Below are 218,888 nucleotides of genomic sequence, written 5' to 3'. Positions count from 1 at the left end.
AAAGAAAACAAACTCATCAAGTAATTAACACAAAATCGTCTTGTTTCTGGATTTCTTTTTTTCTTGTGTAAGCTGATAGCATATTTAAAAGGCCAAAAGGCCAAAACCATAACCAAGCATGTACAGTACTGGCCTTAGAAAATGGGAAAAACATCGCCATAAATAGACGATGTTATGCCATGAGTCGGGCCTTTGATATATTGACTTCCTTGCCTCTCAGTTATTTGCTGTTTAATTGATTTTTTTTTTTTTTGGTAGTAATGCAGAGACACCTCCAATCATTAAAAAGAAAATGATAAGAAAATTATTCAGGTCAAATATTGGGAGGAAGCACCGTCTAAAATTTGAAATTAGCTTAAACATCCTCCAAACAAGACGAGGTGAAACCAACAGACTTTGCTCAATTTACCCATCACAAGCATACTAACATTTACAAAAGGGTTGTGTCCAACGAACACTGGTCAAAGATCTCCAAATGCATGCCTGCAGTAATGTACGATATCATAGCAAAACATAATTATTCCACGGTACCTTCAGTTCTTACAAAAGCCGATGTAATTAGGAAGAAGCAAGATTTACCCACGAATAGTAGAGTAACCAATTAGAGATTACATATGTGATCTGCTGGCAAAATATAATCGATCTGGATTTCGAGATTTCTATAGAACTCCTACAATCTTAATGCTTGGCAAATTTGGAAATCATGAGAGCTATAGGAGGATGTATAATATAGGGTGCTAGCATTGATATAATAGGGAGTTAATGGTGAAGTTTGGCGTACAACAGCAGGAAAGCCATGGACGTGGTGGTTAGAGGGTAGTGGGAGTGGAGTGTAAAATATATATCTTGGTATTGTATCACTGTCATTGTTGCAGCCTTGCAGCAATCCATCTCAGTAACGTTAAGAGTTTGATCCCACAGCCACCTGTTGGGTTTGCACAAGGAGGACTGCTGCTTTCTTATGTAATTGTTTCATTTTATCTTCCTAGTCTTTTCTTTTTCAATTCGGAAAAAACGTACAAAAGGAGCACCTTGAAACATCTTTGAATTAAATGATGTGCATGCGTTGCGGGAGATGCTGATCATAGCTCTTCTGCTCATCATCAGCGCAAGTATCATCCTGGCCTTCATCATCCAGAGAAGGCGAAGTTTTTTTCATAGGGAATAGGTACATCTGCTTTTTCCTTTTTCTGTTTCTTTATTACAATCAACCATCAGGCTACAGAAATCAGAGACATTTACATCTGCAATAAAACCCTGAAAAAAGTTCCTGTAAACTATATATAACAACTTCATTTGAAATTCTTGCCATGACCCAACTTTTGTTCCTTTTGCTGCCATATCAGCAATAGAGTAGGCTTCACCGGCAAAAGTGATGAAATAATCTAGAAAACAAACCTGTAAATCGCACACATTTTGCAGCCCAAACATTTCCAAAAAACATGAGTAATCGATTTAATCTGCAAGTCCACAGGAGTGAGAGTGAGGAAAAAACATCGAGTCTGACTATGAGCAATGCTGAGCTACAATCTTGGAAGACTGGCTTCAGTTGCCATGAAAAAGATGGCTTCCTTCTACACTCATACTCCTGCAGCAGCGACAATATTCAAAGAAAAGCTGTTGCCTCCTTTCATGATCTTCTCAAAGATTGCAGATATGCTGTTAATTCTTTTCCATCACAATCACACTCTCATGAGTTGCTGAAGGTTTCCGGAAACACAAACAAAAAGAATGACAGATAGTTAAACTCACTATGCATCAATTAGCGGTTCATAGGGAACAAGATTCGCATTTGATATAACCATTGTTGAGCCTTACAGTCACTTCCATCCCTCTTGTTCACAAACATAAAAATTGGTGACTGACAAGACAAGTAATCACTGTTTTCTGGACCAATCCATTTAGGCCCCCAAAGGGGCCGGGTCGACCCTTGACCCGATCTGCATAAGATCCAACATGACCCGAATTTTAGGACCCGCGAGGGCCGGGCTCTAAATTTGGACATGTTCTATTTTTCGGGTCGGATCGGGTCCACCCAATCTCGACCCGGATCTGGACCCGACTCGACCCTATTTTTTTGGGTCAAATTTTTTTTTATAGAATTTCTTGGGACTGACTCGTTGAATTTAGAGGATGTCGAATTTGAACATGGGAATATAGCTTATCTAGTAAAACGTCTATTTTTTTAAAAAAAATTAGGGCACAAATTGCTTGATGTCATTTACTATTATATAGTGAAACTGTGAATATAAAATTATACAGATCCGGACCTTGATCTGAACTCGACCCGATCCGAATGATCCGTCGGGTCAAAATTTGTAGGCATGGATCCGACCCGATTTTCAACCGAATCAGGTCTGGGTCCAAAATTAGAATTCGAACAAGAAACCGAGTCGGATCGGATTACTCAGGACCCGATCCGACCTATTTACGGCCTTAATTATAAGTTATTATTATTGTCTCCTCTCTCTCGGTAGAAATCTTGGTTCCTCCTATATATATATATATATATATATATATATGAGAGAGAGAAACAACTTGATCAAGGCCAAAATGCAAATATATGGAGAGACGTTATATATTATATTCTATTTCAATCATCATTCATAATATAAAAAAAACATGTTTTTAATTAAATATTGATGCATTCTAGATAAAGAATATAAAACTTAACTACTACGTTGAATCTGAGAATGACGCTTTTTTACAAGTATATTTGTGAAATCCATGAAGCATTCCAAGCTCATACGAATCCTTATCACGAGCAGCTCTGTTTTTTTTTCCAAATAGATTTGTCCCGTCTGGATTACGACATGACCAAAGCTTGCGAACGGCCTGCATCGTGTGAGCTCGTCTCCATCGTGAAGATCGAAGTGTGTCAAACATAGGGAGATCACTAATCAATGATCCCGAGACTTTTGCTATGCCAACAACTATTAAAAAAAAAGTGATTTCTCATATTTCAATTAACAATAAGAGACATTTAAATTACGATTCGAATCCACCATCATCCTTGCGTGTACATTGCATTACGATTGCTCAACATCAATAGCAGTGCGACTCTTCCTTTTTGCTATGTTGACAGGTAGAAATACTATGCGAACATCATTATGAGGATAGCAATGGAGAGGTGAGTGTTTTCAAAGTCTCTCAGATTTTTTATAGCCTCAGTTCGAGCCTGATATTTGCCGGTCGCTTTTGCTTGCGCCATGTAACAAAACAAAACGATGCCTTCCCTTTCCACGGCGATGTACAGATGGCAGCAGGAGGAATGAACGTTAGGTTGTTATTGACTTTTGAGGAAGCCGGCAACTGAATGATGAGAGTTCCAGAAGACGACCGAAATAAAACGAAGTATGAATCCCCCCACCACCAAGGCACCAACGGCTACACCGCCGTGAGGCCCGGCCATGGCGGACGCGCGGGAGCTGCAACGGTACCTGGGCGCCGCCCTCTCACACCGCGGCGGGGGGGCGCTGCCCTATGCGGCGGACGACAGGTGGCTGATCCGCCACCACCTGGTCTCTCTGGTCGATGCCTTCCCTTCCTTCCGCCCCTCCGCAGCCGCCTTCACCTATAACGACGGCCGCACCACCATCCTCCTCCGCGCCGAGGGCACCATCCCCACCTCCGGCGGCCACCTTCCGGCCTCCATCTGGCTCCTGGAGGCCTACCCCCACGTTCCCCCCGCCGTCTTCCTCTGTCCCGTCCGGGGGACGCTCATAAGGCCCGGCCACGCCCACGTCGACCCCTCCGGTGCCGTCGACGCCGCCTACCTCCGCTCCTGGCGCTACCCCGCCTCCAACCTCGCCGACCTCGTCCCCTCCCTCTCCCTCCTCTTTAGCCTCGATCCACCCCTCTACACTAAGCCCAAGCCCAGGAATGATCCGGTGGAGGTGAAATGGATCTTGGAGATGGTGCAGCGGGACCTCGCCGGCCGGGAGGCGGAGATGGAGGGGTTTCTTCGAGTCCAGGCGGAGTTGAAGCGAAGAGAACAGGCGATCGCGCGTGGAACGAGGGAATTGGAGGAAGCGAGGGACAACTTGGAGCAGGAGCTTCAGGTGACTCAGATGAACACGGATGTGATGGAGAGTTGGGTACGGGAGACCAAGGGGAACATCAGAAGGAGATGGAAGGAAAGGGAAGTGAGCATTGATGATGTATTCGAGCCGTCTGATGTGTCTTCGAGGAAGATGATGGAATGCGCAGCGATGGACCTGGCGTTGGAGGACACCATTTATGCGTTGGATCGGGCGGCGACTGAGGGATGCATGCCTTTTCATGCGTACTTAAAACACGTGAGGGCGCTGTCGAGAGAGCAGTTCTTCCACCGGAGCATGGCAGCCAGAGTCCGCATGATGCTTCATAGAGAGGGTGAGAGAAATCAAGTAGGAAGCTTGTGATTTGATTTGGTTACAACATCATGTTTTGTGGTCTTTTGACACTTTGTTTCTGAATCTGGATTGGGAAGGGAATATGGTATATGGATGAGGATTCTTTTAGCATGGACTCATGTAGACAGTTTGGGTACCTTCCATGTAGAGAATTCCCCGGCTATTTTGTGGTAATACATGTAATATGATGAACATTAGATCATACTGTATACAAATAATTTGCCTAGAAACTAATTTGTATCTCTTGGTGATTTTGTATTGGGTGGATTTTAGATGCCTTTGGGCATGTGATTCCAATTTTCCATAATTATCGATGTATCCTATTTTGTTGTGCTGCCTAAATGTTATTTTCAAAGTCCAAACTTTGTTTCTGGTTCTTTGTCGTTGATTTATCCATTGATTTGTTGAGGATGACATTTTTGGAAGCAATGCTAGATTAATCATGTCTCTTCTGACATGAAGTTGGGAAAATATGTTGGATATCTTTGATGAGACTGTGATAAAAAATACATGGACAACCGGCTCCAGAGAAGAGTCCATAAATTTGAGATCGACCATTTCTTGTTTGCAAGAAACAATCCCCTTCATGAGTAGGTATGAATACATTCAAGCCAATTGCTTTTTTGTTCGATCGCATGGAAATCAGATCAAATCAATTTAAGTGCTACACATGGAAATCAGATCAAATCAAATGAAATCATAAGGTAAGCTAATCCTACTTCGCGAGGATGGTGACAACTTTCACGAGATGTTTATAGATGGTGTTCGCAAGGTAAAGCAAGAGAAGATTGGCTTCTTCTAAATTTCAAATACTACTCAATGTGTGGTACGTCCAATAGTAATTGAAGTTTAAACTCTTTTACAGAGCAAAATGTATAGCTTCATGTAGTCACTCCTTACTTTCCAGATTGATGCAAATTTTTAGCCTCAGCTCAGATGGGTAGGCATGGGAAGTAGCCATTGGCGCTGTATAATCCAGAACATGATTACCAATTCATCAAATCTTCCAGTCACTTTTGTTCCTGGAGAAGAAAATGTGCAGTATATTAGTCATGGGCAATTGCACTTATGATGCTTATGGTCTTTCAGCAACCACAATAGTTTCATGACCTGATTCGTCTTATTCTTTGATTCATGTCATGAATAATAGCATCACGTCATTAATAGTAATAGTGTAATACATGATGCTTTTCATTAGCCTACAATTTGAAGACATCAGAACAAGATCAGACTAATAGTTTGAAAACCAACATGAAATGTTTTTTGATTGCTTGCTGCAAGGTAAATCATCATTTGACTTGACATTGAAACATTAAGTTCAAAGACCTACCAGTTTTGAAGTTCGAAAAAAATTCTTGCTTGACCAGGAATTTCACGAGCAGTATAAGTGTGAGAAATTTCGTTCGTTATCTCTTTTCATTTATTTTTCGCAACTTTATAAACAACGGAGGTTTTAAAATTCTTTGATTCCAAGCCTCACGGCCTCATGGGAGGCACGAAGCGGGAAGCAGGCAACCACAAGAAATAGGACAGCACATTAATGTTTCGCTCGAACCAAAGATCATCGACGGTTCCATGGTCTAGTGGTTAGGACATTGGACTCTGAATCCAGTAACCCGAGTTCAAATCTCGGTGGAACCTTAAAATTTTAATCTTTTTTCCCCTCAGGTTTCTCCGATCACACATCCTAATCCTATAATATCTCCAACTCCTCTCCACTCTCCTTCTTTTTAATGGCTATGGCTACGTTTCTCTCCCTCCCGCCTCCCCAGCCTCTTCTCCTCCCTCGCCTCCCCACTCCACCTTCCCGCGCTCATCCCATCCTGATAAAACCACTCCACACATCCACTATCTGCTCCTCCTCCTCTTCGTCTCCTATCGTCGCCGAGGAAGAAGAAGAGACCTCCTCCGCTCTCCCTCCTTCTCCACCTGATGGGGTCTCCTCTGCCGAAGCCCAACCGGCCGTCGACGCCACAGAGGCCCTTCAATTCAGGTGCCTCCATAAATTAACGGTTAAATCTTTGTGGTGTTGGGTAAAGGTTAAATCTTGCAACGGATTTCAACTGATTTCGTTCATGAGAATGCAGATATATTTCGGAAAGTTGAGTCGTCCTCTACTTCTTTTCGGGGTTTTGTTTCGATTCCAACCTATGATTTTTTTTTCTTGTTTTACCACTATTAAAATATTTATCTCTGTCTTGTTTGATTGATGTTATCTTTAGCTTCATGCTAGTAGCTTAAGTCTTACTGAAATGGTGCTTGTTTGGAAATTGGGAGCTGTATTTTTTTCACTTCGATCTCATGGAAGTTCCAATTTTTGTATATTCTAACAGCCCTTGATTTAAGCTTCTTTCATTTCTACAGATTTGTTCGATTGTTAAAGCAACTTGTGCATCTTCTTCATAAAACAATTGATTTGTTCTGTAAATTTCCATTTGTTCTAAAGCCAATATTGGATTATTGGAAGCATCTCTCCCTCCATTCCTCCCTCCCGCCAAGTAATTTTGATAATTTATTTATGTTGAAGACAGTACAGCTTCTGGGATTGGTTCTTTTGGTTTATTTGCATAGCTGGTTTTCTAGGGTAGTTGTTATTTAACACTCGTAATGATTTAACAGCAAGCCTATCATTATATATCACTTTTGAGCTTCTCTAAGCCATCAAGTATGATCGATTACTGAGTGGGTACTGAACGGCTGTAAGAAAAGGGCAGAGTATTAAGAGCTTCGTGGCCTGCTGTCAGTATTGGAGTGCTTATGGTCCTTGCATTGGCTACGTCCATCACAATAAAGGCAGCTGGTATCCCGAATCATTAGCATGTGGTAGTACAGTGCCATTTTTCAATATCATAAAACATTAAAACTTAGTTTGTAGTGGTTATGAATCCAAATGTTTCATTTCCTTGTTACTCATTCCAATTATTTAACCATGCTTGAATAATATGAAACATTTTTTTCTCAAAAGAATATTAGAAAAATCAGCCTGTGATATTTCAATGTGCTATTAGACTGGTTGATGCATTGAACCTGCAAACCTAGTGAGAGTATGGGATTAATATTGTGAAGTATTTATGGTGTAAAGTTTTATTTTTTAAGGGGGTGTAAGACCTGTGGAAGAGAGGAAATTGAAAGGGGTTGCAATGGTGATGGGAGGATTCAAGGTGGCATAGCTACTGTCCCTGGTTTTGGTTGGTGGCCCATAAAGGCCTTCAGGCCCTGCCCTGGATTTGTGGCATCTGGTGGGAGATATAGGCGGCGTGGACAGAACATGGATGAGGTTGCATTCGGGAGGGGAGAAAGAGAGATGCCCACAGAAGGCATGGCTAAGGCTAAATCAAGGTATCCTGGGTCGCACTTACACATTTATGTTTTTATCTGCTTTTTGATACTTTGTCTTTAATCCGCAATCACAGTTTCCATTGTACTACAGGTTGTGATGAACAGATCCCAAATAAAATAGTATAGTTTGGCTTCTTACTTTTCTTGTCATTTAGTTTTGTTAGATGTTTATGGCTACCTGAGATGTACTTCCCAAGTTAGCAAATACCTTTGATTGATTGATTGATAATGTCCTTAATAACAGGGAGACTCTTTATTCTTTAACACTAATTATTTTCCTTAAAATAAGAAGCACAATATATCTATTTATTTATGTATAAGACTATCTAACTATGTTCTCTATTTACGCATGTATGAGAGTATATATGTCTGTTATCTGAATATCGTATTCTCATGAGCTAACATGCATGAATGCATGCAAATTGAAGCATCGACAGTTTTATAAAAAACCTTCTGTCTGGGCCATGAAGTTTTATAACCTCAGTTTTCTAAAAGAAAAAAACAACCATAGGATTGTTGAAAGTTGAAATTGCAAGCCATTCCCTTCTGTTCTCTTCTTCTGCCTTTACCATTTCACTGTCCAGTATCTGTTCTTTGATTGCTTACTGCTTGCGAACCATGAGTGAAATAGTGGAGAGAGGAAGGACATTGTTGAGGTGCATCCAGGGCCTAGTTGATATAGAATAAGTTCTGTTTTCCAATAATTACAGAGATATGCCTGTAATCCATAAAGATAATATCTTAGTTCTCCAAGACAAACTTTCCTAGATATATTGTCAATGTATCACTTTGCAACTTCCTACCATCCATCTAGGTCAACATACTGAATCTTCCTTGACTTTATGGGTCTTTTGTATTCCTAGGAGTATCCCTTTACATATATTACATCAATAATCAAGGAAGAAATTTTTTTTTTTAAATACCTTTGTCTCATCTTATTCAATAGTTGAATATTATCTACACGATATATAAAAGTGCCAACAATTTATGTCCAGAGCTAGTTATAACTTTTTTTAGATCATGTTGATTCTATCCTCGCCATTCATATTCTTTCAAATATGTTCTCGACTCATAAAAAACTCTCCTCGATCTTGAAGATTGTTCCACTCTCTACATTGAGACCTATGTTCTCATACTCTCTCTCTTTCTTTAGAACTGTAATTCCCTATCCACATCGACAACTCCAATCCCATTTGTCAGCTAAGCAAACTTCCCAAAATGAAGAACTGTGTTAAGTTTCACAGACAAAATCAATTATCTAATAGGGCCTCCTTTAATCTGCAGTTATCCATGGCACACAAAGCTCAAGCCTAGAAGAAAGTTGCTTGCAAAGCTATAAGATATGTGTGTGTGTGTGTGTGTGTATAAAGGTTGTTTTTCTATTAAACACAGAATATTTGGTGCTTTGCACTTGATCTTAAGTGAGACTCTATAAAACTGGTTGATAATTTGGTTGATTTAACTCACTACTTGATCAAACTACTTGCATTTAATTGGTCTAGTTGTTTTGACTAGAGGAGTGTGAATTCAAGATTAAAATTAATACTACATTCACAAGAGAAGCCAAAAAATGGGTTGTGGAACCACAGCTTATAGTAATGCAGGAACAGAATCATGGGCTTAGGCTGGAGTTGTAAAAACATGGATACCCTGGTGGACAGATGTTGGCCATTAGAGAGGCAACATGGAAAGTTACAAGTAGTTGATTTCAATTTCATCATTGGGAGTTCTAGTGGTGCCTCCAATATCATAACTGGATAAAAGGATATTCTTTCATATATTTAGCAGACTTGCAGGGAGTATGGAATATAATGAAGAGATTTGGATCCTGTCAATGCAAACATGGTTAATGGATTAGTAATCAACAAGTAGGTTTGCTATCTGAATTAAATTGGGAAAGCTTGATCACAAGGGAATGGATATTTTTGAGACACTGGAATTCTGCAGAATATTGTACTGCAGGATGTATTGGTGTTTGCTATGGGACACTAGTAAATTTTTATACTTCATTGCTTGCCATTAGACAAAGAAGGAAAGAAAGATTTGTGTATATGATTTATATTTTTATTATGCTTAGAAAAATCATTCTAACTAAATTAACTTTATGCAGTAAAAGAAGGCAAGGCTCGAAGAGATTAAAGGGGTGAAAGCAGAGTAAGTCGTGTTCCACAACACTGATTATTTGTAAGTGGACAGTGAGTAATAGTTTTATTTCTTTAATTATATCTCTTAGTTTATTGCAGGCAAACAATTCAAAGGGCTGGGTGAAGAAACAGTACCATCCTGACTTTAGTTGCAAGCTACCAATTATACTGTCTTTTATTTTATTTATTGTTTCTATTTCCACATGCCTATGAGCTTGAGCTAGTTGTGCTCTCAGCATGAGCCTTGCTGCACTTGTTATGGAAGAGTGCAACATCGCAGTTTTTCCTTTTTCTTTTCCTCGTCTTCTTTTCCCTGTTAAGGAGCGTACACGATATGATGGTTTCAAGATATATACACTTGCTGTATAGGAATATTGTTCTGGCTGTATAGGAGTATTGTTTTGGAGATTGATCAACTTTGGGCAAATCCCTTCTTTATTTTTCCCCCCTTTTCTCTACGGACAGGAGTACCTTGTATAGATTTTTTCAGCAACAAATTTGCATTTCAACTAAAAACAACTGCCGAAAATGGCTAGAAGATCTAATTTGCTATGTCCAACTTGGTTCTGTCAGGCTGGTCCACCTCTATACAGGCTTGAGCAAATATTGCTGGGATCCATCTGCCAACTCGAGGTCTAATTGTGCTTAAACCGTCCCACAATTTTAGCTGGTCTGCAGTTTGCCCTAGAATGGTGTCTTATGCTAGGTTGAGCTCGGCCTCAAATTTTAGCTGGCATGAATGCAGGAGCATTTCTCTAACCTGGTATCTCAGCCAGTTCAATCTAAACTGAGGCCAGGTTGCATATGAGAGGATGGCTGATGAGTCCAAGCTAGCGTTGTAGAAATGGAGATGAAACTTGAGATCATCTGAAAAATAGCCCTGAACTGGGGAAATCGAGGTGGCTAAGAAAAGTATATGATGATATAAATTTGGACTGGACTGGGATCTGATTTTCTTTTTTTCTATGCTTATGATGTAAAATGATCCATCCGGACTGCCTTTACAAAATACAAATGCTGCTCTGTTAAGAAAAAGATCGCCTCCTTGTCCTAAAGAGAGAAAAGAACCAAGTTTCTCAAACAGAAATATAAGCCCTACACCAGTCCATAAAACAAAAAATTGTGATTATGACCAATGATGATACAACAAAGAGGATACAAACTTCCATCATGCTTTGTAGAATGATTAGTCTCGAGTTATCATCTTATAGATGCACACCAAAAATTTCTGTAGTAGTTCATTTGGAAAATTCTGCTTTCAAGGAAAGGGAGCAAGTAGAGAACCACAAGCTGAGCAACCTTCCATTTCTGCGACCCAGGGCTATCTGACTTGTCTCACTTAGACAAAGCCTTGACATGACTCTTGCGCCCATCATCAAGCCAAGTCTGAGCTGTTCATGAGCGGCTTGCCTCGGTTGCAGATCGAACTTAAAATAGCCCAACCTAATTAGCACCAAATTTTTTAAAACTTCAGGGCACCCTTGATGAGATACATAAAGATAATTATTTCGAAGAAGTCTGAAGATAATATATTCAGATAAATGGTGGAACCTTGACTGCATGAAAATATACAACATTCTTCCCTGGTATCTACTTGCTATACGTGATGAAACCAAAATTCAAACAACTGCACTAAAATAAAAGCTATTATAATTTGGGGATGAAGGCATACCAAAACAAGCCTAACAAGAACCAATATTTGCAAATACATGTAAAGGGGGGAAAAACTAAATCCTGAGCTAAGCAAAACCATTCAGACCAGAACTTAAACCTCCTGTCAAAGTGTATTTGTTACCAGGTAGACATTCATCAAGGGGTGGAATATCCTCCTTTACAAAGGGTGCAGCAGACATATTGTATTCACTAGAGAACATTTTCAGAAGAATTGCAGTAATCAACTTGCCAGCCGTAGGTTGGTAAAATTATGGACGATGAAGCTGGCATAGGCTTTTTTTGCCAAGAAATGACCTATCTGCTACTTCTCAGATTAGTCCAAGGTTTCGTAAGCTACATAAACATTTTCCAGGTTTGTTAGAAGAAAGTGGACCTAGCTTCTCCATTCATACCCACTGTTACACTCATTCGCACCCTATGAAAGAACAGTTCTTTCTTGTTGCAACAAGCATCAAATAAGGACATGTGAAGCACCCTACCCAGCAACCACCATCCAACATGTGAAATTCTGAATCAGCTCAGGATGCTCCACATGCCTCAAACTTCAAGTCATGTTGGGAAGGAGCTCAAGTCGGAATGTCCCCGTTCTGCCAGCCATCGATTGTGCCTGCCCATCAAAAAACGAAAGTCCAAATGTGCACTACTAGAATTTTAATCCACCACATGGTTCTATGCATCTGTAAACAAAAAAATTGGTCCTTTGCTGCAGTTTAATTGCAGTGGGTGCTAGAGTGCTTTTTTTCTGTGATTTCTCAAATCCTGTACTCTGAAAAACAGGGATGGAGCTTTATGTGGAATTTCATTTTTATTTTGCCATAGATGCTGTGTTAGAAAAACAAGGTCTTCTAAGATGCAACTGCAGAACAAAATCAAAGGCAAGGAGACACATATCCCTTGTTGAGCTCCTATGTTCCAGTGAGAAGATGATGCTGCATGTTAGGAGAATCCAGTTTTAGGTTAACTCATGCCCATTTTCAGGAATCAAAATGATTGGATTCCAAGATACTTACGAATGACCTCAGCTGTACTACTCTAATTGTTAGAACAGTCATCATCATGAGATCAAAGCACTGCCATTTCAGGAGGGTAACATATAAATCCCGTATCTCGATGTCCGATTAACATTAGTCTTGAGAAAATGATTGGATTCTAACAATATCCTTTAATTATGCTGCAAATGCATGAGGGAAGAGTAAAGTGCCCTTTTGAGGAGGGTCACATGCAAGTCAGAAATCTTTGAGTATATGTTTAGTATGTCTAAGAATATCCTTCAAAAAACTGCATGACTCAAGAAAAAGTGCAGGGTGCGCCTTCTTATTTTTTCTTCTGTTTATTAATGTGATCTTTTATCTAGGATTTCTGTAGAGGCATCCTTATTGTGCCTTTTGTTCTGGCATGTCCCCTAAAAAGTGGGTTACTTCCTAGGTGGCATAATTTTTTTTTTTGCTGGGAGGAGATTATTGCTGAAGATAGGGAATAGGCCTCAGGTGAGATTTGTTATGCCAGGATGTATGGGGTAGACATCTTGCCAAATACTACCTCCTTTAGAGGCAACAAGATCCACTTGGAAATTTAATGGTTTAAAATAAACAAGGCATTGTAAGTACAGTGGGTAGATTGTTAACAAATTGAACCTCTTTGTCAACATGTATATTTGATTCCTCAAGAGATAGCTTCTAAGGTAATTATTGTACAGATAATCAAGAGGCTGCCCATAAATTAATTTAAGAAGGATGAGAATAGCAGGAAAGTCAGTTGTAAGTTACCGGATACAAAAAGCTCAACCATCTGCTTGGATTTTTTTCCCCCCAAATTTTGAAGAAACCAATGGCAAAACCTATTCAAAGGGATCATGTAAGCATGAAAGCCCCAAACTGCATTTACATAATTGCAGAATGCATGTGCTCGTGAAGTGTATGTTGTTGCATAATCTTATTAAACAAATGCCTAGGCATCCATAATAGTCACCTAACAACACTGATCCAAGCTAACAAATAATAAGGCTTCGAGCCTCCCTAAATACCATAATCTATTGAAATACTCTGATACTCTTCTCTTATAAAAAACTCCATTCCAAACAATCCTAGAAAGGGGATCAAAAAATCTACCAAGCAACTAGTTTGCTATATCCTTTTTGACCATCTTTGGTGGTCCAAGGGTCACTCTCTTAGTCTTCTCCCATCCATTGGAATTCGAGCAAATTAAACCAACCTCCTTGACTGCACAAAACTTGCGTCTTCATTCAACACAACCACAACTCGCCTTCAGCAGCACACTCTCAATCTGCAAATAATTGGCCCTTAGAACATCATTGAAATCCTATAATTGCGTCATGGTCTTCATTATGCATATGATCTCAGCTTTCATTCCTCAAGTCTTCGAGAATTTACATATCCTACAATCTCAAATGAACTCTTTATGTTCTCCATCCCCTAAACCAGGGTTTTGTCATACGGTTCGACAGCTATAGCTTAACGCCCCTCCCCCCAACCCCTGAAAAACACACACACACACACACACACACACAAACCCACCCACACAGCCACATACAGAAAAGGGGGAAAAGAAAGACATACATTTGGATATTTGCAGTGGTTCAATATGCTGTCTTAATCTATTAACCACTGAATGCCTTTAAGTAAGCATGCTATCAGGGAAAAAAAACCAAAAAAAAGAAAGAAGAAGAAAGGAAGTTTATGAATGATAATAATCAACAACCTAAACTTCATCTGTGATATGCAACGAAACCAAAACTACCACTGAGAATCTTTCTTGTCCTTCTTTAGGCATCTTGTGAACAATAAGATTTGGCTTTTGCTTTGATAAGATGCTATGAGAAGTGATTTCCATGGAAAAGAAATCCAAAAGCATATTCAACATGAAATTGAAATCCTATCACCACTCTATAAAATAATAACCATTATTTCTTTGGCATGCAATAGCATTGTATCCGCAGTCCAAATGCCAAAAATTTATAAGGCACTGAGTGACATTAGATCCTCTGTTATAGTGTTAGTATTCCTCTACTCAAACCTGATATGGTTCCTAAGTAAAGAAAGCAAAGATCAGTTTACGGTGGTACCTGTTTGATATGAGATGCAGTCTCGCCGAGGTACTTCACAAGCTCTTGCTTTTGAATGTTGAATAAATTTTTTGCATTGTTTAGTAATGCTTCTTCTCTTTGGACATCTTCTTCAAGCCTTTCTTTTTGCCAGTTCATAAGTTTGAGTTTCTCCTCAATTTCAATGACATCTGCAGGTTTTGAAATCCCAGGACTTATTGGAAATTTAACCTCAACATCCTTCCTGAATCATAAAGAATTCATTATCGATATTTATAAAAATATAGAATATTATTGATGCATAGTAAATCATACATAATCTTATTATTACATACCATAGGAAAAGAGCTTTAATCAACATTTAAATGAGCCTCTTAAAATTAGTTTATGTATATGCTATGTTTTTGTTTGCATGTATTGAATTAACTTAGGGGCTAAAAAAAGGGGACTAGATTATCAAAAGACCTATTCATAGGCTGGGCAATCCACCACACCCGCTTTAGCCTGAATTCTTTAGAGCAGGTTTGGTCCAAAGGTTTTCGACTTGAAGGGCCGGGCCGAGCATGGAAAATACGCCGTCTAATAAACAGGCTGGGATCTAGCTTGGGATTAAAGCCGGCCTGGACTGAATTTTTTTTATTTATATTCAATATATTTGTAGTAATTGATAATTGTTGTTAGTATGCAAACTTAATGGATAATAGATATTGTAAGTTGCTGGCAATAATTAACCATTCACATTAGCATTTTTTAAATATTTTAAGTATTTTTTAGCATTTAAAAAAATAAAAAATGGTCATGAAGCCTAAGGTCCGGCTCCAAGCTTGAGGCCCAAGAAAGTGCCGAGCTCGAGGCTTGGAAGGTAAGCCTGAAGGGCGGGCAAGGCTGAGTCGAGCCTGAGCCTAAGCCTAACTAAATTGTGTTGACCTTTGGGCAAAGCCCGGCCCAACTCATGAACATATCTAATTATCAACTTGTTTTAGAACATTAAGGTATTAAAACTTCTTGAAACATGAAGATTTTATGTAATATTTAATATTACAAATTGAACAAGATCAGCTTTCTAATGTTCTTTGTATCATTGCAGAATAGGTCACATACAAGGCCTGGAAAAATTTATTATAGGAAGTAAATATGCTAAAGAATGTGTTATGACATGTAAACTGAAAAGATGTGAACAAGAACATGAGCCCAAAACATATCAAAATAAGTTGACAGTTCTCCACTGCTGATGTTTGGGTAAAACTTGCAAATAGCATATTTACATGAAAATAACAAATTTACTTTCATTATATGAAATTGGAAAATAACAAGCATAATTTAAAATATTACAACAAATTTATCGGCAAACTTTGAAACATAAGGTGCTCACCTATCACCAAGGTTAAAAAGACCACTGCTTTTGATCATTCCCCCATCTAGAGATATGGCACCATCGCTTACACAAGGCAGAGCACTTTGCATATCAGCTCTTGTTTTATATACTTGCAAGCGGGAAAATAAGGTATAAAATAGGGTCTCCCTCAGGCCATGCCCATTGGGTGTGAGGCAAGATAAGTGCATATGGTCCACATTTATCATGTTTACAGCAAATCCTATAAAGCCACGTGGAATCTCCCCATTAGGTAGCCTTGGCTTCAAAAGAGCAAGTTTCTTTTGTGGATCTTCAGGTACAAATTCACCAATATATGGTCTGCAAAAGGGTTAAAAATCATAATGCCTTAGTAACATTTATTCCACATGAGAATAAACTCAACTCAACTAAGCCTTAATCCTAAATTAGTCGGGATCAACCATATGAATCCTTTTACTCCATTCCACTGTTTAGAACCCCACTTTCTGAAAGATGGAGACATATCAAGTCCTTGCTTACAGCTTCATCATATGAATTAAATGCACCTATCTTGATGTATCATGCATAAAATCTTTGAAACTATCCACAATTGTATGAGAAGGACAATATGAATGTCTAGCACAAATTTGTCCACAACTGAAATTTTTTTTTCTGGATACGCACCTTAAGTTTTCAAGACAAAAGACAAGAAATCTTCCATTCAGAAGTCTCCCTATAGACGGCCCAAGTCCATGGAGACCAGCATTCTGGTCAATCATGCCTTCTTTATCATACTTTTCAAGGGCTTTAATGCCCTCATATGTCTTGCAAACAATAGCCAGCATAGTTTCCAATCCCAAGTACTCCGAGAAAAGCCTGAAGATCAAGTTCAGAAGAAAGTCACATCATAGAACTGAACAGTATAGAACTAAACTTGCATATAGGTTTACTGTTGTCCTACTACTCCATCAACTGAAGAAATTGAACCGCTGCAACGAACTAACCTACTAAGGTTATCATCATTTACTTTTCCAAGTGTAGCTACAATACCAAGCACATCCTTTGTCAATTGTAACTTTGATGCTTGTAACCCATGACGAATTTTCATCTGGCATATTATGCCAGCTGCTGCTTTCTCCTGCTGCAAAATCTTTCCCACTGTCTGCTGCTCACTTTGCATGGCAGAAACATCATTGTTTTGCTCCAAAGCTGCACTTGATGAATGGTACTTTCCAAGATTGACTAAGAAAATTCTTCTTGTTAGTAGAATGAAGAGTTGGGTTTCATATATATGCAAGATTAAAAAGGGGGTAAGAAAAGACAAGAAATTATTGCTCAAATTACAAGGAATGTAATTTTTTTCTAAACTGGAACTATAATTCTGATTTTCCAGATCCATCATTCAGGTTGGTGCATTTAGATTATAATGAAGCAGATACTTACGCCACCTTCAGTCTCTAATGTCCTATATGAGATGAATCACATAGTGCATTTGGCATCAAGGAGAAATATTAGATACACAAAGAATTGAGCTAACCTTGCATATCAAGAATTGATTCATCAATGTTATCCATCTGAGTTTTGAGAAATTTCATGTTGTCTTCGTGATGTTTGACTTTCAATGCCAGTTTTTGTAATTCATCTTGTAGTTTCTGCACAAAATTAAGCAGCACTGTCAGATTAAAAATAACAAGCCAGGGATGAGAAAATTCCCGGCTTTGCTGTCACATGTTTAAACAGATGGAATATTTGGCAATAAAATGCCAAAACAGAACATAATTGAATAATCTATGTGATGGATTATCAAAGATATGACAACAGATGATGATTTCCATTTAAAGCACATATCTTCTAAGGGATGCTGAAAACTATGATCATACAAACCTGAGTATGGTTCTTCACTATTTCCAGATTATGGTGTTCTCCATCACGCATTTCACCGTCTAGCATTGCAGAGAGATCACTTGGGTGCACAGGCTCTAAAGCAGAAAATTCTAGGAAAAAAAAAGATTTCAGAAAAGAATATGATTCCATGAAAACTGACTGACAAGAGCAGTTATGGAGGAGATCATCTCCTGCTCCGCGACATTTGGGAGATGGGGAGGGAGGGTGTCACATTCCAGGCTATGCATGTATATCGTGAGGCCAATGGAGCGGCCGACTGGGTGGCAGCTTATGTAGCGAGCCACTCAGGAGGTACCCTATGGCCTGGAGAGAGAGATGTCCGGAGCACTTTGGGACCTTTTGCTTTCTGATTTTCTTGGGTGTATTCGTACCCGTGATGTATGAAATGCCCGTTCCAGCACACACACACACACAAAAAAAAAAAACTGACTGACAAGAGTAAGCAGAAAATGCATATAAATTTTAGCATGTTATCATGTAAATGGCAAGATCCTGGCTACAAGTAGAACACATACACTGCATATGTTTTTGTATTATGCAAGTTTTGCAGATAACTGGTGGGCAAAGTTTTGATGGCTAGAGAAGGAATATCAGTCTCGAACCATTGAGATGGGCTTCACAAGTCAAAGCACAGGCCACTAAGATAGGTTTAAACCAATTGGCGGGCAAAGTTACATCAGCAGTTTTGAAACAACATACTGAAGGTATCAGGTCCCTTAATTGAGACTTGTCATAGAACATAAGCTGCACTACATTTAGCCAAAGATCTCAGCCAATGGGTTAAAAATGTTTATAAAAAGTATGCACAGATATTCCTGAATTGGTTTTGGCTATTAAATTGGTAGCTGACAACACATCATACTCTATTTTTGGTTAAATCTACATATTCTGTCATTCAAACACTTGGATGCAGGAGAAAAAAAAATAATAGAAAAAAAAGCACTTAGAAACAAGGAAATGCTATAATACATATATATTACAACTTATTTGGCATAGAATTTAATCTCATCCGTCCTCTAAGTAGAGAGGTTAGATGCAATTATGTCTACTTACCTGGTAGGATTTTAAGGTAGGGAGGGACCTGAAAGGAGCAACAAGTGTGACAAAGCCCTAGCACAAGGCTCTGGAAAGCGACATGGCAAATATGAGAGAAAGAAACACGGCCAAGTGAAGCAGACAAGAAGGCACGACAAATGGGGAGCCACAGAAATGATGGGCGGCAGAGGGGCCATGATAGCAAAAGGTAGAAAGGCAAAGTAGGGCATGACAGTGATTAAAGTTTTACTGTGTACATGTGCTTGTGTGCAGTTTCCTTTTTATTTATTCTTTTTTTAATGAGAGGAGGGCACAGAGAGATAGTTCTCTCTGCCTTACCCTTTGATATGCATTGATTTACAAAAGAATTAGCACCTCTTACTGCTATCTGAACGTGGTGACATGGCATGACTGATCAACATCATACTAGAGTTAACAGCTTTGAGCAACTGATTTAGAAAAGAATGGCCTGTATCAATGCTTTGGAAATATATGCAGAATGCAGGGAACGTACTTCACTATTTGCAAAAGAATACCAATAAAAAAAAAGATGGTCTTTAAATAAAAATAACAAGTGAATCAAGAATTCTTACAGATGATGGTGCACAAACTTAACACCGATGCTAAAACAAACTAATTTCACCAACAAGAGCATGTTGCAGTTCTCATCAAAATATAGGAATGCCTGACACATCATATACATATAAAGCAGTAGAGACTTTTCTTGGTTGTATAGGAAAGACTGAAGAGCTCTTATGGAAATTATGGTTTTGACGGAACTTATTAAAAAATACTAAAAATGCCAGTCCCAAGCCTGGATGACAAAACGAAGGGTTGACATTAGCTTGATAGCCAATTAAAGCATGTCAAAATATGCAGTGGACCCAAATTTGACAGTGCTTGGTGAATGAGGATCCATAAAACCGACCACAAATCACTGGGGCAAGGCTGGAAGGTTAGGGTATTGAAGAAACTCAAAAAGGGACAGGTTTCAGAGATCTGGTTGAAGCTCATGTATCAAGTCCACATATAGTGTATAAAAAAGCAAACTGAGCAAGTTTTTGACCTCATTTTTATAAGAATTATAGGATGCAATTCATTAATATTAAGTTCGTCTGTTAGAAATTTTGAGGAACTTGGAAGCATTTGGTCGTTTGGTTTCAAAAAACTCAAGAGAAATGTAAAATTTTTCAAGATTTGGTGGATTTCTTTTCTAACTATTTTGTTTTTTAAGATCTTTGAAGGTAAGAAGAAGAAGATTTAATATGAAGATTAAGTATTAAACTTGCCAATGGAATGTCAGTTGTAAATAGCTCCCAGATTAAGTATGATTTTTTTCTTTTTTTTCGTTTGAGCAATGCCCACAATTTGAACCCCGGACCTCCCGAAAGGCAAGCCGTTAGGAATGAGCTGCCAGCCAAGTGTGATAAAGATTACAGTCATTTTAAATGTTCAAAATGAGCTCAAATTCTGAGCTACATTTTATTTGAAGAAGAAAGGCTACATGACTAACATTACCGCAATGTCATGGCTCCTCTTGTGATCGAGATAAGTTTTGTCAGTTTGTAGCTTGTAGTTTAGTGATTTCAAAACCCGTTCTCTTCCACAATTCCACCTTACCTCGATCATCGTGGAGCGTCGCGACCATCCAGACGTAGGTTAATTCTCTACGCATCACCAAGCAAAGCCAATCAAAGTAATCACCTCGAAACCAGTCCATGTCGATGCCCAAAAATCTCCTATCTTGCAGTTGGACTCGTGGTCTCGAGAACAAAACTCATGATCGCTCGATTTCTTGGTGGATGGATAAAGCAATTTAAAAACTGGACCTGACGGTCTACAAATTCTACCTCCTTTTTCTCGATCAACGACCATAAAAAAATAAAAAAAAAAAGAGGAAAAAAAAACTCGACTCCAAAACACGATTTTGGAAAAAAAATGATTATGATTATGACATTGTAATCTAGAAATCTTGAACAATGATATCATGACTCTTGTAAAAATAGAACAGAAAAAGAAAAGAAAAGAAAAAGGAAGAAGAAAAAGAAAATTAGGGATTATTGGGGGCAAAGGAGTTGTAGGAGTCGGAAAACGAACCTCATACGAGAGAATCTTCGGGCGCATCCGCCGGCCGATGTCCCGAGGAGGGCTCGAACGTCGGCTTTAGCTTCGGGAGCGGGGTTTAAATTCCCCCCTCCGGGGCGCTCTCTCTCTCTCTCCCCCCCTCCCTCCCTCCCCCGACTCTAATTTCTCTGCAGGCCAAGTGGGGGTCACGTGAGGACCTTATTAAAGCGAGCACTCCTCACTCCGCGCGACCATTGGGGTGTAGCGGCGCCACGAGCTGAAGGCGTGAAATTTGAATTATATTCAACTTTTCTAAGTTCAGAAAATTAATTCAAATGGATAATTGGGATTTTTTTGAAACAAAAAAAATCATAATATCATTTGTAGATCCTAAACATTTTGCAACGCCAATGCTCCACTCCCCCGACTTCTATCAATAACTGATTGGTATGGCAATATAGTTAGCTATAATCTGGGGCTGCATGCCAACTGGATTCGCAGGTTGTTGAAAACTAAATCCCTAAAAAAAGAAGGGAATAAAATATCAATAAAGACATGGATTGTATTATTGTTTTATTATTTTTTTATTAAATAATGCCATATGTTCATGCAATTTTGTATGGATTATTGTGTTTATGAACAAATCTAGTGTTGTAATAGAATGAAGTGCGGCTGGCGTAGAGTATTAAAAAAGAGACCGATACTATCAAGTACCTAGCCAATGGGATAAAGTTTTTTTGAAGTTGCATGCCTCTCCTTGATGCATGCATTAAGAAGAGGTTTGATTCTACGGTCATGACATTGTTTACGACAAAGATGGTACGATTTGATAGTGCTATTTCTCTGATCTATATTGCACTAAGAGCCTTGTGCTCTCAAGTATCCTCTGCGGTAAAGGCAAGCAAGTGCTCCATAATAACTAAAAGATGAAATAAGATTGGACTATGAATAAGAAGATCAATAATGTTATGTCTTTTGCCAGCAGGACAAGATTCATTTAGTTGGCTTCATTCTCATCAATACATGCATTAGGAATAGGCTCTAATTCCGGTAATAAATTATGTACGAAAAATATAAAAATGATTAGACACTATTACCCTTCTAAAAGTTCTGCAACTTGATTAATGAGATGTGCGCAGAAATATAAATTTTAATCAATAGATGATATTCAATAATATATGAGAGATGTGCCATCTATTGAAGTCACTTCATTTCAAAACTAGTGTAACATATTAAAGGCAATATTGTGATAATGCTATCCGTGTTATGTATAAATCTCACTCTAACTCTTAACCAAGACGCTACTAGTTACCATTGTGTTTTTAAAAGTAGATAATAACATGCCTAAATCTATTTCTCGTGATCAATGCATGGCAGTTAGTTTCACTTCACTGCTTCCACCTTGTCAACGAAGTAATTGACTTTTAAAAGCCATTAATATAAGGCATAACACAACGCTCCTAGTTATTACATGCCTATACACTTGTATACGCCTACTCACCTAGCAATTCTCTCTTGCATATTCTTTTTTTTTTAAGAGACCTTACGTCATTGATATATCTCTCCATGTACCCATTGAAGGGTCTTTTTTTTCTTTGTCATAGTTAGGCATGTAAATAGGTCTAATCGGACCGGATCATGACTGATCCTAACCCAACTCGGTTTCTTGTTCAGGACCTAATGTCGGATCAGGTCAAATCCATGGCTATAATTTTTGACCCAACAAGTCATTCGGGTCGGATCGAATCCATGTATAACCTGATCCTAACCCAAAAAATTTGGATTCGAGACGGGTTCAGATCGGATCCATGTATAAAACTACATTGTAGAAGTATAACATGAGTTGGGTGCTAGGGTAGAATTTATCTATATTTTGGTGCTCCTTGTTGGTTTCTTTGAGTTCTGACGGAGAAAACAAAAAGGACCGAACACCTTTGCCTTTTCTTTTTTTCAAAAAAGAAGAATTTGTATGTCATTGCAAGCTTAAATTTAGATGCACTTCAACACATGCATATAAGACATTATCAGCTTCCCAAACTTAAAATGTAGAGGAAAACTGAATATGCACGCATATATGAGCATATGATGTGGACCTTGTTACTGTGTAATAAGTTTAACAACACTAGCACCTGCCATGTTCAGTGCACTCAGGATATCGAAGTAACATGCTGCTTTTTGAGTGAGTTCTAATGTCTATCTTGCAAACTAGCAACCACCACCAAATTTTCAAAATTTCAAACGACACGGGTCGGGCCATAAGGTTGGAAACCCAAAATTGCCCAAATTTCAAACGGATCGGGTCGAAGCAAATCAAGTCAGAATTCAGAAAACCTAGACCCAACCATAAAAATAGAACATGTCTAATTTTAAAACCCTACGAGTTTTTATTTTAGAATCCTATCCGGCCCCACAAGTCTTTTAAAATGGGTTCGATTGGATCTAAGCGGGTCGGGTCGGGTCAACCTGACCAATTTATAGCCTTAGTCATAGTATCCACAAAATTTCATTTGAGAACATACGGTCCTGAAAATATAGCTTTTAAATGCCAACGATGATACATAAATAAAACTTGTACAAGTAATTCTGAAAATAAAAATGTTCAAGCTTCCCTTTTCTCTTTTTCTTTTTCCTATTATAGACAAAATCGAGGAGAAATACCTGTTTAATTATGTATCATGCTGATCAGGTATTCTATATGATGCCGTGGGCACAACCATCATATATATCTCAAGGTGCGTATCTCATATATGACATCTAGTCATGCTTCCATCACATGCATTGTATGTCCAATAATGTAAAGTGCACTGATCTGTCATCAATGAGTTATCACTGTATCACTTTCTCAAATGCAATTCTTTTTTTTTTCCGGAGAATGACTGGATTCAATGCAGATGTCACAACAGTTGGTGAACGAACTATTTCCATTTGGTAACAGTAGCAGAGTGGCGTAGGAACTAAGTCATCAATTTTTGGACATTCCCTTCACCATATCCATTAGTTAGATAAAAGCCCTGCCCAAGCCATTAACTAGATAAAAGCACTGCCCAAGAGAAGCCTGGATTGAAGTGGCATCAAATGAAAAATGAGGCTTTAAAACCATGATAATCTCATTAACTCTATTGTCCAAACTGGATGGCCCAGATGATCCTTGTATGCAAAAATAGCAATACTAGATAAATTATTTACAAGCTATTCTAGTTCTTACATTCATGTAGACTATTCTCTCCCACTCCAAACCACAAAATGGTTAACACCTGCCAGAAAATCCCACATTTGGGACGCCACTCCCACAAAAGACCAGCCATAACATGCTTATTTAACAAAAACCAAATATATAGCCAAAAAAGAGACCCGTTACATTTTTGAGGAGAAAAATAAAGGGCTCTATACATGAAAAATTCTTGACATTAACTGGGGAAGCTATTTTCCAAGGAATTTTTCCTTGCCAAAACTGCACGTAACTGTTTACTTTTCTTTCTGAACCTGGCCAAGTCATTTACACGGGCTTCTGCTACCTTTGACATTTCTTCATCAATTACTTTTAAAAGACACCGTTTCTCCTCCATCTGCTTGAGGACATCAATCATGTTCCTCGAGAGTTCCATTTGATTTTCGAAAGTAATTACAGGAAATACTATCTCTGGTTCACTATAGAAAGCAAAATAAATTAATAAAGCCACAAATATCTCTACTGCCACAATCTGATAATGTAATACTTTTGTTAACCCATTCAAATCATACGAACAATTCATTAACATTGATTATCTCTTAATAGGGAAAAAACTGAGAGCATTCTAATATGGATCATCCCATCAAAATTGTAGTCAGCAGCTTTTACAAAAACAATATCAGGCAACAATATTGGAGAACTAGATTTTAAACGCATAAAAACCCAATATACAGAAATTCTCAAGCATTGGCACAAAGTATTAATAATATTTGATAAATTGCAACAGAAAATGACGATCTTCATACAGGAAAATCTTGCAATGGATCTTGTACAAAATCTTAACAACATCTTGCTACAATGTTGTGACACTGCACAAGGCACTGCAAAACTCAAGATACAAGTTCTCTGTCTACTATATCAATAAATATATTTTGAATTGTAAGTCTAGGAGGCCATCTGGTCATTTTCAAATGACATTACCCTTATTAGCTTTAAAATTTGGGTCTCCATTTTTTTTTAGTTGTACAAGGTGATACACTTCAATGACCTTTAATGGTCAACGAGAGAACCCGAGATTCAGTCTTCTAAATTGTTTAATTGCCCATTACAAGGATATAGAGGTGGGAGAAGAAACAGTTAACACAGCAACTGATATTTGACGCAGATTACTTTAAGTCCAAGTGAAGTAAAAACATCAGACAGATAAATATAAATGGTAAATGTTAAATCTGTAATTGAAGAATTATACATCTTATTTGTACTTTGTGTGAACTCTCAAAATTATTCCTTAGCCATCATTTGTTGGGTTATATTAATCACGGAAGTGACCCACCATCACAGCACGTGCCGAGGTTCAAAAACCAGGGTTTCAGTTTGGCATGGTGAATTTTAATATAGGCAGTTCGGGCAGTTTCACCTCAAAGTTTAGAGTTTCTGATGAACAAAGAAAAAGGATAAAATACAAAATGATTGTGAAAAAAGAAAGAAAAACAAAAGAAATAAAATCTGGAAAGCAAACAGATAGTATGTACATTGAACTATATCACATTGTTTGCAATCTTTGAATTATGGTTTTGATCTTTCTGAGCTGAAATCCTCGAGAACAATGAACCATTAAATTGTTGAAGGACAATGAATTTGTAAAATAGTGTCAGGTTCAGCCTATACTGGATTGGTCCGGTCCCATACCGGTACGGTACGATAGTGAAAAACGGTCTCGGCCCCATAGAGGGGCCGAAACCGAGTGGTACGGAAGCGTGCCAGTGCGAATTAGACTGGTTCGCACTGGTACAAGCCCGATACTGCCGCGTACGGCTCGCACCGGTACACCCTTAGTGCAGCGCTGTGGCCCAAAGTGGCCGACAGCGGGCGCGCTGTCATCATTGTGGCCATGTTGGCCACAGTTTCTCGACACCTCGCCCGTTTGGCTATAAAAGCTAAACGGTCGAGGCAAGGGAAGGCCGAAGAAGGCCTTTCCAAAATAGATTCAGAAGGAAAAAAATTGAGGAGGTGAGAGAGTGTTTCTTTTTCAAAAAATCCAGTGAAAGCTAATTAAGATATATTTTTTTTCCTTTTTTTTTCTTTAATATTTTTTTAATAGACTTAGAAAAAATAGCTCAAAAATTGCAAAATAAGAGGAGAACATGCCAAATTTTTCGATTTGCGCATGATTTTTTTATATGTTGTAGATCTATGGAGGATGTGCATGTTGACATAAATATTTTTATTTTTTAGAATATTATTATTTCAAAATTATTTTTTAAATATAAAATATAATAAAAAATATTAAAATGGAAAAAAATTGAAAAAATAGTAGTACGTCATTCTCACGGGAATCTTCTTTTTCTGAATTTATAACAAATAATTTTTTTAAAAACAGATACTATAAAAAATAATAAATAAATAAATTATCATTCTCACAGGAATGAAGCCATTAAGGAAAACCAACCCCTCACAACCCGATATTGGCTGGGTGCATGGGCGAATGCTCGAGGCTCGGCACCAATTTTAGGGATAACTGGGCTGAAGCAATACTTAGCTGGTAATTTCCATGAGGTAGCTACGCCCTACATGCCCACTGGAGGTCCGGCTGCTGATGAGGAAGAACCTTGCTGAAATCAAAGGAGCGAATGAGAGGACTGCTAAGAAGGCGGAGGTGGAACGCCGAACGGCAAAGCCACCTTTCTATCACTCAAGAGAGTCAGAGGAAGTCGAGGGTCTAGATGAAGAGGAACAGATTGTGGCTGCCATACAGACGAGCCTGGATGATCAGTGGCAGCAGGAGGTGGCCAGACATAGGGCTCGATTTGGGCCCTTGTTCTACAAGTTGAGTACCAATTCCGCGAGCAGCAGGCAAGATCCAAAGTTCATGAAAACATCCTCAGGCAGGGAGGGCGTCCGCAGAGGCAATGGCCAGATTGCATCTATCCTGAGTTCTTTCGGTGGCCAAAAAAAAGTTATCTAGAGAGATTCTACAAGAAGCGTCAATCCATGATTAGATCTGCATGCCTTCTCCAGCAGAGAAGCGAAGCAGCAGAGGGTTGACTCAATGTTGAAGAAGGATAGAAAGAAGAATATATGTCGAGCTATTGGATCTATTCCACTTCAGCCACGTCCCAGCGAATGTGGAAGACAATACAGGTCTGCCATTTCTGCCATACAGGTTGCTGGTCCCAGTGTAGATCCTCCAGGCCTGAAGGACATTTATGGTGAGCTTTTTGACAACAATAAGAAGCTAGAGAAATGGATTGCCTCCTACAAGAACAAGTGGCCCACATATAGAGTGACTGTGATGTGTGATGGTTGCACCGGTCTCACCAAGCGGAGCATCATCAACTTTGTAACATATTATGATACGAAACTTTCACAAGTCGATAGATGCTTCGAATCAAATGCACGACTCCACGTATGTCCTCAAAACTTATGAAGGAGATGATTGATCAGGTAGGAGAGGATAATTTCGTGCAGGTCATCACTGATAATGGGTCGCAATATAAGACTGCCGAAGAGATCTTGATGGAGAAGCAGCTATATATTTTGTAGATTCTATGCGTTGCACATTGCATCGATATCATGCTGATGGATATTAGGAAGATCCGTAGAGTGCAGCATACGAAGGAGACAGCCCAACGCATCACCAGGTATATTTAAAACCATACTTGAGTCCTTTCACTAATGAAGAAGTTTGCAGAGAGACAGATTCTAAGACCAGGAGTCACACGGTTTGCTACCAACTAAATTGCACTTGATAGCCTTCTCGAGAAGAAAGAAGCTCTACGTCAGATGTTTGTCAGTCCCGAGTGGTAGAAAAGTAGATATGCCCAGGCCGGCACTGAAGGAAGCAAGATGGAAGACTTGGTGACGAGGCACACATTCTGTCAGCGGGTCACTGCGACAGTTAAACTATCAAACCATATATGAAGTGCTGCGGGCCGTGGATAGCGAGAGGTATCGCCAGATAGGTTTCCTGTATCACATGATGGAGAGGGCAAAGGTTCAAATTATGGAGGCAGATCCAGCCTATGCCCAGAAGTACATCAACATCACTGAGCAGCGGTGGGATGCCCAAATGGGTAAAGAATTGCATCTAGCCGAACAGATAAGCAAGAAGAACATTGATAATTATATTGATGGTTGTACTTGGACAAGTTTACTAAGACATGGTCGTCCATATGCATCATACTACCTAAATCCTCGATTTCAGTACAACGGACTTGGAATTGGTATGGATGATGGACTTCTGGCGGCTCTGCGTAATGTCATTTACAAGATGAAGACTGAGCTAGAAGACGTGACCTTATATCTAGAAGAGGTAACTTAACTTTCGTAACATGTATAAGTTTACCGGTATCTTCTTTTATTAATATAATACAACACGCTTCTTGTTCATACACCAAATTATTTAGAGGGCAACAACAGCTTTGGACAGTGAGCATTTATCGTGAGTAAGACAACTATGAATCCAGGTACGCTACACATCAGAAGGACATTCACCCGGCGTTAGAGGGTGGATTCATGTTTTTGCAGCTAATATGGTACTAATCTATTTTTTTCAATATTTTTGTAGCTGAATGGTGGATTCATTTTAGGGCGTCCGCAAAAAATCTTAAGCGGATGGTTATCCAGATTCTCTCTTAGACGATCTCCTCGAGTGGCTGTGAGCACAACTAGTCCACCTTCGCCCTCATCCACAGCAAGCAGAGGAACCGTTTGACACGGAAGTGCCTCAACGACCTTGTATATGTTCACTACAATCTGCGGTTGAGGCAAAAGTATATTCAGAAGAAAGTGGAGCTCAAGTATGCAGATCCGATATATAGGGCTTTCGACGATGATGACGATGATGAGCCAGGATCACCTCCACGACCGCCAGATTCATAGCCAACGAGGCAAATTTTATTGTAGAGCAATATTCCACGCACTCCAACAGCTGATCAGCCGCGGCCACAAGGGAGCCAGTCATTGCATGGCTGATACGAGACACCCTTTCATGATAAATGATCGAGAGATGCTCGGACGAGGACACTACGGTACCCAGTCGACTCGATCAAGAGGGCGACATAGCCAAGCGGAGAGGGGCACGAAGGATAAGAAGGCAGCTGCCCAGCAAACCAAAAAAAAGAAACAAATGGCCCCAATGGAGAGTGTCGAGGAGACCTGTTGCAACAGTGATAAAGGTTCTGGTGGTGACGGATCTACTAGCCATGGAGGGAGTGGATAGTATAGTACTGCTTATGAGACACAGCCGGAGGCTGGTCTTCGATACACCAGTAAGTCCTAGTTTACGTTTGCTACACAGGATAAAAACCATGATAGGCCATCTGATAGAGCCCGCAAGGATACCATTGCATATAAAAAACGGGCTCCTCGAGGTCGTTCAGGAGGATAGGATGCAGAGTTGTATCCTAGATCCTATTATCCACGGCCTCAGACAGCCTATGCATATAGTGCGTTGGAGTCATCTTCTGATGGATATTATCCTACGCAGTTCGGAGGCCGTACCGGTTTGGTACCAGTTCGAACTGGTCCGGTGGCCGACCAGTACGCCTACCGATACCGGTTCGGCGATTCTTGATCTCAAGTGATAGATTTTGCTGTTGGAGGGGGAGGCAAAGCTCTCAAAAATGCAAGGAAATGCTGCCATAGTGGTTGTGAGAGCAAGACCCTAGAGATTTCGAAGTGGTTGCCGCATGAAGATGGTAGGTTCTAACTATAAGCTGATGATTCTAACTTAGCTCATCTACCATTTGTTGTGGATAAAAAAATTATGCTGGTTATGATCGAACAATGAGCATTTTTAAGTGGCAAGACATGATGACTTGATTTAATTTACTGCCTATTGGTAGATTAGTTTTTAGAGATCAAGATAAATACTAGTGGAGACTCTTATTTTTGTAGTCATGACCAGTTGGTGCAAAATAAGCTTATACAACAGTTTATTTTCATTCTCAGGCATTTTATATGTTGTAGGTCATTATTAATTACACAGATACTCTATTTAAATTTCTTACATGCATTTAGCATTGGGAAAATGGATTCAAAACCTCATGGAATATGTATTCTGTATGTGTTTTGTGTACATATGCCATGTAAATATTTATGTATTGGACCTTAAAGAGCTACACAATAGAACACAGATCCAAATGGTTTGAAATTGTAAATATGCATGATATGAAAGTTGCAACAGAAAAAGGCTGGCAGGTCACAAGCACAAACTGCTATATCATTCTATTGTCATTAAGGCAATCAATCAACATAATATGAAATAAACTAGCAGACGAAACCATATTATGATAATTGTGCACCCACATAAAGGCATAATAATATTTATATATAGTGGATATTGTCCAATACAGAATAACACCAACATAACCATCAGTTTTACCTTTCTGTACACAACCAACATTTGTGATTTGATGTGTTTAGAAAGGACTATTCAAACAATTGTAACAACTGAAATCTTATCAGGCATGTTTCAATGAATATAGACAATTCTTAAATGAATTAGACAGAGGAGACTAAAAATTCCATCTAATATGAATGAAATAGAGCAACAAAAGAATAAACACACTGCCTCAATATAAAAATATTATGCTTACCAGTCTCCAAGCAAAATAATACCATTCTCTCTCATAATCCCACCATCCAGAGAAATTGCACCATGCTTTATACAGGTTTTGGCCACTTTCATATGTTCCCTGGTTTGGTATACCTGCAGCTTTCCAAATAACCGATAAAATAAGGTCTCCCGAAGACCATAACCAGCAGCTGTTCTTGTATTCAGGTGATCGATGTCAAGGTTGATCATATTGACTGCATATCCTTTAAATCCAGCAGGGGTCTCACCCGATTGTAAAAGTGGATCAGGCAATGCAAGCCACCTTTGAGGATCATTATTTATGATTTCACCTTTGTATGGACTGCCAACATAGAATCAGTATGCCAACTATTGTAAGATATTATGCCAACTATTGCAAGATATAGAGCTTCTAAAGGGCAACCACTATCATTCCAGTATTAGAAAGATATGATAACTTCAAAACAATGAATGCTTAGTTGTAAAATAAAATTTACTACTGCAAGATGTTGAGCTTCTAAAGAGCAATTACTATTATACCATTATTATATAGATATGAAAACTTGAAAACAATGAATGTATTTATTTGTAAAATGAAATTTTAATTTAGATACAGTAATTATTACTAGAATAAAATTAAATTAAGTAGGTTCTGTGTTCGCTGGCATGCAACTGAAACAAAAAGCCATATCTCATCAATTCAGGCTAGTCAGCTTTAATAATGCTACTTAACAAGCCTTCGATATTCTTTGGGTAGGCAAGTGTGTTCATATCAACATCATTGTGGACTACATAAAAAAATTTCATATCAATCAAGATAATTTCATTGAATAAGTTGAAGAGTCTCCACCTTATCTCTTCAAGGCAAATCACAGGGAATCGCCTATTTATTGTGATTCCAAGTGTAGCTGCTGCTTCATGAAGAGCAGAATGGCGATTAATTTTTCCATCCGCACCATACCTTTCCAAAGCAGTTGCAGCTTCATATGACTTGCAGACAATTGCAAGCATGTAATTTTCACCCAAATACTCAGCAAATATCCTGCCAACAATTTTTTTAAAAAAACAACTGAAAAATGTGAATATCATATGCAAGAAGTATGCATTATAATATGAAATAGAAAATTTTATGGCCTTGGTTATACAAGCACACAAAGTTTACCTACTGAGTTTACTGTCGCTAACTGTTCCAAGAAGGGAAGCAAGGCCAACAACATCTTCCATAAAGTGTTCTTGAGGTTCTAGAATTTGAATGGCCTTACGGAGATTGCAGAAAACAGCAGCAGCAGTATCACTTTTCCCTTCAATTTGTTTCGTGATTTTTTCTTTGGCATTAATCAATAAGTTGATTTGGCTCAAGTGCTGAGGTCCCATCAGAACTGTAAATTACATCACATTGTTAGACTAATATTCACTATAGTCAAGAAATTATATTTTCCCTGACAAATATGAACAGTTTCATAATGCATAAAGACAAAATCAGAAGTTCAACAGAAAAAAGACAGGCTACCATTCTACAAAGTTATCATTGTTCTTTAAATAAACTCAATGACTAGAAATGTATGGGAATATCTTATAGACTTGTACCTAAGATTCGCCACCTCGGTACCGGATCCCGTACCAGTGATACACTAGCATAGCATCGGTACGGTACAGTACGCGATTTTTTTGGCAAACCACTTGGCACGCCTCCACTACCAGTACCGGTACCAAAGTGGTATGGTACGGTATGCCTGATACCGTCCTGTTCGGTACAACATACCATGCTTGTACCTCACACTAAGTATAACAAAGCATACTGACAATATATCAAGAATTATAACAAGCAAGGTTCACTATACCAATGTATATAGCCCCATACCGAGCATACCATACCGTACCAAACAGAAACTTGGAATTCCAGAAGCAACGCGTATCAATTCTCGGTATGCTAAACCAACCCCCATACCAGGTATACCAACACTGTATCGGTATGATACCGGTATAGGGTCCAATACCAAGATGGTAAACCGTGATAACCAATAACATGGACGATCTAAAGAAAGTCAATACTGATACAAGAAAATGGTAGAAAAAAAATCATAGCACAAACAAAAGCTATCAAAGTATTTCTGAAAAATGTCTTAAGAAAAAGAGAGAACTTAGTCAGCTCTCCATTATCCATGCATTTCCCATATAGGTTTTTCTTGATAAGCATACAAATTAATTGGAAGTAAAGATAAAAGGAGATGAAGAGGAGGAAGGGAAAGAGAAGGAACTAGAACAATTTATCACTTGTTAATTCTTTTCTGGCTCTCGTAACAATCCTAATATATGCCATTATCACTTGTCAATTCTTTTTTGGCTTCTACCTTTGCTATCCTTTGATCTGCTTTCAAAAGATATACATATGAAGATCATTCCTAAATAGAGCAATTCTTTGACCGATAAACTAGAGATATGTCAAACATGACAAGGTGTGGGTATGGGGTAGCTGTGGGCATTTTATTCTACGATAGGATAATTCTAGCAAAACGCCAAATTCCAAAGTACTGCCATGCTCTGCAACAATGAGATAAATATGCCCATTGTAAAGTTTTCTAAACCGACCGAACCGACGTACCGGTGAAGACTGGTACCGATTCGGAACCAGTATCGAACCGGTTCTGAAAAAAAATGCGAGAACGCTTGCGGCTCGCTGCCCCGCCGGGCGAGCCTGCGTGGGTAAACGTTCACGCGCGATTCCCTGCGCGTCGTTCGTGATTCCTACTGCAACTAACGCGCGCAGGCACGAGTCGGAAACACGTTTCCCCACTCGCGCACGCATTCCCTCGCGCGGGCGCGCTCCCGCCGGCCTCTCTCTCTCTCTTTTTCTTTTCTTTTTCTTCCTTCTCTTCTTCTTCTCGAGCTCCTCCTCTGTTCTTCCCTCTCTCCTCTCTTCTTCTGCGAGCAAACGAGCTCTTCTTCCCCGCGAGGTGCTCAGAAGGAAGAAAGAGGCTAGGTAGCGCGACAAGTCTTCTTTCCCTCTCTCCTCCTCCCTTCTCCTCACTTTTCCCCTTCTTCCCCGCAAGTACAGGCCCGAACCGGTGCAGTTCGACCGGTACCGTTACGGGCAAGGAACCGCAAAGGGGTCGGAACCGGATTCCACCGTTGTACCATACCGGTGGAGGCCGGTACCGGTATGGTACAGGTTGAACGGTCGGATAACTTTCTTATGCTTACTCATTCACGTAGAATTTTTATGCTTACTCATGTTATTGCTCGGTTTCACCATATTCATTCTCTTATAAACTTTCTTGTTCTAGTCAATTACATAATTTTGTGGAACAAAAGCTACAGTGCATATTTCCTTGGTCTCATCAAAGCATGTTGGAATCTTTTCCTCTACAATGCACATAGGGAGTGGGGGATTGGAGGTGAGCAACATCCTTTGTGTATTGTAAGTAGTTTATGATTTGGTTTCCTGTTAAATATATTTTTTTCTAGAGCTAGATAAAGAACTCAAAGATGTGGATAAGACAATTTGCTAACTTTGGCGCTACAGTCAAAATCTAAAATTACAATGCAAACTATCTTACGGGTATGCATAACCCTTAATATCTACTTCACCAGTAAATCAAATTGAATCACTGTTGGTTCGCAAGAAAAAGAAATAGAAGAAACCAAAACTAATTTGGTCACCACAAACTCCATTTTCCTAGATATTTTTCCTATGGCATGCATAAAGAATGTATCCACCACAACCGAAAGCTTGATCTGACAACTAGAGAAATGTATAAATGGTTTTACTCATAGGGATTTTTTACGATTCTGCCTAAAGAGTTGTTTCACTGTTTTTCCATACCTATAAAAGCACATTTTTATGTTTTTCTGCCAACACGCACCAAAAGATCCAGTGCCTCACATGTTTCCCTACAAAATTGGTGAAACAGAACTACAGTCAATGGTCTTAATCAAGAACAGGTTCCATCCTATTGAACAGATTTGAAGTCACAACACAACACAGGTTTATTTTGCAGCTAGATGATTAACTGCTTCTTGTGAATCTTATCATCACTTCTGTAGTCCGAAAATGTTTGACACTCAAGTATGGACACTTAAAAAAATATTAAAAATTAATTGAAAATGTTTCACATTTATTTGATGATTTCTTTTTGTTAATGCATGTTTACAAATAAAATTACAAATTTCTCTATAAAATATAGGAAAAATGACCATTCCAAAGTAATGATCGTTATATTTAACTAATGCAAGCACCTCTACTAGATGAACAATCAATCAAGTAGAAAATAAGTACCAAATCAAGAATTAGTGAAGCCTATAAGCTATAACCCATAAATAAGAATTAGTGAAACCTATAAGCTATAAGCTATACCAAATCACGGGGGTTATAATCTACCTGCTTGACACCCTTAATAGCCAAATTTTCTCTGCCTAAAACCTGACTCGCCTCAAAAGTTAGTCCAAGCCTGACTCACCTAGGCCTATGTGGATGCTTGGACATGTGTAGGCAGAAAGCTGGCATACAGCAGTTGCTTAAGTGGTTGGACTCCAAAATGGAGAATCAGGAACCGCTTAAGCAAAGGTGGTTTCTTTTAGAATGGTGACCCTTAAAAAAAGGAATTGTGACTAAAGCAAGCCTAACAACCTCAACCAACTCAACATAAATCAACTCTTTCTTCCATCATTATGTCATTAACTTCTCTAAGGTATAGGAAAACCCAGATTATCTTGAGGAGATGATGCTACTGATGGTCCTTCTTCACTCTTAACAACTTCTCATCAAGTCCCATCACAGATTGAAGTACTGTCTATTGTGCTCATGCCAGTTAAGGGTTCACACAGGATGCCAATTGTTTTCTACAGCCAACATGCGCTTGTGAAAAGGAATCATGCATCTTGCATGCTAAACTGCATTGCTTATTCAATACTTTTGAACACAGAACAATTTTAATTATTTTATACAAGTACATAGACAACAAACAAATAGGCACAGCTTTGCATTAATCTACAGAAAATTTCCAGATCATAACTCAAACATCTACGTTGATTGCAGTTCAACATATGCTTTGCTTTGGTTTCAAATGGTGGAGAAAAACCAATACATTATCCCACTATCTTACAAGTTAACAATACAAACAAGCTCAAAATCCATGATGAAACTAAAAGGGACATGTGATTTTGCCTACAGATCATCAACACATTTCAACTGTCGTACAGATGTTATCTATACATTGCCAATTATACTCTACTCGGTATTGCACAAAGATTATACATTATGAATACTTTATTTCTAACCTTTGATCCAATTAAAATCAAATCAAGGATGTAAAAAACAAGGTATGAACCAGAATCAGTCACCAGCCTGTACCATACATCCTGCAATAGGGGGTGACGTGTGGTTAGCACAGGCTGGTATTGGTCCACTTCCAATTAGCAGGAAAAAGTTAAATTACAAATAGGAGTAGTGAGTGATACAGCGCAGTATGGGTCTTCATGGGGTGAGTAAGCAATCCAGGCTTGTATCACAGGTACCCTATGCTAGTCCCTGGTTGGTAGAGGCATCTAATTCTTGCTTCAAACCCCAAAAACAAAAGTGATCAGCAACAAGAGTTCAAGCCTTCAAGGTCATCTAGAGTAGAAACAAATAGTACTCTGGATGGTCAGATACATGTTTAAAGTGGGAAAGAGAAGTATAGCTTCAAACCTCAAGGCATCAGCCTATACTGATGTATACAAAAGTGATATGCATTGATACCAGTTGGCACACATGGTAGAAAGATACACCAATGACTTCACATAATACATATCTTATCCTTGAGGTAACTACACAACTAAAGCCGTCAATATGAAGATTTCCTCCGCGTATTCATCACTAAAATAAAATAAGTCTCAGATCCTATTTTAATAAAATGGAACTTGATGATATGGAAAATATGCTCATCGTATTGATAGATCATCAATAATCAATGTTCTAATCTTTGCATTCTAGCTCAAATCAGAAAGAAAGTCGTTGCTGAAAGGAGTGATGGAGAAGAGTTTAGATTTTAGAACCTTTCAGATCATAAATTTCTTTTCCAATCTGCGTCTTTTGATCATCGAGCATTTTTATTTTGCCCTCATGTTCTCTTATCCGCAGCCCCAATTCAGCCATAGCATCATCAAGTTTCTGAGAAAGACATTCATAAAACATGGACTGCTCTTATCACAAAAATATTGTAGGAACTGCTGCAGATAGATTAAAGCTGGTACAACAACGTATATATTAAACTAAACAGAAGAAAATGAGAATAGTATGAGCATAAATTAACTAAACAAAAATATAATGTTATTGAATTATGTCGGAGCAATTTAACTATCTTACTGCATTCTTACCCCAGCAAACACCTGCATGAAGGATAAACAGTTGTGACATGCAACTTAATCCAAACTTCCCACTGGAGAAAAAAGTTATAGCCACCAATATTTAGTGAAAAAAGACGATGCACCCTTGGTTTAGGTAGAAAAAAGTTATAGCCACCAAAATTTAGCAAATGGAACTGAGCAAACTCATGCAACTAGAAAGTGGAGTTTGGTAGAAATTGTTGCATGTCCAATGATCATATTATTATAATGATATCCAAGAAAAGAATTTGGAGAATTGGATAATTTCTGAAGCATATCATATCAAACACATTACCTAAAGGTAAGGAACACGTTCTCAAAACAGACAAAAAGACATTATCAGTTATTTCATCTGATAGAGATCCACATTACAAGTTGAAAATCTACTAGCTAGTTTGTTTTGAATACGACTTGGTTCTCTAAAAGGATGGTCATTTTGAGTGGTTCAGGCCAGTCCTGGTTTCAGTGGATTTGGGCAGATTACATTGAGTAGATCTGTTCCAAGGTCACGGGTGCATAAAGACTTCAAGCACTAGTCACTCAGTTCTATACTTTATACAAGATTCAGAAGTTTTCATATGATTGATTTAACAAATAATAATTAATTATACAGTCTATATAAAGAAGAAACTTAATAGAACAATCATGAACATGTAAGTTTGCCTGACAACGTCTTTAACATAATCCAATTTCATGAATGGTCTAAGAGTTCATACTAGGCAACTTTTTTGCTTGGTCTGAGCTTGGATAAATAAATGAACTCAAAAGTTCACTTACCGGAGGAAAAAACAAAACAAAACAAAACAAAAGCTGACATCATTTCAAATATAGCAATCAAATTGCAGAATTCAGTAATTTAATGCATTATCCTTCACTTCACCTTGGCATCATCAATTATCGACGTGACATAGAGGCTTGTCGGACTAGGGATCATCTGACTGGAGTGGCATTGTGATGATTCCAGTAATAGTGGGATCCTATCATCCGAAAACTGAGATTGATAAATGCTAGCACCCAGATCCGTCACAGTGACCAACTCTAATTTAGGAGCTAGCCCAACACAAATCTGCACAGTAAAACATCCAATCAGAAGTGAAGACTTGACAACTGAAAATCAATGGGTTCTCACAGGTCAGAACCTCAATGCTGATTCGCAGATCAGGGAAATGTGTATGAAAAGCCATAATGCGGAATGTCCCTGATTCTTGAGGGACTGGAATAACAGGCACAATGCACCGGCCATGCTGGAAAGTGTACTGAATTGTGCCATCCAATTTCAGTGGTTCTGATTTTATTGTAAGTGTGTGATGTTGACCATGTATGGCTTCATCAACTACACCATCAGAATCGAAAATTTCAAAGACAACATTCTCCAAATGGGAACCTGCTGTACAGTAGCCAGGTACCTGCAACATATCAAATTCCAAGGACTACTTGAGCTCTAAAGTGTCTCAATGCATGACCTGCCCCAGGTCTGCAGAAGAAAGTCATGCAAGAAGAAAAGTCAAACTCACCCCTGACACTGCTCTCAACTCCCTCTTTGCTACTTGGAGTATATTCTCAACAACCAATTTGTCATCAACAAAAACAGAAAGACATACTGCACAGTCCAGCAAACACTTAGAAAGAAAAAAAAAACTAAAGATCACAATTAATACAGCTAATAATGTTTAATCATTTTTGCATTTCACATATAGACTCATAAAATGCTAATTCTGTAATGTCATTTTGAATATCAACTTTCAAAAATCAGATATTCTTCCCATGATGGGTCTGTATACAAAATATCTCAACTCTCAACATAGAATGACCTAGATAAGCTAAGAGCATGCAATACGGAAATCAAAAGAAAATTCTATATCTAACAGCTTATGAGAATAATTATGCCCACCAATTAAAGGTGGTCATTTGTTTGCCACTCGCCAGGATGACGGATTATTGGTGGGTAAAGTTGCAAATGATTTGGTTGCTAAAGAATTGCACAAAACTACAGAGCAAATATAAACAAGGAAGTTTATCTCCATTATTAAATGTACTTCATGCATACTATTTTGCCATTAGTTCTTATACAAACCCATTTTTCAGGAATGGGAAATTCCATCAAATCCCTTCTAACTATTTAAACCCTCCCTTTTTTGAACCAATAATCTGGAAAGCTTATCTTTTCTAACAGCATACAGCATCCACTGCCAAACAACCTCAACCAGTTTCTCCTCACACTGTGCATCCTTGAGCTACTTTGATTTACTGAATTCTAAAACTGTCTGTCCATCTTTTCCGACACATCCATGACAACATCCCCATATATATGTCATGATGGCAGTTGAAAATCACAGCTGCAGTATATGATGCAGTAACACTCGCTGGGATCTTCACAACCATAACAGATTTTATCAAGATCAGAATAAATGAAAATATTTCCTTCAACATGATAGACATTGGAGAATAAGAACATCAGAATAAAGTATTGGTGGAGGTGTACCAGTGCTATAAGTTTTTGGACCCTAATCGAACCAAAAGGATGAGATATTAAAACCTAATATAATAAGGTTATTGTGCAATAGTTAACACAACTATGAAGATGTCCATTGAATAGACAACAGGAAAGCATATCTCTGATGTTGCCTCTAACAAATGTTGACCGCCATATCTTTGCAATGATAGACTACATGCAGGCTATTGTATCTTTTTAGAGGCTATTGCCTCTAAAAAGAAGATTTTCACCTTATACAATACAAAATCCTCTCAAATTTTATTTTTCGATTGGAATTCGTTGCAAAAAAGGAAGAGAGGAGAAAAGCACATACCCTTTGAGCCATAGCCAGCAACAACTTTCAATAGGCCACAAAGGGTCACACAACCATCACTGTTCACCTACAATTAAGAAATTCTTTTTTAGTGAGAGTATATTAGTCATATCAATTAGCTGCTGGTGCTATTTATAACAACTTTCTCCAGAATACAAATGATGCAAACAGAATAAAAACACGAAAAAATTAGAAACCATAAAGAAATTTGTTATATAATATGTAAATGATGACAAACATAGAGGAATATAGGGCATACATTTTCCCTTTTTTCCATTTTCATCTACATATTATGGTATTCAAAAATTCAGTCAGTTGGAAGAAGGGCAACTAAATGTTTATTAGTATTTTTTCTTAAAGAAATACACAGAAAACAACACTATGAAAAGTATTTTCTGTATGCCCATTAGTTCACACGGAATTAGTCAAACATACTAAAATAATTTTACCTTCCGAATTGAACCCATGTGGTCTTGAAAACAAAGTCCATCAAGATGGATGGAAACTTCTACTCCTGCTTCAATATGATTACCATAAGCATCGAACATCTGGCACAGATAGACAACATATGATCCAATGTGGAAGAAGAGATTGAAGTGAAATGATGTATAAGGCAATTACATGAACATAGAAACTCAGACAATTAACTACGACCATAACCACAGCAATAACCAAAAAATTCTACCACTTCTTTTTCAATCTACACTATGGACAGTTCTTAGCTATTCAGTCATGTGAGTTGCCCAACTTATAACCAACATAAGAATTGTAATAATTCTATCAATTTTCCTTATTATTGGGTCCTACTTCTAGTATGATTTTATACTGGGTTTAATGGTCAAATTAGTAGTCATGTCCTATACATGCTTCTAATGCATTGTATGAAGGATTAATTTTGTCATATTAATAAAATTCTTAGCAAGAACTAACTTCATAGAACAAAGGATCCTCCAACCCAGTTTGCCTTCAACTTACGTGTTGATCTCTGAAGTTTAATTCCAGCGACTAAAGCGCCATTCATGCATCGCATGCATCATAAACTTTATATATATATATATATATATATATATATATATATATATATATATATATATATATATATATATATATATATTTCAAATGAACCGTAGTTTCACTATATTGCATCATCCAAAACATAGTTCTGTTCACCCCTTCAACGAGAAAAGCTTAGACACAGTATTTCATGTCATTTTAAGTCAAACTGTATTGACAGACTTCTGATTCTCATGATCGTGAAAAATATTTTACAGAAACCCTCTCACATTAAGATACTTAGTGTTTCAAAAAAGGCTGCTAGTTATTGGTATGTCTGTGACAGTTCAAACTAATACCCACACTTTATATGAGTATTACTATCTTACATCAATTAGACAACTCTTACAAATCAACTACTGGTCATATTTTTCAACATCAAGCTTCTGGAAAATCTGCTACAAACAACAAAAATTGAAACTAGCACCGCCTTGTAAATTTCTTTCAAGACAACATTGATGGGACCAAGCAACGCATGCTGAACCGGTCCGTATCGGCCGGTTCAGCCCGTACCGAACTAGTCCGGTCTCTGACTAGTCCGGTTCGACCTTAAAAAATAGATCCGACCCTTATGAGGCTGGAACCAAGCAGTATCGGGCCGGAACAGGCCGAAACTAGATGTGGATAGGAACTGGTGCGAACCGGTCAGTTCGGACGGGTTCACCATAGCGCGCCCGCATGCCCTGAGGGCAGCGCGCGCGGCGTGCTGGGCTATGCATACCAGTTCGGCATCGGTCCTAACCGGTCCGATAGACAACCGGTACTGGTTCAGCATACCTTGGATGAGAGTAACCTCACAAACAACAAATATCTTGTGCTTAAGATTGTATTAGCATCATATCAGACAACGCCTAACGATCATTATATAAAGAACTCATGAGCACCAAGTAGCATAAGCAAGATATTAAGCTAACATCACAAAATTATGTGCTGCACATGTGTAAACAAGATAATTGCTATGATCAAATTATAAAACCAGCATCTATAAAGTACAGAAAATAAAAAATCTCACAACCAATGTTGTCAACTTTAAGAATACCTCCAACACAAGCTTGTCAATAACTTTGCCAGGAGCTAAATTTTTTTCCAATCCAGGAGTACTTTGCATCTTAACAGAGGATAGAGGACCCGGCATGACTGGTGCAATTATCGTCCATAGATCCAAAATGGATAAAAAAAGATGTTAAAACATATATCTTAAACAAACTAATCGAAAGAATACCAAAATTTATGATCAAATCTACGATTCCGTAAATGGAGAGCATACAATTGAGAAAGCGAACCAACCTTTGCAAGCAACTAGAGCAGACAGAACTCCAACTTGGGAAGATACCTCCAACATAGCTTCATTACTAGGTCGAATCATATCCAAATTATGGCATTCGATCAGCATATCCTAAATAATTTGTTGGACAAATGACAGCACTATCACCTATAGTGGCACTAACCCTAAGAACATGGAAGAATTTAACTAAAACTATAGAAGCATATATCTTACTGTGATTTCCAGTAACAACTGATTAGATGATAGCGCCATCTTCATTTTGTCAACATGGACAAGTTCGAGCTTATTTGCATATATTTTAACTACAGCTTCAGGAAGACTTGAGAATGGAATTTGATTTGAGTATAGATCAAAACAAGCAATGGAAAGGTATGAAATATAAGAACCAACCCTGTAAGATGAATATTATTTAGGATTATTCAATTAAGTTATAAGATATTAATACACAGGTATAAATTAAGTGAACCGATCTGTTACACGGATTGATGTTTACAGTTACAATCAGAAAAGGATCTAAATATTACAAGAAAAAGAAATCAAGAAAGCAGGACCTGGAAAGTATAGGAAAGCACTGGTGATAGAGTTATTAAAAACAAAGAGAAAAGAAAATAAACTGAAATGTATCATAGGGGAAATATTTGCATACAGTGAAGCTGCAAAGCTAAAAAGGCTTAATCAGCAAAAATAAAGAAGAAGTGAGAATATATTGTTCTAGGTTCTCTCTATTTTTTAGGTTGCAAATGTTACAAACACACAGTTGCTTGGACTTCACTTAGAATTCCAGTTGAGAAGGAGTAGCATCATTGCAGTTCAAATTCCAAATGACCGCATGTCCTATGCTATACCAAATGACACTCTATGGTTCAGATCCTCAATGGAAAATCTAGTTCAATTATATCAGCAGAATGTTGTTCCACATGTTTTTTTCTCTTTTTTTTGTGATTCAATTTAGCAATACTAGAAAACATTTCATTAAGAATTATATCCTTTCATGGATCATCAGTGGCTTATAAATACAAAAAGTACAATAGCATTTAGAAGGCAAAGAGAAGATCCATGGGGTCAGAAAATGCACGAAGTATGCACCTCTAAAGTGGCACAAAGTTTGCCCAAGTTAAGTGGCATAAAGAGGAGACTGATTGAAGAGGATTTTACCAATTCAATTTTTGCCATCGTTCTCAGATCGGGGAGACAAGAACTTATTGTCGACCTACTGGTTGGGCCCAATCCACATATGCAGAAACATAAACTATTCGGGGAATGATAATATCATTATAAAATCATTATTTTATCACAATTATGGTAACTAAATAGTCTTTGGTAGCATCAGCATTCATCCTCAAAATACTATGGACACATCATGATGGCTGAAAGCATCTAAAAATGAGTTTTCAGGCAACTCGAGTTAAACGGCTGAAAGAATAAATTGCTTAATTTATTCCATAAGAGGAAAGAGGAACAAACTATTCAAACTGAATAGCATAAATCTACGCAATGTTGTGCAAGGACATGGCCATGAGGTTCAAATTTGAAAAGATGTCAAGGAAAAAGGTGTGCCTTGAAAACCAATATTTTTTTTGGAAAATTACTGTGGTGATGAACTGAAATTGTCTTTGATTGCTGAGCAACAATTTTGTGCCCATGTAACTTGCCTAAAACTAAAACTAGTAAAAGTGTAAAACAGTAGACATTACCAGGACAAGCATACTAAAGATGATATTGGTGGTACCTAGTACAGCATACTTAAATGTGCCACAGCAAAGGGTGACGTGGCACAGTTAGTTCAGATATTGGAAGTTTATATGGTTACTTTTTCTATGAAAATTCATATAACACTAACAAGTAGTTAAGATGGAAAGGTTTCAGAACTATTATTTATATACCTATTCTAGAACTACGAAAATATCAAAACGAATTAAACAAGTAATTGACCAGAATTGGCCATAACAACATGATTTTATAAAATAAATTAGCTATAAACTTTGAAGTTTAAAAGCTTAAAAAGGGTTATCACAACACATAACCACCCAGTCTAACAGATTACGTTCAACATTTCCCCAAGGAGACAAGGTAATCCTATAGCTAAAAGGCCACAATGCACTTACATGCTTAACACATCTGATACTCTTGGAAACATGAAAAACTTAAATGAACGATAACAGATGAATTATCAGCAAGAGGGCCGTGGCCATCACGATAGCTATTATTTATATATTTATTCTAGAACTACAAAAATTCCAAAATGAATTAAACAAGTAATTGACCAGAATTGGTAATAACAACATGATTTTATAAAATAAATTAGCTATAAACTTTGAAGTTTAAAAGCTTAAAAAAGGATATCACATACTATATGGCACATAACCATCCAGTCTAACAGAATATGTTCAACATTTCCACAAGGAGATAAGGTAATCCTATAGCTTAAAACGCACAACGCACTTATATGCGTAACACATCTGATACTCTTGGAAACATGACAAACTTTACCGAATGACAAGAGATGAATTAACAGCAAGAGGACTGTGGTCATCCTGCATAACTCTCCACTTTTGTACCCTTAAATCAGGCTTAACAGTCACCTTTACTTCTTTTCGTTTGCAGCTTGAATCCTTACAAACCTGACAGCCAAACATGTATATATTTAAAACTTAACCAGCAAAATTCAAAAGCCCTGTATCATAAAAACTCCTAGAAAGTACTTACAACTGAGAACAAAAATATATAGACACCAGCTTTACAGAAGAGCTCAGGATATCTTTGCCGCAGAGAATATATATATAATCCATGAACCCCATTGCGCGAGGAAGGTTTCACACGTTCAGCATAAACAAATTCGACATTGTGAGAACCTTTATTTTCATGCATATGACTAACTTCCATGGACATCTCCAGTTCATCCTTCAAAATATATTTCTGATCTAAGCTATTAGGGGAACTAGAATGAATAAAACTTGCTGGTCTAATAACTGCTACGATTTCAGCAGGAGGAACATAACCAGCAATTACTGGAGCTTCAATAGGTAGTTCCTGAGATAAACAATAAACATAAATGCATGAACTTATAACAGAAACAAGACCACAGAAGCATACAAGATCTTGAAACTAAATATGGTCAGAAATTTTGAAAGTCTGTCCACATAATGAAAGGATTGTTAACTAACCCCATCAATCTGAAGCAGGCAACATTCATTACCAGTCAATACATCAATTGCAGAAGGAACCTTCTCCTCCTTCTTTGCTAGTTGGCAATTCCATGAAGTAAGATCAATGGCTTGAAACTGGCAATCATGAATAAATGACCATAACAATTCAAAGATGAATCCAGTATGGATAATAAAAATAAAGAGTGGCATCAAAAAGCACCAACCTTCCCAGAATCTATTACACTTATAGGAAAGGATAGAGAATTATGTACGTCTAAACTTGCATTTCCATCAGCGAAAACAAGAGAGCATCCTAGTTCTTCTGAGAATCCCAACGGCCTACAGAAATTGACAACAAATTTTTTAAGAAAACACACAGAATATCTTGAAAAACCATAGTTCCAAAACAACATTAAAAATAAGAGAAAAACAGACCTGCAAATCAGGCGTGCTTCCCCTATTGAAGATGAGAAAACAAAGATTACATTAAAACCACAGAAGCAACAAACCATTGAACACATTAACCCTCTACAAGTCCTTTGTAAAAATAGCAGACATAAATTGTTGAGCCTCTAAAAATCATAGACTATTCATGTGGCAGTTTCCTGATTGCAATATATCATATCCAGAATCAACATAAATATGACACATATCCCTGCAACACAAAGCACTTACCACCCACATCTCCTTGAAATCCTTCAACCAAGACATACTCTAATGTTGCATAGAGATTGTTTTTTGTACATCCAATTGCTCCTTTAAGAATTTTAACCTTCTGGCCCGATTTCCATGATAACCCCTTTCTTCTTATAGCTTGATGCACTCTTACAACTACAAATTTGGGAAGAAGTTCCATATTATGTCACCAAAATTGCATGAAAGTTAAGAACAAGATATTAGGGGGAAACGATATAAATCATCTATCTATGATAAGAGAAAGACACCAAATATAAATGAATTTATAACACAATAAAAACTATGCAAGTCCATACCATCAGCTGTTATGCCAAGTTTTTTTTTATTGGAAGGATTAATCACAAGAACAGGCTCATCCTCACCACCATCCAATTCTTCATCATATCTATCATGCATCTGTATTATCCAATCTTGATACTCCTTCTCCAGTTGTGACAAATTCAATGGTTTTCCATCTTTTTGCATTTCAATAATTACCTCTAGAAATTCCATACAAGACAAAGAAAAAATTAAACTAAAGCTGCACGAAAAATATAATAGAGATAAAATGAACAACAAACATCAGAACACCTGATTCTTTTCCAGAAGACTTATAACCAAAATTCCTCAATGCCAGAGTTAAGGGGTCGTGATGAGCCAAGTCAGTCTGGAAAAAAAAGGAAATAAAAAGCTTGGTGACAAACAAGTTCCAAGAGATTAGGCATTGACAGTTCCAGGAGGAAACACATGATGCAGAGCTCATTGCAACTGACACAGAAACTTCTGGTGGACCCTAGGATTGGGAAGATAAAATCTTCACATAATTTAGAGATCCGAGTAAGCAAGAGAATGTCAGAACATGTCCAAAAAATTCCAAGGTCATCTTATGCTGAATATGGTGGATGACTACCAACTAGATATATCTCTGCATGAGAGCATGCCAAGGCTTGATATTACATACTTGTGCCTAACAAATAGAATGAGCTTAAGTTTCACAATGCAAATTATTAGAGGTCATACAAATATGCTTTCAAATTAAAAAGATGTTACAGCAGTCAATAGAGCCTTTTTCCCTTTTTTCTTTGCTAGGAAGTTGGGAACATGTTGTCAATTTCATGAGAAGCTTGTACAAAGGAAATACAGATAGAGGCTCGTATCTTATGAGAACCATGATTTCAAGCCTTTGTTACTATGTAAAAAGGACGATTCTGCCTTCATCTAAATTTATTTCTAAATCTGACCTTCATATCATCAAAACAAGGCCAAAAAGGTTCATCAGAAAAAATTGTGAATCACCCTGATCAGAACATGGTTGTTTGGTATGGTCAAGTACATGGTTAAGAAAGAAAAGCAAGGACAGGCCTACAACATATCAACAAATATTATGCATATGAAAGAAAATTCGCTTGCCTAGCCTGACACGTTTTAACTAGCCCAAACCACCTAAAAGTTATCATATATTACGGATTTGAAATAGCAAGATGACTTTTAATAACTCTAATGGACTTAAATAAAAGACAAATTACTGAAAGATTTTGTATCCAAAAAATGCAAAATAATCATATAAAGGTATTCCTTAGTAAGAATAATAATCAGGAAAACTAACCTAGAGCCATGTTAGGTGTCATTTTCCCTTTTATCTTTCTTTTTTCCCTAAAAAAAAGAACACAAAAGGTGAGGTAGAAATTTTGTTTCGTACCACCACATCTGTTTTTCCACTTCAAAAACCATTGTTGGAATTTATGAAAGAATTTTGAGAAGGGCGGGTATACTCCCAAAGCTTTACCCATCTCCCTCAACCTTCACTTCACTGCCAGACAGACAACCCCCATCAATACCTCCACCATCCTCCACTAATGCCACCACCACTGCCTCATCATAAGCAATGTACAGCTCAATCACACCAAGAGGGCCCGTCCTAAGCTCCTCTCACCTTCACTACTAACATTGCTGCCACAAGCAAGAGAACAGAGAGGGTTATGCCCTTTGGGCATGACACTGAGATAACCGATGGGTGCAGCACTAGGCTAGCTATTGTGCAGCGAAGGGCTGATGGAGGTGGAGTGGGGGACCTCTATTGCCGCTGCGAAATGGGGATTGCTGCTAAAAAAGAAGACAAACAAACTGGCAGACTAGGGCCACAGAACTTGCAAGGCTTGCCAGAGGCTGAAGGAGGGGCTAATTTTCTAGTAATTTTGTACTTTTCTCTGCTTCCAAAGCTAAAAGATACCTTACCACACAAAACATATTATCTTTGTTTTTTGAAAAAATGAGGGAATAGGTATCAAGAAAATTTCAAATTTCCATTTTTAAAAACAAGAAAAATAAATGTGACAACAAACACAACCTAAGCTTGCGATCACTATGATTTTACCTTGACTGGTTCAATGGCAAGATCACAAACACAGACACAAAGTGCAAATGATGATCACATGTAAACTCCAATTGTTGCAACTTAAAACTCTAAGCGGATGCAATTCTACCAACCAATGTCTACCGAACAGCCTGATTCAGGCACTGCCGAGCCGACCCGGTGCGAAACCAGATCGGTTCGTTTATTATTTTCGATTCCAGCACCACACCAGCCGAAACTCGTACCAAACTAGCCAGAACCGGTCCCGAACCGATTGAAACAGGCTGGAAAGGATCCGAACTGGCCAGTTCAGTTCAAACTCCATGGGAACCGGCCGGTACGCACTGAGTCAACTCAGTTCCGAACCGGGCGCCTCACTGTGCAATTGTGTGATGCTTTAAAGAATCGGATTAAAGTTGGGAAGTCCTAATTTCCGCCGCTTCCCATTCCCAACCACTCAAAAAACTCGTCGATTCAGCAGCTCAAAAAGAAGATCCAAGCCTAAATAAAGGATACTACCCTCCCCCATTCTCATTCTCTTATTTTTGGAGGCTTGAAAAAATAGCTTAAAAATTGCAAAATAAAGAAAGATCATGCCAAAATTTTTGATTTTGGCTTGATTTTATTATATGTTGTAGATCTATGGGCAATTTACAAGATGACATAAAACTTTTTGATTTTCAAATTATATATAATTTTTAAAAATTAAAAATATATTTTTGAATTAAAAATAAAAATAATAAAATAAATAAATTTAGAAAAATATATAAAATCAGAAACATATTTAGGAGCATGCAAACTACTCTCTATAAAATTTGGTATCCATTCATTCAAGTTTCGATACGATCATGCGCACAATGGCCAAGCCTAAATTTAAAAAAATTGAGAAATAACTAGCCTTTAAAGCATGCCTAAGAGCCTAGAAAAAATATATGCAGCATCCATTATTGGGTTTTACATATATTTTTCTGAGATGAAATTAATTTTTTAAAATATTAATATTTAAATATTTATTTTTAAATTCAAAAAATAATAAAAAATATATAAATAGAACCAAGAATTATAAAAAATTAGTACGTATTACATAATTCAGAAGTAATTTCTTAGATAGAAATCATATTTTTCTGAATTTATCATATTTAAATATATTTTTAAATTTAAAAGTTATTTAAAATATATAAATAAAAAAATAAAAAATTAGTATTTTGTATTTGATAAATTAGATGTATTTTTTGAAGTAATAAACATCATTATCATAAAAAAAATTGCTATTTTTAAATAATTGATAAACTGACGTACTTGATAAACTTGCAGCAACGGAGACATCAAGGAAAAAAGAGTCAGAGCGTGACATTGGTTAGGATTATAGGTAAATGCTCTCGAGTCACCACCATTAGAAGTGCAACCGGTGCAACACAGTTTAAGGAAGAAGGGATAATTAGATTGAAGCAGCACTTAGCTGGTGGTTATCCAGCCGTATCTATATGCCGAAAATGCCTACAGGAGGTTCGGCAGTTGATGAAAAAGCACTTCGCTGATTTCAGAGCATCGAAGGAAAGGGTTGCCAAAAAGGAGGAGGTGAACAGTCGAGCGGCAGAGCCACCTTCCTATCACTCCAGAAAGTCAAAAGAGACATCTGCTCCAAATGACTAGGCACAGATTAAGGCTGCTATGCAGGCGAGCCTGGATGATCAATTATAGTAGGATGATATGGCTAGCTATATGGATCCTCTCCCAGATAGTCTCCTTGAGTGGCTGTGAGCGCAACTGGTCCATCTTCGCCCTCATCAACAGCAAGCAAAGGAACTGTTTAACACAGAAGCGCCTCAACAAACTTATGTATGTTTACTACAATCTGAGGTTGATGCTGAAGTGCATTCGGGAGGAAGGATCGCCTCCACGACCGGCCAGCAGCAAAAGCTGGAGCTTGATAAGCAAAGATCGCCTCCACGACCAGCCAGTTTCGTAGCCAACGAGGCTAGGGTCGATGTAGAGCAATGGGCTAAGTGTAATATTCTATGAATCCTTCCAGCTGATTAGCCACAACCATAAGGGAGTCGATCACCATACGACTTCTTGTCCAAGACATCCTCTCAGAGATATGATCGAGAGATGCTTAGAACGAGGCCACTACGTTACTCAATTGACTCGGTCAAGAGGGCAACATACATTCTCCCAACACACTAAAAAAGAAACAAGAAGCATCTACAGTCCTAATGGAGAGTGTCGAGGAAGAATCAGTTTACTCAGATTCAAAGACTAGAAACAGCAGTTTTAGTGGCCATAAATCTGCTGGCTAGAAAGGGAGCGGAGGACAGAAGACCACCGTTTATGAGACACAGATGCAGGGTGGTCTTCAACTCACCGATAAGTCCTAGTTTACACATGTTGCACAGGATAGGTACCACGGTGAACGATCTGATAAAGCCCGTAAGGATACGATTGCATATTAAAGACGAGCTTCTCGAGGCCATTCAGAAGGACACGATGCAACTACAGATAACCTCGCACGTGTGGTAGGATCTATAGATGTATCAGTTTTCAAATCGTATAATAGATCCTATTATCCGCAGCCACAGATAGCCAATGACCCATACTGATATGGATATGGTGAGTCTAATGCATCTTCATGTGGCTACTACCCTATGCATCCAAGAGTATCTCAGATGATACCTCTCCACAACCGTATTATCAACCAGAGGATACCTCTCAGAGCCAAGCTTCAGCGAGAAATCCGAGATGCATATAGCACGGCGCGCGTTCCTTATGAGATAACCATACAAGACTACAACACCGCTTGGTTAGAAAGGTGAGTTGATGTGCCTCCTAACCAAGGTCCGCCGTACCGGTCCGGATCGGCGTACCGGTGGCCGGCCGGACCGGTACCGTACCGGTCCGGACCACTTTCTTTCCCATCAAAAAAAAAAAAAAAACCCACAGCGAGGCGCTGTGGTTCCCCCCCCAAAAAAAAAAACACCGTACCGGTGCGAACCGGCCGGTTCGCACCGGTACGAGGCCGGTACCAAGCGGTACCGGCCGGTACGGTCTCCGTACCGGCCGGTTCACAGAAGAAAACCGGAAATACCGGTTTTCATCTGTGTCCGGTACCGGTCAGGGACCGGACCGGTACGTACCGGCCCGTACCGGCCGGTACGGACCGGTACGGCATTCCTTGCTCCTAACTATGTTGATAATTCCAACCGGGATCACAGAAACATCGAAAAACATGAAGAAAATACCAAAAAAACATCTAATTAGACATAAAATCATTGAAAAAGTTCAAAAAGAGAAATTACCAATTAATTATTCTTACCAATTAATAGTGAGAACCAAGCAAACCCTAAAATATTCGATAATGATGCAATAATTCAAAAACCTATGAGACAACATATGAAACCACCACTACTCATACAACATTCAGAGGTCAAAAGGGCCTCTAAAAATATGGCTAGAAATAGAAGACAACTTTCACATCAAACACAAATGGTAATAGCTACTATTTTCAACAACAAATAACTTGTGACGATTGAAAATTGAAATATTTCTTACCCGACACAAGTAAATTCAATAAATCAACAAAATAAAGAACAAAATACAAAAAAAAAACCATGTAAACTCTATGAAATGGAACTCCATGATTTTCTAAATAATATCCATGAAAAAAGGAAAGAAGATGATTTACTGTAAATTGCCAGCTACAACTAACCTCACAAGGATGCAGCACCATTTTGCAGAGAATATTCATGAATATGATAAGAAGAAAGACAAATTTAATGTAAATTGCTAACTACAATAGAGATTACAATTACATTTAAGGAAATAATACAAAAAATTGATAGTCTAGGATAAATGCAATAATAACCAAAATTTTAAACTAGCAATAAAACAAATCATAAAGAATTCATAAAGGAAACCATTTATCATTAACATGTAGATGAATACCTTAGAAGGTGTTGGAGAAAAACCAGCATCAGTCTCTGCAACCATAACACAAAAAAAGGAACTAATTAGGCGAACATTGATATCAACAAGCACGCATGAAGAAGCTACCACCAGAAGGCATCAATCTGATGACTTATCAGTCAATAAAATCACATTACCAACAAAGCATTTGACCCTCCTGCAGCATCTCTTCAACAGCTGTGCTTTATCTCCCCTTCTTTGTTTAGCTTCCATTAAAGGAAGCGGTTGCTGCAGAATAGGCAGATGCAGTTCTTAGGCCACACACAAGTAAACAACTGATAATCATAGGCCAACAAATAATTTAACATTTACAAAAAAACTGCCATTCATGTAAGTAATAAACATTTAGGAAGCCAACGTAAGTAACCCCCTACCAAACATCTTAGCATTTAAAAAAAAGAAAGAAAAGAAAGTGGGTCCCAAGCATGTCTGGTGCCCTCGCTCCTTGTAATTTATCATTTACAATAAAACAGCCATTCATGACCGAAAGTCTTCAAGAATCAGACTTAGAAAGACTACAGTCTCTTTCAACCGCTTTCATCTTCCAAAAAAAGACTCCTAGGGGTAATGTAGTAGTGCCCGTTTTACTAATACTCAGTAATTCCACCTTGATAAAAGACAAGAAGAATGTCACTGTTGCTAAGTACAAAAGAGAAATAGAAATCAATGTATCGTGTCTAGCAATTAGAACAAAGTTCAGGAATTCAGTTATAATAAACTGTGTAATATTATCAGCTGAAAGGTTTCTGGTTTTTAACTTAAAGTTGAAATTATCAAGACAAACTTCAAAACATTTGGCCACAACAACAAATACAGAAAATAGTAATACATAAGCTCCAACTAAGTTCAGGAAAGCTCCAACTAAATATCCTAATATTTGAAATAATGAAAAAAAAATGCTTACTAACTCAGAAAAGGGTAATATATAAGAATGTGACGGGATTTCATACAGAAATTATACTTCAAAGAAATGCTAAAAGTTAGGCAGATTCTGGGAATTTTTATTCAGTATCTGCTTCATAGAAGATTTCATATTCATAAAACTTTTGATGTGAAAAATTAATATAAAAAAAAGAACAGCATCTCACCCATCTAGCATCAGGAAGAAGACGACCAAGTCTACGTATAGACACACGACAAAAGTTTTCAAAGTTTTCTTTTATCCCATATCCATCTTCCTCAAGCTTTTCAAGAATTCTTTCAATGCTTTCTTTTCCCTGTGGAAGCACCACAAATTATGTATAATCATAAAAAATGATCTCAACTGTTATTAAATGTATGACATACCTCAACAATTGGAAAGTAAACACATTTCAACCGCGCATTGGCTTCTCGACAAACAACCGACCCTACAAAAAATCAGAACATAAAAATGTCACAGATGACACCTAAACAGATCATCAAGTTACAGTGGTAACTGCAGTATAACAGGACAATAAACATACCCGGGCTCTTGGATGTTATGTTTTCTTGATTAAGCACAAAATGCAATCGTAAAACAAAATCAGGACCATGACATGAATGCAGATTAGTGACTGCAACCTCCCCTCCTTGAACTTCAGCTAAATCAATGTCATTCACCTAGACAAAGCAAAATATTATTTCCTACCAAATGCTTTAGAAAGTGTTGCATGGGCATGGACACCAGAGTCAGATACTAACAAAGAGAAAAGGAGTTACGCAGATAAACAATGAAAAATTATTTTAATTAAACTACATATTCTGATTTTTCAATACAGTAGAATAGAAAATACTAAAAATATTTTTAAGGTTTTTCATAGTTTTTATTATTTGAAATTTTGAATAGTTCTTCAACACCATTAAGTCCTAGTATCTTAATGAGGATTGATTCATGATGTCAAACAATTTCAAACATCTGAAATTCTGAAGAATTGCAACTTGCTTGATGAAAACAGTAGTAAATTGATGATGCTTCCATAGACCTTAAAAAGTGGTGACAAGTATAAATTCAAATATATTAAACTGTTTGTTTAATATTTTTAATCACAATTAATAGGACTGGCATCAAGAATGAGGGCAAAAACATTAGCAATGAAAGTAATAAGTTGTTTTCAAAATGCTTTAAAGAACTTAACGATTATTGTTAAGACTTAAGAGCAAGGTATGTTGAACCGGTACTGGTAGGCATACCGGTCGCCTACCGGACCGGTTCAAGACCGGTTAAGACCGGTTTGTACCGGTGCCAAACCATTCTCCATAAGATAGCGCGCGTGGGCACGTTGCCCACAGCGGTACCGGACTGGTTCGCACCGGTACGCCTCCATTCCGCTCAATTCCGGCCCCATAAGTGCCAGAACTATTTTTCACTTTCGTACCGTACCGGTTCTGCGCTGAACCGGCCGGTACGGGCCGATTCAGCATACCATGCTTAACAACAGGATATGTCATACTGGCCCGTACCAGCCGGTACGAACCGGTTCGGGCAGGAACCGGTACCGGATCAGCGTGGGATCCGGAACTGGAAGCTTTTCATGCAGTGAAATTTAACAAATCAACCAGTCTTAGTTATTTCTCTCAAAAGTAAGGGGGCCAAAACATCCACATTCCATCAATTTGAAATCAACATAATGGACTGTCATGTTATAAGGTTTATAACATACATAAATGAAAAAGCCAGTGCCAAACAACTGGTTGATGAGGCCTATTCACAAAACACTTGAATGGCTATATTTCAATATCTATATGTTTTTCTGTAAAAGAATAGTATAAGGTATTTCCTCCTGTAGACTGTCAAATAAATCCTCGAACTTAAGAAGCCCTCTTCTCCTATCCACACCATAATCTCTCCTATGCCTGTCCATTGCCTCATCTCTAGAAACCTATCCAACTGAGTTCCGCGGCATTTCTCAATTCAGCTACGTTGGCAAGAGATAGCATGGTAGCTAATGAGCACGTGTAAACTGTAAGCACATCCCAGTGCAGTGTCTAGCTTATTGCATGCAAATCTATAAGCATATTCATCTAGCTTTATGTCCAAATAAGAATACATCATTCACTCTAATAATTGATTTTTATACTTCAATGTGTTGATCTTAAGAATCCTTCAATCAGGATTAGTCGAAAATTTTTGGAGGCATTCTCTAAAAGTTTTAATACGCCATGCAAGCGTCACATTAATAAATGGAGTCGCATCAACAATTTGCATTTTGAAATGGAGTTGCCTCAACAATTTGAATTTTGAAATGAATGACTATGGGACCACCAACAGAAGAACGAGATTAAAAGGCACCAACATTATTTATAAAAGAACAAAAACTGGTATTAAATATAAAGAACATTTGATACTAAGAATAGACCACCAAACCTGGAACTCAACAGGCATGCTTGTTTTTTTTGAGGCGTGCTCTTCATCACACTGTGCCAAAATAAATATATGCAGTTTACATGATGGGTAATCAAATCATAAAATATAGCTCATTAACAATAAAACGAAAATAGAAAACATCATTCAAGTTAATCTAATGGAAAAACAGAAAATACAATTTCTCACAGCATAAATAACAAGTCATTAAATAAGCAATTTACTAACATGGTATATAAGAGATGATCTAATTCGAGCATGAGATTGAGAAGCAATATATGTTTTGGCTGGATGAAACTAAAAAATATACACAGTTAGCCTATTCATCCTTCAGCCATGTAAGATTTATATCATTTTATATTAACAAGAGCACGATACATTTCTAAGTTACATCTACTACAAAAATGAACCCTAGCAAGTTCCACCTGCTAGAAAAATTAAAACCATGCCTAGCTTGAATAGAAAGAAGGATGGATCCATGCTTGGTTCTGTTGACCCATGCTTCCAAATACAAAGATGACATATGGAAATTCTTAAAACTATTGGACAAAATCTTTTAAAATAGCTTTCTGAACAAACCAAAAGTAGGATGAATGTTGTCCGTACTAAAAGTGCATATTAGTCCATGTTTTTTATATTGAAAAGTCAGAAGCTTGATGAGAGTCAGTGCCAATCACATGTTGTTGACACATTTCTACACAACTTAATTTGAGTATAGAAGTTGCAAATAAAGAGATAATAAGTTGCATCTATTTCGGGAAAAACAAGCATTCTATAGATTAAGAAGATGAAAAACACAATTTAAAGAAGAATGAAAAATGCCGAGAAAAAGCGAATGTCGAGAGATATGATCGGAGTGAAAGTCTAGAAGCTGGTATTCCAATTTCAACAAGCTTCAAAGTAAGACCACTGCAATGGGCGATATACAAAATTTACGAACACAGAGATGTGCAATCAGAAAGTATAGGCTGAATATCAGCTTCATTGGGTTTGGGCTTCCACCACAAACCCAAAGCTGAAACTCAACCCAGCCACACTCAACTCTTGCTCTTAGCAAGAAAGGGGCAACAGGCAGATAGACACACACACACACACACACACCAAGAAAGGGGCAACAGGCAGATAGACACACACACACACACACACACACACACAGAAGAGGGACCCTATACTTTTTCTTATTAAGTACAACAGAATAATTGAAGGTATCATACACCATATAATGTCTACCTTGATGGAAGCAGTAGGTAAGGGGAAACAAATCTACTTGAGAAAATAAAATAAAATAAAATAGGAAGAAAAAGGAAATGCTTAGGAAGAAGGCTCCAAAGCAGGCACACCACCCTAAGTATAAGTTTCTGGCTGCTATGTGTCAAACAGGTACCGCCATGGTAAAGAGTTGAGTACTTCTACGTCGTTCATACTTATCCATGTTAGTAATGACACATCTTCTCTGTCATATGCCTATGCAAGTGATCAGCACAGAATCCATCATGTTGCACAAGCTCATAATTAGAAAAACTCTACAGGTGCACCATGAAAACTCCTATCCATGATATAGAGAACCAGAGATCACCGAAATGACGTAAGCAGCGGAGAATGATTTTTGTTCTTTTTATTTCTTTCATTTTCTGACCAAAAAAGAGGGAGAAAAGATTTACTGACACATAATCATCCCTATTATCATAGACATTCTGTTGCAGAGCAAGGAAACAGGCTTTATAAATCCTGTCCAGATATTAGAGGTAACCAAAATTCACAGTACCAGCGAATATAGAGAATGAAGGCCCAAACATGCATATCCAAGAATATATATTGCAGGTTGATCATATTCAATGATTAGTGTGACAAAATCTCTCTCACATTTGATGATCATATTCTCCACTCAGACCCTCTCAGATATGATATGACAAGTATGCACGCAACACCCTCCTAGCACAGAGCATCCACTCCATGTCAATATTAAAACAGATCATAATGGCCAACTATAGTGGTTAATGGCATCCATACCAAATGTACTTCAGAAATTGATCGAAAATATGTAAAAACCTGCAGAGCATATACAACGCGTGCTAAATAGACCAATAAACACAGAAAAGATGCAATGCAATAACACATCCATACAAACAACAACAAATAGATAGGCAAATTTTTCAGAAATGTTCTAGTGAATATTATTTCAAGAAATTAGGTTGCATTACGTTCATAAAGCTTTAGTAGATGGTAGAAGTTCAAAAGAAAAGTCTAAGTCAAGATTATAACGAACTTGGAGTCCGTGCAAGATTGACAGCAAACCTGCACCCACCGACAGCTTTTAGAATTTTAGAGATTGTCACTTCTTACACAACTATCCATGTGATGCTCATTCAAGACAAAAATTTAACTAAAAGATCAAAAGAGCAATTGACATCTGATTGGTCTGCCGATTGACTTTAACTTTGAAGTAGAGGTCCAAAAAAATACGACAATAAATCACAGTGAGAAACAAGAAACATTTAGGAAAACGAACAATATCTGTATGTCTTGTGATTTATTTGCCTTCAGAAATAACATGTAGCTGGAAACTAGCCTCAAGGGAAAGACCTGGATGTATGGAAAGTAGACATCCTTCAGGAAACATTGAAGTTTAAATGTCTCTGAGAACCTCATCTTTAGATCCTGGATTTCAACCTGTCAAAATAATCCGTGATTGAAGTCTACAAACCAAATGGATGAGGCCAACAAGTAAAGCCATCTAACAAAAATAAGCTTTGTCTTAAACTGCTCAAAACATAGAAAACTCACCACTTAATTATATACAAAATCATGTAATTTTTTTTCTCGTGTATATTTATGTCTGTTCTGGTGGAAGGTAGGAGGAAAAGGAGGATGGGGTTAAGGGTATGATTGAAGATGGAGTACAATCAGCAGTGTCATAATATATTATAAATGCAATTTTCCTTTTTCAAAATTATATATATATTACTTCTTCAAATTAGTTTTAACTGTCCTCTTCATATTAGTTTTGCATAAATCACACTTGAAAATCAAAGGACCTAATTAGAAATTTTTAAACTATAAGGACCATGTAAAAACATTTGTGAAACTTAGAGGACCAAAAGCATAAGTTGTGGTACGTGAGTGGTGATGCAGCATACAGGTGATGATGCCGCATATAGCTGATGATGTTGCACATGGGTGATGACGTGGCACTCGCTGATTGGACAATTTTGGGCAGAAAATTCCGTAGGATGTGCCACATCATCGCCCATATGCCGCATCATAAAAATAAAAAATTTCATCTGTTCTACCACATCATCACCCATACGCCACATCATCAAATAATCGGCCTGTAATAACCTAACTAAGCGGTTTCTACCACGTAATCACCAATTAATGCCGCAAGAACTTCTTGTGAGAGAAAGTTGCCAGATTAAAACGGTTGAGAAAAAATAGGGACTAAATTTCAGCTTTTTGAAGTTAAGGGACCTATTAAAAATCTGACCTAAACTTGGAGAACCAAAAGCATAATTAACCCTAATTTTTTGAAAAATATATAGGTCACAGTTTTCAGATCAACAACAATATATGTTCTATACAGTTAATTAAATTGAATGCCCTAATATTCAAGTGGAACTTTACAAGGTTCAATAGAAAAACTTACCATTTGACATTCTAACTCATACAGCATCATAAACCTTCTATGCCATAGATATTTTATATTTAATCTAAAAAAATATAAGATAGCACATAAGAAATAAGTAATCTGCCCAATAGACGCATAATATGTCAGCTCATCTCTATTGTAATTATAAATATTGTCTCTATCCCTATAACAAATATTCTTGCACTCTTGCATCTACTACATCATACATCACAAATAAATAACAAATATAAAAATGTATCATAAATTGAAAGAATATCATGAACAACCATAATGACAACCACCCATCCCCCTCCTGTTTATATGGTGTCATCTTCATGAATTAATAATTGCATTCAAATTGTTTTTATATGGCACATTATTTGTCAATGCTTGCTTCTATAATCAAGGTCTGCATTCTTGATACTGGATACCGTATCAGTACCTTATTGGTATGGTACAGTACACCTTTGTACCAAAATAACTCTCCAACCATTTTTCTGAATCTCCATCTCAGTACAGACCAATGCGCACCTTGGTACGCCTCGGTACAGACGGTGTGGGGCTTGTACCAACTTGAAGGTTTGTTTCATATCAGTTTTTTGTCAGTACGGTACAGTACGCCTCGTACCAAACGGTACGACATACCTTGTTACAATCTTCCCATAGCTATCATCTAGACAACCTGAAGTCTTCATCTCCTAGTTTTGATCATTTAATTCCGCTTTCTTAACCATTTCACGATATGATTCCTTTAACATGTCTTTCCAAAGCACCCTCATCCCACTCTTGCGCAACTAGTTCACCTATACCATCTACAATTTAATTTCCATAACATTATTGACCATAATTGTCATATAATTATGTTAACCTAAGAACATATAGGCCCCACACACATCTTTGAAGGAACCCAACCAATACATCAAAACCTGTTCAACTGTATCATGTCACTTCAGGAATAGAAATTACACATATTAACCTCATATCCCAGAAATATCGTAGCAATACTTTCCTTTTCCACATCTCATACTCCTATTTCAGTATCTGTTTAGTCTCTTCTATTCTCTACAACCTACACTTCTTCCCATTGCAACCTCCCTACAGTGATTTTTTTTGCCAAAAGAGGGGACAAATAAAACACGAGCATGAAAAAGATGAGGACTCATAGCAAGCATCTTTTAATCACTACTACAGCAAAATCACATCATGTGTTATGTTATCTCCATTACGCTAATTTTATATAAAAGGACTCACCAAATTGAATATTGATAGCAAACATAGCCCATACCAGGTGACTTGGGAGGGATTGGAAAAGCTAATCTCAGATAATTCTGATAAAGCCTATAAATAACAGCTAATTTTTTTTAGTTTTATGCAAGATTTCAAATACCGCCAGAATGGGACGACATGAGGTCCATCATTCCAGCAGGTTCCCGGCATCGGTACACAATCTATCGATACAGGATGCAGTCCCATACTGTGTGACAATACAGGATGCAGTCTCATGCCATGTGTTGGTACACGATACCAGACCATTCTGGTGATAAACTGGGATGACGTCGGGCACCGGTATTTGAAAGTAAGCCTTTCATCTTTCCACAATCTAATTGTCGTGCAAGTTGAATGCGGCTGTACGAGTATACGATGTATGAGTGTATTATGAATGTCATAAGAATCATTCAGATTTTATGAATTTTGCACTCAATAGCATTTTCTGTTTAAACTTTTTCTAGTTTGATATGTCTTTGTTCAATTATTTATAAGTTGCAGGCTTTTTATATTTCTGCTTCAAAGAGTAATCTTAGCCCTATGTATTTTACAAATTGGGACTTTGTTTTGGTCAAATTTCACCCAATTCATCAATTTTTTGTTCAATTAAGTCCACTTCTCCAATCTTTTATAGGTTCACATAATTTATATCTGAAATGTTCTTTCTCTCCATATTTAAATTATTCAATCTCTTTAACCTTCTTCAGATGCACCATTTAAATTTATGCTTATGTTTTTAACGGATAATATTTAGTGATTTGTTATTTTTCAATTTCACCTTTTTTATTTTCTTGCTCTTTTCATCAAGGGAAAAAAGGAAAAAAAATCTCATTCAACCACCACACTCTATTATCAGACACTCTAACCATAGCTCCAAAAAATCTTGCTTCAACATAATCATCTACACTCATGCCTAACATGTCCAAACCTTATCAGATGGGTTTCCATTGTCTAAATCTCTGTTTCTGCAACTTCTAAACTTTCTTCAGTTATTATACAAACTTTTTTTGTTTTTTCACGTGTCCACCTTAACAGACTCCTGTCAGATTGGAGCTTACAATCAACATATGCTCATAAAAGTTTCACTATTACATTAATTATCCAACTAAATCATATGCTTAAGTCAAAAAAATTTCTCTTCATTCTAAAATGATTTCAGATGACTGCATAAAAATCCATAAAAACTTCTCTAGTCCACCAATTCTGTTTCCACTTATTTAAGGCTTCGTCAACACAAATTGTTTTGCATATCTTGTAGTCTAATTTTAATTGCCCTCAGCTCCAAAATTAAATGAACTAAACTAGCAACAAAGTATTCAGTTTTGGTCCAATTACCATGAAATCTTCACAGATTATCCTATAATCTGTCAACTTTTATTAATAAACCATCACAAACAGTTTTTCCTTGACTTGTTCTCCATTGTATACACATAATCCCAAGCATCATATTATATTTTTCCTTTTTAAATCCATCCTACCAGACTTTAATGGACAATGAAAATGCCAAGCATCTGCCATGCACATGACAGATCATTAGTTCTTACTGCACAAATTTCGAAGCCACACAAATCAAGCAACCAACGTAACTGCTCCATGAAATATCCAAACTGCCACAACAGTGTTAATTAACCAAATAGCACTCCATATGCATATCTTCACTTGATTAACCCAGGTTTTAGATCGCATGAGAAAACCGCAATTGCCTTATCAGATTTAACTTTCAGAACCAAGAAAGATAAAAATCTGCCGCCCAGTAAACCCTCTATCATCCAAAAAAAAATAACATCAGAGTTGTATTCAGTTTACTCTAGTTTGGTCCTTCTGATAACAACACCATATTCTCTACAATCTCCTTCAAAAAATCAGCTGAACGGTAAATGTTTTTTTTTTATAAAAAAAAAGAACCACCACATAAAAGTCATGTTACGAAAACAAGCAGCATAGCAATTCAAGAATATTCAAAGACAAAAATGACTAAATGTGTTTCAACTTTCGAAATTTAATAAAATCATATATACCAGAGACTTCGATAGGTTGGTATGCAGTTTTTAAGAGGTAAATTTTGGCTGGTTGTAGTTTTCATTAATTTTGCAGAATAATTTACTAAATTTATCGACCCCTTAATAAAATTCCAATTTTACCATAAAAATTGGAAGTAGAAAAAAGAAACCCAGAAGAGTGACCAGGCATCAATCTCTAAAAGTGAATGTTAATGACAGACTAAAATTTTATAAAGTTACCTACCGTGTGCATAGATACTTTCTCCATGATTTTTAACTTTATGTACTCTTGATATGACCAGTCAAAAGCACACTAGAAAAAAAAAGACACTTCACAAACAAATTCTAATTCCAAAGAACCATAACCTAAGTGGCTTATATACTACCTGCAGTGTATTTATCTGTGAACATGTTCATACTACTTTAATCGAAAGTCAAGGTAAAAACTAAATAAAGGAGAATCATTTCTATAAGGATACCTGAGTAAAGCTTCCATGAGGTGATATTTGGATTTCCTCTTCCAAGGGATCCCTGATACCGCCATCGGTCTGTATACAATCATGCAATTAAGATGCAGAAAAAACAAACAAATAAGTGATTGAATAATCATTTACGCTCTTAGAATAACGTTTTACCCTCCAAACGCATTTACGAGTCGATTTGTTTAACAAAGCATCTCTTGAAAGGTGAAGAGTATACACTTTCTTTGACTCTTTGGTCTTTGAAGAAACCACAGCGTGCCTGTGAATTTAGTCACCATATGGATGTACCAAGAAAATGAATCTGAGACATAACACTCGAAATGTGCATGATTTGAAATAACTACCAAATCCTATACCTTCCCAAATGCATTGAAGCAATTGGCCCACCATAACCAAACATCCCAAAAAAAGGCTGCACATAGACAAAGATGTAGGATCAAGCATTCTCACAAGATATATTTTCCATTCTAGAACTTTTAAGGTTTATCCTCCATAATCCAAAGCTTTGTTAAATTATATAAAGATATGCAAAATCCAGAAGAAAAAAAACAAATAAAATTACAGAAAGACCACTTGATGAACCACAGACAAAGTGAAAAACATTACTTTAATTGTCTCTAATGCAACGAGCCCCTAGAGATTGATCCTAATAGTGCACAAAACAGTTCCTTGATTTCGTCTCTAAAAATAAATAAAAGGAAGGGCATGATGTTGGTAACACAATAACAACATAGATTGCCTGTCCCCAAAATATGTTTGCTATATCGTCTAACAGCTGGGTCAAAATGAAATTACCATTGAGTTCGAAAAAATATAACAGTCACATATCATGATTTGTCTACTAAAAGGCAAGAGTATAAATTTTACCTCTCTAAGTACCCTTTAAAAGAATATACTAACATGAAATTAAAGTTTATATATCTCTCTATTTATGAAACCAAATTGTAGAAAAAGTCAAGAACATCAGGCATGGTGTAGGGGGATACTGCAACAGAATTGTTTTAGAAAATATGAAACATCTCGATAGATAAACTAAAAATATGTCACTACTCTTGAGCATTCAAGGGTTACCATCAAATATGGGGCTTTCCCACCAATAGCCATTTGCCTAGACGGCCTGTGATTGGATGAACCCATCCTTCCCCTACATTAGGGTCAAAAATTAATAAGAAAATGGTGCTGAACTCCAAAATATTTAAAAAACCAAAGTAATAAAATAAAATAAAATAAAGAGTACAACATTTCGTTAGTTATCAAAAGATGACAGTAACTAACTTGACTAACCAATAAACATTATTATGCAGTCTAACCAACACTAAGAATTAAATGATGTTTAAAAGATGTCTCTTAGAAAAGCCAAAAATTATTATGTTGAGACCATATTTAGTTCTTTTACAGATTTTCTCTGAATCTTGGGAACTGCAAACAATTAACAGTTAAGACACAGCACAAATATACACAAGGTCAAACTGTAAGTAGCCAACATCGAGAAACAAATCAAAAGAAAATCAAAAACAAGATATTTCCATATATTAACCTGAATATAGACATAATCAGGCATTCAAATTAAGTAGCAAGAACGAAAATGCACAAGGCCTGCATGCATCAGGTATAAACTTGAGGCCATATTTTATTATTCTTGTAATAGAACAGAGTTTGTAGGCATCAAAAAATAACTGCGGTCATAGGAATTCATCGCAATCAAAGATGAGAGACATTAGGAATGCTGCAGACATAGTAACAAAAAAGTTAGTCCTAGACAATGACAAAAATCTTACTCTACTGCCACAAATTGTTTCATCAGTATGTGAACCTCCCCGAAAGTGCAGTTTAGTTCTCAAATTAACAAAAAAAAAAAAAGGAAAGCAGGAGAGAGAAAAGTGAGGTTATTTTAAGGAAAAAAAACATTAACACCAAGTATTAAACCCCTAGATTGCTTCTCTCGAGTTTAAGTATTAGGATTCTCGCTCCTCATTCAAGTTGACATTAAAATCAGAATCCAATTGCAAGTTGACCATGTCAGATCTTTCAGGCTCAACAACCTTTGCATCAGAAACAGAAATCAAGTCAGACCCAGATTCCTGGTCCTACAGGGAAAGGAATATCAGACAAATTTTTGATTCAGTTAGAATATGAGTAACTCTTTTATTCTAGAATAGATAAACTACACCAAGTAACTTTTGCACACCTAACTTTAATGTTCACAATCAAAAAGGCATCAAGTCAAAAATTACTGCAACAACATACCACTTTGATATAGAGTTCTCCTCACTACCATCCATTCCAGGGCCACTATCAAAAATTACAATCTTCTGTTCATTGATCATTACACTGCACGATAGTTGAAGAGAAATTATTACAAACATATGTCTGTGGCATTTTGTGGATCAAACTAAAAGCAAATAATATTCCAAATTAATAATGAGCAGAAAAAGTTCATACAGAAAAAAGGAAAAAAAAAAAAGCTTGCTTAAAGAAATTATTACAAAGATTAACATGGAAAATCCAGAACATAGATTTAGAATTGTCAGCTGTGGAGGGGAAAGTAAACAGAAGATACCAATGCAAAAATGAGGATGCATCGGGGCAAGCAAACAGAAGATGCCAATGCAAAAATGAGTATGCAAGGGAGATGCATCCCACAATTATTAAGGAGACAGAAAAACAAGCCCACTAGGAAAATTATAGGAATAGTCCAGTTGTTGGATTGAATTCCTATGTCACCAAGTGATGCATACGTCATAGCTCGTTCTTTGGGTTTATGTGCACATCATGTATCCAACCAACTCCAAACTTAAAAACGGTGAACCTTTATTTTACCTGCTCCATCTCTACAGATTCACACCTTACAGTAGACATCCCACCTTTGATGCTCAATCAACAGTCCACATTATACACAATCATAAACGTCTGCATGCAAGTACTCCTACTAGAAACTCGTAAGTATGGGCCAAAACGGAGGAATAGTATTATAAGCTATTCTTTCACATTAATCTCATGTCACTGTTCATTGGCTAAAAACTCTAGTTCAAATATTCCAGAATATTATTTTTGCCCAAATGATGAATTTATAGAACTATCAAGGGTTGGACATTTTAATGTAAATTCTTCATAAATTGTTCGTAGGTTGTTAAGAAATAAAAGTGTTCGTAGGTAAGTGATTTTTTTTAAAAAAAATTCCCACAATTAGACAATGTTTGATTGCTGAATGAGTTAGCCCAAAATGAATGGATTCAGATATCTTTAATCCACTTCAATCAAAGTACACTATTTCACCCTACAAGGTGGAATAGTTTACTGAGGGTTTAATAAAGGTAGTGCTGTCAACTTTATAAAATGCCGACTCTTACCACCCTCAGGAAAAATGGTTTGTTAAAAAGGTGCTTGGCAAGAATGGCTGGAACAACCAAGTTAAGGTGATGTTATTCGATCTTAACCCTGAACACATGCAGCATTAACTGGTCTTCACATCATGATGAAATAATCTTTATTTCTTTTTCTTCTTGTTCCTTCTAAATAAACTACAACATGTAAAGCAAAAATAATAAACTACACATATCGCTTCTGCCTGCACGCATCACAATTTCCCATCATAATAACATTTACTGCAAAAAAAATGAAAAAGCTAGGAGGAGCTATTTTAAGTAAAGCTGCTTTTTTTGATGGAAAAGGAACAAAAGGAATTTGTCCACATAAGTTACTTCCAAAACAGGATGAAAGGATTTTGCAGTCGCATATTGTGACTTGACGCTGCAAGAAAGCGAACTGGACAACAATGCAGATCAATGGCATTGAATAGCTAAGTTAAATAAAACAGATATAAATAGGTTACCACATATTTATCTTTTAAAAAGTAAAATTTATTATTGTCAAAGAGTTCAGTAAACAAAATGCACTCACCTAAGAAGCCTCCTTTCACCTGAACCATTAGACCACACAGCCTGCAATGAATTATCCTAAGAAACCATAGAACAAGAAGGAGGTCTGAGAGCAAGATAATCACATGAACAGAGACATTCAATGTGTAAACAAGACCAGGAATGTTTCTAGCACAACTGACTCACGATCAAGTCAGCAAGAGCAGTTTCAAATGTATACTCTGCTGGAAGTTCTGCCAGAAGGTCTGTATCTGGTGTCAAATCCCACATGTTCTGAGAATGTAAGAGAAAGAAAATTTAAATTAATCACAGAACTCCCAAAAAGCATTCTGAAAAATGCAGAAGTCCTTTTCAAAGGAGATTAAAGAAAACAATACGTAGATTGGTAAGGAGTGCTTAGCAAGTTAAATGTTAACAAAACAAAAATATCAACAAAATAAAGAAGGAATCTACGATCAGTGAACAAGATAAATTACATAGATGATACAATGAAAGGATAGAGCTTGAAAAGGAACACTTACTTGAAAAGTATTAACAGATCGCCCCGCACCATCCTGACAAAAATAAAGAACAAAGGGGGAAAAAGATAACTGGTTGGAGTTCTAAAAGTACCATGATGAAAAAAAATAGTACTCAAACAATATCAGACTACAAAGGCCGAAGAGATGGGATGTCGTCTGCAAAAACAATAAGATAGATAATAACTTACATGAAGCCTTAATATGTGACATTTATTGGTTTTAAAATGTCTGAAACATATTTTCTTTTTGATCTTGTTATCATGCATATCTTCAAGATATATGTCTTCATTCCACAGAATCCTCTGCCTTTCACCATGTGCTGCTTTAGCAGAATATTCCACTTCCTTTCTTATATGGTATATAAACTCATCAATAAGCATATCTTCTGCTGGATCATGAAGTGCTATGCGCGTACTTGTGCCATTAGGCAACAGAATCTGAAACCTATACACTTTTTCAGCATCATCATCATCATGTCCATCCAAGAATTCTACAAGAGCCCTTTTACAGGGCCTTCTATTTGCCATTTCACTACAAAAAACCACAAAAAAAATTCAACTGGCCATTATGTGACTTCAGTCAGCATCATAACAGTCCTGCCAGACATCAATTTGCAACAAAGTTAACTGAGAATATGATCAGCACCTAAGAAATGTTGCAGGAAATGTGCACAAGTACAAAAACAAAATACATGATAATCTAGAAATATATATAAATAAGCAGGGTTAAAAATGAGGCAAAAGCATTTCAAATGTCACTATCTCAATTAACTTAGCAGGTTTACTGACAAACTAAAATATGAATGAACAAGAATGAATGAAATGTTCCAAGATATCATAATACCTTGGCTAGTCAATAACAACCAATTGATATATCAGGTTCGATTGTAAAAACTAGATAAACCATTGTTTTAATTTATTGAATTTACTAATTAGTGAATGAAAATTCGTAATTATGATAATATATCAGATGTTAAAAATTCTTGGATGATATACTGATACTGTATTGGCAGATAATCACCAGAATATCAGTTTATACATATCAATGAGTGCAAAATATTGATACTAGAGTAGCATTATCTAAAATGTAAAAGTTAGTTGGCAATAGGAGGTTCCTTTTGTAAGAGACAAAGATGATGAAACTATTTTCAGAAAAATCCAAAAGAACATATATAAACTTCTGCATTAATGTCAAACTGAGAGAGAAAAATAAAAAAATAATAATAATTGGTACATGTAGCTAGACTTTGAATAGAACACAACACACTAGATTTTAGACTCGAGCAGAATTTATTCAGAGCATATGGAAAAGGTTCACCATCTCAACACTATACCATCTGTATGCTTGGTATGGCTCAGTTCAGCATACAGACCGGTATGTCCCCTGTACTGACTGCATTTCGGTACCAGTACAGTATGTATGATACACACCAGAACCAACCAGTACATCGTACGATGATTGGAATCTATCAACATTCTATTAACTCTTCTCCATAAAATCTGTGTTTTGAAAGATAATGACACACATCATGTTACAAACTATTCAAGAAAATACAGCAAGCAGCATCACAAAAATTCTCAGACAAACAAACAAAGCTCTGTTAAAAGCAAGAAATAAATCATATCCCATCAATATGCAACATCTGCATATGCCCATGAGATAAAGTTGCTGAATTTATTTCATCAATGTAAATAAAAGAGTAAAAATCCATAAATCACCACATATAGCTAGAGTTGAAAAAAACAAAACACGACAGTAAAAGATGATGCCAAGTAAAAAGTAGGATAAAGCATCCAAAATGCAGTGAAAAATTGCAAGAACGAAAATTCAATGTATCAAGGCAATCACATATATAAGCCAAGATGAAGGCAAAGCTTTCTTTTAAAGGTTTATACACGCCATGTAAACATAAGTTTTAACAAAGAACAACACGCACCACACTGCAACCGACTCAAGAAGATATTATAGATTCAACAGCACAAAAAACTCAGATAGAACAAGAAAATAATGTTCAAAATCTCAAGATATTATTTAAGCCTTTATGATAAGATAACTGATTTTATTGGGTCAATGTAAAACCAAGATTAAAAATTAGTTAAGCCCCCTAGTAAGTAGATGCTGAACATAAGAAAACAAACCATGATTGAATTCGAAACCTAAAGTAATCTATACGCAAATCCTTTTGAAACCTTTCAAACTATTGTAAAATTTACGACCAACGAAACCCAAGTTTTATCGGATAATGACACGTATTGCCCAACAACCGATTCAAGAACACGATATTGAAACAAAAACCCATGGAAACACAAAATTACGTTAAAGACTGCAAGCAAGAAAAGTTTGAAAGGAGAAGCCGGAGATTCGCCTAAGAATCAGAGGCCATAGACTTGCATGCAGCCTATGATGTTCCGATTACAATGCCAGGACCAAGAAACGGTTATAGGCCCTTCCAAAACCCTTGTAGCGACAAAGGAACGAATCAGTACCCCCTCCGAAGAGCTCCAAGGCCGCGAGACGAGCCCTGCTCCGAGCTCTGGTTCAAGAAGCGGAGGCCGAAGACGTGAGCGACCTCGAGGAATTCCACGGTTACGCGTGAAAAAGATCGGAGGAATAAGAGGGGAGAGGGGAGAGGGGAGAGGAAGGGACAAAAGAGGATAGGAAAAGGGGAATGGGGACGGCCGGAGCAGTCCCACCGTTTGGACTTGGAAGTGGAGAGGGGGAAAGAGAGAGGCAGGGAGACGAGCCTTTCTTGGTTCTCTTATAAAGAGGCGTCCCCTCGGCTAATGAAACGCTGGCCGGTGAGAGTATCTCCAGCAGTAGCTTAATTTCAGGCACGGGTTACGCTTATGCTCACTCTCGGTGAGCGTTAGCTTAAAAATAGTTCCTAGATAAGGCTTCCGTTCGAAGTTGCTTACGATAGAAGCTTCCGTATATTAACGGGAATGATTCGTGGAAGCCCTCCGTACATTGACGGGATATTCAAAAAGGCTCTGACAGCGTTACGCCCGTCAGGCCGTCACATTACTAGGATGGGACGAGGGGAAGAGAGGAAACGGGTTACGGTCACCGGCAGTGAGAGAGAACGGGTTACGTCGCCGGCCGTGGGAGTAATGAATAATGACATAGCCTTGATGCGGCAGGTTGCCTTTCCCCGGTGTGTAAGAGAGTACCATACCGGGTGTGGTAGTACTTGTTCGTTTCTTTCTGTAGACCCCGAGGAAGATACTCGACTGGGTCCACGCAGCCCACCCCGGGCTAAACGGCTACAACGCGAACGCGAGAGGGAGCGGCGCAACTATTTTTTCAGAAAAAATAATAATAATAATAATTTTTATGAAATTATTTTTTTGGTACAATCGCATCTCATACAAAAACATGCACAAGTATAATCAATAAAGTCAGAAATAAAAAGCTAACGGAGAGAAGAAGAAATAGTTGTCGAGTTCTTTCCTAAAAACTCACTAGAATGATGAGCCGTAAAGGAGACCATCAATCAACCGCATTATTCATTTCCTGGTAAACATAGGTAGCCCGAAAAAAATCACACCCTCTCGCTAGTCTTCGAGTGTCGTCGAGCAATAACCGCCCGTCCACATCGCTATGCCGACTACGTACCTACCCGATCACCGGAGCCGAGTCCTCTTCAAGGCGAATATTGACCGCACCCAAAACATACCTTGCATAGGAGATGCCCTCCGACGCAGCTCTGAGCTCAGTTCCAACGACAAAACTGTCGAAAATCCGTTGGCCCCCGGCTTCCACAAATCTGATGTTGTGGTCTCTAATAAGAAAACCCATACCCCTATTGCCTCCTCCCTCAGCAACCCTGCCATGAAAATTCATTTTAAAAAAATATTTTTCTTTCTACAAAAATTAAAATTGTCAAGGAGATTTGGAGATTGACGAACTTCCTAATAATGCCGTCATCATAACTTCAGAACCGGAAAAATAGGGAGATTCAATCATGCAATATAGTAGATGACTAGATGAGTGAGCCGTGAGAAACAATTTTGTCCACTAATTCTATTATAAGCACTTGCTTAATTGATCAGATCATGACCTATTGAGATCTTTTTTTTTTTGAAGCATTGAAATTAGGTTGTGTTGCGGGAGGGGGAGGGGCCTTGAATTTAGTCCCACATCGGCTAGTAGCGGGAAGGTTCTGTGCCTTAAATGGGAGTTGGAAAACCTTTCCTCTCGAGGCGCCTTTTGAAGGGCAAAACCGTGAGGGCAGTGGTCTCCCCCCGTCTGCGCTGGATGCGCGGGCCGGAGCGCCCAAAGGGCAGTGGTCTCTCTCCGTCTGCGCGGGCTAGGCTGTTGTGTGAGGCTCCGGCAGAATGCCATCCCCGCAACAGATGGCGCGCCAGGTAGGGGCGCCTCCTCCGACCGTTGACTACCCCTCAGGACTGTGGAGGGTCAATAACCTTCCCGCTGGGGGGCTATGTTGCGGGAGGGGGAGGGGCCTTGAATTTAATCCCACATCGGCTAGTAGCGGGAAGGTTCTGTGCCTTAAATGGGGGTTGGAAAACCTTTCCTCTCGAGGCGCCTTTTGCAGGGCAAAACCGTGAGGGCAGTGGTCTCCCCCCGTCTGCGCTGGACGCGCGGGCCGGAGCGCCCAAAGGGCAGTGGTCTCCCTCCGTCTGCGCTGGACGCGCGGGCCGAAGCGCCCAAAGCGGACAATACCTCGGAAGAAACGCAGTCCTCTTTCTCTGCTAGCTTAATGTAGGCTAGGCTGTTGTGTGAGGTTCCGGCAGAATGCCGTCCCCGCAACAGGTGATGCTAGACCCTTTTTTCTTCCTCTTGTTTTATAGTGATGCTATTAGTTCTCCAGTGCAACATGGCGATGATTACTGGTTTCAGATTGGACATGATGGACCCTGCACCCCGCCAAACACGAACAAGAACCTTGGGTCGTTACCAAAGCGAAGCAACTTCAAATGAAAGTGCCATCAAGCTTTTTAAGTGAGTACAAAAGCTTCCAGTGCAAGGATAATTGCCTGAAACACACGAAACTTTCCTTTATTGGAGGGGCTCAAAGTTTGATAGGCCTAAAGGCCCAAACTCATTATCAAAAAAAAAAAAAAAACAGGCATGCAATGGAAGAGCCTAAACGGCGAGTACCAAACTGGTTCCCAACGACTATCAAATAAAACCAAGCAAGTAATATCTGGAAAAGTATGCTCGGCGTGCACTTCAAAAGATCCTCCGTGAACTTAGCACAAAGAATGATAGCTAAGACCATTCACCAGTGAGCATCACTTCAATAGATATACCGGCCAAAGATATTACATACTCCTGAAATCAACAAATTCAGGATTTGGCGAATACATTGTTAAATGAAACACAGAACTGATGCCTCTGTTGGCTTTGGAGGAGGGGGGGGGGGGGAGGGGAGAGGCACAGGCGAATGAAATCTCATTTACCGATGCACCATCTAACTTTACAAACCCATGCTCCCATATCACTTATCCTCCTATGATCCTCTGTCTGTTGCCTCTATAGTGGGATTTTTAGGGCTTCCAAGTACAATTTCTTAGTATAAACGACATTTTCCAGTTCCAGCACATACAGTGCACTCATCGGCATCACCAGCTACATGGCTCAGGCAGTGCTTTATTCGGTCATTCATCACATCCTGCATAATGAAATTAGGTTCAAATTAAATAAAAAACTCATAAAGGCATAAAGCACTATGATTCTATTTTTCATGTTTCCAAAGCTTGCAGCTAGCCAAAGGAAATAAAGCCAAAAAAAATCAGCCTTTTCTTTCAACTTGAGCATAGTTCCTGGTTCTTCTTTCCTATAATTTTCTTCCACTCATCCGACATAGAACAGGAAAGTGGTGTGATAAGTTTGTCACCCAAACCTGAGAGCATGCCTTCTCCATCTGGCACTAAATTGCAGAGTTTCTGAAAAGGCATAATCTAGTTGGCACACCTTAAAACAACTCTTAAATGATTACATACCTAGTAGCTCATTCTGTGACATGTGCGATTAAGCTGTTTAGCACCAATGACCAAGAGATCATGTAAATCCTTGTCAACCACCAGGACAAAGACCCACCTTCAAGGATGGCCTTTGCATTTGACATAGGATGCATTAGCAATATGAATTTAGGTGTGAATAAATGGCACAGCATTGCTTATTTAACTCTCATGCAAAGAAGGCGAATCGGAGTATGAAGCAAAAATACAAGGCTTAGAGTGACAAAAATGGACCTACAGAAATAGTCAAACAGTAAATAGTGAATGCAGCCTGAAAATCCAAGTGAGAAAGATAGCACTAAACCAGATGCAAATTTTTTAAGATAATTTGTTTAGTATGAATGTGTCATAATATGGCTTTCTATTGATCTTACAATAGAATGAATATGGCACTTCAAAAGAATTATTAACAGAGGTTTTTGTGAAGGGCAAGGGACATAGATGAAGATGTTGAAACAAAATATGGGAGACCTAGCAAGTCTTCTATACAATTAAAAGAAGTTCAAGAAGAGAGAATGACTTTTTGGCCACAAGCAATCACACTCCTTTCAAAAATGATGGATATCAAGTCTGGGAGGCTGCAAGTACTGTAGATGATGATGCTTCGCATAAAATGATATTAGTCATCCACTCAACGAAAGATCTACCTTACAGAATGCATAATACATGACCAACAAAAAGCAGAGCTGTAATGAGTTAGACCCTCAACTGCCGAACACTACTAAAATCTTAATGTTTGGCCATGTATTATGCATCTACAAAATCTCAACTGCCGAACACTACTAAAATCTTAATTACCTAATGTTTGGCTCAATGCATCTACAAAGTGTATATAAAAAAAATCAGTTACATCAATTACTTGAAACAATTAACTCACAGACGGTGCTCCTTAAGGTAGATGGTAGGCTACACTTACACATATCCATACTTTATAAACAATCCTCTGTTTATATATTTAAATTTTCCAGATACCACGATTCTTCTGTCGTGTCAGGGGCATGTTTCATGGCAATTTTCTGTTTCGAAAATACGACCACTCATTTAAAAGCCAACTCTGGAGACCTCTGGCTTTCTTTTTATCAGGTTTTCAGTCTTAATACTTAACAGGATCAAAGGAGCTCAACAATGACCACAGAATAAAATGCAGGTCTAAAACATGTTAGCTTTAGGTTGCTTTGTATAATGAAAGCTTAAGTCAATTATGATATCAAGGAATTAGTTTTAAATGTTCTTCAAGGTTTAAAAAAATCACCTATATAGCTAGAGAAATGGCCATTTCTCATGATTTTAAGATTGAAAAGTACCTGTTTCCTTCCTTTCTCTCTTTGCCTCTCTTTTTTTATGGATGCTCGATCACTTCTACCTTTATTCTAGGGGCCACTGCAGTCTTCCATTTATCCTCAGAAAGTTATCAACTAAATGTTTTAAGAAATCAGAGAGTTTCTTACAGAGGTCTCTATCGAACAATGTATTGTCAAAAAATTGCTGAGGTGATGTCTGTATCCATGCTGCAATTCTGTGATAATGCAAACACTGAAACTTCATGCCTAACAAGCTACACTTGTCACGAAAAATAAGTCAACTCAACTTGTCATTTGTTTTTAATATTACTGTTAGTTATTAGTATGTTCTACAGTATCAGCATCATGATAAATGAGCATATCCGTGTTTGCATGTATAGATCTCACCTGTTTAAGAGCCTGAGAGCATGAGTTAGTGTATGTGCACAAGTGTATGCGCTTAACAATGCTAGTAAGCATCCAGAGGCAAAGAAAAAGCGAAGAAATGCCATACCACCATAAGCTCATGCAGACCAAGAGGTGCGGTGATGATATAGGATATGCCTGAATGTTCCCTGGATGCCTCAGCTGCTAACGCAGGGATATCCTAAGAAACATGCAACAAGGATTTTATAGAAAAGCTTCATGGGTGTTCAGCAACTCCTATTTAACAATCACAAAGTAGTCCTGTAAAATAAATTCAAAATCAATCAAGTTTAAGCTATTCCAAGTGTAATCATAGCACACCTGTTGCCAATGCCGTCCTGGGGAGAGGAAAAATGGACTAACCATAACTCGGTTTGCTCCTTGTAGCACACATGTTTTGAATGCATCCCTGATTGATGGTGCAGCCAATTCCTAATTTTTCAGAAAGATGATGGTTCAGCAAATTCCTAAATGTTGCAACAAACAGCAACTCAACAATAGAACAATCTCAAACTTAGAGACCAAAAGAGGGGAAAGGGAAAAAAATCAACTTCATATTTAATAAATGTGTGATGCACGACATATGATAGGTCAACTGATCAAGTGAATTTCAAGCCAGTTAGTAGCATAAAAAGGAAAGAAGTTCAATAACACAGACACTTTCATAGCAGAAAGAGAAAAAGTGTCCATATGGCCAAAAAAGTGAACTTGGCATTGTAAAGAAAACAACTGTCGGGCATTTGGTTCCCAGTTCCTCCTGCCATATCTGAGAAGCAATTTAATATTGTTTCAAAAACATGCTTGAGATGACGATCCAAAAAAGCAACAGAAAAATGACAATAAATGTCCATGGCACTTGAGTCTCGAGAAGATTCTTATTGCAGCTGAGTGAAATACTGATAACACTATCCTATGTTCCAAGATGAAGCAATACAAGCTCGACGTATTAGAAACAAAGAAACACAGCACAATGAATACCTACCATATGAGCAGGTTCCACTATCCTATAACCAGTCCGAGCTTTGAACATTGCAACAAACTCATCTGCGATTTCAAAAGATACATATTTGAGCTCTTCATGGAAATTAAAAACTGCAGAATAACGAATGAAACTAGATTTAGAAACCATGGCAGACTAAGCTTACTCAGCATAAAATTAGATTCTTGCCGTCGAGATCCATGATCAACGATGATCACAGCATCTTTGTCTCCCATCAAGTGTTCAAATCTTTCGAGCCCTTCGCTTCTCACACTTAGGCAGCACTTTGTCGACAAAGTTCTACCTTTTGTCGTAATTCTCGAAAACTTGTGAAACCCAGGAAAATGCAAGCTAGGAGGATCCCTTGCACGGACCCTGGCCATAGTAGGAGACAGGAAAATGTTACTGTAATTTACAGCTCAAACTAATTGATTTTTCACCAAAAAATGTCTCAGTTGATACGGTAGGAGGCTGATAAAGTGAAGGATTACGCCATGGAGGGCGATTTTTCACAAAACAGGTTCTTAAATTTCAACGAATTCCAACAAGTAAAACAAGAATTTAACCGTGGAAAGGGGGGAAAAATCAGGTTTTCTTTTACCTTCTCTTTTGATTAAAGAAAATTACCTGAAGGAAGGAACTTGCGAAGGGATCGTGGCCGAGTGCATCGTCCGAGACGTTATCTGGAGCACCCAATAGGCCTTCCAAAGCCAGTGGCCCACCTCAAAGAGCTCAGGTCGGCCAGGTCGAAGGGGCACCCAAGAAGGCGAGTTCGTCTACGAAAGCGAGCGCCGTAAGGAGGAAGAGGAGGTCGCCGAAGAAGCGCGAGGGCGGACGGCAGATCGCTTCCGAAGTAGAAGAAAATGGGATAGCGATATCCCGTTGATATATGCACTCCTCAATCTGACTAGATTTTCTTCTTTAAAATATAACCTCATGAAGTCGGCAACTTGTGTGAAGACTTTATTCGAGTAATCTTATAAAGCCGGGCTACTTTGTTTCCTCCATTCCGCCTTTCTACCTAAGGGCTCGTTTGGTTCGCAGGAAAACGAGGGGGGAAAGTGTGGTCAACGGGAAAGTAATGAAATGCCTCTTGTTTGGTTGGAGTTTTCAAAGGAGAGAGATGGGAAAGTTGTATTCCCATGGGAATATGATTCCCACATTTCATGGAAAAGTCTTTCCCATGAGAAACATGGGAAAGTTACTTTCCCATGAGGTGGGAATCACTCCTTTTTTATTTTTTCCCAAAAAGACCCTTCAGCATTAAAGAAGCATTAAAGAGGCATTAAAGACCTAATTTTTATTAAGGGCATAATAGGAATTATACATAACTTTCCTAGGAAAGTGGATGGTCAACCAAACATAAGCACTTTAGAAATTAGTCACTTTCCCATGGTTAACCAAACATATCAAAAGTAGTATCCTCTTCCTAGGAATCTGATTCCCAGGAATCATATTCCTAGGAGGGAAAATACTTCCCGCGAACCAAACGAGCCCTAAATCTTCGCGGAGGTGGGAAAAGAGATGATGAAGAAGCTTTGCTTTCCCCTATCCCTCTTCCTCGCGCTCTCGTTTCCGCTCATCGCCGACGTCCATGGGATCGAATCCCCCGAGTACACCGTCGTCCACTCGGAATCCGACTTCGTGGTGCGGCTCTACCGAGAGTCGGCGTGGATGTCCGCTCCCACCGAGGAGATCTCCTTCGAGAAAGCCACCAAGCTCGGCTTCCATCGGTAGTAACCCCCAAAATCCCCTCTACTTTTGAAATTGGAAAATTATAGGGTTCGCTACTGGATTCTGAGTTCTAATGGCATCCATGTGAAATATGTTTGACTTTTTGATAGCATAGATGTGAAATGGGGATTGAATAAATATTAGCGTAATTTTAAAGTTGAATCTAAATACTAGTTTTTAATGAAAATTGGAGAGCTGGGAACTTATGTTTATATATTATTCTAGAGTTGAATCCAAATTACTAGCAGTCTATCTGAGAAACCTAGTGTAAGAACTCTCCATATTATCTTGATTTCAATGCTTAGTTGCATACTGTTTTGTTCTAATCGAGAAGTGCACCGTCAAAATTCAGATTTTTATGTAATTTGAAGAGGAAGGCGGTGGTGCCGATCGTCAAACCCTTGCCGAAGTGTTGAAAGGGAACAGACCCAAGCCACCAAGGCAGATGTGAGGTTGGCAGATATTTATGTAATTTAAACAGGGATGCAACAACATGTAATGCAGATGCGCTATTCTCAAGTTCTGTGACTGGTGTTGAGCTAAAATAAACTATAATTAAATTTTAGGCATATTAATTTTCATTATATACATGGTTGTGCTTCTAACATAGAATATAGAATGCCAATTTAACAACTGACAATATCATGACTTTTTTTATTAAAAAAAAAAAGAAATTTCTGGTTCTTTTGGTGATTGTTTTGTATTTTTTTAATTCCTATGTTTCATTTGCTGCATTATTTTTCCTACACAGCAACAGTTGACCATCAGATTTTTTTTCCTCGCTTGTGTGGTTTTGCTAAATCCCACAATGGCATGCGCTCTTGTCCATTATAACTTTTATTGGCTAAAAAAATTATGTGATTCCATTAATTATATTGAATGATAAGATAAACAAGAAAAAAATCATGGAAGTCATCACCATCTCCTTAAAGACACATTACTGGCAGTTTTGGTGAAAGAATATGAAAGCAGTGAAAAAAAATTCAGAAAGTAATTGTTAATGTACATACAAATAAGATTTAAATAAAGCATAAGGAACAGATTAGCGAGCATGGAGGCCTGTTATACTTTCCCTCTGGCACAGCCATGGTCGGTAATATTATTCCAGTGGATATTGTTTTGGCATATACTTCCATATCTGCTGAGTCACAAGAGCAGTGTATGTATGTATATCTGTATCTATGTATCTATCTATTTATGTGAAATTAGTAATCTAGTTGGTTTTCATTTTTTTTTTTTTATTACTTCTGGTGCTCCAAGATATTTGCAGTTCCTAAAAATATCTTGTTTTGGATTCCACCAGTTTTGATATTATCATCTTAAATCCATATATATATATATATATATATATATATATATATATATATATATATATATATATATGAAAAGATGATAATTATATATATATATATATATGCAGGTCAGATTTTAAAGTCTAGCCTTGATGTGAGTTGGTATATCATTAACAGTCAATGAAATTTCATATTTGGATCTGAGTAGGGAGAATTAAACATTTTATAAAATGGAATCATGTTCAAAAGATATGGAGTATTTTAAACAGTAAATTTTCCAAACATTGTATATGATGAAGCCAGTGGAAACGACATGTTCGCCAGTTGCTTGGGCCTAACTTGTGTGATTGGTAAAATTGATCTCTAGACCAACCAATTGGCCTTTTAGGTTTTATAACAATCTGCTTTCTTCTCCAAAGATACCTTAGTGAAATGTGACACCAATTCAAAGTGTTGAAGTTAGGTCAGTAGTGAATATTCTAAAACATTATTATACTTTGATGGAACACACCTTGGTTTCTAAAGATGGCTTATTGGTAAATGAGATTGACATTGTAGTCCATTGAAGTTATGTCCGTAAAGAATTGAAGTACTTACAAAGAACCTTTGTTTTCTCTCTGCCAACATCACTATTGCTTGACTCCTATGTTATTCACATAATTTTGTGCTATTATGCAATTATGAAGAGCAGTTGCATATTACCACATGCATATTATTTGATGACTTTGAATCTTCACTCTCACTTTTAAAAAACAGCTACTCTCTTGCGATTTGTGGTTTCTGTTGAAGATTATTTGTTTGTAGGAACTAACCTTAAATTGTTGTTGTTGTTGTCTTTTTTTTTTTTTTTTTGTGCTTATGCTGACCATCTTTTTGTTCTCATCAGAGTGTTTCAGTACATTGAAGGAGCCAATCTGAATTGGTCTAGGATCAGTATGACCACCCCTGTCTTGACGAGCATTGTTCCTGATGCGGGCCCTTTTCACTCTTCAGCCTACTACGTGCGCTTCTACTTACCAGTGAAATTCCAAGCTTCCCCTCCCCTTCCTCTCCCTGAACTGAACCTCCATGCTGACAAATGGCCAAGTCACTGTGTTGCAGTGAGGCAGTTTTCTGGTTTTGCACGGGACAGCAACATTATCAAGGAAGCAGAGAGACTAGCTATCAGCTTGAGCCGATCTAGCTGGACTAACTCAACTGACTTTGGAATGAATGCATACTCAATTGCTCAGTATAATTCCCCATTTCGCTTGATCGGTCGTGTCAATGAGGTTTGGGTTGATGTTGCTGGATCTGAAGGATCAGATTGTGCATCTAGTGTCTTAGAGGTTTACTAAAACCTAGACATCATGTATCAAAAAGAAAAAAAGAAAAAATGTGAGATATGCTACGGATACATTCTCACTCCTACTGTATATACATGGGTTTTCCTAAAACTGCAGCTTATTAAAGTGTCACAAATTCTGCTGTCATTGAACGAATTATCTTTGCCTGTGCAATAAGAGTTCCGTTGGTGGCAAGAACGAATGAAACAGAATCTGAGTCTCAAACTTTTGCCAGTTTTATATCTTGTGCTTGGTTAGTGATGGAAGAGAGATGCGTCCCACTGAAGATGTACTCAAGGAATAGACCACAGATGACTCCCAACTCGCACATAACTTAGAACCCTACCATTCTGCAAGAAGAGAAAAGTCATCATTCACATCATATGGTATGTTTAGGGAATCGGCTACATCACCCAGGTGCCATTTCGTTACCAGACCGACCCCAACCGTCCACTATTCTACCAATCCTTTGGGTTTCACATCTAGGCTCCGAGCAAGAATGCAAAGCTTGCAGCATTGATATGACCTTGCAATTTACTATCGAGAACATTGGTATATTTGTTACATTTTATGGTTACTTTGAAGCATGATATTGGCATGATCTTGCAATTTGCCTGAGATTGAATAGAATATTGGTATGCTTGTTTTAGCTAGTTGTTTAAGTCAAGCCGTGAATTTGTCACAAAAATACGAATATTGCTTCAAGAATACTCGATTACTAAAAAGTTGTTATAGATTATTGATGTCAGATTAGAAAGCCCAGAGACATGGCTCATTATCATGCTCCTCGAGTTAGCCCAGGTCATGCAGCTTCGGAAACGGTACGACTACCCAGAAACGGTAGTTCTTCCAGAATTTGACAAAAAAAATGTCAGTTTTTTTTCCGAATCAAACAAAGAATACCGCATTCATCTTTAGTTGTAACGTGATAAAGGACTACCCAGAATAAGCCAAGCTAGCAAATTACTGATTTAATCTACTCTGCATCACATATGGCAAATTACATGTAGGGAAATCTCATCATGAAGCTGCTTGGATGTCCAGCTGACTTGGCTCATCCATTTATACCAACGCAACCTTGTGGAACCGAAAAATTTGTGCTTGCATCCATGCCTGGGTTATTTGGTAAGCACGGCTAGAAGATTGCGTGACCGCATATTTATCAATAGTCGCTCAGTATCCTGGCAATTTATTTTAGCAACGAGAAAGATAAAACAACTTATTTTACACATTTAATGGGAAGCAGGCAGAAGGGAAGGCTAGAGCGCGTCAGGCATCGCTGTTAACCATCAGACTGGTCTTAGCACCACAGGCCGACAGTGCTCCACTTAAATTCATACACGAAAAAAAAAAATCCACGCATCCAAACACCAAAAAGTAGCATTTCCCAAAAAGAAGTGAAGACGATAATTCGTACAAACTTAGCAAAATGTGTATACCAGCTAACATCCAGCCAGCCAAAACGGGAGGCACACCACAATTTGCTCTCTGATAACATAATTTGAAAACCTTAAAAAAAGTCACTTTTGAGATTCTCGCTATCCTGAGAAAATGAAGATAGTGAGGACAAAAATGGAGTTTTGACAACAAGACAGACATGCCAGTAACATGAAGCATAAAACCCAGAAGTAGGATATCAGACACCATCCCCCACAAATAAAAATTAAAACAAAATGCCTTTTCTACTAATTTTAGGCACAACATTCCCTCAAGCAAACATCGTTGATTAAAAGTCAAGGATACGAGGCAAAGCACTCTGCAACTCGGTGCGTCTGGGAGGTTGGATGCCACCCACAATTTCAGATGCTCATCTGTACAATTCTCCTTCGACAAAAACTTCCTGTAGAGTAAATCGACCACCTTCATTCCACTGATTTCTGAAAGTTTGCAGGATATGCTAACCAGTAAGCCCAAAAAAAAAAGAACTAATGGATAATATGGTTTGGTTAAACTGAAAGGGTAGACAATGTATACGGAAAACAATGAAACTGGCACAGCAAATAAACTGTTATAAACTATTGATTTGCATGACTTGTGGAGCAAGATATCAGGACCAAAATCAGGAACACAGTTACAGGTAATAAAATAAATTATCTAGCACAATGGTACTTCACAAATACTGTCTACTACACATGCTTGCATGAAAGAAAAACAAATAATAATCAATTAAAACAACTACTTTATCTTCAGGCATCCATGTTCAGTTCATGATTATATCATAAGTTAGTAACCAATCTAATCTTTAGAGTCTTCTAAATGCACCATGATTAATTAGGTTAGCACTTTTTGCAGTGCTAGACGACATAGGTGAATCCACCACACATACATCTGAGAATATACACCTCAAACTGGATCTTAGAAATATTTAAAAATACGGGCTGTCCGATTGCTGACTAGACATCCACCTTGATATCTTGCATCAACTTGAGCATGGAAGATGATTAATGAATTGGTAGTGAATGTTGCCAAATTGGGAGTTCCCACTGCTTGTTACAACTTATTATATATATTGTATTTCACGTTTTAAGATTATAACTATTTTTATATTTCTCTCTTTTACTAGTTTTTAGCTATTATCTTTTACACTACCTAGATCTCAAGTGGGTGCCTAATGTCATGGAGGACTGGCCTGGGCTAATAAACCCATATAACATCCCTTTTATTAGTCAATGTGGGGCTATAACAATCTCTCCCACCCAATACCATGATGCCCTCATCAAAGTCGGCTCCTACTCAAGAAAGGGGGCCCACCCAAGGCCCAGATCCTAGTCAGCCCTGGTATCCCCCAATATGGGGCCCAAATGACTAATAAAAGATGTAAGGCACAATGGACCTGGCTCTAATACTATTTGTCATACACTCACGGCACAAAAACTTAAACCATTGGGAGGACTGGCCCAAGCTAATAAACCCATGTAGCACCTTTTTTATTACTCAATGTAGGACTATGACAGTAAGCCCTAGGCAACCCCCCAAGCAGCCCTGTCTACTGCCTAGAATCCTTAAAAGTTTTGAATCCTAGGCACTCCTAAGCCAACATGCAGATGGGGAGAGGATTCTTGTGCATCTACTACAATTTTCTGTAAGAATGATCATTTATTGTTTGAAAAATTTATGCATCTGTCCATATAACAGATAAACACTTTTTCGACCTTCATATAACCACTCTTTTTCACATGCATATATTCAGACATGGACTTTTGGTTGTATAGATAATAATGATATATTATCTTATGAATTCCAGAATCAAATAAACAGTGTGGACTTTGTGAATAATTTTTTCTTCCTCGTCTATGTTCTTTTCCTTTTATTTTTCCAACTTTGTTCCGATACAAAAAATGTTGTCATTGATGTTCTTTTCTTTTTCCTCACTTCCTTTTCCTCTTCTTCCTACATCAATTCTTACATTTCCCTCTTCTTCCAACTTTTCCTATGGATTTATTTGTTTACCACCAAGGTCCTAGATATTTAAAAAGAAGTCAAGGGTCCCCAGAACCAAGAATGCACCTAGAAAACATATGCCACCTCCCCCACTTCCTCTACAAATACCTTAATAATAGTGTTAATTTAAGCAGCCGAAATCCACCCTAGAAAAGTTCAACACATATATCTCATACTATAACTACCAAAGGCCAGCAGTCCTTTAAGACAGCATGCGTATCTCATCTAGGATTGATAAAGTCACATGCAAGTGTGACTGAAAAGGCCACAAGTTCAGGGAGCGGCATATATTCCCAGCTTCCTGGCATCATGCACTAGAAATGACCATTTGAGAACCCTATGAGATCAAAAATCCAAAACTACCACTGAAACTTGATAAGAAACATACTGAATGAAGAGCTCATGCACCTAATGAGCTCTTAAGGAAAACATCTACTTTTAGCAAAGAGGACAATAATCTAAACCTCCATTTTTATGATGGATTGCAGACCTTTCAAGTCTGGGCATACATGTATGTACCACTATAATGCTATCATATATGACAGTTGTTGCATGCAGGAATCCTTACTCATAAGAAACAGAAGACAATATCCCCAACGGACATGACCTTTTCTTAATCAGACCCCTGGAATTTTAGATGTCAGCGCCTACTTTAAATAGGGCTGCTAGCCACCTACAAATTAAAGAACTTGAATGAACCACACAGAGAATGCAATCCTAGTAAAAAGTCCCATGACAATTCATTGACTCACAGATTAATCTGCTTACATAAATTGACCAAAAAAATACACATGAGAAGTACAATAGGTAAAAATATAATTTATAAGTCTACTAACTTAAGCATCCCAAACTGTCTATTAGAATCAGATAATTAAATCATCACATCAATCAACTATTCTGACCAAATAAACTAGGTTTCTCTGTATTCGATATTTTGTCAACCCAGCAAATAAAAAAAGGAAGGAAGGGGGGGGGGAGGGGGGGGGGGTACTCTGAGTCCTCTGATACAGCTCAATGATCACTGTTTGATCTATTATGTACAAATAGTTAAAATATAAAAGAGCTGCCAACTGTTCAATAACCCAAAAACCCATTCCAAAGCAGACACAGATTTCTAAAAACAGATCCCAAGGAAAGGCTTTTGGAACCTTACCAGGATGGATAAATTGGTGGTGTGATAAATTGGTGAAGTCAATCTTGATAAACTGCTAAGATAACCAATAACAGATAAAATAATAATCTCATATGTTTGTGTTTCTGTGCATGCACAGGCCTGCATTCTGTGCTACTAATATTGATAAATTGATAATGATTAAAATTATAAATCTAAATACACATCCAAAATAGAATCGTACTCGAATTCAGAATTTAGGTTTGCATCCAGAATCATAACTATTAGCCTTTGTGCAACTAAATTTCCTGCTCCCACTCCATTTCAAAACTGTTTGTCCAATACACGGGAGACAACATTAAGCAAAATCTACTGTTTCCAAGCGGCAATTGGAAAAATAAGCCAAGTTGCTTCCCAGCTATTGAGTCCAGGCCTCCCCTCATTACATCATCCACGTAGTTCCAAGTATCAATCCACTCCTCACTCATCCTGCTAGTAATAACCCTTTGTCCATTCTTAACAGCATATCTTCCATTTCTCCTCCACGATCCTACATGACCTGTAGAATAGGCAGACCACCGAAAGCATCACACTCAAACATCTCCCCTAATTCCCTAGCAAGCCCAATAAAATGTAAAACAAAAAAAAAAAAATTGGATTCAAAACCCCCACTGATCCATGAATGTTACTATATATACTGCTCAGTTCCAGAGAAAAAGAAGATACACTTCAACTTCAATATGTATTATAAATTAGCAATATAGCTGTCTGGAAAAGATGTCGTTGGTTACAAAACAATGTATGAAAGTGAAAGCATTATTTTATAAAAGGCTAGAAACAGTAGAGGTGAGATTCTACTACATACATAAACAAGTTCAATACATCCAAGATAAAGAAAAAGTTTTATATAATCAGCAATATATATTTGGCATATACGAAGTTCTGTATATTTGCAATATCGGGCACACATCAACAAGTATCATAACTACAAGCAAGAATATAGCTGCTGTGGTAGCTAAAAAAAATCATACTAGACCACAATACTGCAGAGTAAACATCAATTTTTTCTCAATAAATTTAAAAATTGCAGGATGAGTTAATTGCAACCAAGCCAATATTCCTTTTTAAAGAACTAGGTGCATGGAGAAAAGAGGAAGGCCAAAAATATGTAGGATTTACTATAAATAATAACTTATAGTGAAGTCAAATATCTTCTTACCCTAGACTATTGCACAATTATAAGTGCCACAAATCTGTAGAAGTGCAGCTTGGTTAGAAGGCTCCACATACTTTTCAATGACTGCAGGATACCTTCCTGGAGCAAGTGCTGAAAGTTTAGCTAATGAGGTGACTAGAAACTCTTTTGGGTCCCGTATTTCCTTCAGAGGATCCTCTTCCTTCTTCCCAGCATAGTGAAGGCGGACAAAGGCTGCAGAATAGCCAGCTGTCTCATGTATATCTGGGGTATCATTTTCTAGGTCCCCTTTGTATTCATCTGGTTGGGCTAGCAAAGTAATGATACTGTCAAGCATCTTCCCCCAAAGTTCCGTTGCTGAAGCATCCAAAAGACTTGGAGACTCGCAAATCAGTCTTGTTGCAGCAACTGCAGTCAGCTTGACTTCAATGGCTCCCGAAATCAGCTTCAAATTTGGAATCCAAAACTGCTGAAGAATCGCTCCAAATATATTAGCTTGAACTGCGTTTATCGAGTCCACGAGAATGCCAGGCCCGTGCTTGACCAAAACCAATGACATGAATATCACAAGTGAATTAACAAATTTAACAGTACGCTTGTTCTGTAGCCTCAGGAATAGGACGTTCCATATGGTGCCAATGTAAGGTGCTATCATATCATAGTGAAGATTTTCCACCACAGTATTGAGCACAAAGAAACCCAGTTCTTCAGTGCTTGAAACTGATATCAGCTTGTTAAATATCCCAAGGACCTGGCTCAATCTTCCTTCATTGTTGAGCTCATTGGGCACCTTTTGCAGGTATGCCTGCAGCAGCCGGACCAATGCCGGGACATTCGCTGACTTCTTCCAAGTTTCCGGTGTAAGGAGCACCTGGAACAGCTGCATGTAACTGTCTGAGAGAGGTGGCTTTCTTATCTCAACTAACTCTGCGAAGATCTGGAAGGCATATGGCCAGAACTCTGAGATGTCATTGACCAAGATATTCTCGAGGACCTGGAATAGGCACCCTTCAAATACCACAATAAGTGACTGGTCCTTCTCGCAGGAACGCCATACCAATGCTGCAATTGCCTCAAATAAGTAGTGGTTGAAGGTTGGGTTCTTTGGGTTCTTGCATACCTCTGCAAGTATGGATGCTAGGTGATTAATGCAGGCTTGAGCAAGTTCGCCAGTTACATGAGCAATGCCAAGGACCCTCATGATACACTTCATGATATACGGGTTCTCCTGCGAATCTGGGAACTGAAGTGCAGCAAATAGATTGTGCATCAGCTGCTGCACAATAGGGTTGATATCTGACGCACCATAACGAGGAACAAAATTGACAGCATTCGACCCAGGTGCTTGGGCAGGAGCTCTATCCTTCACCATCAACAGCTTCTCGATACAGTTTGCAGCATATGAATGGACCACATTCGATTCAGAACCCAAGAACCTCATAACATCCGGCAGCAGGGCAATTGCAGCAGGCTTTGGGATCTGTTCCCTGAACACTGTGAAGAACTTGAGCGCACCTGCTTTCAGAATCGGGGTGGCATTCACGTCCTGACCCTGTAACTCAGGGACAATCACTGATGCGAAGAAGCTCTCCACATCAACCAGGTACCCAGATGCAGCGCCCCCAGTGCCCGCCTTGGGAGCAAGCGCGACCACAAGGTAGATGGTACAGTCCTTTGCCTTCCAATTCTCGCCTGGATTAGAAGCAAAGAGTGCCAGCATCCTCTGAATCTGCATCGACACCTGCGCCATCACCTGTTCCTTGTAGTTCAAGGCAATCCCTTTAAGGAGCTCGCAGGCAATCCTCCGCCGAGTGTCAATGTCACTGCCCTCAATGTCTCTCCTAATGTACTCAACGTAGTTCATCTCAAAGAGCTCCTCATCCTCATCCCGGAGCTGGATGTTGGGAAATACAATGCTCTCGCATATCTGCTGGAGAGCTTCAGGGCTCCCGAAGAGAGAATGGTGGACGCTGGTGCTCACAGTGGTCAAGAACTTGATAGCCGTGATGGTTAGGTGGTCACGGGAAGTGGTGGTAGCAGAGGTCGTGAGAAGATTCCAGACAGCAGAGGCAAAGTCCTTGAGGTAGTCCTTGAACTCCTCCTCGTTCTTCTCCATGTAGAGCTGAAGATTCTCACAGATGGCAGCACGTAGGGCATCGACAGTGCCCTCGGCCTCGATGGCAGGCGAGTAGGTGGTGGTGAGATAGTTGCGGAACTCGGTCATCCACTCCCGCATGTGGTCCTCGAAGAACTCGGGGAGCTCGATGGAGTTGAGAGAGTGGAAGATCTCGCAGCAGAGGCGCTGGGACTCAAATAAGGGGCAGAGGACGTCAGGGGAGCCGGCGGTGGCATTAGCAGAGATAAGCTGGGCGGTCTTGAGGAAGACCTCGAGGAGTGGGGCGGCGAAGCCGTCAAGACAGTACTTGAGGTCGAGGCGGAGGGCGGGGGTGTCGAAAGAGTGGCGGAACTTGAGGAAGAGGGAGTTGGCGGCCGCGAGGAGGCCGTTAACAGTGGAGTAGTCGGCGGCGGATCGGAGGTTGGAGACGAGCTCGGGGAGGAGGGAGGGCCAGGCCTTGGGGAAGTCGTGGGAACTGATGATGGAGAGGGCCTCGGAGAGCTGGGGGGCGATGCGGCGGGGGACTTTGAGCATGAGGGAGACGATGAGGGCTTTGATCTGGTTCTTCTCAGCTTCGGGGATGGGGAGGTCATCGGAGGAGGAGGGGGACCAGCGGGAGCGAAGGTGGTTCTTGAAGTGGACAGCAGCAGCGAGGCGGATCTGCTCGTCGACGGGGCCGGCGGCGACGAGGTTGAGGACGGCAAGGGCGAAGCCAGATGAGGTGGAGGCGGCGGAGAGGGAAGACTCCGCGCGGCGGCGAGGTTCGGGGTCGGGGGAGAGGGACTGGAGGAACCACTGGGAGAGGGTTTCGAGGGCGGCGGGGTTGTTGAAGTCCATCGGAGCGAGGAGGAGGAGGCTAACGCCTAGGGTTTCAGAGGTCCAGCTCCTAGGGAGGGATCGATGACAAAACGCAGGGGAAAGCACTAAGGAAAGGAGTTGAAACGACTTACCTGGGAGAGAAATCAAGAGCGAGCGGGCTGCCGGCGAGAGGAGGCTCGCCGGAATGGAGATTTGAAATGGGGAAAGAGTAGAGAGGAGGTGAGGATTCTTATAGGGCAGGGGAGGGAAAGGGTTTTCGCGTGGGGCGAGGGCTTCTGAGGCGGTACTGAGTACCATTGGACTCGTATCGACTCGTTTGAAATTGGCTCAGTCTATTGGATCTGGTGCTCACCGGGTTTGGTGGAACCAGTTCAAGTCTTCTCACGCCAGACTTCAATATTTTGTTTCAATTAGCCAATTCTGACAATTGATAACTTGGCAAAGTGGATTATTATGATTGCACGAGCCCACAGAATCTTATACTCTAGGTTCAGCTGCTAGAATTAGACTTTGCTAGTTTTCTAGATTGGAGAGAGTCTCGAAACTGTGCTCATCTCTAACATTGAGGGATATTGCGTACATACAGTGGTCTCATTGAGCTGAGTGGTACAAGAAATTGTAGTCAAGCGAAGCAAAAATCACGGAACATGACATATCTTCCGTTAAGAGTGTCATGTAACATAGAGATGACAGCATCTCATACTGGGTAATGCCACCCAGGTATAACTGCCATGTTAAGGAGTTACTCTACTTCAAACGTGAATCAGAGAAAAGGGTACAACTGCCACAGGCATTCTATTCTAACATCGAATCCAATCTGCACCATTAACATAACTCTCTATTAAAAAATTACAATGAAGAAGAAAAACACTTGCATGCTTCATGAATTTTAGAAGCATAGGACACAGTCGAGCGGAAATCGGCTTGTTGTTGGATCCTGCGCCATAGTATTGAACGGGCAAATATAATCAACACGAGAGAAGAATGTTCGATCTAAAGAGACATTTTAAAGCTGCGAGAAAAGAAAAGATGATGAAAACGTGACACCTGAAAGTTAAACGACATGATGACATAGCATTAAGCATTAAAGATCCAACTCCAAATAACACTAGAACGGTTAACTCGGCATGTTCCTTCCTTGCCTCTCCACGGCTACATCATCTAAACCTCACTACCCTGCACACGGACATCTATGGTCAAATTCATTTCACGAGATAGAGCAGCAACCAGTTTCTCTTTCATTTTCGCCTCGGAGCCCGGCGCTTTGACCACAAATGTATGCACCGCTACACCAAATCCGGCCGAGAACTTCGATTCGACGACCCCTACCCGTGCCTCCTTGAAAGCTTGGAACAGGTTATTCATAGGATGGGTCTCCAGAGAAGATCTCACTCGCACAACCACCACATCGTTCCCAGCTTCGACTTCGATCTTAGGGCAATTTGTTTGCTTTCCTTGCTTGTGAGTTTTTGGTAAGTTGTCCCTCTCCGACTCCATATCCCTGACCCTCTTCTGGAGATCGGTGATATAATTCACGGCATGATGAAGCAGGGAGGCCTTGTCCATCCTCGAAACGTTTGGCACGAGCGATCTCAAAGCATAGAAAAGCTGGTTCAGCTTTTCTCGCCTTTGTCGTTCAGCCTCCACATGGTTCCGTGGCTCCACCATCCCATTCGCCGGCTTTCTCCCCCTTTTCCTTGGCTTCTGCATATTCGACAGGCCGGCCGCGTCTTCTCTGCCCGGAGCCTCCACATCCAAGCGCGCCCCCTCTTGGATAACCAGAGCTCCAGCCATCAAAGTCGGCCCTGCACTGAAATCAATCTGCCCAGGCTGCTGCCGCTGCTGCTGGAGCTGGAGTATCTTCGGCAATGGATCCTCTCCGACAGCATTAGTGTGATGAATGTTATTCTTGGTGATTTTCAGGACACCGGTGCGAGTCTTCTGGTGATAAACAGTCACGCTGGGGGCCTCTGTCCGGTTAATGCTCTGCATTCTCTTCGCAACGTTGGGAAACAGCACGCGATCCCCGCCGCTCTCGGGCTGGCCATTCCTCGAACGATCAGCTAGCGTGGGCGCAGAAATCCCCTCGCTCATTCTGGGAGGGCGCCGCTGATTCAGATCCTTTCCAAAAATCCTCAGGTTCCCCTCGGCCGGCCGCTTGCCGGAGGGCCCATTTCCATCACTCCTTCCCCCAGCTATAGGCATTGGTCCCACCTTAACGGTGCCGGAGAACACAGCCTTTATCATCTGCAAGACCTCGGGGCTCTCCGCCACCGGCCTCAGCGAGCCCAGTTCAAGGACTCCAGTATCAAAGGGCAGAAGAACGATGGTGTTGAACCCCGCAGAGCTAGCAAGGTAGCCCCGGTAGCAGTAGCTGGAAGGGGTATCGATCCAGAGGTGCTTACCGGATGCGAAGACCCGGCCGGGGGCGCCCTTCCCCAGAGGAAAAGAGAAGAACATGGACACCAAGAACAACATCTCGGCGTCGGTGACAAAGTCGAGCCCCAAGGCAGAGTCGTCGCCCTGGAATCCGCCGTAAAAGAGATTCAGCTTCCTGAGCACCATCTTCTTCATCCACTGGTGGCCGCCGCCGCCGCCTTCGTCGGCGTAGGGGAGGTTCCGGCGGCTTTGGAAGCCCTGCTCGCCGGCTCGGGGCTCGCGGCAGCAGCCGTCGCGCCAAACGAGGACGAGATCGCCGGACCGTGTACGGGAAATCTGCCAGACGATGACGTAGTTCCAGCCAAGCCCCGGGCTGTCGGGGGGGCCCTCGGCGAGGTCAAGGAGCTTGCTCTGAAGGCCCGCATCGACGCGGCCGAGGGTGGTGAGGCCGTCGAAGGAGGCCTGGTTGGCGACGAGATAGTCGAAGGCCTCGCGGCCGAGGATGCCGACCGCCATGCCCCGCTCCGCCTCGGACCAGAATCCTCCGCCACAGCCGCTGGCGGCGGCGGATGCTCTCTCGAACGCCGTCTTCATGGGCCGGCAAAACCTGGAAAGGAAAGCAGGCTTTCGTCCTCGTCTGAACAGACTTCTTCACCCCCAATCTTCAGACCTCACCATGAAAGAAGCGACGGAAATGAAGATACAGTAGTGGAAGGAGGAAAGACGAAGAGGAGAGGGAAGAGAGACAAAGAGGAAGAGATTTGACGGGGAGGAGAGAACGAGACCGACAGGGGAAGAGAGAGCGGAGGTGCATTTATTTCGGTTCTGGCTTCTGGCACGCTTTTTCGGATAATCGTGACGCAAACCACACGGGTACAGTTTCGTAATCTGACGTACGTGGCACTGAGCCGGAGGCGCGAGCAGAGCGGAGCCGAGCCGGAGCAGCCGTAAATTTGCGTCCTACCTCTCACGGTGTTATATTATTTCCCCATAACTCTCAGGTTGTTATATTATTTGCTTACACCATGTTCGATGATTTCAAAATGTTTAGCATGAACATTAATTGGTCATTTGGATAATATTATAATGCTTTATTCCGCTAAGTTTTTTGTTTTTAACATCAATATTGTGTTAAATTTAAATTGAAAATTTTGGTTTACATACCAACCGTTGCATCAAAAGATTTACTCTGAATTCAATTTATTACCATACATGCCAAATAGTTAATAGTTAGCATGCTAGGTCATGTAAAATAATATAAAATAATATTTATTTTAAAAACTGCATATTTGGATACCTTGATAGACAGTATTGAGAGCTCGAGCCAAATTCGCATGTATCCTGCAATCATAGAGATTGAATGACTTTTTAGTCTAGAAGAACCTCTAATTATTGTTGCTATCTCTACATATATTGGAATACATATAACCTGGGATATCAGAGAAGGACTTTAATAGCCATATACTAACCCATACATATATGTAACAGCGTATGAAGCTATTGAAAAATATTTGACAGTATCCAAAATAAAAATATACATAGAACTACTGACCTATCAGAAGAATTTTAAAGTTTAACAAAAGTTAAACAGGCATTGTACACCTACTTATATGATGTACCTTAGTGAATGTGATATTTATGGTCATTTATTAGATCTTGTATAGATTTAAATCAAGTAAACAATTCAATTAAAAAAATAGTTACATCAATTATCTGTCCAGTTACTTAATGCTATGATTATTGTTTTGGAAGCCCCATTTTTTATTCCAATAGCTACCGTATGGAATAATCAATTAGGCATATCTTGCTAAAATCATGCGAAATACAAGAGCCCATGTGATCCAGACAATCACCATTAGTTGGTTAGCTAAAGCAGGCCGATCCATCACAATAGCCATCATAGACTATAGTTGGTTCAAAAATCCTTCTTGTAAAATATGTGTTTGGACCTACAATTCAAATTGGGTGGCTTTCCTTTCATTTGCAAACTTGGCTATAATTCTCCACTGCACCCTTACCTTAATTATTATGCAATCCATCTTATTAGTTACAATGTAACTTTTGTAAACCGTCGCACAAAACTTGGACCTTCAAACCGTCAAGGAGGAAGCTGGCCCCGTCTATAACCGGCCAATCGGTTAACCGGCAAGGTCCAAATACCCGTTCTCGTAGTACGAAATCCGTAAAAAAAATCTTTCACATGACGTCATCCGCAGGTACTATCTTCGGCGGCTCGGCTTCTGGCGCCGAACCGAGCCATTTACAATCTCAGACAAGTATCTGATGTACCTGCGGTGTCACCTATAATCATTTAAGTTAACATCGTCCACCCATCGGATCTTCAAAAACTGTAACGCCTAGGGCTAAACTAGTGCAGAACTGCGCGTCCGCGAGACAGCAGAACGCAGAGGAAGTGTAACGCACGCCGGCAGAAAGAGATGACGTCAGCTAGAGGATAGAATATGGGCATGTGGCGAAACGGGTGACCACCTTCTGTAACGTTTTTTTGTAACGGTCAGATGAGGAAAAACCTGTAACGTGGCGTGACGACACCCCGAGGGGAAGAAAGCGGGTGGTGGGTGGACGAGAAACATTAACTGCATTTAATAGAACTTGGTTTTGGAGTTTTGAAGTTCTACGCCTCAAGCAGTTATACTTCGATCTCCCTAGGTTCTAGTCATTTGCAAAGACACCCACTTCATTTAATACGTTTCAATTAGATCATTTAAGTTTCAACGTGAGTCTTATGTCACTCAGCTCTCCACATCAAGCATGCATCTTGATACACTAATGTAAGAATGAATGATTATGATCGATGACACATAAAAATGCACATGATGTAGAAATTTTTTTTTTTTTTGTCTATCCAAATTAACTAGCTAGTAGTAATAAGTTAGCAATAGTGATGTACATATGTTTATAAGATTTAACCATCTCTTCCTTCTTGGGAACCTCTAACTTGATCTTCTCGTCCACCATTGAGGCCTTGGCCATAGCTGAAAAGCAGGAGCACGAGGGCCTCCACGAGCGAGCTCTAGCCTCGACGGGTCAAGAACTCCCCATTCTAGGCGCATAGCCCTTCCACAAGAGCTCCAAGCCCTGAGCCTAGTCCTCAAATCCCTCAAGCAATAATGTATTGACCTCGCTCTTTTAACTCCTTGGAGCCCATAGAAAGGGCAACTCGGAGTGCTCTAGGCCATGGGAAATCAAATGTGCTTCCGATCTATTAAAATTAATCGAAGCTTCTAAGGTCACATAATACATCACAGCTCTCCACTGGTCCAGCAAAAATACAATCGCATTTTGGATTAGCGTTCACAGAGATATCAAGAGGAAGTGGCTAAGAGCGAGCACCGGATTTCACTAAAGAGGTTTGAGAAGTGCTACCCTTTGGGGCACGAATTCCATGAAACTCTAGACAACGATGGCATCACAACCCTAAATTGTCTAATTGCCCCGGTAACAAAGAGTGCAGTCGAGCAGAATAGCTAGAGGCTCGAGTTTGACTTGAAAAATATCCAAGCTTAACATTTGACTCGAGATTGATTGAACCTCAATATCCAGCTCAAACTCGACTCGATAAAAAAAACAAAGCGATGCACAATATGAACTTGATTTAACTCGAAAACCAAATAAGTCGTACTTGTGCTCAAGTTCAAACTCGAATTTAGGCTTTAGTCGTAACAAAAAAATATAGTTAAAACAAAATATAACATAACATAATATTTTAAATTATTAAAATAATAATATCTATGTCATAAATAAAAATATAATATCGCTATATATATATATATTCGATTAGGCGTGAAAGTCTTCGAGCCGAATATTTTGCTATTTGAGTTCAACTTGAAAAATCTGTTCAAGCTGTTCAGTTCGATTCGAGCTTGGTCATAATTGGACCTAAGTTGAGCTCGAAACGAGGCTAATATTTCATGCAAGCTTGTTGGCCCACGCATACGGTGCGAGGATGTGCGGAATGAGGCCCAACCAAGCAGCATGCCAAGCAAGCTGGGGTTCACCTGGTTAAATTCGATAGTGAGCTGCTCGGGTTTCGCCCTTAAATCGAGCTCCACGATGAGCCAACAGAAGGTGTTAGCCATAGCTCTGATGAGGTATAGAAAGGTGCATGGCATGGCAAATTGGGAGACGACAGAGGGGGCTAAGTAAGGCATAGAGTTGAAGGGGATTGGTCCAAGGAGGGGAAGTACTGGATTCGGTGGACAGCCGGTGATGGCTAGTCGATAGATGTGCTGCATATTACGTAGGTGTTTAATCTTCCTATTCGAATGTGGCCTACTATGGTTGATGCGGAGAGCTCAGGCCTTAGGGCACATGACCTCTTCAGGGCAGAAGAGAGGAGATGGGATGCCGTGAAGGTCTAGCACTTCTTTGGGGATTAGTTGGCGGAGTGGATCCTAGTCGTACCAGTGCCCGGGGGGGAGGACTTGATAGAAGGATCTAGAGTCAGACGAACATATTTAGGGTGAGAGCCAACGGCCTTGGAGAGTTGTATAGAATTGAGACACCTCGGTCGATGGATGGCGGCTGGCTTTGGAGGCTCTGTGTTCGCCCTTTGGTTACTTTTCTTTAGAAGGTGGCACAGGGCTGCCTCCCAACTTTTTTAGATGGTTTTAAACAGACAGAGTATAAGGCTCCACTTTACCTGTGATATGTGTCGAGACGAAGAGAAGTCTATTGAGCACGTACTGTTTGGCTGCCTGAGAGCAATCATGTTTGACAGCTAGCTGGAGGCAACTGGGGTTTTTTTGTAGTCTTTGACCATGGTTGCGACTTTCTTTGCTTACCTAAAGGGGTCATCGGCAAACCTATCACTGTTTATGGGGGAGTTAGCATTGCCTATCTTGTTTATTATGTTTGATTGGATAAGATTGCGAGAACTTTTGAAGGATGGAGGCAGAGTCTGGGGGTTGTGGCTGATAGGGCGCTTTTTCATGCAGATGAGTTTGCTCAGGCTCAGACTGACAGAGGATCTGGGATTGCTAGGGACATATGGGGCCCCCACTCAACTCTAGGGAGTGTCCTGGAAGATATTTGTCTCTTGGGAGCTCCCATTTCCGAGCTTTCTTAAGGTAAACTTTGATGATAGTATGCATAAGGATGGAGATTTAGAAGGTGCTGATTTTGTGATGAGAGACACGGATTCCAAACTAATCACAGTAGAGATAGCCGGCTCTATGATACTTCTATATCTGGAGACGAGCTCAAAGATGTTTGGGAAAGGATCACCCATGCACAAGTCAACTTGGGCGTAGAGCGTATCTACCTGAAAGGAGACTTGACGACTGTGATTAGGTGGATTAGGGTAAGCGATGAGCACCCTTTATTGGAGGACATCCTTTTGAGGGACTGTGTAGCCTCCTAAGTCACCCATGCTTACCGAGAGGAGAACGGTGCAATTGATTAGGTCGCCTCGTATATTGAGCAATGTTCTGGTGGCTGGCTTTGGGTAGTTGCGAGTTAGCTCGACCCCCTTTTCTGATTTTCTATGTAGTTATGGTAGAACGGTACGATGCATCTAGCTTGCCAAAAATAATTGAGGGATCAAAGTGTAATTTTCCATTTACACTTTACGTTGAAGCATATTTTGTATGCTTTACGGATACACACCCGGGCTTTCGAAGTAAGAACTTTTGCAGATAACCCCAGCGAATTTCTTGTATCCTGGCATGAATGACACTGAGGCTTTGCACGTGGTACTCATGGATTGTGAAATGCTGCAATTGTTTGTGCTCGATATGCCGTACATCCACCATGTTTTGTTAAGTTTATACATCTGTGATGAATAGAAGGGATGTACTCAGTCACAGACTCACATCGTAAAGGCTCAAGTCATTAGAAAGCGGGTCGGTTTTGGCTAATAAGCCTACATAGTACCTCTTTTATTAATTAATATTGGATAATAATAATTTTTTTCTTCATTCAATTTGGTAATGCTCTCGTAGTTAGCTCCTATCCAAAACCAAAAAAAAAAAGTTTCATCTATGGTCAGGATCTTATTTGATTCTACTAAATCCTCCTAGATCTTTGTAATCCTAGGTAAAAGGCTTACATGACTCATAAAAGTTATGACCCACAATGGATATGGCTCTGATACCAGTTGTTGTGGTTCAAATTTGGCCTGAGGGTGACCACGCCAGATGAGTCGAGGGAGCTGCAGTTGGAGCGGAGGAAGGAGAGCTACTTTCGGCGCGAGGGCGTACCTGCACAAACCCTCACCGGTGGTTCCGGTAAGGGCCCTCCGATGCTCAAGTTAGAGTGGATCTTAGTTGGTCCAAAAGTCTCTTAGGTGTTACCTGATGGAGCTATTTATAGTCCCCGTAGAGGTGCCTAGGTGGCAGAGGTATGGCTCGTCCTTATCATGGGAGGAGATGGGTTTAAGACAGATGGCACGCAGCTAGAGCTTGTTTGAGACGCACGGCATGGGCCATTCCTGTGAACGGTCAAACGTTGATAGGTGTCACAGGGTATGGCTAGAGCAGCATGGCATTGTCCTTGGTTGTTGTTGGCCAGTAAGCAAAGCATAGCGCAGTGAAGTTGTAATGTACAGCCACGTAGGTGGGCGTGTGCACGCACGTAGATGCGATCGTAGGCGAGGTCGAGCTCGATGAGAGGTCGTATCATATATTCAGCGAGGTCGACTTGGCGGGTGCTAAGGTTGGCCTAGCTTTTCCGATTCCAAGGTTTGCTTGATTGGGTACCCCAGCCTTGAGGGTTGAGGCGCGTTGTTGGATGGGGTGCCCCAAACTTGGCCTGGGCGTGTCGTCGAATATTAAGGACGCCCCGAGCTCGGTCGGGGGGCACTGTCGAATATAAACGCACCCCGAATTCGGGTTGGGGCTTGTCGGCGAATATAAAGGTGCCTCGAGCTCGGCCAGGGCGCGTCGGCAAATATAAAGGCGCCCCGAGCTCGATCAAGGCGCATCGTCGCATAGTCCTGCAGTCAGAGAAGTTTTTTGGCTTACAACCGACACAGCAGGACGTTTTAAGCTCGGGCCTGGGACGTCATTATAAGCATTAGAAGAGGTTGCTGCAGATCGTAGCAGTGGAGAGATCCGATCGAGATCAACTGAGCTTTCGGCGGAGTCCGAGATCGAGTTGGTTCTGAGCAGGACCGTAGTCCTACCTGGTCGTTGTTGTGGTCTGCCCGGCTAAAATGGAATGATTCCTTGCCCAGAGCAAGACGATCCATTGTGCCCCCCATCACCAGTAATCACAAATTCACAGTCTAACAGCTTTAGTTGTTAGAAATTCAGATTAATAAACTTACATGGTACAACTTTTATTAGCCAATATGAGACCATCACAGCTCGCAGCATGTGGAGCCAAACACAAAACAATATGATATTCATACAATAAAACTTCAACATGTCAGAAGTGACACAAAATAATAGAATTTTAACCGGGCTCTAACACATAGAGAGAGAGAGAGAGAGAGAGAGAGAGAGAGAGAGAGAGAGTGCAAGGCTTCTTGTCCTGCTCATGAGGATGCACGTTGATCGGGCCTTAGCGTAGCGTTTGCCTAGATTCAATGATAACATTGAGAATTTGGGCCAAGAAATGCAAAATTAGGCCTGAGGGCTGGCCCATGGACACCTGTCCGCCACTGCTTGCGTTTCATGGAGGCACTCGTAGGAACTGGATCGTGGGATTCCCACTTAATTTCTAAAATAACAAAAGTAGCAACATTTTTTACCAATTCTTGACAGCTTCAAATGGACAAACATGCATATTACCTCAACATGGAATTTTTCAAGAAAACGCTCATCATAACAATTCAGGTGGCTTGACATAATACTATATATCTAATAGTTGAAATTGTGTAATGGCTATTATTTAGCTATTGTTCCACAATAACAGTTTTATTTTATCATTTTTCATTGTTACTTCAGATACAATACTATTTTTGAACTCAAATATCCACCATGAGTGGCCAGCTATCCATTATTTTTCATTATAATAACTGTTAACGAGTGTTGCAACAGCCATGATTGTATTTCTGGAGAAACTAATAACCCGAAGCCAAATAACGTGGACAATAGCTTTTATTTTTAACAATAAATAATATTTGTAGGTAGATATATTGTATAGAAAAAAAAGGATCTAAAACGTTACGGTCATACCTTCTCGAAGTTTATGCATGCATTATGCTGAATGGGCCAAATCCCAAATAAATCAACCTGAATAGCCGGAATTATAAGAGGGTACCCAGTTTGCTGCACTAATCGCCTCATCGTAAATATGAACAAACTTAATTTGACTCCAAAGTAGAGATCATCTTTCTCAAGTTCTCCAGAGTGAACTGGAGTTCTTGGAGTAGACCTGCATGTCAGATAACCAAATTAGAGACTTTTAAGGTCCGTGACAGAAATGGAGGCCCAAGATGTCCCTTGGCTTCATGTCTCGTTCATGAAACGCCAATGAAAAGAAAAATAATTTTAGGGGAAAGATCTGCCAAACTAATCATCTCCGTATCCCTTACAAGTTAACTAAACGCAACTGTCAGCTTGCGAAGTATCCCCGCTGCAAAACTTAGCATCGAAGATGCGATGAGATTTATGTGCCTTTGGGTTCTTAATGGAGCTGGTGGGATCTTCATTGTTTCTTTTTTTAGGGAAAAAATATACGTGCTCATAAGAAAGATGGTTTTATTTTATATCATTGGATTGTAATCTGTTGACACGAGACAAGGATGGGCCAGCTTTGTTGTCCCGTCGTAATCCTCATCTAAGGTAGGCTCCTAATGCAATCGTTCTTTCTTAGACAAAGAGCCATCCCTCACCAAGGCACCGTGTGACGTGAGGAAAGGTACAAACGACCAACCTTACTCTGAATCTCTGGCCCTATGCTTGTCTTCGCATAGAAGGAAACACCAGCCACTGATTTGCGAATAAGAACGTAGTACTTATTTCTTCTTACAAAGCCTTACTCATATCTTTTTTTTTTTGGTTTGGCCGGGTGGGGAGAGCGGATGGGATTGGTGAGAAGAATTTTTAAGCTATTGGATGTGTTGTGCGTGTACCATCCGCTGCTCGGGACATCCAAACTATGATTAATGGTGGGATATTTTTTTTAATAAAAATGGTAATTCATATAATTCTAACGTGAGTGCATACTGTCAGATCAAAAAAATGAAGAGTACAAAAGAGGGATATGTCAACTATAGATGTTCAGAAAAATTCTCCGAAGTGCTGAGCGATTAAAGAGGTGACCCAGTCTACTGCCATGTTCGTCTTTCGGAACATATGTGCTGCCTGAAATACGCTTATCTCCTAAACGAATTTACGAGTCTCACAAATGAGAAGATGTCCATCACCATACATATCCGCTCTTTGTATCCAATCGATCACGATGGATAAATTCCTCTTGAGGTACACCTGCTTGGCACCAAGTATCCGTCTTGCATAGAAAATACCCTCTCCAGCAGTCTGCAGCTCTGCCTCAACTACCGTGAGTCCTGGCGTACGGCGACCATCGGCTGCCACCAGGTAAAGCACGTATATCGTAAGGCCAACGGGATAGCAAATTGGATGATCTCTTATGTGGCTAACCATTTTGGAAAGACACTATGGCTAGGGGAGAGGGATTACCTGGTGCACTCTTTTTATCTTTTGATTTTTTTTGGATGTATACGTACTTGATATATATATATATATATATATATATATATATATATATATATATATATATATATATATATATATATATATATATATAGAAAATACATCCACTACAGCAGAAGAAAAAAAAAAAAGTTTTGGAGCATCACTTTTTTCGCGAGTTAGATAGGTAATTTTTAGGTGGAGCTGCTTTGCCTTTAGGAAAGGGCCCCTTTAGGAAGCTTTATATCCCTCAAGTTGCTGCCACGTTAAATCTCAGGAAGCACCGAACTACTTTTGAGAGCCTCACAAGGGTGAGTAAAAAGAACTGCTGGTTAGATCAAGATCTTATTTTAGACTTCTAGTGTGCTCCCCTCTCACGATATCATGTTCAGGCCGGATATAGGGCATCTGGAATGAAATGGATTATTGAGGAACCTGGTCTTTCAATGAGACTGGAGGACAAGGCCATGGACCTGTTATAAGATCCTACTTATGCGCACCATACGTTTCTTAATGGGCACATAATTTTCCATGGCGCCTGGAAGCTAGCCATGTTTTGCCCATGTTATAATATCATCAATAAAATTTTAAGATGAACTTCTTAATTAGTGCTCTCAAAAGCTTTGTGCATATATTGGAGCTATTATTTGCTACTAAAAATCAAACTAATAATTTCATTAAATATTTTAGGTTTAATTCTTGCATCGTTCGTCCAAAAATTTTAAACCTAGATAATTATAGTACAGGTCGAATTCTTTCCCTCTCCCTTTCTAAGAAATATATATATATATATATATATATATATATATATATATATATATATATATATATATATATATATATATATATATATATATATATTCCATGTTTTATCCATTTATTGGATGCCAATCTTATGTTGATTCAAATTCATAGAAACCAAGCCTATTTGACATGATGCTCAAGATATTACTATCTTCTACATGTACACACTAGCAAAAAAACCTTATTTACATTAAATTTAATTTGATTTTTTTTCTCCCTCTGGATTTTCTTTTTTTGTGATTATTGATTGGTAACATGACCTAGATGTTGCTCTTTTCTTTTTTTTCTTGAATGCATTCCAGATATTTTAGTTTGGTGAGTTTAACGTACATATTGGATACTGGCTATATCTTGTGATGATGCATTGAACTTTAGATACAGCTCCTTACCATGCATCAATCCTATATATTCTTTGCATTAGAAAAATTTGAGCAGGTGGAATTCGAACTTTTACTTTTTCAAACTTTATAATTTGTAATCTCTCTGACATTTTCTCTTGACAATAAATTTAGAATTTGGCTCGGGAAGAAAATTTTACCAATCCATAGCTCATAATTTTATAAGCGGTAAAATTGAAATTTACAATCTACAGCATTATGAAAGCAGCCATGAATATATAAGGGCTCTCAGGGATATTATTTTTTTGTCAGAATATAAATTTATCTTTAGAAGTACAATAAACAATTAATTTCCGTTAAATAATTAGTAAGTCTATCACTGAAGATTGCTGTTAATCAAGAAGGAAAGTGACTTCACAAATACAACCTTATTTTTATTTATTTATTTATTTATTTTTGGTGTGAAGAGAGTAGTGGTACAGAAAGCTTACTCCATGCTCAAAGTCAAATCTATTTATCCATTTGCATAAAAAAACCAACAAGATAAGGAATAATGACTTGTGAGAACGAACATGGCCCTCGTTTATATGGAATAAACGTTTTGTTGGCTTAAGAAGATGCCTTAATTGGACCAATCACATAACGACACTTGATACCATCTTTAATTCGCCATTTATGCACCATACCATGTGTTTATCAATGGGATGTGCAGTGATAATCCTCTTCAAAGATTTTAAATTTCATTCAGCTTGTACAACGCATTGCTGTGAACCAATAAAACCTCTAGCAGCACAACCAATTTGTTTCTCTTCATACTTATTATTTTTTGGTATATCGGCTGCTCACGTTAATTTCATATAATTACTGCCATTAAAGTCGAGAGAAAGAAGATGACATAAAGATGGAGAAACAGATACAAGCTAGGTTTCAAAGAATCTCTCCGAAATGATAGGCAGTAAAGAAAACAATTCAATTAGTTATTTTATTCGTAATTCGATATACATGAAAGATATTTGGACTTCCTCAGCATCCCAATTGTATTAGTAGATAGAAATACGAAAATTATGACTCATGCAATTATTTAACCTTCCCACCCCGGGATTGATTGAAGTCCGTGACCTTGTATTGAAATCATGCATGGCATCGACACAGCTCGAAATTTTTTCTTCCTGTAGCGGCACCAATTCCAAGACACCGACACTAATGCAAGCGGTGCACGAGGCAAGCGAACCTAGCCCCTAGTCGTGAGGCCGATTGAACCCCCCATCTCTCTCTATAATCTTTTACCCCGCTTTTCCTTTGGATCGCGGGGATATGGCAAGTAGTCGCGTTCCCGTGACAGACGATAAATACGGTCGGCATTGCACTTATTAGCTCACCCGCAACCCCCCGTCTTTTCACCGCCACCGCATTTCCCTCCCCAACTTCTCTCCTTCCCTTCCCGTCCTGCCTATCTTCGTTGCAACGCCCCCGCGATCACTCAGAGTTTGACGCAGAATCGTGACGCCGTGAATCAAAAACCAGCATCGAATGGGGAAGAAGGCCGGCTGGTTCTCAACCGTCAAGAGAGTCTTCAAGCCCTCCTCCTCAAAAGACCTCGACCGAAGGGTCAGTCTCTCCCCTCACCATCCCCACGCTTCCAAATTCGATCTAAAATTGATTTTTTCCGGAATTATTTTTCCCAGAGGCAGAGGGGGAGGGAGGTCGAGGCGGAGGGAAATGACACGCCGGAGATAGTGTCGGTGGAGCATTTCCCGGCGGAGACGTCGCCGGAGGCCACGAACGACGGCGGCGGGTCGTTGGGGGCGGCAGAGGAGGAGGACAGGGAGCACGCGATCGCGGTGGCGGTGGCGACGGCGGCTGCGGCCGAGGCGGCGGCGGCGGCCGCGGAGGCGGCGGCAAAGGTGGTGAGGCTGGCGGGGTACGGCCGACTCTCTAGGGAGGAGAAGGCCGCGGTTCGCATCCAGTCCTACTACCGCGGATACCTGGTACGTCGCCGATTCCCTTGTCCTACATCGTTTCCCCCTTTTTTTTCGAATCAAAAAATTCATCTTTATGTGCGATTAACGAATGGAAACCTAGTTACGCAGCCTTTATAAAAAGAAATTAGGGAAATTGAGAAAAAAAATTTCGCTCAAGAGATGCAGGGCTTTTCGTGTGAATCCGACGAACAATTGTGTGATATAACGCCACGTTTGCTTGGCACCATCCCCCATTACTTTTCTAAGACCACCCAACGGCCCCCAACACACACACACACCAAAAAACCCCATCCTAGGATTTCCTAATTAATAGTTCTATTCTATTTTATTTATTTATTTTCTACTAAAATAATTATTTTATATAGTATGAGTACGAATATATATAATAAAATTAAAAAATAATAAGTCTCAGAGTTTTCCATGCAACTCTTCCTCTCCAGACTACCATAACAACATAATTACAAAAAATGACAAAACAATGGCGAAAAAACAGCATAGTTATATAATAGAGAAAGTTATTATACTTTGAATTTTTATACAGATGAATATTTGGAAGCATCATATTTTGATGAGAAGGACCTACGGCTGCTTTCTTTTTAATAAAGAATGTGTATAATGGGAGTCTGCAAAATGGTTATTATTGCTATTATAGAAGTTATCATTTAAGATGGATATTATGGTAGTTATAATGTTATTATGACATCCGTTGCTTTAAGAATGGTCCCTGGTTTTCTATCCGCTAGTGGGTTTGGCAGACTTGCCCGACCAACAAGTGGAAAAGCTGTGGACCCAAAGGCTATGATTACTAGGTTTTGGGTTCAGATTGCAAAGGGTCAGGTCTGGTCTTGCAGCACGGATTATTGGAACTTGGAACCACCGTCAGGACATGGACAATACGGACTCGATCCGATCTCAGCCATGCAACACCACACTTGCTTTTAGTTGGTTCCTTGCCTGCTACGTTGAGTAATATATAACTCTAATAAATAACCCTTTTACTCTAATAAAATAAGTGTTATATTAACTTTTTTTCAAACTTTTGAGTCCGAATTCCTTTTCACTATTGTTTTATGTTATTTTATTATAATTCGGTACCATAACCCTGTTACTCTTCACGGGTTTTATTAATTGGAATGAACCTGACAAGATAAAAGGCCTCGCCTATGCTCAGTCAGGAAGTCCTGTTCGCGAAAATGGACAGATCCTCTTCACCTAAAGAGCCTACATCGTCGTACGTGTTACGACTCGATTATGTTGCAAAATTCCTGCGGCAAGCATGACGAGATACAAAGCAGACTTTGTTCATTTCGCTTGCACCGAGCGTTTTGGTGTCAACGTTTTATCATGTTCTCGTATAGTAAGAGCCTTATCGGCAAAAAATACGACTTGATTGGTTTGTGGCGAAAATAAATAAATAAATAAATAAATATGGTCTTGACAAAAAAATTGAAGAATTTTTTTTATTTGGTTAGAATTTAAAAAATAAAAAAGTAGTATTTTTTATGAAAATACGATTCTTATATTTTATGAAAAAAATTTACGAGGGACATAGAAAAGCTTTTTTTATGGGTAATTAAGATTTTTTTTTTCAAAACTATTCTTAAACTATCAAAATATATGAATAAATTTTTTATTAAATATATAATAAATATTTTATATAATTAGTTAAGAAAAGTAGCTGCTCAAACAATACCTTAGAATATGCCGTTTTTGTATGGTCAATTAAACATCTCAAAACTATTTTTCAAGCATAAATATTTTAGAAATTGGCTTTCCTAAAAGAAAAATAATTTGGCGAGAAAAAATTGTTCCTGTGGAGAGCTAATTTGCTAAGGTTCAATACTGCAACCACATGATGTGCACTATGTCAACAAATGTTGTATGCTTCTGTTCTTTGTTTTAATTTGTTTTTCTTTTATATATCACCCGGCGAAGATCCTTGGAGCGATATTTGCAACCTGTAGGTGGCTGAACTGGAACCTTATATTACTTATTGCACAAACTGTGAGCCATTTTAAATTTGGTCTTTTCTTTGACTGGTATTCTGGGATTGATCTTTACCTGATTTCTTGTAATCTTTAGATCTTTGTAAACTACAGTTCACGGGTAGCTTCGCCACCCTTTTTTTTTTATTATTATAAGAGAGAGAGAACAAAGCGTTGAACCTTTTTTTTGGTTGCAACTGTCGAACCATATTAACATGGGGAACGGTGGTACAGGCCCGGAGAGCCCTGCGGGCGTTGAGAGGGCTGGTGCGGCTGCAGGCCCTGTTCCGAGGTCACCACGTCCGGAAGCAGGCCCAGATGACGATGCGCTGCATGCAGGCCCTCGTCCGCGTCCAGGCCCGCGTACGCGCTCGCCGCATCCAGTTCTCCCAGCACTCTCGCAGCTCCCTCTTCCCCCGCCCTCCCTCCACCGCCACCAAAGTCCTGACCCACGAACCCTTCTCCGACTACCTCGACCACATCAAAGGTGGAGGCCGTGACCACCACCGCCACCGCCGCCAAGACTTCGCTATGGAAGAACAATACGAGGACGAAGAAGAAGAACAAGGAAGCCATCCCATCGGTAACAAAAGCCCCTCATCCAAGGACGGCTTTGGCTTTAGAGACTGGGACGCGGGCCACCAAACCTTGGAGACCATGAAGGCCAACTCCCAGCGCAAGCATGACGCCGTCATTCGTCGTGAAAGAGCCCTCGCGTATGCTTACACTTCACAGGTATCCATTTCTATCTTCAGTTGTCTCTAGTATGCAGTTAACACGGTACTACATTGACACACTTCATCTGTACACAATTGGCAGCAGCAGTGGAAGCCTGAGAAGCCCCAGTGGGGCTGGAACTGGCTGGAGCGCTGGATGGCCACCCAGCAGTGGCAGGCCAGGCGCGATGCACCGCCGGTGCCGCCTGAGAGCTCCTACGTCACGGCCACCAACACCGTAGACCTGTCGGAGAAGACCGTCGAGATGGACCTTGGACGAAGCCCATCCAATCCGGTGCACGATCGTCGGGATGAGACTACGGCGGTGCCGAGTTACATGGCTGCGACTCAGTCAGCCAGGGCCAAGGTTCGGAGCCATGTACCGGCGGCCAGGCGGCATGCGGCTCAGTGGAATCCGTCGACTGGGAGGGCGGGGTCGGGGCTCAGCAGGGAGTCGTCGAGCTCGGGAGGACCTGGGAGGAGCCCGAGCCGCGGGGGTGGTGGGCTCCGTGTTCAGACAAGGCGGCACACAGGGTACAGTCCGGATTCCAGCTACGGTGAGGATGACTGGACGCCGCCGGTGGGAGGGGACGGGAGGAGGGGCATATACGTTTGATGGATGCATGGATGCATGCATGCATGGGTCGTGTACTTATATCCGTGCTGTTGTTATCTATCATGCGTGATGATCGATCGAGTCTTGAGTTCTTGTTGGATTTGGATTTGTTATTTATATAATATTTTGTTTTTTGGGTATATATATATATATATATATATATATATATATATAGTTTATGCGCTGCTTGTGATAAAAGACAGAGCATCTTTGGATGCTGGAAAGTCGAAAATATTGTAAATATTTTAAAATAGTGAGGGAATCGGAACTAGTGTGGAGTGGAGTTTTGGGGAATTTTATATAAAATTAAAATGGCGAACGTTTCGTTTTCGTGCGATGTAGAATTTTTTCTATAAAAAATATGTTCCTTACCCGAGTTGCATTTTTGCCAATTGGCACATCCCCTTAAAAATGTCTCAATCTCGTCCATAAAATTGCAATTTTGATCGACAATGACTTAATTTTTATCATCTCCTTAATAAGATGGTTGCATGACTATCACATGATGGTCTAAATGATTCAAAATTTCTAAAATACCTCTCTGAAATCTAAAACCGTCCGGCTACTTCATCCTCTTTGACCACCTTCGATGGCTCCTTTTGCGGCATAGCAAGTGAGAGTGATGAGGCATAGTAGCAGCATCGACCACTTCGAGATGGTGCGAGCAGTGCAAACCTGCAACTTGCTGTTGATAGACAACAGGAAGATCCAAGCTTGGACCGTCGAGAAGAAGCTGAGGGCCATTGGCTTCTCCATCCATCGCGCCCTCATCTCTCACTTCCTCTCTTTGCCATTGCTAATGTCCTTTGCTCCCTCATGGCTCTCGAAACATCTTCATAGAATTGACCAAGTGAGAATGCCCCACACTTCGGTCGGCTTGATCAAAATAAAATTCATCGAATTATGCTCGGACTAGGACACAAATAGTTCAATAAAAATTGTGGTGATCAAATATAACAATGCCTCGCAGGAGCCAAGATGGGAGCTGAAACGTCACCCGACGATCATGGATCAGGATGCTTTACTAGGGTTGACCCAAAATCATGAAGAAAAGTATCCTACTCGTCTATCATCTCTAGAGATAGTAGAAAAAGAAAATCTAGATAGAGAGAGACATTATACAGAGAGAATAAAGAAGAGAGAGAATCTTTGTTCGGGTTCAATCAGGGTTTTGAGTTTGATTGTCAATAGCACGGGTCAACCTAGATTATTCAACATGTCTTGCCATGAATTAAGAGAAAAAACTTTGCAGAGAGAGAAAGCGGGGAAGAGAGAGATCGGAGAGAGGCAGAGAGAGCAAGGTCTGTCTCCATCCAAGGGAAGAAAAAAGGAAGAGGGAGAAGGTAGTTGTGGTGGTGCCTCAAGCCAAGGAACTTATGGCTACCCACTATGGGTGGCAATGACTGGTGGCATCAGATCAAAACAAGAGTTTCCGATCCCCTCTTGAATCATGGAACTGAGGTGCCTCGGTGGTCGGAACTCTGGTCAAGGCCATAGCCATCAAGGGAGCCAGAGAGAGATTTAGTGACAAGCGCCGATGACGAAACAAATCAGAATCAATAAGAGAAGCGATCGATCCAATAAAATAGGAAAACATAGCACATCACCCTTTTCCACCAAAAATTCGAAGATTACCGACCTAATTGAGGCTCTCGACGACCCCAGAAGAAGGAGAGAAAGAGTAGCTTAAGAGAGGTCAGGTCCTTATCTGGTTTTCGACGGCGGTTAACCGCGACAATGACGTTGACACAGTCGACGACCGCAGAAGAAATTGAAAAGAAATTTGGTGACGGCTGGGTTCTTCGGTGAAGTGGAAGAGGGATGAGTGAGGGAGCTTTAAATAGTGCTTGTCCATGATCAGAATCCAACCTGAAGTCGGATTTCGTCCGACCAACTCAAAGAGGAAGAAGACTCCCGTTAGGAGACCTCTTCTCTCCAGGCACGTGTGTGGCACATGCAATTTTTTTTCCTTTTTTTTTGTTGGGCCAAAGTGAGTGGGCCGGTCAAGTGGACCAGGCCCAATTTGCTGGATTTTACATTATCATTTAGGAGACATAAATAAGGATTCTAGTCATTCGGGAGTTTAATTGGATGAAAAAATAAAATTTAACGTGGCTAAAAGTTTAAAGAAAAAGGTTCAATTTGGAAGAAAAAAGTGTACACAATTCTTAGCGATGAGAAAGGCATGGGGTAATTAAATCAATTTTTTAAAAAATAGAGAAAAATATTCTTGATATAAATATTGATAGATGGACTCGAGAAAAAATATTCATCAACTTCAAAACTGTCATTTTACTATAATATATATATATATATATATATATATATATATATATATATATATATATCCCGTGAACATTAAAATAGAAGGTAGGAAACTACAACTATGGAATAGGCAAGATGGCAAAAAGTTAAAGAGATTTTTGTTGAAAAATGAAAAAACGTGACATCTGAAAAAAGGCACAAAGTTTGGCAAGCAACGAAAAGATAATTTAATGCATAAGGCATTGAAGGAATCAAAATGTCTCCTGTAACCAGGGAAAATTGTCAGGGGGTCGCGGTGGGGATGATCTCACATGAAAATTTATAATTATATATATTTTTGCTTTAAGAAAAAATATATAGAACCGGCCGGACAAATGATAGATGCAAGCCCATATTAATTAACCAGAATTCTCCATGACGCTGCCCCCACACCGCAGTGCTTTGTATCTGTAATGTCCGGGCCCACAACCTACTAGGCCCAATAAGAAATAGGCCCAGTTAAGAGTTGGGCCCAAATTTCACTGTAGCCAGCATAACTATTATCAGAAAAAAAAAAAAAAAACGAAGGGATAAGACCGACAGGGAGGGGTTACCGCACCCCCTGCTGGCAGCCGATGCCGGCGCGCCGGAGACAAGGGGGGCGGCAGCCAGTCCCGAAGTATGGAGGAAAGGAGAGGATGGGACCTCTCAGAGGGGGGTTTCATCCTCTAAACAAATATTTAAGCCTCTGCCGGCAACCCCAAATCACAGACCCCCCTAAACACCGAACGAGAGAAAGAGAGAGGGAGCCGAAGCCCTGGAGCCTAAGGCCAAGGAGCCCTGAAGCTCTGAAGAAGGGGGGACTACCAGGGAGGAAGCACTGCCCGACTACACCCGACTAAAACCAGGTATGGACTCCCTGTTAATAAAATTATAAAGCATGGAGAAACCCCTCTGTGGGGTGCTCTTCCCCTCTGTGTCAACAGTGACATAGAGGGGAGGAGGCCGGCACAGGAGAGGGAGAAAAACCCACAATCCCTGGGTCGGGCCGGACTCACAGGCCGCGACCATCCGGACTGAACCCAACCGGGTTCGGCCTGTTCACGAACCGGACACCGCGGCCTCGGCCGCGGGTACCTTGGGGTTCGGGGGGGGGCAACCCAGGCCGCCATATCTGGCCGGGACGACAACAGAGGCGGCCACAGGGCCGCCAGCCCCGGCCGGACCACCACCTCTTCTCCGGCAAGGGGTGGTGGTGCCGGAAGGAATGACCGAAGAAAAGAAAAAGAAGAAAGAAAGAAAGAAAGAAAAAAGAAAAAAAAAAAAAAAAAGAGAACTCACCGGACCTTGAGGCTTCATCCCCTCCGGCCATGCCTTGCCGTGGACGGAGCGGGTGGAGGCTCTCGTTTATAGCCGGATCCCGACCCATCTCCGAGCCCTTCCCCTCTCCGGCATTAATTCGGAGGGAGGAAGGGCTGGCCTTCCCTTCCGCCGGCGCTCCGGGGGGGAAACTCCACCTCGGTTGGTAGATCGGGGGGAGCCTCGTCTCCCCGGCCGCCTGCAAGGGAAGAAAAAGGAAGAAGAGGAGGGTTTCGGTGGGCTGAAAGTCAGGGTTTCGGTGAAAATAAAGAAAAAAAAAAAAAGAAGAAAGAGAGAGCAAGGGAGGAAAGGAGAGATAGAGGAGGCCGTAGATCCGGCCGGAGGAGAAGAAGAAAGCCGAGGGCTCGGCCGGAGGCTAGGGTCTCGGCGAAAACAAAGAAGAAAGAAAGAGAAAGAGAGAGAGAAGGAGAGGGAGTGACCGAGAGGGAGAAGGCCACAGATCTGGCCGGAGGAGAAGGAGGGGGCCGGAGGACCGGCCGGAGGCATGGTTTCGGTGGAGACGAAGGAGAAAAGAGAGGAGAGAGAGGAGAGCGGGAGATGAAGAGGCGGAAGCCTCTGGAAGGGGGGAAGAAAACCTGATAACGGGTTCGCGGGTCGGATCCGAATCCGAACCCGCAACCCGTTAAGCCCAAAGAAAAAGAAAAAGAAAAAGAAAAAGAAAAAGAGAAAAAAAAAAAGGGGAAAGGGTTTAGCCAAATTTGACTAAACCCGAGCCCAATCAAATTGGGCTAAGTCTGGACAAGCCAGACTATAAATTTAACCAAAATTAAACCCAAATTAAACTTGGGATTAAGCCTAATGACCAATTAGAAGGCCAATTAAACCATATGGACCCAATCAAGGCTCCAATATGAACACATTAGACTTGGGCTAAATTTCGGGTAGAATCCAAACAAGTAAAAGGAAATAATATGCTCATTATAATGTGATTTTAGGTGACTCAGGATCCGTCACCAGGACGTAAGAAACTTGGGAGAAAACGAATCACTGTAAGTAACCTGTCCTAATCCTGTTATGGATCATGTTATGTTATTAATGTTTCCTAAGCATTTATTTTAAGTATATATTTTTTATACATGATATGTTACAATGCATAAGTAACTTTAATGATCGCAGAAGCTATGGCTATGTATGCAACATGATGATACTGATATTATAATCATGCATGTAAGTTTATAAAGTCTTAGCTAGCCCAGAGGCACTATAATGGGCTCAAAGATGCTACTGAGAATGACTGAGCCGCCAGTGGCTGAATAGTAACTGAGCTGCCCCGCCAGTGGCTGAATAGTAACTGAGCTGCCCCGCCAGTGGCTGAATTGGAATTGGGCCTGCCCCGCCAGTGGCTGAATAGTAACTGAGCTTGCCCCGCCAGTGGCTGAATAGTAACTGAGCTGGCCCCGCCAGTGGCCGAGTCTGACTTCGCAGTAGCATCCGAGAGAAAAAGGACCACGGCATGCCGGGGGGGGGGGGCACGGTTTCATATGCATATAAATATGAAAATTTTGTGATTTGCACTACTGCTTTGTTTAAATTGCATACTTATTATGCCAGGATGATTATTAGATAAACATGCATGTCAGCTTCTCAAAATCCTGATTTACATGTTTAGTCTACTGGTTGATCCGGTAGGATTATGCAGGATTACTTACTGAGCCGTGTAGCTCACATCTGTTTGTGTTTCGTTTTCTTTCAGATCCTCACCAGTGATCGCCATCAGATATGTTTTTATTTTGTTACAGAGCTTCGTATTTTTGGAGAAGCTTATATACTTCTGTACATTTGAATAGCATAGAAGTTCTGTATTTTTGGTTTCAAACTTGAAGGTTGTACTGCAAACTTTTAATATATATATATAAGGATGAATCCTTTTTGGCTACCTGTTACCCCTGTATGAGGCTGCGTGCTACTGTGGGCGATAGTCGGCAATAGCACGGCCGTGTCACGGATCCGGATCCGGGGCGTGACACCTAGTGGTATCAGAGCCTTAGGTTAAACAATAGAATAACCATAAAATGCCTAAGGAAAAGGGTAGTTAAGAATGTCACCGTCATAGAAAATGTTATAATATGCTAGTTTATCATAACCTCACTTTAAAAATTTTTGACTGCTAGGTGATCATTAGGAAGATATGGATGACGACCGGAGACCACCCTTCCCGGAGCCCAGCGAGCGGTCAGTTTCCCCGGATACTCCACGGTCTGCAGCAGGTCAGGCAGGCCTAGCCGGAGTGTATCGGCTTATGGCGCAAGTGCTGCAACAGCAGCAGATGATGCAGTTGGCCGCTATGCCATCAGCAGACTCCTGCTATGAGAGGTTCCGCCGACTGAACCCCCCCGACCTTTGAGGGTGGGTCTGACCCTATGGCGGCTGAAACATGGATCCGGGAGATAGAGAAGATGTTCCGAGCCCTCCACTTTCCTGATGAGGTGACAGTCCGGCTGGCGACCTCTATGCTGACAGGAAACGCCGAATACTGGTGGACGGCCATGGAGACGGCTTATGCCGTTGACAGACTCACCTGGAGGGACTTTAAGAGGATGTTTTACAATCAATACTTTCCGGACTCAGTGCACCTGGCGAAGCAGAATGAGTTTTTGACACTAACCCAGACTGACCAGATGTCCGTTCTGGAGTACGCCAATAAATTTAACGAACTGGGACGATTTTGCCCCAAGTTCATGGAGGATGAGAGAAGTGAGGTGAACCGGTTTGAGCAGGAATTGAGGTATGGGATTCGGTCCCGAATATCCTCCCATTTATTCTCAAGCTACAAAGATGTACTGCACCGAGCCTTGAAGGTTGAGGCTGACCTGATACGGTCCGGGAGAGAGAGGGAGGACCTGAAGAGGACCCGGTCATCAGGAGCACCGAGTAGTGGGGCTGGAGGCAGCAAGGGGTCTGTGCCCAAGAAGAGACAGAGCAGAGGCTGCCCCACCTGTGGCGGAAACCACAGGGGTACCTGCATGAAGAAGACCGGAGCTTGTTATTCTTGCGGGCAGACAGGACACATCGCCCGCAACTGCCCTAGCCGAAAGAAGGACGAGCCCAGACATACTGCACCAGAGGACCAGAGATCGAGGGGTAACCCTCGGGTTTTCGCACTGACTCGACAGGATGCCAGTGCTAGCGATCAAGTGGTGACAGGTACACTTCTGGTCAACTTGGTTCCTGCCCTCATTCTATTTGATTCTGGTTCTACGCATTCTTTCGTGTCGGTTAGCTTTTCCAGACAATTACATAGCACATCTGAGAAATTAGTGGAACCATGGCATGTTGCTACACCCCTTCAGAAAATCGCAATTGTTGACACTAAATATAAAGATTGCATAATTCAGATAGGGGAAAAAGAATTAGAGACAAATCTTTTACAGCTTGACATGCAAGACTTTGATATTATCTTGGGCATGGACTGGATGTCACAGTATCATGCCCACATTGATTGTTACCACAAGAAGGTGGTATTTCGGATACCTGGGGAGCAAGAATTTTTCTTTCAGGGCGATATACCCTTCAAGATGCTCCTACACTACACTTTATTTCTGCCTTGAAAGCTGGAAAGGCTGTGAGAAAAGGGTGTATGGCCTATCTGGCCTGTGTAATGGATACCCAGAAAGAGACCAAACTGGAAGATATTCCAGTAATCAGAGAATATCCGGATGTCTTCCCGGAGGAATTACCAGGATTACCCCCAGACCGAGAGATCGAATTCACAATCGACCTCGCACCAGGAGAAGGGCCAGTCTCCAAGGCTCCTTACCGGATGGCCCCTGCTGAGTTAAGGGAATTGAAGGTACAACTATAAGAAGCTTTTTGGGATTAGCCGGGTATTACCGGCGATTTGCGGAAGGGTTCTCCAAAATAGCTACCCCCTTGACCCAGTTGACTAAGAAACGGGCCAAGTTTATCTGGGACGGCAAGTGTGAGAGGAGCTTCCAGGAGCTTAAACAAAGGTTAGTTTCTGCCCCAATTTTGACATTACCGTCCTTAACTGGAGAATTTACCATCTACAGTGATGCTTCCAAGAACGGGCTAGGCTGTGTGCTGATGCAAGATGGCAAGGTGGTAGCCTATGCCTCGAGACAGCTGAAACCCTATGAACAGAACTACCCGACACATGACCTAGAGTTGGTCGCAGTAGTGTTCGCCTTGAAACTTTGGAGACATTATTTGTATGGCGAACACTGTGATGTGTACACCGACCACAAGAGCCTGAAGTATATATTCACCCAGAAGGAATTGAATATGAGGCAAAGAAGGTGGTTGGAACTCTTGAAGGATTATGACTTGAGTATTAAATACCACCCAGGAAAGGCCAACGTGGTGGCGGATGCCCTAAGCAGAAAGTCAGTTATAAGCTCCGCCACTTTACTCACCACTCAACCACAGATTCAGAAGGATCTCGATAAAATGCAGGTTGAGGTGGTTACCCAAACTACAAAAATTTTGCTGGCCGCCTTGAGTATACAACCAACCTTGATCGATAGAATAAAGGTTGCCCAGCAGTCTGATGAGCACATTTGCCAGCTCAAGGATGAAGTGGAGAAAGGGTTGCGACCCGAACTCCAAATGCACCCAGATGGCACTCTAAGGTTTGGCCACCGACTGTGTGTACCGGCAAATGTTGACCTAAAAAGGGAAATCATGGAAGAAGCCCACCAATCCCGTTTCTCTATTCATCCAGGCAATACTAAAATGTACCGGGACCTTCGGGAACATTACTGGTGGAAGGGGATGAAGAGAGAAATAGCTGAGTTTGTGGCCCGATGCTTGACCTGTCAGCTAGTAAAAGCAGAGCACCAGAGGCCAGCAGGGTTGCTGGAACCAATAGAAATTTCTGAATGGAAGTGGGAGCACATCACGATGGATTTTGTTATAGGACTCCCCAAAACGGTGAGAAAGAATGATGCAGTGTGGGTGATTGTTGATCGCCTTACAAAATCAGCTCATTTTCTGCCATTCAGAATTGGTACTCCTTTAGACAAGCTGGCCCAATTATACATCGATGAGATTGTACGCCTGCACGGAGTACCAGTGAGTATCATTTCTGATCGTGACCCCCGATTCGTGTCCAGATTCTGGGAAAGCTTTCAGAAGGCCATGGGTACCGGACTGAGGCTCAGTACAGCATACCACCCCCAGACTGACGGCCAGTCAGAGCGGACAATCCAAACTCTGGAAGACATGCTGAGGGCTTGCACTGTGGACCTAGGTGGAAACTGGGATAGTCACATACCACTGGTGGAATTTGCTTATAACAATAGCTACCATTCCAGTATCCAGATGGCCCCATACGAAGCTCTCTATGGGAGAAGATGCCGATCCTCCTTACACTGGGATGATGTCGGGGAGCGGAAAATGCTAGGCCCCGAACTGGCCCAGCACACTAGAGACAAGGTACTACTAATTAAGCAAAGGCTTCAGGCTGCCCAGGATAGACAGAAAAGATGGGCTGACAGAGGAAGAAGGGCCTTGGAATTTTTGGAGGGGAACTTTGTCTTCCTAAAAATTTCACCATCAAAGGGTATTACCCGATTCGGAAGACACGGCAAATTAAGTCCTCGCTACATTGGCCCATTTGAGGTTCTTGCTAGAATAGGCAAAGTTGCCTACAAATTGGCCCTACCTTCAGAGCTATCAGGCGTACACAACGTCTTTCAAGTCTCTTTGTTACGGAGGTACGTTCCGGATCCCAGCCATGTGGTACCACATGAGCCTCTGCAATTAAATAAAGATTTAACCTATGAGGAGGCTCCCCTGCGCATCATAGACAGAAAAGAGCAAATTCTCCGAAGGCGCACCATTCCCTACGTTAAAGTCCAGTGGACCAAACACACTGAAAGGGAAGCTACCTGGGAATTGAAGGAAGAGATGCGACAACGCTACCCTCAGCTCTTCGAGAACCGAGGTATGTTTAATTTCGAGGACGAAATTTATTTAAGGGGGGAAGGATGTAATGTCCGGGCCCACAACCTACTAGGCCCAATAAGAAATAGGCCCAGTTAAGGGTTGGGCCCAAATTTCACTGTAGCTAGCATAATTATTATCAGGAAAAAAAAAAAACGAAGGGATAAGACCGACAGGGAGGGGTTACCGCACCCCCTGCTGGCAGCCGATGCCGGCGCGCCGGAGACAAGGGGGGCGGCGGCCAGTCCCGAAGTATGGAGGAAAGGAGAGGATGGGACCTCTCAGAGGGGGGTTTCATCCTCTAAACAAATATTTAAGCCTCTGCCGGCAACCCCAAATCACAGACCCCCCTAAACACCGAACGAGAGAAAGAGAGAGGGAGCCGAAGCCCTGGAGCCTAAGGCCAAGGAGCCCTGAAGCTCTGAAGAAGGGGGGACTACCAGGGAGGAAGCACTGCCCGACTACACCCGACTAAAACCAGGTATGGACTCCCTGTTAATAAAATTATAAAGCATGGAGAAACCCCTCTGTGGGGTGCTCTTCCCCTCTGTGTCAACAGTGACATAGAGGGGAGGAGGCCGGCACAGGAGAGGGAGAAAAACCCACAATCCCTGGGTCGGGCCGGACTCACAGGCCGCGACCATCCGGACCGAACCCAACCGGGTTCGGCCTGTTGACGAACCGGACACCGCGGCCTCGGCCGCGGGTACCTTGGGGTTCGGGGGGGGGGGGGCAACCCAGGCCGCCATATCTGGCCGGGACGACAACAGAGGCGGCCACAGGGCCGCCAGCCCCGGCCGGACCACCACGTCTTCTCCGGCAAGGGGTGGTGGTGCCGGAAGGAAGGACCGAAGAAAAGAAAAAGAAGAAAGAAAGAAAGAAAGAAAAAAAAAAAAAAAGAGAACTCACCGGACCTTGAGGCTTCATCCCCTCCGGCCATGCCTTGCCGTGGATGGAGCGGGTGGAGGCTCTCGTTTATAGCCGGATCCCGACCCATCTCCGAGCCCTTCCCCTCTCCGGCATTAATTCGGAGGGAGGAAGGGCTGGCCTTCCCTTCCGCCGGCGCTCCGGGGGGGAAACTCCACCTCGGTTGGTAGATCGGGGGGAGCCTCGTCTCCCCGGCCGCCTGCAAGGGAAGAAAAAGGAAGAAGAGGAGGGTTTCGGTGGGCCGGAAGTCAGGGTTTCGGTGAAAATAAAGAAAAAAAAAAAGAAGAAAGAGAGAGCAAGGGAGGAAAGGAGAGAGAGAGGAGGCCGTAGATCCGGCCGGAGGAGAAGAAGAAAGCCGAGGGCTCGGCCGGAGGCTAGGGTCTCGGCGAAAACAAAGAAGAAAGAAAGAGAAAGAGAGAGAGAAGGAGAGGGAGTGACCGAGAGGGAGAAGGCCACAGATCTGGCCGGAGGAGAAGGAGGGGGCCGGAGGACCGGCCGGAGGCATGGTTTCGGTGGAGACGAAGGAGAAAAGAGAGGAGAGAGAGGAGAGCGGGAGATGAAGAGGCGGAAGCCTCTGGAAGGGGGGAAGAAAACCTGATAACGGGTTCGCGGGTCGGATCCGAATCCGAACCCGCAACCCGTTAAGCCCAAAGAAAAAGAAAAAGAAAAAGAAAAAGAAAAAGAAAAAGAAAAAGAAAAAGAAAAAGAGAAAAAAAAGGGGAAAGGGTTTAGCCAAATTTGACTAAACCCGAGCCCAATCAAATTGGGCTAAGTCTGGACAAGCCAGACTATAAATTTAACCAAAATTAAACCCAAATTAAACTTGGGATTAAGCCTAATGACCAATTAGAAGGCCAATTAAACCATATGGACCCAATCAAGGCTCCAATATGAACACATTAGACTTGGGCTAAATTTCGGGTAGAATCCAAACAAGTAAAAGGAAATAATATGCTCATTATAATGTGATTTTAAGTGACTCAGGATCCGTCACCAGGACGTAAGAAACTTGGGAGAAAATGAATCACTGTAAGTAACCTGTCCTAATCCTGTTATGGATCATGTTATGTTATTAATGTTCCTAAGCATTTATTTTAAGTATATATGTTTCATACATGATATGTTACAATGCATAAGTAACTTTAATGATCGCAGAAGCTATGGCTATGTATGCAACATGATGATACTGATATTATAATCATGCATGTAAGTTTATAAAGTCTTAGCTAGCCCAGAGGCACTATAATGGGCTCAAAGATGCTACTGAGAATGACTGAGCCGCCAGTGGCTGAATAGTAACTGAGCTGCCCCGCCAGTGGCTGAATAGTAACTGAGCTGCCCCGCCAGTGGCTGAATTGGAATTGGGCCTGCCCCGCCAGTGGCTGAATAGTAACTGAGCTTGCCCCGCCAGTGGCTGAATAGTAACTGAGCTGGCCCCGCCAGTAGCCGAGTCTGACTTCGCAGTAGCATCCGAGAGAAAAAGGACCACGGCATGCCGGGGGGGCACGGTTTCATATGCATATAAATATGAAAATTTTGTGATTTGCACTACTGCTTTGTTTAAATTGCATACTTATTATGCCAGGATGATTATTAGATAAACATGCATGTCAGCTTTTCAAAACCCTGATTTACATGTTTAGTCTACTGGTTGATCCGGTAGGATTATGCAGGATTACTTACTGAGCCGTGTAGCTCACATCTGTTTGTGTTTCGTTTTCTTTCAGATCCTCACCAGTGATCGCCATCAGATATGTTTTTATTTTGTTACAGAGCTTCGTATTTTTGGAGAAGCTTATATACTTCTGTACATTTGAATAGCATAAAAGTTCTGTATTTTTGGTTTCAAACTTGAAGGTTGTACTGCAAACTTTTAATATATATATAAGGATGAATCCTTTTTGGCTACCTGTTACCCCTGTATGAGGCTGCGTGCTACTGTGGGCGATAGTCGGCAATAGCACGGCCGTGTCACGGATCCGGATCCGGGGCGTGACAGTATCCATGGGTGGCCGCCAGCAGTAGATGAAGGATCACCAAATAATGTGCACCATATACTTATAAACTATGGGGGCGTTTGGTATGAGATGATCGTCCCAGAATCAAGAATAATATGGATGAAGATGATAAAATCACCGCATTTGGTTGCATCACGGTGATCTTACGTGGCGGTGATCCTAAATCACATCCACTCTTCAAGTCACTGCCCAACTCGATGATAGAATACCCGTCATTGAGGTCGGAAATCCAAGATCACTCTAGAATAGTGATCTTGGATTGAAAATTAAAGACAAAAATATCCCTTAATTTTGTAAAAAAATAAATATATCAATATACCATCAATATATTATGTCAATATTATATATATATATTATGTTGATATTATATATTATATTAATAATATATATATATATATATATTATATTATAATATATTACTAATCATATTGTTATCCTATTATTATTGAAGAATAATTTTAAATTATAGTAGAAATATGTTATTATATTTTATATTTATATAAAAATATTAAATATATTACTCCTATCTACTTTATATTTCTAATCACAATAATTATTAGTATTAAAAAATCTATTATAAGTATAAATAAAAATATTAATTCTATAATGAAAAATAACATATTTTTATAAAATTAATAATTTATAGGAGTAATAAATATATTTTTATAGAATATATTAATACTTAATATATTGATAAATATATTAATATTTTATATGATTAATAAATATATGATAAGGGTTACTAAAAGTAGAATATGTGACAAAATTATGGCGCTATTATAGGAATTAGCATATTGACTTACATTTTTTATTAATGAGAATTAAAAACATATAAAAAATCTATCTAAGATATATTATAGGTATTTATAGTATTATGTGGTCGGTGATCTTGAATCTCCGTAACATACCAAACAAGTTACTCATGGATATCCGGAGATTTTTAATCACTGGATCATGATCTACCGAACACATTGATCTTAGATCACTAGAAATCAAATTATTCCAGTATTTGGATCATCAGGGATGATCTTGTTTGTGCCGTACATCCCCCGATCGCGGCCTTCGTCCATTTTTATTTCGTCTTGCAAGCGCGCCACGCATTAATAAGTGGATTTCAGCGTCGCAAAATAGCTTCTGCTTGAATTGGACTCTCTCCTTGACGGATCATAGCCACGTCTGGGTGCCAACTTGGGCGTACCGTACTAAAACTTTTGTATTTGTTTTTGATATCCACGTGTCAAGCAGCAGAGCATGTATTGTGCGTAGTGGAAGGCCTTGTAGCGTCGTTCCCTGGATCCTATAAATAGGGCAAGCTTAGATCGTTTGGGCCGATGCTCTTTTTCGTTCGCTTGGTTTCCGGGTTACGAGAGTAAGCGACTCTCGTTCTGGCCCTCGTCGTTCTTCTATTCGCCCGTGCTTTTGGCTAGGGTTTCTTCGGAGCAGAAGCGGCCGTTCTCGATCGAAGAGGTGAGGGCGTCTTTTCCTCCTCCGTCTCCTCCCTCCCTCTCATCTCTCCCCTCTGCCTCCTATTTTGGTCCGTCCTCAAATTTTCGGCGGAAAAGGGGTAAAAACTAGGGTTTATGCCTCCCACATCATTCGCCGGAACTGTTTTCTATTTTTCCCTTTTTCTTTTTCTCTCTCTTTCTCGTTCTTTCTCGTTCTCAATCTTTTCGATTTCTACCCTTCCTTTTTTTTTAATTTTACCTCTTGCCCTAGAGTTTTGCGGTCACAATATATCTTCTTGCGCTTTCTGGGAAAATTTCTGGATACACCGGCTTTCATATAATCAGTGCTAAATATTTTTAATTTTTCCGGTAGTTTTCGGGGGCTTGATTCGAAAAGAAACGTTTTTGATTGCCCTTTCTATCATTGAATTAGTAGGAAAAGTTGTAAGGGAAGAAATAAAGAAAATCGTGGACTCATTTTACGTGTGATATCTTCAGCTAGTGTAGACCATGACCTGTTGAATTCACAAAAATGTGATGGTTTATCCATGTAGGTAAGTAGTCGCTAATGTCTGATTGGCTGTCACAGAGAATTTTGGTGACCACTGGGTATGCTTTTGTAAACTATCAGGGATGTGCATTTAGGTATCAAAATTACTGCACATGTACTTTTGCCCATCAGAGAAGATCAAAAAATTTACCTTTTATAGGGTAGCCATTCTTTTGCTAGTGTTTGATTTTGTTTTGTTCTAATCACTATATAGTTTTCAAGTTACAACTGTGAATTGATTGATCGAGTAGTTTTTTCTAAATGCCAGATTGTAAGCTTGAATCCGTCTATGTATCAATAAAAGAAAGAAAGTAAGCCTCTATAATTTATTGCATCTATATTAAGTTATGATTCTGCTAAATAATATTTGTTTTCATTCTGGTTTCCGTGCTTTTTTATGGCTTGATGTATTGGTTATTTCTTTCTGTTAATAGTTTTCAACCTATTTTCTTTTCCTGGTGTTCCGAGAGAAGCAGGGAAGGGCATGTTCATTCCACTGATGCCCTATCTTCCCCCCTTCCCGATAGCTATGTTATATGTGTGAGGGTTTTTGCTGTTGAATTTTTTCTGCCATCGCCGCCAAATTCTCCACAAGAAGACTTTATGGCATTATTTTTTTTTCTCTTGAACTGGAATATAATTGCAAGATCTGTAACTAGAATTCATGAATGTGCTTGATAGCATGTGGCATACAGCTGATAACTTCTGAGAACTTGTCACAGTGAAACCTGATGATCATTTGATGAGTTTTTGAACCACTAAGGACGCATGTTTTTTGTATGGAGAATTGCTGAAGAAACAAGATTTTTCCTATTTTGTTTTTTTACAAATAAATGTTTATTCTTGATTGCTTAGTGTTATACTTTGAAGTTGTCTTATTGTGACTGAATCTTTATATAAAATTTTTAATTCATGCAATTCCCTTTCTCAAATGGTGGTGGCGGTGGGGGGTGGGCATATGATGGTTGAATGAATAAAATTTGTTATGCTCTTTGTTAGTTTTTCAAATTTCGTCCTGGTTTTCATGTCTTAATGAAAAACATTTCGTTTCCATGTCCCACACAATTGGACCATATTTGTAAGTTTTGATCTTGCCTATCTTTTGGTTGATGTACTGGTTGTTTCTATAGTCACCATCTATTTTTTGTTTTGGTGTTCAAAACAAGGCACGGAGATTTCATTTACACACTCAAAGAGGCCTTATTGAAGTTTCTTTTTCATGTCCTTTTTTTTGCATTTCAAGTTTGTCATCTTCCACAAACATTGAGCAGCTTAACTCAGCATATGACCTCTTGATTTAGAATTCAGCCAGAGTGTATTAAAAAAGCAGATAATGGGCTTGTAAAGGCTAGATGGTTTTAAAGCAGATAGTGGGTACTATGAACTCAAAGACACCTGTTAAAGCATATCAGTGTTTTCGTACTGAGAATAGATACCAATACATCAACTTCATGCAAAAAAAATGATAAGCTATAAAACATTATCAACCTAACATCAAATACCATATCCACATTCATATGATGTAAAAGGTCCATAATCTAATGACAACTATTATCATCCGCCAAACATAATAAACATATGATGAAGATGTTTATGATCATGTAGCATCAGCCAAAAATAAAGATGTCTGACATGCTAGGTGGTGTGTCTGCTGTGAAGCGGGAGCTCTAGCATTGGATCTTTGGTGGTGCAATGCTTGGAAGGATGCCTTTTTGTTTCTCACTCTTCATTCTTCTCTTCCCTTCTTCTTTCCCACTTTCTGTTCGATTAGAGCACAGAATAAGTGATGCGACCCTTCTTTTAATAGATATCAACATGTCAAATCATTGTCTAATTGCTGAACAAGTCCAATTAGGAACAGTCCAGCACCTGGTATAAAGCAACAATACAGCTTTTCACTCACTATATCGATGCTTTAGGCCCTTGCACTATATGAGGCTGCGGTGACACATGGCATAGCTGCTTAGGTGCGAAATCACTAAAGTGGATGCTGCAGCTGATTTTGAAAACAATGTTCATCTACATGCTGTATAGCTGGTTGCTTGCAAAAACAATGGATTGAGTGTACTAAATATGGGAGAATATTTGTAGGCTTGTTTTTGGGCAGCATGATCACCAAAGTGCATGATTTTTAAACAAAAGATTTAGAATTATGTCCAAACATTCTTATACCCAAGAGTTTCTTTAGAAGATAAGTATAAAAGGCAAATCTTCTTTAAGCTTTTGGTGGTTTACTACAATTAACATTTTGTGTTATTCTATTTTCTTCTTGGATTTAATTTTTGGGCTGTGATTGTTACTTGAGTTATCTAGTTTCTACGTACTTCTTGTTGCTTTGTCTTGGGTTTTGGCTATATTTCTAATGTTGAACCATTTTAATTTTTTTTCTCTTCTTTTATTCCCATCTGGGTTGATCTTGCGATCAGTTCTTCTGCTGATTACTTTCTATTAACTACTTCCTCTATAGTTCTCAACAACTGGAAAGGGCATGGGATTTCTCCCTATGCCTTCGAAGAGTTTATCGTAGTAGCATTTGTCTTCTGGAATTGGATTACAACTAGAATTGGAATACAACTACATGGTTTGTGGCAACAACTCATGGAAATATGTTGAGTTGAATGTAGGTAAATAGTTGATAATGTCTGAGAGCTTGTCATAGGAAAACATGACCTGTGAACTTGACTTTTTAACCATTAGACAAGTAAATGAGGATGATACATTTTAGCATAAGACTTTCATTATTGGGTTAAACGAAAAAAATCTTTATGCATTCAGCATTTTTCTAAGATTTGTGTTCGTCTCATTTTAATTGAGCGGTTATATATATATTTGTGACAATAAAACTATTTGTGGACTAGGCGATATTGTGTATGGGATATTTTGAGATTGATGTGATCCATCAAGCAGAAAAGGAAAGGATAAAATAGCTCAAATCAGTTATTTTTATTGTTATTGTGCTACGAATTTGCCAACTCATATCCTGCTTATGTATGCAGTTTTTTGTGTGTATTTTGTTTTCTGTTTTTGTGTGATTTGGCTGTTTTGTTAAGTGTAGACGTATATTCTTTTGCCCCTCCTTTTTCCGTTGTACTTTTTCTTTCATTGGGTGACTTTCACACTGCTATTTTTATTTCAGGGTTCCAGAATCAGATGTTCACGGCTTTTCTTTGTATTACACGTTCAAGGGGTCCTTATCATAGTTATTTTGTGCGTGTTATGGTTTCTGCTGTTGAGATTAGCCACCATATCCACCAAATCCAGCCAAACCAGAATAACCTATGTAGTTTTTTACTAACTGATTAGACAATGGTTGATGTTACATAGCAAGGTTTTATAGAAATGGGACTGGTTTGTACTTGTTAGAGGGTAGCATGACAACCACATGATGTGAATTCTACATGACTAAATATCTGATCTCAGGATATCCTGTTAAATATTCTGGTTTTCGTATGTTGCTCTTTTTGTGTCTTTTTTCAGGCAAATCCCAGTGTCCATAATGGTTTTCCTTTTTCCTTGATTGATGTTTTGTTTCTTTATGTTGGTAATCTCTACCTCCTAATTTTTCTTTTGGTGTTCAGTGGCAGAGGGCATGGCTTTTCCATTTACACCTTCAAAGCGACCTTTTGAACGTAGCCTTATAGAACCGAATGGCAGGGGCAAGTTACAAAAGATCACATCTTCCATCACACAGCAGAATCAGTTGAAAGTAGTATCTGGGGCTATTATATTCCGGATGCTTTGCCCTGCTTCCAAATCTGGAAGTGTGATTGGTAAAGGTGGCAGCATTATAGCAAGGATACGCCAGGAGACTGGTGCAAAGATTAGACTTGAAGAAATTGTTCCTGGATGTGATGAGAGGGTAGTTGTTATAACTGGTTCAGAAAAAGATGCAGAAGTTGGTAAAGAGCAAGGTAAGGAAGGTGATGAAGATGCAGAAGCTGCTGATGGTGGTGATGATACCAAGGAAGGTGCAGCTAATGATGAAAGGAAAGAGGAAATTGATGCCATAGAGGACGTGAAATTAGAGAAGACATCTCCGGCGCTTAAGGCTCTCCTGCTTGTTTTTGAGAGGACAATTGAAGGTGAAGTAGAGAGTGATGGTGGCGATGAATCGAGCAACAAGTATTCTTCCGTTACTGTGAGATTACTTGTTCTTTCTAGCCAAGTTGGTTGTCTTCTCGGGAAGGGTGGAAGTGTAATCAAGCAAATGTCAGCTGAAAGTGGGGCCCAGATCAGAATACTTCCAAGAGACAAACTTCCTCTGTGTGCTTCGCCAAATGACGAAATTGTCCAGGTACAAATTTACTTTTTTATCTGAGTGTCTTTATGCATAGAAGGCAAATTAATTTTGAAATTTAATCGCAAAGGTTTCAGAGAGTGTGAATGATTTCTATCGGTCTTTCACTTTTAGGGTTTTCTAATTGGCATTGTTTATTGCATTACTCTCTCTCTCTCTTCTTTCCTTTTTTTTAATTAAAAGAAAATCTTTTCATCATTTGGTTGTTCATGTTCATCCTTGCTTTGTATGCATCCTTGGATTCGAGTCTTTTAAAGAAGCATACCTCAAATCCTTGCTTATAATATTTGTTGAATGATTAGTGTTCCTTTTTAATAATTTTCTGCAGATCACAGGAGCTGTTGATTCAGTGAGGAAAGCGCTCCAATCTGTTTCTCAGCAGCTGCTAGAGAATCCACCTCGTGATCGTGATTCATTTCCTGCAACTGTTCCTTCTGGGCCATCATCTCATTCATTTTCTTCTATTCCTCAGCCAGAAGGTCTTCCACCAGCAAGCTATCATCGTCCGATTCAGGGACCATCTTTTTCCAGTAGACCATATGATATTGCTGATTATCATTCAAGCATTGCTCCCCCTTTTTCTAAATTCCATGGAGGGGCTGCTGTGGCGGGCCAGCCTCCAGTTTCTCTAGAGCTACTAACTTATAGGTTGATGTGTTCCAATGACAAAGTTGGAAGTGTGATTGGAAAAGGAGGGAGCATTATTAAGACTCTTCAACACGAAACAGGCTGCGAAATCAAAATTCTTGAGACTGAACCTGAATCAGATGATCGCATCATAGTCATATCGGGTCCTGCGGTACTGGCCTTATTTTTTTTCTTCCATATTCTACTTTAAAAATCAACAAAATACTATATTTTTCTATTCTGATTTTCCTGTTACTTTTCTGGTTCTTGTTTGTGTATTTGCTGTATCATGGTCAATAGCTAGGAAGGGAACTTGGTATGGAGAGTTTTAGTGAGGTTCAACACTTACTAATAAATAGTTTTTATTGTAGCGAGAAATCTTTCAAACATTTAAAAGTGTACCCTTAGTTGAAAAGATATGGGATTTTGTATCTTCATCTAGTCCTCCTCCTTTGAAAGGAGTAGATTTACTTATATGTGCTATACTTTTTTGTTTTATTGTTACTACTTATTATTATTTTTACCACCACCACCACCACCACTATTGTTGATTGCCAGAAAGTGGTCTCTCTAGTCGTGTACTATGAAACCCTCAAGAACTTTACAGTGATATGCGTTAATCGTGAGGGCATGTGCTTGAGACCTGTTATGTTGCATCATTTTCTGACAACCATATCCAGGTTAGTAGCAGCCTGTACTATTGTTGACGTTAACACGAGTCAGATTTGTGTGTGGATCCATGTTCTTGACTCGACGAAAGGGCAAAAAAAGAAAAGGAGATACAGGGATACATGGAAATAATTTAAATATATTTAAATTAAATATTGTGTACATGAAAATATAAAATATATTATGTTTTAAGGTCTTCCAATATGCATGTTTCTCATTGAAGCTTCCCAATCGTCTTACAAATATTGGAACAACAGCATGTAGCAAAGTTATTGTAATACCAATATTCTTGACCAATGTTGAAAAGAACAAAAGTTCACTTTTGACATTGTTGTAGTGGGTTATTCTCGTTCTTGGAGTTGACCAACTCTAACAATATTTAGAAGCTACAACTAAAATAAAAATTTGGCAGTATCCATGTGTTTTTCTTGGGTATATCCAATTATAGTACTTAACCGACACAAATTCTATGAGCTGGTTTGCATATCCGTGCAACATTGGCCTAAAGTTATTGTTAATTAGAAATATTTGATATGAAGCTAATTTGCCAAACCTTTTGAAAGTGATAGCTGTAGAAACTTTGGTTATTTGTATACTTAGAGTTGGCATATGATAATTGCCATGGATAATGGGAATGAAAGACTTCAATCTTGTCATGCACCCATAAAGGGTGTTTGAACCCGCATTTGTCAGTTACCTTATTTTCCGATGCTTAGATCTGATATTTTTTTTCCTGCACAAGTTATCTCAAATTTTTTAGCTTATATATTTTGTGATAAGCTATATTATCTTTTGAGTTCTACATGTTTCCTCTGTCTATTGCCAAAGCGATTCATCCAATGAGTAGTTTCATGACTTCATATTTTGAAGTTAGCTGCTTGATTACATACGTCAAACTCCTGCATTTTTTTATCTATGATAAGTTTTACTACAATTAGAGCAAACTCTTGTCCTCTGTCGAATCTGTGATTTTACCATGACTGGGGTGTTTGTACATCCTATTCGGTTTTAGGATTGCCCTTGGCTCTAAATTGATACAGTAAGTCAACAAATATGCTAGTACTTTTTAAGATTTGCTCGCTATACAGTAGTGACTCTTTTGAAAAAGGGTGAAATTCACAACGATGAAATTATGTGATCTTATATTATTGTATATCACTGGCAGAGGTGATCTTATGGCCTCTTGCGTTTGAATCAACTATTCATATGCTAAATTCAATGCATGACATGCCTGTGAATGTGTTACATGCCCAACATCATTCGCTAAAATGAGCTCCATTAACTTTCATTTAGTAGTATCATTTTTTTATTGGAATTTTTAATGAACCCACTTTTGGAAACATATGTACTTTTCGTCTAGGTTCACTGGTTTATGCATATCATTAAACAATGCAAGTTGATTTTGCATTCTACTACTAAAGCGAGCATGCTTGCACTGTACTCTTATGTGCTAGAAAAAACACTAAAGAATGTGTTGTTTGTTTTGTTTCCTTTTTCATATGATGCCTTGTGTAAGAGATACCTTCTTATATGGTTGGTTTGTATGTTCAGAAGGCTTCTATAGGGTGAGAGCTGTTCCTTTCTTTTTGTTGTTAAAGTAACATGGACCTTTCTGTATAATTGGAGTTTAACCAGGTCTATTTAGGTGTAAGATTTTTTTCCCACGTCAGTCTCTTTTTTTAAGGTTCTTTATTGGGCATAATTACAATCTAATATTTTGGAGTGGTGTAAGTTGAGATTGTGAATCCTTAATCTATATTATTTGGTTAACTTGATGATATGACTTCTTTGTTATAACACCTACCAAAACAATGTCTTGATAGTCACTATGCCTTGGGCGATCTTACGCAGGTTCAGGGCATATTTGCTTTTTTTTTTTTTGTTTCTTGCTTGGGTTGCATTTACATTATCTATTCATTTTAATGAATCAATGATTTATATTACTTTGTGATTCTGTTAAACCTTGTAAGAGCATATGTTATGTGTTGTTTTATTTTATTTTTGAAATTATTGAATGGATCCTTTTTCTTGAACTTTTTCTTGCCTTGTTTAAGTGGTGCGATGCTGCTAGGCCAGTTGATATATATTCATGGTGATTTGCTAAGGGTCTTTCTCTTTGGATAAGAGAGGCATGACAACACTTGCTATTTCTTCTTCTTTTTTAGTTTTCTGCAAAAAGGCATGCTTAATGCATCGGATAGACAGTTTGAATTTGAATGAAGACTAATCAAGTATTCCTCTTATCCGAGGTGGAGTTCCATTAGCCTGATTGTGCAGTTTGTTGTTTCTCCTCTTTTTCTTTCTTTTACTTTTTAACTTGTTTATTTGTTATTTATCCAAAGTGACTTTTTATATGACTCCATGTATCTTAAAACTGATTAGTGTTTGAATGTCAACTTAAAATGGATTTAGCATGGGCACGGTCAGTTCGACTCATTGTTTCCAGGAATTTATAGGTGTCTTGGTAATGAATGCTATGCAACTGTATGCATTTTATAATTTTATAATTGTTACAGTGATAAGCAAGCTTCATTAATTTAGTTAATTGGTGTTTGTAGCTCCCAAATGATAGAATTTCGCCAGTGCAAGATGCTGTCCTTCGTGTGCAGCACAGGATCGTGATGGCTGTGCCTGATAATAAAGAGAATGCTCTTTTATCTAGGCTTCTTGTTGCTTCAAACCAGACTGGTTGTCTTCTTGGCAAAGGTGGTGCCATAATAGCAGAAATGAGGAAGCTCTCTGGAGCTCACATTCGTATATTGGGTAAAGATCAGATCCCAAAAGGTGTGCCAGAAAATGATGAAGTCGTTCAGGTCTGTCTTGACTTGTTGCACATATGTTCATGTTTGGTTGCTGTGGACCCTTTTTTGCCCTTTCATATGAGTTGGTCGTGTTTATTTTTCACCTAGTCATTGTTCCATGCTTTTCCATCTGATATTTTATATGTAATTGCTATGTTTATTTGATTCATTCTTATATCAGCATCATGACATCGGAATTGTTTCATTTCAGATAAATGGTGAATTTGGAGCAGTTCAGGAAGCTTTGCTGCAGATTACTACTAGACTGAAGCATCATATTTTCCGTGATAAATTACCTCCTGGTGGTTATCCTACTTTTGTTGAGCAAATACCTCCGTTTGGTCCATACATGGGAAGGAGGGAATCTTCACCCCCCAGGTTGTTTTCCAATTTGCCTTCATTTCCGAAAGATTCTGTTGGTCGACCCTATGATGAAAGATCTGCATTTCCTCCTGCATTTTATGGTTCGGGTCTTCCTCCTAGTCTTGAAAGAGGTGCACCATGGGGACCACAGGTAATGAGCCCCTTTTTCGGTGTTACTAGGAAATATTCCTTTTAATGATATTTGTATTATTTTTATGTTTAGGAGTGTACTTTTGATGCAGCATGACACATAATGTATTAATAACATTTTTGGTAAGAAATTAATGCTCATAATTGTATGGATAGAAATTACTTTTGCATGAAAACGAAATGCTTAAGCTAGCATATAAACATGTAGGAGCTTGAATAGAAAGAGATTTGGTGTCCTCTAGTGCATGATCTTGTGTAGAGCTCAGCTTCTTGACATTCATTGTCTTCCCAGGTATGAAACTTTACTTTCCTCGTCATATTGTGAAGGATAAGGAATACTCAGTCTTTAGGCATCTATGATTTGGTCATTTTTGCAGCAACAGTTTGGATGACTGCCAGCTGGCAGACAATGGTATGTGTAGTAGAAGTAGTGGCTTGTATGCTGATTTTCTGGTGGTGTGAGGGGTTAAGTGCATTGGCTGATGCTTTGAAATTGTTTAGATTCGTACTTATGTATATACACGTGCGTACTCAGATGCAAATATGTAGAAGTGATTGCTGATTGCCTAATATATCAAAATGATTTAGTTTTGCTATGGGCATCCTAAGAGGCGAAGCACAGGGTCGCACAAGGTTGTCAAAAGCAAAAAGGTGCCCATAAGATGATAGGACTCCCTTTTTGCCCGAGGCACGAGCGCTATAGGAATGAAAAGGAATACAGATGGCAACCAATGGGAAGGGGAGGCATGGAATTAGAATCGCAATTTTGGTTGCAAGTTTTGGAGATAAAACAAAAGTAAATGCTTGGGCACCCTGAAGTAGCTATAAAGTTCAAACATGAAGCAAAAGACCGATTTTGAAGACATTTTTTTTAAATCAGAACAAAAAAGTAATCACTAGGCATCCTATAGAAGCTTGAAATCTTCACTCGTTATTGTCATAGTTATTGCTTTCTCTTATCACTTCTATCTTCACTAGGTTTGTAGTCATCATTCACCTTGCCTATCTCCTCCAAATTTACCTCCTCTTCAAGATCTGGTTGTGTAGTTGAAGTTATTGCACTTGCCATTGCTTTTACTTTAGACATAGGACTACTTTAGCCCTCTAATAAGCATTTCAATAGAGACTGAAATGCTCCTTAAAATGAAACACTAACATGTCTTTTGAGCAATTGGCAAAAGGGAACAAGAAGAATATGTTGGACATTAATGAAACACACCTCTCGCTTTGTCTTAGGTGCTTGCTTAGCCATCACCTCAGCAAACTCACCTTGTCTCGGCTGTTGCGGCGCTTTAGGGCTGCTTTGCTTTTTTGAGGGTCTAAACGAGCGCCCAGACCGTCTTTGACAACACCGGGATCACATACCTTTTTTTATCCTCTACTTCATAAGTACGCCTACTTTACTGTGTATAGTAAAGTACGCCTACTTTACTGGAGCCTTTTCATGCCGTAGGCCCTATAGCATTGTTTTTCTTCAGAAGTTACACAAGTGTATAACAAATGAATGCAGAAGTTTTTCAGATGTGGACTGTCATTATCTGTGATTGAAAAATAAAATATTTGACTCATAAAACTCAAATTATCAACTATTGATTGATATTCTGGCATATAAGCAACTAGTATTCAGCAAAATAAAAACACCTATGACATTGAATTTTAATAAACTGAAAATGGACTATCAAGCTCGATGCGGCCAGAATTGTTAGCAGTCAGCCCCTATTCTTTCTTTATTTGCTTTTTTTCTTTTGGGAATATCCTTCAAAGAGATTTTCGTTCAAATTTTGACAACTGTTAGCTATTTTACTAGTGCTAAATCATTAGCTTCAGGTGTCGAACCGCTTCTAGTTATATAGTGCATCCCCCCCCCCCCCAAAAAAAAATTTTTAGATAAGGAGTTCCATTTACTGCTCATTGTTGTCTGTAGGCAACATGTTTTGAAATATTTATGCATTTTTTTTATTTTAAACATTTATATTTTTACAAAAGTTTTCCAGTGTTAGGACTCTTAGAGGCTGAAGTTTTGAGCGGGGCAGTGAGGGAACTAATCTTTAACAAATGTCCACAAAAGATGAAGAAATTTGATTATTACACTCATCTGTTTAATTGGTATACTTCTTCAGATTTGCTGTGTCTTGAATGAGGTAATCATGATGGAAATGCATCGATTCGAAAGAAAATTTTTTTATGGGCACTCCTTTTTTTTTTGACCCAGAAAAGAGGGGGGGTGGGGGCACAAAAAACTGTTCATGATTTTCATCAAGACCCACCAGTAAACAATCTTTTGTGCTGACCCACCAATTAAAAAAAAGCATTCAACAATTAATCTTTGATCAAACCTCGCTGACATAATTCAGGGGCCCTCCCTTAGATAGAACACTCATGGCCAAACACCTTCCCATATTTCCATGTGTTATTGGGATCATTCCCATGCATATGTGGTGCACCCAAAGTAGATAACTGATAGTTCATTCTTTGGTTTTTGAAACGCAAATATTGATTGCAGTATTCTAGTAATTGTTGCAATATACATAGATTATTCTATTTTGGAGACACATATTTCGTTATGGCATCTGAAATCCATGAATATACATCTCATGTTTAAAACCAAACCTGTGCATGTTGGGTAAATTCTCTTCCAGCGTGTCGACTTTCTCTTCCTTACTACTTCACTCTTCTATGTTAGCATGGCTGGTGTGACTCTTATTTATTGGCTATTTATGTTGGTATATATGACTTAAGACATGATCTGTTTTGCCTAACATCGATGGAAGGTATCTGACTGTAGAACTTTAAAACATGATTATCCACCCTGTGCATACTGTTGGTTTATTTTAAAGTGTTGCATGTGCATTAACATGGGCTACAGATAATTTGAAATCTTTATTTATGTAGCTTCTGTCAGTCCAATTTATGTAGACCCGTTGGAGTTGTCAACTATATTTCGGTAGATAGACAGTTTGGTTTGTTGATATATCCGCTATTTGCCTTGGAATAATTCTCTTTCTGAATGCCGGTAATGGATAGTCTTGGTGTTGCAATTATAGTAAAGTAGTAATGAACTCATGGTTGGGTTAGTGAGAGGAATAATAAGTGTGATGCATCTTGTAAGCCTAATATTTCTTTATTTGTGCAGATACTTTATTTCCTCATAGGAGGATCATGCTTTACCTTAATCTAACCAATTCCTTTTCATTCTTAATGGAATTTCCATTCCGTAAGTGCATGATGCACCTGAAAATTGTTAATAAATTCACTCTACACTTTAGTGACTCGTGAAATAAGGTTAACTGTGATTAAATGAGTATGGTTTTAGAATGGTAGTGGAGCAGCCGAAATATAGAAAAATCAGAAGAATGGCTTTCTTGTTTGGTTGATTGAGTTGTTGAGGTTTAGTTGGTTCACCTGTAGCAGCAAAGCATATCGGGTTGTGGTGCAGAGTTGTGTACCTTTTTTTCAAGCATGATGTATGATAAGGGTAGATGTGTTTGAGCTAGCTTGAGTTCATTAACCTACATACAAGCGATGCTGAGGATATGGTGAGAATTTCTTGAGATGATTTGGGTATTGGCAGCATATCCTATGGATGCTGACAATACTTGTAATTGGATGACTACAAATAATTTAAAGGACCTTTGTATTTCAGAGTAATTTGCTTGGATAGAATAATATGGATCACCAGAGAAGTTTGTTTTGAATAGCTGATATTCTTAGTCAAGCTTCTATAATGTGGGCATTTTGTTAACACATCACTGGCATGTTCCTGCATATATCCTCAAGATGTTTGGTAATTATGTATGACTGTTGATAATTTAGCACACAACCATTTGGCTTCCACAAGAAGATTTTGATATCCTAGTTTAGAAGCTCTTCTGCTAGAGACTTTGGATGGAGGGAGATGTATAGGTTTCATAGTTCTAGTTTTGGCTTGTGAAATGCATGGAGTGGAAGCATTTAATTTGTGGTCCCCATTCTTTTTGAAGACAATTTTTTTATATATGCAACATGATATGGTTGGTGCACTTCTGTTTTCTTCCTCTCTTAAGGGGAAGAGAAGTAACCTAGAAAGGGAAGGTAATGGGTGAACTGGAATGTTTAGGTTCTTTAGGCTGCATTTGGTAGAGGGGTAACTTTTGCAGGTTTATCCCCTTTACTGCACATGGGACAACTCTTTTGGCATCTGGTTGGAGGGATAAGTGAAGGAATAAGTTAGTGTGTTGATTTTCATGACTATTTGGATTTTAACACGAGGACAAAATTCTCACTTTTTGTTGTGTTTAAAAAATGAGTGGGGGCAAAATTATAATTGAGAGGACTTCCCCCAATTCCATGGAATACTTCTATTCCACCATTTCGGCAGAACAAAATTATTTGAATAAATGGCTTTGTTCGAATAAGGCTATTTTATGGCCTTTTAGGATGTTTGGCAGGATAACCCTACCGATAATCCTCCCAACTGGGGGGGGGGGGGATAACCCTCACTTATCCTGTCTGCCAAATGCACTCTTAGACTGATATTAACAGGCTGTTGTGCAGGTAAAGGAGTCTGTATTAGAATAGTAGGGATTCAAGGAATTTTGTGTCTTTTATTTTTTAAGGGCACATTGCTTGGTTCATTGAAGAATGGTAGGATTAATTACTAACCCGGATGCTTTGCATCTATTTATCTAGCTACCTTTCCTCATTCATAGAGTTTGCTTATCATAATTTAGGGCTGATCTGTCAATCTTTATATGTTCCTTGAAATGATATCTAATTCCACATTTTAATTCTGTATGAAGAACAAGTTCTACAAGTAAGACTTTTTTCTGCCTTTTGTCCTTTATTCTAAATCAATCCTGCTGATGGAACTGCCATAGGGTATGAGGGAGAGTGGTGGTCCCATTCCTATGCCTGATTACCGAGGAGGAGCCCCACAAAGAAGAATTGGTGGATTTGCTGGGTAAGTTATTCTCCCCCACTATTTTTTGTTTTGTTAACATTTTAGTATAATTGGACTAACTTATCAATCATGGGATTGCTTGTTTTTTTATGCAGTGGAAGTCAGCCAGCTGTTATTACGAACACAACTGTAGATGTTGTTGTTCCTCGATCTCTTGTACCTTCCATATATGGGGAGGATGGTGGCTGTCTAAGACGAATTCGTGAGGTTTGTCTTGAGATTTCTGCTGATTATGCTTGAAATCATATCCTTGATACCTGCAAAATTACATGTGTCACATTTTCAGATTTCAGATGCAAAAATTACCATTACTGAACCTAGACCTGAAGCAAAAGAGACTGTGATTATAATATCTGGAATGCCCGAGCAGACTCATGCTGCCCAGAGTCTTCTCCAAGCCTTTGTACTCAGTGAATCAGGTGCACCTTGATTTGCCAACTGCAGAAGGTGATCTCTTATCCTTCTCACATAACAGGTATTGTTTGTTTTTTCCTCTCAGCTCTGTCTGCTCGCAGGAGACACTTTGAATGCTCCATTGTGTTAATATATGAACATGTTGCTGCTGTAATTATGTTACTTATAGTTCTATTATTTTCTGGAGCTTGGGCTGTGTAGGTATCTAATCTGTGTATTTTCATTTGTGCTGTCACATATTTACACCCTCAGCTGAAGGCCAAGAAGCGTGACGAGGGCAAGAACATAATTTTGCAGATTAGAGACTATAAGGTTCAAATTTTCAGTGGGACACTACTAGGATCTTTTTAATTTTTGAAGGCACCAGATCTTTCCAGAAAGGAATCAACCAATTTGAAATGAACACTTAATATAGCTCACCTAGTTGATGTATCTTTTGTGACACACAGTGAACAGACGAACCAGATAATGTTTGAAAGTTGAAACCGTTGTGCAAGAAGCAACATTGGCATTTGGTTATGTTGAACTTTTATTTTGAGAGATTATATGCTTGTTTCTCTTATTTTCATGGATATTGCATGCATCTAAATTTAAAAATAACATTCTTTCATGAAAGGTTTATTGCGTGACAAATTCTGGTAGGAACGTTGTTCCGTTCCAGATTTTTGAATTAAATAGGAGGCCTACACTGCAGCTATCATCCAGACTGAGTTTGATTTAAGTTATTTTTCTAAGAGCCGAACTGCAAGCATACTGTTGATACTGTTGATTATATTATGTTCTCCATGCTCTTACCCTCTTTTAGAGTTCTGTTCTCTCCAAACCTTTTCAGTGCAATGTTCAAATACTCTTGCTATCTTTATTGGTATGGGGTGGGATATCCATTTGAATAATGTCCCTTTGCTGGAATGGGATTTTGAATGGCTCATGACCTTTGGAGGGAAGGTTTGTTTCTATATTGTCCCAGGAAAATTATCAGAGAGATGCACAATGTTCCTACTATCCTGGAGGTCTGTTCCCGTATTATTTTTGAGAGGGCCTCTAGGATTGATACTATAATTCTTCAATGTTTCGAGTTAAGTTGGCTATTCTCCATCCTAAATTTTTGAAACCCTACATGGCTTTGATATCGTTGTGCTCAATGACATGAGCTCTGTTGATGGGTATAAGAGTTACTTCCTTTAGGGGTTTCTGGGCCTTTTTCCTTCCTGATCAGAGGTCAGGATTTGACTTTTTATAAGGTGTTTTGAAAGCCTTGCAATCTGATAAGAAGTGCATGTGCTTGCTTGGTTTGTTTTTGTTATTTATTGAATTTTGAAGAAATGTAGTGGTGCCATCATCTTGGGCTGCCATGTAAGCTTGGATTTCTCTCAAATTTTATGACCAGTTGCTTTAATATGGAAATAAGTGTGCTCTTGGTGTCTTTAAATTCAAATGGGATCTCTTTCCTTATTTTATTTGGTGATTTATTTGTGGGAAACAAATTACACTGTTCGCCTGAACAGGCTAAGCTTTGGGCAAATTGCTGAAATTTGGGAGGATTATGTTGTTACATGCCTGGGGCTAGATTAGCACTAAATGCTTCAATGATGTTTTTTTGCTCTTAAGTTTGATGCCATCCTTTGTTATCTTTGTTTTCTCTTTTGTTTTGGATTCCACCTTCTATTGTTATATGCTCATTTTCCGATTCTATTATCTTACAGCTAAAAAAAAGTGTAAGATGCTTTTTCGGCTAATTATTGTCATTTGGATGTATGTAGTTTAATGTATGGAGGTATTTCTTGACTTTTTTCTCCCATGTTGAGCAACTTCTTTTGTTAATTATTAGTTCTGTTTTGTTCATTTGGCAGTTCATATACTTTCCAAGCTTCACATAGGGACTAGGAAGCTCACCAGGTTGCAGACTGAATATTTTCTATGTGTCCTCCATGTGAGTGGAGCTCTTCTGCCCCATTAATTTTTGGTTGATAATATTCACAAGCGTTATCTACTATACCAGAAACTGATATCTAACTTAGATGCTTTTTGTCTTGCCTTAATGATATGATCGACTTGCTAAATTTAAGCGATTCACAAGTAAGGAACTTGGTCGATTGTATAAATCAAAAGCTTTGGTTCGCTATGGGGTGGTTTGGCTTGTGTAATAGTGTTTTTATCTACTTGCGATGTCAAGCTTTGGTGCCACTTGAGGTTCTTCAGTTCTATTATGCTGACCATTTTTGAGGAGGAAGAAAAAGAACTCTGGTGATCTTGCTGATTCTTAGAAAGATCTGAACATCTCATACTTAGCTAGCTAGAGTTGGCTTTGCAAACTTATGGGAGTTTTTTGAATTGATAACCCTTGGCAATCTCGGGAACACATTACTGCCTTGATGATTTTAGGATATCAAGGGGCTCTCTGTTACTTAAGCAGGAGAATTAAGTGTCATAAATATGCCGGATTTACGTTACCTAGGTAAATCGCAGAGTTCTCCTGATTTTACACATCCACTTGTCAACATCATCATGTCTCTTATGCTCATTTTGTAGTGCCTTGACAATCATCAAACATTTCAAACTGGCTTTACTAGATCTTAGGTACTGAGCCATTCTATATGAGACTCCAATGTTCCCCAAGATTACTGGAGTAATATTAGCTTTTGGAAATGTATAGATTCATAATCCATTTATCACAGCAAATCCAGTACATTCCAGTTATTCTATACAGTTATATAATAAGAGGAACCACCCTGAAAGTCCTTGGTTTGGTTCAGCTTTAACTTTTAGTTACTAGGAAATTTCACTGAAGATTAATAACTTGAACTTAGTTCTGATTGTAGAATATAATAGTTAATATCCCTATGAATTGTCAGGAGGGCCTCACCACATGCTTTGGCTTGTTTTCCTGCTAACTGTTAATCTGTGATGAGCACTCATTTTACTGAGAACCCAAAATCTGAACATTATGTAGGTGACAGAACTTTCATCTCATAGATATTTTTCAAAGAATGGTACAATTATTAAGCATTTGGACATTGTTAATACATTTGCATGAAATAAACCAATAGATTGACATGAGATTATGGGGCTATTTACCTTGCTTTAGGATCTTTTAATCATTTCTTCAATTCTACTTTGAATTGCTTTTCTGTCAAGGGTATTTTTTCTGTAGTTTTCCATGTTGCGGTTGTATCCTTATCAGTGCTGCCGTGTCGTTATCCAGAAGTCCTTGTTCTTTGTTATCCAGAAGTCCTTGTTCTTTTATGCGACGTTTCTTATGTGGCAGATAGTAACTCTGGTATTCTGTGATAGCATTGAAGGTGTATTCCCCAGGTTTGTTCTGCATGAAATTTGCTCTAGAGTACTGATAAGTAGTCAATTTTCTTATTTGGAGTAACATAAGCTAAGCTATGATTCATATTCACAATCCAAGAAATTGCATGACAATTTTTAGGTTTATTATATTTACGTTGTTAGATTATTGCATTGCTATTTATGAATCTACTTGGAAAATAATTGAGCATCAACATCAACAAGGACTTTTTAGACATGAAGGGTGGTAGGCCTAACTTCAAGTTCATGTCGCATTTAAACTTTACCTCAATTTTAACCTTTACTTCCATTAGAACTATTACCAAGTGTTAACTTGGTGTTTACATGCGACATCTGAACTCAAACATGTTTACAATCTTTAGGTTTATTATCTTTATGTTGTTAGATTATTGCATTGCTATTTATTAATCAACTCTCAGAAAATAATTGAGCACGAACATCGACAAGGACTTGTTAAACATTAAGGGTGGTGGGTGTAACTTCAAGTTCACGTCACATTTAACCTTTACTTCCATTAGAACTATGACCAAGTGTTAACTGGGGGGACGAGCTTTTTGTTTACATGCATCTGAACTCAAACATGTTTACTTGAGTTTGCATGCAACATCTGAAGTCCAACGTGTTTTCTTCTTTTTCTTCTTCTTCTCTTTTTTTTATTTATTTGGGTCCACTTCTTCTTCTTCTTCTTCTTTTTCTTTTTCTTCTCTCTCTGGTTTGGGTCCACATCTTATGCACACATAAGTCATTCTATTGATGGTCTTATACACCACCAGGCAATAATTTGTAGGCCCCAGCTTTAGATCCTTATGCTATCTTTACCTAGATAAATACTATGGGTGTGTCCACATCTTATGCACACATAAATCGTTCCATTGATGGTCTTATATACTACCGGGCAATAATTTGTAGGCTCTGGCTTTAGATCCTTATGATCTTTACCTAGATAGATACTGTGGATGTGTTTAGCGTTGCCTTAAAAGAAGTGCTTTTATGGCTTTTAAAGCAAAAAAACACTATCTAAAGAATAAAAAAAAATGCTTTTAGGAGAAGCTAGAACATGTACCTTCTGGCCTCTCCTTATCTTTTTATAAAGATGAAGCAACACCAAGCACACTCTACATTGTTCTTTATGTAGAGCTTAACATCCTATTCTCTGCACCATGAGTTTAAAACCATGCAGCATTCATTGCCAAATTATTATGTTAACTACAATATAGGGTGTATAGATGAATAGTGTTACCTTGTTATTAATATTTAATTTATATTGTTTGTTTCTCCCAAAGGTTTGAAAATAGAGGGTGCATTTATTAGTCATAGTACGTGCAAATTGCAATATAGGGCATAGTTATGACTCATAATTGTAATGATTAAATCATGTTTTCTTGAGAGAGAGAAGAAACGAGATCCATCCACATTGATTACCCAGGTACAGACTTTTGAGGATGCACCATCCAAGAATTCAACATTGAATCTCTGGTTACAAATCAGAAGGGTGTGACTGCTGGTGTAAGCCTCAGTTAGTGAAGATGAACTACCTTATTGCTCAAGGGTTTTGTTAAAGTCATGTGAAGTGAATCACGACCTACATGGTACAATATTCGGATCCTTCCAACTTGGACCAATCCAAACTATGATCAATGTTCACCATGTTATTCGTAGTTTCGTACGTACTGCAAATATGAATAGTTCATCACATGGTATGCCTTGATGCTTCAAAAAATCTTGGTTACTCTTGATTTAACTTATCATTGCTGTTGAACTTTCATCTTAATTTTCATGGATGTTTATGTCCTCCATTGGTTTTTTAGCCTGACGTTTTTCTTGAATTATACCGAGGTAAATAATGTTCATTATTTTTGATAAATCCTTCTACCTTTGGATTGGGAAGTTGTAATTAGTTGACCGAGAACTTTGATGGGCAACAGTGGTGATGATAGAATCTCATCTTGTAAAGGGAGAACACAATGGATACATAAAAATAAGGGAGGAGACATAGAAGGAAGGAGCAAAAGGGAGGAAAGCCGAAACAGGTAGAGAAGGGGGGATGATGGGAGAAAATAATCAGTTGAAAGAAGTGAGAGTAGGAAAATGGTAAATGGAGCATTGATTCTGAAATCGTAGAAACACTTTTTCCTTCAAAAATACAACTAAAATTAGTATGTGCTTCCATTAACTCCCTTGTTGGACAATCTCAGGTGAAATACCTAAAACACCTCTGACATTTATTGATCAGTTGGCAATGATGCTTAACATAACCCTTTACCACCTCATAGAAGTTCTGGCCTAGAAATATAGGCGAGTTCTGTAGAACCACAACCATGCTCCCAAATCTTAATTGTGTTATGGTGGAGTTTGGAGTTCCAATTAGTATATTTGAGTATAGTGTTGATATTTTTCGTATACTTTGGAACACCTGTTGTTTCTTCAAAACATGAACTCTATTTCTTTTTTATTCTCTTCTCCCCTCATGGGCACTTCAACTTTGTTACATCGCTTGGTTGAATATGGAAGAATGCAACTCTTTGCTCCTCTTCACAAGCAAGGCTGTTCCCCTTTTTGAAGAATATCAAGTTTTAACAATCAAATTATAGTAATTGTGAAACTCTTCTCTTTGTAACGTATGATATTATATGATGCCAAGTTGCAAACAATTGAGCGGTGTTAGCTGATTGGTTCGTTGATCATTTGAAGAGGAAGATTATGAAGGGGATAAAAAAGAATGATAGAGGAGAATTTTATGAAATCCACCGCAGAAGAATTTAGATCATCAACATTACTCGGTACTTGTTAATTCAGTTGGACCCATATATAAAGATACGTAACCCAGCGACAGTTTAAAAATTATGTTTGCTAGTCTGAAAGGACTTTCAACTCGGCGATGATGTCACTGAGACTTCTCAACACTATTAGACTCAAGAAACAATTCCTTGATGAACCTTAACACCATAACAATATAAAATATGTATTTTCTTAATATCTGAACTTCCCCCTTGGACTGTACAAACAATTAGAGGACCTTTAGTATTCTCAGAAATTCATCCGTAATCAATATATGTTTAAGAAAAACTCAAAACTGTTCTTCCACTATACTAGACCTTGACCGTAAATTTGATGTAAGAAAACTACAGGGAAAAAGAAATTTACATAACTGAATTTTATGCTATTTGCTTGGGGCTTTTAGTTACCGACATTTAAAAAAGAAATTTAAAGCTTTCTCCACATTTGAATGTGGATAGCAACCACTGTGTCATGGACATATTATGCTGTATTTTTGATGATAATGCCCGTGAATCTATATAGTTTTGTTTGTACCATTCTGATAGACTGCATCAGCATGGTACGAACCTTTGAAAACCACTAGTAATAATGGTTGTGATAGTTTTGTGATCCAATGACCCATGTTTACCTTTTGAAGAACACTTCTACCCTTCACACATTTTTTCATTCATCTGGGAAAGTTAGTCATACTTAGATGAAAATATTAATTTCTTATTCAATTCTTAACCATTGCTGCAGGGAGACTCTTCTGTATTGTTTTCAATTCTTATTGTCTTCATATTAGATTGCACCTTAAAGGGATGGTTTGGTTATAGGTGTGCACTGAAAGACCATGGCATTGTGGTTATTTCATGCATCTCCATTTGAATCTTCTAGGCGCGAGGGTTTTTCATGCACGTGAACTTAGTCTCTTTATTTTGGTATTATGTTCATTGGATTGATTGTTGAAGGCCTTTGTTATATTGTTCATTGATTTTTTTGGCCATCTAGCTTTTGACTGTTATTCATCGGATCTTTAGTAGTTCTTCATGGTCTTACATGCTTGTCTTATATGCCGAAAAGAAAGATTTATGGAGGAAGATGAAGTGATCTAATTGCTTAATGTTATCATAATGCATGGTTCGAACTTAAAGGTGAAGACTAAGCGGAATAGGAGGAGGAGGAGAGTAGGGAGTAAAGCAAATATACATGCAGTCCACTTCACTATTAAAACTAACTCATAATGCCTTCATAATTTGCCAGTCTACAGGGGTTTCTAATTAAGTGCACGCCAAAAATGTACTTATGTTGCTATATGTAAACTTATACATATGATTATGTGATTAGTCTCTTTAACCTGGACGATGAACAAATATTATAAAATTTATGCTTTCTAACATTCATCTAAAAGTTAACACCAATTATATGTAGGAATTTCTTTTATACATTATTCCTCCAATTATCGTGCATTATTTTCAACTGTCAACTTAACTGCATCGATTTGGCCAGTATAAACTTTTTAACATTTGCCTAAAAGTTAATGACGGTAATGGATTATAATTTCTTTTCAACCAACTTTAAAAGTTATGGTTTACATTATTTTCACCTGTTATTGGCATTCACTAGTTTTGGCAGGTGAAGTTTTGTTACTGTTTTTTTGGACTAGTCTGTTGTGCAAATTTGAAATCATGTTGTGCTGCTGGTTAGGAGAATGTTAGATGATTTCAGATTTTGGCAGTTGGTATATTTCCTCTATTTGGATATTTGTGAGATGTTAGTGGGCCCTATGGGGGATCTGGCCTTTGTGACGATGGTTCATTTTAAAATCTTGCTGTGTTTGGTTCGTGAAAACAAATTTCTGATCTGAGAGCCAATCTGCCCAAATGTGATGAAGATTGCATCTATGTATATGTATTTTGTGCAATTAGGAGTTAGATAAGTAAATTCTTTTCTTCTCTGTTGCTTTGCTTTTCTTTTGTTTTTGGTCAGCATCTTCTGATTTTCATGCCCTTGCAGCCGATTCTAGTCCTCTAAATATTTGCCACTTCCAAATAAAATTCCTGCTGGCTACATGTATTTCCTCTTTGATGCTTGAATCCAGTCATATTGGTCTGAAAGATGTTTGATTCATATTTTGCTGGTTCCATTTATGAAAAATTGTAGGCTTATGTCAATGCAGTCAATACTTGGCCTCTAAATATTTGCAACTTCTGAATAAAATTTCTACTGGCTACACGTGTTTCCACTTTGATGCTCCAATTCGAGTCATATATTGGTCTGAAACATGTATCATTCATATTTGCACTGCTCGGATTCCTCTGATTGCTTATATGCTCTGTAACAATTAACGTGGTAAGTTGGTTGAGTGTTTTTGAGAGCCTCTTGCCTCAAGATTTTTTTTTCTGGAGATATTTGGTTTACTACTGATTCCTTTTTACATTCTTCAGAATTGTCAGCCCTGAGTTTATAATTATGCTAGCTAGGCTTTTTATGGTTCTAATACCAGCATGATGATTTTTTCCCTGCAAATCTTCTCTCAGAAAATATGCTGAGACGTCCCTGGCACTATATCCAACTGGGAATATTTCTCAACTTTTTGCATCTTTATTCAACAAATGCCCCTATCCTTAAACCCTTGTTCTTGGAAGTAAGTCTACACGAGAATGCCTAGATTTATTTAAATGAGGATTGGATTTAGGACCCAGCTATTTTCATCATGAGTTTATGGGAAAGGAGAAAAAAGCTACGTTTCACATTGAGACAAGTTGAGGACATTGAAACCTTCTTAGACTATGACCCCTAGCAGTATTCTACTTGATTGATTTTATAAATTTATCTTTTGCACAAAATTTGCTATATTGGTTGGTACCGTATTATACCGAACTGGTACCAAATCGGTATGCTGTCTTCTATCTTATTGACACTTGGTATGCCTTGCTTTCTTGCACTGTACCATATACCAACATTATATACCAACATTATATCCAGTATGGGTTCGGTATCAAGATGTTGAACTTTGATTCTATATATCACAAATTAGCATTATTATAAAAAGCAGTAAAACTATTATGTATTCCTCCTCATGCTTTTGCAAATGCATATTTCTTAATGTTGAGTATATGACACCATGCATATTCATGGAGACTGAATGGAAATTTCAAGCTGGAGTCTGGTGATTTAGAATGGGCATTGATGTTTCAGCAAACAGTTATTTGCCACTAGAATACTCGAGCTCTTTTTTCAAATTAAGGGCAATTGTAACTTTACCCACGATCATATCTTTCAAAGATATCTTTTATTATTGCTTAGAGCATTATTTAATAGATAAAATCATCAGTAAGATGCTACCGGTAAGACAGCTGAGTTTATATATTTTAGTAGGTAGGATTTAGTTGCACTCATACTATTACTAGCTTGTTAATCAACATTTTGGCTGTTGCTTGAATCCATATCTACACTAGCTACATTAAACCGAATGGAGATTAGGTTTTGAAGTAGATTGTTGTATCTCGTACAAGAAGTTGGATAGGTGTTTTGACTGCTAGATTGATGAGGTGGAACCAGCAGGTAGATCCATATGCGCATGCCTACAAGCTAGCCAATTTAGCAGTATAATTAGTTTCCTGGAATTTATCGAAGGCGCTGAAAAAGTGGAGATTGGTTGTAGCTTGAATATCCAGTTTACTGTTGTGATCTAAACCCCTAAAGCATAAATTTTGGGCGTTGTATAAATGGCTGCCGTCTGCCCCTTTAAAGCACCCAGCATTTCAGAGTTGGGTTTGGAGATGGGGCACAGAAGATTCATGAAATGATCTTGAATCTCCTAATAGGGCCTAACTGTAGTGATTTCTGACAGTGAATCCAGCTCTTCTTGCTTTAGCAAAAAAAAAAAAAAAAATCCAGCTCTTCTTTGTCATCTTTAAATGAACCATCAAAATTTACTTCCCCTGCCCACGGGGAGGGGTACTCGATATACCAAACTTCATTGGGGAGGCTAGGTCAGCCACGTGATGTGGTATGGTAGTTGTCTTGAAAAGCCTTTCGTTCTTGGAATGTAAAAATGGCTGCATAATTTTGTGTTCGCTCACTGCAATTTCAATTCTACAATTCCTGCCAACATTTATATTTTTAATGTTTTTCAATCAATCTAAATATAAATATAGGTTTAAATATATTTTCAAAATGATTGGAATTTTTATTCAAGTTCAATTATTCATTTTTCATATTCTGTCCCTTTCGCATTGCATTCTGTCAGAAGTTCAGGATTGGGGGTCTTTTTTAATTTTGAATTTTTGTTGACGTTTAACTAGGTGGGTACTAAATTGAGTCTTAAAATCCATTAATAATGTGATTTTGGAACTTATTCCTTTTAATTGATCCGAATCTGAATCCAAAGTTGATTTTGTGTGATAAAGTTTGGGTGGGGTGTGGCTTGGATCCGACTTGAATTTCACCCCTTTGCAATCTGAAATGTAAGACTATATTTATTAAAAACCTCTACTTTCAAAAGTTCTGCTACTAACAAGAATCTCGAATTGGGTGTTTGACGGTTTATCTCATTGTTTATCTAGTTCTAAACGTATGTCATTCTAATTTCGTGTAAGTCTTACGTTTTTATTGGCTATTGTGGGGTTTCAGTAATGGTAATTTGTCAATTGATAAGGGTTTACGCACTGGGTTTGATAGTGGCCGCCAGATTTTAACCTTTTTACATCTGGAAAATTTCCACTTGTTTTGTTGGCTCCCATCCGGTGCGTCGTGTGTGAAGCATGAATGGTTGTTGTATGAGTCTTACGTCTCTTTGAAGATAAAATAAAGGAAAATAAAAAACGAGCGCCGCCTCTGCTTGCGTGGTTACCAGAATAATCGAAGCGGGGTTTTGGTTAAGTTTCCAGCTACAAAAATTGTGGTCCATAAAGATGATATTCTTGTCAAATCCAGTGCGATGCCTGCATGATTGTAGTCCAGAGTGTAACCACCAGCGCGATTTAGATTTGTGATTTTCTGGTATGGCTGATCAGTTATTGATCACGTAAAATGGAGTAATGATATTTTTTTTATTAAATCTCTTTTGGCATCTGTGAAGCTCTATCCTTGATTCGAATTTTATTTCGTGGACGGGAAGAGGTAAGATGTCGTCTCTGCATCTCACCCTCTGTCTGTATGTGGGCTATTTTGGGGACTTCTCCTGAGGGTGCAGAACTGTCATCGTGGCGCCATCGGCTGTGATGAAAGGCGCAGGATCCAACTGAGGCGGTAGGAGGAGCTCCTTTGATAGCTATGTCTATGGATCTGAGAAATAGGATAAGATTGACGCGTAGGAAATGAAAATTCACTGGCAATCTATGAGAGCCTTTCCATTGCTGTAAGGTTGTGTTAGCTCCGTTTGTTGTTTGTTTGTTTGGTGGTTGGGATAGTGGAAGGGGTTCTGTTAATGGCTAAGGGCAAGTTACCATGTGTAATTATTTTCTTGTACTAAACATACAAAGGCTAAGTTCGCTGCAGTAAAAAAAATTGGAAACATGATGAGTCCTAGATGATAGGATAAATTTTATTTCATACAAGAGGAGGAAAATAGTGTGAAAGGATAAATGTATGGTATAACGTTTTGATCTGTTATTACAAGAATTAAATTACCCTCTTAACGCGTTTAAAGAAAAACTAAATAAAATGGCAACTTATGGATATTTTTTGTTTTTTTTTAGCGGAAGGATGAAATCGTCGTTCTCCCACTGTTTCGAGGGGAAATGGTAGTAAAAAGAGAATCGGGCAAAGGGATAATTGGTTTTTCTTCGTTCGTCCACGTGGGATGCCTATGTCCAGACGTCAACTAGAGGCTGCGGCAAGACCATACACATTATGAGTCACGACATGTACCATAGAAAGATGAAACAAAAATAATCAAGATGGAACAAATTCGGTCTTCCCTCACACTTATCAATCAACCGTTACAAGAGGATACTCACGGTCCGTGCGCAGCCGCTCAATTTCTCGCCTCCCCTCTTCACCACAATCTCGCCCATTCCCCGTCTCTCTCTCTCTCTCTCGTTATGTATCATGTATCTATCTTTCTTCCTTCCTGAAGCCAGCTGCCAGCCTCAAGCTTCGTGGTTGCGATACGGAGAAGGAAAGCATGGGATGTGCGAGCTCGAAGCGCGTGGAAGCGGCTGTCGCGGCGGACGTCTATTGCCCTCCTCCCACCAGCATCGCCCTTTTCGATGTCAGCACCATCCAAGAGCCCTGGCTCATCACCACCATAACAGAAGAAGACCCCAAGCAGCAGCAGCAGCAGCAGCAGCAAGAGAAGAAGGCCATCACGCCCCTGCCTCTTCCTCTCCTCGAGAAAATTGAATCATACGAGCTCTCTCCACACTCTTGGTCCGAGGTCAGCAAAGCCTTGGAGGATCTCAAGCCCTCTCTCCGTCAACCTCCCCCTCAACTCCCCCCTCCCTCCTCCGACCACAAGAAACCTCCTCAGAAGACTAGCTCCTTCCACACGCTCGAAGAGCTCGACGCCCCGAAGTCACCATCCTCCCTTCCTCGATCCGGGTCGCCGCCCCGCCTGTCCCCGCCTGAGCTTGCAGGGTTCAAGCCGGTGAAGGAGAACAGCTTCGTAATTCGCGACCGGCAGGAGAGGGAGAGCAGGAAGGCAGGCGGCGACCACGCTGCCGCTGCCCGGTGGCGGCGGCGAGACCCCTTGGAGGGCTATCCCGAGCGCTGCCCTCCGGGGAATGGCAACGGCGTGGTCCTGTACACGACGACGCTGCGTGGGGTGCGGCGGACGTTCGAGGACTGCGAGCGGGCGCGTCGGGGGGTGGAGGCGCACGCCGTGGAGGCCGGGGTGGAGGCGGAGGAACGGGACGTGTCGCTCCACGGGGATTACTTGAAGGAGGTGAGGGAGCTCGTCGGTGAGGGGGCAGCGGTGCCGAGGCTGTTCGTAAGGGGGAGGTACGTGGGAGGGGTGGAGGAGGTGGTGGAGCTCGGGGAGACCGGGAAGCTGAGGGAGATGCTACGTTGGGTGGCGGCGAGAGGGGAGAGGGGGAAAGGAGGGTGGAGGGAGTGCGAGGGGTGCGGTGGGGCGAGGTTCGTGCCGTGCTTGGAGTGCAATGGGAGCTGCAAAGTGGCGGCGGAGGACGGGGAGGGGGTGGTGAGATGCGGCAAGTGCAATGAGAATGGGCTGATGCTGTGCCCACTTTGTCATTAGACCCCGTTGAGATGCATCATGTAATTAATTAAGGGATTGGGGAGGAGGATGGCTTAGCTGCTTAAACATATTAGTTGTTGTAGAAAATATGCACGGTGATATAGATTCTATATATATATATATATATATATAGTTTTGGATCTTTTGCCATGCCTATTTTGCAATATATAAAATACTCTTTGATAGTTGCCACGTCATGCATCTCATGGATGGATAGCTACTGCTCGTGTTGTGTGCCCCGTGTTTGGCAACGACATAGCACAATTGTTTATTTCCAAAATATATGGTTCAGGGCTATATAACTCTTTATCATGCAAAACATATACTACATATAATTACGACTCATATACATGAAAGTATGTGCTTTTATTGAATATTTAGCTTTTCTATGAAATGATTTTTGAGAAAGTATGATAATTGGGCCAATAAGAGAAACAAGGCATGATAAACATGCAATTTACCTGACCAAAGATTTTTTTTTTAAAGTTGTTTGTTAGAAATATATATAGGAGCTTGCAGCATAACTATAACTAATTAAAAGTTTGCAACGAACTTCGATCGAGCGGTACGATTAATTTGCAATTTAACTGATTAGAGAATCCTCTTTTTAGCTGATCTTCTGAAGTATATATAAGAGCTATGCAGCATAACTAATGACAAGTTTGCAATAAACTTGGATCAAGGAGCATGACAAATGTGCTATTTAATCGATCAGAGAATCCTTTTTTTTAGTTGCTCTTTAGAAGTATATATAGGTGCCATGCAGCATAACTGATTAAAAGTTTGCAATGAACTTGGAGCAAGTGGCATTGATTAAATCCTATATATAGGATTTATTCAATAAATTCTTATTTGTATTGCTATTGTCGCCTTCCAGCCCGCCTTTGGGTGGCTTCCTACCTTCTATTCCAATAGCCTGTCTTCATCAATAGCAGCTAGCCCTTCTCCCTTGGGGCCGAGAAAATCACAGACGAAGTCTTTTTTTAACAATTTTTTCTTTTATGACTGTTCCTATTTTAAACATTGATATTAAGGATTTTTTCCCACTCATTTAGCTTTAATTCTTCTACTTGAGATTTAAAATCCTTACAGATATTGTCAAAAATCTTATATTTTATCAAAATAACAGATTATCGTACATCACATGGCTTGTTACTAGGGTACGCGATTTAACCTAGAGAAAACATTTAGCGCACTAGAAGGAGATGCTTGCTTCCAGCTTCAGTAAAATAAAAGGGGGATGGTTGCCCATATTACCATATTCCTTCCTGAGTTACTTTGTGGGTGGCAATGCATTCTATTTAGTAAATGGGATTGAAGGGAAATAATAATTTGGTGAAAGTCATTCTGCTAGTTTAGTTCTGAATTGTCATTGTCTATCATTAAACTTATTACTAGGAAATAACCTTGTTAATTGATCAAATGTTCTGCGAATTCTTATAGGGCTCGTTTGGTTCGCGGAAAGCATTTTTCCTTCTAGGAATATGATTCCTGAGAAACAAATTACTAAGAAGATGATGCCTAGGAAAGTACTTTTGGCATGTTTGGTTGACCGTGGGAAAATGACAAATTTACAAAGTGCTTATGTTTGGTTGGCTATCCACTTTCCTGAAAAAGTTATATATAATTCCTATTATGTCCTTAATAAAAATTAGGTTTTTAATGCCTCTTTAATGCTTCTTTAATGCGGAAGGGCCTTTTTGGAAAAAAGTAAAAATGGAGTGATTCCCGCCTCTCCCATGTTTCTCATGGAAAAGACTTTCTCATGAAACGTGGGAATCATATTTCGATGGGAATACAACTTTCTCATCTCTCTCCTTTGAAAACTCCAACCAAACAAGAGGCATCTCATTACTTTTTCGTTGACCTCACTTTCTCCCTTTTTTTTTCCGCGAATCAAACGAGCCCATAAGGTCTATTATGATCTACAACAATATCATCCATAAGTCTTTTGTGTATTTGCAGAGGTCAATTTAAGACACCCACATATTTTGGAGCATCCAAACGAAAGCCGCGATGAAGATTTTTGTACTCCATCCAATTAAAGATTCAGAGGCCAGCATTATCTTTTTTGAGGTTAAGAGCACAACTGGATGAGTGCCTTGTGGGGATGAGAAATATCATTGTTTAAGAACAATTTGATGCGAGAAGGAATGGATCAAACAAAGGAATTGCAGGATAAGTTTGGAGAGAATTTGATGGGGGCGAAATGGATCGTTCAGCCCATAGCTAAAAGACTGCCCAGTTTTGGCCTAATAAATGCCAGCACTGACCGGTTGAATTCTCGTCCAGTCTAGAATCAGCTCGACCTTGTACTCCACCAAAAAGCTTCATCAGCCTCGGATATTCACTGACTCGCCTCACCAAGTTCGGAGTGTCTCCAATGATCGCCAACCCACCCCGACCGAGCTCGGGGCACTCCACCGAGCACACCTCGGAACCCGGGAAGCCGAGCTACTCTCAACACCCGTCCAGCTGACCTCGCCAAATGCATGATGCGTCCTTTTAATGGGTTCGGCCTCGCCAATAACCGCACCTATGCGTGCGCTCACGCCCTCATACGTGGTCGTACATTACAACGCCACCATGCCACGCCTCGATAGTTGGTCCTCAACAGTCAAAGGACAATACTATGACTACTCCGGGCATATCCTGCTACGTCTGTCAACACTTTATCGTTTTTGAGAACGGACATCACCACAAGCTACCGGCTAGCCTTAGCTGCGCGCCATTTAGCTCAGAGTCACGCTCCCTCTCATGATGAGGGCGGACAATACCTCTGCCACCTAGGCCTCTCCACTGGGATTATAAATAACCCGGTCAAGTAACTTCTAAGGGACTTTTTGGCCGGATCAAATTTACCCCACTCTAACTTGACCGTCGGAGGGCCTTTATCGGAAACACCAGTAAGACTTTGTGTAGGTCCGCCGTCGCCGCTGTGCAGGAGGTGGCCCCCATCTTCTTCCTCCAATTAACGGCGGCTTCCTCGACACCACCAGCGTGGTCACCCTCGGGCCAAATTCGAACCACAACAGAATTTGTTTCAAAAAAAAAAATAGTGTCAATATTAAAAGAGATACTAACAAAATACCATGATATCTCAAAAAGGAGGGTAAAGAATGAAACTGGAAATATAATTACGACAATTAATAGACATATTGCTGGATCGGTGCTCGCTATCACAAATCAGATCTCATACGAAAGAAGTTGCATGGTTATCATGTTACTCTCTTTTTTTTTCAAAAAAGGGGAAGGAAGGGACAAGCCCACCCCCATGTAGCAATCCTCACTGGGCTCCCATCCCGCTAGGAGAATGTTCGATGCGGACAGAAATGACCGTATGTTGGGCACCCCGGCCGGTTTTACTCATACCCTCTCCACCTGTGGGCCCAACTCGGTTACTCCTCTGGGCTCCGGCACGAATACCACGTGTGAGTACGTCATATCTGGTACCACCAAGGCTACTAGCAGAGCGATACGTCCTTTCAGACCCCGTGTCCGAGCAGGGAGCATCCGGTCTTCATAATTTAATCGACGTCCGTACGTTTCGAACTCGGAACCACTTGGTTGGAAGTAAGGCCACGCTTCCACTAGGCTACCACCTCAGTGGCGTGTTACTCTCTTTTGAGGAAGCATTTCTCGTCACAATGTTCGTTGAAAGGTTATTGAGGTACAAAAATGGCTTGAAGCTCGGTATACTTGGAATGGTCACAATTTCTCATGTCCGTCTTCCAAGGAAACAAAATGCCCAATCCTAGTTAGGCCTGCCACAAGATGACAACGCCACGTCCACGTGTCTCCAGGAATCCGAGATAGTGCACCGAGTCGCGTACCTTGAATGTTGACGCGGCCCCCACTATCCCATCCTCCCCCCCCATCCTCCTACTTTAAGGCGTATATCCTACGCGAGACTTGCCCAAATCAGAAGTGCCAACAACTGAGGCTCCTTCAAATAATTGGTTAGTTCTTTTCCGTAGTTTCTTGGTCGGGAGCCTGTAAGCATTAGCCTCGTGAAGATATCGCTTTTGAAACTACTCTTCCCGGGAAACTCTCCGGGCTATCTGTCGAAAACCCAAACGAACCAAACAAAAACCCTCCTCCTATTCCAACTCCCACTCCTTTTCTTTTTCCCTCTTTATTCTTTTTCGCACGGTTCACGTTTCTCCAAGCGCTCACCACTCCATAATTCCTCTCTTTCCCTTCACTGTTCTATCTTCTTTTCTGGTTCCCAGAAATGGCGGCGGCTCTGCGCGTATCCTGCTCCCCCGTCGCCGCCCGCGGCTCCGCGAAGCCCTCGCCGCTGGATCCGGCCATATGTCAGCCCACGGCCGTCGGATTGTCCTGCTGGAAGAGGCGGGCCTGTGGGCCCCTGTTCGCGAGGAGGCGGTGCGTGGCGGAGCGCAGCAAAGAGGACCCGCCGGTCCCCGTCCTCGCAGAAACAGAGGACGAGAAGACGCAGCCTGATGGTAATTTTTTTTCCTTTTTTTTTAAGCATCGATCTTGTTTGATGATTACCCTTCGCTTTATTTCAAATTTTTGATTCTTCACACGCTTTTCTTTCAAAAGAAACGACTCTTTTTACTAATCGCAGAGATTCTTGATGGTTGAAGGGAGATTTTCTGGCAACGACGTAAAATTTTCTTGCAAGAACTTTGATCCGATTTTTTTCGACGATTCAAAGAAACGAGAATCGGCCTCGAATTTTTAGATCTACTTAGTCTGTCGCAATTGTCCAGGTTGATCGTTCTTGGAACAATATGTGGACGAAATTCTTTCTTGACAATATATGCAAGCTTTACGACAACCTTTCAAAGCCTTCTTGCACACAATGAAGTGGAGCATGTTTCAAAATCTATTGGCTGAATATTATCTTATAACAAGAATCCAGGAGTGTCATATAGGACAGATATTGTGCAAATGTTCTTTCACGGTTTGACGTTAATGTTGTTCTGCCCTCATGCTTCGCGTCCTTCCCCAACTAGAAGCCAAAAAAAAGACTCCTTTAACATATTTAATGATGCAGAAGTAGATCAGCTTTGTATTCGCAAGATTGGATGCAAATGATCACCTCTTGCAATAGCATATATATTGTCTTGGCATTCTTTCAGCCTGTCACCATGTGATGTGCAATGAGTTCGGAAGATATATCTGTATCTTGAGATCATATTTGTGAACTTCTCTTCTTGTCATTGGTGATGTATGATACTTCTATGGTCATTTGTGTTTTCTGTCCATATGACTAAATTTGATAAATGCTGACCCTCTAGATGCTAGATTAAAAGATTCCCAAAGAAACGCTTCAGTGGTGCCATGCATATTACAACCATCATTGATCTTGCCGTCCGATGTCATTTGTTTATATTTTTATAATTTGAGGTTTTCCACAAGTGGATTTTCTAAAATAATTATTAGCATAGCAGCCACGCTGTCTTTCTGACAGAATGTTACTTTCTGATGCTTTGAGATAAGTTTTCTGATCAGAAGTTCGTCAAATTAACATGAAGGTGATGCAGAAGTCTCAGTTTCTAGCGCTGCTGTTATTGATAATAGAGAGGAAGAGGAAGAAGCTGAAGGCACTGAAGAAGAGGAGCAACCACAAACTAGATTAACATATAATATTGTTTTTGTCACCGCTGAGGCTGCACCCTACTCAAAGACGGGAGGACTAGGAGATGTCTGTGGTTCCTTACCTATTGCTCTTGCAACTCGTGGTCATCGTGTGATGGTCGTGTCTCCAAGATATTTAAATGGAGATTCGGATAAAAATTTTGCTAATGCAGTTGATGTTGGAAGGCGCATTAAAATTCCATGCTTCGGTGGAGAGCAGGAAGTTACATTTTTTCATGAATATAGGGCTGGCGTTGATTGGGTATTCACATAACCTTGTAGATCATTATTTTCTAATGAACCTGCTATCTGCCATGGTAACTATTTTTGTAGTGCATGTGCATTGAGTGGATTCTTTTGTATGTTTGTATTGATATCTATGCTGGCATAACTAATTTGAATAACATTATCACCTCCTAATAGCAATTTTCATTCTGGTCGTTTTCTTGGTAATCATCTTTAAGAGACTTTTCTGGGATCAGTTCATGTTCATACAGATTCTCTTCCCTGTTTGATATTTGTGGGTGTGTGCATCTGTGCATATGGATCTATGTCAGCAAGTATGTGTGCTTTCAGGTGTGGTGTGAATATCATCATATTGTACTTCTAATTTTCATTTTCAGGTAGCCTTCTTTAGGCAACCATTGTTAGTTTTTTTTTTTTGTTTTAATCAGTTATTTTGTAAGCAGAATAGTTAACCCTAATTTTTTCATTTAGTAGTTTGTTAGTCTTGGTAGTTCTAATATGCACAGTACATCATTATTGGTATTATGATATATAATTAGGTAAAGGCTACTTTGAAACATCATATCACACTCTCTCCCTCTCCCTCCCTCCCTCTCCTCTCTCTCTTCTCATGTGTGTATGTTTATATATATTTTTTCTGTTCTCCTCTCTTTTCTTCCTATATATATATATACACACATTTAATCTTTTATCATTTGTTATGCACTTAAATTTTTTATGTATTTATGTACAATAATTCCCAAGAAATCATTGCATTCTTTCATATTTGACATTAATCTTAGCTTCATTATAACTGCTGATCAACCATTTACTACTGGGCTTTTTTCTTGTTTATCTTTTGCGACTAGGTGTTTGTCGATCATTTTTGTTATCATAGAGATGGAAACCCGTATGGTGACAGATATGGAGCTTTTGGTGACAATCAGGTCAGTATATAACTTATCCAATAGATTACAATCAAACAATGAAAAACAGGTTTTTCTTTATGTCAATGAATAAGTTCCATTTTGCAGTTTAGGTTTACATTGCTCTGCTATGCAGCATGTGAGGCTCCGTTAGTACTTCCATTGGGAGGTTACATATATGGCCAGAATTGCTTGTTCCTTGTCAATGATTGGCATGCAAGCCTTGTTCCAGTGTATGTTGTCAACCTCTGCACTCCTACGTTTGATCTATCTTATCCATCCAGTCTTGGTTATTTTTACCTGTACATGCAATGATGCATGCTTCATAATTAGATCATTGTTTGTTAGCACATCTAAGGTTTTAAATTATGTAATAATAGCTTGAGATAGTTCAAAATATTCTCATTTGTTCAGTTATTTTTTGGAGGCATTAATTTGGTCTGGAGTTGGAGCTGTATATCCTAGCGGATGTTAAAACCAAAGATAGCCATTATTTATAGGAGATTTGTATGAGTGGTCTTCCAATCAATCTGCTGACTGTGCTCACTTTATTCATACTGAAACCCAACAAGCAAGTGTTTGTAGTGAAACACGATATTTTGCAAGAGAAATGTCCCAATTATATGTGCCGTTACAAGAACTCATGTCCCAGGAATGAGATAAATACAGAGGTTTAGTCGCTACGATTATATATACAAAATTCCAATGGATGCCCAACCTAATTGGCTTTCAACTGTTCATGTTTGTGGACATTTTGCATTATGATTCTTTGCCAAATGCACCATTTTTTTCACTCTCTTTCCTCTTTTTATTAGTGCATTTATTATATTTCGTGAATTAAAAAAATAATCTCGATATCTAAAATTCATCTTGCTCCTTGTGTGCATTGCACAAGCTCATTGCTACTATACATCAAATCTGTACTTATATACATACTCATGCAAGGAATAAAAAATAAATGATGATCAACATAATAGGGATGTGTATATTCTGATATATGCTGACATTATGGCTAGCAGACTGTCCCTAACTACCTCAACAAGATCAGTTGTGGGCAGGCAGAGGTTTGGTTTATACTCGAGCAAAGATCGAGATGACTTGAGAAAAGATGTGTGAGAGACTGTTTCTTCAAGTATTAAGTTCCTCGATAATAAACTAAACTTCATGATTTGGTTACTGCTACATTGCTCACCCTATTCAAGTTTCAAGGCTTGATTTTGATCTACCATATATAGAACTCTAAGATTGAGTACCTACATACAAAACTCTATCGTCAATGATTATAAATCAGATAATTATGATTGAGAAATTAGGTAACTGGGGATCCATTAGGTGTAAAAGACTTTCAACTTTCCTGTACAAGCAAGTACTTAAGTTATCTCTGCTGATGCATCAAGTTGTCAGAACTTCTCATAGACCTAGAACGACCAAATTACCTAGAAATGTGCTGTAAACCTTCTAGAGAGCTGGACATATCAACTAAAAGAGAGTTTATATGATGAACAATTTAAAACAAAAGTTAAAAACAAATGCTGATTGTAAGAAAATATAAATTATATAAATAAATCTATCTCATCCTATCAGCTTAGGTTTTTGGGACAAGTGGTGATTTTAACATGGTATCAGAGCAGAGGTCCTGAGTTCGAACCCTATCTCCGCACTCTTTAACCCCATTATTAAAAATTTCACATGTTGGGCTCATCCATTAAAGGGACGTCCAGCTCACATGTGAGAGGGAGTGTAAAAAAATATAAAATATATAAATAAATCTACCTCATCCTATCAGTTTAAACTTTTGGGACAAGTGGTGATTTTAACACTGATCTTTACGTAGCATTTTTCAAATTGCCATTTTAAATGGGCATGGTTGATTGCTGCTTTTGTTTGGTATAATGTTGTCAGTCTACCATCTCTTTGTACATAATATTTACTGGTTATTTAAAATAACTAGCTTAACCTGTTGACATAAATTTGTTGAATTTATTTTTCCTTACTGTATGATTTTTTATTTAGCCTTCTAGGGGCAAAATACCGTCCATATGGTGTTTATAAAGATGCACGGAGCATTCTTGTCATACATAACTTGGCACATCAGGTATACGTTGGCTGCATTTTATGACATGCATTCATTTGTTCCGTTATTTGTCTCAAAATCTCAATCTTAATTCTATATATACTGTATTCCTTTAAGGGGGTGGAAGCAGCAACCACATATCAGAACTTGGGATTGCCATCTGAATGGTATGGAGCTCTAGAGTGGGTGTTTCCCCCATGGGCAAGGACACATGCACTTGACAAGGGTGAGGCTGTCAATATTCTGAAGGGTGCAATTGTGACAGCTGATCGTATAGTGACAGTTAGTCAGGTCATTTGCTGCATATTCTATTTATCAGCTTTTAGGTTTTTTCCCCCGACATTTTTTAGAGATTAAAAGGAGCACAAGAAGTAGTGAAACAAAAACATTCTTTTGCATGTTATTGAATTGAAAGCCAACATTCATTGACAGGGTTACTCTTGGGAGATAACAACTGTTGAAGGCGGGCATGGTCTCAATGAGCTTCTTAGTAGTCGAAAGAGTGTACTGAATGGTAATCTCATTTGTTTGAACTTCTGGGCTGTGCTCCAGTAAGCCTTCTGAATAATGATGAAGATCTAAACAACTTGAAATTTTTGTTGCTTACAGGAATCACAAATGGTATTGATGTTGATGACTGGGACCCTGCTTCAGACAAATTTATCCCATTTCATTATTCAATCGATGATCTCTCTGGAAAGGTGTTTAATGGATGTTTAGCATCTGGAATCCACAATTTTCATTAAAACCAGTCTTCACTGCCTTTTCTGCTCCTTGTATTAATTGCCTCAAGATTTATATCTCACATATCAAGTGATTCCTAGGCAGGCTCAATGCAAAGCAGCATTACAGAAGGAATTAGGACTGGCCATTAGGCCTGACTGCCCGCTGGTTAGAAATTGATCTCAGCTAGTCCTTAATCTTGATTAAGGTTCGTTCCTTTTCATTCTACTTTGGATGGCATTCACAGATTGGATTCATTGGAAGATTGGACTACCAAAAGGGCACTGATCTAATTAAGTTAGCTCTGCCTGAGCTTTTGCAAGATGACATCCAGTTCGTAAGTTGATTCTTTCTTTTATCTAGTGTTTGCATAAATCTCAAGTAGGTAGTGTCATACATTATACCCTGAAAGCAGCATTGCTTCCAAGCTCGTGACATAATGTCTAAAGATCCGCCTTTTACTGAAAATTTTATTTGAGTCTTGCTTACAAATTTCTGATCATTCAGTGCTGACTACCAATCAGACAGAATGATGTAACATGATTGTTACAATTGGAACAACCAGATAACCTCATCAAACTGTTATATAGAAGCAAAAGTAACCGGCATTACTACACCTTCTTAGTAGGAGAAGAGCACATAAACTATATAAAACTACAATCCAATCAAAAACTATATTTTGTTTCAGGATGGCTTTATTATACAGATTTCATTCTATAAGGCAATACTCAGACTCTCTTACTTGAAAAACTGTCTAAATTTAGTTTCTAAAACTATTAAGTAATTAACTTATTTAGTCTTTAGATTTCTATGCTCTTGTAAATGGAAACTCAATGCAGTTCACTATAGAGCATTGATTGCGGGCTCACAATCACTCATGAGTGTGGTCCTTGCGGTGGAAACTGGGATCATATGAGATTAATTATGGTCATTGAGGTGTAGTTATAGTGATCAATGTCCAAAGCCAGCATTCTACTGCATGAGGAGCATGGATATGAATCTCTGCAAACCCCAGAGATGGATGTAACTATCCTGTCATATGGCTTGAGCATGGAGATATCAGGAATTGTGTTTAGTGGTATGCATGTTAAGTGGAAACTTAGTGTGGATCACTTACAGTGTAGAAGAGGTTATGTAACTGTAAACCACACGCATATTGCCTTATTTATTGCTTGAGCTGGTTTCCCTGACATATGTATCCAAATATGTTCTAACATGGTACATTCAACAATACAAATATGATGTTCTAACGTGGGACATTCTACAATACCATTCTGTGCTACCAGTGCATAGTTGACACCAGCAAATCTTATTACTAAGATATTGTTTATTTGGTTAAATTGACATTATACAAAAATGGTTACCCAGCCCCTAGAAGAGAGCCTGGTCATTATAAAATGATAAATATAAAATTTTCCTATTATTTTGAAAATGATGTTTTTTATTCTAATTTTTAGGTGTGATTTCTAAGGGAAAAATAGAAGAGAGAAATTTCTAGAGTCTGGAGAGAGTCCAGTCCTTTGTATTCTTCCCTGCTCGATCATATACCTTTTTTTTTTTTCAAAAAAAAAGGCACAGGACATGCAAAGAAAAAAAGATAAGAATACATTGGGTGAAATATATCGTTTTTTCCTATTCGTGGGGCCCAACATAAGGCTTTTTCAGGATCAGAAGCCAGCTTCATACTACTTGCCTGAAATCCTTTCCCACTATATTATATGATTATTCTAACTCAATAAGATTGTGCTAGGTCTAAGTAGCCAATCCTTTGTGATTCTCTTCAAACTTCCTCTCATAAATCCATTCCCAACTGCTGCGGCCATACCCATGCTATGTGTGATGTGTCAGGTGTAATTGAAGGATCTAGGTATCCTCGAGGGAGACTTGGCCACGGTGATCGATTGGATACGAGAGGAGGGGCGGAGGGGGGATGGAAGTCCTCTACTCTACGACATTCATAGGATGATGAGAAATTGCAGCGTCTTTCAGGCAATGCATGTGTATCGGGAGGCGAACAGGGCTGCTGACTGGGTCGCCTCCTATACTATATAGCACTCCAGAAAGATCCTTTGGATACACCAGGGGGTCCCTCCTTTATTGTTGTGCCAGACTGCCGCTCTTGATTCTGCTGGCTGCACTTGTACCAGAATAGGGTGAGCAACCTTTGTACCAAAAAAAAAAGGATCTGGGTAACCCAGACCCTTAGACATCAAAAAGGTAAGTTGCAATACTCCCATGAATGAATATTTAAATCTGAAATAGTCACAAATGATCCTTTTGCTTTGATCAAATGGACTGGTTGGCTCAAATTTATTTTTCTTGAATAAAATTTCTTGATGATCTTGATCATCAAATAAGATGATGAATGGCTTACCATGCTTTGCCTTTGCATATCTGTATCATTTGGAGTTGCTTCATTGATCTGTGTTCTCTTGGAAAAAGTTAACTTCGTGAAGTGTGAAAAGCTTGCAGTATCTCCCTTAAGGGTCTTCACTTTTCTGTAGAAGAAAAAAATGCATATTTTTACGAGCTAGACTTGAGGGCACCTGATACTTCAGACGCGAACCCTCATCAACTACATTTTTATTTTCCAGATCTTGCCCAATTGGTGCTATCTAGCTTCTTTTCCTTTTTTGGATGGTGGGCAGCCATTGTGGTATTTTATTGACAAAGAGAATGTGTTGCCTGATATCTAATAGAGCAAGGATCTTTTTTCTTGTTAAAACTTGCTGGCAACATGCCTATCTGCATGTTATTTTATACCTGAATGAATTTCTTACAGCGTAATTTTGTGATTTAAATATTGCGAATCAAAGTATTACTAAAGGTAGTTGCCTTTAGTTGATTGCAATTGCTAAACTATGAGTATGCATGGCATCTCTTTTGTTTTTAACCATTCAAATCTGTTTCAGATTATGCTTGGATCAGGGGACCCAGATACCGAAGATTGGATGAGATCTGCAGAGTCTACCTACAGAGAAAAGTTCCGTGGATGGGTTGGATTTAATGTCTCTATTTCCCACCGGATAACTGCAGGGTATAAAGATCTTTCAACCTGGAGTGCAAGATGTATCTAGAGGTTTGTAGCTTATATAACATTTGAAATGTACAGGTGCGACATTTTATTGATGCCCTCCAGATTCGAGCCTTGTGGTCTAAATCAGTTGTATGCAATGAGATATGGAACTGTACCGGTCGTCCATTGCACCGGTGGCCTCCGAGTGAGATCTTAGTAGTAAATTCCTGTTGCTTAATCCTTAATGAAGATGTGTTAGTCTTACTTTTGCTTTCAACAGGATACAGTGGAGGATTTCCACCCCTTTGCTGAAGAAGGTAGTGGTCAGGGGTCGGGGTATGTACTTTCTTGGTCGATCAACTTTATATCATTTTACGAGTTATAAAGATGCAAATGGATAGATCTATTTGTTTGCATCTCCACAAAGTTTTATAAGTAGTTCACTGAGATTACTAATTGCAGTATACTCATGAAGGTTTATTGGATACTTTGACAGGTGGACTTTTTCACCATTATCAAAAGACAGCATGTTGGGGGTAAGCTTAATTGTTCATTATCAACCAAAGATCTTTTTAAAATTCAGGAGACTGGCACCATTTCCCATTTCTTCATAGAATCTGAATAGAAGTTCAGTGATAGATTTTAACCATAGGCTGCAGATTAAAACATAAAGGGGTTTGTGTCATAAATAATAATTATTGCTATCGTCATCCCTCTGAAATGAAAGTAGATGGGTTCTTCACTATCTCTCTCAAAAAAAGGTTGTTGTTCCGTATTAAGAAAAAGGATACTTTACTGGTAGACCTGTTAAAGTAGGAACACAATTAATCATACCACTCCATTACCTATAAATGGGCTTGGAGAATTTCTCTGGTACCTCAGAAATAATGGCCAAAATATTTCTAGTTAAAATATCAACTAAATGGCTTGGAGAATTTCTAGTTAAAATATCAGTACAAAAGAACTCAGCCAGCATAGAATGAAGCTATTGCCTCTAGACTGGCCTTACAACTTGAATATAATGTGTCTTACATGTATAATCTGCTTATCATCCAAATCAAGGGGCCTATATCAGTCATAATTGGATGTTTTGTGCACAAAAATGCTTTACTAACTTGTCTGGGTGATTTGCTGAGCACCTGGGCAGTAGTCTGTGGCCCTGAGCTATGGGTGGATTTTCTAGCCTGAGGTTGCCTAGGCAGTTTGACTGGTCTGAGGTTATGATTAGGGCGAAGGTGAAGATTTGTGATTGGTCATTGCTCTTCAGAACCAACTAGGTGAAGGACCTCATGGAACAGGGTAAGCCTGCATCCATGCTTCCAGGTTTATTTTTCTGTATGCTCAGCAGCCCTTAATAGGTGTCCTTTTCCCTCTACCTTTCATTGTCTTCATCATACTTATTTGACTGTCAAACTTCATTAATTTCCCTATGAAGTGGATTAGAGTAAGCCAGCACATGGTTCCAACACCCATCCAGATGCACAGCATGGTGTTTATTTTCACAATGACTTGTCCTTTATTTGTGTGTATTCACATTAATGTATGTCATTAGTGCCAGACCAACTAGCCTGATTATATTTTAACAACATTTGAACTGCAACTGAAAATTTAGCTAACTTAGAACAAAACAAGAGAAGAAAAAACTTTAGTCACTTTCTTGGAATTTCTTAAATCCTTCCACTGGGTAGCATCTGTTTAGAAGCACGCAAGTAGAGAAGTCCAGGGGAACTCCATTGTATTTCAGTCATTTAAACAACTATAAGCTGTCATTCGTTGATCAATCATGGTGCAGTGAATTTCTTGTCTAGGAATTAACCTTTTGCGCCACGGCATCAGTCTGAAATTGATGTACCTGCTTGTAGCAACAGATGATGCACGCGTCCTTTGAGAAAAAAATAGATGATACATGCTTGAATGGTAGATTATGTATATTGCATTGTTTACGTCAGTTTGTGGTGATTACCGGCAGGCACTTACGATGGCAATTGAGACATTTCGAGAGCACAAGTCTTCATGGGAGGGGCTGATGAAGCGTGGAATGTCGAGAGACTTCACATGGGACAGTGCTGCTGCCCAGTATGAGCAGATCTTTGAATGGGTTTTTGTAGATCCTCCTTATGTTGGATAAGCAAACTCTGTTTCTTCCTGCTGTCCATACTGGTTATATTCGGTGGCTCCTCGTCAACCAACTTGTTTTATTCATTTAGTATTTTTTAATATTTTCTAATTCAATAGTCGTGACCAGAAGGTGGTATTAGAAGTTAGGAAGGTTTTTTCTTAGAATGGGTCATTGTTCCTTATTCTCAGTTTGTGATCCTTGGAAGAATAAGTTTGCACTGGTAATTTATTTTTCTGTTGGTTTAAGCGATGGTCATCTTCAGTTGGGACTTGCACAAATTAACTTCGTAATTTGATCAAGGTCATGCTACTGCAATGGTCCGGTACATTGATTTAAGTGTCATTTATGCGTGTATGTGTGTGTGGTACAATTTTGTCCTTTTTTTTTAGTGATTTAAGTGTCATTTGTGTGTGTGTGTGTGGGGGGGGGGGGGGGGGGGGGGTATAATTTTGTCCTTTTCTTATTGATTTAAGTGTCATTTTTAGTTGGGACTAATACTAATTAACTTCCTTGTTCAATTAAGGGCATGCTGCTGCAATGGTCTGGTGGGTGTTTATCCTGACAATCTAGGTAGTTAAAGTTTCTCCAAAACTAATATTTAATTAATTTCAAATTCTTTTTAAATTCAGAAAACCAAATGTTTTGGCAACCCACAGAATGTTATCAGTAATCTTTTGATGATTTTAGATAAAGTCATTTTCTCGTCATTTTTGTATGCTTTCTTGTATTTTCATCCTTAAAGAGGGAGACTCGAGTCTATCTAGATTTGGGTCAAAGAGGAGGAAGATAGAATATTAGAGACTTACCTATCCACAAAAAGTAAGTTGTTAGAATTTAATTCATCTTTCTCTGCCTTTTTGAGGAACTAAGATTTTTTATTGTTTTTAATAGCAATCAAGATTATTAAAATAGAAGTTATGGAAAAATAGATCATTATTTTTAATTATACTTTTGCTATGTAATAGAAACTCTCTTGTTTCATCTGTATCCAATTTGGACCTCCACTATTTTAATGCTTTTTTCCGATGCTAGTGACAACCTCTCTCTGTATTAGAGATCACCTTTGCGTCCCTTCGTTCTTCTTTTAATATTTTGGACACTCAAAAATCATGAGCATTGGACATGCACGATACTAGATGCAATGACAGTCTCTTGTTTTTTTTTTTTTTTTTTTTTTTTTTGCTTTATTATGCCCCTTTATTGTTTGAAGGTGTTCCCTCTTCCAGACCCAGGTCCGCTGGTGGGTTTGGCAGACTTGCCCAGACCGTTAGGGGGATGAAGTTGTAGCCCTGAGCGTGGGATTGGTAGGTTGGGTCCATCTCGCCAAGTGTCAGATCTGCTCTTGTAATGACCGGGCTGGGACCCTATAGAGATCCCAGCAATCATGTCTCAGTCCTCCGATTGGCGTGCAACATTGCCAATATTCAGTTAGGTATTGCAAATCAACTGAGGAAGTGCTATCCACCCACCCACCCAATACTTGGCAGTTTCCTTCTCTAATTGGACTTGCTCTGCGTCGAGGAATTTAGTTGGGCAGTCGATCTCACGGAGTTACACCCAACCCAAGTGCAAAATGACCTAAAATCTAGCCTCAAAAACCAAAAAAAGAGAGGAAAAACTGAAGACCGGCATATCATTCGAACTTGCACTCAAATGAATGCAAGTTTGTATTGGGTGTATTCATACCCATGTTGTATGAAATGCCTGTTTTCAACCAAAAAAAAAAAAGTAAATTGTTTTTGGTCTTGTAGTCTATACCTGAAGCCATGGGGTTGAATCGAGGTCGAGCTGGATCTGCAGCGCTCTTATAGCCATGGTCCAAAGGAGTTTGGATATGGATAAGAAAATAATAAGCAATTTCTGATGCCTGATGAGCCATCTGAACTGGCTGTCGTATATGATCTTAGAAAACTGGCCCGTATGAGGAGCAAGTACACCGGGCATGGCAAGCAGCGAGAGGAGGTTATAGGGTCAATTTTTCCTCCTTGTTTCTTCCTCATTCCTTACTCGTTTCACGGCTCGAGTTGGTTGCATGTCTTTTCCTATAATTATTCCGATAAAGCTAACGGGACGGTTCACCAGCTACCTATTTAGTGGTCGTCGCTCGTCCCGCTTGGGTGGCTATTCCATCCATGGTCCCCAACTTCAGACCTGACCGCTGGATCGCGACGGACGTGGCCCCTTTCACTGCCCGTAAATTGGTCCGACTGCATCCAAGGTTTAATTTGAGAGTCATATCCAAATTCGGCATATTTTCATATTGGAGTCCTGAGAGAGACAGACATAATGACTTGGGTTTCTCGATATCTCTCTCAAGCTAAAGTTACGTTAATCATTTAGAAGTGTCATGTCGTGTTTCGTATGGCATCATCTTTTATTATTATTATTATTATTTTTTTATCGCTGCTCGCTTTCTTGGTAATCGGATTTTTTTTTCTCAACCCCCCCCCCCCCCCCCCCCCCCCCCCCCCCCCCCAAAAAAAATGCTTGAACAAACTATATAAACCATTGGTAGAAATCTAGCAGCGCGCAGCCTTTGGCCCTGTTTGGGGAAGCTTTTGGAGGGTTAGAAAGTATTTTCTGGCCCTCCAAAAGTACTTTTAGATGAAAAACTGTGTTTGGTAAATTTTTCAAAAAGCTGTTTCAGCTTTTGCGGAAAGCTGAAAACGGCTTTTGGGAGAAACCTCCAATTTGGAGCTTTTGGGAGGAAGCTGTTTCAGCTTTTTTGGAAAGCTGTATTTTTGACAAAAATGCCTATATTAAAATATAATAATTATATAGCTTATCCCTTTATAAACCTAAAAATCTGCTGGAGCCAAGAACCCTAGCCGTTAGACTCTCTTCCGTAAGAAAAGGTATTTTTCTTTTCAATTTTTGTATGCATCTCTTGAACCACATTTTAGAAGAAAAAAATTTTAATCCGTCTTCGTACCTTCCCAAATCAATCTATTGTTTTTTTTAATATTTTATACCTTTATTTTTGTATTATACTATAAATATAATATCATATTATATTATATCATAATACGTTAATATGTTATGTTAAATAATTTAATATTATGTTATATTATGAAAAATTAATTTATACTAATAATTATAATATTTTATACCTTTATTTTTGTATTATACTATAAACATAATATCATATTATATTATATCATAATACATTAATATGTTATGTTAAATAATTTAATATTATGTTATATTATGAAAAATTAATTTATACTAATAATTATAATATTTTATACCTTTATTATTGTATTATACTATAAATATTATATTATATTACATTACATTATAATACATTAATATGTTATTTTAAATAATTTAATATTATGTTATATTATGTAAAATTAATTTATACTAATAATTATAATATTTTATACATTTATTATTGTATTATACTATAAATATTATATTATATTACATTACATTATAATACATTAATATGTTATTTTAAATAATTTAATATTATGTTATATTATGAGAAATTAATTTATACTAATAATTATAATATTTTATACTTTTATTATTGTATTATACTATAAATATAATATATATTACATTATATCATAATACATTAATATGTTATGTTAAATAATTTAATATTATGTTATATTACCAAATATTAATTTACTCTAATAATTATATTACTATTATGCTATATTAACATAATATTATTTTATATTACAATAATATTATACTATATCGTATATTTATGTATTAATTTATGTTATGTTTTATTATGTTCTGTTGTATATACTATGCAATGTCCTTTATGGTAATTTTGTCATACAAAAGTATTTTCTCAGTTTGTTTACCAAACATAAAACAAAGTATTACAGCACTTTACGAATGTAGTTACCAAACAGCAAACAGCTTTTTATAACAGCTCTACTTCAGACAGCTCTACTTCCAACAGTTCTACTGCCAACAGCTCTCCCAAACAGGGCCTTTATCTTCAGGAGATTTGGGGGTCGCTTGATATACATTAATTATCCATCTTATTGCATAGATTTAAGTACATTAATAAAAAAGGACTGATGTACTCATTCCATAATAAGATTGGCGTATTCAGGAACTTGATAGATTTCCTGATAAAAGAGCAACTTTATTTTTTTTGACCTTTATGTATGTGTATTATTTCTTACATACTTGTGTAGAATGTGCCAGGCCAACCTAAGAACCTTTTTGGCAGCACACTGAGCTTTCATCGACCCGTGCTGCTTTCGAGCTATTTCTGAGTCTTCCACCCTTATCCATTTTCAGTACAAAATGTTTTGTTTTCACCCTGTCAGTGCCGGGTGATTCTTGTTTCTCTTTATACATTCGCTGTTCCCCCCTGTACATAACTCTCTCTTATTCCTTAGTAAGTTTCGATGGCTAATGTGGGTCATTGCCCATTAGTCTCTTTTTACTCGGAAGAAAAAAACAATATATAAAACTTATTATTTCTTTGTTAGGTGTACGCTCAACATTCTGAAATAGACATAATAGCATGCGGTTTGTCGTAGGTGGAAACTTACAAGAAAGACTAACGCTTGGATGAATAGTACTTTCCTTTTAGATAAATACCTGAATGAATGGGACATGGTTGTATTTTTCAGGGCCGGAGGAAGAAGGAATCTCCTCCTTTCACGCAAATCTACCGTTAGATTGCAAAATGGTAGCTTCCAGATCCATGCAGGTAGACAAACTCAAAGTGCTTTGACATCGATGCATGGCACGATCCAACAGTCGATATTATGAAAAAAACCAATCATTCTTTCATACAAAAAAATACAGCTTGAACCCAAAATGCATAGCCATTAAAGGCTATAAATGCCGTAGTATCGTCAAGATTTACCTTTTGAGTTTGTCCCCTAAATACATACCATCTGCCCATGCACAATCCAAAGAGATGACATGTGGTGAGTCACATCTTTTTAGCTTCATGATAGCCAAAAACAACAGTATCTAGTTCTTCGCTTGCTACACACACACGTGTTGATCTTTTTTATTATTTTTACATATTGCCAAGGCGTATTTTTTTTTAAAAAAAACAATGATACATACCAATGGGTAATGCATCGGACGCTGTGACGAATGAGAAGAGCAGATGTTGATGCCGCGGAAGCTGCCCGTCCCTCTCAGAAGTCAGCATGGGCGCAGCCCACAGCTTAATCATGTCTTACCATCATTACAGCGGGGCTGACAACTATGGTTGGCCTAACAAATGCCTCAGAGACGCCAACAAACATTTGTGCCTGTTTCACACTGGATCACTTACACCTGCAACCCATGATGCCAAGCTCCAGTCTCTATAGACTTTGGAATTCTTCTGCCAAGCTATATTCAGGATACGGGATGCACTTTTTAGCTCCTCAGTGGCTTCAATTCAATCTTTTAATTCAGAACCTACTCAGCCCTTGGAGATGCCGTCTTTGGCATGAACTTTAGGCAACTTCTAATATATTTTCTTTTAGTAATAATAACTTTTAGATTATTTTTTTTTTTACCTTTTTTCAAAAGAAGCAGCAGTTCATATGGATTCTCTTGAGTTGGTGCACGACCAGTTGCGAGTTTGCAACTAAAAAGAAATAGGTCCACGAATCGAACCAGAGTGGAAAGAAGTCAAAAGAAGACAAAAGGCGCACGATCGGAGGAGGAATAGGTAAGATCCAATCTTGCGACTTTTAACTCCTCGGTTAGTGACAAGTCTAAGTAGGAGAAAAGAATTGAAGGATCTCTAACGCAAAGTCAAAAAAATATCTCCTCAAAAGTCTATCAACGATGACGTTCCCGACCAATAACGAACAGACAGAGAGACTAGTGGATGCTTCTACTACTCGAAAGACCCATTTAACGGGCTTTCCAAGAGCAAATGATTCCCTATTGGTAGGCTATTGTTTTTCCCATTCAACAAGTCATATTAATCAACCAAACTAACTACAAAGTGGGATTTTGTGAACCGAAAATAGCCCTACTTGTACCCATCCAAAGAAGCGAAATTATAAGCTCACTATCATAGGGGCCGAGCCTTTCTCCGAATGGAATCTTGAACACCGATGGTGCCAAGAAAATAAGCTCGAGTTCAAAGATTAAAAATCCAAAGAATAATATATATACTCATGTATAAATTCTATACAAAAAAATAATATGAGTTGATATTGGATCATGCTAACAAAAGAAAATAATACTTACTGGATATCTAAAATTACTCTAACAAAATCACGGTAATAAAAAAAATAAAATGGACGATATATGATCACGCTAACAAAGAAAAATAATATGAATTGATACAGATTGTTATATAATCTTTAAAATTATGTTAATAAGAACTAAAGTATCTGGTTAACCAACCAAACACCACTTAAGTTATATTTGGACGTCCGGTCAAAAGTAGGTAACATAAAATTAGGGAAATAAATATTAATAATCAAGAAAAATCCTACTTGGCTTCACTTGTTCACCTTGTCATGTTCTTTTAATGTCAGCACGGCCCTGGTATTCAGTCAATAAGACCAAAGGCTCACGGAACTAGGAGCGGAAAATGAGCATCAATTGCTCCGTGGCGTCGCTGTGCATCCATATATACGGAGGAAATTTAAGACATCCTTATCATCTAGTTGGGCAATGGCCCGTTAAGATTTTCACTGGATATTCTAATGTTTCTGGTAAAATGACCCTCCACCGAGGAGATGTTAGACCCGGTTACCTATAGTTCGTATTTTGTAATAGACCACAACGCACAAGGCACCTAGAACAAACAAATTAAGGAACCAAATATTATATTAATAATGGCTTATATCGTATCATAGTTTTAAACAACGTATTATAACGCTTCAATCATTATAAAAATTATAACAGCCATTATTTGTCCCAAAAAATTAGTTCTCAAATTTTTAACATTATATAAATCAATAAAATAATGGCATTATAATGGCAAATAAGAATATTATATTTCTCTTTATTTTTCATTATGAAAAATAATATATTTCTTAGAAAAATTATTTTTGAAGAGAGTTTTGAGGTAGCCAAATCGATTTTTTTATGCATGATCTGTTGATTTCTATTTATGCTCGTTTGGTTTAATTTTATCCATTTTATCAAAAAAATAAATATTTATTAAAAAATACAAATGAAAATAAAGACTGTTATTTGTGTTACGGCAATGAAAGTGATGAAATATAACGATTATCATACTTATTTATATTATTTATTTCTAGTAAAAAACTGCTATAACGGCTGTTGTAATGTTCATAGTACTATTATTTACAGCCAGCTTATTACATTAGGCGGTGATATAAAAGCTTAATAAAGATTAGTAGCAATATTGAGCCCCTGCTAGTGTGGGCCTAAATATCCGAGGACCTAGTGTCGACGTGGGAAAAAGTTTCTGTCTCTGTGCCTCGAAGTGAAGCAAGTAATAAATGGTGACATCGGTTGGAAACCAATCGTTTGTCTCTGGATAAAAGAATCAAAGTTTGTTAGATTTTGTCTTAATTGCGTAATGCGTATGTCCAACCCTATATTTTTTGAGGATTTGTATGCGAAGGATTCAAAGCAATTACCACTAAATCCATTTGAGAAATATTTTAGCTGCATAATTGCACGAGCAGATATTTACTTCACCTTCTTAGTTTGAGGGATAAGCAAGCAAATAAGTAAGTCTTTGTTACATTAAAAGCATATTCAATATTGTTACTGTCTATCTTTATATTTTTGTTTCTCCACAAATTATTTTAAAAGCAATACATCTTTGCCTCCATAAGCTCGAAAGCCTTTGCTACCATCACAGCTTCCTTACTGCGATGCATGCTTAATCTAGTTTATGAGCAGCAACTTTATAGAGTATTTCTTGGAGGAAAGTAAAAAACTTTACAATATTTTAATTACTGAGTTCCAAATCATCCAAAATTCAAACTCGAAATTTCCATTTACCGAGCAGACAGTCCTCAATTCACGGCAATTTTTGTGTGGTCGTTGCCATGAAATTGGAAGGTCCGAATTTGGCGTTATTTACGCACATTCTTATGAATATATCCCATAAAAAAAAAAAGGCTTAACAACACTGGAGACTAATAAGGATAGGTGTCCATCGATGATGGGGCACGGCAATTACAGTCGGCATTTAAAGCGTTCTCGAGCAAAGCATGGCCGCGAGCCAAGGCTACGTGGAGAAAATTGGTCCCCGGCGGTGGTTGCCCGGTCGCTATGATCACAGAAAAGACAAGTGTTAGGTCCATCCAGCATTCACGTGCCTTCGCAGAGAGATAGCGTTGCCGAGATCTCCGGAGTGGATGACGACTTTTCCAACTTTTGCGAGGAGCTGCGAGCGAGCCCTCGATCACTCGGCTCTTCTCTTTGTTTCTTTCTTCTCCTAAAAAGTAAAAACCCATTCCCAGCCTTCTCCATTTAGCTTAACTCATGGCCCACCTCACACCTCTAATACTTGTCCATCAGTGGTTGGTGAGAAATGTTGCCTGCTGTTCCTAACGTGGCTCCAAAAGTTAGGCCTCATTATGGGCCACTGCCTTAGGAGGGTGGGTGGGTGGTTGACGTGGGTAGGAACTCTTTCCTTCAGCTATTTATAGAGTTTAGCGGGCTTCCTCTAGTTGGATTGCCCCTGTTCTCCCCTGTTGGCCAGAGAGCCAGCGATCGTTTTCTCATTGAATCCCCCTTGCTTTCTTCGATGACAGCCCCGGCAGCCCACCAAGGCAACGGTGACTACCGTTTTCTTCCTTCTCTCTTTGGTTTATCAATTTGGATTCATTAGCACAATTTGCTCGAGCAAATGTATCTCTAATTTTCTTTTTTCATGGATTGATTAGAATTGAAGAGATTCAAAACTTCCCTGTTTCAAAACATATATATATATATACTCTTCTTTACATAATCGTGAACTGCTCTTTTATTTTCTTATGTGCTGCTGCTATATGAAGTCTTGTACGTACAACCTAATATTCTAACGGGATTGGTGGAAAGACTATTAATTAGTACAAAAAAAAACGAGTATTAATTGCACGCGTCTAGTAATTAGGAAACAAGACTTCCAAGATTGACAACTCGAAACTCCTTCCATGTATGTGGAGGAGTCGGGGAAGCAGCTAGCGAATGTGTTGATGATGTGATTAGTGGTCTCAAACAGACCCTCGCAATCACCAGCAACACATCTTCGATCGATGTAAATGTCAAAGCTGAGGTGTACCACAGAATAATAGCACCTTCATGGGGAAGCATGTCCTCCATGGGGTACATGCATGTATCGACAGCTCGATGGATCGATGTGGGAGATGAACTATGAATTCTCAAAGATGTAGCTATTGATCTGAATCTGAAACTTTGCTTCCCATGAATGCCGAGTAAGCTTAACTGTATGTCCGTCCGTCTGGAGCAGGAAGTGAACAGTTGCAGCCAGCAGAGGAGGCATCCCCGGCGGGTGTTCCGTCAGCAAACGAGCGAAGGCAAGCAGCAACCAGCGATCCAGATTCTGGTGGAGGCATGCGCCACCCGGTGTACCGGGGAATCCGGAAGCGGCGGTGGGGGAGGTGGGTGTCGGAGATAAGAGAGCCGAGAAAGAAGTCGAGAATATGGCTTGGCTCCTTCCCCACGCCGGAGATGGCGGCCCGGGCCTACGACGTGGCCGCCCAGTGCCTCAAGGGCCACAAGGCCCTCCTTAACTTCCCCGACCAAGCCCACCTCCTCCCCAATCCCGCCACCTCCAGCCCGAAGGATATCCAGGCTGCTGCCATAGCTGCTGCCAAGCTTGAGTGCTTGCCTTCTTCCACCTCTGCTTCGACTTCGACTTTAGAGGAGGAGGAGGAGGAGGAGGTCATCGCAAAATCGCCTCGGCGAGGAAAGAACGAAGAAGAGGATTTTTGGGCCAGCGTCGAGCTATCGGCGCTGATGAGCACTGCAAAGTCATCTTCCCCAACGATAGGAGACGCATGGTCCTGGAATTTGTGGGGTTATTCTTGTGATGCTCCATGATTGGATGGCCAATCTGTATCGCAATTCTAGGAGATAATCATAGATATACGATAAACTCTATATATAAGATGAGGATGACTACAAAGCACGATAAATACGTAGAGAATTTTTTTAAAAGATCTATTTGATCATTTTGATGCTATGCCATGAACCACTTGGAGCTGCAAAAGATAATTTAAAATTGTTGACATAATTTTATAAATCACATAATAATTCTTATCAGCGCATAATATTTTTTTATTAGCTTATGATTGTAAATTAGCTTATATTATTTTTTTATAGAAAGTTTTTACACGAATATATATAGTTGTTAGAATAATAAAATTAAATTATATTTATTTTTTTATTTTTTAATGTAAATATTTTTATAAAGATAGCCAAAATCCTTCGGTCAGCACATAACCGGTCCTCGCGCCACCTTTCGGTTAAAATCTGATGGAGAATACAGGCCTAGTGATATGTTAGTCGCGGTTAGTAAATGTTTAAGGGCTGGTTAAGACTTAAGTGTGGAATAATGCCCTAATCTTGCCAAACTTTGACATCCACACATTCAGCATTCTCCAAGAATTCTGATTCGGCATTCTCTTAACCATATCCACGCATTCCAGGAAGGAGATTGCAAAAAATTTAATATATAATTAATCAGCTGCCCCGGAATATTGCTTATAATATTGTACGTATCTCGTCCTCCGCCCAGGCGCCTGTCCCTTTTCTGAGAGCGAACGGAATTCAAACGCGGCAAGCATCGCCTAGTTTTAACTGGCGCCCCGTCTCCTACGCTTGGTATTCCATTCAAACGGCAAGGACTTCAGTACTCCCGTTTGCATCCTTCAAACGATTAAACCGCTAAAACGTAGCGTTGAACTTGTTTAGATATATCTGTTTTATTAATTTTAAAGTAAGTTCTTTTATAGAATTATTAAATTTAAAACGCGATGGTAGTAATTTAGCCTTCATCAATTCTTTGCATCACAATAAATAAATAACTTTTTTTTTCTTTCCTAGAAAATAAATAAAAAAAGATATCATTCATCTTAATATTTTTATTTTTTTTGGTAAATCGGATAAATTAAACCAAATGAATGTTAGTACGTTTGCAGGAATCAACAAATAAGGTGTCCAACAATGAAATAGGATGATGTATCCTAGAATCCCATAATGTTAATCCTGTGTGATTGGCCACGTTATCCAATTAGCTATATTGTTGGCTTTCCTATATATGTGAGAAACCTCAAATATGAACAAGGAATGCATCAATCGGTACAATCCAGAGGAAGAGGATGAAATTCAATTTCAACAGATAATAGATCAGATAGCCATCTAATAATAGTCTAAGAATCTTCCTCCGAACAAATATTATTCGCCCGCAATGCTTGAGTAGCATAAAATTGAGCACGCAATTTCATCATTGAAACAGTTGTATCATGGATCCTAACATCACTTCCAGCCGCAAAGTATCACTTGCACTTTTAATGATAAAGGCTGCTCTACCAAAAGTACCGCTCTTCTGAGCACCACCATCAAAGTTGGCTTTGAGAAAATAGAGAGGTGTGATCCGTGGGGATGATTTTTTAATATCTTTAAAAGTCCACTACTTAACATTGTTGAAGAATATGAGTTTTGAGACTCCAAACTTCCTACAATATTTACATTTTTTTATTTTTAAAAATTAAACGAATCATTTATTTTTTAATCTAATACTACAATCGGGGGGGAGTCGGTAGTATGTACATCCATATGATTTAAGATCAAAATTCAAGTAGAGAATTTATCCATTATTTTTGTCATATTTAATATTTTTATATCTTCTTGTTATTTTTTATAAACCCCCCTCCTTTGGTTGGGTAGGCCTTTTATGCTAGCACGATAGCTGGTAACCATGCTATGCCATGCTAAGAAAGTGATTTAGTTCATGCTGGACAAACTAGTGCTCAACCTACTGAGTTCGATACTGATATTCCAAGATTAGCAGATTATGCCAACCAAGAACATACACCTTAAATTTTGTATAAAAATTGAATTTAAAAAAATATTCAACTTATTTAATTGATAAATTATATACATGAAATGATGCCCCTTGTTCTTGATCTATTAATTAGTCTTTAGGAAGGTAATGATTATTTTAATAAGCCTTTTTTTAAGAAAAAAATACAGAAATACTTCTTCAAGTTTATGCCAATTACACCTAGATTCCAGAAATTTAAAAATTTCAATCAGCTACTAAAACCTCATTTTTGTTGCCATATATGTAATGTCCGGGCCCACAACCTACTAGGCCCAATAAGGAATAGGCCCAGTTAAGGTTTGGGCCCAAATTTTACTGTGGCAGTATAATTACGTGATTAGGAAAAAAAAAAAAAAAAAAAAACGAGGGGATAAGACCGACAGGGAAGGGTGACCCGCACCCCCTGCTGGCAGCCGCTGCCGGCGCGCCGGAGACAAGGGGGGGCGGCGGCCAGTCCCGAGGTATGGAGGAAAGGAGAGGATGGGACCTCTCAGAGGGGGGTTTCATCCTCTAAATAATCATTTAAGCCTCTGCCGGCAACCCCAAGTGAGAGACCCCCTAGAGCACTGAACGAGAGAGAGAGGGTTTGCCAAACCTACTTCCGTCGCCGGAGAAGATGCTCGTGGCTTCTTCCAAAAGCTAGGTAAGCCCTCTACCTTCTCTCCTCCTGATTTATTTAGGATAACAAAGAAAGAATGAAAGCAAAGAAGATGAAGGGGGAGGGGGTTACCGTGCGCGGCCAGGGACGTCGCCAACAGCGTGAACGCTGCCGGCCTCGGCTCGGCCGCAGGTACAGGCCGCGGACCGGCTGCGAGCACGGACGAGCCCATTGGCCGCTGGAATCAGCCGCGGGCGCCGCCGGCCGTGGCGTGACCCCAAGCTCGGCCTCTCCCGAGCCCCCTCATCTTCTTCCTTGTGATGGGAAGGGGAGGAGATGAGAGTAGAAAAAGGGTTCGGGAGAGCCTTCGGGAGAGAGAAGAAAGGGAGGAGAAGAGAGAAGAAGAAAGAATGAGAGGGTTGAGAAGGAAGGTTGAAGAAGAAAAAAAAAAAAAAAAAAGAAAGAAGAGAGGAAGAGGGGACTCATCCTCGTCGTCGTGTGCGGCGGCCGCCGGCTTCGGCCGCGAGCACCGTCGCCGCAGGCGCGCGATGCAGGCTCGGCCGGGGACGCCGCCGGTCGTGGCCCGGCCCCCTTCCGCTCGCCGCCCCCCTTCCACTCGACGTCCTCCCTTCGTCGGAGAAGAGGAGACCGTCGCCCTCTCTTCGCCGGAGAGTAGAGGAGAAGAGGAAGGGGAGATCGGGATGAAAGAAGAAGGGAGGAGAGGAAGCTTCGGGAAGGAGAAGAAAAGAAAAAGGAGAAGAGAAGAAAAGGAAAGAAAAAGGAAAAGAAAAAGAAAAAGAAAAAGAAAGAAAAAGAGAAACAAAAAAAAAAAAAAAGAAAAGAAAAGAAAAAGAAAAGAAAAGAAAGAAAATGAGAAGAGAAAAGAAAAGAGTGGGTTAACGGGCCGGAATCGGGTTCGGATCCGAAACACGGTAAGCCCAATAATAAGAAATTGGTTTAGCCAATTGAACCTGAACCCGAGCCCAATAAGATTGGGCTAAGTCTGGACGAGCCCAAACTGCAAATTGGGTCCGAATCCAATTAAGCTGAGTTGGTCTCAGCATACCTAATTGATTGTAAATCAGGCCCAATTCAAGCCCAATTTAACTGACAGAAGGTCGAATTGACCTTGGGCTAATCCTGACTCAGACCCAAATGAGCCACGTTGACCAAATCAGAGGACCCAATTGGCTAGAAAAGGTTGGACCCAATCTGGTTTTAAATCGAACCCCAAAGGCTTCAAATTGGACTTGGGCTAAATCCTTGGATAGGATCCAAGCAAGTAAGTTCATAGTATGATGAACTAAGAAATTTTATAATAAATGAATGGGGAATAATGTAATCCCTATGATGTTGTTTTAGGTGATTGAGGATTAGTCACCTGGACTTGAGCAATTTGGAAAGCGAATTGAAGTAAGTAATCTATCTTAATCTTATCGTAGATCCTGTATTATGTTTTATAAGATGAACCAGTGTTTTTCATACCATTTGAATTGTATACATGATTGGTGAGAAAGGTAAGTAATCTGTCCTAATCTTTATGGATCATACATGAAATTTAACATGTTATGCATGTACTGTAGGCTAAGAATGATATGTGTATCTGACATGCTCTAGTTACACAAGATATGATGATATATGCTTTATATTCCGTTATGCCTACAAAATACTGGGATTACGTTACATGCTAAGATATGAGTTATGAAATATGAACATGAGTGGTACATGTCAGTCACATAATTCATAGTTGTGCACATATTATGTTTTCATAGCTCTTGTGATACATGCAAAATGAATGGAGTTCCATGTTATGATTTTTCTTAGCATGAGTGTAAAGAATGATAATGATTTGCCCTAGCTGCATATTGCTTGTAAGGGGGTACCTAAGAACTACTAATGCTACGGGCCGAATGCAACTGAGCCGGCCTTGCCAGTGGCCGATAATGACTGAGCCAGCCCCGCCAGTGGCCGACTAATAACTGAGCAGGCCCCGCCAGTGACCATTAATGAATTCGCCGTAGCATCTATGAGGTACTACCTATACGGAGCATTATTTATGAACTCTTAAGAGCTACTGACCCAATGTAACTGAGCCGGCCTTGCCAGTGGCCGAGAATGACTGAGCCAGCCCCGCCAGTGGCCGCCTAATAATTGAGCCGGTCCCGCCAGTGGCCAAGAATGACTTCGCAGTAGCGTTTAAGAGCATGACCACGGTATGCCGGGGGCACGGTTTCATGTGCATGTTTTATGAAAACTTTGTGATTTGCAATACTGCTTTGTTTAAATTGCATACTTTATGAAAATGATATTTGAAGCATGATCATGAGGCTCGTTTCAGAGATTGGGTATATGAGGCGGGTGCTTCCAAATCCTGCAGATGTGTTTTTGGGGAGAAGCAAAATCGGTGAGGGGTGAAGGACGCTTGCGTGAAGCCCCGGAACCGGCCAACATCTGGCAGGGGAGCCCCGTGTTTCCCCCTCATGTGGGCCCGATAGTCACGTGCCCTGCGCAGGCGGGCCGTGACATTTATGAACGTGCCTGACCAAAGCATACATTGTTTTACAACGGGTTTTTGAATATATCGTTATGAAATGTTGTATTTTGCTATAACCGATATCTCTTTTAAATTGCATACATATTATGCCATGAAGATGATTAGTTAAATATGCATGTCAGCTTCTCAAACCCTGCATAAACATGGTTACCGTTATGTTCGATCCGGTAAGATTATGTATGATTACTTACTGAGCCGTGTAGCTCATATCCGTTCATTTACTTTTCTTTCAGATTTTCACCACTGATAGCTGCCAGAGACACATTAATTTGGTATCAGGGCTTCTGGGGTAAAGCAAGTATACTTTTGTGTACATAAACTATGTAGAAGCTCTGTATTTGGGTACTGACCAGCATGTTGTACTAAGATTGCTTTCATATGAAAAGATTCGGTTGGTTTGACTACCCTATTACCCAGGTATGAGGCTGCGTGCTATTGCGGGTAGTAGTCGGCAATAGCACGGCCGTGTCACGGATCCGGGTCCGGGGCGTGACATCTAGTGGTATCAGAGCTATAGGTTAATCATGAGTAAAAAAAAAAAAAAAAAAAATTCAAATTTTAATAAGGGCATGGGTAGTTAAGTCTCATTTAGTGAGATTTCGTATATTGGAAAGAAAGAAAAGATTTTATTGGTCACATCATCGGTCAGTCACAAAAATTGCTTGACACAAATATTTTGATAGGTGACAATGAGCAACAAAAAGAAAGATGTTAGGGCTAATACAAAACCATTCTAGGGGCATGATTGTGACTGGTATGGTATTAGAATTCAAGACTTAAGATTACTAAGGATTTTGGTATTTTGAATCAGGATGCTAGCAAGCCATGGCAAAATAAGAATAAGCTAGTTTGGAGATTTCTCGATGGAGTAATTTGTATTTGGATTATGATTAAAGTATATTTTGACTAATATTAAGTGGAGTATTAAAGTACAGTGCGTATCAGTATATATGTGATTTTGAAAGTTTAACTTGATACTGAGTATTGGGGATAATACTTCTAGTTTGAAGGCAAGATAGGGTTCATGCATAAGTTGTTTAAGGCTTGGACAAGGAAAGATATTTTTTTAATATTCTTCGAGGATAAAATCTGTATGACAATTATGCAGGCAACTATTATATAGAAAGAAAGTATATTTGAGAAATGAGATTTAAGAATTTCTCCTTTGTTTACTTGGAATGTGAAATATTAGATCTTTGCAAATTATAATGCAAGATTAATATTTTGATTGGAAGTTATTTAGTAAATTCCGAGAATAATTTTCAATGTTGAAGAATATTTTAGGCTCAAATGTTCTACTATGGATAAAGTGCAGTAGTTTGTGATCCTGTGATAAATCAATTAAATGAATATTAGTTGAAGTTTTGACCAAAAAAAAAAAAAAAAAAAAAAAAAAAGAGAAAATGATGATGACATGGGGTCATTAGGAAATGCGAGCGGAATCAGCAATAGAGTTGATATGGGAACAGGCCCAATAGCACATGATGTTTCAGGGGTTTGTACTTAGTGACCCTGCTTCTAAGATTTGAAGTAAACTATTTCATCTCTAATAGAAGGGCAATTATTAAATGCTTTCGTTTATCACTAAGAAGCAAGTTTAAATTGTTTCATGAGGAAGCTGAAAGTTATGGATGATAATTCCACATATCATCGTCTAGTGGAAAGAGTACAATAGAAGAAGATTTTTAAATAGAGATCTTACAACAAAAGTATACATCCTTTTCTTTTAACGGGGATGTGAGATCCAGAATCACCTTCTAGCAATGCTAAAGTAGGGCAGATTATTGTTCATGCAATTTAAAGATACCTAATATAAGATTGGGATATTGAGAAATAATTTTCAGAAGTTTACATAATTCCGAGCTTAAAATGTTCCAAGATGGCTTGAGGGCTAATCTCTTATTAGGAAAGAAGGCTTATTTTCAATAAATGAAGTTGTTGAAAATGTAAAATTCATTTAAAGCGTTGTCGCTTATTTAAGAGGATCTTATGTTGGGATACCCTTTCTTTACTCGCTCATGGAAAAGTTAAAAGAAGTTTTGGCTAAGTAACATTCGATCAAGATGGAGGAAAGATTTGAAATGCAAATACAGATGAGGAATTAAATAGTTCTGTTTGTAGGCAAATAGTATGTTGATCAAAAGTTATTTGTGAATTCAAAGGAATTTGATCAGAATGCGCAGCGAAAACATAGTGATCGGAATTATTTATCTAAGTTGGCCAGAAGTATTATTCTTTTGATTCGGAAAGTTTTGATCTGTTTTCTTGTATAGTAAGATTTTTTTTGGATAAATAAAAGGAGAATGTTCTGATTTCTGGATAGCACTGTGCTATCCTAGATTCTCCAGTTTTATGTCATGCTAAGAAACTTCTTAGCATCTTTTGACATGAATTAATAGATCATCGATTTTGATCTTGGATCTAGAATATGTTGGTATGAACCTTCTCCCTCCTAAATTTGAAGCTTGAATTTTTTTAATTAATATCCATCCTTTATTCGATTGAAAGAAATTAAGGTTGTCAACTGACTTTGATGAATAACTATCAAGGGTGGATTGAAGTTGTTTATGATCTAATCTTGTGATAGATCGGGTAATCGAGAGCAGTTGATACTTTGACAAAGAAACTTGATCTTCTTATTCAGAATTAAGATGTTGATTCTATGAATAATCTGGAGAGAGAGCTGTATAATCTTCACCCATGAGTTTTTCTATTATTGGTAACTCCCGGGAGAATCTTGGCATCTTAAATTTAGTATTAACGGATTGATGGTGCCTTGGTTGGGCTTAGACCTGAAATGTTCCCTACTCCTAGCTATGACATCTTCGATCTACTTATCTAAAAGGGGTTTGAAGTTTTGCTAGGATAAAAGTTGATCATAAAATTGTAGGCAAGGTTAAGAGAAGAAAGAAGATAATAGATTATGAAAAGTATTTGATGCTAATGCTCTCACCTATTTTTGTTAAGCCGATTACGATCTTTGTGTGGACTTAATCAAAAGCAATTAATTTCTCGGGCCAAGGATTATAGCATCTAAGGTGGGAAGATTAGTCTTCTTTTGGAAGAGATCAAAAGAACTCCTATATCATAAATAGAAGGGATCAAGTTTTGAGGTGCCATGATTTTGCCAAAATCTTATCAGCAAGCATTTTAAGAGGGAGACTAACCGAGAACTAGAGGGTGACTCGATGGTTGAATACTTTTAAAGCCTGAACCTTAAGGTATGACTAATTTCGAGGACGAAATTATTTTAAGGGGGGTAGGATGTAATGTCCGGGCCCACAACCTACTAGGCCCAATAAGGAATAGGCCCAGTTAAGGTTTGGGCCCAAATTTTACTGTGGCAGTATAATTACGTGATTAGGAAAAAAAAAAAAACGAGGGGATAAGACCGACAGGGAAGGGTGACCTGCACCCCCTGCTGGCAGCCGATGCCGGCGCGCCGGAGACAAGGGGGGCGGCGGCCAGTCCCGAGGTATGGAGGAAAGGAGAGGATGGGACCTCTCAGAGGGGGGTTTCATCCTCTAAATAATCATTTAAGCCTCTGCCGGCAACCCCAAGTGAGAGACCCCCTAGAGCACTGAACGAGAGAGAGAGGGTTTGCCAAACCTACTTCCGTCGCCGGAGAAAATGCTCGTGGCTTCTTCCAAAAGCTAGGTAAGCCCTCTACCTTCTCTCCTCCTGATTTATTTAGGATAACAAAGAAAGAATGAAAGCAAAGAAGATGAAGGGGGAGGGGGTTACCGTGCGCGGCCAGGGACGTCGCCAACAGCGTGAACGCTGCCGGCCTCGGCTCGGCCGCAGGTACAGGCCGCGGACCGGCTGCGAGCACGGACGAGCCCATTGGCCGCTGGAATCAGCCGCGGGCGCCGCCGGCCGTGGCGTGACCCCAAGCTCGGCCTCTCCCGAGCCCCCTCATCTTCTTCCTTGTGATGGGAAGGGGAGGAGATTAGAGTAGAAAAAGGGTTCGGGAGAGCCTTCGGGAGAGAGAAGAAAGGGAGGAGAAGAGAGAAGAAGAAAGAATGAGAGGGTTGAGAAGGAAGGTTGAAGAAGAAAAAAAAAAAAAAAAGAAAGAAGAGAGGAAGAGGGGACTCATCCTCGTCGTCGTGTGCGGCGGCCGCCGGCTTCGGCCGCGAGCACCGTCGCCGCAGGCGCGCGATGCAGGCTCGGCCGGGGACGCCGCTAGTCGTGGCCCGGCCCCCTTCCGCTCGCCGCCCCCCTTCCACTCGACGTCCTCCCTTCGTCGGAGAAGAGAAGAGGAGACCGTCGCCCTCTCTTCGCCGGAGAGTAGAGGAGAAGAGGAAGGGGAGATCGGGATGAAAGAAGAAGGGAGGAGAGGAAGCTTCGGGAAGGAGAAGAAAAGAAAAAGGAGAAGAGAAGAAAAGGAAAGAAAAAGGAAAAGAAAAAGAAAAAGAAAAAGAAAGAAAAAGAGAAACAAAAAAAAAAAAAAGAAAAGAAAAGAAAAAGAAAAGAAAAGAAAGAAAATGAGAAGAGAAAAGAAAAGAGTGGGTTAACGGGCCGGAATCGGGTTCGGATCCGAAACACGGTAAGCCCAATAATAAGAAATTGGTTTAGCCAATTGAACCTGAACCCGAGCCCAATAAGATTGGGCTAAGTCTGGACGAGCCCAAACTGCAAATTGGGTCCGAATCCAATTAAGCTGAGTTGGTCTCAGCATACCTAATTGATTGTAAATCAGGCCCAATTCAAGCCCAATTTAACTGACAGAAGGTCGAATTGACCTTGGGCTAATCCTGACTCAGACCCAAATGAGCCACGTTGACCAAATCAGAGGACCCAATTGGCTAGAAAAGGTTGGACCCAATCTGGTTTTAAATCGAACCCCAAAGGCTTCAAATTGGACTTGGGCTAAATCCTTGGATAGGATCCAAGCAAGTAAGTTCATAGTATGATGAACTAAGAAATTTTATAATAAATGAATGGGGAATAATGTAATCCCTATGATGTTGTTTTAGGTGATTGAGGATTAGTCACCTGGACTTGAGCAATTTGGAAAGCGAATTGAAGTAAGTAATCTATCTTAATCTTATCGTAGATCCTGTATTATGTTTTATAAGATGAACCAGTGTTTTTCATACCATTTGAATTGTATACATGATTGGTGAGAAAGGTAAGTAATCTGTCCTAATCTTTATGGATCATACATGAAATTTAACATGTTATGCATGTACTGTAGGCTAAGAATGATATGTGTATCTGACATGCTCTAGTTACACAAGATATGATGATATATGCTTTATATTCCGTTATGCCTACAAAATACTGGGATTACGTTACATGCTAAGATATGAGTTATGAAATATGAACATGAGTGGTACATGTCAGTCACATAATTCATAGTTGTGCACATATTATGTTTTCATAGCTCTTGTGATACATGCAAAATGAATGGAGTTCCATGTTATGATTTTTCTTAGCATGAGTGTAAAGAATGATAATGATTTGCCCTAGCTGCATATTGCTTGTAAGGGGGTACCTAAGAACTACTAATGCTACGGGCCGAATGCAACTGAGCCGGCCTTGCCAGTGGCCGATAATGACTGAGCCAGCCCCGCCAGTGGCCGACTAATAACTGAGCAGGCCCCGCCAGTGACCATTAATGAATTCGCCGTAGCATCTATGAGGTACTACCTATACGGAGCATTATTTATGAACTCTTAAGAGCTACTGACCCAATGTAACTGAGCCGGCCTTGCCAGTGGCCGAGAATGACTGAGCCAGCCCCGCCAGTGGCCGCCTAATAATTGAGCCGGTCCCGCCAGTGGCCAAGAATGACTTCGCAGTAGCGTTTAAGAGCATGACCACGGTATGCCGGGGGCACGGTTTCATGTGCATGTTTTATGAAAACTTTGTGATTTGCAATACTGCTTTGTTTAAATTGCATACTTTATGAAAATGATATTTGAAGCATGATCATGAGGCTCGTTTCAGAGATTGGGTATATGAGGCGGGTGCTTCCAAATCCTGCAGATGTGTTTTTGGGGAGAAGCAAAATCGGTGAGGGGTGAAGGATGCTTGCGTGAAGCCCCGGAACCGGCCAACATCTGGCAGGGGAGCCCCGTGTTTCCCCCTCATGTGGGCCCGATAGTCACGTGCCCTGCGCAGGCGGGCCGTGACATTTATGAACGTGCCTGACCAAAGCATACATTGTTTTACAACAGGTTTTTGAATATATCGTTATGAAATATTGTATTTTGCTATAACCGATATCTCTTTTAAATTGCATACATATTATGCCATGAAGATGATTAGTTAAATATGCATGTCAGCTTCTCAAACCCTGCATAAACATGGTTACCGTTATGTTCGATCCGGTAAGATTATGTATGATTACTTACTGAGCCGTGTAGCTCATATCCGTTCATTTACTTTTCTTTCAGATTTTCACCACTGATAGCTGCCAGAGACACGTTAATTTGGTATCAGGGCTTCTGGGGTAAAGCAAGTATACTTTTGTGTACATAAACTATGTAGAAGCTCTGTATTTGGGTACTGACCAGCATGTTGTACTAAGAATGCTTTCATATGAAAAGATTCGGTTGGTTTGACTACCCTATTACCCAGGTATGAGGCTGCGTGCTATTGCGGGTAGTAGTCGGCAATAGCACGGCCGTGTCACGGATCCGGGTCCGGGGCGTGACAATATAGCCCAACTGTTTATCTGGATCCTGATACCATCAATGGAGTGAGAAAAAAGATAAAAAATGCTCTTGACTTAGAGAAGCCAAATTGTAGCTTTCACGCAATTTCAAAGAGCTCCATTCTCTGTCATTCACCCGCTCGTAAAGATCTTAAAGCGCTTATCCTGCGTCATTTATCTACCTGTACAAATCTCAACACACTCTATCCTTTATCATCCATCTACCTGCATAAATCTCAAAGCACTGCATCCTCTATTGTCCATCTACCTAACGGCTCAAATCTTAGAGCACTTCGCCTTCTATTATTCATCCGCTTCCTTCGATCTTAAAGTACTCTGTCTAAAATAAGAGCTTCTTGCTAAATTAGCGGAAACGATAGTTCTAAAATTTTATAAAAAATTAGTTATTAGATGACCCTTACATGATAGTATTTTGTAATAGAGATAGATGGCTAGGTTATATTGTAACGAATTTGATGTTTTGGTGGCTAATTGATATTTTTTAAACTTTTAGGGCCCAAACATAAATGGCCAAAACTTGGCAGAATATTTTTGTGTTTTTTTTTCTAATTTTTATGTATGAAACTACATGTGCCCATTATGGAATCCAAATCCAAATATATAATTGGAACACAAACAAACACGGACCAACCAAAATTCTTGTTCTCGTTAGGCAAGCCTCCATTGATCTAAATAATTATGTTACTTGCAGTTGAGTGGTTGAATCTACTTCCCATATATAAACATGAAAACAACATTATGTAGTCAAATCTGAACTTTGTAGGGTTTGGATTAGGCGGCATAAGCACATTGACACATAATTTTCCCAGACCTACCAATAACTGAATTTGACCAGGTTGGACTTTTATGCCCAGGGATAAAGTATATATGCGTGAAAGATAGATCTATATGACCTTTGAGATCCATTCCACTTGAATGGAAATGGACCCAATCTATGCCAAGCTTAAGACCCCAAACCAATAAGAGGAAGAAAAGATTTGAGTAAAGTCAGTGAAGAATGGATGATCTCACCTAATCACTGACTATGAAAGGAATTTTACGTTTTTACTAAGTTCATGCTTGCCACGGGGAACGCACAGAGTAGTTAAATGCGCAATCCTTTATTTCATTGTCATTTCATGTCTTTCTTGCATAGCAACCTTTTCATGTTTAATGATGCACACAACGAGCATAATATTTTACAAATATACACCAAACCCTTGTATACACTTACGAATGTTCTTGCATCCCATTTTATTAATTTTACATATAGCCATGGTTAAAGTATATACAGTGTGATGTACTTAAAGATAAAATGGCTGTCTAAATTCTATTAGTGTAAAGGATGGAAGAAGACCAGAAGTTCCAGTCGTAGAAGTAGGAGAAAAAGAGTGGTGGGTGATTATAAGTGAAAAGAGAGTTTGATAAACACAAGGGATAAATATTACTAGTGTAGTCCACTAGTCCTGCCTTCCCGATCAGGGTTGAATTGATAATTAAGGTTCAATATTTTATGGTATTACATATTGATAGAGGGAAAAACGGATCGTCCAACCCATAATTAAAAGGCCGTCCAGTTTTGGCCCAGTAAACACTAACGATGAATGACTAAATCTTCACTTCGGCCCAGAGCCAGCTCGTCCTCGGAACTCCACCAACTCCGGACATTCGCTGACTCCTCCGACCAAGTTCGGGGTGCCTCCAGGTAAACGCCGACTCATCCGGACCAAGTTCGAGACGCCGACCCCAGTAATGCACAGCATACGTTCTGACCCTCGAGCTCGGAGCGCTCCCTCGAGTACACCTCAGAATCCAAAAAACAGAACCCTCCTAGTCTGCACCAAGCCGGCCTCACTAAACGCCTGACGCGACTACTTAACGAGCTCGGCCTCACCAACAACTACATCCACGTGAAGGCCTACACCCACCTACGTGGCCATACTTCACCACACTACCGTGTTATATCTCCATAACCGGCCAACAGCAGTCAGACGACACCTTGACTACTCTGGCCATACCCTGCTGTAACTGTCAAAGCCTTACCGTTCTTAAGAACGGGCTGTGCTGCGCGTCACCAGCCTACCTGAGCTGCACGCCATTCGGCTCAGAGCCATACCCCCTCATGATGGGGACTGACAGCACCTCCGTCACCTGGGCCACTCTACCGAGGCTATAAATAGTTCAGTCAGGTAATTCCTAAGGGACTTTTGGCTGGACCAAATTTCCCCACTCTAACTTGATCGTCGGAGGGCCCTCACCGAAAAAACCGGTGAGGCTTTGTGCAGGTCCGCGGCCGTCGCGTAGGAGGTGGTTCCCGTCACCCCCTTTCCACACCGATGGCTCCCTCGGCTCCACCGGCGTGGTCACCCTCGGGCCAGATTTGAACCACAACATATTTGGCGCTAGAGGAAGGGCCTGAGTCGTGATTGTAAGGATAATGAGCCAAGGGGCCCCAAACGCATCGAGCAGCCGGGAATCAATGCCCGACTGCTCTCTTCAAGGTCCACCTCCTGCATCACCCGTCCTTGCGGACCAAACCTCCCAAATCTAGTCAGGGCAGTTCTACCTGCTCGCCCAGCAAGTCCAAACCCTGGCCGTGGTTATTCAAACCCTTCATCCGGCTGGAGCTCCGTCAATCACCGAACTCGACAAAAAGGTCGAGGAAGCGGGGCGACAAATCCAAATGCTTTAGGACCAGGTCGCGGAACTCCGTGAGGAGTGTTATCGGTCGAGAAGCCAGTCCCCCCCGAAGATCTGGGAGACACCTCTCCCATCGAAGTTTTGAGGAGTACACTCCTCTTACGTCCTCTCGAGCCCAAATCCTCACAGAAATCGAGGGTTGCGTCTACCTCCAATCTCTTCCGAAGATGCGACCGTCCAAGTCACGGAAGCGCGTGGGCAAGTACTGCCGCTTCCATAGAGACCACGGCCATGACACGGAGGATTGCTATAAGCTCCGTGATTGGATCGAAGTGATCGTCTGCCAGGGCCATCTGAGCCGATTCGTTGGCAGGCCAACCAGCAGAGCAGAGCCTGAGGGGCAGACTTCGAGACCATCCAACGGACCCGATGATGGACACCCCAGTGTAGACACTACTAATGTTCCACCTATGAGCCTTACGTTGATGCTGCCCTGCCCCTGAGGGGCCGGGGAGAGGCCACGCTCATCGGCCCGAGGCTGGTGACCCCGGTTGTAAATTACTCCCCCAAGGGAGGACCTTAGCCCCCTTCAAGTCAGAGCTTTCTCCCTTAGGCCGTAACCTAATGAAGTTATCTTCCGGAATTCTCCCAAGGTGTCTCTAAAGTATCCTAGGAGGCTCGGCACACATTCGATATCCCGGCAGCGCGAATCGTACGCCTTGAGGAGCATCTACAAAGTCACCCTTTGAGCTCGGCTCGGGGTGCCCTGCGGCGTCAACGGGGAGCCAAGGCAAAGCACCCCCGTCCGCAGGATTCTACGAGTTCGCCCCTGATCTGAGTGGGGGACATTTACAAAGTCACCTTTTGAGCTCGGCTCGGGGTGCCCTGCGGCGTCAACGGGGAGCCTAGGCAGAGCACCCCCGTCCGTAGGATTCTACGAGTTCACCCCTGATCTGAGTTGGGGACATCTACAAAGTCACCCTTTGAGCTCGGAGCATCTACAAAGTTACCCTTTGAGCTCGGCTCGGGGTGCCCTGCGGCATCAACGGGGAGCCTAGGCAGAGCACCCCCATCCGCAGGATTCTACGAGTTCGCCCCTGATCTGAGTTGGGGGCATCTACAAAGTCACCCTTTGAGCTCGGCTCGGGGTGCCCTGCGGCGTCAACGGGGAGCCTAGGCAAAGCACCCCCGTCCGCAGGATTCTATGAGTTTGCCCCTGATCTGAGTGGGGGGCATCTACAAAGTCACCCTTTGAGCTCGGCTCGGGGTGCCCTGCGGCGTCAACAGGGAGCCTAGGCAGAGCACCCCCCGTCCGCAGGATTCTACGAGTTTGCCCTTGATCTGAGTACGGAGCATCTACAAAGTCACCCTTTGAGCTCGGCTCGGGGTGCCCTGCGGCATCAACGGGGAGTCTAGGCAGAGCACCCCCGTCCGCAGGATTCTACGAGTTCGCCCCGGATCTAAGTGGGGGGCATCTACAAAGTCACTTATTGAGCTCGGCTCAGGGTGCCCTGCAGCGTCAACGGGAAGCGTGGTTTCGGCCCCTCTGGTGGATTCGGCCCCTCGAGCAGGTTTCTTCGTTCGGGTAGATGTCTATCCCCGAACTTATTATTCCCGAGGTGGCTTCGGCCCCTTAGGTGGATTTCTAAGTCTCGAGGTAGCTTCGGCCCCTCGAGCAGATTTCTGCGTTCGGGTAGATGTCTATCCCCGAACTTATTATTTCCGAGGTGGCTTCGGCCCCTCAGATGGATTTCTAAGTCTCGAGGTGGCTTCGGCCCCTTGAGCAGGTTTCTACGTTCGGGTAGATGTCTATCCCCGAACTTATTATTTCCGAGGTGGCTTCGGTCCCTCGGATGGATTTCTAAGTCTCGAGATGGCTTCGGCCCCTCGAGCAGGTTTCTGCGTTCGAGTAGATGTTTATCCCTGAATTTATTATTTTCGAGGTGGCTTCTTGTCCATGATTACCTGAATGGTGCAATAGAAAGCACAAGCTGTCCCAAGTTGAGTCCAATTCAGACTGTGGTAGAATTCCTTCTTGTCCACGATTATGCAACTAATTAATTCTCCCGCTACGCTCATGCTTCCTCAGGAATATTTGGATTGTGCACCTGGTGATTGCTTTGCTGTGTTAATTGGATGCAAGGAACCGAACATGTCTAGGAATGGAATAAAACCACAGTTGTGGGTGGACTACGATACTTAGTCCCATTGTTTAGGAACCATGTTTCATTGATTGGCCAACAAATGGAGGGCCAGACAATAACCTTCCCCTGTCCTAGTCTCTTGCTCATTCTAGCCCATCAAAAAGCAAGGAATATGGAGAGCTGGCCCTCCAAAGCATTTTTAGATAGAATAAGGATGTTTGCTAAAAAAATCAGAAAATTGTGTTAGCTTTGCCAGAAAGTTAAAACAGCTTTTTGGAAGAAGCTCCATTTTGGAACTTGTCTGAAAAAACACTTTTAGGGTCCGTCGGAAAGCTGTTTTGAGTTATAAATTTTTTTTGAACCAAAATACCCATAATAAAATATAATAATTACAAAAAATGATAATATTAATATATAATGATAATAATGATAATATTTTATAACCTTTATTATTGTATTATACTATAAATATGATATTATATTACATTATATTATAATACATTGATATATTATGTTATATAATATCAAATTATGTTATATTGTTATGCTATAGTATACGATATTATATTACAATATTATAATAATATTATATTATATTATAGTAATTTTGTACTATATTATATATTTATGTATTAATACATATTTTATTTTATTATGCTCTATTGTATAATACTTTGTAATATCCTTTATAGTCATTTTGTCGTACCAAAAGTACTTTCTCAGTTCGTTTACCAAACACATATTAAAGTCTTACAACACTTTAGAAATGTAATTACCAAATAGCAAATAGCTTTTTATAAAAGCTCTATTTCAAAAAACTCTACTTCCGAAAGCTCTACTGTTAATAGCTCTGCCAAACGGGGCCTTAGTTTCATTGTTTAGGAACCTTGTTTCCTTGATTGGCCAACAAATGGAGGGCCAGACAATACCTTCCCCAGTCCTAGTCTCATGCTCATTCCAGCCCATCAAAAAGCAAGGAATATGGAGAGCACACTTTCTGGCCCTCCAAAGCATTTTTAGATAGAATATGGGTATTTGGTAAAAAAATCAGTAAGTTGTGTTAGCTTTGCCAGAAAGCTAAAACAGCTTTTTAGAAGAAGCTCCATTTTGGAGCTTATCCGAAAAAACACTTTTAAGCCCCGTCGGAAAGCTGTTTTGAGTTATAAATTTTTTTTGAACCAAAATACCCATGATAAAATATAATAATTACAAAAAATGATAATATTAATATATAATGATAATAATTATAATATTTTGTAACCTTTATTATTGTATTATACTATAAATATGATATTATATTACATTATATTATAATACATTGATATATTATGTTATATAATATCAAATTATGTTATATTATTATGCTATAGTATACGATATTATATTACAATATTATAATAATATTATTTTATATTATAGTAATTTTATACTATATTATGTATTTATGTATTAATACGTATTTTATTTTATTATGCTTTACTGTATAATACTTTGCAATATCCTTTAGGGTCATTTTGTCGTACCAAAAGTACTTTCTCAATTCGTTTACTAAACACATATTAAAGTCTTACAGCACTTTAGAAATGTAATTACTAAATAGTAAATAGCTTTTTATAAAAGTTCTATTTCAAAAAACTCTACTTCCGAAAGCTCTACTGTTAACAACTCTGCCAAACGGGGCCTTAGTTTCATCGTTTAGGAACCTTGTTTCCTTGATTGGCCAACAAATGGAGGGCCAGACAATACCTTCCCCTGTCCTAGTCTCATGCTCATTCCAGCCCATCAAAAAGCAAGAAATATGGAGAGCACACTTTCTGGCTCTCCAAAGCATTTTTAGATAGAATAGGAGTGTTTGGTAAAAAAATCAGAAAGTTGTATTAGCTTTGCCAGAAAGCTAAAACAGCTTTTTGGAAGAAGCTCCATTTTGGAGCTTGTCCGAAAAAACACTTTTAGGCCCTGTCGGAAAGCTGTTTTGAGTTATAAATTTTTTTTGAACTAAAATACCCATGATAAAATATAATAATTACAAAAAATGATAATATTAATATATAATGATAATAATTATAATATTTTATAACCTTTATTGTTGTATTATACTATAAATATGATATTATATTACATTATATTATAATACATTGATATATTATGTTATATAATATCAAATTATGTTATATTATTATGCTATAGTATACGATATTATATTATAATATTATAATAATATTATATTACATTATAGTAATATTATACTATATTATATATTTATGTATTAATATATATTATATTTTATTATGCTTTGTTGTATAATACTATGTAATATTCTTTATGGTCATTTTGTCATACCCAAAGTAATTTCTCAATTTGTTTATCAAACATATATTAAAATCTTACAGCACTTTAGAAATGTAGTTACTTCCGAAAATAGCTTTTTATAAAAGCTTTACTTCAAAAAGCTATACTTCCGAAAGCTCTACTGCTAATAGCTCCGCCAAACGGGCCTTAGTTGGTTAGTCCCATTGTTTAGGAACCTTGTTTCCTTGATGGGCCAGCAAACAGAGGGTCAGGCAATACCTTTCCCCGTCCTATTCTCATGCTCATTCCAGCCCATCAAAAAGCAAGGAATATGGAGAGCTTAGCGCGAGTAAGACGCATCCCATTATCTCCTCTCTATATATAGCGCTGGCTCGTGGTTGCCCTCTCGTCACCAAACCAACTCGTCCGAGTCCCAGAAGACATTGCAAATTCCTCTGCGCAATGTCGAGATACCCAAACTCGGGCCTCGAACAGCTTCGGCAGTCCTTAGCTTACAAGTGCATGAAAATGGCCAAGTTCGATGAATTTGAGCCGACAACCATCCACTTCGCCACCTATCAGAAAGCCGGAGAAAGCACCAATTGGAAGAAATGCTTGCCGTTGAAAGCCGCAATTGTTTACCATTGCATCACAGGGGAGCACGTAAAAGAGGAGACCAAAGATGGGGAGCCCGTAAAGGGTAAGGCCCAAGAGCTGTTGGAAAATATAACCAAGGAATGCGTGTCTCGCATCAATAAGGCCGCATCTGAAGCAAAAACCAAAGGTACTACTACTATAGGCTCCCCACATCCACACGAAAACATACATAAATTCATGCATGCATATTATGTATGCTAAGTTTGTTAATCTATGCGATCCAGTCACATTGATTTTGGCTGCAGTGTTACGAGCTATTCTTGATATCTTGTATACACTTAAGCTTTTGATCTTTCTCCAAGATCAATTAGTGTTTAGAAGAAATTGTTTCTAAGATTGACGTAGCTCGTCCTGCTGGACCGAGGCATTTTATTGTCCTCCTTTTTGCTGGGTCTGTTTGCTCCTTTTGGGCTACGTCAGGTCTTTGTTGTCAGACTGGGTGAATTTTGCTAGCCCATGCGAAACAAGTAGCATAATAAGGCTCTCTCGTTTGAACCCAAACAAAGAGTTATTTTGCTAGCCACTCCACCAGCCTGCCCAATAGACTTGCTGCAATGCTGCTTCCAAGAGTCATATTTCTTTATTCTCCCATGTTCATCCAATTTATTGCCAACAAGGCAGGTATGGGCCGGGCAAGGATGATATTATCGGCCTGAGCCCTGCCCTTGAGCGTGTTATTGGAAGGCATTGGTTTGGTGAAATTATGGAGTCATTTGTGTGGTCATTCTTCAGCATGAACAGAACGAAGCTTAGAATGCATGATGTTGATAATTCAAGTTTGAATTCCAGTAGCGATATTCATTCCATTGTTCAATTGAACTTGCTTGTCCAAATATACAGAAAATAGGATAGAAATTCAAAATAAATGTTAATAATAGTGCTAAGAGATTCAAATCATTGACAAGCTCATCGTCGTTGTTGTTTCGAGTACAGCAAGAGAATCCCTGCTAACCGAGGTAGAGTTTTTGTTGGCGGCCGATAGGTTAGGTTGGATCGATTGTTCAACAAGTTTAGGTGCGGATTGATATCTTCAAACAGCTTAATGCCCAATGTCCAACATATATTGTGATATTACAAATTATGCCCTTGAAAAAAAGTAGGGTCATCTGCATTTATATGGACTTATGTGAATATCGAGCAGTTTGGGCCTCCAAGATAAGGTTCGGGATGGGATGGTCCGGCTATGGTCCAAACTAAACCCAATACACACACACACACACACACACACACACACACACACACACACACACACACACACACACACACATATATATATATGCATGTATATACACATATATCTACCAAGGTGCATACAGATGTATTTATATATAATAGTTTTCATATATTGTGAATAATCTAATTGTGGTATTGCCAGAAAAAATAATCTAATTCTTTCCATTGTGTTTTAATCGTTGCCTGCAAAGTAGATGTTCATATTTTGTTTGGACCAAACCTCAACTATATGAAACTTCAATTTCCTTCTTAATTCCCAATTTATCAACCTCGTATTGAAGTTCTTCAAATTAAAAACCACCCAAAGTGAATTCCTGTTTCCTATTCAAGCTTGATGGTGAGAATAATCAGGGGCTAAAAAATGCATCTATCTAGATTACTCCTCCCTATGTTGGATTTAAGTTTGAGTATTGCTACCACTAGGCGGATCCACACTTAGGTCATTAGGCTGATGTGGCGGTCAGGAATTGGGACGGTATATGGGCTGGTTGGTGTTGTCGCTGGACGGTATAAACTATTTATTTATTTATTTATATGGTGAGAATGTTAGCTATTGGTATTTGAACTCTAGGCATTTTTAAGAGAGCAAAGTCAATCCTGGAAGGATTTTTGTTTGTTCCCCTCTACCTTGGACGAGGAGCTCATTAGAAGCAATCATGATCTTAGACAACTAAATAAATCAAGAAAACAATCTCACAATCTCTCTTATTCTAACAAGTTATATTAATCATAAACACAAAGAAATTTTTAGTTGGATCAGGTCCACTACCATGCTGGTAGACCGGTCTAATCGAGGAGCAACACGTACAAACACCCTTCCAACTCTTTTTTTTTTTTCTTCTTCTTCTCTTTCTTCTTTGTTTAAATTCATGCGTTTGTTTTGTAGTTAGACTAGTCCACTGCTGAGTCGGCGGACGTGAACCAACCAATAAATTCATGCTGGTTGTCAAATATTCAATTTACCCTCTATATGACACGGCAGGCACAAGACTGCACAAGTATTTCCTCTGGATATATAGTCGACAGTGTCTGAATTTTTACTTCTAAGAACTGCAGGAAGTACTGATCGAACTAGCATAACCGTTGAAGATGATGCACAAGTGATGGACGGGATTTTTCTGGTGGTGGGATTCCTTGCAGAGCTAAAAAAACACTTGGATAACGGCAATCGAGAGGAAGCAGTTAGTTATTATAACCTCACGCCGTCGGAGAGCCAAATAATAGTGAAAGACATTATTAAGATCGAAAACCAGCTTCCTCTTGAACTTATCAAAGATATTGTGAACAATGTGGAGGATGCAATAAAGGCCGTAGAAACCCCTCAGCAACAAACGTTTGGTTACAAGCTAAGCTTCAAGAAAATAGCGCTCCACGACATTATCAATCAATTCTGCTGGTATTATTCCCCATTCCACCGCAAGGAACCCAGAAATATTGGAGATGTGCTCGAGAAGGGAAAACCGGAATATCTCTTGCAGTGCCTGCATTTCAGCTTGAAAGGGGACAAGACCAATGGAGCGACAACCGGGCAAGTGCGGCGAAGTCCCAGTGCTCGACAGCTGAAACGGTCTGGCGTGCGGCTTGAAGCTACATCGGAGGCTACCATCGATGTCCTATTCTCTAGGCCAAAGTTGCAAATGCCGGCATTGGTGTATGACTTCAAGTTGGAGACAGTTGTTACGAATCTCCTGGGATGGGAATGCTGGCCTGAAAAGCAACAGAAGCCGATGACTCGGTATCTGCAGTTTACCACTGAATTGGTTGGCGATCTCAGCGACGTTCAAGTGATGAAGAAATTTGGTCTCATCAGAGGCCGGTGGAAGAATTTGCAAGAAGTTCTTGATTTGATGAAGAGGATTGATCGGTCTGCATCTTATCCTTCTGTATATATAGCCCTGGATAAACAGATTGGTGAGGTTTTGCAGTATCACGATGAGAGGATGAAGAGCTTCTTCGTGAGGAATCGGCCGACTGTGGTTTGGTTATCATCTTTTGCAGCTGCTTCTGCTATCGCGACGGTTATATATGCTTCAAGGAGGAGGAGGCAGGGGTGAGGCTGGCTTGATCTGGCATCTGGATCTGTCACCAAGAATTCTACCCAATTTGTGCGACTTCATATATTTATTGTTCAGTATGTTTTCTTATATTATGTCCTCTCGAGTCTAAGTACTGTGTGCCTGGAAAGAAATGGTTAATAAATGAAATGAATGAGGCTAAGGTTAATAAAGAATATGGGTCTTGATGTCTTTTGATTTAGATACTTCAGGTCTTATTGGAGATTTGATGAATACCTCGACCCTAATCCTAAATTAGGTTAATACAGAATTATGTGTATTGCTGCCGAAACTGGGCTAAGGTCGGAACGCAGCTCGGATAACGCTGAGGTTGGCTGGAGACGAGCTGAGTAGGTTGGCTGAGGTGCAGAGGATGGATCTCCTCCTTTCGTGGCCTGCAAAAAGTCCGCTTGCCGAAGAGTTTCTGATGGAAATCCTTCATGCCTAAGTCAGAATCGAGGGGGAGCAGTGTGGAAGGACAGCAGAGTGTAGACTCCATGAGTAATATTACATACATACCTGAGGTCCTCTAGCCTGTCCCCATTTTGTCGTTATTGGCCTATCCCCATTTTGTCGTTATTGGCCTGTCCCCATTTTGTCGTTATTGGCCTGACTTGGCGTGCAATGATGGTCAGGTAACGACCCTACAACAACCGATAGAAGGGTCGAGGCGTGGGTGCCAATTCACGTAAGCGGTGGACAACGCTGATGGGGCACAAGCCATAGTGCTACTGCGACTGCAGGCCGCTAGAATTGTCGGTTGTTAGGATTATTAGTTCTTATCAGGACGTGCTGATTGTTCTCTTCGGTTGGTGGCTTCTCAGCTAATCAGCTCCTCAACCAAGGCCAAGGTCACTCACTTCGGCTAGACAGCTGCTCGGTCAGGGCCAAGGTCATCCTCCTCGGCTTATGTTCGGAATCAAAAAGAGAGAAGGCCTGACCGAGGACCATGTGTCCAATATTTTTTCCAGTAATGTGTATTGGCAGCCCGATATTTTCTTGGAAGTGGATCTGGTGCTCTTATTTGAAACTCGAATGGGCGTCGGATCCAATTCTAGTGATCAGGGTGCCAACTTGATATTACTAGATCTCTTACCATATTTGACTTATTCAAATCCTCTGTACCTTAGGATCGAACCGGCTATATAGTTTGCCAACCACATCCGTCCGTATATTATAGGTTCTATGCCATGTTAATTGAGACGCCACCCACATAGTATGGGGCTCATCGAGTAGCAATAATTGCACAAATATGTAGATTAGGACATAAAGAGGGTGCTTTGGTGGGAGCTTAAGTGGGCTATATTACCTTAACTCGAATTCGCTCCTTAATTCTTTCGACGATATATCCATGAACTTTTTTATTCCTTACATCAACGTACTTACAATTTTCTTCGAAAGGGGAAAAAAAACTTGCATGTGATGAACAGCGAGTGATTTTTTATACCAGTGTGGTGATGCCTTGCTGTTGGTTATAATGTCCCACCATCTTCACCTCTCTGAGGCTCGGAAAGTATTTTTCATAAATACATTACATCGATATGTTGCTAAATACATCCAGCTTGCTTGGGCTTTCCTTTCTTCTTTTCTCATGGAAAGAAACATGAACAGCTTATCGATTAACCATGATAGCATATTTATCCAATTATATAAATAATATAAAAAAATATTATTCGGACAAGGGCATCCTCACAGGAATTACACTTGCTCACCTGCAATGCAAGGGCCTGAATAGCTCTATTTACTAATAAACAAACAAATTAAAAAATTACTACAAAGACACCACTTCAAGTTTGGATCAGTTATATTTAGATCCTAAAAGTTTAAAAGGTTTCAATTAGCCATCAAAATTTTATTTTCATTGTAATATGGCCCAGTCGTCTATCTGGATCCTTAAACCGTTAATGGAGCAAGAAAAAGCTTAAAATATTTTGATTCAAAGAGGCTGGGATCGTGGCTTTCATGCGATATCAAAGCATTCTATCCTCTATGATTCATTCAGTTACACAGATATTAAAGTGCCCCATCCTTTCTCATTCAATTGCCTGCGTAGATTTTAAAGCGCTCCATCATGTCATCCATTCATGTGCACATATCTCAAAGTGCTTCACCCTTTATCATTCATACCTGCATAGAATCATTCCATATGTCAACTATTTGCTTGCATAAATCTCAAAGCATTCCATCCTCTATCAATTGTTTGCTTGTACAAATCTTAAAACACCCCTATCCTTTATCATTCATCCGCTTATATAGATCTTAAAGCTTTCATCCCCAATCATCCATCCATCTACACAGATCTCAAAACGCTCCATGCTCTCTCATTCATCTATTTACATGGGTCTTAAAGCACTATGTTCTCTATCATTCATCCACTTGTATAGATCTCAAAGTACTCTATCTTATATCGTATATCTATTTGCGCATATCTCAATGCTCTTTATTCTCTGTCATTCATCCATATGTATAGATTTTAAAGTGCTCTATCCTCTATCATCCATCCATCTACACATATCATAAAACACTCCATTCTTTATTATTCATTCACTTGCACATATCTCAAAGCGGTTCATTCTCCATCGCCTATTTGCACAAATCCAAAACACTCCATTCTCTATCATCCATTCGCCTGCACAAATTGCAAAGTATACCATGCTTTGTCATTTATCTGTTTGCATTAGATTCCAAAGTGCTCCGTCTTCTATCATTTATTTGTCTATAGATATCTCTAAACATTTTATCCTCCGCCATTCGTTCACTTGCACAAATCTCAAAGTGCTTCATCCTTTATCATACCATGCCTACATAGATCGTAAAACACTCAATCTCCCTATTATCCATCCACCTGCACATATCTCAAAGCGCTTCATCCTCTATCATCCATCTGTTGCACAGATCTCAAAGCGCTCCATTCTCTATCATCCATCTGCTGCACATATTTTAAAGCGCTCCGTCCTCTATCATCTACCTACCTATATAGATCTTGAGATACTTTATCTTTTACCAAACATCTGTCTCCATAGATCTGAAAGAGCTCCCTTCTTTGTTATTCATTTATCTATGTAGATCTCAAAATAAGTTTCTTCAAAGTTAGTGGGAAGAGTATTTCTGTGATTTGACTAGTTTAGTTATTAGGCTAACCTTACGTGAAAGATGTTTTGTAACGAGATTGGCAGCTGGATCTAAACGTAAATAGCCCAATGAGGGATGTATCTGATTTTTTTTTTTAAAAAAAAGAACAAATAACAAAGTTCAGCGATCATTACTCATCAAAATGGAAGATCTTAACGCCTCTCTCCCGCAACGTCTTCTTTGCTAGGAAGATTATCATTCTCCGTCGCTATTTTTTTTTTCTTCTTTTGCTAAGATAAGGTTTGAGAATATACTGACCGGAATCGGCAACTTCTTGCGGCTCTCCAATCGGATGATTTCCGATCCCAACGACAACCCCATCATCCTCTACGCTTGCGTCGCCAAGGGCCCTACGGTGCTTGCAGAGATCAGCTCCGCCGCTGCCGGCGATCTCGCCGCCCAGTGCCTGGCGGCCGCCCCTCGCTTCCACCGCCTCTACTCCCATACCGCCGGCGGCCGGATCTACGCCTTTCTCATGGAGGACCCCCTCATCTTCTTTGCCATCGCCGGCGAGTCCCTCGGCAAGCCTCAGGTCCTCCTGTTCCTCCGCCGCCTCCGCGACGCCTTCTTCGCCTCCTCCGCCATTGCCATTGGCGGCGCCCATGATCGCCCCTCCCCCCTCTGCCTCCAGAGGGAGCTCCTCCCGGAGCTCCGCCGCCTCGTGCTCCCGCTCTCCTTCCAAGCGGACAAGCCTCCGCCTCCGCAGCCGCCGCCGGCGGATCCCCCTCCACCGGCGGCCGGCGGATCGGAGAGCGAGCAAGAGACGCGGAAGGAAACAAGGAAGAAGAAGAAGAAGAGCAATGCGACCACCGAGGAGGATAGCATCAGCCGCATCGGTTCTTTTGATTCCGAGGCTGAGAGCAGGATAGAGATATCGGCGGCAGATGCCGATCCAAGAACGAAAACGGTCCAGGGGTTTTGGGGGCAGCACGTTCGGACAGTAGTCCTCATCGATCTGGCACTCTGTAGTCTACTGTTTGGAATTTGGCTATCGGTGTGCAGGGGCTTCCACTGCATTGGCAGCTGAGAAAGGCTTTCATCTCAAGCTTCCATGCTCGAAATTTCCACGGTGTACGAGGAGGGAGGTAACTGATTAAACCGAATCTCCTTATTGCGGCACTGAATTTTGGTGATGTGAGCTTGAATGGCATTCAGCAAATCCTTAAATTTTCTCCCCCTTTGGATTGCATTACGTGGTTTGTGCATGTATACATATATTTGTGAATCTGCCAAGATTTGTTTTACAAGGTTCTGCTTCTGCAAGTCATGGTGGTGATTTGCTAATTAATTGATGCAATCTGAGAATGTGATTGGTGTGATCGGTTAGAGTTTTTTATGTAAATTATAGATTCTTGAAGAGTGTGTATTGCTAGTTTCTCATCTGCCTGGGTTTTGATGAATTTATCCATGTTAGGCTTTTGGTTATTGTAGCATACATGTGGGCATACAACATGCAATCAACCAAAAGAACGAAGGGGGAATGCTTGTGCTAAAAACATTGGGTTGTTTTATTGTCATGTGAATCTGATATCGGCAAATTGTTCTTTCTCATGTTGAGTATAATGTCATGCGATTGACTATAATGGCTTTTAAGCGAGGGGAGATATATTTATCTGTGAGCATGCAACCAGAAGAACTAAGGGGGAATGCTTGTGCTAAAAACATTGGGTTGTTTTATTGTCATGTGAATCTGATATCAGCAAGTTGTTCTTTCTCATGTTGAGCATAAATATTTATCCGTGATTGTCGATCATGCAATATTCAATAATGTTGTGAAATATTTTGATTTTAGCAGACAATTAAAATTCTATCTTCTTCAGAGGAGAATGGCTAACTTACTTGGGAAATCAATATTGATTGATGAGCAGTTTAGATCTTTGGGAAGCTCTTCTGTAATTAATTTTTTCTTCACTCCAGATTTCACATCATTGGCTTCTCGTGATAGTGATTCTGCAGTACTTGTCATCTATAGATTGGCATAGAATTTTCAGTAACCATCTGCATTTATAGTAACCTGGGAAATCAGTATCTTATTTTATGCTTTTAGATCCGTTGCTTCACTTCTTGTCAGCTTGTGTCCTTTTCCAATGGGTAATACTTCCATGAGCATTTTGGCCTCCTTCCATGTCGAAGTGAACAGGGTTGGATTCATTTAATGATCACAAACAGAAGAGAATTAAGTGTTCTAGCTCCATTCAGAAATTTCAATTAATTCAGAGGAGAAGTCCAGGAGTGGCATCAAAATGATGTTAAAACACGATAGTGGTATAAGAAGGGAGACCATAACTCATTATATTGAATTTGGTGTACATGCATGAGACAGGTATCAGGTATGTGCAAATTATTTTATGATTGTTAAATCTGAAACTATATGTGCTTTCATGAGACAGAATGTACGTGCTGCACCTGTTTCTTAAATACAGTAGGGAAAAGATTTAGGGCACGTATGATTTGAGAAAATCATGTCTATCATCTTCAGTTGTTTTAGATCGGACATGTTATAAAATCTGGAGATATTGCTGGACCTCGTATCTATTGTTGATGCTGTTTCATATATGGAGGTTTCTCTCTTATTACTTTAAACAGGTTTATGATGTATATTTGCAATAATAACTGCATAAAGGTGACTTGTTTTCTTGGGTATTTTAAAGATTTCAATGGCCATATTAGGTTATGCAAATGCATAAGATATGAAATGCTCATGATGCATCTTTTCCATTGTTTATTGTGATGGATGGACGTCCATCCATGCAAAAAGAAGAAGAAGAGGAACAAGAAGAAATGGCATTAGAAAGTTGGTTTATCCTATTGTCGCAACATTGGAAGCCTTTTAGGATATTGTAGCCATAGAAATTTCACATTGCTTTGGCTGCTCTCTTGGTTCGAACAGCCTCTGTTTTTATTAAATTTGATCCATTCATATCTGAAGGAGCAGACTTAAGTCTATATTGGAACCAAAGTTTCCGCTAATGTCCAGTAAGGTCAGCAAAAATTGCTGTTCTGTATGCTTTATACCAAAAACCTGTGCATTAGGAAAAAAACTTTTTCAACTTAATAAATGATTTATAATCAACGAATTCCTGAAATATTCTTCAAATTTCTGTTCTCAAATTGCTTAATAATTATGCTCATTGAATGCCCGCCATATTCCAAATTGTTAAGACTGCAGCCGCTGCAACTTGAGGTTATGTTGTGCTGCAATCATGAAACTCTACCATAAAGTATCTTCTGTGTTTATTTTCTTAATGTATAACATATAATATCCAGTTAAATGAAGGATGACATCATCGAGCGAGTATGAAATAGTAGCACTAATGTAATTGTCTTATTCAAGCCGGTAACTGATCTATTCTGAGAAACTCAAAATATGTCCTCTAATAAGATACCTGCGGTGTTTTCCTGACTCGATTTGTTTCATATTGCTAATACAGCCTGGTGGTATATTACGTCCCCTGCATGAAGGAACACATGGCTTTGATATCAATTCTAAGCCACAGTAATTGCTACAGTAGAATGTCGTGCAAAATACATCGTAAGGGAGCATTCAAGGAGCACTATATATATATGTGTGTGTGTGTGTGTGTGTGTGTGTGTGTGTGTGTGTGTTATAGAGGACTACTTTATAACTCTATATATTGTGTATATATCCTGCTTGGTGCTCTAATTAGGCATCTGAACTCAATTCGGACCAGGTGAGCCCACTTAAGATGTTTGTTGGCCTCCAAAGTGGAGCTGAACTGAATTCCTGCCTGGTCTCATTGAAGAGATCAAAGGCAGAAAGTGGTTTCAGCCCAGGAGGACCTGAAGGAACCTCAATGAAGTGGGCTCCCGCTCGGCCCACTTATGCCAAACCAAACAGGCCTTTAGCGGCACGACTTGGATGTTAAAAATGAGAAACAATCATATACGCTAACAATTTTGGAGAACAGATCTAGAATATGAAAGCGAGGTCATAAAGCTGACACCAAAACTTGTTGTAATTTTTGATAAGCCACATATTCAAGTTCAAGATCTTTAGAGCGTTCTAATATAAATTTTGCACTGAGATTGGGATGCTATAATAAATGTTTCGAACTCGTATGGTTTCCATATGGTTACATTTGGAATATCCAGCCCTTTTGCTTTATTAGTGGTAGGCATAGCTAGCAAAAGGAAGATGGCTTCGATAATTTCAGAGGATAGAAAACGACAAAGCTTTAGCTATCATATTAAAAAAACCAGGTTATAAGCACTAGCTACTAATGGTGAACTCCGAACATCTGATGCTGGTGGTGCCCACAGATTGTAATTTTTAAGGATTTATTATGCTGCCTATCTTAATATATTAATTCCCCAACTTTCTACGCTGCATTAATTACCAGATGCGCTATGTCTCTCTCACTCTCTTTTCCAATCAAATGGACATCTTTCATAAAACATGGAAACAGACTGTACTTATTTTTTTTTCTATAATTTGAGTCCTATGGATTGGACCCTTTGATTTGAAATCTGAATGGATTGCACTCTTATCTCTTGCCCTGTTTGTCTCCTCCCTTGCAGGTGCCTACATGCTAGTTTCCTCGAAAATTCTTGTTTCTTATGGCTTTGAAATGTTGGGAAGTTCAAGTGGTTTTGAGCTAGGCTTGGTGGGTATGGCTCAGAGTTTGTTTCAGGAAACATCGGGAACGAGGGTTCCCAAACATTGAGTGCATTCTTTTGTAAAGGGCCATTTCTAGTATATCTAGGTTTTTTCACAGGTTCAAACCTTGAACCCAATAGAAGTTTTAGATGCAATACTACCATCAGAAGAAGGTGATAAACTAAGAAAGAAATTAGATCAACTTGAAACTCCATCAGTTGTTAGCCAGGAGGCAGTAATGTTCCTAATTCTACTCGAAGATGTTTGGATTCTGATTTGAGCTTTGAAAAGTTATATCATTGTGCTTTTAAATATTCACAGGAAGATCCTTTTGTTTCAAATTAACAAACAGATTCCAGAGATTTTAATCTGGCAAGTGGGTAAACAACATTATATGAATCATAAAGAATCCACCCACAAAGGCATCAATGATTTCTGCAAAGGTTAGCCCTTCAATTTTCTACTTGGTTCTTGGAAACCAGCTTACCCTTCTACTTGGACAATGCCACCGCAATGTTGGTCAATCTTTTAATACTATACGATAAATTACATAAGAAATACACTCTTTCTTACCCACAAAATATCATTCGGGTCTACAGTGTTAGCCTGGCAGCAACACCATCAACCATCACATTAACTCTTAGGAGAAGTACCAAAGTGAGCATACTTGAACATATGAAAAAAGCCCCGTAACCAACTGCTATTTGATGAGATAAAATTACGGAAAGTTGCTAAAGAGATCTCACCCTCCATGGAAGGTTGCTCTCATACATCAAACTTTTCACCTATAAGGAGTGACATAATTAAACATAAATGGGTATTACAAGATGATATTGAATTCAAAAGAATCACACTCTCCCAATGGTATAAGATTTGTCCCATGCATCATCTTCTGCAAACCTGAATTTCCATAATTCCATCCTATTTATTTGTTCTTATCCCCACCCTTCCATAATCATTTTCAAAATATTCTTTTAAATATCAGAATAGATTATTCTGAGTATTCTATCACATCATGATACAAAGCTTATACAGTTGCGCATTGAAAATACAGAGATTATTTAAATCATTTATGAGATTGTTCAGCTTGTTGAATAGTTTAATAGGTCTATTTACAGACCACTATTCTTTGTAAAAGATTTTTATTATTTTTTTGTGTTTTTCTTTCTTGCATTTTTTTAATAAATAGTTTATGTAAACTCTCATTTTCTAATAAAGGCAGGGTGGCTTTGCCTCCCTCTTTATATATATATATATATATATATATATATATATATATATATATATATATATAAAGAGTATTCTATCCTTGTGCAGCAGCAGAAGTGAAATTCAAACTTTATGAGAAGGTCCAAACAAGACGAACATTTAGTATTATGCATGATGGAAGTGTCTTATTTTTAGTATAATTGAACACTGAACTAGCTTCGTTCAAAGTTTGACGATCGTTGGATTCGAGCCAACTTCATCCATAAGATTCAGCCAGTGTTATTCTCTTCAGCCATCAATTGCTTAGGCATCATCCCTTACCACGATGTGCCATGCTGGTGCTTTAGACGACGATATGAGAAAACTCTAATGCTATTGGCATTTATTCTTAGATATGCGAAGTTGTGCATTATTTTGATTCATGACCTTCTTTGATTTGGCTTGGTTGAAACATTTCAAATTTCATCAAGATAATCTTATTTGGCTTGGATTAATGTAACTTTTGCCATTCAAACGAAATCTTGGATACTCTCCAATCTCGAGTGACACAGCAGCAGTCGCCAGCTCATTTAATTGCAGACATAAAATGGGGCCAGCAGGCTGGCGTTTTAATTGATCCTTAATGTCAAGCTTCATTGCTCTAAAAATGCTGCCAATCTGTTTCGTGTTTCACACCAAGCTCAATGTTTACTTAGATACTTCGATGGCTAAATTTCCTTGTCCCAAAACACTCCACACCCATTCTTTCAAACCAAATCCAATCGGTCGAACCTCAGACCAGCCTCTCTTTGAATCTAACTTCTGAGACATGATCAAGAAATGGTGACTAGCTCCCATATATAGTCTATGTTATTATTAATTTGTGTGAAGGATTCCCCTAAAATTTTTCACACATTTAACGCTGGAAATAGGTGGGGGAAAGGAAAACATGACGACGGTGGGTAGTTGTTCGGACGAAAACGGTTAAAGCGAGGGAGAGAGCGGACCGAGAGAAGCTGCTGCCCTTCCTATTATTTATTACACACAACAGCAAATTTGAACGTATAAAAAGCTGAGACGTGCCTTCATTTCCAAGAGAAAAGGGGAGGCAAGGCAACCGTGTCGTGGTAATCGTTGCCGACTTCCAGAACGTTGGAAACTATTTCGTGCTCCTCTTTGTTGGCTGGCGAGGCAGCGGAGTCTCCAAAGCCGAAGTTGGAAGTTCAAAACAATGGAGTCTCCTTGAAAACTCCATCCCCTTCTCTTCTCTTCTCCTCTCTCTCGCTTATATCCTGCTCTCTCCCCCTCTCCACACCTCTCCAGACTCCAGAGAGAGAAACAGAGCGAGGACAAGAAATGGCCGCGAGTGCTAGTATGGTGGTCGGGGGAAAAGAGTTGGGGGTGATGGGCGAAGCCTCCTCTCCTCTCAAGCAGTATAGTGGCCTAAGGCCTTTGTTGGGGAGCAAGCAGATGGCTTCCTGTGCTGTGAGGAAGCCAAATGGGTCCTCTCCTTTTCCGCCATGTGAGTCCTTCCCACTCTCCCTCTTCTTTCAGGGTCTTGATATAGAATGTTTTATATGGATTGGTCGGAAGATGCTTCTAAGCTTATAAACTATCTCATGGAAGCATCTGATATCCTTGCAATCGAATGGAGTCGATAACCAACTTGCCCACAGTTATAGTAACGATCGATGGCAGAAACCTCTTGTTTCGCTTGTGGTTTTTGATGGTTTTTTCTTTTCTGCATTTCAAAAGCTAATGCAATTAGCCTTGAATCGTTTGTTTGATTTTTGATTGCGGAATTTTTATTTTCTTATCTCTCCCAAGCTCTTAAATCTCGAAGGATAAGAGCAGTGGCTTCCCCGACCGTTGCCGCTCCAACGCGAGAGAAGGATCCCAAGAAAAGGATAGTGGTGACTGGGATGGGCCTAGTATCGGTGTTTGGGAGCGACGCTGATACGTTTTACAGCAAGCTCTTGGAAGGACAGAGCGGGATCAGCCTGATCGACCGATTTGATGCTTCTTCTTACTCTGTACGATTTGGTGGACAGATCCGAGACTTCTCCTCGAAAGGCTACATTGATGGGAAGAACGATCGCCGGCTCGATGACTGCTGGAGATATTGCCTAGTTGCTGGCAAAAGAGCTCTTGACGATGCTAACCTTGGACCAGAAGTCCTGCAATCTGTGAGTAGAATCCTGTTGAAAAACTAAATTTGGAGACGAATCAAATGCTCTCTCTCTCTCTCTCTCTCTCTCTCTCTTTCTTTTAGTTGATATTTCCACAAAGACAAGGTAAAGCTCAGTAGTAGTGCTGACGCAAAAATGATTATGTTTGCGCAGTCGTTTTTTTCTTTTTCGTTTTTGTGTCGCGCAATCCTCTGACAGACTACTCCTTTGTAGAATTTCTAAGAAATTAGATAAGTCATCCATTAAAGATAAGAAATTATTTACCTTTTACATGCGACAGAAAGATCCGCATTTCCCAGGCTGAATCATAACTAGAGTCTGGACTCTGGAATGTAAGAAGTCTGGATGAGAAAATTACCACTTTTAAGTTTGGCAGCAGTGTCTTTTCTCTCACTTCTTGCATGTAAAGATGGCGAATCCTCCGAAAGAAGTTGTGAAAAAAAATAAATCGTATTCGATTCACAGCCTCTTGCCCCCTTTCATGTTGCATGCAGATGGACAGGTCGAGAATTGGAGTGCTGGTAGGGTCAGGCATGGGTGGTTTAACGGCTTTCAGCAAAGGAGTTGAGGCTCTGATCCAAAAGGGTTACAATAAAATCACTCCTTTCTTCATTCCTTACTCCATCACGAACATGGGATCGGCGTTGTTGGCTATAGACACAGGTTTGATGGGACCGAACTACTCCATTTCCACGGCATGTGCGACTGCAAACTACTGCTTTTATGCTGCTGCCAATCACATAAGGAGAGGTGAAGCCGACATCATGGTTGTTGGAGGAACAGAGGCTGCCATCCTGCCTACTGGAGTTGGCGGATTCATCGCATGCAGGGCACTGTCACAAAGAAATGACGAGCCAGAGAAAGCTTCCAGGCCTTGGGACAGAAGCCGAGATGGTTTCGTCATGGGGGAGGGATCTGGCGTCCTCGTAAGTCCATCCTCTTATATTTTTTTGTTTTTTGATAGCTCCATTTCCCAAATCCTATTCTCAAGGAGGGAATAAAGTTGCTGAAGATTATTTCGATCATCCGTCTCACATTTATTTAGCAGCATTCATATCTACGAGATGATTGTTAGTTCATGTTTCTTTGTTTTCTAACATCTAGCCTTTCACATGACACCACATGAATTTTCAGGTATGATGCATGGCTATCTAATGGTGGACCTTATCATACACACAGAATGCTTAGTATCAGATATTTATTTAAAATCTCCCAAGTCTGAGTGTATCTTAGCCTTTGCAGTTGGATGTATGGAATTCTTCCATCATAGGAGGGCTGCATCTTATATATATTTGAAAAGATAAAACTGATTGTTTGTCAGAACTTAGCATTTGGGAAAGTCAAGAATGGAGGGAACTTGATAATTTAAGCTTTTACGCAGTTAAGTATGCTGAAATGTGCAAGTAGTGATAATGCCACTACTCTAGCTTGTTCGATAAGCAGAAACAAATTGGTCGATTGTTTCATAAATCTAGTACAAATTTCCAGAGAATTAGTACCCGCCGATACGCTAGGGATATGCTCTCAGCACTTCAAATCATTTTGGCTACTTTATGTATATTTTTGAGATGTGTACAGATTGCTCCGCTGCGTGCACAAGCTGCCCTAAACCGACCATTTATGTGCAACGGTGACCTTAATTACTTTAATTTTCATGACAGATTATGGAGAGTTTGGAGCATGCAAGAAAGAGGGGCGCGACTATAGTTGCAGAGTATCTTGGAGGCGCCATAACCTGCGATGCGCATCACATGACCGATCCTCGTTCCGATGGACTTGGGGTCTCTTCTTGCATTGTCAAGAGCTTGGAAGATGCAGGAGTCTCCACTGAGGAGGTCATCATACTCTAAACAACCATATGCGACCATTTTGCAGATATCATCTTCTAGCACTGCTTTCATGATCAATCAGTTAATTCTGGACGACATCTTATTATCTTTTCAAATTCTGATGGATATGCAAACAACAAAATACTTCAGGTGAATTATGTCAATGCTCATGCAACATCAACACTTGCTGGAGATTTAGCAGAAGTAAATGCCATCAAGAAGGTTTTCAAAGACACATCTGAAATGAAAATGAATGGAACAAAGGCAAGCCTCCACTGCTCATGTACAAATTTGTAGGATAGATTCAAGCTGCAAGCCTGCATTAGAAGTTATGCAAGTCCATCTGGAATATGGGATAGATTATTTGCCATCTTTATATTCCTAAAATAGTCTCCATAAATAATATGCCCAAAATTATTGCTGCATTCTTTATTTTAGTAATTATCATAGTACAGATCTGGGGGAGGCTATCAATTTTAGTGTGAAATACTTCAGCTTTTTACTGCTTTGTTCTCATATACTCCACATCCTTCCTTTTATTGTCTTATCACATCAAACTATATTAAATGAAAGGATCACATAGCAATGAAAAGCGATTAAATTCTCATCCTTGACTTGCGTATAATATTAGCTCAATAGTTCATTAGATTTTTACATTGACTTATGTAATTATGACTTCGAGGCTCTACCTGTATCTCGTGCTACTGCAGTCGATGATTGGGCATTGCCTTGGAGCTGCTGGTGGACTAGAAGCAATTGCAACCATCAAAGCTATCACAACAGGCTGGCTGCATCCAACTATCAACCAAAATGTACAAGCTTCATATCAAAAATTCTCACCAATTGCCATAGGCTGTTCCTTCCAGTTGTTACTAATTATGATATTGCTTGATATGTTAATTATGATATAACATTGCTTGATGCCTCTGTCTTTGTTTGATGTAGAACTTGGAGCCTGATGTCACCATTGACACCGTCCCCAACGTAAAGAAGAAGCATGAAGTTAATGTCGGTAAGTTTGCACCTCAGTATATGTTCCTAAAATGATGCATCTTGGCATATAAGTGCTGTTTGCTCACAAACCAATGTGTTTCTAGCTTCCATTCATCGACTTCTGTGCGCCCCTGCATGAATTCGGATATTCCTGTGCAAGTTTACTCTCTCTACGGATCATTCTAACCTTCTGCTTCTTTTTTGGCAGCCATCTCTAATTCGTTTGGTTTCGGGGGTCATAATTCTGTGGTTGTTTTTGCTCCCTTCATGCCGTAAGCACCAAGAGGAGCTGTTTCTTCTGGTCCCATCTACGAGATGTTTCCAGTTATTCTCTAATGCCGGTTGCAGAACGCTTATCAGATCAAAATATATTTTGATGAGCATTTTGAGCTTGTTGCTCGTTCTGCATGTCCTGTATTTCCCCATTAATATGAACTGACATTAGCGTGTTTCATCTCTCAATCCTGAATAAAATTGTTGAGCAATTCTTTTCTAATCATCTTTTCTTTTCTGCCCCCTCCTTTTTCTTTTTCAATGAGAAGCATAGCATTGGCACGTAGCAAGTGTCTTAATTAACCACTGCAAGTCAATAGTTTAACATAGTATTATTGGACAAATTCCTTCAAACCTAATATTTATTTAATTATTTGGCTTCAATTTTTCAATTTTTGTCTTCATGGGCGTGATCCAAGCAATACGTGAGGGGAGTGTTAAGCCTAATATATAGCTTTTAAGAAAAAGTCTAAAGTACATCATTGACTCCCTCCCTAAAAACTTTCAGCAGGATATACTGGCGTGATCCATGTCCATGGAGGAATTGATAGACTTTAGCCAGTTGGATTGGCCCGGCCCAGCTGTGGCCCAAACAGTGAAAACCTCTCCCTTGACTTGATATACGGGGCACAGTCGAAAGGCTAGACTTGCTTCTTCTTTTTTTTTTCTTCCTCTTCTTTTTTCTTAAGCACTTGATGGCTCCTAACTTGATGGACAGTCATATCTAATGAACATGATGGACATGGTGGCCCCCATTTCTAATTTAACGGCCGAGATCGCTCTTCTGGGCAATAAAAATACTAATCAAGAAGTTAAAACTGGAGATAAGGGTTGCCCATCATACAAAAATTTGTGCTCATACCATGATCTATAAAGTAGCTGTGGCTAAGACGAATTTTGCAATCTAAGTCATTTTGAATCATAATTTACATCGAAATCAAAGTTAAGCTTCAATTCGATCTAATTAAAGTTGAGCTCGAAGTCAGAGAGTAGAACATTGACGATGACTTCACTCCACATTTTGGTTTCTCCTCTTAATAAGGTAAGGTCTAAGACTCAGCTCATGTCAATTGAACTTGGGATTTTGAGATTGTTTGACTGCAGGAACCGGTGAAACTTAAAATCTCGGCATAGCAATTGGATTTGGCTTGACGCAGGATCAATAACCATGGAGTATACTTCAAATTAGCTTTTGATTTACTGTTGGGCTTTGAACTATAAATCAACTAGATTTTAAATGGACCGTGGCCTGGTGGTTGCACCGCTCTGATTGGAGGAGATTTTGGGTTCAAACGCATGGGAGAGGTGCTTACCATGTCGTTTGACCCGAATAATTCTCACATCATTTCTTTGGAATAACTAGCAATTCTTCCCTTGTTATTCTTAATGATAACAATCAGAGAACATAGATTTTTTTTGGATTGATTTAGATATACTCTGTTATCATCTATAGTGATGGTCTATTATAACTAGTAAAGACCATGACTAGAACTAGAATATGAACTAGGTCTAATGTCAAGGTGGAGGTATAAACAAAGGTTGAAACAGAAATGAGAATAACGATACAATCGAAGGTTCTAAATGAAATCTAGGTTCAAGTCGGGGCGGGATATCACTATTGAAATATACTGCAACATTAACAATTCATGATTCGATATTCATTTTAAGTTGGTTTTCACCGGTTTAACTCATTTAATTTTGAGGTTAATTAGGCAAAGGAATATGTTTAGGGGAGACCTAAGACATTATGCGCATATTGCTCTCCCCACAATATTCCCTACATCTGGACTATTTCTATACTACCGCTAGTGTTAGGTGCTTCACCAAGATAAATGTCGATGCAAATATAGCTAGTGATAGCTGTAAGATGCTGCGACATGGATTGCACAAATCAATTTGCCGCATCTCCTTCTCTTCTTTGGTCATGCCTCTTAACGATGACCTTTCGAGACATGTAATGTTAAGCGGCTCTATAAGCCAAATTAGAGAAGGATCATAAAACGAGTATGGAAGGAAGAAGGCTTTTCCCTAATAGAAAATTATGAACTCACTTTATGCTAAAGCACAAAGCAACAGGGGAGTGTGGTGTCCAGATGGATCTTTCGTCGCCGACGTACAAGTACAGCAATCCAGAATGCTTCAGCCATTTTTTAATGGTGATAGATTCAAATGCTAGTAGTAGACTCATGTGGCTTATATGCCCCATTAGGAGTTTCAACCTATAATTACAAGTTCTCTCCACAAGCTGATTGGTCCTCTTATTAAACCCATGATGATGGGCCGCATGAGCTCAAAGTGCTTCGTACACTGTTCATGAGCATGCGCACCACACAAGAATCTACTTCTTTGATTATTTCAACATATGAAGGATAAATTATCTCTCGACCAAAAAAAAAAAAAATCTCGCGAAATATTGATTATAACTTTCGGCACATTTGATGATTATTATCACTTGGTTTGTGTTGAATGTCAACTACACAATGACTACTTAATTACATAGTTAATTTATCCCAAGTTGGAGCATGAAGGACAATGTAGGATTGAATCATGCTGGCCCTATTGCAATTACAAATCTGGGATAGGGTCTCTAACTCCAACCCCATTGAGTACAGGATATAGGTTGGTGGCATGAAATATTGGAGTCAAACCTCAAATTTTTCGTACAGTGAATATGAAATAAGATGATAAATACTTAGCCCAGAAGTATGTTTTCTTTTTTTAAAAAAAAAAATTACGTGGCATTTATGTTTGTTATTTGCCTTCAATTCATGCATAATAATTCACTACTTGCTCGTGATTAAAAAATGTGATAGCACTGATGGACAACAAAGATATCTTTGACAAGGAAATGCGAACTGCATCTGCTTTGATGGTCATACTTCTTTACCAAGCAACTAAAGATTCTATTTTCGAGTCTTAAAAATGATGCAGCTTCAAGAATTTGAAGTATGAATGGTTATAGCGCAGATGAATCTCCCTTCATTCTTTCAAAAAAAAAAAAAAAAGAAAAATCTGATAACAGAATAAGATAAGTATATATATATTTTTTTTGTCTAGAAGTTCTAGACAAGAGATCTTCTACTACAAACTAGATTGTTGAAATTTAGCAGTTTAGTAATTAACCAACCCTGGCAACAAATCTCGTGAGCTGCTCAATCACCCCCTTGCTGCATCGTAAGAAAATTGTTCGCGTGCGCACAACGAAAGTCCCAGAACATTACTCCCATAATTTAGAAATCTCTTGCATGTTAGCAGTGACTTGGGATTTTCTTTCCTCTTCTCAAGTCTTAAGCGGTCCTTGGACAAATCAAATGTTTTTTTTTTTTAGTACACCGGCAGCTCACACTAATCTCGTGTGGGCAGGGCCAACTGAATCAAAAGACAAAATACTCCACAACGTTGGAGGGATAGGGACGCATCAAGACTAGAAGGTCTCTTCAGAATGGTGAGCAATAAAGGAGGCGATCCAGTCAGCAGCTCTGTTCGCCTCCCTAAACACATGCACAGCTTGAAAGATGTTACACTCCCCGCAGGAGCCGTCAGACGTCCTCTAAAAGCGGATGGTCAAAAATCCCCAACCCCTCCTATAGAATCCAATCGACCATTGGCACTGAGTCCTCTTTCAGGATGATGCACCGAGCCTCCAGAACTCGCCTCGCATAGGAAATACCCTCCTATGCGGCTCTGAGTTCCGCCCCCAGAGTAGATGACTCGAAAGTTCACCGCCCTTCCGCCGCAATCAATCTAGACTCGTGGTCCCTAATCATAAAGGCAACACTCATACCTTCTCCACTAGTTGATAGACCGCCATCAGAATTTACCTTAGGGCTCGTTTGGTTCGCAGGAAAGGGAGGGGGGAAAGTGTGGTCAACGGGAAAGTAATGAAATGCCTCTTGTTTGGTTGGAGTTTTCAAAGGAGAGAGATGGGAAAGTTGTATTCCCATGGGAATATGATTCCCACATTTCATGGGAAAGTCTTTCCCATGAGAAACATGGGAAAGTTACTTTCCCATGAGGTGGGAATCACTCCTTTTTTATTTTTTCCCAAAAAGACCCTTCAGCATTAAAGAAGCATTAAAAAGGCATTAAAAACCTAATTTTTATTAAGGGCATAATAGGAATTATACATAACTTTCCTAGGAAAGTGGATGGTCAACCAAACATAAGCACTTTGGAAATTTGTCACTTTCTCATGGTTAACCAAACATGCCAAAAGTGCTTTCCTAGGTATCCTCTTCCTAGGAATCTGATTCCCAGGAATCATATTCCTAGAAAGTCTTTCCCACATTTCATGGGAAAGTCTTTCCCATAAGAAACATGGGAAAGTTACTTTCCCATGAGGCGGGAATCACTCCATTTTTACTTTTTCCCAAAAGGTCCCTTCAGCATTAAAGAAGCATTAAAGAGGCATTAAAAACCTAATTTTTATTAAGGGCATAATAGGAATTATATATAACTTTCCTAGGAAAGTGGATGGCCAACCAAACATAAGCACCTTAGAAATTTGTCACTTTCCCATGGTCAACCAAACATGCCAAAAGTACTTTCCTAGGCATCCTCTTCCTAGGAATTTGTTTTCCAGGAATCATATTCCTAGGAAGGAAAATGCTTCCCGCGAACCAAACGAGCCCGAAGGGAAAATACTTCCCGCGAACCAAACGAGCTCTTAAAGTAGCCGAGGGTGGGGGTTCTCAGGAAGTGAATCAAATGATGTTTAAGGGCATGTTTACACATAAGCAGGCAGAAGTAAGCTTAGGATTTAAAAAATATAGGAGCCACGCGTGCATGTTGCTTGGCTCACCGTTCATCCGTGATCCCGCCGGAGAAAAGATCTGGGCCCCACCCCCCTCGATGAGTGGAAAGAGACGTTGGTCGCTAGATTTAGCCGGGACTGGTGCACGAGTTGAACGATAAGAGCCTCAACATTGGATGACTCCGCTTTTATGGCAAAATCCAAGCGGCCAACCGACGTCCAGCATTTATGCCGTATCTCTCCCCAAAGTTCCCTGGAAAGGCTGTAAATCCTGGTTTTCTGAGGACCACTAAGGGCAAAAGAAATTTATACGTTAGACCCAAATAACATACTAATACTTGCACTTAGGACTGGATATACACCTTTTATTAGTCATGCATATAGGTTTCGACTTTCGATAGCCCTGAAAAACTAGACAGAACCAAACTTGTTGGGTTGATTTGGTTTAGGTTTTAGATCGCAGTGGCTTGGTTCATAACCCCATCGATCAAGCCAGGTCTGGATTACGGGGTTAGCCGATCCGGACCTGGACTAACCCAATCCATGCGCACATGCACTATTTATTGGATTGGAGCTTGTATCATTAGAGATTTTTTTTCATTGCCGTTTCTCATTAGCTTTTACTCTTTGTATTTTAGATGGATAGGTTTGATTAAATATTATCCCGTAGTTGTTTAAATATTTGAATAATCTTAGTGTGATCAATAGTTCTTTCCCCCTTATTTATCTCTTTAGCTTCTTTACTGACTTTTTCGGTTGTATAAAATAAATTTCTGGTTAGGTTAATAGATATAGAATTTACCATTATCTATGAATTATAATTTTTAGTAGATATTTTGTATAACTTTATACGTTTCTATTCTATATAAATTATTAGTTTCTTTTCTATTGGGTTTTATTTTTTTATTTTTATCAAACATCTTTTATGATATTTTATTTTTATATTTGTTGGGGCTTGAGGCATTATATTGTTCTTAAATATAAAGTTAATAATTTACTTGCTTATTTTAAAAATTTGGATAACCTTGGAATCAGCCTGAACAGAGTGAATCTTGATTATGTTAGGTTGAATTAGGTTCCAACATTAATAGATTTGGTTCCAATTTCAGAAATCAAGAACTCCATTAGATCCATTCTGTTCTAGATTTAATCTCGAACCTAAACCAATTTGACCTACATGCACTCTTACCTGTTTATACAAAAATATTCCATGATAAAAGCTGGAGCAATATAGAAAAGAATTGAAATGAGCAGGCACAAACGAAAACAAATCAATTCTTGGTAACCTCTGCAAGTTTGTTTAGACAGAAAAAATTAGAAATAACTTGTATAAATTATACTCTAGGAAAAATGTACAGGAGCTTCCCTTAAAATAAATTATAGCGGTAATCTAATTGTCATCACGCAGGAAATGTATTTCCTTGTCTTCGATGCCCCAATTTATTCTAGCATCCTGAAGAAAATTCTAAAAATATCTAGAGAAAAACCTTGATGCCACCATGCGAGCCTGCTTCGAACTAGCCATATACACATTGTATCCATAGTGCTGCCTCATCAAACGCATTGTATATATTACCCGTACGTATTTGTCATCTAAAGAATCTCTATAAAATTTTCTTTATTATATACCTAGAATATTCACTCGACCCATTTGGACTGGCCCCAAGAAACAAGAACAGCTCACAAGATATAGATTCAAGTACGCACTGCCTTTGATCCAAATCCTACTTCCCTAAAAAAATATTCGGACGCGTGCCGGTCCTACCGAGCTCGGTCCGGACTAGCTTTAGTGGCTTGGACCAATTTCATGTCAACACGCGCACACGCACCCAATGGCAAGAGCGAGGCCGAGCATTATTAGGTCGAAAGAGGCCAGAATTGGTGCGTGGCCCGAGGGGACCAAGATCCCACTAAGAGAGAGAGAGAGAGAGAGAGAGAGCATTTGGCTCTAATGCTCCATCTCATAGCCGACCAATGGTTCGGCAATTGAGTTGATTTGGGTGCGTGGACATAAATCACTTCTTCGGAGGCTTTTAAGCTCCAAGCGAGCAATGATTGCCTTCAGATGAGTTTGCATGTCGGTTTAAATCCCTCTTTGGAAGTTGCACGGGACCCACGAAGAAGATACTGTTGAGGAGGTGGCACCGAAGGAAGGTGGGAAGAAGGTGGATCGAGTGGAGAGGTTAGGGTGGGGAGAGTTTGGATCTCCAACTGTGGGCCGCAGTACACAATTAGGTTAGGATGTTAGGTCGACAAAGGAAGGTCTTATAAGTTCAGACCAAACTGTTTGGTATCAAATGGTGCCGAGCTACCAAATAAACTAGCTTTTGCCACCAAATGCCAACCATCTAATGCATTAAATAAATGCATGACTCGATAAAGGGTCTAGACTCTGTGTGTGCGTGTGTGCGGGGGGGTGTGGTCACTAGGTCTAACTCGTTTATGCTAAAATATTCCAAAGGAATGTAGGATAATTCTCCTAGATTCCATGATATCCTGCAAAGCAACATGGAAAGGATTTGGTCTAAAAGAAATTTAGTTTTGTGAGCCAGTGAGGCCATATGGCTGCTCCCTCGCGCCGGTTGCATGCCTATGGGGCCATGTTGTTGTCATCTTAAGCCATCTTAGATGGTCTAGCAAATAACAATGCTCCGTAATTAAAAGGAGTGGATGGTGTTTCTCCCCAAACCTAAAAATGAGTCGACTAATTAGGAGTTGCTAGATTAACCTCATTGGAATGTCGAACATTTTAGTGAATGGAATCCACAAATTGTGATCTAAAGATTGTTACTCTTTTCTTCTTTGTAGCAGAGATCTTTTGAATATCAGTTAGCTAACT

The 218,888-nt window shown here is 39.5% G+C and overlaps 16 protein-coding genes and 1 non-coding gene across 50 annotated transcripts; 12 read left to right on the top strand and 5 right to left on the bottom strand.

The window, feature by feature from the left end:
• The first annotated feature begins 2,958 nt into the window (after positions 1-2,958).
• On the top strand, positions 2,959-4,736 carry LOC103702512 (protein ELC-like). The gene has a single exon (XM_008784977.4). It carries the CDS (start codon positions 3,411-3,413, stop codon positions 4,401-4,403), a length of 993 nt encoding a protein of 330 aa, XP_008783199.1. The 5' UTR covers positions 2,959-3,410; the 3' UTR covers positions 4,404-4,736.
• A 1,227-nt stretch (positions 4,737-5,963) lies between these two features.
• Positions 5,964-6,035, top strand: TRNAQ-CUG. Its single transcript has one exon. It is a non-coding gene; the product is annotated as a tRNA-Gln (tRNA).
• Positions 6,036-6,103: 68 nt separating this feature from the next.
• Positions 6,104-10,321, top strand: LOC103702585. 2 transcript variants are annotated; one of them, XM_008785075.3, is made up of 4 exons: positions 6,104-6,387; positions 7,491-7,733; positions 9,844-9,887; positions 9,977-10,321. In XM_008785075.3, exons 1-3 carry the CDS (start codon positions 6,128-6,130, stop codon positions 9,878-9,880), a joined length of 540 nt encoding a protein of 179 aa, XP_008783297.2. In that variant the 5' UTR covers positions 6,104-6,127; the 3' UTR covers positions 9,881-9,887; positions 9,977-10,321. The 2 variants fall into 2 exon arrangements, with proteins under 2 accessions (XP_008783297.2, XP_026658566.1); XM_026802765.2 differs by having other exon boundaries at positions 9,967-10,321.
• Positions 10,322-10,902: 581 nt separating this feature from the next.
• Positions 10,903-21,211, bottom strand: LOC103702511 (protein DEFECTIVE IN MERISTEM SILENCING 3). Of its 4 annotated transcripts, XM_039129043.1 has the most exons (9): positions 20,983-21,211; positions 17,830-17,939; positions 17,483-17,597; positions 16,950-17,187; positions 16,630-16,821; positions 15,985-16,305; positions 14,634-14,856; positions 13,318-13,388; positions 11,363-12,158 (listed from the first exon to the last, which is right to left on the bottom strand). In XM_039129043.1, the coding sequence occupies exons 2-8, from the start codon at positions 17,893-17,895 to the stop codon at positions 13,332-13,334; spliced, it is 1,212 nt and encodes a 403-aa protein (XP_038984971.1). In that variant the 5' UTR covers positions 17,896-17,939; positions 20,983-21,211; the 3' UTR covers positions 11,363-12,158; positions 13,318-13,331. The 4 variants fall into 4 exon arrangements, with proteins under 4 accessions (XP_008783198.2, XP_038984971.1, XP_008783196.2 ...); XM_008784976.4 differs by lacking the exons at positions 11,363-12,158; positions 13,318-13,388 and adding an exon at positions 10,903-11,320; XM_008784974.4 differs by lacking the exon at positions 13,318-13,388.
• Positions 21,212-24,066: 2,855 nt separating this feature from the next.
• LOC103702510 (structural maintenance of chromosomes flexible hinge domain-containing protein GMI1) lies at positions 24,067-70,201 on the bottom strand. 3 transcript variants are annotated; one of them, XM_026802763.2, is made up of 38 exons: positions 69,921-70,201; positions 67,623-68,030; positions 67,435-67,467; positions 67,100-67,186; positions 66,936-66,991; positions 65,283-65,366; positions 64,107-64,179; positions 63,392-63,447; positions 63,189-63,294; positions 63,033-63,101; positions 58,246-58,332; positions 55,666-55,716; positions 53,786-53,921; positions 53,628-53,689; positions 53,429-53,557; positions 52,478-52,568; positions 52,320-52,354; positions 46,616-46,691; positions 46,342-46,524; positions 46,025-46,180; positions 45,785-45,806; positions 45,574-45,688; positions 45,368-45,484; positions 44,910-45,233; positions 44,694-44,824; positions 42,417-42,594; positions 42,206-42,314; positions 41,958-42,055; positions 40,315-40,413; positions 39,866-39,932; positions 38,573-38,658; positions 38,198-38,464; positions 37,939-38,124; positions 36,729-36,843; positions 31,858-32,074; positions 31,546-31,737; positions 30,718-31,038; positions 24,067-24,597 (listed from the first exon to the last, which is right to left on the bottom strand). In XM_026802763.2, the coding sequence occupies exons 2-38, from the start codon at positions 67,959-67,961 to the stop codon at positions 24,357-24,359; spliced, it is 4,794 nt and encodes a 1,597-aa protein (XP_026658564.2). In that variant the 5' UTR covers positions 67,962-68,030; positions 69,921-70,201; the 3' UTR covers positions 24,067-24,356. The 3 variants fall into 3 exon arrangements, with proteins under 3 accessions (XP_026658564.2, XP_038984969.1, XP_038984970.1); XM_039129041.1 differs by having other exon boundaries at positions 45,574-45,806; XM_039129042.1 differs by having other exon boundaries at positions 45,574-45,806; positions 67,623-67,965.
• Positions 70,202-72,647: 2,446 nt separating this feature from the next.
• LOC103702509 (sirohydrochlorin ferrochelatase, chloroplastic) lies at positions 72,648-77,099 on the bottom strand. Its single transcript, XM_008784972.4, has 6 exons — positions 76,731-77,099; positions 76,270-76,478; positions 76,107-76,168; positions 75,446-75,556; positions 75,213-75,305; positions 72,648-73,069 (listed from the first exon to the last, which is right to left on the bottom strand). The coding sequence occupies exons 1-6, from the start codon at positions 76,769-76,771 to the stop codon at positions 72,968-72,970; spliced, it is 618 nt and encodes a 205-aa protein (XP_008783194.2). The 5' UTR covers positions 76,772-77,099; the 3' UTR covers positions 72,648-72,967.
• Positions 77,100-77,604: 505 nt separating this feature from the next.
• LOC103702508 (heme-binding protein 2-like) lies at positions 77,605-80,666 on the top strand. Its single transcript, XM_008784970.3, has 2 exons — positions 77,605-77,836; positions 80,016-80,666. The coding sequence occupies exons 1-2, from the start codon at positions 77,628-77,630 to the stop codon at positions 80,464-80,466; spliced, it is 660 nt and encodes a 219-aa protein (XP_008783192.1). The 5' UTR covers positions 77,605-77,627; the 3' UTR covers positions 80,467-80,666.
• Positions 80,667-81,816: 1,150 nt separating this feature from the next.
• On the bottom strand, positions 81,817-89,383 carry LOC103702507 (exportin-2). 4 transcript variants are annotated; one of them, XR_003384775.2, is made up of 3 exons: positions 86,226-89,383; positions 85,251-85,565; positions 81,817-82,331 (listed from the first exon to the last, which is right to left on the bottom strand). XR_003384775.2 is itself a non-coding variant. In XM_017841677.3 (2 exons), the coding sequence occupies exon 1, from the start codon at positions 89,152-89,154 to the stop codon at positions 86,227-86,229; it is 2,928 nt and encodes a 975-aa protein (XP_017697166.1). In that variant the 5' UTR covers positions 89,155-89,383; the 3' UTR covers positions 81,817-82,294; position 86,226. The 4 variants fall into 4 exon arrangements, 3 of the variants coding, with proteins under 3 accessions (XP_017697166.1, XP_008783190.1, XP_008783188.1); XM_017841677.3 differs by lacking the exon at positions 85,251-85,565 and having other exon boundaries at positions 81,817-82,294; XM_008784968.4 differs by lacking the exon at positions 85,251-85,565 and having other exon boundaries at positions 86,297-89,383.
• Positions 89,384-90,184: 801 nt separating this feature from the next.
• Positions 90,185-92,314, bottom strand: LOC103702506 (transcription factor MTB1-like). The gene has a single exon (XM_008784965.4). It carries the CDS (start codon positions 92,107-92,109, stop codon positions 90,298-90,300), a length of 1,812 nt encoding a protein of 603 aa, XP_008783187.3. The 5' UTR covers positions 92,110-92,314; the 3' UTR covers positions 90,185-90,297.
• Positions 92,315-103,607: 11,293 nt separating this feature from the next.
• Positions 103,608-107,716, top strand: LOC103702505 (protein IQ-DOMAIN 1). Of its 2 annotated transcripts, none has more exons than XM_026802762.2 (4): positions 103,608-103,885; positions 103,963-104,265; positions 106,479-106,979; positions 107,067-107,716. In XM_026802762.2, the coding sequence occupies exons 1-4, from the start codon at positions 103,808-103,810 to the stop codon at positions 107,574-107,576; spliced, it is 1,392 nt and encodes a 463-aa protein (XP_026658563.2). In that variant the 5' UTR covers positions 103,608-103,807; the 3' UTR covers positions 107,577-107,716. The 2 variants fall into 2 exon arrangements, with proteins under 2 accessions (XP_026658563.2, XP_008783186.2); XM_008784964.4 differs by having other exon boundaries at positions 103,611-103,885; positions 107,064-107,716.
• Positions 107,717-121,374: 13,658 nt separating this feature from the next.
• LOC103702503 (RNA-binding KH domain-containing protein RCF3-like) lies at positions 121,375-148,206 on the top strand. Of its 22 annotated transcripts, none has more exons than XR_003384765.2 (11): positions 121,376-121,516; positions 125,623-126,338; positions 126,670-127,140; positions 130,196-130,450; positions 130,650-130,952; positions 135,808-135,890; positions 135,986-136,097; positions 136,177-136,365; positions 138,155-138,234; positions 139,570-139,616; positions 143,528-146,271. XR_003384765.2 is itself a non-coding variant. In XM_026802756.2 (9 exons), the coding sequence occupies exons 2-8, from the start codon at positions 125,634-125,636 to the stop codon at positions 136,318-136,320; spliced, it is 2,073 nt and encodes a 690-aa protein (XP_026658557.2). In that variant the 5' UTR covers positions 121,375-121,516; positions 125,629-125,633; the 3' UTR covers positions 136,321-136,365; positions 138,155-145,448. The 22 variants fall into 22 exon arrangements, 5 of the variants coding, with proteins under 5 accessions (XP_026658557.2, XP_026658558.2, XP_008783181.2 ...); XR_005512863.1 differs by having other exon boundaries at positions 139,507-139,616; XR_005512859.1 differs by having other exon boundaries at positions 141,043-145,448.
• Positions 148,207-148,408: 202 nt separating this feature from the next.
• Positions 148,409-149,772, top strand: LOC103702504. The gene has a single exon (XM_026802761.2). The coding sequence runs from the start codon at positions 148,507-148,509 to the stop codon at positions 149,575-149,577; it is 1,071 nt and encodes a 356-aa protein (XP_026658562.2). The 5' UTR covers positions 148,409-148,506; the 3' UTR covers positions 149,578-149,772.
• A 3,809-nt stretch (positions 149,773-153,581) lies between these two features.
• On the top strand, positions 153,582-164,528 carry LOC103702501 (soluble starch synthase 1, chloroplastic/amyloplastic). 3 transcript variants are annotated; one of them, XM_008784957.4, is made up of 15 exons: positions 153,582-154,043; positions 155,091-155,446; positions 156,279-156,356; positions 156,444-156,568; positions 158,349-158,430; positions 158,527-158,700; positions 158,842-158,923; positions 159,019-159,110; positions 159,238-159,300; positions 159,380-159,469; positions 162,045-162,169; positions 162,245-162,353; positions 162,429-162,484; positions 162,645-162,684; positions 164,118-164,512. In XM_008784957.4, the coding sequence occupies exons 1-15, from the start codon at positions 153,812-153,814 to the stop codon at positions 164,274-164,276; spliced, it is 1,863 nt and encodes a 620-aa protein (XP_008783179.2). In that variant the 5' UTR covers positions 153,582-153,811; the 3' UTR covers positions 164,277-164,512. The 3 variants fall into 3 exon arrangements, with proteins under 3 accessions (XP_008783179.2, XP_008783178.2, XP_008783180.2); XM_008784956.4 differs by having other exon boundaries at positions 153,586-154,043; positions 155,082-155,446; positions 164,118-164,528; XM_008784958.3 differs by having other exon boundaries at positions 153,817-154,043; positions 155,082-155,446; positions 156,449-156,568.
• An 8,331-nt stretch (positions 164,529-172,859) lies between these two features.
• On the top strand, positions 172,860-174,381 carry LOC103702500 (ethylene-responsive transcription factor ERF023-like). The gene is made up of 2 exons (XM_008784955.3): positions 172,860-172,972; positions 173,647-174,381. Exons 1-2 carry the CDS (start codon positions 172,942-172,944, stop codon positions 174,237-174,239), a joined length of 624 nt encoding a protein of 207 aa, XP_008783177.1. The 5' UTR covers positions 172,860-172,941; the 3' UTR covers positions 174,240-174,381.
• A 19,162-nt stretch (positions 174,382-193,543) lies between these two features.
• On the top strand, positions 193,544-197,247 carry LOC103699485. The gene is made up of 2 exons (XM_039129040.1): positions 193,544-193,914; positions 196,077-197,247. Exons 1-2 carry the CDS (start codon positions 193,593-193,595, stop codon positions 197,072-197,074), a joined length of 1,320 nt encoding a protein of 439 aa, XP_038984968.1. The 5' UTR covers positions 193,544-193,592; the 3' UTR covers positions 197,075-197,247.
• Positions 197,248-200,217: 2,970 nt separating this feature from the next.
• LOC103702493 (phytolongin Phyl2.2) lies at positions 200,218-201,717 on the top strand. Its single transcript, XM_008784946.3, has one exon. It carries the CDS (start codon positions 200,499-200,501, stop codon positions 201,231-201,233), a length of 735 nt encoding a protein of 244 aa, XP_008783168.2. The 5' UTR covers positions 200,218-200,498; the 3' UTR covers positions 201,234-201,717.
• A 5,324-nt stretch (positions 201,718-207,041) lies between these two features.
• LOC103702492 (3-oxoacyl-[acyl-carrier-protein] synthase I, chloroplastic-like) lies at positions 207,042-211,519 on the top strand. The gene is made up of 8 exons (XM_008784945.3): positions 207,042-207,534; positions 207,840-208,198; positions 208,696-209,127; positions 209,863-210,036; positions 210,181-210,294; positions 210,741-210,842; positions 210,976-211,042; positions 211,232-211,519. Exons 1-8 carry the CDS (start codon positions 207,369-207,371, stop codon positions 211,297-211,299), a joined length of 1,482 nt encoding a protein of 493 aa, XP_008783167.1. The 5' UTR covers positions 207,042-207,368; the 3' UTR covers positions 211,300-211,519.
• The last annotated feature ends 7,369 nt before the right edge of the window (positions 211,520-218,888 follow it).

Source organism: Phoenix dactylifera, chromosome 8, assembly GCF_009389715.1.
Source record: "Phoenix dactylifera cultivar Barhee BC4 chromosome 8, palm_55x_up_171113_PBpolish2nd_filt_p, whole genome shotgun sequence".
NCBI classification, from domain to species: Eukaryota; Viridiplantae; Streptophyta; class Magnoliopsida; order Arecales; family Arecaceae; genus Phoenix; species Phoenix dactylifera.
Note: the sequence above shows the minus strand (reverse complement) of the source record. Positions and strands in the feature narration are given on the sequence as shown.

What these genes read in the sequence shown, in the direction of transcription:
- LOC103702512 (XM_008784977.4), top strand. Translation starts at nt 3,411, where the DNA reads ATGGCGGACGCGCGGGAGCTGCAACGGTACCTGGGCGCCGCCCTCTCA.
- LOC103702585 (XM_008785075.3), top strand. Translation starts at nt 6,128, where the DNA reads ATGGCTATGGCTACGTTTCTCTCCCTCCCGCCTCCCCAGCCTCTTCTC. An exon ending in ACAGAGGCCCTTCAATTCAG is followed by an intron (nt 6,388 to 7,490) that starts GTGCCTCCATAA and finishes TTATTTTTTAAG; the next exon opens with GGGGTGTAAGACCTGTGGAA. An exon ending in ATGGCTAAGGCTAAATCAAG is followed by an intron (nt 7,734 to 9,843) that starts GTATCCTGGGTC and finishes AACTTTATGCAG; the next exon opens with TAAAAGAAGGCAAGGCTCGA.
- LOC103702511 (XM_008784974.4), bottom strand. Translation starts at nt 17,895, where the DNA reads ATGCTAGACGGTGAAATGCGTGATGGAGAACACCATAATCTGGAAATA. An exon ending in AATGATGATAACCTTAGTAG is followed by an intron (nt 16,822 to 16,949) that starts GTTAGTTCGTTG and finishes CTTGATCTTCAG; the next exon opens with GCTTTTCTCGGAGTACTTGG. An exon ending in TTTTGTCTTGAAAACTTAAG is followed by an intron (nt 16,306 to 16,629) that starts GTGCGTATCCAG and finishes ACCCTTTTGCAG; the next exon opens with ACCATATATTGGTGAATTTG.
- LOC103702510 (XM_039129041.1), bottom strand. Translation starts at nt 67,961, where the DNA reads ATGGCAAATAGAAGGCCCTGTAAAAGGGCTCTTGTAGAATTCTTGGAT. An exon ending in GGAAAGCCCCATATTTGATG is followed by an intron (nt 63,448 to 64,106) that starts GTAACCCTTGAA and finishes GTCTATGTGCAG; the next exon opens with CCTTTTTTTGGGATGTTTGG. An exon ending in GCATGCCTGTTGAGTTCCAG is followed by an intron (nt 53,922 to 55,665) that starts GTTTGGTGGTCT and finishes TGCTTTGTCTAG; the next exon opens with GTGAATGACATTGATTTAGC.
- LOC103702509 (XM_008784972.4), bottom strand. Translation starts at nt 76,771, where the DNA reads ATGCACTCGGCCACGATCCCTTCGCAAGTTCCTTCCTTCAG. An exon ending in TAGTGGAACCTGCTCATATG is followed by an intron (nt 75,557 to 76,106) that starts GTAGGTATTCAT and finishes CTGAAAAATTAG; the next exon opens with GAATTGGCTGCACCATCAAT. An exon ending in GTCTGCATGAGCTTATGGTG is followed by an intron (nt 73,070 to 75,212) that starts GTATGGCATTTC and finishes TTCATTATGCAG; the next exon opens with GATGTGATGAATGACCGAAT.
- LOC103702508 (XM_008784970.3), top strand. Translation starts at nt 77,628, where the DNA reads ATGATGAAGAAGCTTTGCTTTCCCCTATCCCTCTTCCTCGCGCTCTCG. An exon ending in ACCAAGCTCGGCTTCCATCG is followed by an intron (nt 77,837 to 80,015) that starts GTAGTAACCCCC and finishes TGTTCTCATCAG; the next exon opens with AGTGTTTCAGTACATTGAAG.
- LOC103702507 (XM_017841677.3), bottom strand. Translation starts at nt 89,154, where the DNA reads ATGGACTTCAACAACCCCGCCGCCCTCGAAACCCTCTCCCAGTGGTTC.
- LOC103702506 (XM_008784965.4), bottom strand. Translation starts at nt 92,109, where the DNA reads ATGAAGACGGCGTTCGAGAGAGCATCCGCCGCCGCCAGCGGCTGTGGC.
- LOC103702505 (XM_008784964.4), top strand. Translation starts at nt 103,808, where the DNA reads ATGGGGAAGAAGGCCGGCTGGTTCTCAACCGTCAAGAGAGTCTTCAAG. An exon ending in CAAAAGACCTCGACCGAAGG is followed by an intron (nt 103,886 to 103,962) that starts GTCAGTCTCTCC and finishes TATTTTTCCCAG; the next exon opens with AGGCAGAGGGGGAGGGAGGT. An exon ending in CGTATGCTTACACTTCACAG is followed by an intron (nt 106,980 to 107,063) that starts GTATCCATTTCT and finishes CACAATTGGCAG; the next exon opens with CAGCAGTGGAAGCCTGAGAA.
- LOC103702503 (XM_026802756.2), top strand. Translation starts at nt 125,634, where the DNA reads ATGGCTTTTCCATTTACACCTTCAAAGCGACCTTTTGAACGTAGCCTT. An exon ending in CAAATGACGAAATTGTCCAG is followed by an intron (nt 126,339 to 126,669) that starts GTACAAATTTAC and finishes AATTTTCTGCAG; the next exon opens with ATCACAGGAGCTGTTGATTC. An exon ending in AGAATTGGTGGATTTGCTGG is followed by an intron (nt 135,891 to 135,985) that starts GTAAGTTATTCT and finishes TTTTTTATGCAG; the next exon opens with TGGAAGTCAGCCAGCTGTTA.
- LOC103702504 (XM_026802761.2), top strand. Translation starts at nt 148,507, where the DNA reads ATGGGATGTGCGAGCTCGAAGCGCGTGGAAGCGGCTGTCGCGGCGGAC.
- LOC103702501 (XM_008784956.4), top strand. Translation starts at nt 153,812, where the DNA reads ATGGCGGCGGCTCTGCGCGTATCCTGCTCCCCCGTCGCCGCCCGCGGC. An exon ending in TCGAAAGAGTGTACTGAATG is followed by an intron (nt 158,924 to 159,018) that starts GTAATCTCATTT and finishes TGTTGCTTACAG; the next exon opens with GAATCACAAATGGTATTGAT. An exon ending in ATTGCACCGGTGGCCTCCGA is followed by an intron (nt 162,354 to 162,428) that starts GTGAGATCTTAG and finishes TGCTTTCAACAG; the next exon opens with GATACAGTGGAGGATTTCCA.
- LOC103702500 (XM_008784955.3), top strand. Translation starts at nt 172,942, where the DNA reads ATGACAGCCCCGGCAGCCCACCAAGGCAACG. An exon ending in GGCAGCCCACCAAGGCAACG is followed by an intron (nt 172,973 to 173,646) that starts GTGACTACCGTT and finishes CGTCTGGAGCAG; the next exon opens with GAAGTGAACAGTTGCAGCCA.
- LOC103699485 (XM_039129040.1), top strand. Translation starts at nt 193,593, where the DNA reads ATGTCGAGATACCCAAACTCGGGCCTCGAACAGCTTCGGCAGTCCTTA. An exon ending in ATCTGAAGCAAAAACCAAAG is followed by an intron (nt 193,915 to 196,076) that starts GTACTACTACTA and finishes TAAGAACTGCAG; the next exon opens with GAAGTACTGATCGAACTAGC.
- LOC103702493 (XM_008784946.3), top strand. Translation starts at nt 200,499, where the DNA reads ATGATTTCCGATCCCAACGACAACCCCATCATCCTCTACGCTTGCGTC.
- LOC103702492 (XM_008784945.3), top strand. Translation starts at nt 207,369, where the DNA reads ATGGCCGCGAGTGCTAGTATGGTGGTCGGGGGAAAAGAGTTGGGGGTG. An exon ending in ATCCAACTATCAACCAAAAT is followed by an intron (nt 210,843 to 210,975) that starts GTACAAGCTTCA and finishes TGTTTGATGTAG; the next exon opens with AACTTGGAGCCTGATGTCAC. An exon ending in GAAGCATGAAGTTAATGTCG is followed by an intron (nt 211,043 to 211,231) that starts GTAAGTTTGCAC and finishes CTTTTTTGGCAG; the next exon opens with CCATCTCTAATTCGTTTGGT.